General features: G+C 47.6%; 5 protein-coding genes, 1 long non-coding RNA gene and 2 pseudogenes across 14 annotated transcripts; 4 read left to right on the top strand and 4 right to left on the bottom strand.

Annotated features, from left to right (window-relative positions):
• Positions 1–2,043: 2,043 nt before the first annotated feature.
• On the bottom strand, positions 2,044–31,517 carry TPX2 (TPX2 microtubule nucleation factor). Of its 3 annotated transcripts, none has more exons than XM_082226011.1 (16): positions 31,378–31,517; positions 21,945–22,085; positions 20,103–20,258; positions 18,502–18,628; positions 17,285–17,407; positions 16,085–16,215; positions 13,151–13,308; positions 12,221–12,392; positions 11,169–11,307; positions 9,388–9,607; positions 8,310–8,411; positions 7,778–7,954; positions 6,032–6,178; positions 4,979–5,090; positions 3,415–3,602; positions 2,044–2,804 (listed from the first exon to the last, which is right to left on the bottom strand). In XM_082226011.1, exons 2-16 carry the CDS (start codon positions 22,039–22,041, stop codon positions 2,694–2,696), a joined length of 2,160 nt encoding a protein of 719 aa, XP_082082137.1. In that variant the 5' UTR covers positions 22,042–22,085; positions 31,378–31,517; the 3' UTR covers positions 2,044–2,693. The 3 variants fall into 3 exon arrangements, with proteins under 3 accessions (XP_082082137.1, XP_082082136.1, XP_082082138.1); XM_082226010.1 differs by having other exon boundaries at positions 31,256–31,460; XM_082226012.1 differs by having other exon boundaries at positions 3,415–3,581; positions 31,256–31,446.
• On the top strand, positions 31,187–33,755 carry LOC309534459. Its single transcript, XR_014220747.1, has 2 exons — positions 31,187–31,260; positions 33,364–33,755. It is a non-coding gene; the product is annotated as an uncharacterized lncRNA (long non-coding RNA).
• Positions 33,756–39,477: 5,722 nt separating this feature from the next.
• Positions 39,478–93,493, top strand: BCL2L1 (BCL2 like 1). 3 transcript variants are annotated; one of them, XM_082226523.1, is made up of 3 exons: positions 39,478–39,637; positions 47,276–47,946; positions 90,624–93,493. In XM_082226523.1, exons 2-3 carry the CDS (start codon positions 47,401–47,403, stop codon positions 90,759–90,761), a joined length of 684 nt encoding a protein of 227 aa, XP_082082649.1. In that variant the 5' UTR covers positions 39,478–39,637; positions 47,276–47,400; the 3' UTR covers positions 90,762–93,493. The 3 variants fall into 3 exon arrangements, with proteins under 3 accessions (XP_082082649.1, XP_082082648.1, XP_082082650.1); XM_082226522.1 differs by lacking the exon at positions 39,478–39,637 and adding an exon at positions 45,626–45,777; XM_082226524.1 differs by lacking the exon at positions 39,478–39,637 and adding an exon at positions 46,794–46,997.
• A 1,805-nt stretch (positions 93,494–95,298) lies between these two features.
• COX4I2 (cytochrome c oxidase subunit 4I2) lies at positions 95,299–121,814 on the bottom strand. Its single transcript, XM_082226562.1, has 5 exons — positions 121,632–121,814; positions 109,175–109,271; positions 103,541–103,702; positions 101,851–101,982; positions 95,299–95,876 (listed from the first exon to the last, which is right to left on the bottom strand). Exons 2-5 carry the CDS (start codon positions 109,269–109,271, stop codon positions 95,740–95,742), a joined length of 528 nt encoding a protein of 175 aa, XP_082082688.1. The 5' UTR covers positions 121,632–121,814; the 3' UTR covers positions 95,299–95,739.
• Positions 110,026–110,583, top strand: LOC309534872 (elongin-C pseudogene; annotated as a pseudogene). The gene has a single exon. The product of its transcript is annotated as an elongin-C pseudogene (transcript).
• A 3,778-nt stretch (positions 121,815–125,592) lies between the features above and the next one.
• Positions 125,593–166,071, bottom strand: LOC309534145 (bactericidal permeability-increasing protein-like). Of its 3 annotated transcripts, none has more exons than XM_082226194.1 (16): positions 165,561–166,071; positions 148,642–148,789; positions 147,510–147,624; positions 146,725–146,853; positions 144,939–145,094; positions 144,238–144,301; positions 142,484–142,544; positions 142,278–142,369; positions 140,500–140,679; positions 138,607–138,666; positions 136,553–136,720; positions 135,127–135,215; positions 133,763–133,805; positions 131,989–132,049; positions 130,976–131,052; positions 125,593–127,670 (listed from the first exon to the last, which is right to left on the bottom strand). In XM_082226194.1, the coding sequence occupies exons 2-16, from the start codon at positions 148,778–148,780 to the stop codon at positions 127,617–127,619; spliced, it is 1,488 nt and encodes a 495-aa protein (XP_082082320.1). In that variant the 5' UTR covers positions 148,781–148,789; positions 165,561–166,071; the 3' UTR covers positions 125,593–127,616. The 3 variants fall into 3 exon arrangements, with proteins under 3 accessions (XP_082082320.1, XP_082082319.1, XP_082082321.1); XM_082226193.1 differs by lacking the exon at positions 165,561–166,071 and adding an exon at positions 155,022–155,275; XM_082226195.1 differs by lacking the exon at positions 165,561–166,071 and adding an exon at positions 149,008–149,088.
• Positions 162,811–163,147, top strand: LOC309534632 (protein S100-A6 pseudogene; annotated as a pseudogene). The gene has a single exon. The product of its transcript is annotated as a protein S100-A6 pseudogene (transcript).
• Positions 166,072–205,289: 39,218 nt separating the features above from the next.
• ID1 (inhibitor of DNA binding 1) lies at positions 205,290–207,675 on the bottom strand. The gene is made up of 2 exons (XM_082227690.1): positions 207,168–207,675; positions 205,290–205,829 (listed from the first exon to the last, which is right to left on the bottom strand). Exons 1-2 carry the CDS (start codon positions 207,573–207,575, stop codon positions 205,788–205,790), a joined length of 450 nt encoding a protein of 149 aa, XP_082083816.1. The 5' UTR covers positions 207,576–207,675; the 3' UTR covers positions 205,290–205,787.
• Between the last annotated feature and the right edge of the window lie 13,874 nt (positions 207,676–221,549).

The following is a 221,549-nucleotide window of genomic DNA, read 5'->3' as shown; positions in this document are numbered from 1 at the left end:
GGTGTAGTGTGGAAGGGCCCAAATTTGAGCAATAAGCTAAATGCTTTGCATGCAGGGCACCCCAGTTGCAAATTCCCTTTTTTTAAAAAAAGGGGCTGCTGGTAATAGTTAAAAAGATTCCTGCCTTTGAGATACGCCACAAGTGGATAACAAGGGCTAACTTAGCTTCATGTTTGCGCATTCCAGCTCTGGGAAAAAGATGCTGGATGTCCACCACACCCTGGCAGCTCCCCACCAAACAGCCTTAGCTCAATGTCAAAATGAAAACCTATTGCCCTGAATCTGCCTGTAGTCTCTACTGGTGGTCTTTACTGAAAGTCAGCTGGCATCCAGATCATGGGGGCTTCTGCTAGGCAAGTCAGCGGTCCCAGAAGCATTCGTAAGTGACAGCACAGATCTACCTTTAAATTTGAGGTCCAGTGCCGAGGGCTTTCTGGCGGTTCCCTCATTGCGAGAAGTGAAGTTACAGGGGAACCAGGCAGAGGGCCTTCTCAGTGGTGGCACCCGCCCTGTGGAACACCCTCCCACCAGATGCCAAAGAGAAAATCAACTACCAGACTTTTAGAAGACATCTGAAGGCAGCCCTGTTTAGGGAAGCTTTTAATGTTTAACAGACTATTGTATTTTAGTGTTTTGTTGGAAGCCGCCCAAGTGTGGCTGGGGAAACCCAGCCAGATGGGCGGGTATAAATATTTATTATTATTAATTATTATTATGATGATGATGATGATGAAACAACTGAAGTTCAGAGCGTTACTCCCAACTGCAACAAACCAGAAGCGAAAGGCTACTTTTCACTACTAGCCCAGTCCTGGGATCCTCATGGGTGTTGCAAAGCCAGACCTATTGGGCCCACCTAGCCCACTGTTCCTGACACACACTGGCAGCAGATCTCCAGGTTTTCAGGCAGATTTTCCCAGCCTTACCTGGCACTGCTGGACATTGAACTTGGGACCTTCTGAATGTAAAGTTGCAAATCTTCATGACTGAAACCAAGTTGTTGGAATTATCCATGAAACTACAGTGGTACCTCGGGTTACATACGCTTCAGGTTACAGACTCTGCTAACCCAGAAATAGTACCTCGGGTTAAGAACTTTGCTTCAGAATGAGAACAGAAATCGTGCTCCGGCGGCGTGGTGGCAGCGGGAGGCCCCATTAGCTAAAGTGGTGCTTCAGGTTAAGAGCAGTTTCAGGTTAAGAACGGACCTCTGGAACGAATTAAGTACTTAACCTGAGGTACCACTGTACAGTGGTGCCTCGCAAGACGAAAAGAATCCGTTCTGTGATTCTCTTCATCTAGCGGTTTTTTCGTCTTGCGAAGCAAGCCCATTGACGGATTAGCGGATTAGCGCTATTAGCGGCTTATCTGCTGATCGGATCAGCTGATAAGCGGCTTAGAAAAGGGGGGGGAGGAAAAAAACCAGCAGGAACTCGCAAGACATTGTTGTCTTGTGAAGCAAGCCCATAGGAAATTCGTTTTGCGAAGCACCTCCACAATGGAAAACTCTTTCGTCTAGAGAGTTTTCCGTCTTGCGAGGCATTCGTCTTGAGGGGCACCACTGTATAGGTGAAAGCAGGGAGGGATAGCACTGATTCTTGTTACATCATTATCCCAAAGGAGGCAAGTACAGGCTGGGGCTGCCCTGACAGAACCTCATGTGGGGGCATCCCCACGACCCAACTCAAGCGATCCAAACCTGAGCTCTGGCCGAGGAGACAAAGAGCAGAGGCAACATTAACCAGCCTTGTCAGCAGCTGCAAGGAAGGTGCAAGCCCAGCGTCTGGGAAGGTGGTCAACAGCGTGCATCCAATTTGGATCCTAAAATAGCACTTCTATCATACAGCTCAGAAGCCGCTCAACAGCTTTCCTACAAGGATCTCGTTACTCACCTGATGGCTGCAGCACGGCTTACCATTGCAATGCATTGGAAGTCTCTCAGCACAGACCTGCATGAGATCTGGATCGCAGAACTCTGGGAATTAAAATTAATGGACAAACTAACAACCTCTGTGCAAAGGAGCCAAATGACAAGAAAACCACCCGTTTTCAAACAACCTGGCAGGGTTTTGTTACATTTATTACATATACAACATCAAAGCAACATTGTTCTATGGTCATGGTACACACGTCAACCTTTGTTTAAAAGCTAAAATCACCGGAAAGCTAAATGTAATTAAAAGAGAAATGTGGTGCTTCTGGCTGAATGCCGATTCTTGCTTCCTGTATAGGGATGTGAAAATAATAGCACAAAATGGGGGTGGGGAGGAGAAAGAGCATGCAGCCATCTCCAGCTCAGCTCAGAGAAAAAGAAAGCCTGCCCCCCCCCCCCGACTGTACTCAGTTCCCCATGCTGTGGTACAGGTTCCCAACCAGAGCCAGCGATTAAGGCAGGAGGGTCCAGTCCAGGAAACAAGGCCACACAAGAACAAGGAAGTTCTGCACAGCAACTCAAGTCCTAGAGGGTATGTGCAAAATGTTTTGAGGGTTGGGTTTCAGTTACAGAGAGAAACTGGAAAATGACACTTTTTCCCCCTAGGCTTAGCAGGAAAAGCACTCCCAGTAGTAACGTTTTATATTGCTTAAGTATAATAGTTTATTGATAAACGAGTCAATAAAATACAAAAGGGGAAAAACCACTATACTAAGAAGGGGGGAAAAGCACCCCTTGTCTTTTCTTTCTTGGTTACGCATCAGCGTTGAAACCTTTTGGAAAAGTTTGGAGAGTGGGGCACGGTCAGGGGCTGGTCGCTGGCCTTGATCTCCACTGGCTGGTACCTGTGGATGGGGTTGGCTTTGTGTACCTGGGAAGGAAAAGAAGGAGGAGGTTCTAAGCACCGTCATCAAAGGAGAAAGTGCTGTTGTCAAGGAACAGCCTTGCTCACCCCCCCCCCAAAGGAGGGCCAACCACTGAGAGACTGCGGACGGAGCTGGAGGCATACAAGAGAAAATTGAGCTGTAAGTTCAAGTTAAGCCAATTTCAGTGTGCCTTCGATTGCACCTTCCCACCTCCCAGTGTGTGTAGAAGCAAGGGTCAAGACATCTTGACCCGCCGAGACGCAGGAACGGTTGCAGGTACCTTAAAAGTCAAAAGAACAGATGAAGCCACTTTATACCAAGGCAGCTCTCCAACATCTTTCCAGCTCAGAATTAACTGCTGCAAAGTGTAGTAGAACTCCGGCTGGGCCTGTTTTCCCAGAAAATCCCCCACACAAGGTAAGAGATCTACCACTGAGCTATAGAGAGCAGGCTTGGTTGGTTTTAAGACCTTCTGCCAGTAAAAATATTATATGTTATGCTATTTTATTTACTGAGCTGCCTGCACTGCTAAGCAAAGATGGGAACCATTGCTGACCCAGCTGCTTAGGTGTCTATGATCCAGATTCATGCCCCTCAAGCCCCAGGCTCATTTACCAGCTCTTCTCTCAGCTCAGCCAACTCGGCTTTCCTCTGCTCTTCCTCATGACGTCTCGCCGTCTCCTGCAGCCGCGCTTTCTCAGCTTCAAGTTCCGCCATCCGCCTCTCGAATTCCTGCCGCTCTCGGGCGCGCCGCTCTGTGGCCAGCTCAAAGCTTTTTGGAGCTACGGAACCAGAAAGGACATCTGAGTTTCGGAATAGAAGGGGGAACAACTCTTTATGCGGGAAGGTGGTGCCTGTCATGCAAAGCACCCCAATTGCATGTTTGTTTTTCAAAATGGAAGAGCAGCCCTGCCGGAGCAGACCAAAAGTCCATCTAGTGCTAGTCCTTCATCCTACAGGATCCAACTAGAATTTCAGCTGCAAAACCGAGCTTTGCAGAACTGGTTGGATGCTTTCTCTTGAAGCTTCATTTGCTAGGATTAAAGGTACAAGGCTTTACGTAGACACCTGGCTCCCTGCTCAGACAGGCCGTGGGCCATCCAGCCCAGCAACCTGTTCCCACAGGGGCCAACCAGAGGCCTGTGGAAAGCCCACATGCAGGATTCAAGCACAAAAGCCTCTCCTCTCCAGCAATTCAGAAGTATTGCAACCAAGGCTTCAGGGTGTGGGATCTAACATAAGCAGTCAAGTACAACACTTCCTGTTTGGCTAGAGTGGACACAGACAGGGGGGTGTTGATCCAGCCAGTTGAACTTCCTGTTACACCTGGTCTGGAGCATCCTCCCCCTGCTGTGACCAGGTAGGTGGGCGTGACCCTTGCAGACCCCACAAAAGGTCCAGTCACGCAGCCACCTTCCTCTTTTGATGCCTTTTCTTCTCTTGGACTGCACTGCTGGCTCTCTGCCAGCAGCACACGGGCGCATCCTTATAAGGATGTAAGCCACACTGTAGCTGTAACTACAGTACGAGCTAAAGGCTGCCTTCAGGGATCCAACCGTGAACTGAATGTGAGTAAACTTCTCATTACTTTTAAAAGAAGCTTCTTGTGTCTTTATTCTTTTTAGGAGGGATAAAAGGGGTCCTACCAGGAATATGCCCCAATCTGAACAAAGCCAGATTGGATTGCTTAAGTAAAGAGATTCAAACCAATCTACCAACTAGCTTCCTACTGTATACTGGGGAATGTCACTCTGCTGCCGACTCACAAGCGTGAGTTACGAAGGATACTATTAAATCAATATATCCTCTCCTAGTACCTACAACATTCCCACAAAGGGCACTGACAATATTCTGTCACCCAAGAGCAAGCTTGCCTCTTCCTTGGAGTAGCCATAAGCCGAGCCCTTTGTCCTCAAGGAACTGAGGAATGTAGAGAAGGCTGGAAGCGGTTGCCAGGATTATGACTCCATGCCTTCTGCTTACGCCTGATCTAACTTAGCACTCAATCAACAGCCATGTCTCCACACAGCTGTCAAAAGTTGCTGCCCTCACCTGTTCTTGTGGCAACTGAGATGGGACTTCTCCCTGTCCCCCAGGCACAGATGCAAGCTAACATCACGCAAGGCACCACTTTGGGGTTAAGTGGCTGGGCCCTGAAGGCTGCCCAAGGGAGCCTCACCTGAAAGGACTTTGCTCTCCCTCTTGGGCACAAAAGGTTCCTGGTGCAACACGGTGCTTGGCTGAGCCTTGAAAGAGGCAGCTTCCCTCTGTTGTTTCATCTCTTCCTTGAGCTGTTCAGGAAGGGAGGGAAGTTGGGGGAAAAGAGATTTAAGAGAACCCCAGACACTCCTCACCAAGGCAAACAAAGTCCACAAGGCAGACTGACAAGTCAGCAAAAATAAGGTACCTTGGTCTAGTAACGCCTGGGTTGGCTAGGATTTTAAGAATTTGATTAAGTTTCTTCCTTTCTACCACACATTATCTAAGAGCGCGTTTACAGACACTATGCACTTGCACACAAGTACAAATACACACTCCTTGTCATACACACGTGGCCCTTGAGCCATGCGACAACACACAGCTTGAAAATCACTAAAAGCAGCGATGATGAGAAGGGACCAGACTCTATACACCCAAGTATTCTTTAAAACAATGTACTTTAAGCAGCAAGTTCTGGGGCTGAAAAGCATTCATTCAATAAGGAGGGCTTATTCCATATAGCTACTTCTCTCTCTCTAGGCCAGATGTGGCTAATTTGAGCCTTCCAGATGTTGTTGGACCACAACTACCTTTATTAGCCCTGACCACTGGCCAAGTGGGCTAGAGTTTGTGGGAGTTGCAGCTCAGTAACATATGGAGGGCTCCAGGTTAACTATCCCTGTTGTAGGAGAAGGCAGGGTGGAGAGTAGAGATACAGATCTTGCATTCTTCCCTGTGTGGGTGAGCAATTTTGATGCATAACAGGAAAACCATCTCTAGTAGGATGCTTCCCCCATCTGTTTCTCATGACCCTATCCACACAAGGCCACTTTGGCCAGACAAAACACTGCAGGAAGAGGCCACTAGGACGCTCCCAGTCCAAACACCGGAATCAGCCCCCACAAGTGCAGGGTTGTGTTGGATGCTGCTTCCGATGGCAGCCTCAGACTCTCTCCTCTTCAAACGATGGAAGGGAAATGGTAAAGAAGGCCAGGAAGGGCCCCCGGCTCAGTCAGCTGCTCAGCCTCCTCACCTGCTGCTCCCACTGCTCTTGCTTCACAGCTCCTCTCATATCAACAGCCAGTTGGAAGGGCTCCAGCTTGGTGGGGCTCTTAGTCTTCTTTTCCGGAAGGCTGATGTGGTCAAAGTGGGGCAGGGGGAGTGCTTTGAACTTTGGCACCTGCCAACGAAACACAGAACAAGGCTCAGCATTGCTGGTGAGATGAAGACTTGGAACATAGTAAACACATCAAGTGAAAAGCTCTTGGGGAAAGCTGGGAGAAGTCTTGGAGGCCACCTTCCCTCACCTAATCTTTCAGGTGCAACTTCTCTCTCCTTTTAGATGGAGGCCCTTCCAGCTGCTATAGACTACAATTCCCATCTGTCCCAGCCAGCATGCCCATGGTGGCTGGGAGTGACAAGAATTGCAGTCCAAAACAGCTGGAGGGCACCAAATTGGGGGAGACTATTTAGAGATCAATAGGCACTACTTCTCCTCTGGTTCCCACCTGGCACCTGAGGTCAGGCAGATGGTGACTGGGGAAAAGCCCTTTTAAGTCACTGTGCCAGGGCTGTGACTAAATATCAGGAAGAACTTTCTGACCGTAAGAGGTGGAATGGTCTTCCTCGGGAGGTTGTGGAATCTCCTTCCTTGGAGGTTTTTAAGCAGAGGTTGGAAGACCATCTGTCACTCAGGTGGTCGGGTCCCTTCCAACTCTATGATTCTATGATCCTCTGCCTGAAATCCTGGGTAGCTGCTGCTGGTCAGCACAGACAATACTGAGATAGATGACCCAAGCCATCTGACTTCATATGAGGGAGCTTCCTATACTTTGTCAGTATATTATATGCTCACATGGACCTTAGATCCCACAAGGGAATCCTTGTGGAATAGCAGCAAATAAGGACTGAGATTCTTTGTACAATGTAATGGTGTAAATAGTGAAGCTTACATTTGTAATGTTTTGAAAGATTTTAAGATAATATTTTAGTTTCCTGTTAATTATGTTGCTTTGAATGTAGACTTTCTTTTTGACTTCCTTCTGTAGTGTTTTATTTTGGATTGCTTTATTTTATGTTTTAATGTAGGTTGTAATCAGCTTTGAGATTTTGGGGGGGTAAAAATGTAAAGCGGTCTAGAAATAGAAATAATAATAATAATAATAATAATAATAATAATAATACAGATTGGCATTCACTTTTCTCCAACAGCCATCTACTTCCCTACAGCTATTTTAGGCAAGTGAGCCTCCACAATGAAGCCTGGACAACTGATGTGAACCTCTGGCCTTCCCTTCTCTGCCAAAGACACTTTTAGAAGCTTGGTCTTAAATGTGAACAATTAAAGCAAGGGTGAGGAACCTATGGCTCTGCAGATGTTGATGGACTATAGCTCCTTGAGCATTGGCCATGCTGGCAGGGGCTGGCAGGAACTGTTTCTTATTATTTTATATAACACTTAATTGCCAAAGTGGCCTCTAAGCAGGTTACAAATATAAAACCAGTTACACAATAAAACAATTCTGTTAAAACATTGAAATGTGGTAGTGAGAGCCCAACAACATCTGGAGGAGCCCAGGTTGCCCACCCGTGAGTTAGAGATATAACCAGCAGATTCCTACATAGCCCAGGGAATGGCCAACATCTGCTTCCGTCTTTTGTGGCCCATTTACATTGAGAATTGTGCAAAGATCCACTTTTGCTTTTGGACAGTATTGTCAGGAGGAGGATGGCCTCTGTCCCAACAGGAAAAGGGTGTCCCTAAATGAAAAGCACCCACCTCTTCTTTTTGCAATTCTTCAATTTTCTTCTCTTTCTGAAGAAGCCTCTCTTTGTCCCGAGAGTCAAAGGAGAAAGGGCACATCTCCACCTGCCTAGGTTCTGCAGCTTTTGGCTTAAAGGGCACCCCAAAGTACGGCACTGGCTTGGCTTTGATCACAGGCACAACTTCCTCTTCCTGTAGAGAAAAACAGCATGGGAAATGGAGTAGGGAAGGGAACAAAGGCAGCCTCCACTCCCCCACCTGACCTTGTGTGAAGAGTTGCATCTTAAGGAGACTTGGAGAGGGCAGAACGGCAAATCCAGGAACCAGTTCAAAAAGGGACTCTTAAAAAATCACCCAGCTGCTAGGATATTTACCATCCAGTTGTGTCAGCTGATGGCCCAGAACTGCCTGGTTGCAGGCAAAACACTCACTGAGAAGGGCTGAGCGGCTCATTTGAACCCTAACCCCTGTGTCAGGCCCTGGCTGGCTACAGCAGTGAAGCAACACTAGGGTCCCCAACTACCACGCACTACAGAAAAAGAATCACCTTCACTTTCTCCTCTTTAGCCAGGATGCCAACTCTGTTCTTCAGAGCAAATGCTGGGGACTGTGGAACTGTGGGAGGGAGCAGTTTTTTCTCAGGAACACCCTGCAGGAACAAAACAGCAAGTTGTACTACCGGTGAGTCAGGAAACATGGAGTAGTGTTAAAACAAATTCCCCTTCTACATTTTGCATTGGGACAAATCAACCTGGTGGAAACACAGCAGTGCCATCTGATGATCAGTTCTGCCCTTAAATACATAGGGCTTACATAGGGCTCTGTGTGCCCTGCACAAAACCCTCATCTTTGCTCACTCAAGTCTTAACCAGGAGAGAGTTCTGTTAATGTTAAAATCATTTTCAGTGGCCTCCCTGTCCCCTGGACTAATTTTATTTTGCTCGCCTTGGAAAGACACCTCTTCTCCCTCTTGCATGCTGCCACTGCTAGCAGGTCAGAGCGCTAGGGAAACAAGGAGTGCTCCTTCCTGTATCCAGAGTGCTCAGAGCTGCTCAACCTTTCCAGGAGGTGAGCAAAAGTACCTTCCTTCCCATTGCGGTGCTGGATGGACAGCTTCCAGCAAGAGGCAATAAACCTTCACACACACCCTCCATGCTGCATGGATCGGGGAGACTGGATATCTGCCTGCTCCTGATTGTGAGAGTCCATTTGTGCACCAACTTTGCGCCCCCTCCCCACTGGCAGGAAACCCTAAGTTGGGGAGCCAACTGTGGATGCAGCCACTGAGTCCCAAAAGGTGCATCTCCTCTATGACAGGAGCTGGAAAGCATCTGGTTAGGGATGAAGGTGAGAGTGTTTCTGATGGATGTGGGGTAAAAGGAGGCAGTGAGCACAGCAGCCAAGCAAAGAGGCTGAAGGTCCATAGGTGAAAATGTATGAGCAGCAAGCAGTAGACTAGAGCAAGAGGACTTGAAGCCAGACAAAGGATTGAAGCTCTTGGCATCCAAAAGGCAAAATGGAGGGCCTGGCGGAATGCAGATAATCAATCATAGATTCAGACCATCTTACTACCAACTTCAGCCCATTTTCCTTTGAGGTTGAAAAACACAAGCTGCAAAGATTACCACCACATCCTCCAGGATCTTAGTCGGACACGGCCTCGAATGGAACTGGAAGTGTTCCTCCTCCTGGTGCTTCTTCTTGCTCTCCCGTTCTTGAATGCGCTTCTCTATTTCCAAATCAAAGCCAACTGGCTTGGTGGGCTCCTTCACTGGAGGCTTCTTGGGCAAGACTGGTGTTCCCTCCAGGATCCGGGGGTTGAGCTCTTGAGCTTTGAACCTGTACCTGCCAGACGATGAAGCAAACGGTGAGACTCCAATGTGGAGTCGAAATTACTCCATGCCATGGGCTGAGTAGAGACAACTGAAGTTGCCTGAGGTTAGCCCATTCCTGTGACACTTCAAAGCCATGGCCGTGTGCCTGCAATTTGACATTTCTGGCTGCAGAAGTTTTGAACTAACCCACAAGGCTCCTCCTGTCTGATGAGCAGACAGGGTAGTGCTAATGCCTTCTCCCACTCAGAAGGGAGGCTGACCAGATTTAACATACCCATTCATGTGAGTGTACAAAGCTGCTCTATCCTAAGTCAAACCGCTGGCCCATTGAGTCCAATATAAGATGGCTTGCCAGTAGTACATATGAGAATGATTGAGGGGTCTTAGCAAACCACAAGCTTAACAAGAGCCAACAGTGTGATGCAGCAGAAAAAACAAAAAACCTAATGCTATTCTAGGCTGCATCAGCAGAAGTAAAGAGTCCAGGTCAAGGGAAGTAATAGTACTGCTCTATTCAGTCTTGGTCAGACACACCTGGAATACTATGTCCAGTTCTGGGCACCAGAATTTAAGATATTGATAAGTTGGAATGGGTGTAGAGGACCATGACCAAGATCATCAAGGGCGCTGGGTATGTTTAGCCTGGGAAAGAGGAGATAAGATAAGCCACCTACAAATATCTAAACGGCTATCACATGGGAGGTGTAGCAAGCTTGTTTGCTTCTGCTCTGGAGGGTAGGACTTGTACCAATGGATTCCAATTAAAAGAAAGGAGATTCCAACTAAACATCACAAGAACAGTAAAGCTGTTAAGCAGTGCAACATGGTGGACTCTCCTTCATTGGAGATTTTAAAGTTGGATGGCCATCTGTCAGGGATGCTTTAGTTGAGATTCCTGCATTGCAGAGGGTTTGACTAGATGACCCTTGGGGTCCCTACAACTCCACAATTCTATGAGTCATGGGCGATGCTTACTTGCAGCAGCTCTCCAGAGTCTCTCAAAGCTCTATTACTGGGCATCCTTAGCTGGAGAGGCTATAAATTAAACCTGGCACCTACAGGCCAAACCTGTTCTCAAGCACTAAGGTATGGGCCTTCTTCCAGAGGCAGTCCTTCCCAGTTTGTAGATGACACAATCTCAGTTGGAAGATCTGCCATGGAATAGATACAGGCAAGTGCACAAACCAGCCTCTAATCAAGGAAGCCCTTGGGGTTGGGGGTCTTGCTGCAGTCTCACCCAACATGTCTCCCCAAGTATATTCATACCCTCAAGGGGCTCTGACTACTTTCCCTTACCCCCACTGGACTGCAGGACATACAAGCCTGAAGATATAATATTTTTTTTAAAAAGTGTCCAGTAGCACCTTAGAGACCAACTAAGTTTGTTCTTGGTATAAGCTTTCGTGTGCATGCAGCTTATTCAGATACCAAGATGATCATGAAATCCATGCAGAGAGAAGCACTCACACAATTCTGGCTCACTGGCTGGATCCTACACCAAGGACACCACCAGGAGCCCTGAACTCTATTCAGTTCAGAGAGGCGTCATTTGGGCAAAGAGTTGCACTTACTGTTGAAGCTTCTCAATCTCCTCAGCCTCTAACTCAGCAGTGCTCTTGCATTTGACAGGTCTCTGGCGGGTCTTGGTTTCAAGGCGGGGAGTTTTGGGGTTGGTTACCTTGGCCTTAAGTGGCTTTGTTTGGCTTATGCCTGCAAGAACGGGGGGGGGGGGGAAATGACCATAAACAAAAGCACAGCTTACCAAGTTATCTTTAAAAAAAGTAAGAGGTGCATTTAGCCAACTCTCATAATTGCAAATATGAAGTCTTATTGCCTTGGGGGGGAAAAACAGGAAAGTATGGAAAGTGAGGCTGATGTTAGTCCTGATATATTCAACCCTTGCTTGTGCCATCCACAGTTCCCATTTTACATTTTTCCAAGTTTAAGCCTTGTGTCCTTCCCCAAACGCTTCAAATAAAAAGAGAGAGGGGAACACAACGACACAAACCTAAATTCTGATCTTAACAGAATGCACTCTAGTGGAAGTAACTGAATTTTCTTAGGAAAATTAAGCAAAAGTCTCAATTCCAACTTCAACCTCCTACAGCGGTGCCCGCAAGACGAATGCCTCGCAAGACGAAAAACCCGCTAGACGAAAGGGTTTTCCGTTTTTCGATGCGCTTCGCAAGATGAATTTCCCTATGGGCTTGCTTCGCAAGACGGAAACGTCTTGCGAGTCTTGCGATTTTTTCCGCTCCCCCCCCTTTTCTAAGCCGCTAATAGCCTTTTAGCCGCTAAGCCTTTAATAGCCGCTAAACCGCTAATAGGGTTGCTTTGCAAGACGAAAAACCGCTAGACGAAGAGACACGCGGAACGGATTCTTTTCGTCTTGCGAGGCACCACTGTATCTCTGACTGTCTAGTCCCCCTAGAACTGCACACTTGAAAAATAGCCAACCTATCTTTACTCCTCTTAGCAGGAAAGAAGAGGCACCGCTGTTTAGCAGTCTCCAAGACATAAATAATTGCACCTGATTAATGTCACCAAGTTCAGAGGGACTGTGCTCACAGTGGTCTTCCCACTGTCACAAAGGGGTTCCTGGCCAAGCCACTTGCAGCCTTACCTTCCTCGGTCTTCCTGCTCCTCAGGTGGTAACGTGGTGGGGTGCGTTGCTGGAAGTTTCTAACCTGCTGGGCCATTGATACAAATTCTGTGGAAACTTCATCAAACTTCCTTTTGTTGCTTTGGGACAGGTTGAAGGGTTTCGGGACTGTCATACCCTTAGACGCTTGGATCTGTAAGGAGACAGGGCTGGTTTGTTAGCAGAATGTTCTCAAGGCAGGATGCACCTTGGGCACTAGCCCACCAGCTGCTGACAAAATTTACTTGGCCTGCAAGTCTATCTCATTCTAAAGCTCTTAGTGCAGTGCATGGTCTCCACACCTCCTCAAAAGAACATTTGGGAGTTTACCTGTGAACTGAATAAATAATTTTTCATTTCAGCAGTGGATGAAATCTGCATATATACATTTTGAAGGCCCATTCCTTTTTAAAAGAAGCAATGCTGAAGTACAAGTTTACAGGTGTATTGTTCTGAAAGAGGCTAAAGTTGAAGCCTCTTTAACATACCATAAGGAAAGGGCACTATAGAATGGTTAGAGGGTCTCATCTAAGCAGAGATTAACCCCACAAAGTAGGCTACATACATGAGAAAATGTTGTATGCTATATTGTTTTTAACACTCGATTGGGAGCCGCCCAGAGTGGCTGGAGAAACTCAACCAGATGGGTGGAGTATAAATAATAAATTTATGATAATGATGATGATGATGATTAGCAGCCTGTTTCAAGGTAACACGAGGCCCCAGCAAAAGACTCCAAAATAATCTGCCTCTATTCTTTTTTAATTGGCACCTACTTCTTCTTGCCCTATATAGAATTTATTTCTTGCAAATCTTTTTGTCTGCAAATCTTTACACCCCAAGAGGTGCAACAACAGGCAGTTGAAGGCTCTCTAGCCAGAAGTCACATTTCTTGATTCTCGTTGCTCTCACCGGAGATGGTGGGTGCCTCCTCAGAGCAGCTTTGAAATCCACCTCCTTATACTCTGTGGCAGGCTGATTTTCACCATGCTGTTTAATCCTTTCATCTGTGCGGAAGTGGAAATCTACTGGCTTGGTGACATGGGTCACCATCTTCTTGACAGTTTGCCCTGGTGGGGAGAAAGTGGGGGATGAGATTTAATAAGAAGCATTCCAATGTCAAGGACATGGCAGCTGGAACAACTCAATATGATGTACTCACATTCCATCCAATCAAGATAAATGAAATATTGGGCATACTATGAAGGTTCATTTTCTGCAGGGGATGGAGGGAATCCTCAAATGGGTTGTGCCTCCCACTTGCTCCACTAGGCAGGAGTATGGTATGCCAATTAAGTTGGTGCATTCATTTTCCATCCACATCAAGATAAATTGCCACACTCGCATACATATAATCTGCTCTAGGTACCACCCATGCAGATTCACATGAACCAGTGAGAGCTCAGTGGGACATGGAAAGAATTTGTGAAAGCCCATCTTGTAGAGTCACAGCCAAGCAGTTTGTCTACTGTTTTCACTTAGGGAGTCGCCAAGACCTCTGCAGACTTTATGGCACAAAGGCTAACTAAAGTGATTAAGAAGCTTAATCAGTCAGTGGGTTTCACAGTTTATAGCCAATGGCCATCACAATGCAGTGTGAGCTCTTAATCACATTCCATAAGAGCAGCCCTGTTGGATCAGAGCACAGCTCCACCTAGCCCAGCTTCCTGCTCTCAAAGTGAGTATAGCCAGGTGCTTCAACGGGAAGCTCAAAAGCAGGCCCTGAGTGAAACAAGTCTTCTCACTTGCAATTCCAAGCAACTGGTATTCAGAGGGATGCTGCCTCTGGCAGTGGAGGTAGAAGATAGTCCTTCCAAGGTGGCTAGTCCCAAGAAATATTGGGACTTTTGAGAATTAATTCCCTTTTTGCTTTGTGTTTATATCTAGATTGTTAGACTGAAAGGCAGGAGCGGACCATGCATTTTATGCATTTACGGTGGCTAGCATGGCTTAGGTGCTTCTATAAATAAGCCATGACGACGACGAGAAAAGCCACCCAAGGGTGGGGGGAGTAGAGCAACTTGAGAGGCCTGTAAAGCGACTCCCTTTTCACTCAGTTCGCAGAGAGGTTTCCCATAACACTAGAATTTGGAAGTGTCCAATGAATCCAGTTGGAAGCAGGTTCAGGACAGATGACAAAGAAGCACTCAATACACAACTTTTGGTAGCCCCTCCAAGTTACAGCTTAAGAAGTGCTGCCAGTGGCCCACGGTGCCAGATGCCTGCCTGGCAGACAGAGATTACCTGTGCCCAGCAAGGCCTTTCAAGGCTGGGACTAACACCTGCATTAGGAAGTGAACGACTATAGTCGTGAGAAAGCTCCTAGGAATAATGTATTTCAGAACATTCAGCTGCAGACAAACTACAATCACGTGGCACAATCACGTTAAGGATAGCCACACACAAGGTTGTTTTGCCCAAGGCCAATGTGCCAGCAGAAGGGTCCAGTGGGGAGGGGGAAAAGAGCAAGTCCCATGCCAGCCTGCTTGTACACCAGGAAAATACTTTTTAGAAACCTTCCTTCCTGACTGCCATCTGAGATAAAATGGGTGAAACTGGAGATGACCTCAGTTCTGGCATCCCAGTTGTGGGGTCCTTTCCCCAGGGGAAAGCCTTCTGCGGCAGGTGAGAGACACCCCTTTCACACTAAGGGCCAAATACCCTTTCAGAGACCACAGTACAAGGACAAGTGGGCACAGCAACAAACGTAAATTTCATAGGCAGCTAGTTTCTACAACACACTCTTTGTATCCTCCATTCACACAAACAGGAGTCATGAGCAGAGTTAAAGGACACATTCCAGCCAGGCAAAAAACAAAACAAAACCCTGGGTGTGAAATGGGACCAGTGAGGGATCTGGCAATTCTAAGGACCACCTTCAGCCCCTGGCCTGAGGTTTGCCAGCCCCTTTTTATGACACCAACAGCCTTTCTATCTCCTAAGGCTATGATGTTGTGCTGTTTTTAACTTTAACTCCTCTAGTGTTTTTACGCTGCTGGAAACGTCCTATTTTACCCAGTATAACAGTTCCAGACAGGGGCGCCGACTTGCCCCCACATTGAGGGGGCTGCTGTCATGTGACACTTCATGTGATACTGTCCGGTGTTTGCCTGGAGGGCCAAAAAATATTGATGAAGCTGAAACGCCCTCCACCCCCTATACCCAATGTTGCTGGTTCCAGATTTTATTTTATATTACAGTGGTACCTCGGTTTACAAATAGCCCTGTTTACGAACTATTTGGTTTATGAACTCCGCAAAACTGTGAACTTTGCCTCAGTCTACGAATGGAAGCCGAATGGTGGAAGGGCACTGGCGGCGGGAGGCCTCATTAGGGAAAGTGCGCCTCAGTTTAAGAACGGATTTGGTTTAAGAACGGACTTCAGGAATGGATAAGTTCGTAAACCGAGATAGTCATAACTCGGGTTACGAACGCTGCGGGCTGTGCGTTTTTAGGTTGCGGACCGCGCTGAACCCGGAAGTACTGGAACGGGTTACTTCTGGGTTTTGGTGCTCGCGCAAAATGACATCACGTGCATGCGCAAAAGCAAGTCACGCACATGCACAGACGCAGCGCTGCGGGTTGCAAACATGCCTCCCGCACGGATCATGTTTGCTGTATGACTGTACCACTTATTGGTAAGCTGTCCTGAGAATACATACATTGAAGGAAAAGGCTGGAGGTAAGTAACTGTAAAGCATTAATTTTAAAATAATTCTTTGGTGAGCCGCAATCCAAATTCAAACACTAAAGAAAAGCACACACTTTATTAGTGCAATAGGTTGACTGGGGTAGGTTGGCTGGGGTGGGAGGGGAGGAATCTTTGTAAGTTACGTTCAAGCTCACCCGGTCCAGCAATGGCCACTTTGAGGGAGTCCTCGTTCTTCCTGCGCAGCTCAGCCACCTCTTGCTGCAGCTGCTGCATTTTCTCTACCTCCAGGTCCTCAGTGGACTTGCCCTTGGATGAAATCCGTTTCCTGGAAAATAAAAAGACACAGATTCCTTTCAGAAAAGGGAGCAGTGCACAAGGCTGCAGCTGCTGAAGGTCCTCAGCCTCAGGCCTACTACTTCTGACCCCTGCACAGCTTAGAAAGTTCCTTTAAATCAGAGGTGGGGAATCTGTGACCCTCCAGAGGTTGTTGGGATTCCAATTCCCATCAGCTGCAGCTGGTCTGGCCGATGGTCAGGAGTGAAGGGAGCCATAGCCCAGTAACACCTGGAGGGCCACCGATTACCCCACACTGGCTTTTAAAATAACAGGAAAAGGCAAGATTCCAAGGGACTCACATTCTGTGCCCATCACAACACCTGATGCTTGGGCAAAATCACAACACAGATCAGAGCATTGTGGAATGCTATCCCAAGGGAGCTTCGACTGGCACCTTCGTTATACACCTTTAGACGCCAGGCAAAAATAATGATCCCCTTCAACCGGGCTTTGAACTGATTAACATCTTATACCTTTTAGATGTGTTTGTGGGAGGGAAGATTATTGGTTTGTGTGATTTTTTTTGTTCTTGTCTGTACTTCCTATTTTTATATTGTATTTTTATGTTGTGAACCACCCAGCTATCTATAGATGAAGGATGGTATACACGTTTAAAAATAATAATAAAGTCCAAACATGAAGCCAACATTTTTGTACGGCTTTCTTTGCATCAATGAGGCCTGTGCAGGGCAAGTTCCTGGTGGATTTGGGCTCAGTTCAGACATCTCTTAAACACCCCAAGTTTGGGGTTGTATCCAATGAAGTCATCTGGTTACCACACCAGTTTCCACCTGTGCAACAAGACTTCCTCTCCTTGTGCCTGCCAAATCTGTTGCAGAAAGTTGGGTGAACCCATGGAACAGATGGGGGGGGCACAGGGAGAGGTTGTCCCATTGTACTGGAGGAAATTATTGCGGACAACTTTGTTGGATAAAACTTTCTTGGCACTTGAAGAGGGCTTGAAATAAGATGGCACCGTGACCACCAGCCAATTCAAACACCATAGCAAGCCATTCCTTTGTGCCTCCCCTTGCTCAACCCACCAGGCCTACACTTACTGTTTCTTTACAGGTGGCGGCAGCTGTTCATTGGTGGCCAAGGCGGCACATCTCTTGGCATGCATTTTGGCAGCGCACTTGCGCTGAGCACTCTTCTGCCGTTCCAAGAGCTGCTTTGACACCCTACAGGGGAGGAAAAGGGAAAAGCCAGATGGCTGTAAAGGAACAGGGTGGAATGAGATGAAGAGACACAGCCTCAAAGCTTACAAGTTTCAGCTACTGCTATAATATGGAGCCATTCCAAAACAAAGAGGAAAAAAGGGGGGATTAGTAGGGCATTCAAATTATGGCTCTTGCATATTTTACATGGGATGAGCATCATGTGCTCTTGCACTTAGAACATAGTCTGCTTGGGGTACGGAGGCTGCAGTTGGAGGCACCAGAAGCAGTCATCCAGGAAATAGCTCCAGGTACCCCAATTTCCCCATGTTTGCAACATGCAATATTTTATCCATTTGGATTTGGGCAAGTATTGTTTTATGCAGCATTTCGAACATGGTCATGCTGATAACAGACTCATTTATGTAGAGCATCTGCTGAGAAATTGAAGCATCTTTTCACAAGAAGGCATCTAATCCGTCTTCCCTCCTCAACCACTGATCCAGATCCTCCCTCCCATGATGACTTTTGACAGTTATTGGGAGGAAATCTGGCTGGCATCCCTCCTCAAGCTTTTAGTACTAGATCCTGGAAAGATGCAAGCCCACAAAACACACTTGCTCGTTTATGTTGAGACCGTTTGTCATGTTCTCAAGGACAACCTGATTTCAGAATTAGATCACAATATACCATATTTTTCGCTCTATAAGACGCAGTTTCCCCCTCCTAAAAAGTAAGGGGAAATGTGTGTGCATCTTATGGAGTGAATGCAGGCGGGAGGCTCTGCTCAGCGCTCCCTTTAAAGAGCCATGTGGAGCGTGCGTGCAGCTCTTGGGGGCTTTTCCCGAGGAGGGAGAAGGGCTGCCCTGCAATCCCGCTGGCTGTCCTGGCTTCTGGCTTAGCCGCACGCAGCCTCTCCTGGGCAAGGGGAGCTTAAGAGCAACCAAAGGAGAAGGAGAGTCCTAGGCCAGCTGGAAAAGCTCAGCAGGCCATTTCTTGAGAAAATAGAGAGAAGCACTTGTGGGAGGATCAAGATGTTAGGTAACCATGGTCTTACAAGCTGTGTCAACACCAAGTCCCAGGGGAAAGTTGACCCACTTGGAGATTAGAATGCTTACCTTCCTGGGGCCCTTGCAGGGGCAGCTACTGCCTCATTTGATGCACTGCGCCACTGTGCCATGGATCCAACCACATTTGGTGGCACCCTGTTAGCCAGTCCCATCTCATTTTCATTGTGATTCTCAGCTAAGGCAAATAAGAAACACAAGCTATAAATATATTCCTCAAAATTTATATGCCCCTTCTTCCTCTCCAAGGGCTCAAAGCCAGCTGATAGCTTATACAACATTCACAAAAAGACCCCAATAGCTATCCATAAAAACCTTACAGTGCTCCTTCCGACACCCCCCAGGAAAAGCCTGCTACAGGACAGGATACTACCAACAGATGCACAGAGGCTTGAGCCTGTCATCGGCAAGTGAGGTTGTGAGGGAAGGAGCTTTAAAAACTTCACAGCTTTGAACTATCAGCACAGAAGAAAAACAAATGAGCAGGAAATAGATCTTTTGCTAGCTTCAGCAGTAAACAGCTTGCTTGTGTATTTGAGGTTGTAGTTCATCTTTCCACTCTATATTTGGGACCCTGCGTTATCCTTCCACAGCTCCACAGCTTGATGCATCCAGCATGGCCAATAAAGCACCCTCAGAGGGATACGTAAACCTTAGCTTAGCCCCACTGAGACCTGAATTAGGACTTGTGCTTTTTAATTTACTTAGAAGGTATCCTGAGTCAGTGGCAAGTTAAGGCGGTACAGTGGTGCCTCACAAGACGAAATTAATTCGTTCCGCGAGTTTTTTCGTCTTGCGGTTTTTTTCGTCTTGCGAAGCACGGTGTCGGAAAAGTTTTGGAAAAGCTTCAAAAATCACCAAAGTCTTCAAAAACCTCAAAAAAGGCTACCACACCGCGTGCTATGAGTTGCTCCTCGAAGTCAAGTCGCAACTGTATTAACGGTTTTAAGAAAAAGGAAACAAACTTGCAAGACGTTTCCGTCTTGCGAAGCAAGGCCATAGGGAAAATCGTCTTGCGAAGCAACTCAAAAAAACAAAAACCCTTTCATTTTGCGAGTTTTCCGTCTTGCGAGGCATTCGTTTTACGAGGTACCACTGTAGCCTTGTTTGTAGCTAGTATCAAATTATTTGGAATGGTGAAAAGCCGAGTGGACTGCAATGAATTCTGCTGGTTGACTGACAGAACCCAAAGAGTACTCACTAATGGTTCCTCAACATCCTGGAAAAAAGTGACACGTTGGGTACTGCACTCACAGGATTCTGTCCTGAGCCTGGCACTGTTCAACATCTTTATAAAGGACTTGGATGGAGGAATTGAGGGGACGCTCATCAAATCTGCAGATGACACCAAACTGGGAAGGGTAGCTAATGCTGCAGAAAATAAGAGTCCAGATTCAAGGCAGTCTTAACAGATTGGAGAACAGGGCCAAAACCAACAAAAAGAATTTCAATAGGGACAAGTGTAAGGTTCAACCCTTAGGCAGGAATAATCAGATGAACATTTGTGTGTCAAGCATTCAGGTCTTGACACTGCCAGAGAAAGCCAAGCTCACATGAGCAAGTTCACAGGCCATCACTGGACTAGGTCCATATACCTTTCTATTACCGTTGTAAGTTTACAAGAACTTGCTGTCCTGAGCTGAACAACTTACTGGATTTCACCATTGGAGAGACAATGGCACGTGGAATGTTAGCCCTTGATGCTGAGGATTTCTGCAGGATGCCGGCTGGCATGTCTAAACTTGGAGTTCTCAGATGACTGGCTGGCATATCTGAACTTGGAGTGCTCAGAAGACCAGCTCTGAGATCTGGAAGAACCAACAATCACCTGGTTAAATTCAATGTACCTCCCAGTGCTGCTTGGTAGGCTAACTGCCATCTCCACTGCCAGCTGTGGCCCTTATGGCCCTTCCTCTCCCAGTCTGAGGGCCAGGCAAACACAGAGAAGACCTCAGGTCCCCTGCTCCTTACCCACATTTTAGAGAGAAAAAGTGCCAGTTAGACTCAAGAGCAGTCGAGTATGCTAGTCCAGCTTTTGACAAGAGGATAGATTAATCTTCTCCCACCTTGACTCAAAATTCTCAAAGCTCAAAATCATCAGATGTAGTGTGGTAGAAGCTTGAGGCTACTGTTTCCCGCCCCCTTTCCTAAAGTTGGCTGAAAACATATCGCAGCACAACAAAAAACTTGGACGCTGCAGATCCCGTGTGCATTGTTAGAACATATTGCAGGTTCACAGCATTTGGGAAGTGAGTGTTCAAGGAAGCAACTGCAGATCTCTCAAGAGGTTTTTGGTACGTCACATCCTTCCACTACAGAGAGGAAGATGTGTGGAATCACAAAAGCCACATTCGAGACAGAAGATCACAACTGGATCTCTCTACATGTTTTTGTAAACATAAAACAAGTGAAGAGAAGTCATTTACTCTGCAAAGGGTCCCTGCAGGGCTAATTATAGCTTCTGAGGCAGGACAAACTTAGGCTAGGGGAAAACAGTTAAACACCCACCCACCTTGGCACCACTCTGAAAGCATTTGTAGATTCCTGTTTTTTGGAAAAAGCTCTTGCTCTTGCTCACATACAGATTAATAAAGATCAGATGATGATCTCCCAGATCACATGCGGTCCTCCATCATCCTTAATACTGGTCTGCATCCTAGCACTTCCATCAAAAACATGAGGGCATGACAGTGTGGAAAGGTTTCCAAGATGAACTCAAGCAAGTCCCTGATTATGTCTATCTGTCCAGAAATCAGTGTGCCAATACTGGTAACTCTGTTTGGCTGACAGCACTGGCAATAATCTCTGTTCTCCAAAGCTTTGTATTTCATCACCTTAAAAGAATTCAGGAGGGCCAGGCAATTCGCTTTATTCTGATCTGCTTCCAACCAAGCAGAAGGACAAGTGTGGTGCATTTAAGGGCTCTTGGAATATTAAGCCATCCCAACTTGGGGTAGCCTACAGCATATTATATGTTGGCCTTTCCTCTCTCTTACGTTGCTTCTCTCAGCTCATATAGCCCCTAGCTGGCCCCTCTTCTCTTTCAGACAACCCTATGCATCTTTAACCATTGCCAAGTCCAACAAGGGTCTCCTCAGCAGTTGTGGGTTGCTTTGCCCAACACCTGCACGTGGAAGAAAGTTGTTGACAATATAGGCAGCCCTCTTCCATGCTCCTTTTGATACAACGGTGGCAGAGAGAGTAGAGGGTTGGTTTTCTAGTGCTGTTTCATCACTTCCTGTACAATGAGTGTAAGATGTCTGCAGCCCTCCAGATGTTGGACTACAGCTCCCGCCATCCTTGACCTCTGGGCCATGCAGTCTGTGGATGATGGGGGTTGGAGTCTTACAGCATCCTATACTGGCTGTACACCACAGTTTATGCTAACAAACACCTCCTCAAGCCTGTGAAATCCCCTAGCCAAAAAAGTGACAACCCCCTGCTCACCAGGACCAGTTTTTCATCCCAACTTGGCAGAATATGCAGATACTCACCAAACCAGGCATCAATGCCAGTTGTTTCACCATCTTTAATGTTCTTAAAGTCAATGTATTCATTGGGGACATCAAAGGAATACCGTTCCTCAGACATTTTGCTGGAGCAAAGCCTTTTTCCAGCAATCTTGGAGCAAACCCCTGAGAATCAAGAAATATACAGCACTATTAGCATGGCGAGTAACTTACAAATGCTATCTTTTTCAGCCTCTCAAAGCTATGGATGGTCAGTCTATTTCTGCTTTTATAGATTGAAAGCTACAGTCACAAGCCACCCATGTTTAAATCTAACCAATGACCCAAGGTTGAACTGGGACTGCAACCTTGCAACCATCCCAGGTCTAGGTACAATGACTATCAGCTAGAGGACACTACAACCCAAAGCAATGCAAGATAGAAGACCAAGAAAGAAGGTTAAGCCTCAACATTGCGCAACAAGGAATTCATCACTTTAGAGAAGAAACACAGGTGCTCATCCTGACCTTCAGCCAGCGTTTAAAATTCACCAGGCACATTTTGGCACCACGCTACTGGCCACTTAAGACCAAGTGAAGATGCCCAGGTGCCAGGATGGCACCTGACATCTCTACCATCTGGTGGTGAATGCTTGGGGATCCTGTAGAATTCTATCCATGATATTTTATCTGCACAATCAGAACAAACTTCAGGAACCCAAGTGTTGTATTGAAAAATATGACTTTCAAGCAATCTGGCCCCAAAATGGCAACTATTGACATTCCATTTTGGCGCCTGTAACCCTGGTTTAAGGAGCCATTTGTGCTTTCAGCAAGCCACATTCCGCAAAACCTGTTTCTACAGACTTAAAAGAACCAGCCTGGCCTCACAATTGACCCCGCCATGGTTGCTTCTGGCCTCACATCCAACATTGCAACATTTTGAGGGCCTTCCCAAAGCTTAATTGATTGCAATGTACTAAGATCACCCAGAGAATGATACTGCAGGAAGAGACTCAGCTTGAGTTAGAAGGAGCAAAGGGGATTATAGGTGTCAGCGGAGACAGAATCAAGGAGCCAAGAAAAGGACAGGATTTTCTAGCCTAGGAACTTGAGATGTTTTTCAGACCACACCTGGTGCAAAGCAAGCCAAGAAAGGGGCCCTGAAACTCAAGTTACTCAGATTGCTCCATAGTTGTGGCCTTGCTGCAGATGGGCTGGTTTAATGGGTTAACGTTGCGCTTGGGCAGAGCACCCTTTCTACAACTACAAGGGCAACTTCCATGTTAAGGGGCAGGGCTTCCTAGAATCATAAACCTGGCGCATATTTTTATGCAGCATCCTAGGTTTTGCGAACATGCATTAACATATCCAGTACATCCATCCGTGCCATGTTGCCCCACCTTATTAGCAACCTTCCACAAAAGCAACTGGCTTTTGCTAAGCCAAACGGCTTCAAGTTTATCCAAAGGAAGACTTTGCATGCATGGCCTCTTCAGTCAGCTGAGGCCTAGGGCAGGATTACTGCTGGTTTATGTGCTTTTAGAAAAGCTGGCTACACTCACATGCGGGAAGGGTGCCCAGATATAAATTACAGCACCATTAGCAGGTGCCACCCTAATTTATAACCCTTGGCCTTCCCTTGCCAAGGCATGGAAAGCTGCCACATTGAAATGTAGACAAGAGGTCTCCAAGCACGGACCGGCTAAGAGGCAGGGCAGAAAGGGTCCCGCGACAAGACTAAGGTGGTCTCCAAGATTAGGGAAAAGTTGGTACAAGAGATCAAAATGCCCCAGAGGAGGAATGGATGGAGGGAAGAAAGTGACAGCCCCAAAGGAGAGTTGAGAGAGCTCCAAAGCCTGGCTGGAATTAGATCCCTTCTTATCCCCCTTAATCAGGATCAAGTTTCTGTCAACACTAACAACTTAAAAAAAATATTGAAGTGCGTCATTGACGTTCTTTTCGCCCACACGACCCAACAAGTTGAGCTGCCAAGCAGGAGGAGCAGGAATCACATTTCAGAAATGGTTGGCTCCAATGCTAGCCCACTGCTCCCTCAGCCCCTCATTCTCCAAGAGAGTGACAACGGCCATTTCATTAGCAGGAGCTGGGGAGGCAGCTGGAGCCAGAGAAACACATTCACAGGGGAGCTGTGGTGTGCTGGAGGCCCTTGTAGGGAATCCCCCTCTGGAAGGGTCCGGTTTCCAGGGCATTTCCAGAGCAGGAGGGAAAGGTAGGTCGACCATGCGAGGCAGCGTTAAGCAAGGGTCTGGCCACTGGAGGAAGCCATAAGCTCAACCTCCTCAGATATCAGCTGTGGGCTGCAATTTGGGTTGTACTACAGCCACCAATTTGGGTGGACAGGTCTGCACTATTGAGAAGTGAGCCTTTTACCTTCCAGCTTTGCACAGTGGCTAAGGCAAAGCGAATTATTATAATCTGCAGGACAAAAAAATTCCAATACACAATTTCCCCAAAACTCATCCTGCTGTTTTCAGCTCAAGCCATCCATCCAAACTGGAAGCAATGGTACATTCTCATCTCTAATAAGATCTGCTGCCAGAAGATTGTCAAAGATTGCATTGAGTAGAAAGACCTCCACCCTCATTTAAGGAAACAAGGAAAAATACAGATCTTGCAGGGAACACGTGTGCCTTGTTTTCTTTAACAGCCCATAACTGAATATGCCCTTCCAAATACAGTGGTGCCCCGCAAGACGAAATTAATTCGTTCCGCAATTTTTGCCGTCTAACGAATTTTTCTTCTTGCGAAGCACGGTTTAAACGGCTTAACAAAGTCGCAAGACGTTTTCGTCTTGCGAAGCAAGCGCATAGGGGAATTCGTCTTGCGAGGCAAATCGCGAATGAAAAAACCTTTCGTCTAGCGAGTTTTTTGTCTTGCGAGGCATTCGTCTTGCGGGGCACCACTGTAGATCTGCTAGCATTAGACATCAGTACACAAGCATTCTTATTAAAAAGCTGATGGACCTGGACCTTTCCCCTACCATCTGCGATTGGATTAAAGACTTTCTGAGGGATCGCACACAAATAGTGAAAATTGGGCCAGTTACCTCTCTGAAGCTCAGCACTGGCACCCCCCAGGCATGCGCGCTGAATCCCTACCTGTACTCGTTGTATACATATGACTACATTTCCTCTGATCCATCCACTGCAGTTATAAAGTTTGCAGATGATACCACCATAATGGGTCTAAATGACAAGCACACAGAGCACGAACAAGACTGAGTGAATGGGGGGGGGGGGGCTCGTTTAATTTCACTGCACACAGGTGGTGTAGTGACAATATAGGTTTGATGTATGGAAGTGAGAGCTGGACCATAAAGAAGGCTGATGGCCGAAAAATTGATCCTTTTGAATTCTGGTGCTGGAGGAGACTCTGGAGAGTCCCATGGACTGCAAGAAGATCAAACCTCTCCATTCTGAAGGAAATTAGCCATGAGTGCTCACTGGAAGGACAGATTCTGAAGCTCAGGCTCCAATACTTCGACCACCTCATGAGAAGAGAAGACTCCCTGGAAAAGACCTTGATGCTGGGAAAGATGGAGGGCACAAGGAGAAGGGGACGACAGAGGACGAGATGGTTGGATGGTGTTCTCGAAGCTACCAGCATGAGTTTGACCAAACTGCAGGAGACAGTGGAAGACAGAAGTGCCTGGCGTGCTCTGGTCCATCGGGTCACAAAGAGTCAGACATGACTAAACAACAACAACAACAACAATTTATTTATTATTGTGATAGGCCTCTGAGAAGCAACCCTTCGTATTAGAAGAAGCCTCACTGGAACACAGGAAGCTGTCTTATTCCATGTTACACCATTGGTCCACTGACTGCCATCAACTCTTCAGGCTGAGGAATTTCTAAGCCCCACCTAGGAATATCTGAGATTAATCCGGGGCCTTCTGCATGGAAAGCATGTGCACAGGTTAGAAAGCAAGTAGCCATTTAGATGCCTGAACAGCAACAGAACAGAGGAGCAGCTCTACTGGACTAAATGTTTCTAGAAATCACACAAGTAGGGCACTAAACCTACTGCTCCCACCCGATTATCTGGATTCAGATGCTTTTGCACATCTGCTGTTCACTGCATTAGGGCTTGTGAGGAAGAATATTCTGGGAGATGGTGCCTCCCACAGCCAATTTACCAGATAAGCCTGCCTCTCTGCCACCTTACACCATTACTTGGTTGGTACAGGGGTACTCAATAGGCTTTACTAGTGAAGTTCAGCAAGGCTATGGATTGCAGGCTTTTTTTAGCACTTATCTCAACTCTTTCATCACAGGGCAGGGCTGTGTCACTTTCTGCACCTCTGCAGAAAAGGTCAACCAGCAGCATGGAGGGCATAGCATGCCTTTTTCCAGCTAGGCACCACAACAGCCACACTTAATCACATCCAGCCTTGGGCATAATCTATTCTTTACTGATACTACACAGCTTCGGCCTTTTCATCAGGAGAGTAAGAACAATCCCTGCTAGACAAGCAGAGGCTGTGAAGCCACAGAGAAATATGGATTACACCCAAGGATAGAAGCCATTACCTTCTGCCCACTCCTCCACCGCCGCCACCCAATCATGCAGATCTTTTTGCTTCCAAGCTCAGGCACTTCTAAGAAACTATTGTGCAAGACCAGGCTGGAGGACATGAGCAACTCATGCTACAAACAGAACAAGCTGGCACAGGTGCTGCGCTGACCACTTGCCCCATTGACCATATCCCCAGCTAACTTGCAGGCCTCTTGTGCCCAAGGGCTCACATTCCTTCACTGCAGAAACACAGATGTTCAAGGCTTCCATTACACTAAGGAAATCCCAGGACAAATCAAGGTTTCAGGCAGAGCAGCTGAAGTATTTTAGGGTCTCAGCATCATCAAAGGATGACTGCCTGGTAAGTCCCACCCCAAACTTACTCATGTAAGTAAGGTTGCTCATGCCATAGGTACCTATTTCCTTACAGCGCAGTCCTCATGTTAGAAAGCTAATTCCCGGGTACCCAGGAGGGGCGGATAATGTCTTTACTAGTAAGTATGCCATTTGTAAATGCATTTTTGTTTTTACACTTTCAGCTCCACACATGCAAGACACAGAAATTCTGTTTTACACTTTGAGGAATTTTTGGAGTTTAACTTCTATGCACTGCCCATTTAAACTGGACCTTATATGTCAAACACAAAAAATGCATTAGGAATCTCAGCACATGGAATGGTAATGTTTGTTATATGAATAGGGCACAGGTTCTGCAGTTTCTATTCAGGTCACTTCAAATCTGCCCATAAATGGAAACTGCAATGCTGAGCCCTCATTATCTTTTTCTCCCCCCCCCCCCGATATCTGCCTTCAGCTAGCAAAAAATAAGTTGAAAAAAGAAGCCAATGACCCCATGATAACAAAGAAAGGTGACTATATTATTTGGGATTAGGAACAGTATGAAAAATCAACTTTCTAATGTGGAAGCAGGAAATGTGTCAAGCAAGCAGCAGCTTAAAGTGAACAACCCTATTTTATTATTCTATGATACAATTAGCATCTTCTCTCACAATGAGCCCATTTCTAATGTTTCTATGTTGTAAAGAAAAAAACCTTGTTATTCTCTCCCCCCACAAGTATTTTCCCCCAACTATCCTTCACCATTTCTGGTGGAATTTACGGATGCAGACCATGTACCCTGCTGGTACCAGTGTCAGAGCTGTTCCAACTGTTTCTGGGTGCTCTGCAAGGTCACAACCTGACTCAGCTCCTGGTACAGAGCTCTGGGGCCTAACAAACATGTGGGAGGCCCTGCACTTTAAGGCCAAGAAGCAAACCGAAATGTGCCAGCCAGGAAGTCTTGGTGGATCTGCAATGTTATCCCCATGCTAATTCTGCTTATCCATCATGCTTGATGTTGCAACAGACTCATTTGTGGAACAGGGAGAGTCAAGTGAGAGAGATAAAAGCTGTGCCAGTATTTCCCAGACTTCTTATGCCCCTCCACCCTAGCTAGAGATCCGTGTCTCCCTTCCCAGCAACCCAAAAATAAATGCCCCTGACATCGTATGCCCTGTAATTCAGGCCCCACAAGCTCTAGGAGACATCAAGATGGGACAAGTTAAAAATAGGTGTTAAAGGGACAGCAGGGGATTTGGGGCTGATGTGCTAGACTTGGTGCAAAGGGGAACCAGAAAGCCTCTTAAGACACCCAAAATCTCCTGCTTAATACCCGACCAGCTTTTGCCTAGGTGCCCTAAGTTTAGATTTGTCATAGTGCCTGAGAAAGGAAGGCATGGGTGGGGGAGGACCAATGAAATCCCCCCTAACCAACATGCTGGAGCTGGAAATGGGCTGGTTATTTTGAGACCTAGCATTCCTTCCAGTTGTGTGCTCTTATTTTCTTCCTATTATCTGAAATGGCTAGAACCATGTTTTTAATTGGATGCATATTATTTAGTGATCAAAAAGCTCTCCATTTTTAACTTGTTCTCCACTCTATGAGCTATGAGTTAGGGCAGGCTATAATACCTAACTTGTATCACCACAACACAAAACTAGGAGAGTGTAACACAGAGCAAGTACACAGGCCTTACTCTGCAACTGAGCAAAAAAGCACACTGGAAAGAGCAAGAATTTTAAGTACTGTATTCCAAAACCTCCTGGCAATTGGCCTTGAATGTTCTGTTAATATGCATCATGCACCAGGGCATTGGTGGCATTCCAAAAATTTGTATCTACTCATTGCTTTGGTGCTGTTGTACAGGGAACCTAATAATTAATCATCCATTATCTGCCTGGTGTTTCTCTCTTTAAACAGAAAGCAACTAAACCATCACTGTCTCTATCAGAACCATTGGAAATAAAGAACTTGCAGAATACCTCACCTCATCTAAAGCAAACTTGCATTCTGAATGCAAGAACAGCTCTGCTAGCAGATTAAAGGGTCATCTATCTAGTGTCAAAATCACTAGTATCCGTTTCAGTCAACAGTCAGCCAGATTCCTCTAAGAAGCCCAGAACGCCACTTGGCTTTGCAGCCATTACTTTTTCCATCCTGCTGGGTGAGTGGGTTAAAAGAGAGGAACCCATATAAACCTGTCGAGATGTTACGATCTGGAGGGGAGGTCCTGCTGGAAGCTTTGCTGCCTTATGAAGCTCTATAAGCAGGAATGTGTGAGGGGGCCTTCTTTGTGTTGGCCCCTATACAGTGGTGCCCCGCAAGACGAACGCCTCGCAAGACGGAAAACCCGCTAGACGAAAGGGTTTTCCGTTTTGGAGGCACTTCGCAAAACGAATTTCCCTATGGGCTTCCTTCGCAAGACGAAAGCCCATAGGGAAATCTCCGGGACAGCGGGGAAGCACAGCGCGTCTTCCCCACTGTCCTCGGACCTCCTCCGAAGGCTGGCGGTGGGGAGAAAAGCCCTTCCCCCCCCCCCGAGCCAGCCTTCGGATGGCTGTCCTGAAGACTTGCGGTGGGAGGAGGGTTTTCCTTCCCACCGCCAACATTCAGAATGCTGTTCTGAATGTTGGCGGTGGGGAGGAAAAACCCTCCTCCCACCGCAAGCCCCGGGAACAGAGGAGAAGCGCTGCGCCCCTTCCCCTCTGTTCCCGTACCTGTCCTGAAGGCTTGCGGTGCGGAGAAAAGCCCTTCTCCGCACCGCCAGCCTGGCAAGCGGTTTCCATAGGAACGCATTAATTGATTTTCAATGCATTCTTATGGGAAACCGTGCTTCGCAAGACGAAAAACTCGCAAGAAGAAAAAACTTGCGGAACGAATTAATTCCGTCTTGCGAGGCACCACTGTATATGGGTCATACATGACACCACCAGATCAAGACATAAAGATGAGATTAGACTATGCATCCTGTTTAACAGTTACTTATACTGAGCTGTATGTATATAATGCTTGGACCACATGGTGAAAGATGGGTGGAACATAGTGTTGTATCCCACCCCCAATCTGCAAGTGGTGTGAGATTGCAGGGGTTCCCGGCACTAACTCAAGGTTTGTGTTTCTTTTTGGAACGAGATACAGGTGAACATTTTAAGGTGCATTCAACCGACATGCAATCGCCGACGTGCAGGTCCTTTTAGACCTGGAAGAGGGCATAAGGGGGGCAGAACAGGGCATGCTTATGTTGGGCTGACAACAGAACTTTCACGAGAAATGGTCGCTGCCTGTACAGCAGAGACGGTGCTGCCTTTGTGGTACATGGTTTATTTACACATATATACAACCCGAGCCTACAATGGAGTGGTTCACAGCATTAACACCCTAAAAGGAAATCAGGCCTGTCTGTCCGTCTCTCTTTCCGACTTTCTAGCCTTAAGCTTTTGCATCCATGATGTAACTCACGTCACTCAACTCTGGCCTCTTGTTTACCACCACTTCCTCTCTTCTGCCCCCCTGCAACCTTATACTGTATATAATGGTGGTTGCCATACATCCAGAATTTCACGGACATACAGAGAATACTGCAGTTGGAAGCTGCGTCAGGTCGGAAAACGGCAAAACATCTGGGGAAATCGTGACATATGGCAATCCCCATTGGCAGTGTCACTTTTGCCTATTTCCCTCAAAAATAGCTCAAAAACCGTTTTGTTGGTTTTTTTTGCGATTTTGCCAAAAAAGCTGAGCAACTTTGTATATATTTTAAAAAGCTGAACTTTTGCGTCTGGATTTTCACTTTTTGAAATATGGCAGCCTTACGTAATGTCTCTCATCAAATGTAACTGATCTGTAGAATAGGCTCTACAACCTGAAAAAGGAGAGAATGCCCATATTTTTTGTAACCTAAAAGAAAGAATTTAATAAAAAAAAATTAAAAACAACCCACCCTTTGGCTTCTCGTCTTTTTAATGTATTTTAAATCTTTTAAAATCTTTTGTTGGAAGACCCCAGGGTGGTTGGGGAAACCCAGCCAGATGGGTGGGGTATGCATGTATGTATCAATCAATCAATCAATCAAAATAATAATAATATTGCCTTTGGCGGTTGAGGGAGGGAGGAGGCCCTGCGTCACTCCCCAGGCTATAGGGCCCATTTCCACCCCCAGAATCCCCCCAATAGGAAGCTGCCCAAGAGAGACTCAGACTCGCCAGCTCGAACGAATCTCCCCCGACTGGAAGCGGCTCTCCGGGGCTTCGGACACGGCGCCCTCTTCTACCCGGAAGCCCAGCGGGGGGAGACGGCGCGGAAGCGAGCCGCCGAGGCCAATTCAAAGAGGGAAACAAAGGCCGGGGGGGGGACGACCAAACCGACAGACCCAGGACAGTAACGGAGGGCTCGGGGCTGGGGAGGGGCTTCCCCTCAGGGCCCTGGAATTCGGACTCGGCACCTTCAGAGCCCGCGGAACTACCTGCGGTTTTTACCTCAGGTGAACGGGATGGCCCCCCCTCCTGTCGCGGACCGCAGGGAAAGCAGCCGCTCTCCCGAATCTTTTTTTTCCTCCCGTCTCTTTCCTCTGGCCACTCCCGGTTCTCGCCTCCCGTACCTCGGAACCGCCGGGGCCTCGTCTCGCAGTCGCCTCAGCTCCCTCCGCCGTTACCGCCGTTTAAATATTTCAAACTTCGGCCTCCCTTCCGAACTGGCCAATCGCCGCCCGCCTCAGGGTCCCCATGGCGCGCTGATTGGGGCAGAGGGCGGGAGGGCGGGGAGAAGGGAGGGCGGGGAGAAGGGAAAAAAAAAACAAGTCCCGGAAGGCGTTGGGACTCGGGTGCCCCGCCCCTCTCGCCGTCCTCCTCGAGGGCGCGCTCGCCCCAACTTCCTTCGCGGCTTCAGGCCGCGCGGCCTCCTGGGAAACGTAGTTCGGGAAGAGGGGCATGGACTAAAGGCAAGCCGAGGAGGAGAGCACCGAATGAACTACGAGTCCCAGCAAGGGTAGCGCGGGGGGAATAAATAAAAAGCAAACGCGCCTCCGTGCGTTTTAATTGGTGGGTCCTGAGGGTGAATTAGATGGAGGTGGCTAGTCCTCAAGGATTTCAAAAAGAGATTGGAAGACACAGGATCTACCCACCTTGGAAGAATGGCAGATGAAGGTGATAGACTACAGTATATGGGACTAGCAGAAATGACTGGCAGAATCCGAGACCGGGGAAAAGAGACGGCGGAAGAAGATTGGAAGAAATTTAAGAATTGCCTTAAGAAATATTGTAAAATTTATGAATTTTAGAATAATGTGGCTTTTAAAAATAATGGAGTACAGCTGTAAAGATTAAGTGAAAGGAAAGTAGGGATGATAATTAGATAAAATCAAGGGTGAGGATTTGCTGAATTAAATTTTTGAAATGAGAATGCAGAAAGGGGAGGTATGAGGAGGTCGGTGAAATAAGTTTTACGAAAATAAGGTATTGAAATTATACTTGTTCTTTTTTATGTTATCTTTGTTTGTGCGTGTGTGTGTGTATTGTTATGTTTGTGCGTGTGTGTATTGTTATGTTTCAGGTGCCCAGAAAGAAAGCTTGCTCTTTGGCACCCAAGCACATGGCAGATGCAGGTAGACTGCCTCTGAATATGCAGACTCCATTCTTAACTCTATTGTTGTTTGGTCGTTTAGTCGTGTCCGACTCTTCGTGACCCCCTGGACCAGAGCACGCCAGGCACTCCTGTCTTCCACTGCCTCCTGCAGTTTGGCCAAACTCATGCTGGTCGCTTCAAGAACACTGTCTCACCATCTCGTCCCCTTCTCCTTGTGCCCTCCATCTTTCCCAACATCAGGGTCCATTAAAAAGGCTGATGGCCGAAGAATGGATGCTTTTGAATTCTGGTGCTGGAGGAGACTCTTGAGAGTCCCATGGACTGCAAGAAGATCAGACTGATCCATCCTGAAGGGAATCAACCCTGAGTGCTCACTGGAAGGACAGATCCTGAAGCTGAGGCTCCAATACTTTGACCACCTCATGAGAAGAGAAGACTCCCTGGAAAAGACCCTGATGTTGGGAAAGATGGAGGGCACAAGGAGGAGGGGACAACAGAGGACGAGGTGGTTGGACAGTGTTCTTGAAGCTACCAGCATGAGTTTGACCAAACTGCGGGAGGCAGTGGAAGACAGGAGTGCCTGGCGTGCTCTGGTCCAGGGGGTCACAAAGAGGCGGACGCGACTAAACGACTAAACAACAACAAGGTATTCAATGTTACATCTAGCTAAATGCGATGTATCAACATCTTTGGAACATCATCAAAGCACAAATGTCCTGGCATGTCCACTTAAGACTATTCTGTGGCAACCAACAATTTTATCATATACTGTAACCTTGTATGGAATCCTTCAGGTACAGGATACATTATTAGGAAGACATTTCCTGAGCCTGAACATATGAAGCCATAACGTAAGAAGGCATTTTATAGAATCTATTTTATATAGTTGATAAAAGAAGGTAGCCAAACATTTCTGTGGTTTCTCATTTGTTAAAAGTAATAATTAGAGTTTAACTTAACAAACTCCAAGGTTGTGTGGCGTGTGGATGGTTTTTTATTACAGGCAGCCCATAGTGGATGAGGCTAAGAGGGACTGTTTTCCAAGGTCAACAAAGGCTAAAGAGGGCTGGACAGCTGGCCAGTAAGACTGAAGTGTGAAGAGATGCAAACAGTCCAGACTTCTTAACGTAATGAAGACATTTTGTTGTACCCAAGAGGCCCAAGGCATGTGTGAAGAATTTGTGCAGTTACAGAGGTGTTCCTCTCATCTTCCTGCATGGGAAAGGCAAGCCCTCACCCCAACTGACTCTTATCAACAGTTGTATCCTGGCTGCCTGGCTGTGGAACAGAGAAACATGTTTATCTGTGTTTATCAAAGACAGACTTTATTACCTCCATTAGAGAAGGGCAGCCTAGCTGTGCAAACATTGTAGGAAATAAAAATGTGAAACCTCCCATCATTTTGTGGTGTTTGCACTTGATCAAGATAATCTCATTCCACATGGTAGAGGCTAGTTGTTTCTGTTATAGGAATTCTAAGGTCTTATATATAGAAAATAAATGTTCATAAATGTACAAGGCAAACACATACATAAGTATATAAACCACGCGTCTGAAAGAGAACAGGAGAACAATCCTGAAGCCATTTTGACTCTTCCAAATTGACCTCAAATATTTTCTCTGCAAGGAGGAAGGAAATGAGGAAAGCTTTCCAATTTTCTTTGGACTGTAGGGGCTTACACCTCCCTTTTCAAATACATTGGACACTCGGGTTGTGAACGTGATCTGTGCGGGATGCACATTCGCAGCCCGCAGTGGCGCGTCTGCGCACGCGCGGGTTGCAATTTGGCGCTTCTGCGCATGCGCAAAGTGTGATTTAGCGCTTCTGCACATGCATGATCGCTGAAACCCAGAAGTAACCTGTTCCGGTACTTCCAGGTTTCGGCAGTCTGTAACCCCAAAAAACGCAACCTGAAGCATCTGTAACTCGAGGTATGACTGTACAGTCTGGCAAGTATCCGTTAAGCTAAGCAAACTATCAGTATGTGTAAGAGATTCAGGAACTAAGTATTTACCATCTCCAAGGAATGGCCAGCCTACCCAGAAAAGGCACTCAGATGAGGCATTATCAGGTATCCTGGCAGACAGGAGAGAAGCAACACACTCAAATTTCTGCTGGGGACCACCTCTTTCTGTGATGTATGTATGATATTTTGGGGGTGATCTTGAGCTACAGAGTTTCAAAAGTCTATATAAGAGCTTGCACACCAATGTTCTGCGTTCCTCTCCTCCCTCCCTGTGTGGGGGACCCTGTTGCAACAGTTTAATAAAAATCAGGCTTACTAGCTGCTTTGCTTCTCAAAATTCTCTGGTTGGCCTCTGTTATTTTCTCCTATGGATTGAGAACCTACAAAGGACTCTATATGGGCTCTCAGGTACCCCATAAGGGAAAGGGAACAGTCTTCTTCTTATGACATTTCCAAACAGGTTTCCTTGGCCCAGTTTTGTAAAGCAGGGGCCGTGGATTAGATGAGGAGCTTGCGGGAAAGAAACCAGAGCTGGTATTTAAGGAGGAGTACCTTCTAACTAGAGTAACAGCTACAAGAGAGGTGAGTGGTGTGGGGCAGAGAGTGCTGGATAAATTAAAGGTGTCAAAAATGAGATAATGTGAGGTCACAGAAGAGGAGATTACAGTAGCCAAGACTAGAAAGGAACAGGACATGAGCACAAAGGAAGAATGGCAGGCGAATTTGATGGAATATGCAGAAATGGCGAAACTGACGGGGAAGATCAGAAGCCAAGAAGATCAAGTACCTGTTAGAGATTGGAGTAAATTTGTAGTTTACTTAAAAAAACACTGCAAACAGTTAAAATCACTGGTAGCGTTGTAATGTGAAATTGGTTATGATAATTAGTGATATACAATAGTTGGATAAAGTAAAAGATGCGGAAAACTTAAAATTTTAATTTAAGAACCCATGGGAGGGAGGGAAAGAAGTCTGAAGTTTCAGTGAACCTAATATTTTAATGGTTGCATTGGTTGGAGATAAAATGTGTAAAAATGTGAAAATTTAATAAAAAATCTATTTTTAATAAAGGAGCAGGACATGAGCCGGGGAGGAAGCGTTGTGCTTGTGTAACATTGAAAAGAGTGTGACTTGGTGCCAGATTGGATCCTGGCAAAAAAAGCAAAGCGAGAAGTCAGGATCAGCATTTTCCTCTTTTCACAAACTAGTTCACTTGTCATCTCCGAAAACACCTAAAGATACCTGGTAGCAGAGTACTTATTCAAATGGCATTGAAATGGGGGGCTTTCAAAATCTTTGAAAATGTGCAGAATATCCCCCGCCCCCACAGGCTATACTCTCTACCATGAGTGATATCAGCAGCTCTTCATAGAGAATCTGGGAGGCCAGTGAGACTTACTTCTGAACAACAATCCACAGAATCAGAATCCTCTATGCAGACCAACAGCTGGACCAAATGTCCTGGAGCTATTTTATCGCTTCTCAAGGCTGGCACATTTGACGGACCCAGTCCTGGAACCACTCAGGTGAAGAAAGGGGCCTTGGATCCAGAGAATCCAAAGCTACCTGTCACCTGCTCTGAAGCAGGCCTTTTGAGGGCCTGCTGCTTTTAAAAACACAGAAGGTAGATGATTTACACGCACAGATTTTCTCTCCATCAGTAGAGGGCCTCTCCTGCCTCCAGGTCTGTATATTAGGATTGCACTCCAAATCAGTGGTCTTATAATTTGAGATAGATGGATGCAAACCTATCCAGTTACTTGGGAGTAAGTCCCAAGTAATTCAAAGAGTGTGACTGCTGAGTAAACGGCAAAGATTTTGGGCTGCATGTTAATACCCTTCCAACTGCATCTTCATCATCAGTACTTCTGTTGCTTTTGCTGGTGAGAAAACTTTCTGCTTGTTTTCTTCTATTCTGGCAGAGCTGCCTTAATTGTTTTAAAATTCCTGATTACAGCTAGGTGGTAGCTTTTTTTGTTTTTGCTTTGTTTTGCTTTTTGCAAACAGCTAAATAAGATGGTGAGAGTTTTGAGATTTCCAAGCCGGGGAATCACTGAAGCATTCAGGTCCTGTTTGCCAACTTCCCATTGAGACATCATCTGGCTGCCCACTCTAGACAGGAAGGCTTGGCTAGATAGGCCATTGGCTCTTACGCTACTACAGTGGTGCCTCGCAAGACGAAATTAATTCGTTCCGCAAGTCTCTTCGTCTTGCGGTTTTTTCGTCTTGCGATGCACGGTTTCCCATAGGAATGCATTGAAAATCAATTAATGCGTTCCTAGGGAAACCGCCTTCAGACCAGGTCCGGGGACAGTCTGTCCCCGGACCTCTTCTGAAGGCTGGGGGGGGGGGACAAGGGCTTTTCTTTCCACCCCCAGCATTTAAAAAAACCCCGGGACAGCGGAGGACTTCTCCGCTGTCCAGGCGATCTTAAAATGCTGGCGGGCGGCATTTTAAAATCGCCCCGGACAGCGGAGGACTTCTCCGCTGTCCGGGGCGATTTAAAAGCCCCTGGGAAGGCAGGCAGGGGGGACAAAGACTTTTGCCCCCCGCCAGCCTTCAGAAGAGGTCCTGGACCTCTTCTGAAGGCGGGCAGGGGGCCAAAGTCTTTGCTCCCCCCCCGCCTGCCTTCAAAAGGTGTCCCCGCTGTGGCGGGAGGTGTCCCCTGCCCCCCCGCCCGGCTTCGGAGCACCGGGAGAAGCCATCTCCCCGCAGCCCCTTGCTGCAAAAGACGTCCGGGGGAAGCGAAGCGCTTCGCTTCCCCGCTTCCCCCGACGTCTTTTGCAGCAAGGGGCTGCGGGGAGATCCTATCTCCCCCCAGCCCCTTGCTTCAGAAGAGGTCCGGGGGAAGCGGGGAAGCGCTTCGCTTCCCCGCTTCCCCCGACGTCTTTTGCAGCAAGGGGCTGCGGGGAGATCCTATCTCCCCCCAGCCCCTTGCTTCAGAAGAGGTCCGGAGGAAGCGGGAAGCGAAGCGCTTTGCTTCCCCGCTTCCCCCGACGTCTTTTGCAGCAAGGGGCTGCGGGGAGATCCTATCTCCCCCCAGCCCCTTGCTTCAGAAGAGGTCCGGGGGAAGCGGGAAGCGAAGCGCTTCGCTTCCCCGCTTCCCCCGACGTCTTTTGCAGCAAGGGGCTGCAGGGAGATCCTATCTCCCCCCAGCCCCTTGCTTCAGAAGAGGTCCGGAGGAAGCGGGAAGCGAAGCGCTTCGCTTCCCCGCTTCCCCCAACGTCTTTTGCAGCAAGGGGCTGCAGGGAGATCCTATCTCCCCCCAGCCCCTTGCTTCAGAAGAGGTCCGGGGGAAGCGGGAAGCGAAGCGCTTCGCTTCCCCGCTTCCCCCGACGTCTTTTGCAGCAAGGGGCTGCAGGGAGATCCTATCTCCCCCCAGCCCCTTGCTTCAAAAGAGAAGACCCGCTGTCCCCGGGGCAAGCTTCGTTTTGCGAAGCAAGCCCATAGGGAAATTCGTCTTGCGAGGCAACTCGAAAACGAAAAAACCTTTCGTTTTGCGAGTTTTTCGTCTCGCGAGGCGTTCGTCTTGCGGGGTACCACTGTATGTTAGATCTTGTTGTTTTTTGGTCATTTAGTCGTGTCCGCCTCTTCGTGACCCCCTGGACCAGAGCACGCCAGGCACTCCTGTCTTCCACTGCCTCCCGCACTTTGGTCAAACTCATGCTGGTAGCTTCGAGAACACAATCCAACCATCTCGTCCTCTGTCGTCCCCTTCTCCTTGTGCCCTCCATCTTTCCCAACATCAGGGTCTTTTCCAGGGAGTCTTCTCTTCTCATGAGGTGGCCAAAGTATTGGAGCCTCAGCTTCAGGATCTGTCCTTCCAGTGAGCACTCAGGGCTGATTTCCTTCAGAATGGAGAGGTTTGGTCTTCTTGTAGTCCACGGGACTCTCAAGAGTCTCCTCCAGCACCATAATTCAAAAGCATCCATTCTTCGGCGATCAGCCTTCTTTATGCTCCAGCTCTCATTTCCATACATCACTACTGGGAAAACCATGGCTTTAACTATACGGACCTTTGTTGGCAAAGTGATGTCTCTGTTTTTTAAGATGCTGTCTAGGTTTTTCATTGCTTTTCTCCCAAGAAGCAGGCGTCTTTTAATTTCGTGACTGCTGTCACCATCTGCAGTGATTATGGAGCCCAAGAAAGTAAAATCTCTCACTGCCTCCATTTCTTCCCCGTCTATTTGCCAGGAGGTGATGGGCCCAGTGGCCATGATCTTCGTTTTTTTGATGTTGAGCTTCAGACCATATTTTGCGCTCTCCTCTTTCACCCTCAATAAAAGGTTCTTTAATTCCTCCTCACTTTCTGCCATCAAGGTTGTGTCATCTGCACATCTGAGGTTGTTGATATTTCTTCTGGCAATTTTAATTCCGGCTTTGGATTCATCCAGCCCAGCCTTTCGCATGATGAATTCTGCATATAAGTTAAATAAGCAGGGAGACAATATACAGCCTTGTCGTACTCCTTTCCCAATTTTGAACCAATCAGTTGTTCCATATCCAGTTCTAACTGTAGCTTCTTGTCCCACATAGAGATTTCTCAGGAGACAGATGAGGTGATCAGGCACTCCCATTTCTTTAAGAACTTGCCATAGTTTGCTGTGGTCGACACAGTCAAAGGCTTTTGCATAGTCAATGAAGCAGAAGTAGATGTCTTTCTGGAGCTAAATAAGATGGCGAGAGCTTTGAGATTCCCAAGTGAAGCGTTCCCACTGAAGCATTCCGGTCCTGCTTGCCGTTGGGACATCATCTGGCTGCCCACTCTGAGACAGGAAGGCTTGGCTAGATAGGCCTTTGGCTCTTACGCTACTACGTTAGATCTTACTCGCTGTAAACCCTGCAGAAAATCATGGCAACGCCACTCTGCCAAGCGCGTCTCTCTACGCAGAGCGCAGTCGTTGCAATATCAGCACCTCTTTTCCCACGCGATGCCGGTCTTCGGCCAAGAGAGGGCGCCAACGCCTTTCCTTTGCCTGGCGCGCCGCTCTTCGCGCAGGCGCATCAACCCCGTGCGAGAGCGCATCCCCCTCCCCACTCGCGTCACATTCCTCCGCATGCGCACTCCAGACCATTCCTCCCCCTCCGCCGCGGCTTCGAGTCGCGCATGCGCAAGGCGGCTTCGAGTAGTAAGTAGCGGTTGCTCGCGCATGCCCAGTTCTTTTCGCCCGGCCGGTCAAGGAGCGAGGCAGAACCGCCGAAAAAGCCGCCGCCTCGTCGGGTGGCAGAGAAGCTCCGCCGGCGCCGGAGCGGCCCAGCCCTCTCGGCGCCTTCCTCTCGGCGGTTCCTGCCGGCCGCTTCTTCCCTGAGGTAACCGGGGACGGAGGCCGGTAAAGGGAACCGGGGCAGGGGGCGGGGCTCCTTGGCATTTTCTGAGGTGAGGGCGGCGAGCGGGAGAGGAGTGACAGGAGGCCCGTCCAATGGTGAAGCAGTGCGTGCCGGGCATGCGTGCTTTCGCCTTCCCTTCTTTGGGATTGGCTGAGCCCTGGAAGGGGGGCGGGGCCGCGCTTTGTCCTAGTTGAATCGGAGAAAGATGAATGGGGAGCGGGGGAGGGGCGCGGGGGAAGGAAGTGGATGCGGTTACGGGTCAGGGCGGATGCGATGCTCTCTGCAAAAGGGGGAAGTGAGACCTTTTGTGAGTTTTGCATCTTCCTCCAAGGGGCTGAGAAGGGGCATATAGGATTTACCCCCAACTATAGAAGAGGAGTTTAAGGGGTGATATGATAGCCATGTTCAAATATAGAAAAGGATGTCACATAGAGGAGGGAGAAAGGTTGTTTTCTGCTGCTCCAGAGAAGCGGACACGGAGCAATGGATCCAAACTACAAGAAAGAAGATTCCACCTAAACATTAGGAAGAACCTCCTGACAGTAAGAGCTGTTCGACAGTGGAATTTGCTGCCAAGGAGTGTGGTGGAGTCTCCTACTTTGGAGGTCTTTAAGCAGAGGCTTGACAACCATATGTCAGGAGTGCTCTGATGGTGTTTCCTGCTTGGCAGGGGGTTGGACTCGATGGCCCTTGTGGTCTCTTCCAACTCTATGATTCTATACCTTACAACAACCCTGTGAGGTCGTTTAGGCTGAGAAACAATGGCTCCCCATCAGGATTGTCGTCTGATGGTCTTACCCAAGATCGGACAGCTTTTTTATTTCTTTAATTTTTCTTTTTACCTTTAAATAAATGGTTTTAAAGTATATCTTTATTGATTTAAAATAAATACATTTATGGGAAAACAGACCAACATACATACAAACAAACAAACAAACAAACAAATAATAGAAAAGTCAAACAAACAACCACAATATAAGAAACAACAAAATTAATAATAATAATAAATTTTATTTATACCCTGTCCTCCCCAGCCAAGGCCGGGACTCAGGGCGGCTGACAAGCAATAATAAAAACAAGTTGAGTGAATACAACTTAAAAACAAGATTAAGATACAACAATTAAAATATTAAAATATTGAAACATTAAAATATTAAAATGCAGCCTCATCACAGGAGGAGAAAGGGAAAAGAAAAAAGAAAGAAGGGGAGGGGATCAAGTTGATTCCAAGCCGAAGGCCAGGCGGAACAACTCTGTCTTACAGGCCCTGCGGAGAGAAATCAGATCCCGCAGGGCCCTGGTCTCATGAGGCAGAGCGTTCCACCAGGCCGGAGCCAGTGTTGAAAAGGCCCTGGCTCTGGTTGAAGCCAATCTAACTTCCTTAGGGCCCGGGACCTCTAGGGTGTTGCTATTTATGGACCTTGAGGCTCTCCATTTAGGCTGAGAAACGACGGCTCCCCACTGATCTTCATGACTGGGATTTCAGTCCTGGTCTCTTGGGATTGTCGTCTGATGGTCTCACCCAAGATCGGACAGCTTTTTTCTTTATTTTATTTTATTTTTTAAAAAAATTACCTTTAAGATACATGGTTTTAAAGCATATCTTTATGGATTTAAAATAAATACATTTATGGGAAAACAGACAAATAAACAAGTAAGCAAACATACAATCAAACAAACAATAGAAAAGTCAAACAACCACAATATAAGAAACAACAAAATTAATATAACTAACGTCATTTATACTCTCGATACTGAAAGCAAATATAAAACTTACAGAGAAAGAAATTAGAAATGACTTTTTTCTTTCTTTCTTAATGATGAGGCCTTCGTTCTTGTCAGGCAGTGTTTCTCAGACTTGGGTCCCCCCAGCTGTTGTTGGAGTACAGATTCCACCATTCCTAACTATCAGGATCCAGGGATGATGGGAGTTTTAGTCCAACCGCAGCTGGGGATCCAAGTTTGAGAAACGCTGCAGAAATAATCTGACTTTGGCCGGGCAGAAGCTAATAGCTGGTGGGACTGCTACCCTTTTCGTTCTTGCTGAACAGGTTGCGACACATCATTCTGGCCACAGGTCTGACCTGAGCAAGAGGGTGTTGGAAATTATGCCTGAGGACCACAGGCTGCTTGCCTGGGCCTTAGTCAGTGCAATATACTGACTCATGTGAACTCAGTAAATGTGAGGCAGCAGTAGGGTTCAATGGTGTGCAGTGGTCAGGGAGCTGGTCTTGGACAGCTCTCCCAGAAGGCAGCCTTGGGAAGCTATCTGGTTTCCTCTCCCTCTGGTTCTCTGCTTTGTTAAGGGATTAAGCTGATCAAAATGGAATCATCCTATACAGACAGCTCTGTCTGGGGAACAGTGTGTAAAAGGAAGGTGTGAGGAGCTGTGATCTGTGAGAAAGGACCAGGTGACATAGTTTGTAATCTACAGAGTGCCCTCAATAATCATTTATTGCAGGTTTTCACCTTGAACCCATAAAGTTGGGCACTGTCATACCCATTTTGTTGATCTATGCCATTAGTGTGCATGGAACTATAGTGTGGTTTGCCGAAGTCTTCTTAGCGCAGTGGTGGCCAAACTTGGCCCTCCAGCTGTTTTGGGACTACAATTCCCATCATCCCTGGCCACTGGGAGCTAGGGATGATGGGAGTTGTAGTCCCAAAGCAGCTGGAGGGCCAAGTTTGGCCACCACTGGGCTAAGGGCATAGGCTCCCTGATCTGCACCTGTACACCTATGAAGCTGCCTTATATTGAGCTTAGCTGTGGAACCACACAGCCCTGTGATGTCTACTCCAAATGCCAGTGGCTCTTCAACATCTTTCCCAGCCTTAGGATCTGGGATCATTTTACAGGAGATGCCAGGGACTGAACATGTGCCCCTTCCCCAGCTTTCAATTCTCCAACCAAAATTCCAGGGAGAAACTGCTTGAATTTGGGATTGGAGACATCATTGGCAGGGTTGCTCATCCTATAGTTGGGACAACAGAGAATTGCCAGTTCCAGACATGGGATCTGAGCACTTCTTGTTGTGCCCCTTGGCTTTTAATTCCACCATATCTAACGGGGTGATGGTTACAGATGGGTAGCCGTGTTGGTCTGCCATAGTCAAAATAAAAAAATTCCTTCCTATAGCACCTTAAAGACCAACTAAGTTAGTTCTTGGTATAAGCTTTCGTGTGCATGCACACTTCTTCAGAAGAAGTGTGCATGCACACGAAAGCTTATACCAAGAACTAACTTAGTTGGTCTTTAAGGTGCTACAGGAAGGAATTTTTTTATTTTAACGGGGTGATGATACTTTAAGTCACCCGTTGCCAACCTGGTGCCTTCCATCAGCATGTTGGTCACCAGGTTGGTGAAAGCTGTCTTTGGTAGTGGAACAGGACTTTTCATATTGTTGAAAGACTCTGATATGCCAAATCAATACAGTCATTCCTTAAACTTAATCTGATCATGGAGTCTGTTCGACTCCTGAAACGGTTCAAAAACCAGGGTGCAGCTTCCAATTGGCTGCAGGAGCTTCCTGCACTCAGTTGGAAGCTGCAGAAGCTGCGTTGGATGTTCAGCTTCCGAAAAACGTTCGCAAACCAGAACACTCACTTCCGGGTTTTCAGTGTTCGGGAGCCAAAATGTCCGAGTAACAAGACGTTCAAGAACCAAGGTATGACTGTAAAGTGTTTTCAAATTAAATTCATTTAGGCGTAGGATGGGCAGAAAAAAACAGATGAAATGTGACATCTTTTCTAAGTAAAAAGTTAGAAAGAGCAGTAAAAGAAGCACATGGTGAATGTGGAGATATGCGGGTTGAGGATGGGATAGTCAGGATGGAGCTGAAGGAAAACAAGGAGAAGAAAACCCACAGAATCAGAAAGGTGGCCCTAGTTTGATCAGTGAGACTGCTCTTCCTTTTTTCAGGGAAATTCTAGTGAGGCACACATGTTTTGCACTAGATGCAGCAGAGATGCTAGATGAACCCATGACAAAGGCATTAGAAAGAAATTATACATCATTCTTGAGTGAATCCACTCTGCCTTCACTCTAGCAACATTCTTTGCTCTTAAGACCATAAGAAGGGCCTGACTGCTGGACATAGCTGTCAACTTTTCCCTTTTCTTGCGAGGAATCCTATTCGGAATAAGGGAATTTCCCTTAAAAAAGGGGAAACGTTGACAGCTATGCTGCTGGATCAGGCTGAACACCTACTTAGTGCAACACCTTGTTCTCACAGAGGCCCACCAGATGTCTCTGGGAAGTCCACAAGCAAGACATGAGGGCAATGGCTCTCTCTCTCTCTTGCGGTTATTCCCCAGCAACTGCTATTCAGGGTCATGCTGTCTCTGATCCTGGAGGTAGCTCACTCGTAGCCATTGATAGCCTTATCCCCCTCTTGAGCCTCACACAGAGTGGGGTATGCATGTACAGGAACCAGTGTCCAGATTGCTTGCAAAGCTCAGTTAAAAGTACAGTATGAAGCTTCTAATTGGCACTTTTCTATCCATCTCATGTGCAGATAAGCAGCATGAGCGCAAGAGTTGCCAAGGCCAAACAATAGCCCTGAATCTAGTTTTAAGACAGCACACCATTGAAACTAGCAGAGAGGTGGGAAAAGAGAAGAAAAAGAGAAAGTGATATACCCATGACCTCTTGATTTGTGTTTTGGGAAACATGTTCTGGCTTCTCACACCCCTGCAGACAAGAAGTCATTCTGGCACATGGGGAACTCTGACAGAGAACAAGGGGAACCTAAGGCCCAGCAGTTAACTTTTCAGTCTAGTTTTCTTTTCCCTTTCCCCCAAGATGGGACAGTTCTCAGACAGGGAGTTCATCCTGCAAGTGAGTGTGTCCAGGGCCAAACCCTTTGCTCTGTGCATGTTTGGGGAGGGGAGAGAAAAGAAAGATATGGATCTTGCCGAATCCCAGTAGCCTGCAGGGTGTTTGGCTGAAGGTCCTGAGAAAATGATAGAGGGTGGTCTTAAGAGAAGTCTCTCTGTGTGTGTTCGAGTTAGCAGCTCTAACTTTCGATGATTTCATTGTGGAGGACAGGATGATTTGCAGTTGGCTAAGGCTTGGAAGACAGGCACACAGCTGCCTCCACACCCTTGAGGCATGGGACCACTCTACAGTGCTCTGACAGGATTGCATCACAGGTACTGAGTGCCCGCCAGGAGTCTTTTATTTCAGCCTGCCTGTGTAGCTTTCCCAGCAAAGGAGAGAGGGAGGCGGAAATCTTAAAGAGTACAGCTGCTGGGAAGGAAATAAAAAAAACCCACTTTGTCCAGGGAAAAGGCCACATAGGGCCTAGCAGTGGAAGTGGCTTGTGTGCCGTAAGGATCTGGGAAATAAGGGCTCAGGAGGCTGGGGAAGTTGACCAAGAGCTGATAGGAGTTGTTTTTATTGTAGTTCAAAATATCTGGAGCGCACCAGGTTAGGGAATCTTGCTTTAGCCTGGTGAGAATGAAGGTTTCTCTTCCTTAGTCTGTTGTGTGAAAATGGCATTTAGTTACCTCTCCTTTGAAGAAGCCACTGTCGCACTTCCCCACATGCGGTACAACCCTACAGAAAGCACTTTCAGGGTTACCAGGAAGCAAATTCCTGCTGGATTCAGAAGGGCTCGCTTCCGACTAACCTTTATTCAGATGGCATTGTGGGAGAAGAACATAAAAGATTGGGGAGAGGGTGTTTTCAGACCCCATAACCTCCTTGTGATGGACACGGAAGGAGTCTAGATGTGTGCTGGTCACAGGCTTGTGCCATACTGCTAGAGTGAATGGTAGAAAAATTGGGGTTTTAACTACAAAAATCCCCTCTCCCACGCACGCCCACACACACAAAAAAAAATCCTGAATGAAGGCTCAATTAACAGAATGGAGATTTCATAATCTGCTGAGCTTTGATGTTTTCAGGCCTCCTGCAATCTGGGAATGGGGGCTGGCTGGCTTGAATGTTTGGCCAGCCCTTAGGAGGCGGGGCGATGGTGATGTCAAGGCGGGTTGGCCAGTGCCTGGAACTTATCCCTGCTGCTGCTGCCTCCTCTGCCACATTCACTGCACAGCGGCTGGCTGGGTTCCTCCTTCCCCTAAGACTTCCCAGAACTGAGCTCGTCCTCCCTCTCCAGGGGGTGAGTACTGCACAAGCTCCTTTTGACACATCTCCCAGTAGGGGATAGCCTGGCTATTGTTGCCCAGCTGGCCTTCTGGGAAGGAGGAAGGGGATGCTGCTGTGACTGCCCTGCCTTTCCCGGCTCCTGCAAAGGAGGAAATAGGGTTGGGGTGGGCAGGAGAGAGACAGAGAGAGAGAGAGAGAGAGAGAGAGAGAGAATGAATACCATTGACCGGTTGTTCATACAAATTCAACATTAAGTTGGATCCTTTGCCATGCCGGGCACAACTGCAGCCTGCTATCACCCCCTCTGCCTGGTTCTTCGCAGTCATTTGCCTTGTGCGTGCCTGAGCTTTCCAATTTGGGGGATATGTCTCATGCATGACTCATTCCCATAAGTGGGTCTGTTTGTGGTGGGAGTTTGTGCTCAGAATTCTGCTTTGGAGCTGCACTAACGGCTGAGGTCTGCTGTGCCTCTGTGCTCGTCAGCTGCAACCCTTTGCAGTTAACGTTTAAGCTAGCGAAGAGTACTTAAGCTAGTATTTCAGGAAGGCAGAAGGAAACTCTTGCCTTTGACTTTGCTGCCGGAGGAGGCTGCAGGGAGGGGGTGAAAAACGAGCCGCTTTTCCAGTGTAAAATGGAGAGGCTGTGTAATCAAAGTCCCCACACCTTTCAGGGTCTTGAAATCTAAGTCAAGGTGATCAACCTGAAAGCAGCTTCTAATCCTTCCCTGAAGTTGCTTTTTAATTAAAAAAAAGCCCCAAACTTCTCTCCCCGGTTTACTCTCTGGTTTTGTTTTAGGCTATTGAGAGACATTACTGACCAGGGGCAAAAGGTGGCATCCTGATTGTTAATTCCTGGGTCCGTGTTGGGGAGCAAGCAAATACAGCCGAGAAGCTTCATACAGTACTTGTCCCTTTAAAGAAAGCACCAGGAAGTGCTTAGATCCCGGGGATGGTGGGAGGTGGAGATGCAGGGGGAGGGATCTCTATGCTTCGCTGCTGCAGGAGAGCCGCAGCACTCAATCAAGGTGGCAGGGGGAGCCCTCTTGGGTTTTCAGAACCTTCTTTGCCTGCATCTTCCCAGCCTGGCAGGCTGCAGGATCACTCCGGTCAGAGCTGGTTTTGCTTCCAAAGATTGAGCTCAGATGTGGCAGAGAGACCACCTGGGTACTGAGTGTCCTGGCCATGCTGCAAAGAATTTTGGGGGAAAGGACCTCACAGGCAGCACCTGAGCCCGGTAAAACATCTGTTGGGGGGTGAACCCTGTGCATGAGATTTGGGACCAGCTTTAGTGGAAAAGTGAAGTGGCTGGGGGAGGTGAGGAGTTGGCTGTCTGTACAGATGCTCATATGACTAAGTCTGAGGATGAGCCACAGAGATGCTCATGAATATTTGACTTTTCCTGAGTAGTAAGGGACTGCTGCTACGTGCATGCCAGGAAAACAGAGTGGAAGCCTGGTCCTTTTAACAGTTTCGTCTCCTTCTTTCTCTCCTTCTGCTCTTTCTCCCTTGAAGCTCTCTTGCTTGGCATTCTTCTGGTTGCCAGAAAGATGGAAAGGAGCAGCATCCTCGCTCGGTAAACGTGCTGGTTGGCTAGCATTCTGGACCATGGACTTACTGAGACACCTTCAGGTGTGAAGATGTCACGCAATAACAGGGCACTCGTGGTAGACTTTGTTTCCTACAAGCTGTCAGAGAGGGGCCACAGCTGGGATGAGCTGGAGGAGGACAGCGAGAACAGGACTGAGTTGAGAGACGAGATGGACAGCGTCCCCAATGGGAGTCCGTCTTGGCATCAAAGTACTAGCCCGGTCGTAAATGGGGCTACTGGACATCCGAGCATCCTCAGTGATCTTGAAGACAGCCCGAGGTTGGACGTGAGGCAGACGCTAAGAGAGGCAGGCGATGAGTTTGAACTGAGGTACCGGAGAGCTTTCAGTGACCTCACATCCCAGCTCCACATCACCCCTGGCACAGCATACCAGAGCTTTGAGCAGGTGGTGAATGAACTTTTCCGGGACGGGGTGAACTGGGGGAGGATTGTGGCATTTTTCTCCTTCGGAGGGGCCCTGTGCGTGGAGAGCGTTGACAAGGAGATGCGAGTGCTGGTGGGACGGATTGTCAGCTGGATGACCACTTACCTGACGGACCACCTGGACCCGTGGATCCAAGAAAATGGCGGCTGGGTAAGCAGTTGGCAAAGGGTGGTGGTGGTGGTGGTGGGAAGGGCACCTTCGTAGTTTTGAGTATGAAACAGGCCAGTTTATATTTCTAGCAGCATCAGAGCCAGAACTTGAGGATGCTGATGGGCTGGAGCTAATCGAAGCTGTAGTCCAAAACATGTGGAGGGCACCAGTAGAGGAAAGGTGCCAAGTGTCTTCTCCGGCAAGGTGCCAATACAACATTGGATAACCAGATGCTGGAAATGGCCACCAAGGGCTGAAATATTGTATCTTTGTTCCATGCTATTTCACACTTCCTGATGGATATTAGGTTTCCTGTTCTTTCTCTCCTGCAATGCCAAGTATGTAGACACACATGGTACCAAGGGCTCTTTCCTCAGCTGTGTAGTTGGATAGGTACTAGCCGCTGTCTTTCCTTTTCTCGTTCAGGCTGGCTTGGTTCAGGTCACCCACAGGGCTGCCTCTGAATCCCGTTGTTCACTAGAGCATTTCATAGCCCACTAATCAAAGCCTCAAAGGTACTTTCCATTTCTTTTCTAGTTTATTATCCCCTTATTATATATCTATTTATATCCCACCTGTACCCTGACAGGGGCTAAAGGCTGCTTTCAGATGAAATGTACCACCCTGGGTCTTCTTCATCTTTAGGGGTCAAAGATAATCTTTGGAACCTGGGGTAAGTCTTGAGGTTAAGGAAGAGGTTGGTTGACATTTTGCCTACCCTGCTGTCTGGCGTGATTGAGGTGCATTTCCAGGCCACAGGTACCCAGTGAAGGGGTGATGAGACAACTGCTGGTCATAACTAGACTCAAACCTGTATTTTTCCTCTTCCCTTAACCCCAACTGTGGATAAATAGACTGTTTGTGTTGCCACACATAATCACCTTCCCAGGGAGTGCAGTTTGGTGCATGGCCAATGTGCTTGCCCCAAGCATGAATGTTCTATGGAAAAGGTTAGGTCATGGGATTTGCCAGCAGCTAGTGTGGCTCTGGGTGTGGCCTTGCATAAGTGTCTAGCAACTCCCTAGTGTTTTTCCTTTGCTTGACAGGAAGACCCTGTACAGTGATTGTGACACCCAGAATGTGCATTTGGTAGAGAGACATGGGTTAACTGCTGAAAATCAGTGCTGGCATAGGGAGCTCTCATACCACCCAGAAGCTTGTGCTTTGTTGGAACACTCAAAACAAATTCCTGACATTCATCACGGGTGGAAAATTAGTTTTATCTTTCCTTGTAAACAGGCCAGCCTTATTTCCTAAGGTAAAGGTAAAGGGACCCCTGACCATTAGGTCCAGTCGTTGCCGACTCTGGGGTTGCGGCACTCATCGCGCTTTATTGACCGAGGGAGCTGGCGTACAGCTTCTGGGTCATATTCCCTAGTTCCCCCCAAAAGTTTTACTAGCCAGGCTGCCTCCATGTACCTGTACAGAGTAGGGCAGTCTGAACAATGGGCCTAGCCCTAGCAATTAGTGACCAAGTTGGAGCCTGGGCATATGGGCAAGTGGCTAATAGCAAGGCTGCTTTTAACTCCAGGGCAGTTGCATTATGTTAAAGTAGGGGTGGGTCACTGGAGGCTCAGTCAGACTCCCCATCTGGACCCCTTGCATACCCTCCCCCAGCCCTCTTTATTTGTGTCTCATCTGCTAAGGACACTTTAATGCCCTCTTCCCCTCGGAGAGTGATCAGCAGCAGACGCGTTGGCAGAATCCTCCAGTGACGTCTCTCAGCTGCTCACTCCCAGTAGCTGCGATGCAGAATAACGGGAGACCCTTGACCCAGTCTCCGCGGCTGCTCACACCAAGGGGGCCATTGAGCCCTTTCCCTGCATCTGGCAGTGTTGCTGGCTCAGTTGAAAATACATCCTTGTTAAAAATCAGCTGCTGGCTGTTTCACTCAAGGTCCCACCTGCTGAATTGTCTACATCCTTGGGTTTGAACCTAAACAAAGCTCCTGGTGGGTTAATGCGCACTTCTTGGGAATTTACTTTTAAGTACCACTCAAGGCTGTGTGTGGCAGCTCTCAGCTACCCAGATGTAAATGCAGCAAGCAAGGGATAAAACCTAATGGGCGCGTGGAGTGAAGTCCAGTATTGGATGCAGGCTGGATAGAGTGAGTGTTGAGAAAACTGAGAGAGAGCTAGAGAGAGCATGGGGAGGGGGTATTACTCAGGAATGCTGGGAATGCAGTCGTCCTGGGGGCACAACCTAGGGTGTGTCTGCCCAAACTGACCCGACTGGTTCCTCTTCCTCTTAAGGCCATCTTGGTGGCTCGCCCCATCTCTTGTTCTCTTCTCTCCTCTTCTCCTGGTTCCCTCCAGCTCCCGAGATTAGTCCTTGGTCCAATGGAGATTTCCATATCCCTGTCGCTCTGGTGACGATTGGGCTGTATCCTGGAGACCGAGGCGATAATGTAATCTGATTTTGTAAACGAACTCCCCGGAGGGATTTAGATTAAATCGCTGATGGAAAGTCACTGGCCCTGGCTTGCTGGGAGGCTGAGATCCCCCTTCCCCTCCCCCCCAACTCAGCTAATACCGCCTGCTGGGAGTCTTCCCTTTTTTATGTCTAAGGACAAATGCATTGTTTGGGCAAATATTTGTTCAGCATTTGTGGGAGGGGCAGAATTGCTCTGGGGTGCACACCCACTGGTTCCTGCTGCTCAGATCTCAACATTGTTGTCTCCCTAGGTTCTCCTTCACTATTCTGGTATTGTTACATAGTTCTGCTGGTGGAAATGAATGGTGCAAGGTGGGGAAGTAGATAATGGTGGCCACAGAAAGGTTATGGACCATCATGTCCATGGGGATAACTTTTTCAGTACTGCAGAATAGTTTTCTTTCTTTCTTTCTTTCTTTCTTTCTTTCTTTCTTTCTTTCTTTCTTTCTTTCTTTGATGTTTGTTCCATGCTTCCTCCAAGGAGCTTAAGTTGCGGTATGTGGTCCCCTCCTATTTTATCCTCACAAGCACCCTGTGAGGTAGGTCAAGTTGAGAGAGAGAGAGTCATCCAGTGAGTTACCCAGTTTCTCTCACATACTAACCGCTAAGAAGGTCAGACTCCCATCACATATCATGGAATTACTGAGATCCAGTGGATCATATAATTGCACCTGGATCCAGAACAGACAGCTCTAGTCCCCACCCCTAACATGAACCAACAGGAGATAGCTTTGATGGGAAAGTACTAAATGAAAAGTAAAATAACATGTGTGGTCTTGGGCATGTTGCTCTTTGCCTCTGTTCCTCATCTGTAAAAATGGAATAATATTCATTACCTACCTCGCAGAATTATTGCAAGTGAGGCTGCAGTGACTAGAAGGCATTTGGCAAATTAAGAACTGGTGAATGTTGTGGGCAGAGGGTTGACTTGGAACAGGAAGAGCTGGGTTCAGATCTCTGGAAATGTGGCTGGTGTCTCTCTCTTTTTCTCCCTGATGAGTTTGTTATGAAGTCCATGCGTTATTCTTGGCACTCCTGAAAGGATGCAAATGCACCTATTTCCCAGCATTTTATTCCACTTGCTGTTGCTCTCCAATCTGACCAGGAACCCAAACTCAGGATGGATTACCGTATTTTTCGCCCCATAGGACACACTTTTCCCCCTCCAAAAATGAAGGGGAAGTGTGTGTGCGTCCTATGGGGTGAATGCAGGCTTTCGCTGAAGCCTGGAGAGTGAGAGGGGTCGGTGCACAATGACCCCTCTCACTCTCCAGGCTTCAGGAAGCCATCCGCAGGTCTTGGGGGCCCGCGGGAGTTCCCGCCAGTCTCCCCAGGCTTGCGGATAGCAGCCTGCATCTTGAAGCTGGGGGCGCGCTGAGCAGCGCGCCCCGGGCTTTGGGCAGATATCTGCAAGCCTGGGGAGCCCGGCGGGAGTTCCTGCCAGGCTTCCAAGGCTTGTGGATAGCAGCCTGTTCTGGGGGCTGGGGTCGAGGGAAGCTTGGGCTTCCCCTGCCCCAGCCCCGTGCCTGGGGGGGGGATAATTTTTTTTCTTTATCCCCCCCAAAAAAAACCTAGGTGTGCCCTATGGGGTGAAAAATACGGTATATTGATAGTAGTGGGCTTGGTTGCCAGGAACTCAGTTCACCTGTGCTGGGGAGCAGGTTTGGTCCCCTACTTCATGTTGTCTTAGTATATACCCCTTAATTTTATAAATGGCTGCTTGCCCTAGGAAAAAGTTAAGTCAATAAGACTGTTGAAGGGAGAGCAACGCATCCGTCCCCCCTGGCCCTGAGTGGGCTGGCCTGTGTGATGACTGAGAGCTTCCAGTAAGCAGCCAAGTACACAGTCCTCCAGTCATCACGACAGGCATTTTTCTGGTAGCAATCAGTAGCAATAAGTTGTCATGCTCTAGAGTGACCGAGAAACAGATGGCAAGACTGTGCAGTTCGAAGATTTGAGTCTTAATTTTTGAGGGGTGCATTTGCAGGGGGTTGGCCTAGATGGCCATTGGGGTGCCTTCCAGCTCTACAATTCTGTGATTCTTTCCCTGACAGTGATCTCACAGAAGGGTCAGTAGTGTCTCCGTGCAAATTGCACACAGGTGCGCTTTCCTCACCTGCTCATTTCTTTGCAGTAGACAAGCCCCTTTCCTATCCACAAGCCTCCTGTCTGAATGAGGGGCGTTTTGCTAACAGCAATAGAAGTGGCTGGATTGGCCTTGTGCTAACTTCCTGATGGTGCTTGCAGCCTGGAAAATCTCTGGGCTCGAGAGGTGAGCTCTGTCTCTCCCCCCCCCCTTCACACTGGCCCTGAACAGGCTGCCCTGTTGTAAGCCTTCAGCCAATGTGCACTTCTCTCCCTGCTCTTGCTGTAGCCTTGTTAGCATGGGATTAGCGCTCTCTTGGGGCCTGGGGAGCAGCCTCTGCCTGGCCCTTTCAAACAATGCTGTTGTGGAAAGGGTGTAGCTTGCGAGAAAGACCCACAGAGAGGCTTGCATGTTCTGGCAGGCCTGCCCCTGGCAGGGAGCAGGCTCCGTGTGTTCGTGCGCATTCCCCAGAGTCGCTCAGCATTTTATGTCTTGGAAAGTATCTTTGGAGAGGGCTTGAGGAGCAGCACACTTCAAAGCGGGTGGGACAATGCCTTTATGTGATCAGTCTTCAGGAGATGAAAGTTGCTCTGGAAATTTTGTAGATAAACAGAGGCACATTGGGAGTGGTGTGTGTGTGTAAGGTAGCCAGCAAGGGGTCCCCAGCTCTCTCCTGGTCTTTCTCCCCCCTTGCCTTAGCAGACGTCGCATGCAGCATTTTTGGCCTTCTTAGTAAGGTGAGGGAGGTGGGATCCCTTTGGTGCCCAAGGCTGGATTTTGGTATGTAACAGGAAATGTTCTCTTGTCGTGGATGGGCTGTAGCAGGAGTACATGGGCATTGGAGCTGTAAAGCAAGCTATCTGGCAGGCTCAAAAAGCCTGAGAAGATGGATCAAGCCTAGATCTAGCAACTGGAAAGTGAAGGTGAGGGAACAGTGGTCAGTTCTGGTGTTAACAGTGTGCCCATGGCCACTACCAGTGTGGTGTATGGGTTAGAACAACCTTTGGACCACAGCTCCCAACAGCCTCAGTCAGCAAGACCAATCAGTGGTCAGGAATTTTTAATTTTTTAATTAAATTTCCACACTGCCCTTCATCCGAAGACCACAGGGCGGTTTATGGTATAAAAACACAAAGATACATACCACAATAGCAAATAAAAACATTAACCCCACCCCTGTATCTATAATGGGAGCTGTCATGTGGAGGGCACCAGCTTGAGGAAAGGATGGGTTTAGAGGATTGGACTAGGAATGCAAGACAGATTGGCACCCATGGTCTTGATAGTGCATTTATCATTCAGTGGGTTCCAAACTGGAAAATACCAAGCCACCTCTTGGTCATTATGAAGATGAAATAGGAAGAGAACCATGTTTGCTGCCTTAAGTTGCTTGGAGGAAAGTCAGGATATAAATGTAAAATGCATAATTAAATCTGTGCAGTTAAAACGCAGTCGCCTATTGTAAGCTCAGTCTTCTAAGTCAACTGGTGTGTGGGCAGAGTGTCTTTTTTTTTGGTGCATAGGTGATTTTTCTGTTTCCTTTACATTGGTATGTGGGAAGGTATGCACAAGGTGTGTCTGTGATTTCAGGCACTGTAGCAAGATGAACTCCCAACGTTCACACCTTCTAACCATATTCTGCACAACTCAGACTGTTCTGTCGGGAACGTCCAGTTTGTTTAAAGTTGTCACCAGAACCAATTCATTTTATCCTGGCATGCCGATTTGGGGAGAATCCACATGCCTGCTTGCCTTTATGTCTCTCTTGTCAGCCATGGAGTTGATCTGCTGGCACGGATGTTTGGAGCATGAATGCAACTTGTTTGACGGGGCACACCTGTAGCGTTAAGACTCACCAATTTACATCACAATTTTGCAAGTCAAAGAGCTGACTCATTTGCCAATAAAATGCAGCCACTTCTATTCTGGCACATGGCAACTGCACACATCATGTGCAGCAACGGTCATGCTATGGGTTGAGAAATCACCACTTGGATGTTACTGGGAACGGATCAGCTTGTTAACCCAGGCAGAGATGCTGGCACTCCTGCAAGGTGGTGCCTTGGTGCAGATTCCTGGAGGTGGGTTTTGCATCCTGTCCAGTAGGTTCCCCCTTCTACTTCCTCCTTTCAGGTCTTAGCTAGAAAAGATCCTGGACATTCATTACCTGAGAAGCCAGCAGTTTGTTAGTCTTCGTGGCAGCAAAAGAATCCTAGTTTTACTGTTACCGGTTTCTTCTTTGTTCACCTGATCAGCTCTTTGGGAAGGTTAACTATTTTGTTTCCGCAAAGGCTTGGAAACTGGGACCAGGGGTAGGCACAATGGCTGAGGGCTGACATTGCTGTTGATGTCAGGTCAACCCCTGGACAGTAATAGCATCATCTTACAGCTGACATGTCTGATTTTGCAAGAGCTGATAGTCTCACTAGGAGATGACTTGGAAGCAAACCTCCTATCAATTGCAACCATTCTTAGTGACTGTTTGTCCAAGCTTCTATTAGCCATCTGTGCAAGGTTGTTACTGCTATCTGCTCTGTTCTTGCAAGTCTTCCCTCAGTCCCATGGACCTTTGGTGCTGAGTAGCAGCTCAGAGCTTTGGTCTCTCTGCAAACTCAGAATTGTCCTGATTGATAATCATCATGTGCCTGGACGACAGTGCAGTTTTCATGCAGTGGGTTCCAAATTTAGAACATACCAAGTCACCCCTTGCTATAGCTCTTCTGTAGACTGAGACTGAACCCCAGAATTCTGTGCAATTATTTTCTTTTGCCCCCCATCAGCCTCTTTGGGAAGTCTGAATTTGGTTTCCCAGGAAAACCCATTTGCCGCTGACCGAGACAGTGGGAAGCCTTAGTCGCCAGCCGCAGGTAATTGCAGGCAGAAAGATGGGATTGTTCAGTCTCTGCTCTCTTCCCAGGTTTGGCAGCCACCCAAGTTGATTTCGGAAGTGGGAGGGTTTTCTGTCGAGCTCTTCAGGAAATGCCAATGGAATGACTTCCCCCAACCATTTCCTTTCCCAAATAGCATTCCTGCCTCAGAAAATGTGAAGGATGGAAAAGAACATTTGCAGACCTTAACTTTTCAACCCCTCACTTTGGTTCTTAGCCTTGGTTTGGGGCCCCTGATTTTCCTGGGCTAGGTTGTTGAATTTTTGCACAAATTAATTTATTTTCTGTGTGGACAGAGAGGAGGGTTCGATGAACGAGAATGCATTTAGTTCTGTGAGCCTTGCGAAGGCCTCTCTCTGTCTCTCTCCCTGTGTGTGTTGTCAGTGTGTGTGGGGAAACCACTGCTATTATATTATTTATTAATTTCTGAATTGTTTTCCACATATATGTCCCAAGGCAGTTTACAGACAGTTTACAGCTAAAACATTTTTTTAAAAAAAACAGCACAAGAACAGCATAGATTTAAAGAGCAACACAAAATCAACACCTAAGGCAAAGACCTTTCATCTAGCTGGAAAAACTTGTTGAAACAGAATGTCTTCAGTAGTTTCCGGAAAATACAGATAGTGGGTGCCTATCTTATCTTGACAGGAATACTGATCCATAGAACAAGAGCAGCAGCCACCCTGAAAGGCTTGCTCCATGTCACTGTGGAGTGGGCTTCTGACATTTTGGGGACTTAATAATAATAATAATAATAATAACAACAACAACAACAACAATTTATTATTTATACCCCGCCCATCTGGCTGGGCCTCCCCAGCCACTCTGGGCGGCTTCCATAAAAACCAAAAATACAATAAAATATCACACGTTAAAAACTTCCCTGAACAGGGCTGCCTTAAGATGTCTTCTGAATGTCAGGTAGTTGTTTATCGCTTTGACATCTGCTGGAAGGGCGTTCCACAGGGCGGGCGCCACTACCGAGAAGGCCCTCTGCCTGGTTCCCTGTAGCTTTGCTTCTCGCAATGAGGGAACCGCCAGAAGGCCCTCGGCGCTGGACCTCAGTGTCCAGGCAGAACGATGGGGGTGGAGACGCTCCTTCAGGTATACTGGGCTGAGGCCGTTTAGGGCTTTAAAGGTCAGCACCAACACTTTGAATTGTGCTCGGAAACGTACTGGGAGCCAGTGTAGGTCTTTCAAGACCGGTGTTATATGGTCTCGGCGGCCGCTCCCAGTCACCAGTCTAGCTGCCACTAGACTTTAAGGAGGAAATACGCAGAAGGCAGTGACTAATGGGATAAGGTGGTCTCTCAAGTGTTCAGTGCAGAGTAGAATTGCTGCTGCCAGAGACCCCTGACTAAAGATGGATTTCGGGCCCCATCTTCTGACTGCCCTCGGCAGCCACAGACCCTCTTCATACTGATGATGCTGACCCTCGACCCAGAATCCGGGCCCCTGAACGGGGAGCTGCATCTTGCCGTGGCTGCTGAGACAGGGTGGCTGATGTGTGCAGGCGCCGGGTTTTCATTCAGAGAGCAGGAAGCTCTGTGTGCCTGGCACGCCAGGCTGTGCCTCAGAAAGTGACGTAACCCACCGTTATATAACAGGGATGCGAACATGCTCTGTGAGCCCCGGGGGCACACGGTGGGGGTGGGAGGCAGCCGATTCACTCTTTTCCCTCTCCTTTTTTCTTCTCCACTCCATTGCCCTAAATTATTGAGTAAAATCTGGAAAGCTGCTAGAGCAGAACCTTTTCTCTAACACGCTGAGATCACTGCTCTGGAGTTTTTACATGGGGGTGGGCAAATTTGGTTAAAAATCTTAGCGAACACGCAGGAGAACTGTGTAATGTGAGCGTGCTGCTCCTGAGATTGCTGCAGCAGCAGGAAGCAGAAGGTTACCTCGCATCCATAGGGCCTTGCTAGACTTGGGAGTGGAGAGCCTTTCTGTGTGTGGCTCTGAGCTTTCCACAGCTGAAGAGAACCTCATAGGTGTGGCTCAAGGGTGGATTCCAACATTTCTATAGTAGCCATTGGCCAAAATTGGTTAAGTGATTTCGGATCCTGACAAACAGTTTGGGGAAGGCCGTAGCACAGTGGTGGAGTATCTGTTCTGCATGGAGGAGGTCACCGGTTCAATCCACAGCATCTTGTGGCCAGATTCCTACATTGCAGGGGGTTGGACTAGATGACCCTCAGGGTACCTTCCAACTCTACAATTCTGTTCTATGGTTTTTCAGCAACCCTAGAGAGCAGCTGCCAGCCAGTGAAGACACACCTGAGTTTGATGGACTAGTGGCCTCACTCTTTTTAAGGCAGCTCCCAGTGTTTTGCTTCTCTTCATATCCTGAGTCAAGCCATTGACCACTCTTGCCCAGTAGTGTCCAGTCTCACTTCCAGCTGCTCTTCAGGTCCTTTTAGAAGGGGTTTCTCCCAGCCCTGCTATCCCCAAGATCCTTCTTAACTGAAGGGACTGAGCTTGGGACCCTCTAAGTCATGCAAAGTGTATGCTCTGTCACTGAACCATTGCCTCTGCCCCTTTCCCTACTTAACCTGGCTGATCTCTCCCTGCTCTACAGAGAGTAGAGCATTCTAAGCCATCAAGCGTGCAGAGCCACCTTGAACATTGGAAAGCAGGGTAGAAATGCCTCAAATAAATGAGTAAACCATTGCAGCACAGTTCCTAGCTAAGGTCAGTGCCCTTCCTTGCAGAATGGCTACCCTCAGTCCTTTACAATGAATCACCATTGGTCCCGAATAACAGCATTTATAGAGTGCGCTCGAAGCCCTCGGGTTCTTTCTTGTATACCATCCTCTCATAGAATAGGAGGTTGGTGTGCAGCAATATAAATCCCATTTTTAAAAGGCCATTAAAACAGTACAGAATCATCCTTACAGGAACCATGCAAGGCTGGACAAGGCTGCAGAGAGTTCCCAAGCTTTCCAGCAGGCACCAAGTTGGAGACGGCTGGTGTAAGGAAAGCCAAGATGAGCACTGTCCCCATATTATAAACCCGGTGGGGCTGAAACTGAAAAGGAGTGGCTTTCCTACAGCCACTGTAGGAGTTTGCGGCTGATGCGAGATTTGAGCCAGAGATTCCTCAGATCATGTTCCTCACTGCTATTGCAGCTCCTTCCATCAGCTGTCAGAGAAGTCTGAGTCGCTCAGCAGTGTTTTTGACTAGACACGTGTTCACACAAGCAATCCTCATGTTTAAAAGATCCCTATCTCATCTGACTGGCAATAGTCACATGGGTCAGCTGAGGGATGGATGGAACATAAGCTCTGCAGCTCTTTCCATATCGGTTTCCTGCTGGGGTTGGTGTTTAATGCTGTAGGTTGTCTCAGAAGCAAGTCTGGTCTCCTGATGGACCTTTGGTCTTGTACCGCTCACGATGTGCCTGTTTGGTGCAAACTCGCCCCCCCGTCCCTTTCTCAGCCTGCACTCTCTTGCACCTCCCCAGCAATAGTCACCTTCTCCAAAAAAGAGGCAGTGAGTGGGGCTCTTCTTCGCCAGGCAGAACTGCCTTGGGGTTTTGCCCTCTTGGGTGCTTCTTGTTGTTGTGCTGCTTGGGTTTGGAGCAGGGGGCCGGCCGGTGGGATGTGTGTTTGCGTTAAAGTTACACTTTGCCGCACAAGCAAAACAGCTGGGGGGGGGGGAGAAGCGCAAAGGGGATGGCTGCGGGGCAGGGCTGTTAGCTGACAGATGGTTCCAGCTGGGGGTTATAGGGAGCAGGTGTGTGGTTCAGGAGGGAGCACCGAAGTGACTCCTCAACCCCACGAGGCTTGCTGGGTTGCTCGCCCGCGACGCCGCAAAGCTGGCTTGACCCAGTTATTCTGCGGAAAGCGAAGTGCTTTTGTGTGTGTGTGTGTGTGTGTGTGTGTGTGTGTGTTTGTATTTTTAGGCGTTTGACTTATTTTTATCCCCTGCTTTTTATTTTAACTAGACTGAGCAGAAGAGCAGGCTAGGGAAAGGGAGGACAGCCTCCGGGTAGGAACACCCAGCGCCGCTCTTGCGCGCTGCCTGCTCATCCGTGCAGATACACGTGCTTGCTCCCGGGAGCCGGCTCACGTGGACTCTGCCAGCATCATCTCTTAGGATTCCCGTAATGGGGAGCCGGAGCCACTCTCTGCTGCAGCCTCTCCGGAGAAAGGGGTGTGTGTGTGTGTGTGTGTGTGTGTGTGGAAAAGCAGATGAGATGCAGAGGGGAGTTAACCAGGCTGCAGCGCAAGGATCCCTGGAGGTGTGGGGGGTGTTCAGTGCAGTGTTTTTCCCTTCTGAGGCATGCAGGGAATTGCAGGGTGGCTCGGATTCAGTGGCACTTTGCACCCTGTGGACTCAGTGTCAGCTGGCTCTGGCTTTAACCGTTGCAAGCCTGGATCCCTTCTGCAGCAGGCACGGCTTATCGTGGACCACAAGCAAAAGCCAGTTCCTTGTATGTGGCTTTATTTCCATTCTGAATCTGGTCCACCAACAGAGCTCCTTGTCGATAGCAATTTAAACATACAGCGCAGTTCTGAGTATTTAATCTTGCCTTGTCCCTAAAGACAGTTGTCCCTCCAGTTCTTTTGGACTACAGTTCCCAGCAGCCATGGCTGGAACAGCTCTGTGATGCTGGGAGCAACAAAATTGGAGGGCTCCAGGTTGGCAAAGGCTGCCCTAGGAGCTTAATGCTGTGATTGTATGCTCACTTACCTAATAATAATCCTGCTTGAGCACAGCAGGGCTTACTTCTGAGTAAGCACTTTGTGCACATCTGTTATAAACCCAGATCTGTTCATTTTATGGGCCTGGATTAAGCAGGTGTGGTAAGGCACTGAGGCATTTTATCCTGCAGTTTTTAACAGGTTTCCCAGCCCAAACTTGGGATGCAGAGAGTTAAGCTAAGTCTCAGGCCTAGGCTTTAGCAAGCCTCTGTTGGAAGGGTGCTCCCCAGTTTTTTGGGCAGGTGGAGCAGTCATTAAGACATCCTCTCTAGACTTGTTATCTCTCTTGGTTGACCTAGTAGATTGTGATGGAGAATATATTAAGGAACAGCCAAGATATCCGTGAGCCACACATAGCAGAGAAATCACACACACAGCCTTGTATGTGCTTTAGGAGGGGAAGCCCCTCTTCTTCCCAACCAGTGTTCTGTGGGCTGAGGATGACTTCATGGGCTGAATCACACTGGAAGTGATGGCTTCATGTGGCATTAACAGGAACTGAGAGTGAGGTCTGAACTCCGATCACTCTCAGAGGTCCAGTTAAATCACATGGTTGCCCAGAAGTGCTTGGGACAAGTTCTTCTGCAATGAAAAAGAGCCCTTTCAGAGGGCTGTATAGGGGTGGGATGATCTCACAAAGCCCCATTTCCATTGACCTTCTTAGGGCAGCTTCTTGGTTTCCTCATCCACTTTAGGGAAGGGTTGTAGGTGTTCTTTTTTCTCCAGCCCAAGGGCCACATTTCCTTTGCAACTTTCCGAGGACTAAATGCCAAAGGTGAGCACAGCAACAGATGTGGCTCTTAACCTCTGTACAGTAGGATACAATCCTGTCACACCAAGCCAGAGGTTTCTCTCTGTTCTGCCCACATACACAGATATCTCTGCTTCCCATCCAACATGTGGCACTGTGGTCTAAACCACCGAGCTTCTTGGGATTGACTATCAGAAGGTTGGCGGTTCAAATCCGCACGACGGTGGTGAGCTCCTGTTGCTCTGTTCCAGCTTCTGCCAACTTAGCAGTTCGAAAGCACACCAGTGCAAGTGGATAAATAGGTGCCACTGCGGTGGGAAGGTAAATGGTGTTTCCGTGTGCTCTGGCTTCCGTCATGGTGTTTATTGTGCCAGAAGCGGTTTAATCTAAGGTTACCAGATTTTTTTCAATGAATCTGGGGACAGTTTTCAACTTCCTACTAAATAGATGGATTTTGTCAGGGGACTAATTTGTAAATCTGGGGACTGTCCCAGGGAAACGGGAGTGTCTGGTAACCTTAGTGTAATCATGCTGGCCACATGACCTTGGGAAGCTGTCTGTGGACAAACGTCAGCTCCCTCGGCCTGAAGCAAGATGAGTGCCACACCCCATAGTCGCCTTTGACTGGACTTAATTGTCCAGGGGTCCTTCACCTTGCTCTCCATCCAAGCAAGGAAAGAGGCAACCGTGTAATTGAAGGGGTGTGGCCTAGGGAGAGTCCTGAGGACCAAAGAGAAGCCTGGTGGGCTGCATTTGACCCCTAGGGCTAGGGTTCCCCACCCCTGCCCTAGAGATTCAACAACCAGGAGACATAAGAGCTGGAGTCGGGGAGGGGGGGGAGGCAAGATCCCGCACACCTCTCCCTCTCAAGATTCCCAAGGCCAAAAGCTCTTTCTGAGCCCAATGTGCTCAGCACTGGCCCTCCTCTCAGCTTCTCTAGGTTAAGGCCTTCATCTGCCCTAGGCATTCTGGGCTCAGCTTCCAGACCCAGACAAGGCAGCATTTTGCTCTGAATTATAGAGAAGAGAGTGTTTGCCATCTGCTTGTGAACCTTACCTCCAGCCTTGAAGCAGCTGGTCTGGGCAGGCAAGGGAGCTCAGCAGTGCTTGCATTGTGCTCAGATAGCCCAGCTCCTGGTCTGATCCCAGAACTCTATAAGACATTTTCCAGATCTTTGAGATCTTTGTCTTCCTGGTGATCTAAGTCTCCTAAATGTGGAAAAGTTGCACCCACGTCTTGCTCAGAACAAAAGAAGCTTCTCTTGTGCTTGGAAATTAAATGTAGGAGCTGCCTACCCTGATCAGTCTCTTCCTCCTCCTCTGGGGAAGCAAAGCAGCCTGCGGAAAAAGGACTCCTGTTCAAAGGCACCTCTACAAGGTTCCCAGAGCCCAGGCGGTGCAAGCTGCCAAGGGTTGCTGTTGAAATGCAAGTATCGGATTTCTAGGAATGACACTGTACTTGACATTGAGGAAAATAAAATTCACTGCCCCAGCAGTCCAGATTCTGCGCCAAGACATGATGAATTCTCCAACCCATCTAAACTGTGGAGATTGACCAAATGGGTGAAATGTCCCCTATTGTGCATAAGGTTTTGTGGTGTGCTTATTTGTGGGTAGTGGCAGGAACACTGAAGCCTTGCCCCCCCCAACCCCTTGAGTAACGTATTCAGCCACTGCACCCTCGTGCATCTGCTTCTGAGATTTCCTCTGACATTGCCCCACCCCTGTGTACCTTGAACCCAGTACCTTCTGTAGGCAGAGCAAAAGCTCCATCCCTGAACTGCAGCTGCCCTGGCCGTGCGAGTGAGTGAGTGAGCAAGGGGAGCTTGGCAGAGCCAGAGCTGAGATGCCAGTCATTTTGCTCATGCTCCTTTTCGGCTTCCGTGTGCCCACATGCTCGCTTTCCCAAGGAGCTGCACTCACATGGTATCTTGCAGCGCCAAAGGAGAAGAAAATGGCTGGGGGAGGAGGATTCTGCTTGATTTCCCTACACCCTTCCCACGGCCAGATGGTGTGTCGCTGGGATGCCCAACTTAACAAGTCCTGGTTCCAACATGGCAGCTGTGAGCATCCTGCTGACAAGTTGCAGTGGGCCCACATTGTGGAAATGGGCATGTTCACCATCTGTAAAAGCTTAATATTGGTTGAGGGCTGTCACGTGGAAGATGGAGCAAGCTTGTTTTCTCCTGTTCTGGAGGGTAGGACTTGAAGCAATGGCTTCAGGTTACAAGAAAGGAGATTCCAACCAAGCTGTTCAACAGTGGAGGTTGTGGACCGACCTTCCTTGGAGATTTTCAAGCAGAGGTTGGATGGCCATCTGTTATGAATGCTTTAGTTGAGATTCCTGCATTGCAGGGGGTTAGGCTAAATGACTTTTGGGGGTCCCTCCCAACTCTACAATTCTATGGTTCTTTGATTTACAGATCTCTCTCTTTCTCTCTTGTGTCCTTGCAACATGGGCCACCTAGTCTCCAGCCTTTTCAAATCCAAGACTTATCAGTAAGCCCATCCTGCAAGATAGAATCCACTTGTACCTTTTCCCCCCGCGGGGAAAGGGTGGTAGATCAGTGGCAGACCGTTTGTTTCACATGCAGAAGGTCCCTGGTTCACTCCTCAGCATCCCAGATAGGGCTGGGAATGTCACCCCTCTGGAACCTTGGAGAGTGTAGTGTAGACCAGGTATGGCCAAACTTGGCCCTCCAGCTGTTTGGGGACTACAACTCCCATCACCCCTAGATAACAGGACCAGTGGTCAGGGATGATGGGAATTGTAGTTCCAAAACTGCTGGAGGGCCACGTTTGGCCATGCCTGGTGTAGACAGTCCTGAGCTGGGTGACCAATAGCTGGACTCACTGTAAGGCAGCCTGTCTTCTTGTCTGCCTCACCTCCTGTCACTTTTAAACACAAAAGAAAATGGTGTTGGTAGTGCGCTGGTTCTGCTGTATATCCTATAATGGCAGAATCCATGGCAGGTACCCGTTCATGCTTTTCTTGGAAACTTCAAAGAAGTGACTTTCTTGGCAATCCAAAGAATCCTAAAGTTAGGAAGTTCTTCCTTTGCTGTAAACAAAGCCTGTAATTTCTTGTCCTATCCTCAGCCCACAGGATAGGCTGCTATCTCCCGGCCCCCTCTCCTCTTTTGCATTGGAAACTGCCAGCTCTGCTCCTCACCACCCTTTGTGATCTCCTTTGGGGAACCTTGAACACGGAATTGGACTTTGAGATGTGGGTTCAAGTACAACCTCCTGCCATGGGCTGATTTGTGGGTTTTGTCAAACTGCCGCCTCTTGGCTTTGGTCTCCCAGAGAGTCAGGTAGAAGGAGCAGCAAGCAACCTTGCAGGGCTCTTGGTTTTTTGAGTTGCTACAACAGAAAGGCTGTTAAGCACTCTGCTCACTTTTTTTTTTGTTAAAGGATCCAGACATTAGAAATAATAAGAGGCTTAAGGTGTCTCTGCCTACACAAGGGGAGGTTCTGTGCTTTGCATGTCACCCTGTCACATGCAGGTAGGCATTATGGAATAATGTGCCTCTCCCTTTTGTGCTTGTCGCGGGTGAGGGAGAGGGGAGGGCTCAGACGCCATATGTCCATAAAAGGGGCGGGGGGGGGGGCAAGAAGGGGCAAAGCAAATGTTTTCCAAAGGGCATTAACTGGAATGATAAATGGTAACACCACCCCATCCCCAGCAGGTGCTAATCTCCAGCTCGACCTACATGTTCAGCCTTTGTGTCGAAGCCTCTCTCTCCCTCGCCATCCCACCCCCACACTCACCTACCAGTGTGTCTGCATTGTCATAGCACCCAGAATATCCTCTGCTAGTTGGGTGCAGTTGTTGTGCAGCTCACTGACAATCAATCTCCCCAAACTGCATTTTTCTTACTTAGCGGTATTGGCAGTTATACCTGGGCATATTGCTCTGTGGACGGACAGCGGCTTGATTCCATGTTTTTATTATTTATTATGCGCAAACAGCTGATATCATGAACATTCACATCAGCAAAGTAAGGGCATACCAAGGACAGCTCCATTTTTGAAAACTGCGCCACCCTTTCAACTTGCTTTCTGAATACTGCCAACTTCCTTTGGGAGACGGTTTTATAAAAACAGGGCCACCACAGGAAAGGTCCTACTTGCAGTTGGAAGCTGGAGCAGGGCCTCTCCAGTCAGTTCTATATCACAATAGCCTTCCTAGCAGGTACCAGTAAAAAATTTTTATTGAAATATCCAAGAAATGAGTTTATAACCTTAGAAATGTGACATTTTGAGGCACATGGGCACTTTTAGTGTATTGTGTGTAATGATTAATCTATCACCTTCTGGACGTAGATGAAATAGGGAGCAAACTGGAAGCCGATGAATCCTAGAAATATAGGGTTAGAAGGGACTCCCGGGGTCATCTAGTCCAACCCTCTGCAATGCAGGGATCTCAGCTAAAGCATCCATGACAGATGGCCGTCCAACCTCTGCTTAAAACCTCCAAGGAAGGAGAGTCTGCTACCTCCTGAGGGAGACCCTTCCACTGTCAAACAGCTCTTACACAGAAAGTTCTTCCTGATGTTTAGCTGGAATCTGCTTTCTTGTGACTTGAATCTGTTGGTTCGGGTCCTGCCCTGCCTTCGCATGCAAAGTGTACCCCTTGCTTCAGATGCTTGTGTGATCTTCACACCTAGAGTGTGATTCCTTGTCTTTGCCTACACAAACCAGACATTTTGGCACATCTGAAGTGGCTTCTGAGCAACCTGAATGCGCTGTCTCAGGAAACCAGTTTGACAGGGAGCCTGCTCTGTGCTGGCAGCCCTTTTGTGTCTGGTGTGAGGAGGCACGAGAGGAGTAGCTGTGGCTCCCCCAAATTCCTTCTGGGTGCCTTAGAACAGGCATCCCCAATGTGCGGCCCTCCAGATGTTTTGGCCTACAACTCCCATGACCCCTGGCTAACAGGACCAGTGGTCAGGGATGGTGGGAATTGTAGTCCAAAACATCTGGAGGGCCGAAGGTTGGGGATGCCTGCCTTAGAACACCCACAGTGGTGTGGAGCCCTAACCCCAAATGGTGAAGGTTGAACGTTGCCGCCTGGAGCCAAGCTGCTTGCTGGCTTGCACAGGGGGTGGTAGGAAAAGAAAAGGGGGAGGGGGTAGCTTTTAGTGTTTTAACCCTTTGTAGTTTTGCATCTCTTTCAGCTTAATTGCCACCACTCAGGGTTTGTTTGCTCTGTGGGTTGCTGAGCCCAGAATTCCCTCTTTTGTCATTGAAATGCACCAGCTGCTCTCATGTAGGTCAGTCATTTGCATAACAGTTTAAACGGAGTCCCAGAAGCATTCGCACCTGCAGGGCTGTCTCACTGGGGTGTCTCCCCTTTAATCCTGCTTCTGTTGTATATATGTGAAGGGGGGGGGAGGAAATCATTGCAAGGAGCTGAGTTGAGGAGCCTGTTGAGGTGTGGTAGTCCTTGAATTTTCCCCATTATGATATGGGGCGGGCAGCCAGGGTGGGAGAGAAAAAGAGGATTATAGGCTGGAAGGATGTAATGGTAGACATACATAGCACTTTTTTCCTGGCTTTCCCCGAAGTACTTTGTTGCAGTGTTCCTTGCAGCAGCCTTATAAGGTTGGCCATCCTGTCATTGCAGGTGGTGGCGCCTGGAGCCAAGAGATGGGGGCTCCCCAAAAATTTGTACCTGACATAATATTTGAAATGGTGATATCCCAGCTTGTTCTCGTAACTGCCGCATTAAAAGGCGTTTGCAGCTGTAGATAATTGGTAGGTGTTGGCCCTTGGCTTTGGGCGAGGGGTGGAGTGGGACCATTTGGAAGAGGCAAGGGAAACCCTCTCTCTCAAGACACTTTCACGAGAATATAGCTGTGGGCCCTGAGAATACCTAGTCTTTTGGCGTTCCAGGAAGCGCTCTGTTGTCTTTTCTTTCTTTCACCCAGCAGGCTTGTCCCAAAGCAGAGTTGGCTGCCCCCTGGGGCTGCCCTTGTTGCCAGGATTTTGCCTTGGCAGGGTTTCCGATTCCACGCCTAGCTGGTAAGCTCTTTGTTAACAAAGGCACATTGGTTCACATTTGAAGGATAATGAGGAGGGCGGGGAATGATTTCAGCTTCCATGTGGTTATTCCAGGGCCTGCTGGAAGTATGGAGGGAGCCTGGTGGGCAGCCAAGACCATCCCAGCCAAATCTCTGTCCAAGGGGGCAAGGCCCTTTGATCTTCAGGGCAGTTGTGGGTCAAGCCCCTTGCATGGAGGCCCACGCCGTGGTACATCAAACCTTTTGTGACAGATTCAACAAGGCGTGGGCCATGCCGCCAGGTGCAAAATCTTTGGAAGAATTTGGCCCCTGTCCAATTGCACACCTTTTCCTTTGGGCAGGAATGTGCTGAAACAAACAGCATTGACTGGCAGATTGTACGTTTGCCAGAGCAGGTGAGGCTTTGGAAGGTCTTCTCATGGCTGGTTGGATGGGCACCAGAATGCCTCCCGCAGCTGTGGTCGGAGACCAAGGGACACTGAAAAGGAGCCACCCTCAGAAGGATGGGATACCAATTTAATCAAAACACATAGTGACAACAGTTGTTAGTGTTTATGAGAGACAGGAAGAGAGTTATAAACATTTCCCTAAACCGTGAATGGTTCAGGGGGTCTTTTGATCGTCACATTTTTCTCTCTTTTGAGCACACTGTTGCAGAGCAGCAAAGAGCCTTCCTGCATTTGCAAGCGCTCAGTTGCTTTGGAGTTGCCTGTCATTTGCTGGGTCTTTGAGGAGGGGGGCTGCAGAAAGTCCCCAAGCTTCCTGTGTGTGCTGCTGCTTTGCTTCTGCAAGCTGTCTGAGTCGGAAGCAGGGGTGTCGTCTGTGTTGACACGCTGAGGCGTGGTGCTCGGACCAGCCTGTTTTCCCTCCTCGGCAGAGAATGTTCTGTGTGAAAGGCCTTTGGCGTTTGCCTTTGGACTCTGTCCCATCCTCTCCTGCAGCTTGAACTCCATTGATCCGCGAACCTCCCCGATTGCTCTGAACTGCGGGCACTTCCTTCACTGCGGGAAGGGCTCTTGTTCCTGAGCTACACACCTGCTCCATGCTACCTGACGCCCACCCACCTTGCTGACCGAGCCGCATGCACACATCCAACGCACACCTTGCAATGCAACACATTGCTCCATGCTCTGTTCTGCACACTCAACTCACATGCCCAGAGACAGAGAGGCAGGTACCTGCTCCTCCTTGCACTTGTCCTTTTGGTGCCAGTTCCCTGAAATGAGGATTTTCCACTGCATTGTTGGCCTCAAAGTATATCTTTTTTTAAAAGCAATTTGTCCTATCCCACAATAAGTATATGAAGAATTTCAGAAGAGCGCTCCTAGATCAGGCCCAGGATCCTGCCTCCCACATTTTATAAATCTGTGATTGCAAGTTAATTATTGCTGAAAGTGGTTGGGATTTGAACTCATGTCTTCTGTATCTGGTGCCAACTCTCCATCCTCTGGACCTCACAGCAGCACAGATGTGGTTTACACAACTTCTTCCCATCTTTTCAACCTGGGCTCTTGGAGGAGAAAGTTGAGGATTGTGATGAGCAGCAGGATGTGGAGGAGGAAGGTGCTGCTTTGTGTTTTGTACCAACTTTGCCCTCTCTTTCATCTGCTTAGCCGTTTTTATTATGACACTTTCACCCCACCCTTTCTCCACAAAGCTTGGGCAGCGTCCCACTCTTACTAAGGGTCTCGGCACTGTGCACTCCAGTTGCAAGGCCGTCTTGAGATTGGCACGCCTCCACTCTGTGGAGCTCAGGTAGGCCGGCAACTGAAAGACTCCTTGGAGCACTCGGCTGCGCCAGAATCCATGTGGCTCTCTGCCACGGAGTGAAAAGCCCAGTCATGTGAGCCCACTTAGAATTGCAGCCTGTTGCAGGACATCCTGTCCCTTGGCAAGTGAGTGTGCAAACTGACATGTTGGTTAGTCACCCTCTGTGTAGCAAGGCAAGCTGTTGCTACCACGAGTCATTGACTGAGTAACTCAGGAATTCCAAACATTTCCTTTCAGATGAAGGGAAGGGTAGATGTAACTGGACTTGTCCAGACAAGTCTTGGGTCCTGAATTCTGGGCTGGAGAATCCAAAGGTCAAACATGGGTTCTGCTAGATTCTGTGGCTTCAGGCTGGCTCAGTTTGAGGGCCTATTCTTGCTAGCCCCACTCAGAATGTGTTTTGAGATGTTTGTGTGGACTCAGGGAGGGGGCAAATGGACTTCACCCCCATCTCATTGGGGCTTAAATGAACTGCAGTTGTGATGAACCTCAGAACTGCTTTCTAGATCACAGTAAGGTCTGAGTGTTGTGCTGATAACAGCCAGGTATCATTTGCTCCCAGCATGCTCAGCTACAGCAGTATGTGGGGATGCCGCTGTCCGGTCTTTAGAACTAAGCAGCTTCTGTGAACACTTGTAGCATCGTCATAGAACCCTAGAATTGGTCATCTAGTCCAACCGCCTGCAATGCAGGAATCCTTTGCCCAACATGGGGCTCGAACCCACAACCCTGAGATTAAGATTCTCATGCTCTGCTAAGGCAGCTATCCCAGACTTTATTTTATTGCTCTTTCTAGCACATATTAGCAGTGGATGTGCTTTGGAATCCTAGAGCAGTAAAGGTACCCATGGCTGTGCTAGCTTCCCTCCAGCTAGTCTCTGCAAATAATTATACACAGCACAACATTCACACCCCACCGAAAATGTGGCACAAGCAAAGAGCAGGACAATTATGGAAAGGTGCTGAGCACTAGAACTTGTCCAGGTGAATTCATGGATAGCACCTTTATTGGCACCCCAAATCTGCCACCTGAGGCAGCCTTCCCAGGTTCTCTCGTGACAAACCACCTCTGTTGGGAAGCGACATGGGCACAGCATTACTACCTGTGTTGAAAGTAGCATTAGTTGAAAGTGGGGCTAATTGCTTTGCCTCGGCTCTGTACTATAAAAATGTACACGGACTGAAATGCTGCCCCCCTGCTGTGCATCCTTATGCAGCTCCTGCCTAATTTGGCATGTGGGTGCCTTTTATTTTTGCACAAACTCCGCTTTATTGCGGTTGTCCTCAGTGCATCATCAGCGTGCGTGCTGCTTTGCAGAATGACAGTAGAGTGTTGCTTTTCCTGTCGAGGAGTGCGACACGTAAGCCAGCCCTGTCCCCCATGCTCAGCCTCCCTGGCATTGCCCAACCTTATGTGGACATAAGGGAAGATCAGCACGGATCCAGGAAAGAGGTGATGATGCAAGGGAAATGCGTTGTAAGAATGGGCCTTCCCTTCCGCCAAACCCACAGAAAATAGAATTGGGACATTGTCTGGTGTGCACAAGGGGCGGCCGTTGCCTGGTGCCTGCATGTTGCCTAGTTTTGAAACGGGGGGGGGGGCATGTCATTTGCGCAGCTCTGCCCTCCCCAGTCCCTTGAGCTGGCGTCTCTTGATAGTGCTCTTGGTGGAAGGCGTTTATCTCCCACTCAGCAAGAGCTCCGTTTCTCAGAAAGAGAACTTTCTTGGAACTTGATTTCCGCGAGTACCATCTAGAATCAAAAACTCGTACAAAGCCAAGCCGGCTGGCCGCTCCCCGGCATTTTCTTGTGCCTTGAAGTCTTCTGCGTCTGATCGCCCCTCTTCTTCCCCTCCCAAGCTGTTAAAAGTTTTTGACATTTATCTAGTGCCAACTGTGCGCTAGGCGCTGGGCAGGCCCACGGAAGCAATACAGTACTTGCCTAGAGTGAGGAAAGAGGAGCAGTGTGAAGATGAAGGAAGAAGGCCCCCTGTGCAAACTGTCGCCCATTATGCTTGCTATCTTTCAGCTTGGCTACGTATCTCCTTTTCAGTGGGTTTTGCTCTCCCCCACTTTGTTCAGGATGCCTCTGCTAAGTTCATTAGACTCCCTAGTCGCTAGGACCACCTCACCACTGATAGTTCAGTAGGAGTCCTTTTCATCATCAGGTTCCTCAGGCTGTGGTAGATAGAGGAAGTGATGGCCACCATCAGTTCTGTTGAGAAGGCAACTCCATTCCATCAGGCTGCAACAAAGGAAAACACAGCCCCTCTGTCGGCTTGGCTGACATCAAGAACTTTGGGCTTCTCCTTCCCTGAAATTATTTTCCATTCCAACTGGTCATTTTGAGAACTTGGTAACTAAGAACCAGTGCCTGAGTTAGTTTCTCCTCCTCCTCCTTTTGTGTCATGTCTTTTAGCTTGTAAGCCATGGGGTGGGGACAGTCTTACTGATATGGCGAAAATCCCCCAAAGAAATAAACTTCTAAGACTTTGCACTTCTGTGCCTGAATGAACTGTGGTTTCAGATAACCTGTAAACAACTCATTGGTATGGCAATAATCTCTTCACATGGGAGCTTTCTTCCTGTTGAAGATTATTGCATGGCAAGGCAAACTGCCACATTTTCAATGCACACAGAGCATGATCACAAGAGTCCACTGTAAATGATTCTTAGGCTGAGAGCATGCACAGGAGCTAGTTGAAATTTGAATTTCCTTTTGTTCTTCCCAACTGTTATCCCCATCTTTAAAGCACCATGGCTTCCTCTGGGAGCATATGGACATATAGGAAGCTGCCTTAAACAGAATCAGGTCGTTGGCTGAAACTGGAATCTTCTGCATGCACAGCAAGTACTGGTCTACAACACTTCTCTGATGGAAGCAATATTTTTTGTACTTGTGAGACGAGGCGCTGAAGTAAGCTTGTCAGCATTAGGTTACTACTGACTATGTGGATACAGAAACCCCCTCTTCGATTCCTCGGCCAGGCAGTGGTTACCCAGTAATGGCAGCAAAGTTGGCGGGTGCCTGGAAAAAGTTAGCTTGGAGCAGCAGTAGAGTGACAGCTTCCTTGCAGAAGAATCAGCTCATGGGAAGAAGCACGGTTGGCCATGCCAAAGGGCTTTGTACTGCAGCTCTGATAGTCTCTGCTTTCCAGAGTCATCAGCTCTGGCCCTGAACTTTCAAGTGATTCCTTTTTTTGTGTGTGTCCTTCCTCAGGAGCAAGCAGCCAAAGGGTATTTGGGGTGTGGCAGGTCGATGGGTTCTGGAACAATGGGCTATTGTTTGAAGGAGCTGCTTCAGAAAAGAAGGGTTTTCCTGGGTCTCCTCCTCCCTCCTCCCTCCCTCCCTTTCCTTCCTTTGTCCCACAGACTATCGACTATTGGTCCCACGGAGAACAAAGGACTGGAGCTTCCCTCTCGGAAGCAGAGATGTCAGTGTATGGGGAGCTGGTGTGGGGAGGGGCTTGTTGGGATGCAGGGTGCAGGAGGGCCTTGCAAGCCCAGTCAGGGAACAGAGAAGAAGGTGCCTCTACAAAGAGGAGCTGGATGTGTCCTTCAAGAGTCACCCTCTTGGTCAGTAGCAACAGCAACTAAAAGGCAAAGAGGGGCACCTGGGAGGCAAACTGCTTTGTTCTGGCGGGATCAGCTGATGCAGAGGAACGGCCTTTGCGTGAGGACCCATTCATTTCCCCACTGCTTAACCTGAACGCGCAGGAGATTTTTATTTGTATCACAAGGCAGAGCTCTTTTGTGGACTACGCCTGAGGCAGAAAGCAAACAAACAAAGCAAAATTCAAGTAGCCAAGCTGTTACAGATATTTTGCTTCCCCCAAAAAAAACTCCTGGGGTCTTTTTTGTGTGCATGCGGGCATACCTGCCAAAGGAACAGGCATGGGGTAGGATACAAAACACTGAAGCATAGCATGACTGGCATGTCTGTCACAGTTGGGTGGTGATGCAGATTCTAGCAGTGCGGGACGCTCCCATCAGAGACAAGTCCTGCCTTTGGAAGTACAGCAAGGTGGCCATCGCAGGGCAGAGGGGGTTGGTGGAGACGCCAGTGAAATTCACCAGGCTAAGGCCCTGAAATAAGCTTCAGGGGATTGGTGATGCTTCTCTGAAAGGGAGTGGCAAGTGCTGGAAACCCCTGAATTCTACTCTGGCACAAATAAAGTTCAGAGCCAGAGAAAAATTCCCAGCTTGAGCCCCCTGCAGGGTCACAGTTTTGCTCCATAGCAGCAGTTTCCCAGGGTGCAACATGCAGAGGAGGGGAGATGCTTCTCTATTGCTTATATCAGATGCAGTTTCAAACCAATACTTTTTAGCCCCAGAACAATTCCACCAACAGTGGATAAAATCTGCTCTATCTGTTCCGTATTTCAAGCATCTTGTCCTTTCTTCCTGTCATATATATATTCTAGATATCTGAGATGACATTAGATACCACACCACCCAAAGTTTAATTGCATCTCTCCGTGTTAATAATGCAGTATATTTAGAGAAAAAATTCCAGATATCCTTTGGGATTAATGTCCCAGTAATCTTTTCCCCTTCTGTGTCCTAGGCCCATATATATTTGGGAATTTTTTGTCCCTTTTTGCCATATTAATTTTTCAAAATTATTTAACTGCCTTAATCCTTCTTTTGAATTCACATCCAGCGATTTTTCAAAAGTCTTTAATCCGAAAATACTAAAATAATATAAATTCTGTATTGCCTAAACCAGGCACCCCCAAACTTTGCCCTCCAGATGTTTTGGGACTACAACTCCCATCACCCCTAGCTAACAGGACCAGTGGTCAGGGATGATGGGAAGTGTAGTTCCAAAACATCCGGAAGGCCAAGTTTGGGGATGCCTGGCTTAAACCTTCCTTCGTTTGATTTGTGGACTTTATCTGATTGTCGACAATCCAATCAGCAAATTTCCCCAAACCTCCTTTATGCCAATTGGCAAATCATTCTGTACTCTCACTTTTCTTAAACTGTGGTTGAAATAGTACAGCTGCAGTTGGTGGTGTTGAGGGACACCTTTTCTTTTTGAATTCATCCCATATCCTTTGTTTTGTTCAAAAGAGTCTTGTGCATGGGAACCAGAGAAAGATAAGCTTTTGGTCCAGCCCAGCCGTAGTCTTAGGTTAGTTTTACCTGGTTCATGAGTGGTTGTGGCCAGTCTCGTTTTGATAAAATGCTTGGGTCTCTGAACCCAAATATCAAAGGTTAATAAGTCTTCTGAAGCTGTTTATTTATTTCCATCCAGTCACTTTGTCCATTCATCAAGCTTATTTTTATTTTTAAAAATATATATAATAATGGAGGGTTATTGTTTTTATGGTATGTATTTTTGTGTTTTTATATTGTAGACCCACCCGGTGATCCTCGGTTGAAGGGTGGTATAGAAATTTAATAAATCGTAATAATAAAGTTACATGTTTTGGCCGCATTTGACTGTCCTATCCTTATTCCATCCATGATGTCCAGGAAAGCCAGCAATAATCCTTGCTGTTGTGGGAAGCCATCAGAGCCTGCACAGGTATTTGGAGAGGTGGATGTGTAATGTTAGACTCAGTTGACATGGGGCACATGTCTGTCTAATCATAGGTATTTCCAAAAAAGCGTTTCCTTGGCTGCTCATACACAATGATCTTCTGACGTAAAGCATATGGTACAACACTTGAGTCAACTTCTTCCGGATTTCGGCAAAGTGCTTTCTCCTTTTATTGGAAAATAGCCACTTTACTATGAAACATGCACTTCCCTTCCTTCCTGATTGGCTGAAGCATTGTTTTGGTCATCACTTATGATGACATCAGTCGTTTTGCTTCCTGTTGATATCATTTGTGGCAGTTGGGAAATGTCATAAGTAATAAGAAGTCTACTCTAAGAACCTGTGAATGTAGACTGGTCATTTTTCATATATTCCTTTCAGGTGCCTTTAATATGTATTTTGACAGGGTTACATCAGTCTTTTGGCATCCTTCCACTATTTCTTCAGAAATTAACGTGATGAGGTCAGAGGAAGTTGCAAGGAACTTCACAATTCCTTGTAATTTTAGCCACAAGGTCTACAGTGAGAGCACTTACATATGACCCTGGAGTCCTTTGTGATGTAATAAATGCATTGTGGTGTGTGTGTGTGTGTGTGTGTGTGTGTGTGTGTGTGTGTGTGTTTGAATGTCAGCATATGTCAAATTTTAAGAAACCAACCCTAAGAAACAGGTATTGCATTCTTTATCAGTCACTTCTCTCACATGTGTTTGCAACCCAGATGATTTGTGGATCTTATTTTCTCTCTGGATCCAGCACCCCAAAATCTGTAAGAGAGGATGGGTCACATTAACTGACCCCAAATGATTTCAGGATAGGTGTTATCGTTAGAATTTTCCATTTACTCTCCACGTTGCTTAATTAGAGACAGGGTGGATTGGTTTAAATCAGCAAGAAAAAGAGGCAATTTAAATCATTTATTTAAAACAAGTTCTCCTTTAATACTTCTTTGTTCTTGAAATAATAGTGCAAATCTGACCCCTAAGCCATGTTAAAGTAGTTATACTTGTTTTATTCTTATAGCCAGGCCTTCTATATATATATATATATATATATATATATATATATATATACCTACCTGTAGAGGGAATATGTTTAAATTCTATTTTTATCAGCAGAGGAGGCACATTCCATTGTCTTTCAGGACAAATGGATGCTAGCAACAAGCAGCACCCATGACAGTTTGCAAAGTTGACAGCAGGATCCCATACATGTTTACTCAAAAGTAAGTCCCCTTGAGTTCAGTGGGGCTTCTTTTCCCATGTTAAGCAGGTACAGGACTGCAGCCTAAGTACGAGAATATGGGAACATGCACAATTTTGTCTTTCATTCTTATTTCCAGTATTGCTCCTTACTGCTTCTCAGCCTACCTTCTCTCTCTCTCTCTCTCTCTCTCTCTCTCTCTCTCACACACACACACACACTCAACCAGAAAGTTGCAAAAAATAACTCAAAGTAGGGCTGCCAGGTGGACAAGAGCAGTTGGTTTTCATCGAGTGAAGATGGAATGCCTACATTTGGTAGGTGGAGTTTAAATACTCATTTGAGAAATGATCAGATTGGTTCTTCATTTATTAGGAAAAGCCTCCTTAGTTTCCAGTCCCAATTCAAAGTGCTGCTTTTGACCTATTAAACCTTGTGCAGCTCAGGACCCTGATACTGCAAGGACTGCCTCTACTCACATGAAGCAACTCGGGCCCCACAGTCATCATCTGAGCCCCTTTGTTGTAGGCCCCTTCCAAGGGACGTGCGGAGGGTGGTGACTTTTCAGTGGTGGCTCCCCAAATACCGCCAGGCGAGTCCCCGTTGGCCTGACCCAGCAGCCAGGCTCTCCTTGGCCACCTTGCCCAGAGTTTCTGTGCCCCTGCTGCGGAGAGGGGAACCACGAGTGTGATGCAGCGACATCACACAGGTTTTGTGTATTTCTAGATGAAAGTGGGAGGACTAGAGCAACATGTTGGGGTGCTTGTTGCGAAGGCAGCCCCCCTGTCTGATGCGCAGCACAAGACAGGCTGCCTTGCTTTTCCGTTTCCCTCTTCAACACAACGCGATTCTATCCAGAGGGCTCTCCGGCCCCAGCATCTGTCTTCTGCAGGGAAGGCATCTCTCTGCCTGCCTGAAACCTAAGCATTGCTGACATCCCGCTTTCTCCTCCCCCCTCCCCAGCCTGTACTCTGCAAACGTGCAGCCCTGCATGTCTTGCCGCTTTGTAGACATCGTGCCACGCTTTTGGTCCCTGCCTGGAAACTGGTCCCAGGCTAGAAATACGAGAGCCGTACCTGCACCCCTCAGCATCTTGGGTGTTAGGGGGCTGAGGAGGCTTCTGCTCTCACTGTAAACACAACCAGGGTTGAGTCCCCAGGTTGCAAGCATGCCTTGTGGGGAAAGGCATCTCTTAGCCTTTGCAGGCTGCGGTGACCAGTTCTGCTGGATCTCTCAGCGGTGTTTGATACCATTGACCATAACATCCTTCTGGACCGTCTTGAGGGGCTGGGAGCTGGGGGCACTGTTATACAGTGGTTCTGCTCCTTTCTCCTGGGCCGTGTTCAGAAAGTGGTGGTGGGGGATGAGCGTTCAGACCCCTGGGCTCTCACTTGTGGGGTGCCTCAGGGTTTTGTCCTCTCCCCCATGCTTTTCAACATCTATATGCAGCCGCTGGGAGAGATCATCAGGGGGTTTGGGCTGGGTGTTCCATCAGTATGCGGATGATACCCAGCTCTACCTCTCTTTCAAATCAGAACCAGTGAAGGCGGTGAAGGTAATATGTGAGTGCCTGGAGGCGGTTGGAGGTTGGATGGTGGCTAACAGATTGAGGTTGAATCCTGACAAGACAGAAGTACTGTTCTTGGGGGACAGGAGGCGGGCAGGTGTGGAGGATTCCCTGGTCCTGAATGGGGTAACTGTGCCCCTGAAGTACCAGGTGCACAGCCTGGGAGTCATTTTGGACTCACAGCTGTCCATGGAGGCACAGGTCAAATCTGTGTCCAGGACAGCTGTTTACCAGCTCCATCTGGTATGCAGGCTGAGACCCTATCTGCCTGCGGACTGCCTCGCCAGAGTGGTGCATGCTCTGGTTATCTCCCGCTTGGACTACTGCAATGCGCTCTACGTGGGGCTACCTTTGAAGGTGACCCGGAAACTGCAATTAATCCAGAATGTGGCAGCTAGACTGGTGACTGGGAGCGGCCGCCGAGACCACATAACACCGGTCTTTAAAGACCTACATTGGCTCCCAGTACGTTTTTGAGCACAATCCAAAGTGTTGGTGCTGACCTTTAAAGCCCTAAACGGCTTCGGTCCAGTATACCTGAAGGAGCGTCTCCACCCCCATCGTTCTGCCTGTACACTGAGGTCCAGCGCCGAGGGCCTTCTGGCGGTTCCCTCATTGCAAGAAGCAAAGCTACAGGGAACCAGGCAGAGGGCCTTCTCGGTGGTGGCACCTGCACCTGCCTTCCCTTCAGATGTCAAAGCAATCAACAATTACCTGACATTCAGGAGACATCTTAAGGCAGCCCTGTTCAGGGAAGTTTTTAATGTGTGATTTTAGTGTATTTTTGGTTTCTATGGAAGCCGCCCAGAGTGGCTGGGGAAACCCAGCCAGATGGGCGGGGTACAAATAATAAATTATTATTATTATTATTACCAGAACTGATGGGAGTTGTAGTCCAGAACATCTGGATGACACCAGCCTAGTGGGTGGGGAGGGAGGCTGCTTTATATGGGTGGGAATGGTATCTCAACTCTGTGTACACACTCTGTGTGAGTGTGGGCAGGGTAAGATCGGAAGAGAAGAGTCAGGATATCTGCTTCAAAAGTGCCGTCCCGGTTTGCTCAGTAGTCAGTTTGATCGTATGTAAGCTGCTCTGGGAGACCTTTTGGCTGAAGAGTCGGATGCAAATGCTCACATGTTACTGCAGCTCGCTTCCCACAGGAGCACCTGCGACATTGGCCAAGGTGCACAGGGCAGGGTGGGGGGAATACTTATAGAAGACCATCTGCTTGTCCCCTTTTATGATCTGAAAAATCACAGAATGCACAAACAGCTGTGCAGCACCTATACCAGCTCAGCTGTGTTGTAAGCGCTCTCTGGAGCTGCAGAAGAAGATGGAGGTACACAGATTGTGTCTCTTAAATCAGAACCCAGGAGTGTGATATGGTGAACTGATCTTCACAACAGCCCAAAGGGGTAGTTTGCTGCTCTCAGAGGTCTGAGGCTGAGAGATAATGATTTGCCCTAGACGAATCCCCGCAATGGGGTGAGCTCCAGTTGCCCGGTCCCAGCTCTTGCCAGCCTAGCAGTTTGAAAGCACGTCAAAGTACAAGTAGATAAATAGGTATCGCTCTGGTGGGAAGGTAAATTGTGTTTCCGTCTGCTGCTCTGGTTTTGCCAGAAGCGGCTTAGTCATGCTGGCCACATGACCCGGTAAAACTGTCTGTGGACAAATGCCGGCTCCCTCAGCCAGTAAAGCGAGATGAGCGCCGCAACCCCAGAGTCGTTCATGACTGGACTTAACTGGCAGGGGTCCTTTACCTAAGTATCCACCTAAGATGTCTTTTCAGTGCAAGGATGTTGGAAGATTCAGGACAGAGGAATATTTCTTCAAGTACGACATAGTCAAACTATGGCACTCCCTCCCACAGGAGACAAGTGTCAGCCACAATCCTGGATGGCTTTAAAAAGAGGATCAGATACATTTATGGAGTAAGGCAGGGCCATTGATAGCTATTAGCCAGAATGGCTATGATCTGCCCACACTGTTGAAGCCCTTGTTCTTATCCTGCAAAGCAGTTCTTAGCTTCTGTTCCTCTGCTCCTCACCAGCAAAACTGCAATGGTAGTGCTTTATTTTACTAAACTGCTGTCAATGGGAGCCTTATTAAAACAGCAGGTTGAAAGCATCATGCACATGATAAAAGCGAAGCGCAGAGTCCTGTCATTTCCAGGGTCACTCTGGGCTTAGGGGGCTTTTGAGTGTCATGCAACGCCATAGACACGGCTCTTTTCAGACCTCCTTGTACCAAATGGAGACCTGGCAACCTGAGGCAGATGGCCAGAGCAGCACATGGGCACAGGCAGGGCTGGCATCGGTTGGGGCTCCCTGCAGCCACTCTTGCTTGAGTCAGATTGCTGAAAGTGCAGACCCCCATGACTTGGCCTGGCAACGCTTGAGGAACCGGCGCTGTGACCGGTGATGAGGTGGAAGAGGGCCCACATTGGATCTGGGGGGTTACAGCAAGCTGGACTGGAGGTGGGAAGTGCTACAAAAGAGCCCTGTTGCATCAGGCATCTACCTGCCCCAGTATCCTGCTTTTCATAGTACCTTTTCATCTACCTGCCCCAGTATCCTGCTTTTTCATAGTGGTGGTGGGGGATGAGTGTTCAGACCCCTGGGCTCTCACTTGTGGGGTGCCTCAGGGTTTTGTCCTCTCCCCCATGCTTTTCAACATCTACATGCGGCCGCTGGGAGAGATCATCAGGAGGTTTGGGCTGGGTGTTCATCAGTATGCGGATGATACCCAGCTCTACCTCTCTTTTAAATCAGAACCAGTGAAGGTGGTGAAGGTCCTGTGTGAGTGTCTGGAGGCGGTTGGAGGATGGATGGCGGCTAACAGATTGAGGTTGAATCCTGACAAGACAGAAGTACTGTTTTTGGGGGACAGGAGGCGGGCAGGTGTGGAGGATTCCCTGGTCCTGAATGGGGTAACTGTGCCCCTGAAGGACCAGGTGCGCAGCCTGGGAGTCATTTTGGACTCACAGCTGTCCATGGAGGCACAGGTCAAATCTGTGTCCAGGGCAGCTGTTTACCAGCTTCACCTGGTATGCAGGATGAGACCCTATCTGCCTGCGGACTGTCTCGCCAGAGTGGTGCATGCTCTGGTTATCTCCCGCTTGGACTACTGCAATGCACTCTACGTGGGGCTACCTTTGAAGGTGACTCGGAAACTACAACTAATCCAGAATGCGGCAGCTAGACTGGTGACTGGGAGCGGCCGCCGAGACCATATAACACCGGTCTTGAAAGACCTGCATTGGCTCCCAGTACGTTTCCGAGCACAATCCAAAGTGTTGGTGCTGACCTTTAAAGCCCTAAACGGCCTCGGTCCAGTATACCTGAAGGAGCGTCTCCACCCCCATCAGTCTGCCCGGACGCTGAGGTCCAGCGCCGAGGGCCTTCTGGCGGTTCCCTCACTGCGAGAAGCAAAGCTACAGGGAACCAGGCAGAGGGCCTTCTCGGTAGTGGCGCCCGCCCTGTGGAACACCCTTCCAGCAGATGTCAAGGCGATAAACAACGACCTGACATTCAGGAGACATCTTAAGGCAGCCCTGTTCAGGGAAGTTTTTAACGTGTGATATTTTATTGTATTTTTGGTTTTTATGGAAGCCGCCCAGAGTGGCTGGGGAGGCCCAGCCAGATGGGCGGGGTATAAATAATAAATTATTATTATTATTATTATTATTATTATTATTATTATTATTATAGCTAAGCAGGTGCCCCTAGCAGGCTCACAAACGTTGCAAGCAGCCTATAGGCCTCTGCTGTGGTTTGTGCCCAGCATCTGGTAGCCAGTTTCTGAGTGTGGAGGCTCCATTTCCCTATCATGGCTACCAGCTGTTGAAAGACCTGGCTTCCACAAACCTTCCTAGCTGAGAGCTAGTTCCCTCCAGATGTTTTGAAGCACAACTCCAGTCGGTCTCAGCAAGCACAGGTGTAGGATGTTGCGACCCGTGGTCGTCCAAAATCTCTGGAGCACACCAGCTTGGAGAATTTAGGCCTAGCCTTTCCCCCCAAACCACCTCACCTAGTTATTGGTCATCATGACCTCTTGTGCACAAGTTAATTATTTCTTTGGACTATTCTGAATCTCCTATCAGTCAGCTTCATTGGATAACTCCCAGTTCTAGTACTATTTGAGTTTCAAGCTTTTCTTTTTGCTGTTTTTATTGTGCATGACCTTGAGATGACAGTGTAGAAGGCAATAACTAAATTGTTGCTGATGGTATATTTTAGAGAGGGAGAAAAACTGTGCCTGCTTACTCCACACCAGGCCTAGTTTTATGAAATTCTGCCATGCCCACGACTTTAAAGCCATGTTTTTACAAAGCTCAATCCCCCAAATGCTTTAAGCGTTTCCTTCCAGGGAAGGGGCTCCAGCCTCTTGTTCACATGGGTTGCCAAAGTGGGCTGGGACCAAATGATGGCGGAAGACCCTGCTGGGATGCTTCAGGGATGCTATGACAACAAGAGGGAGGGAGTTCTGTGCGTTCCGAAGTGGGGATCTTGGACACAAGCCATTGGGCGAGCTAGCTGTCTGTCGGTCTCCCCTGTGACCTCAAGGCTGGGAACACCTCCCAGCACCCTTAGCAACGGTTGCAGCTCTTGATGTCATCGGTGGCCTTGCTGTGTGTGGCACAGTTCTTTGGCAGTTCTGCAGGAAGCCCGGGGAACCCTGCTGAGGTTTTGGTCTTGCAAAGGGGGAGCGGGTTTCTGAAAGCGGTGGAGAGAGGAGGGGGAGATATGGAGCGCACATCCCTGCTTTTCCAGGTCTGTTAAATGACGGGTGCTGCCCTTGATCTGTCCAGGGAACAATCCCAATAATGCCTGCCTAGGTCAGAGGCTGGAGAGGGACCCAGCCAGAGGTGCTTCTGCTCCTAAGCTGGAAGATTCAGGGCAGATAAAAGAAAGGACTTCTTCATGCAGCGCAGAGTTAAACTATGGAACTCCCTGCCACAGGAGGCAGAGATGGCCGCCAACTTGGATGGCTTTAAAAGAGGATTAAACAGATTCATGGAAGAGAGGGCTGTCAGTCACTACTAGCCAGGATGGCTATGCTCTGCCTCCACAGTTAGAGGCAACGATGCTTCTGCTTGCAAGAAGCAAGGTCAAATCCTGCTTTCAGGTTTCCCATAATGGGCATGTGGTTGGCTACTGTGAGAACAGGATGCTGAACCAGATGGCTCATTGGCCTGATCCAGCGAGGCTCTCTTCATGTTCTTATGTTCTTATGTTCTTAACTTTACAGTGGTACCCCGCAAGACGAACGCCTCGCGAGACGAAAAACTCGCAAAACAAAAGATTTTTCGTTTTCGAGTTGCCTCGCAAGACGAATTTCCCTATGGGCTTGCTTCGCAAAACGAAGCTTGCCCCGGGGACAGCGGGTCTTCTCTTTTGAAGCAAGGGGCGGCGGGGAGAAGCGATCTTCTCCCCGCAGCCCCAGGTCCGGGGACAGCGGGAAGCGCTTCCCGCTGCCCCCGGACCTCTTTTGAAGCAAGGGGCTGCGGGGAGATCGCTTCTCCCGGTGCTCCGAAGCCGGGCGGGGGGGAGGGAACACCTGCCCCCACCGCCCGGCTTCGGAACGCTGCTCCGAAGCCGGGCGGGGGGCCGGGAACACCTTTTGAAGGCGGGCGGGGGGCGAAAGTCTTTGTCCCCCCTGCCTGCCTTCCCAGGGGCTTTTAAATCGCCCCGGACAGCGGAGAAGTCCTCCGCTGTCCTGGGGCGATTTTAAAATGCCGCCCGCCAGCATTTTAAGATCGCCCGGACAGCGGAGAAGTCCTCCGCTGTCCCGGGGTTTTTTTAAATGCTGGGGGTGGGAAGAAAAGCCCTTGTCCCCCCCCCAGCCTTCAGAAGAGGTTGGGGGACAGACTGTCCCCGGACCTGGTCTGAAGGCGGTTTCCCTAGGAACGCATTAATTGATTTTCAATGCATTCCTATGGGAAACCGTGCATCGCAAGACGAAAAACTCGCAAGACGAAGAGACTTGCGGAACGAATTAATTTCGTCTTGCGAGGCACCACTGTAATTACTTTAAGGGCAGGTGAGAGGTCAGTGTGAATGATGTTCCTGGGTGCTACCTACCTACCTTCCTATCTGATGAGTCACACTTTGTCTTTCAGATACTCACTTCAGGCAGCTTAGAGGAGGCATAAAAGCCATTTAAAACAAAAATGGAAACAGCATAGGATTTAGTTGGAAAAGCCCAACAGCCCCAAATCACAGCTTCACTGAATCAACAGCCTCTCACCGAGTGCCCGGCAAGAAGCTCTAAGCCACTTTGCTAAATGACTGCAGAGCAGGAGTCAGGCAGGTCTCTTTCTGTAGGCACGGAAATTCCTAGAAGTGGGGCCATCTCAGGTAACAGCCATCGCCACTAGCCTGAAGCAAGCTCCCTCCTAAATGAGGAGGTGGGGCATAAAAGAGGGGGCTCCATAGCTGGCCTCAAGTGGTCAGGGCTTCAGAAGAGAAGAAGGCCCAGGGCTGCTGACCATCTCTCACTTGCAATATGAGGCTGGGGTGATGGTGAAGCTCTCCAATGGCAGGTCACGAATGAGACCTGACTAGAAGCAACATCTTTTGACACACATGCGTGTGCGCACACCCCAGATCCAGACATTTGAGTGTAGGCTCTATGTTAGTTGACTGTGAGGATCTTGCACTATTGCACATACTCCGCGAAGTATGGCTCCCTTAAAGGTAAAGGTAAAGGTACCCCTGCCCGAACGGGCCAGTCTTGACAGACTCTGGGGTTTGTGCGCCCATCTCACATCTATAGGCCGGGGGCCAGCGCTGTCCGGAGACACTTCCGGGTCACGTGGCCAGCGTGACAAAGCTGCATCTGGCGAGCCAGCGCAGCACACGGAACGCCGTTTACCTTCCCGCTGGTAAGCGGTCCCTATTTATCTACTTGCACCCGGGGGGTGCTTTCGAACTGCTAGGTTGGCAGGCGCTGGGACCGAGCAGCGGGAGCGCACCCCGCCGCGGGGATTCGAACCGCCGACCTTTCGATCGGCAAGCCCTAGGCGCTGAGGCTTTAACCCACAGCGCCACCCGCGTCCCGCTCCCTTAAGGTATTGCTTTCCCTGTTCCAAGGCTGGTTCCCGGAAAATGCACCGTAAAACAGCTTGTTGTACTGCCTGTTGCGGCTTTGCAGAATCGCCCAGTTTTGCACCACCTTCTGCATTCCGTCCCTCGGCAGGAGAGCTGGCGAAAGCCAAGGAAATCGACCCCACTGCTCTCTGCAATGCCATCCTGGGAAACTTTCCCAAGGCTGGGCAAAGCCCCAGAGACGGCACTGTGGCTCCTTTGTTCTCCCCGCCGGGTTCATGGAAGAACTGATAACAGCACTGGGCTGCCAGGGGGATAACGCTCTGCTGTCGTTTGACTGTTTGTTGAACTTGAAGGCAATGTTCAAATGTGCAGCTGGCCAACAGCAGTGGGGACCGGGGATTGAGAGTGGAGAACGTAGCTGCTGAGCAGGATCTGGGGGTTATAAAAGATCACCAACTAAGAATGAGCCAGACATATGACAGATCTTGTGGCAAGGAGGGATGGGACAGGCGACAGGCCTGGCTATTTTGGGCTGCGTTAGCAGAAGTACCATATCCTCTGTGGGATGAAGTCATGGGCCTTGTCCTCCTTGGGGCTGCACCAGCCCTTCGCATATGGGCCCCGGACTCAAGAAATCATTTTGCCAAATTGGAGAGGGTTGCAGAACCTCAGCAGAAAGGCTTGAAAGACGCTTGGTAGCAGAGGCCAAGGGAAGGCTTCATCAAGCGCTCAAGGGATGTATGAAATAGGCAGGCTGCGTAATATTGCACTTTCTTTCTTTTATAAATCATTTTTATTAGTTTTCCAATAAGAACATCCAGTTAACAAATCCGTCAAATCATAATCCAACAAATTGGATTGTAAATTGGCTGTTTTTTATTTTATTTTATTTTTAATTGGATAATATTGCACTTCTTTCTCCCATTCCTCTGTGCTTTTTTGAAAAGACGCGCCTGTAGGGCAGCCAGGGTTGTGGTGAACGTCTCAGTGGGGCCAGGGGTGTGCAGTACAGTGGGCTATCCTGGCACATCATTGGACCAAGGGGTGACTTGTCCTAGCGCTGGATTCATGTGGTGTTTGTCCTCAGGGTCTTCCCCGCCCCCCAGCTTGGCAAGTGGGTCAAATGCCTTGCGGGTGTTTCTTTCGGCCAGAACAAAGTGCCGCTTTCTCTTCCCTGCAACCTCCTACTGAGCACAGCTTGTCTACTTTCGGCACGGCCAGGCCTCGTGGTGTGTCTCCTGCCTCCAGCTTGTGCCTTTTCCTCCCACTGCCCCACTCGTGATGGGTCTTGTGTTCCAAGTGCCTGTAGCCTTTCTGCCTTTTCTCGGTAGCTGCATCCTCCGTCCTGAAATCCAGGCTGTACTGTGCTTCCCCAGCCTGTGTCTGTAAGCACTTCAAAGTTTGTACCAATTTTCTGCCTCGTTTGTGGAATAAATAATTTGCAGGCATTAATTCACATATTGGACCCCTTGGGAAATTCAGCTAACCTACTGTACCTGGAACGGCAGCTGAATGGGACACAGCTGTGGGCAGCCTGAAGAAGTATCCTCCACCTTGAGCTGCCTGTAAAAAACAAGTCTAGAGTGAGAGACTAGGGTGATGTCCGCTATTTCCAGGAACTCTTCTCTTTGTGAGAGTTTTGTGGGTGAGCTGGGAGTTTGTTAGCACCCTGGGTAAGAACGCGGAGGCTGGGAAGGAGGGTGTGCCAGATGGATAATGAATTGATATTGATTTATATATAATAGGCTTCCTCAACCTCGGCCCTCCAGATGTTTTTTGGCCTACAACTCCCATGATCCCTAGCTAGCAGGACCAGTGGTCAGGGATGATGGGAATTGTAGTCTCAAAATATCTGGAGGGCTGAGGTTAAGGAAGCCTGATATATACAGGGGTACCTCGGTTCTCAAACTTAATCCGTTCTGGGAGTCCATTCAATTCCTGAAATGGTTCAGAAACCAAGGCGCGGCTTCCAATTGGCTGCAGGAGCTTCCTGCACTCAATTGGAAGCTGCGTTAGACGTTCGGCTTCTGAAAAATGTTCGACAGCTGGAACAATCACTTCCGGGTTTGCAGTGTTCGAGAGCCGGTTTGTTCAGGAGCCAAGTCATTTGAGTACCAGGGTACCACTGTATTAGTGACTTTATATTAATGTAGACATTTTTATATGTACCTGTGAATTTTTGTAATATTTTTTGTTTGTTATCTGTTGTTGCTTCAGTTTTCTGTATACCACTTAGCGATATTGAGCAACTGAGCTGATTAGACAGCTTGGAATGTTCACAAATATTCCAAATGTTCAGGGAGAAAACATTCTTTGGACATTCAACTTTCATCCTTCCTACATAAAAACAATTTAAAACGACAGCAGCACGTACATAAAATCAAGACAGCTTGATAGTGCGGAACAAAATGTTCCTCTCACCCATTTGCAGACAATGAACTGGGGAGTATTTAGGTACATTTGCGGGGGACATGCTGGCTTGTGTCGATTGGAGTTGTGGTCCAAAACATCTCAAGGGCACCAGATTGGGGAAGGCTGGTACATAGTATGCTGTATGAAGTCACTCACTAGGGATTGTCATTTCAGCACTTTGCTTTGCAGGTCCCTCTTTGCAAAGCACTCACACAATGGTGTGTGTGTGTGTGTGTGTGTGTGTGTGTGTGTGTGTGTGTGTGTAATATAAAAATATATATCCTTTTCCTTTCACTTTCCTTCTTACCAGTCCCCTCACTTTTGGGAAGCTTTCTCTTTGGAAGTCAGATGTGACCATGTTGGATTTTCTTGGCAATTGTCCATTTGCATCAGTGGTGAGGAATCGCTGCCCTGTGGTCCAACCTTGGCCTGCCAAGGAGTCCAGTTTGGCTCATGAGGCCATTTTCTCCAAACCATAGCCACCCACCTGTCAGCTGACACCACTGATTTTACCAGCTGATGGGTTTAATTCTGCTTTTTCTGCACAGGGAACAGGATTGCACAGCCAAAACAGCAGAATTACCAAATCCCTGCTCATCAGATGACAGTGTTAGAAACTTAGATATACAAGCTGATTGCCAAATGCACCTTAAACCTAGTTTGCGGTCACCACCGTGGAATGTCTACGTGCCGTTTCCCCTCGCTAGCTGAATTTATTGTTGTGGTAATTTTTAGTCTTTTCATTTCTATACCGCTTTATATTTTAAAGAAAAAAATCTGAAAGTGGTTTGCAACACATTAAAACATCAAATAAAACAATCCAGAATAAAACAAATTCAAGCTTCAAGGAAAATATTTCAGATCCATCTCTAAGTGATATTTTGCTTTCCCCATATTTATTTATGTAGCTGCCCCATAGCAGAAGTACTCTAGGAAGCCAAGGTGATGCAGTGGTTAAGAGTGTCAGACTAGGACCTGGGAGATCAGGGTTCAAATCCTCACTCAATCATGAAGCTCACTGGGTGACATTGGGCCAGTTACATCCTCCTAGCCTACCTCACAGAGTCATTGTAGGGAATAACTAAGGGAAGTGAACCATGAGGAATAGTCCTAGTAGAGAAAGGTGGGATATAAGTGCAATACTCCTGCTTGCCTGATTACAAAAGCTGGAAGGGCCGGCTAGATGGAGATGTCAGTTGCCAACTTGGCATGCAGAGATCTCCACATGGTTGCAGTTGGACCTGCTCCACAATGTGCCTGGCGCCTCGGGAATTTCGAAGACGGCTCACATAATGGCACCTTAAGCACATCCTGGGCCCATCCGGCCAAGCACACATGCACCCAGCTAGTTTTAGTCAGCCAAGAGGGGCAAAGGTCAGGCGTTCACGTTGGCGGATGCATTGCTGCTACATCATCGTCGTGCCACAGAAACTGAAACTGATGCCGCAGCACTCGCTCAGAGCGGACATTGGACACCTCAGCCGATTCTGCAGTCACTGCGGCATGAAGGTCACCACAGAAGCGGAAGACTTTGTCCTTCAAGAGTCTTGCAGATAATTCACAGCAGACTCCAGAGAGCCCTATTGCTCTGCCCACAGATGATAACAGTCCCTTGATCCCTCCGTAAAGTTCCTCCGGACAACTGCTTCAGGTTTCAGCGGAGGAAGCAAAATAGGCCGTTTTTGCTAACCCCGCTGTGGCACAGTGAGCAGACACTCTGGTCAGGCTCAGTCTTTTTTCTCTCTCTACACCCTGGACCCTGCTGTCTCTTCTAGCACAACATGTGGCTCATTATGCTGGCTAACCTTGCAAGGATCACTGGGATGCAAAGTCTTCTGAACACTTGAAACTTTCTGTATAAAAATGCAGAGTCGTCAAATTCATATCCATTAGGGGAAACAGCAGAAATTCATCCTTCACCCCAAAAGGCAGTTACATCCTTCTGTTAGGTGGGGGGCATGGTACCGCTTGTGTTAGTGCACCTGCCCACTCCCACCAGGGGGCCAGAAACATATCTCATGCTTCTCCTGATCATATATTAAGAGCCTGGATTTTCCAGGGCTTGGGGGGTCCTGTGTTTTTGTGCAGTGAGCTGGGCTTGGTGGTTTTTGGTTCCCTTCAGACGCCAAGTCTGCCTAGCGGACCCCTGCGAAACGCAGAGCAAACTCCCAGTCATTTCCTTCCCCAGTGACGGGGCAGAAGGGGCCTGAAGAGATAGACTATGTCAGCACCAAAAGCATCTATTCTGAGCCGTTGCTAAGAAACTGCCTAATGTCACTTCCCTGTCTCTTCCCCACCCAGCACCCTTCTGCAGTGCTGATCCAAAAGAATCAGCAAGCGTTTTCCGCAGCAAACTGCTTCCCCTGGGATGGCTTTGCCGAAAAGGATTGCGCAGGAACTTTAAGGGAAAGGATTGTGCCCACCCAAAAGACGGTGGGGGCAAAACCCAAATCCTGCAGTCCCAAATATATTGTACAGATTGCATGTTCCCATATTTGCTTATTCTGTTGTATAATTTCTGCTTGGCTTTGGGAAGGGACGTGGGCTTATTGCATCTCTATTGCATCTGTTTCAACCCTGAACCTTTAAGGATCTGGAAGCCCTGCTCAAACTCCCTCTAGCTTCTGGCATTTTCACCAAGCACTGCCCAAGTTTTCAAATTTCTGCAGGCTTAAGGACTAGAAGCTTTAAAAAAAAAAGCAGAAAAAAGGAAACTGAGATGCTGCAGGATATTCAGTTGTGCAGTCAGAGGAAATTATGTGCTTATTAGGCCATGCAGTCATTGATGTGTGGAATGCAATTGGCCCTAGCTTGGTGGACCGTATTCCAAATGTCTGGAGAGGTCTCTCCTCTCTCCTGCCCTTGTCTGATGCTCCCATCACCACACACAGTGTGACAAATGTGATACATAAAAATAAAACTTGCCATATTTTTCCGTGTATAAGACTAGGTTTTTTTAACCAAAAAATTAGGTTTAAAATTGGGGCTCGTCTTATACACGGGTAGTGCTGAGGGGTGTTTTCTTAACTTGGAGTCCCCCCAAAAAGGGGGCGTCTTATGCATGGGGGCATCTTAGACACGAAAAAATACGGCAAGTAGAGTGAATCCTGGTTTCAGATAATTCGCAATTGTAGGATCAGGGGCTAGAAGTGCTGTTGATATCGTTACAGATACTGAGGAAGGATCCTTCAAGAGTCCTCTCGACGTTCCTAAGCAATTTGCTTGTTAGAGGCCACTTTGCAAATCAGGGAATGCATGACCAAGATGCTCCAGGCCATCAATTCCTCTTATTTGGTCAGCGCAGGAGATTTCCAGGGCACCTTAGACGGGATCTTGGGTGTCTTCACTGCAGCCTCTTGTCTGCTTCTCTTAGGCTGTTCTTCGGTACTTGTTTGCTGCGAGTTTTGTGCAGTTCTAACGACACAGTTTATGCTGTCAGCTGCACCCAAGTTAAAGCCACACTCCAGAAAATAAGGCTCTCGACTGTGGCTTCTTTTAACCTTTTGATGAAGAAATGTGAAGTGGGTGGGTGGACGGAGGCTTGCCTCATCTCTCTATGATTCTCAGGCTTAAGCAGGCTATTAAGAATACATCTTTCCACAACAGTTTGCTGATTTCTGATTCCAACTTTCATGTACAATTGTCGTTAACCTCTCTGATACTTTTTTTTAATGAATAGTGGTCTATAAAACTTTGTGCATCACTTATCCGTTCCTTGAGGATGTGCTGTGACAGAGCCTTACCTGGGCTTCCTGTTCACCATGTCCCACTTGAGAGAACATGCTAAATTGCACCAGATCCTTCAGTCTCCTTAATTTGGAGCCTGAGGTGGTGCCTCAGCTCAGTCCTGCTCACGGTTGCTCTTCCCTGCTGAGCTGCCAGAGCAGTCCTCCTCGCCTTCTGACCACGTAGGAAGAACCTTGTTTTCATGCATGTTGGAACACAGGGCACAGGAAGCTGCCTTGTGCTAAGACCATTGGTCTCTCCAGATCTGTACTGCCTACACTGACTGGCAGCTGCTCTCCTGAGGCTCAGGCAGGGGGTCTCTTTCTGCCCTACCTGGAGGTGCTGCTGTTAACTGAGCCTGGGGCATTCTGCCGGCGAAGCCCCTGAGCTATTGCCCTTCCCGGTCTCATTCTGTCACCCATGATCTCAGCTGTCAGTGAAACTTTTTGCCTTGCTTCACATCTCACCCTCGTTTTTCTTCTTTTCCCCCTCCCTCTCTCTCTTTTCCAGGAGAGGTTTGTGGACCTCTACGGGAACGACGCCGCGGCCAAGAGCAGGAAAGGCCAGGAACGCTTCAACAAGTGGCTGTGGACGGGGGCCACCGTGGCCGGGGTCGTCCTTCTCGGCTCCCTCCTGAGCCGCAAATAGCCAGAGACGGACTCTCCGCTGCCGCCACCACCCACCTCGGCCTGCGCTCCGTCGCCGAGGGACGCGCTGCGCATCCTGTCCCTCAGCCTTGCGATCATTCCAGGGGGGGGGTGGAGATGGGGGGTGGGCCTCCGTGTAGCAAACCCCCCACTCTGACCCCAGGTGTCATCCTCTCCCTCCCCCCAACAACTCACAGACCTCTTTCTGGTGCCTCCTGCCCCACAGACACCTCCAACCAACCCCAGGTTACTGTTCCAATGCATAGGGACCTGTATCCCTCCCTACCTTTGGGTGCTGTGCCTCCAAACCCCCCACCCCACCCCCAGGAGCGGGCTTCCCTTGCTCCTTTTAATCACTTTTACTCACATTCCTGGTATTTCGTTTGGTGGTTGAGTATTATTTTTTTTTAAAGCCCCCCTAAGGCAGGCCTGGCTCTTGTTTGCTTTACTTCCAGGAAGTGTGTGTGTGTGTGTGTGTGTGTGTGTGTGAGTGTGTGTGTGTGTGTGTTCTGCCACGTGGGTCGTTTTGGGTTAGCGAGCTCTAGCACTGCAAACGCCTTCCGAGGTCAGCAAGGCCGATGGAGAGAGACTCCTTTTGTGCTGACCTGCGTGGGAGCCTCCTGCATGTGGGAGTGCGTTGAGGGTTCCCCTCCCATGACCAAAGAGGGGACCCTGCAGTGAGCGTAGGAGAAGGGGGTGCCGTCTCTGAGGGACCCCCTTGTTCTGTAGGGCAGGAGGAAGGATGAGGCAAGTGCATGGGAGCCCTGGAATGGGAACAGTCAAAGGAAGGATCCACTATCAACCTCTTATTCCCAAACCTATCCGCCTCCCCTTATTCCCAGTGGACGGTCAAGAGGGGTCTTAATGTTGCCGCGGGTCTCGTGTCCATCCCTTCCGAGCTTATTTCTAAGGGAGTCTCCCTAGCCCTGTGCTAATCCTCAGCACCCCACAGGATGCAGGCCAGTGTTCGCTTTGCACACCTGAAGGAAATGGAGGCCAGTCATGTGCGGGGGGGTGGGGGGGGCGGACAAGCCTCTTTCTTTGGAAGGAGCTTTTGGCAGTGAGGACTGCAGTCCAGAGCACTCCCTTTAGACTCCCATGCCCTCAGCTAATGACCCCCATCCCCGTCTGTCCTGCTCGACCTTCTGGGGTGGCTGATAGTCCCCAGTGTGGCTGGGGGGTGGCTGCACTGGCCCCTTGGGCACGGTCCTGGTCCACGTCTCCGTTTCCCCGGCCCTGCCCCCCTCTCTCGAGAAAGACGCCTCCCCTCCCGTCCTCTGCAATGAGAAGAAGCCCGTCCTCTGCCGGTTACAAGGAAAGAGCAGGCGCAAGATGGCCGGGGGGGGGGGGGAGAGAGAGAGAGACCGGCTGCCAGGAAGGGAGACGAGAGTCCGTTAGCCGGAGCAGCCTCTGGAAGGTGTTTATGATCAGCTGCTAATTGCTAGGCTGGCTCTCCGGGGACTCTCCCTGGCGGCAGCCCAGAGAACTTCCAGTAAGAGCAAAAATCAACAGCGTGTGCTGGACCAGGCTATGTTTTTGATGGGAAGAGATGGTTTGTGTCTGTCTGTGTGTGTTTGTGTTTGCCTGCCTGCCTGCCTGCCTGCCTGGGCGTGCGTCCGCTTCCCCAAGGCTCTGCAGAGAGTGGCAGAAATTGCTTCTCCCACCCACTGCCTGCCACCCCAGATTTAGCTGGTGTGCATGCGCACGCCAGCACTTTCTCTTCTCCCTCCCTGCAAGTGGGAGAGCTGTGTGGGTGGGGGGCAGCGGCCGGTCTAGCACAGTGGGCTTCCTTAGGGCGGGGAGTGGGTGTTCTAGATGCAAGGCAGCCCCAGGCACAAGGCTGGGCCTTGCCTGACGGCGCCACCTCAGTGCTTTACATTCATCGCCCACCCCTCTCCTAGCTGCGGCCATGAGGCCTTGGTCCTCAGGGTCGAAGGGGGCGGATGGGGCACTGGGGGGGCCTTGGGTGTTCAAAGCCAGCTGTGCTCAGAAGCCGCTTCTGCAGGCCACTCAGAAATGGTCGTAGGGAGAGGAAAAGAAAGCGGTTTCCTTTGGGGATGGGGAGTCTGCTTCTCTCTTGGTCTCTGCAGCAGCCAAGGGAATTGGGGAGGGGTGGGCTTGGTTGGGGGGGGTATGCGCAAGCTCCCATTCCTGGTTCTGACTCGGGGGGAGTGGGGTGGAGGCCCCTCGCAAAATGCCCGGTCCCTCCCTCTGTGGGTCGCACCATTTTGAACCCCTTGGGTTGCTCTAACGTCAAGTCCGCTTATGACATAACCTCACAATGCCCGCCTGTCCTGCCCGAATCCCTTGTGCGGCTTGCCTGCCCCCTTTCCCCGCCACCCTGTACATGCTCGGCTGTATATATCGGAGAGTAGTTTTTATTCAGTTGTGAATACAATAATACTATTTTTGTTAACTGTATGTCTGTATTTATGTGTGTTGACTGTGCTCTTCCCCTCCTCCCAGTTAACCTCATTTTTCACAAAACCGGCCAACGAGGACAGGACGTGGCGGGGGCTGGGCAAGGGAGCGCAGGGGCCCCCCCATGTGGCAGCGGGAGCCTCCCCCCACCTCGCCCTCTCTGGCCCCTTTGAATTAAAGCGTGAATGTTGACCCTGGAGCTCGCCCGCCCATCCCTCTTGTGTTCAGGCCCCACCTGCACCCCCTATTAGGAGAAAGAGTTTGATTTGAAGATGAAAGTTCAGTTCCACCAATAAAACTGTGGTGTTTGAATTATCTGGCCCGGTTTGCTTTTTGGGATTCTGCTGCCTCTTATATCACCTTTCCCCTGAGAGCCCCTTGCACTGGCTGGGGCTGATGGGAGCTGTGGTCCAAAATGGCTGGAGATGGCCTCTTGGCTGAGGAAGGCTGTGCTAGGTCATAAAGTCCCATTCTGCTGCCTTTGATGGCTTCACACATCTTTGCAGGCAGATGAACTTAAATGAAAGGCAAAAGCCAAGAATCTTAGGATATTCTAGATCAATGCTTCCCAAACTGAGGTCTCCAGCTGTTTTCAGACTGCAATTCACATCATCCCAGATCACTGGTCTTGCTAGCTAGGGATGATGGGAGTTGTAGTCCAAAAACAGCTGGAGACCCAAATTTGGGGAACACTTTTCTAGATGATGGTTGAAGGGGGGGGGAGAGACTTTAGCAAAGAATTCAATGAACACAAACAGCCACCTTTGCTAACCTACTGCCCTCTCCAGATATTTGGGACTACAACTCCCATCAGCTACAGCCAGCATGGCTGTGGGATGCTAGAGTTGATGTCAACGCAACCGTTCTGGCTGGGGCTGATGGGAGTTGTATTCTAAAACATGGCAGGCACAGGGTTGTCAAGGCCTGGCTTGCAGGAGAAGTGATGACTGCAGCCTCCATGCTTAGAGGACATTGGAGTATCGGGCTGAGTGGGAGGCAGATGTTTGCATCACAGCCTGCTGGAGAAAGGGGGCTGGGATCTCCGGCTCGCCGCTCTCTGGCAACTGGGCACTGCGGGGCAGGCCAGTAGTCTTTTCAAGCACTGTCCTCTCTGTGTGCTCTTTAAGGGGGAGCATGAGCAAGCTGTGTGAGCCTGGCAAGACTGTCTTGCCTTTCATGGTCGGGAGTAACCTGGATCAGAAAAAAGGCCATCTAAACCAGCAGTAGGGACGCGGGTGACGCTGTGGGTTAAACCACAGAGCCTAGGATTTGCCGATCAGAAGGTCGGCGGTTCAAATCCCTGCGATGGGGTGAGCTCCTGTTATTTGGTCCCTGCTCCTGCCAACCTAGCAGTTTGAAAGCACGTCAAAGTGCAAGTAGATAAATAGGTACCACTCCGGTGGGAAGGTGAACGGCGTTTCCATGCGCTGCTCTGGTTTGCCAGAAGCGGCTTAGTCATGCTGGCCACATGACTCGGAAGCTGTACGCTGGCTCCCTCAGCCAAGAATGCGAGATGAGCGCTACAACCCCAGAGTCGGCCACGACTGGACCTAATGGTCAGGGGTGCCTTTACCTTTAAACCAGCAGTAATGCACAATCGCGTACTTAGGACTGTGCAGACCTTAGAACTCTCTCCCACAGGAGGCAGCCATGGCCACGGCCACTAGCGTAGGTAGCTTTAAAAGAGGATTAGACAAGGAGGCCTATTGAAGGCTACTGACCATGATGGTTATTCTCAGTTGGAGATAGCAGTGCTTCTGGATACCAGTTGCTGGAAACCACAGGGAGGGAAGATGTTCTTGTGGTCAAATCCTGCTTTTGGGTTTCCCACACACCTCTGGTTGCCACTGTGAGACCAGGATCCTGGACTAGATGGGCCATTGGCCTGATCCAGCAGACTGTTGATATGTGATCCCTGGTGCTTCCAGCGACTTGAGCTCCTAAAAGGAGCGGGGGATTCTTTTTGGATCCAGAGTTGCTGGAACCTGCAAGGACTGAGTCGGGATAAGGCAGCTTTGCATCCATTGACCAAAGGCAGTGACAATCCTACCAGAACCCCAGCTGGTTCCCCCTTTCCTCTTACCTATGGCTACCCAAGAGAGATGCAAACCACAGCCTGATGGACAACGTAGTGTTTTATTGCATGGAGGGAAAGAGCAAGGCTGCTTAAGAGGAGCTGCTGGAAAGGCCACGCAAAGAGGCTTGGGTCCAATCCAGTCTCGGCTGACCTGCTGACCTTGGCTGTGCTGGCAAGGGCTGCCGGGGGCTGTAGTCCAGAACAGCCAGAGGGCACCAGGTTGGCAGAGGCTGGGCCAGTCTCTCTGCAGTGGAACGGAGGCGGCTGGTGAACATGCCCAACCTCCTGCAGCTCCAGGAAGGCAAAGGCACATTGGGTGGATTTGGGAAGGCTCGGGCCATGGGGAGGTGATCCAAAGGGGGCTGGTAGGGGCATGGGCAGTGTGGGAGGCGTCGCCCCAGCTGCCACCCTCGGGGCGGTCAATTCTGCCTTGAACGTGCAGGATCCGCGGCTGCCTCTCCCCGACTTCCGCCTCCGCGCTCTACTTCTTCCACTCGTTCTTGTCGTAGTCCCACTTGGAGGAGAAGCCGTCCACAGGGTTGGTGCGCATGTCCAGCATGCGCTTGATTTGCTTGGCCTTCCACTCGTCGGACAAGGTGTGCGGCTTCGGGGGGAACACTGTCAAGGCAACGGGGGAAGGCCGAGTGAGGAGGGCAACAGAAAAATCATAAGCAGGTCACAGGGAAGGTTCTCCCACACTGGTTAGGAGACCCTTTATGCCTCCCAAATCCTGTTCCAGGGTGGTCAAGGGGCAGAAAGACAATAAGTAGTTTGTTTTCTTTGAGGGGGGGGGTGACTGGAAGCTGTGGCCCTCCAGATATGGCTGGACTCCAACTCCCATCAGACCCAGCCAGCATGGCCAACAGTGAGAGATGATGGGACGTGTAGTCCAGGAACATTTGGAGGGTCTATAGCAGCCTTTCTCAACCTGTGAGTCCCCAGATGTTGTTGAACTACAACTCCCATCACCCCTAGCTAGCAATGCCGGAGCTCAGGGATGATGGGAGTTGTAGTCCAACAACATCTGGGGACCCACAGATTGAGAACCGCTGGTCTATAGGTTCCCACCCCGGTGTATGGTTGTTACTCCATATGTAAGACCAAAAAGTGGACGGGGCCCCAAACACACAAACACACACACACCCTGCCTTGGGAACGCAGAATAGAGCACAGCAAAGTTCCTAGTTGGGCTACAACCTGGGTCACATCCCTGCTCAGATGTCAGTCCCAGAGAGTTTAAGGGATAAGGATGTGTAGGATGGAAGCTTTAATTGGTAAGTATCCTCTAAAACCTGCAGCTTGTGGATGCCATCTTAGCCTGTTTTAAGACAAATCCTCTTAAGACCCAGCCACACCTTAACAAAAAGCAAAGCCATTTCATCTGAGGTTTTTAAACAAGACGGCCATCTGTCAGGGATTCTTGCAGGGGGTGGACTAGATGGCTCGTGGAGTCCCTTCCGACTCTACAATTCTGTTAGTATTTGTGCTTTGCAGGACAAGTGTTCAGGTTTAGTCAACTGGCTAATGGAGTGAAATGCACGTCTGCTAAGATTTCTTTCAACACAAACAGAGCCCTGCATCTGGATCAGGTCAAAGGCCCACTTAGTGCAGCAACATCTTTCGCAAAGCAGCTCAGGAGATGCCTATGGGAAGGACTGGAATATCACAGCCGCCTCCTCACTTCTGACTCCCAGCAAGAGGCCTGCGTCTTCTAGTAACGGAGGTGCATAGCCAACATGCTTAGTAGCTCCTCCACGAATTTGTCTCCTCCTCTTTCAAAGCCATCCAACTTGGCGGCCGTCACTATCAGAGTTTCAACTGTGCTGCGTGAAGTCCTTTTATCTGTCCTGCATAGAATCAAAATCCTAGAAGTATAGAATAGGAAGGAACGCCGGGATCATCTAGTCTGACCCCCTGCAATGCAGGAATATGCCGCTGTCGCATACGAGGATCAAACCTGTGACCTTGGCGCTATCAGACCACCTTCCAGCATTCAGCTCCATGGAATGTCCCCAAGTTCTAGAGTTATGAGAGAGGGAGGAAAAACCTTTCTCTGGGTGGCGCTGTGGGTTGAACCACAGAGCCTAGGACTTGCCGATCAGAAGGTCGGCGGTTCGAATCCCTGTGACAGGGTGAGCTCCCGTTGCTCGGTCCCCTCTCCTGCCAACCTAGCAGTTTGAAAGCACATCAAAGTGCAAGTAGATAAATAGGCACCGCTCCGGCGGGAAGGTCAACGGCGTTTCCGTGCACTGCTCTGCTTCGCCAGAAGCGGCTTAGTCATGCTGGCCACATGACCCGGAAGCTGTACGCCGGCTCCCTCGGCCAATAAAGCGAGATGAGCGCCGTCAGGGGTCACTTTACCTTTACCTATCACCTGCCTTTTCTCTGAACTAAAAAGCAGGTTCCTTCCTGGGAACCACAGGAGGGAAGAGATGCTGTTGTGCCTACAAGAATCTGGCTGGCCACTGAGAACAGGACGCTGAACCAGGTGCGCCACTGGTCTGGTCTAATAGGCTCCTCTTACGTTCCTACAGGGGAACTGCTCCATCCATTCCCCTTCTCCAGCTCTGCAACATCCTTTTCTCTTTTTCTTTTTGCCTGCCCTGTGAGAATCTGTGGTAAGTGATTCGGCCCACCCTTAGCTTTCTAGGTGCACTTAAAAAAAATAAAATGCAATTCTGCATCCAAACAAACTGAATTCTGCCTGGGGTGAAGTTCTCGTCTGCAACCTCCAGCACAGCACGCAGAGTGAGAAAGTGGGTGCGCTAATTTCCTCGCCCTTTGCCGCTGGGCTGCGCACATAAACTGGGCCCCACCATCCCTGTGGGTTTTCTACGCACCAGGCAAGCCCCGTGAAGGGGAACAGCCCAGAGCTGCTGTTGCTGCAAAGGCAGGCAACAGAACTGGCCTTTCTCCTCCTCTCCGAGCCTGCCACCCCCCGCCATTCCACACCCCTCACTTGGCAGATGGGCTGTTATTGCAAATCCAGGAAAACAGCTCCATGGGCATCAGACCAGTGCGAGGAAAACAGCGGCCCCTTTGTTCCTCCCCACCCTGATTTCCAGGAGCGCAGGGCTGACATGGCTGGCTGTGGGTTGTTTACTCCCCAATGGTCCAGGAACATCAGCTGTGGGCAGAGAGGCCTGGCCTGGGGAATGGCTGGGGTGCGCAGCTAGGAGAAGCATGTGCTCCCTCTGCTGGAAAGCATCTTCCAGCAGCAGGAACGCTGCAGAAACCAAAAAGCTTTTTCGGGGCTGATTTAGGCAGGTCATTTCCCAGCCGTGGATGCAAGGCTTGAAGCAGACACCTTCCAAGTTGTTTGCTTTTGTGCCTGTGATGGCCTGGGATTCGGACGGCCTGGGATTCGGACTTGGATGCTGAACGTGAGGGATCCCAGCCTGCACAGGAGTCCCCGCCTCCAGATCCAGCTGAGCCGGGGCTGGGGCATGAGCCTGAAGGGTCCTCACCTGTGCTGGATCCTCAGGTGCAGGCGTCAGCTGAGTCTGCTCTGGCTCCTGAGGAGATGGAGGGCCCATTGCCTGCAGGTGCTCCACTCTCAGCCCCGTGAGGGGAACAGGAGGTTGCCTCTGGGTTCGGTAACCCCCCAGCCTCCGGAGATGCAGCTGCTCAGGGCAGAGAGGTGGAGGGAACCCGCAGGAGGTGCTCGCCTCCAGGCCAGGAGAGGCTAGTCACCAGAGGTTCGGGGCCGCCCTATGCCTCGGGGCAGATAAAAGCCGGCCAGCCCCAGTCCCAAGTTGCGGCTAGTTGGTTGCTAGTTCCTGCCTGAACCCTGTCCTGCTTTCGTGCCTGAGCTCCCGACCTGCCCTGGCTCCCGGCTTGCAAGCCTGTTCCTGACTTCACCCGACTCCCTGCCCTGCACCCAGCTCCAGCTACCACGGACTGCCTCCATGTTGCACCTTTGACCCCGGACCGGACTTGGACCTCGCCTCTCAGGTAACCCACGGGAGCAGCACAGTGCCTGACATGGGGGCAAAGCGATCTTCTAAATGCTCAGGCCTGTCGGAGTCAGTAGTGAAGCTGAACATGGGAAGAAGATTCCACAGGTGTCTGGTGGGCCACTGTGAGAAGAGGATGGTGGACTAGATGGGCCAATTGGCCTGATCCACCAGACCCTCTTCTTACGTTCTTAAGAAATCACATCCAGGCTACATTTATGGTAGGTTCGCTTCTGGAAACTCCAGGCAAGCAGGAGAGCTCTGGTTGTCCCGTCTCTCAAAGGATTGTGCAGAGCTGGGAATGGCCCAGAAGAGGGCAGCTCGGATTATCCGTAGAAAGGAAAGCTTGAGGCTTTTTAATTTACGCATCCACCCACTCTCTGACACACTTAAGTCGGTGGAGGCTGAATGTTCAGTAGAGCAGAATGAAGCCGTGGAGTCTTGCCTTGGCCAGATGCACTGTTCCATTTCAAGCTGCAGAGGTTGGAACCCTGTTTTCGAACACTCCGTTATAAATGTAAAATAATCGTAATCTGCCTGCACTTGGAAATCCAGCACATCAAGACAGGTTCCAGTGATACGCTGGTTTTCTACTGGTTTTCTTTCCCTGGTGTGGTGCATTTCTGCTTGGTTCAACACCCATGAGCGTTCAGATGTATTATCCTCCACTAGCAATCTGAAGCAGCCCAGTCTAATTGACCCACCTAATTCTGACCTCATTCTGCTTCATGCGTAGATTTGGCCTAAGTGGGGAAATGGCACTTACAGAATCATGGGCAGTGTGAACCAGGAGCGAAGGCTGCCTGCCTCAAGACCTCTTTTCTCAAGCCATTATGTCTTAGCACAGCCTACGTCTGCAGCCAGGCAGTGGGAGCACAACCCAGACGGAATGAAGGGGAAGCATTAAGACAGCCTGGAAAAATCACCCACCAATAATGGTAGAAAGAAGAAAGGGAGGGGAAGGATTCAAGCAGCCAAATTGGCTGGATTTCCACCGATGCCTCACCTACCGAGACAGATAAATCCAGTCTGGTTCAGACACAAAGGACGAAAGAGGTCCTGTATAAGGAAGCTTTGCCTGGGAGGGGAATCTGGATAGGTGCTGCTCCAAGTGAGATGCCTACCTTGGGCTTCAATTTGGGGAGGGGCTGCATAGCTCAGTGGTAAAGTCGATGTATTGCATGCCAGAGGTCCATGGTTCAATCCTTAGCATCTCCCGTGGGGAAAGCCCTCTAGGGTGGAGAATTGCTGCCAGGCAGAGTAGAATCCCAGAATCAAAGATGGTAGAGTTGGAAGGGACCCCCACGCGTCATCTAGTCTAACTCCCTGCAATGCTGGAATCACAAGAATTATTGGCAGGCAGCCATCCAAACTCTTATTTAGAATCTCTTTAGATTATGGCCACTGGGCCCATCACCTCCTGGCAACTAGAAGGGGAAGAAATGGAGGCAGTGAGAGATTTTACCTTCTTGGGCTCCATGATCACTGCAGATGGTGACAGCAGTCACGAAATTAAAAGACCCCTGCTTCTCGGGAGAAAAGCAATGACAAACCTAGACAGCATCTTAAAAAACAGAGACATCACCTTGCCAACAAAGGGCCGTATGGTTAAAGCTATAGATTTCCCAGTAGTGATGTATGGAAGTGAGAGCTGGACCATAAAGAAGGCTGATGGCCGAAGAATTGATACTTTTGAATTCTGGTGCTGGAGGAAACAGTTGAGAGTCCCATGGACTGCAAGAAGATCAAACCTCTTCATTCTGAAGGAAATCAACCCTGAGTGCTCACTGGAAGGACAGATCCTGAAGCTGAGGCTCCAAGACTTTGGCCACCTCATGAGAAGAAAAGACTCCCTGGAAAAGACCCTGATGTTGGGAAAGATGGAGGGCACAAGGAGAAGGGGATGACAGAAGACGAGATGGTTGGACAGTGTTCTCAAAGCTACCAGGATGAGTTTGACCAAGCTACGGGAGGCAGTGGAAGACAGGAGTGCCTGGCGTGCTCTGGTTCAGGGGGTCACGAAGAGTCGGACACGACTAAACGACTCAACAACAACAACAAAGAGTCCAGCACCTTCCGAGTTAGGCTATTTTTACACAGGAACACAACCAGCTAGCTTATACTGAGTCTGCCATTGTTCTACCTAGCTCAGTGCTGTCAACTCTGGCTGGCAGCAGCTCTGCAGCATTTCAGGCAGGGGCGTCCGCAGCCCTACCCAGAGATGTTGGGGGTTAAACCTGGGACCTTTGGCCTGCAAGGCGGATGTTCAAACTATGGTCCTTCCCTGTGAGAGAGGCTTCCAGCCCTCTTGAGTAGATGAGCCCATGATTTGCCTCAGCCTATGGTAGCTTTGGAAACAAAAAAACCCCTAAATTCAAAGTACCGCACTTCCCCCAGCACGGATGAGGCTCTGTGATTTCAGCAGTTGTGCGTAGGAGCAAAATTCCACAGGTGAAGCCACCATCTGGCCCAGCAATGCGGCTGTTGGAGGAGGCAGCACCGGTTGTATTTCTGCCTGCCTTGGAAGACTCACAGATGCCCAGGAAAGGGTGGGAGCTCTGTAAACACCACTGGGATTCTCATCCACACCACAGCCACCCATCCTCCTCCTCCTCCTCCTCTTCCCACTTCCGTACCATGGACCCGTTGCCACCAGACAATCAATCCCGTGAAGCCGATGAAAAAGAAAATTCCTCCAAGGACCGTCTTCCACTCGCTGGAGGGCCTGTTCATTTCTGCATAGCTCTGGTGAAACTTGAGCCGGTACACTGCAAGGCAAGCACAGCAGGGTCAGGATCCACGCCACCCACCTCCCCTGCTCAGGCTCTCTGTGCCTTCACTTGCCTGCCCCTCCATATGATTGGCAGGGGTGCCCCGGCTGTTCCCTGTCTCCCTTGCAGGTGTGATGGGCAGCCAAAGATGGCAGCTCCAGGCAGGAGCGGAACAGAAAATTCAGACGTGCAGCGACCCCTTCGTGAACATCACAGCCATGCCCCCTTCTAAGATGATGCAACAATCCTATCATTATACAATACGGTGGTACCTTGGGTTACAAACCCCTCAGGTTATAAAACACTGCAGGTTACAAACTCCGCTAACCTGGAAGTGGTACCTCAGGTTACAAACTTTGTCCAAGGATAAGAACGGAAATTGTGTGCCGGCGGCAGCGGGAGGCCCCATTAGCGAAAGTGTGCCTCAGGTTAAGAACGGTTTTGGGTTAAGAACAGACCTCCGGAACGAATTAAGTTTGTAACCCAAGGTACCACTGTAATAAGAATTAAGAGATGCGGTGCAACAATTGAATCAGATCTCTGAGGGATGCTTCCAGCTAGATCTGTTTTCTGCAAATGATTTGGAGTGCTCTAATATTTTGGAGTGCCTTAAGGTGTGTTTTCCCTGAAGGTACATTTATACATAACAGAACATGCCCTCCATTCTCTTGAAAACGAAGTGCTTTGTCTTTTCAGTGTTCCTAAACGCTTAGCTTTGGAGCAGGCAGAACAACAACTCCTTGGTGTCCTTCCTGCAAACCTTCTCCAGAGTAACCCCAGGAGCCCATCTTCAGAGGCCAACTCACCTCCTTTCCCTCTAATTGGCTCTAATATCTCAGGGTGAGAAAACTTATTCTCACTGGCTTAAAAGCTCTCCTTTCATGCTGATGAAAATTCTTCAGCACTTTAGAGCACATGCTCCCCAAATTTTCGTTCACAATTTTTGCTCGCTCGCACATTTTTGTGAGCAATTGCTCCAGATAAGATGCATTTTGTATGTTAACTTGCATTAATGCGCTCACTTTCCCCCTTATGGATGCATTTTTATACATGTGGCATGGCTGGAGAATATAGTGGGCACCCATCTGTCTCGAGAGACAATGGAGTGTGCCTCCGAGGGTGAAGTCAAACCGCTGCATAAGCAGCACTGGAGTGACCTCCCTGGGGTCTGGAGGTCCTGGGCTGCCCAGACCACAAGACCACCCCCTCTTGGCCTTGCTAAAGTGGTCCAAAGGAAAGCAGAACAATACCTTTGGATAATTGCATTGCAAAATTCAGGTAAGTGTTGCATTGCAAAATTCAGGTAAGTGTGAATTTCCAAGGGTGGCCGTATCTCCCTTTATGGCAGAAAGTGTGATTCACCTTTAAATGGGAGTTAAATTACTCCCACATCCCCAAAGGCTGGCAACTTAGGGTGCAGCCTCTATCTTGTCTGTCTAGTGTGCCTTGACCCTACAGAGGCTGCCCACAAAACATCATCCTGGCCCTGTGGGGATGCCTAGGTTCCTCCAGCCCAGCAGGTCATCCCTGGATGGGCCAGTCTGTTGCTACGTACGGGCCACTTTCTCCTCGTTGCTCAGCTGCTTCCAGGATCCTTTCTCTTTCTCCTTGAGGGCCTTCTGCGAAGTGTCCAGCTCCTTGCAGAAGGGGATGTCCGGGAGCGGGTAGCTGCGCGTGTCATAATACATAGGCACTGAGAGATCTTCTTGGGCCGCAACTAGGGAGAAAGAGGAACAGCAGAGAGGAACCTGAGGATGGCTAGGGCACATCCCCACACCAGCCATGAGGGTGGCCACTTATACATTCCCCCCCCAAGCTAAAAAGTTGTCATTTTTGCATTAAAATTGCATACACTAATTATAGGGATGCGGGTGATGCTGTGGTCTAAACTGCTGAGCCTCTTGGGCTTGCCAATCAGAAGGTCGGCGGTTCGAATCCCTGCGACGGAGTGAGCTCCCATTGATCTATCCCAGCTCCTGCCAACCTAGCAGTTTGAAAGCATGCCAGTGCAAGTAGATAATTAGGTACCACTCTGGTGGGAAGGGAAATGGCGTTTCTGTGCGCTCTGGTTTCCATCACAGTGTCCCATTGCACCAGAAGTGGTTTAGTCATGCTGGCCACATGACCCAGAAAGCTTTCTGTGGACAAATGCCAGCTCCCTTGGCCTGAAAGCGAGATGAGTGCCACAACCCCATAGTCGCCTTTGACTGGACTTAACCGTCCAGCAGTCCTTTACCTTTACCATTTTTTACACTAAATATATTGGCACCGCTGAATTTTAAAAAATACTAAAAATTTGAAATGTTTTTCATTTTATTTCACTTTTAATTTGTGCACTGCCTATCATTTAAATAGTACAATATGTCTCACCATAGAATCACAAAATTGTAGAGATGGATGGGTCCCAGAGATCATCTTGTCTAACCCCCTGCAATGCTGGAATCTTGGCTAATAGCAGGGGAGGCTGTGACCAGGTGACATATCAACCTGCCCAGTCAGCTGTCTGAGTGCTGCAAACTCTGGGTAGGCAACCCCTGCAAGAGCCCTGCAGATCCCTCTTCTCAGGGGTCTTTTATCTTGAAACCGCAATCGTACTGGCAGAGCTTTCACATACATAGGGAAGAGCTTCAAACTGAGCAAACATAGCGGAGAGCTTCAAACAACATACTTGCTTAGACAAGACAAGCCAGATATTTAGGAAGTTGAGGCAATTTTAATCTGTTTTAGTATTTTAACTTTTGTATGCTTTACAGTATGGTTGTAGTTTTTTCTTGCATGAAATATACTCGTTGTCGAGAGTGGATTTCATGCTCTTTATTCAGCTCATACTGGTGAGGAGGAATGGAAGTTCCCCCACAATATCTGCTTTATATACATTATTTACACAATATGCTGCATGTGATTGGCTAATTCTGGGATTCTCCTGTAGGCCAATCAGGTTGTGGATTCACTTCCACCTGGAGCTGGATTGGGTGGCTCCTGCAGACCAATCATACTGCTGCATTGTTCTAGGACCAATCAGACTGCTGCCTTTTGGATCCTATTCAACTCAGTACATAACATTGCATTATCTTTTTATAAACTGCTTTGAGGGTTTTTTTTATTTTATAAAACCAATCGATCGGTGTATAAAGTTTCTGAAACAAAATAAACAAAGAACCCAATTGATTTATATTGTGTTTTTACGGCTCCGTCTCTTATGTATTTTTTTTATTTATTGTACTGCAATTTTAATTCTGTGGAACGCAAATTGCAATACAGCAGTGTGCAATATATATGTAAGAAATAAAGGAAGCAATAAAGATTACGACTGAAAAGCCTGCTGCATCTAGCCTGGCACATTATGACTGCTACAACAGGCAGAAAAATCAAGACCCTCATCCACTTTCAAGTGGTCTGTGGGAGCCTCTGAAATAGAGGACCTGTACTCTTGACCAGTGACGGAGGAACCCTCTCCGGCACCTGGAGTGGGGCGAACCGCCCAGTGATGCACGCGTGACGTCTGTACAGACTGTGCATGTGTGGCATCCCGTACGGAGTGCATATGTGCACTGACTGTATGGGCTGCCACGCATGTGCACTCCGTATGGAATGCCGCACATAAGCACTCCGTATGAGCTGCCACTTGCACAGCGACTGTATGGGCTGTTGCACGAGCGGCATCCTCTATGATGTGCACATGTGCGGCATCCTGTATGGACTGCACATGTGCGACATCCTGTACAGAGTGCACATGCGCGGCAGCCTGTACGGTCACTGTGCAAGAAGCAGCCCATACGGACGCCGTGCAAGCGGCGCCCATACAGACTGCGTGCGCCCTCGGCCGCTCTACAGCTGGGGGGAGGCAGGCCCCAGAGTGGCACCTGGGGCAGCCCACCCCCTACGCCCTTCCTATGCGTCTGCTCTTGACACCCCTTCAAATTAGAGGCTTGTAAAGCAGGCTGCATGGCTAAGCTAGAGACCACCAGCCCCTCTGCTGCTGACTCTGTCTGAGGATTGAACTGGGTTTTATGCAACTTTGAGCCACATGGTGTGTGTGTGTGTGTGTGTGTGTGTGTGTGTGAGAGAGAGAGAGAGAGAGAGAGAGAGAGAGAGAGAGAGAGGTGTGTTTTGCCCTTTTCCCTTGTGCCAAACCATCCCTCCAGATGTTTTGCACCATCATCTCCAAGGAGCACATGTCAAGGTAACCATTTTCTCTGATAAAATGAAACTCAGGGAGGCTTGTAGAAACCCAAGCAAGCCAAATATTACCGTGAAATAAACGGCAGTAAAAACAGCATCGTAGACGTCATCAAAACACAATCCCTACGGCGACAGCAGGCTCAAAACAGGATTGCTTTTAAGCCTTGCATTCTTTTGAGCCTGGAGTTAAACTGCTCAGAGGGGATTCTACATTCCCTGTAGGAGAATTCTGTCCATATCACAGGCCATCTGATGGGTGACGCTTAGCCTGTCTGTGGTGGAGATCAATCTATAGGGGAATAGCTCTGTGCTCAACTGCTCCTGCTCCTCATAAGGCTTGGTTGCCAAAACCCTCTTGGTTGCCCTCCTCTGCACACCTTCCAGCTTGTCAACCTCCGTCTTAGATTGCGATGCCCAGAACTGGACACAGTATTTCAGTGTTCCAGACAGTGTGGTCTGACCAAGGTAGAATAGAGTAGGACTATTAAAAAAGGCTGCTTCTTGGGAGAAAAGCAATGGCAAACCTAGACAGCATCTTAAAAAGCAGAGACATCACCTTGCCAACAAAGATCCGTATAGTTAAAGCTATGGTTTTCCCAGTAGTGATGTATGGAAGTGAGAGCTGGACCATAAAGAAGGCTGATGGCCGAAGAATGGATGCTTTTGAATTCTGGTGCTGGAGGAGACTCTTGAGAGTCCCATGGGCTGCAAGAAGATCAAACCTCTCCATTCGGAAGGAAATCAGCCCTGTGTGCTCACTGAAAGGACAGATCCTGAAGCTGAGGCTCCAAGACTTTGGCCTCCTCATTAGAAGAGAAGACTCCCTGGAAAAGACCCTGATGTTGGGAAAGATGGAGGGCACAAGGAGAAGGGGACGATGGAGGATGAGATGGTTGGACAGTGTTCTCGAAGCTACCAGCATGAGTTTGACCAAACTACGAGAGGCAGTGGAAGACAGGAGTGCTTGGCGTGCTCTGGTCCATGGGGTCACGAAGAGGCGGACACGACTAAACAACTAAACAACAAAATGAGTTCCCTTGATCTGAACACTAGACTTCTGTAGATGCAGCCTAGAATATCACTCACTTTATTTGCTGTTGCATCGCGCTGTAGACTCATGTTAAGCTTTTGGTCTACTGAAACCTCTAGATCCTTTTCACCTGCACCGCCCTAGCCTATATTTGTGCATCTGATTATTCCTGCAGAACCTTGCAATTCATACTGCTGATAAGCCATTGTCGGATGACTAGTATTCTAGTGTATTTTTAACTCAACAAACATACCGCCTCGGCTTTGAAATCAGCATTTACTACTGCTGAGTAAATAAATATAACGAGAGCCAGAAGCTACATGTTCAGCCTTCCGCAATATGTAATGATTTTTTTCGGGGGGGGGGGCTCAGCAGAGATCCTTTTTATGGAAACTGGGGTGTCAAAAGCACGTCCCTAATTTTGTTTGCAAAATGCTGGTGAGTTATATGTGCTGCTTGTGGGGAGGTTTTTTTTTTGGGGGGGGAGGTGATGGTTGGGTGCCTGCTGCATTGTCAATGTTTAATCTGTTGTCTTTGCAGTTCTTCCAAATATATTATTACCAGTGTAGTTTGCTTCCTTAATTATACTGTGTCAACGCAATGTTACTGTTTTCGCCATTACGGCGATTAGCTCTCAAGTGCAAGTTGTAAGCAGGGAAGATCTCTTGAGGCTGGGTCCCTCTTTTCCACCTCCTTTTTTGGGCTCAACAAGCTGCAAAGGTTTTGTAACTGGGTCACACTGGGACGCTTAATGCAGTCTTCATAGAATTGTAGAGTTGCAAGAGACCTCTAAGGGTCATCTAGTCCAGCCCCCTGCAATGCAGGGGTCTCAGCTGAAGCATCCATGGAAGATGACCGTCCAATCTCTGCTTAGAAACCTCCAACGAAAAGGCCCATTGTCATGTTGCCACCTTCTGGACCTCTCATGGAGAAGGCACACTAAGAAGGCACTCCAATGATGATCTGGGTAGGTTCATAATTTAGAATAATAGAATAATAGATAGTAATAATAATAATAATAATAATTTATTATTTATACCCTGCCCATCTGGCTGGGTTTCCCCAGCCACTCCGGGCGGCTTCCAACAGAATATTAAAATACAATAACTTATTAAACATTAAAAGCTTCCCTAAACAGGGCTGCCGGAAGGGTGTTCCACAGGGCGGGTGCCACCACCGAGAAGGCCCTCTGCCTGGTTCCCTGTAACTTGGCTTCTCACAGTGAGGGAACCGCCAGAAGGCCCTTGGAGCTGGACCTCAGTGTCCGTGGAGAACGATGGGGCATAATGATGGTAAGATTTGGACAGGTCCCTGGGGATCCAGCCCCCTCATCCAACCCTGTGCAACGCACGAATATGCAGCTGTCTCCAATGGGGATCGAAAGGGATGTCGTTTTGTGGTTTCCCTCAGCTGCCAAAATGTCCCGGGTCGGCCCTGGGTAGGATCCGCATTCCAGACAGAGCAACGGGAGCTCACTACATCACGGGGATTTGAACCGCCAACCTTCGAATCGGCAAGCCCAAGAGGCTCAGTGGTTTAGACCACAGCGCCACTCGCATCCCTACTAACAACACCGAGGGCTGGGCAACACACTTAAGGTAAAGGGACCCCTGACCATACCTACCCCTGCTAGGTTGGCAGGAGCAGGGACTGAGCAACGGGAGCTCACCCCGTCACGGGGATTCGAACCGCCGACCTTCTGATCGGCAAGTCCTAGGCTCTGTGGTTTAACCCACAGTGCCACCCGCATCCTTACCTGCACCTTAAAAAGTAGGCCACATCTTCCTCATACATCTAAAACAACACAACGCCACTTTCAACAGTCCTGGCTTCCCCCAAGGAATCGTGGGATCTGAAGTTTGTTCTGGGTGCTGAGAGCTGTTAGAGAACTCAAGCCATGCCCCCCCCCCTTTAGAAGGGGACCACTTGCCCCAAAGGACAACAGGAGCAAGAGATGACGGCAGGAGCATCACTTACCATGCCCGCCATGCCCATGGGCTGCTCGGACACCAGCAGCAGCCAGGACCCTTCTTCCGGTCAGGATGCCCACCCGCAAGGACGGCAGCGACAGCATCTGCAAGGCCAAGGGATTTTATTACAGTAAAAAACAGTGTAAGTGTAAGAAACCAAAGAAAAGGGGTGAGGGAAGTCGAAATATGATGTGGAAGGATTCAAATTTATGTTTTGTTTTCATTGTAAAATGAAAAGCATAAATAATTTTTAATAAAAATAAAAATTATTTATACCCCGCCCTCCCCAGCCAAGACCAGGCTCAGGGCGGCTAACAGCAGGTATAAAAACAATTGATTGAAACACAACTTAAAAACAAGATTAAAATGAAACATTAAAATGCAGCCTCATTTCAGTAGGATCTCAAATCAAAAACTTTTTTGGGGATGAAAACGTCAAGTCTTCACCAAGGCCTTTTTTAAAAAAAGGAATTTATTACTTATTGATTTATCATATTTTTATCCCGCCCTTTTCTCACTCAGGGTGGTGTACATAAGTCAGTGACCAGAGCAATAATCACAGAATCACACAATTTTAGGGTTGGAAGGGAACACCAGGGGTCATCTAGTCTAACCCCCAGCAATGCATCCAGCTGAGATTGCAGCGGGCTGGACTAGATGACCCTCGGGTCCCTTCCAACTCTACGATTGTATAATTCTATGATTTCTTACATTTTTATCCCACCTTTTCCTCCAAGGAGCTCCAGATGGTGCACGTGGTGTTCCCTTTCCCATTTTATCTTCACAACAACCCTGTGAGGTAGTTTAGGCTGAGAGAGACACACACGCGCACGCACCCCCGTGCACATTAAATCTATGTTCTGAAGAAATATCTGGAGGGTTTTGGGCAGAGGGAGGGCGGTTGTCCCGGCTGGAACCTTGAGGGGCCTGAGAAGCTACTTGGCGAATATCTTTCGGGTGCTGGCAGGGCAGAGATATTATTGCAAAGGCTCCAGGGGCAAAGAACCAAGCATCTGATAAGAAAAGATGGATGGAGAAGAGAAGACATATGGGGCTGTGAAGGCCCTGATGTTATGTATGTGAAATTGATATCCTCGGACGGCCATGAGTTCATAGTTAAAAGAGAGCCTGCACTCACATCGGGAACAATAAAAGCTATGTTGAATGGTTCAGGACAATTTGCAGGAAATTAAACAAATGAAGTGAATTTCAGAGAGATTCCTTCCCACGTCCTATCCAAAGTATGCATGTATTTCACCTATACGGTTCGCTACACTAACAGCCCTACAGAGATCCCTGAATTTCCAATTGCACCTGAAATTGCACTGGGACTGCTGATGGCCGCAAACCTCTTAGATTTGTTAAAGTAAATTATAATAAAAATGTAAACCTTTTTTCCTCCCAATATTTAATGCATGTAGTTCAGGTAGTAACTTTTTCATATGGCAATATTCTGTATGTTTGGTTAAGACGTGTAATGGTCACTGCAGAAGCTATTGCTCACAGTGATTTTGCACAGGAATCATTCATGCTCTGATTTTGTTTGGCTGCTTACATAAGTAACAGACTTCTTACCAACTGACAAATAAACATGCTAATTTAGTGGGGGGAAGAGGGAAAAAAAGAAGAAATATCTGGAAAGGACTGGTAACCGTGTCGTCTGGATACGGTGTTCACACTCCAAAACTTTTCAGAGCAAGGACAGGACAGCAAAGCCGAACCTCCATATTCAGGAGGTCTCTACCACTGGTGACCAGATACTGGGAATAAATAGCAAGAGAGTAGAAGCCTTTTGCTCCGCTTGTGAGCTTTCTGGCCGCAGCCGGGCTCGGAATGCGGGGCAAGGTGGACTTTCCGGGAATTGCACTTTTTTACGTTCCAAAGTCCAGCGCTTTGTGACACAGGACCCGGGGGCCCAGGGCTATGGGTGGGAAATCGGCCAAGCAGAGCACTCGTGTGGGGTGCGCATCATGCCCTGGACAGAGGGACACCCTTCCGACACCCTCCAAGATCTGCCACATGGCAGAAGAAGCTGCTTTCCTAGTGGCTGAGTGGAAAGAGGGTTGTTGTGAACAAAAAGACATAAGAAAGAGGCTCTGCTGAGTTAGCCCAATAGCCCATCTTGGCTAGTATCTTGTTTTCACAGGGTCCTGTTATGGGAAACCTGCAAGCAGGACCCAGACACAAGAACATTTCTCCCTTGTTGCAGTTTCTTTCTCTTTTTTTGTGTATAATTTGTTTATTATATTTTCTGTTTCACAATTTAAAGTACAGTGGTACCTCAGGGTACATATGCTTCAGGTTACATACGCTTCAGGTTACAGACTCCACTAACCCAGAAATAGTGCTTCAGGTTAAGAACTTTGCTTCAGGATGAGAACAGAAATTGTGCTCCAGCGGCGCGGCGGCAGCAGAAGGCCCCATTAGCTAAAGTGGTGCTTCAGGTTAAGAACAGTTTCAGGTTAAGAACGGACCTCCGGAACGAATTAAGTACTTAACCCGAGGTACCACTGTACTCATTTTTACATCCTTAATATATCAATGACTTCCCTTCCTCTCTTTCCTCGGTTCATTTTACACATCATAAGTCCCTGCATATTTTACAGAAACTATACCATTCAGTATTCCATCATTGCATCCATCCACACTTGCTGGACCTTCCAAAGCAACTACTCTATTCCGAACTTAAAAATGGAAAGCGTAATGCTGGTGGTCAACAAAAGAGGTTGAAAGACTGTCTCAAGGCAAATCTTAAAAAAATGTAGTATAAACACCGACAATTGGGAAACACTGGCCTGTGAGCGTTCCAGTTGGAGAACAGCCTTTCCCAAAGGTGTCACAGGGTTTGAAGACGCTCGAACTCAGGACACAAGGGAGAAACGCGCTAAGAGGAAGGCACACTTGGCAAATCCACACCGTGATCAACTCCTGCCCAGGAACCAATGTCCCCACTGTGGAAGGACGTGTGGATCCAGAATTGGCCTCCACAGTCACTTACGGACTCATTGTTAAAACCGTGTCTTTGGAAGACAATCTTACTTGGCTACAAGTGATCGCCAAAGAAGAAGAAGATTGCATCCATCATAACTTATTTATCTTAATGCTGCCGGTTTTCATCTGTACACAGTTATTTCCCATATATTCAATAAATGTTTTCCAATCTTCTCTAAGCGTACGGTATGTTCTTTTTGTTCTCTTATTCTATATGTTGTTGTTTTTTTGTAATAATTTTTATTACATTTTTTCCAAATTACAGAAAGAACAAAAGAAAAAGCAGAATAGAAGAAAAAAAGAAAAAAGAACAGAGAATCACATCCATTTCAACAACTTATTTCAAATTTCCATTGGACTTCCCCACATCCCCCGCATAATGCATTCTTAATAATAAAGTCATCAGCAAATTATACCCTTATTTCGTGTGTTTCTTTATATTTTCAATTGCAATTTAAGTTTAAATCTCTTATTCTCCATTTACTCTAAAAATATAACATAATATCATTTTTACCCATTTAAACTTTGATTCTTTCACAAATGTTAGCGATTTCATAGATAATTAAATTTCATTGCTGGGGCTAACGTTCCAAATCATACGACGTCTTATGTTTCATACAACTTATAGTACTTTTGCAAATAGTCTTTAAATTTTTTCCAGTCCTCCTCCATTGCCTCTTCTCCCTGGTCTCGGATTCTTGCAGTCATCTCGGCCAGTTCCATGTAGTTCATCAATTGCGTCTGCCACTCCTCCAGTGTGGGCAAATCTTGGGTCTTCCAATGCTTGGCGATAAGAATTCTTGCTGCAGTTGTAGCATACATAAAAAAGTTCTATCCTTTTTTAACACCTTCTGGCCGACAATGCCCAGAAGAAAGGCCTCTGGTTTCTTGGGAAAGGTGTACTTAAACACCTTTTTTAACTCGTTATAGATCATTTCCCAGAAGGCCTTCAATCTTGGACAAGTCCACCAGAGGTGAAAGAATGTCCCTTCAGCCTCCTTGCATTTCCAACATTTATTGTCAGACAGATGGTATATCTTAGCGAGCTTGACTGGGGTCATGTACCACCTGTATACCATTTTCATAATATTTTCTTTCAGGGCATTACATGCCGTAAATTTCATACCGGTGGTCCATAACCTTTCCCAGTCCTCAGACATAATGTTGTAACCAATGTCTTGAGCCCATTTTATCATGGCTGATTTAACTGTCTCATCTTGAGTATTCCATTTAAGCAGCAAGTTATACATTCTCGATAATGCCTTGGTCTTTGGTTCTAACAACTCTGTCTCAAGTTTCGATTTTTCCACCTGGAATCCTATTTTTTTATCTAGCTTAAAAACTTCATTAATTTGGGCATAGTGTAGCCAATTTTGCACCTTGTCCTTTAATTTTTCAAAGCTCTGCAACCTCCAATTACCTCCAATGTTTTCTATTATTTCCCAATATTTCGGCCAATATGCCTCCATATTGGATGTTTTCCGAGCTTTGGCCTCTATTGGTGAAATCCACCTCGGGGTTTTACTTTCCAATAAGTCTTTGTATTTTTTCCAGACTATATATATTGCTTTTCTGACAATATGGTTTTTGAACATTCCATATGTTTTCCCCTTGTCATACCACAAATACGCATGCCAACCTAACGAATTGTTAAAGCCTTCCAGATCTAGGACATCAGTGTTTTCCAATAAGATCCAATCTTTCATCCAGCAGAAGGCCGCAGCTTCATAGTATAACCTTAAGTCCGGCAGGGCAAACCCCCCTCTCTCCTTTGCATCAGTTAGTATTTTAAACTTTATTCGGGGCTTTTTGCCCTGCCAGACAAATTTAGAAATGTCCTTCTGCCACTTTCCAAAACAGTCCACTCTGTCCACAATCTGCAAGGCCTGGAACAAAAACAACATTTTTGGCAAAACGTTCATTTTTATAGCTGCAATTCGGCCTAACAAGGATAGTTTCAATCTTGACCAAATTTCTAGATCTTTTTTAACTTCTGACCAACATTTTTCATAATTATCTTTAAATAGATTCAAATTCTTAGAAGACAGATTGACCCCCAGGTATTTCACTTTTTTAACAATGTTTAGTTCTGTTTCCTTCTGAAACCCCTCTGTTTCAGTAACCGTCAAGTTTTTCCCTAACACCTTAGTTTTTTGTTTGTTCAACTTAAAACCCGCCACCCGACCAAATTTCTGAATCAATTCCAAAACTCTTTTTGTACTAGGTTCTGGCTCCTGTAATGTTAAAACCAAGTCATCTGCAAATGCTTTCAGTTTATATTGTTTCGCTCCGACCCGTATTCCTTGTACCTGCCGATCCTCCCTTATCATATTCAGCAAAACCTCCAGGACTGAGATAAACAACAGAGGGGATAGGGGGCACCCCTGGCGTGTTCCTTTTTCAATATGAAGTTCTTCTGTCACCACATTGTTCACTATCAACTTAGCTTTTTGTTCTGAATAGATTGCCTCTATTCCATTCTCAAACCCCCTTCCCACTCCCATCCCTTCCAAGTTTTTCTTCATAAATTTCCAAGAAATGTTGTCAAAGGCCTTCTCCGCATCAATAAAAATTAACACTGCTTTGGTGTTAATATTTGTTTGTAAAAGTTCCAGAATATCAATAATGTTCCTGGTATTATCATACAAATGTCTACCTGGGAGAAAGCCTGCTTGGTCCTTATGGATTACTTCATTTAATACTTTTTTAAATCTGTTAGCCAAAACATCCGCAAATATTTTGTAATCCACGTTTAGGAGTGAGATGGGGCGGTAGTTCTTGAGTTGAGTCTTTTCAGTTTCCACTTTAGGTATCAGTGTGATGAATGCTTCTTTCCACGTATCTGGTGCCCTCCCTCCCCCCATAATCTGGTTGCAAACCTCCATTAATGGTTGTATCAAATAGTCTTTTAAAATCCTGTAGTACTTGGAGGTGAGTCCATCAGGGCCCGGAGATTTGCCTAGTTGCATATTCTGAATGGCATCCTCGATTTCCTGTTGTGTTATTTTACAATTCAAGATTGATATCTTCTCTTGAGATAATTTTGGTAGGCCGTTATCTTTCAAGAATTGTTCTATCTCAGTTGCTTCCTCGGATTCTTGTGTGTATAGTTTTTTAAAATATTTCTGGAAACACCTTCTAATTTCTCCCGGTTTCTGAATGTTTTTCCCTTCAACTTCTAAGTTGGTGACATAATTTAATTTTTGTCTCTTTTTCAACTGCCAAGCAAGCAGTTTCCCACATTTGTTCGCAGATTCAAAAGATCTTTGTTTCATTTGTTTGATTTTCCATTCCACTTCTTGGTTAATCAATTTCGCATATTGTGACTGATAAAATTTGATTTCTCTTAAAGTCTCTTTTGATTTTGGATTCACTCTTAATTTTTTCTCTCCATCACTTATCTTCTCCAAAATCTTGTCTTTTTTACTATTCCAAAGTTTTTTCTTGATTGTATTCTGTTGTATCAGAAACCCTCTCATAACAGCTTTGCTTGCGTCCCAGATAATTCTTTTTTCCACCGAGGTATTCAAGTTAATTTCAAAATAATCCTTTAAAGTTTTTTGGGCCTTCTTTACGATCTCTTGATCTCTTAACAGGTTGTCATTCATTTTCCATCTGAAGGAGTCGGCAGTAGTAAATCTCATTTCCATTTTCAAAGCGTTATGGTCGGAGCAAGTCTTTGGGCAGATTTCTATTTTTGTAGTCTTAGGTGCCAGCCCTCTAGTTGCCCAGATTTGGTCGATTCTTGTCCATGACTGGTGGGCCTCAGAAAAGAAAGTTCCTTCTTTACCTAGGGGGTTTCTCGTCCTCCATAAATCAATTAGGTCCATATTGTCAGTTAGTTCAAAGAAAGTTTTTGGTAGTCTTCCATCTTTAGTCAGATTCTGATTCTGTGACTTATCCATCAAAGTAGAGACGACCCCATTCATATCTCCCATCATAATGATGTTGGAATAGTCCAGATAGTCCAGTAGTGTCTCATGCAGCTTCTTATAAAATTCTGATTTCCCCTCATTTGGTGCATAGATTCCTAATATCAAAACTTTTTCTCCTTGGATCGAAATTTCAATAGCCAGGATTCTTCCTTGTTCATCTTTAAACAAAAATTTTGGTGATAGATTCTCTTTGGCGTAAATCACCACGCCTCTCTTCTTGACTCTATCTGATGAGATAAATTCTTGGCCTAATCTTTTATTTATTAACACCTTCCTGTGTGACCTGGTCACATGGGTTTCTTGCAAGCAAATTATGTCCAAATTCTCTTTCTTTAGGATATGGAAGATCCTTTTGCGTTTTTCTGGGGAATTCGCGCCGTTAATGTTCCAACTATACAGCTGCAGAGACATCCTGTATCAATCTGTTGTTACTCTTGTTGGGTGTCTTCTTTTTTGTCCAAGTCCGAGGGTGGTAACTCTTTTCCTGACTCTGGTGGTGGCCAAATAGCTGCCGCTCCTTTCTGCAAGTCTTCTCCGTGGTCGTGTAGGAACTTCTGGCTATCCTCTTTCGTTTTGATTTTTATCTTCTTTCCTTTGTATTTGAATGAGAGGCCTTGTGGGAACTCCCACCTGTAAGGTATTCCGTTACCTCTCAAAAGTCCAGCTAGGTCAGTGTAGTTAGATCTTAGATCCAGTAATTGTTTAGGAATATCCTTGTAAATTTGTGCTCTTCTGTCCTGGATCACAAGTGCTTTATTAAAATGTAGGTCGAGTAGCTTGTCTCTCTCCTGCTTAGTCCTTAAAATAATCAAACAGTCTCTAGGTCTGTCCTTCCCAGCAGCCCTTCCCAATCTGAATGCAGTTGTTATTTTGAAGTCTGTATCTTCGTTTATACCCCAGAATTTAGAAAATTCTGCTGTTAAAAAGCCAATCAAGTCCTCTTTCTCAACCTCTGGGATAGAGCGTAATCTCAAATTATTTTCCCTGTTTCGCAGTTCCACCAAAGACAGATAGGCCTGCTGGTCAGTAATATGTTTATGGAGCGGCCTTACCTCTCCTTTCAATTCCTCCACTTCTTTAGTTACTGCTTCTACTTTTTCATTCGCAGCCTCGGCCAATTTTCGATTTTCGGATACAACGTCCTTTAGGTTTCCAATATCTTGTGAATGCTTAGCCACCTGTTCAGAAAGTTTGGTAATTGAGGATGTGGCTAAGTCAATTTTTGCAGTTTGGTCATCCACTTTTTTATTCAAAATTGCAAATTGTTGTAGCATTTCCTCTAGGAGAATGTTGGATCCCCCAGCTGCCATATCTTCACTTGCTGATTGTTCGGATTCTTCAGCTGGGGTTGTTGGTAATGGTACAGCCTGTAGTACCGCAGGGACTGAAGATCTGCGGGCCTGGGAAACCAAAGTTGTTTGTACCAATTTGCCTTTCCCTGCTTTCGACGCAGCTCTTGTTTTTGGTTTACCACTCATTCCACACTCATTCCACACCTGTCTTTGGATTCAAGGTCAAGCTGTCAAAAGTTCCATGGGAAAGACAGGCCTCAGAGTGAGTAACCAGACCACAGAGAGACAAAACAAAGTCAGTTCTCAGGAAATTGTAAATCCCAAACTCCACTAGGGGGAGTGTTGTTCAGTTCATGAAAGAAGAAACAAAGTTTCAGTCGCCATTAAAGTTCCTACAATTAGTTAAATTAACCAGTGTCTTTAGAGAAGATCTTTTCCCTCTGGCAGAGCCCTCTCAATTTTGCCACAATCGTTTCTTAAAAGGTGCAAAATACAGTTACTTAATTGTATCCACCGGTAATGCCTCTAAGTGTCTGTTTCAGCTTTGTAAGTGTATCCGCAACACAACTTTTTGCCCGCTGCAAGTCCGGGACTAGGGATTTTCAAGTCTTTAAAGTTTTTAAAAGTCTAGCGGAGAAGAAACCCCAAACAGAGTAGACACAATAACAGGAAAATAAAGATAACTTGCCTTTCCCTTCAATTTCCAAACTTCTCCAGACGTATGCTGTCTCTCATTTAAAAACCCTTTTGTACTGCTTCCAGCTTGTCAGTTCCTTTGCCTTTGATCATTAAGCACCTCCGGGAGACGGACTTCCTTTTTCTCGTCTCCCGCTTTCAGCCGAATTTACAATTTGTAATCCAATCTCAAATAAATCCTACTCACGAGTAGTTGATTTGTAATCCAATGTGAAGGAAGAAAGGTCGGCGCTCATCGGTAACAGCCGCGCGGCTTCACTCCCGCAGAAAGAGCGATGAATCCACAGCACCGCTTCCCCTCCGCGCTTCCGGAGCCCCTTACGGGGTCCCTTCTTCGTTTTGGGGGTCGCTCTCGGTGCCCGCCGGATCCCACGGCCACGAGCTCGCTCTGCTCGTGGTTTAACTTAATGGGTCGTCGCTTCGCCGTAGCGAACAACCCTTTTCTGCGGAGCCCCTCTTTGCTGCGCAAAGAGGACCGCCATTACTCGTTTCGCGCCGCCTCCGGAAGTGCTCTTATTCTATATGTTAAGTCTGCAAGCTGCGCATATTCTGTCAGCTTAAGTTGCCATTCTTCTTTGGCTGGGACCTCGCTCGTTTTCCATTTTGGGGCTAACAAACCACGGGTTGCAGTAGTGATGATGATGATGATAATGATTATATTTATAATTATTATTTATTATTTATACCCCACCCATATGAGTGGCATACATAATAACCTTTTTTGATGACTGGGAATTTCTGTCTGAGTTATCCCCAACAGAAAGGACCCTGGGTTTTTTTTTGGAAAGTACTTTTAAACATTTTTTTCCCCAATTCATTATGGATCATTTCCCAATACTCTCTTACCCTTTTACAAGTCCACCCCATATGAAAAAGCGTTCCTTCAACCTCTTTGCATCTCCAGCACTTATACAGTGGTACCTCGGGTTACAGATGCTTCAGGTTACAGACGCTTCAAGTTACAGACTCCGCTAACCCAGAAATATTACCTCGGATTAAGAACTTTGCTTCAGGATGAGAACAGAAATCGTGCTCCGGCGGTGCAGCAGCAGCAGGAGACCCCATTAGCTAAAGTGGTGCTTCAGGTTAAGAACAGTTTCAGGTTAAGAACGGACCTCCGGAACGAATTAAGTTCTTAACCCGAGGTACCACTGTTTGTAGTTTCCAGCAACTGGTATTCAGAAGAATTGCTGCCTCCAGCTGTGGAGCAGAGCAAAGCTGTCATGGCTAGGAGCCTTCGACAGCCCTCTCCATTAATTTTCTAATATTTATGAGCCTCATTTGATCAGGGGACCTTAACGTATCCAGGGCTATGTGCACACCAAGCCTTCAAAGCACATTTAAAGCACACTGCCACTCCATCATCATCATCACCACAATAAATTGTTATTAATATTTATTAAATTTCTTCGTCGCTTTTTTGCCACGGCAGCTCCAAGCGACTTACAATTTCTCATGCGTACATTAAAACCAGCCTTAAAAAATCTTAAAGGCAAAATCTTTTTTGTTTATTTTTGAGCAACATTCAGGGCCGTCTTTAGCATATGTGCCGCTAGGGTGCAAAGAACCACCCAGCGCCCCCAAATTTAGTTAATTTCGCATGCATGGCACCATTGAGAATGACAAGTGCCGCTGTTGTGAATGAGAAGCACCGGCGCGGTGCATCTTTGCTAAATGAGCTCACAAAATCAAAAGTCCTTTTGTGAAACAGTAGGTATACATTTCGGTAATACCTACATATTTTGTTTTTCTAGCTTGATCAAAATTATTTATTATTTCATAACAGGTAGATAGTTAAGAGCTTAGGAGGCTTCAGCAGCGGCGCCAGGCGCCCCCCAGAATTCAGCGCCCAGGTGCCCTGCACCCGTTGCATTCCCAGGTAAAGATGGCCCTGAGAACATTAAACCATCCCAATCCAAAGACAAAAAAGGGTTCATTTTGCCTGGTGCCTAAAGATATGTAATGATGGCGGCAGGTGAACCTTTCTGGAGAGAGCATTCCACAAGCGGGGAGCCACCAATGAAAAGGCCCCGTTCTTGTGTTGCCCAGCCTCTGGACCTCCTAAGAGTCCTTGGTACTATAGTTCACCCCTTAAAGGTAAAGGGACCCCTGACCATTAGGTCCAGTTGCAGACGACTCTGGGGTTGTGGCACTCATCTCACTTTACTGGCCGAGAGAGCTGGCGTACAGCTTCCGGGTCATGTGGCCAGCATGACTAAGCCGCTTCTGGTGAACCAGAGCAACGCATGGAAATGCCGCTTACCTTCCCGCCGGAGCGGTACCTATTGATCTACTTGCACTTTGACGTGCTTTTGAACAGCTAGGTTGGCAGGAGCAGGGACTGAGCAACTGGAGCTCACCCCGTGGCAGGGATTCAAACCGCCGACCTTCTGATCAGCAAGCCCTAGACTCTGTGGTTTAACCCACAATGCACCCCTTACAGAGCTCCAATTCCCAGCCTCTTTTACAAACTAAAGTTCCCAGGATCCTTGGGGGGAAGTCACATGCTTTTGTGCAGCCCTGGATAGGTCAAGCATCCCTAATCCTGCAAGTCACACCACAGCCCTCTTTCCACCCAGCTTCTGTCAACGCCTGGAAGGTGTCAGCTGCCCGAGATACAAGCCCTGTCTCAGAAATCAGACCGGCAGTGGGTGGGTGGAAGGGAGAGAGGGTGGCAGAATAAATGGTCCACCCAATGGCAGCTTCCTTGGTGCCAGAGGCCTAGAGATCTGGCTATCCTAAACACCTGAAGCCGCCTTTCTCTGGCCACACCTGCAGTGGCTCGGCCAGCAGGAGTGAAAGTGGCCTGGCACACACACCCCGGCCCTCCAGCGTCCCAGCAGCCCCTGGTCCTGGCCGGCAGCCACCAGAGAAGGTGGCCGCTGAGGAGGACCCGTCCTGTCTGACCTCTAGACACGGAGAAAGGCACTCGAGGCAGAGAGAGGGTTCAGGGTGGCCCTGGCACTGGGCAACAGATACCCCAAATCTCTTGCTGGGCACTGTGGAGAAGGCTTTCTTCTGCCCTGGAGGATTCCAGACAGTTTATAAAGCAGGGATAGGATCCATCTGTTTGACATTTTGGGGAACCAAGCGGAAACTCGTGGGGGGCACAAGAAGGAGAGTTGCCCTGGCATTGCTGGAGGAGGAGAATGGAAGCCAAGCTTTGCCTTGTAACGCCAAACTCTTACAAAGTTACTTTGTTCCCGAAGAAATTCTGGCCTCCTCCATTATTCACGGCCTGGAGGAGAGCAAAGAAAGTTTCCAAGGCGAAAGGAAACAAGAGACGCAGAAGGGAAAATGCGTCGAGGGAGTGCAGTGCCGAAACCTTGGGCCCGGCGGGCAGAAATCTGGGGCAGACGGGGCATTGAGGGGGCAAATCTGCCTCCCCAGAGTCAGAGGGCAAGCAGACTTTCCCGTTATGTGCCGGGGAGCCGAGCAGGAAGGCAGTCCTCCCAGCCTGGTGGTTCAGAGGTACCAGCACCTACCTAGCCTAGCCAGGCCGTTGTGCCCCTGGTAGAGCTTGGAGGAGGGCGAGCGGGAGGGTACTCACCGTGGCACAAGCAGGGAGCTGGAGCGGACGAGGTGGGAAATGGAGGCAACAGGCTTTCTCCAAGTGCAACTGCCGGGAGGCTGGCAAGCAGCCAAGGCACAAAACAGCTGCCAAAGACTCTTATTATAGAACAGACCCCGGTGCAGGCAGGCAGGCAGGCAGATGGAGGGATGTACCAGGCCACTGGCTGGCTGGCTGGCCAGCCCCTCTGCAGCCCCCTGGCTCCAGGAGAGGAGGACGACAACAAGGGGGGGCTCCTCATCTACAGACACCCCCCCCCCCAGTATAGAGAATTTGCAAGGGCGGCCAGTTAGGAGGAGCAAGGAGAGAAGAAAGCAGGACTTGGACAGAGGCCAGTGGCCGGCCAGTCAGCCCCCACCCCTTCCTGTACACAAACACGGCTGCACACTCCAAGCTAAGAGTCCTTGCAGCATTTGGAGAAGGAGGGGGAGAGCTGGAGAGAGGGTTTTTTTCCCCCAGGCTCCATTTCCAAGAGCTACACTCCCCCTGCTGCTGCCTTGGGACGAGGCGTCATCACCGCTTTTTAACTGCAACGTGAAATTAAAAAATTAAGGTCTTCTATAAAAGATAAATGTTCATAACTGCATATGCAAACCACATGTCTGAAACCCCACAGGAAAACAGCCCTGAAACCATTTTGACTTCCAAAATGACCGAATGATTTCTCTGCAAGGTCAAGGAAAATGGAAAAGCCTCCCCATTGTCTTTTCCTTCACAAATCCTGTCTTAAGGGTATGTCTGTGTATGAATAGGGTGAGCCTGTGACCTGGCCCAGGAACTAAGAATTTGTCATTACAAAAGACTGGCCAGGCAACCCAGGGTATCCAATCAAGTGAGCATTAACAGGTAACCTGCCAGACAGGAGATAAACAACGCACTCAGATTTCTGCTGTAGACCGCCCTTTCTGTGATGTAGGTATGATGTATGGAGGGGTGGACTTGAGCTCCAGGGCAAGGAATTTAAAATGTCTAGATAAGGGCGGGCACACCTTTCTTCTGCGTCCTCCTCCTTTCCTGCGTGTGAGGGGAGCACCCTGTTGCAACAGATCAATAAAGATCAGGCTTACTAGCTGCTTTGCTTCTCAATATTCTCTGGTTGGCCTCTGTTATTTTCTCCTACCGATGGGAAACCTACAAAGGGCTCTTGTGTCCCTCATAAGGGAATAAGGGCAGATTTTTGTTTATTACAATCAAATCAATAATTGTTCCAAGGGTTTTATTTATTTGAGACTATCAGAAGAGGCAGGCTGCTGCATCACGCCTGCTTTCATTTGTCATTATGATTTGTGTTTTCGTGTTGTAAGCTGCCCTGTGATCCTTGGATGAAGGGCAGTATAAAAAATTCAATAAAATAAATAGATAAATGAACAAGTCATTGGGTGACCCCACTGGGTTTTAGTGTTGCGGGAGAGGGAGTATCAACAAGAACAACAACTCAGCAGTGATGGAGCCAGATGAGGAAATCCCAAAGGTGTGGGGGCCACCACCAAGAAAGCCTTGTTCCCAGTACCTGGTAGGTTCGATTCCGGGCAAGTCCAGGTAGAGGTGGAAAAGAACTCTTTTTGTCAGGCTAGTCAGCCTTTCTCAATCTTGTGTCCCCAGACATTGTTGGACTACCATCCCTCACTACTGGTCCTGCTAGCTAGGAGTGATGGGAGATGGTAGTCTAACAACATCTGGTGACCAAATATTGAGAACGGCTGGACTGGAAGGTAAACAAAAGAAGGGATTCAGGAATTGGGAAGGGGGAAATGTTCAAGTCAAGCATTTAGCCCATTGGGACTGGTAGGACGGAAAGCAAGGAGGTCAACAGCAGGTGGCGCCAGGGGCAATGACAGGCAGGTCCAACTAATTCTGGTCCTTCTCCCTGCTGAGTCTTACAAGGGCAACACAGAGATGGAGGAGGAGGAATATGATGGGCGGTGCCACCCCTGGGACTGGTGGTTGTAAGTGAGAAGGCAGGCTGGCGATCGCTGCTGAATGACAGATTTGAGCCTGTTGGGTCCCTGCCCCATTTGCCCAAAGAGAGCAAATGTAGTTTGCCCCTCACAGTTCCTAGCAGCCCTTAACAAACTCCAGTGCCCCTAATTCTTTGAATTCTGCATCCTATGTGCTTTAAAGGTACAGGAGCTTCCAGATGGCCTGTTTACTGAGCATTCATCTGGATTTGTTTTTCAGGAGGATTACACAGGATTGGCGATTTAATATGCCTTCGCTTGGATTTTTTTGCAGGGAGATGACGTAGCCGTGGTCTAATGACCCTCCGCTTGGAATTGTTTGTGGGGAGGCTAGAGAGCGGTGCATCAAAACCAGCGCTGTCACACATTTTCCAGCTAATTTCCCTGTCACCTGTTGCAAAAACACTGTATTCTGTCCCTTTTCTCCACGTGTCAATGAGAAAGAACCCAGCAGGATCTTGAATCATTGATGGGAGGAGAAGAGAGTGATGCTCCCCCTTCAGCCAGTAAGATGTTCAGAGCACTTTCAAGTCCTGTTTCATTGGATGAATTTCTTGAATATACAGTATGGACAAGGCGCTTGGATGGGTTTGGGAGACTACTTGTGCTCTGGACCTTTGTCCCTCATGGCTGATAAAATCCAGCAGGGAGGAGACAGCTGTCTGGGCCAGGGAGGTGGCCAGTGCCTCTTTACTTGATGTTTTTATCCCCAAAAAAGTTTTTTATTTGAGTTTCCATTGAAATGAGGCTGTATTTTAATATTTTAATGTATTTTAATCTTGTTTTTAAGTTGTATTTCAATCAATTTGTTTTTATATCGGGTGTTAGCCGCCCTGAGCCCGGTCTTGGCTGGGGAGGGCAGTGTATAAATAAAAATTATTATTATTATTTACGAGAGGGGGTGTTTTTTTGCCTGTTTGGCGGAGTGATGAGGCCACTGCTTAAGCAACCACCCCTAAAATCTGAGAACCTACTCAACTACCAGCCAGTTACCAACACCCCTTTTGGGAGCAGAAAGTTATTGAGCAGTAATTTCTACCATTCACTAGCTTCTTAGAATTATGGGCGCTTTTGCACCCCCAAACTATGGTACCCCAAATCTGTAACAATATGATGCATCCTGAGCAGGGATGTGGTAAGGCTCTATCAGAGAGACAAGATGGGCCAGCATGGCTTCTCCCCTGCTTCTGCTGAGACCTCTCCTGGTTCTGCTGAGACCTCTCCTTCCATCACTTGCAGCGAAGAAAGTGAAAGACAGCAGGGCCACTCCATCTGCTCAGCTTGGAGACCAAGGAATTTTCATCCCTCCTGTTTTCCATCCCAGCTGGTGTTTTACAAGAACTTTTGTCACAAGGAGCCAGTGCATGAGTTTGCATTTTTCCTCCTTCCTCCCAGGCCTTTTTCCTTTCGTGCCATGTCTCAGCCTGTGAGAAAGGACTGTCTTTGGGGTTTTTTTCTTCTTCTTTACCAGACATAGGCAAACTTGGCCCTCCAGATGTTTTGGGACTACAACTCCTATCATCTCTAGCTAACAGGATCAGTGGTCAGGGATGATGGGAGTTGTAGTCTCAAAACATCTGGAGGGCCGAGTTTGCCTATGCCTGTTCTTTACCAATTGTATGTAAATCTGTATATGGGAACTGTTTCAGAGTGGGATACACTGTTTTAAATAAGCACATGAATAACATTTGGGGTTGGGTGGGGAGATAGAAGGCTGTAGCAAGTAGACTCTATCGGTCACCCCAAAATTAGTTGCAGAGAGAAGAAACACCAAAGTGCACTTATTTCACCTGTGCCACCTGCAGTAAAGCCCATCTCTCCCATATCAGTTTCTACACCCACAGCAGGCGCTGTGACTCTCCAACAGTTTGACGTTTCCCCCAAAGAAGCACTCTCCCATTGCCTCCCAAGACAGTCAGATGCCAATAACTAGTTCCAACATTGCTTTTATTTCTGGTGGCTTGAGGAAGGGGTCAGATAAATCTTATATATTTCTTTATTAGCGTTTCAAAACCACTTGGCATTTAAAAACATCTAAGCCAGATACAAAAGCAACATGCAAAAACCAAAAACAGTATCATAAAAGCAGGTACACAACATGGAAACCAGTAAAAGCAGTCTTATAAATACAAAGTTTAAAAAGGAACTTGGTATTAACAGGGCAAAGGTTAAGGACATTCACGGCACAGGAGCAGTGGTGGAAAATGCCAATTTTTCAGGCTACCCCACACTCTGATATTCTGTAGGGCGTGGTGCCACAAGTAGAATTTTCCCAGTTGTTTCCAAAAGGCATTGTGGGATTACTAGAGGTGGGCGCTAAGAGGCAAGGGGGCAGGTGGAAGTGAGTGGCTGCCATTTCCTAGCAACAGATGAGCTAGCCAAGGGGAACCTCTCCTGACTTGGTAAGATCAATCGCTGCGCCAAAGCCGGTCCTACTGTTAGGCAGTGTGAGGAAGCTGCCTTAGGCAGCAGCTGCTGAAGGATGACAATTGTGGGATAACCAGCCTCAGACATCCACAATGAAGGGGTTAATACCATAGAGTAAGCTGTCCAGCCAGGCTTAGCTAAGTCCTCTTTCCCTCACCTTAGGAGGAACTAGGAAATCAAGCCTCTGTTCACCCCCAGACTGCATGTGAACTTTGGAGTGTGAGGAGCTCTGAGCTGCTCCTTCCACCCACATGGCTTTAACAAGCCTCTCGTGAGTTCCTATAATACCAATAATCTAGGAACCTTTACCACTTTCCAACTAAGCAAAGTTTCACTGCCTGTGCAAATTTGCTAAAGTCCATGAACCCGACCTTTGAAAACTTTGTAAGTAAACCAATGTTTAAGTTACCACTCTTTTACCTATACTAGGGGAAGAGGGAAACTTTTTAACTGTTAAAAGGGACATTTTTTGGAACTCACTTGAAAGGTCTAACAGCCTTGTTTTTGTGGCTTTAAACTCTGCTCAGGTTCTTGTCCCAAATTTGGATCTTGGCATCTAGGGATTCTCCCATTATATATATCAAGAAATTAAGAAAGTCTAGGATTTTGATTATTTGGGGTATTGAAGGGAAGATTACAGGTCAGTGGAAAAATACAAGCTAAGATTCCTTTCAAAGCCAGGGCCTCACCTGGGATAGACGCATTAACAGGACAAAGGGTGGTCTCTGACTGTAATAAATTATGATGATGGTGGACAAAGGGTGTTGATCTTGGGCCTGGAGAGACAGAAAGTTGCCAGGATAACTGGCTGTGAAGTGTCAGGAACAAGAGAGTCTTTAGAACAAGGTGTGCTGGGAAGAAGAGAGAGAGAAAGAAGAGATCCATCTTGGGCAGGCTGGCTGAAGGCTGTCTGGGAAAGATGCTTTTGACTCAAGTGTTGCAATGCCGTTGGGGACAAGCCCATCTTGAAATGTCCATGCTGTAAGATCTGGACTTCCTCCAGGCAGACTGAATGTGTCCATATGTGAATAAACCATATTTCTTAAAGCTACGGCAGTCTCCATCGTGTCTTCAATTCTCCAAAGGAGCACATACTCCAGGCGACTGCCTGGAACGCCCCAGGATCTTGTTATCGCTCAGCGAAGGGTGGGGTTGGTACCCAGCTTCTATAACAATATTTTTCTTTTGCTCCAAGAGGTGGAGGACAGGGCTGTGCGTGAAACCAGCTCTGTTCTGCATTTCCTTAAGCTAGTCTTCTCTGCTCAGGTGGGGCAGAAGGTAGCATCCCAGTATCTGAAGGAAGATGCAACTTTCAGTCCTGCTGGCTTTTAGACGTGGAACTGGAGGGGGAGGTCATCTTGTCCTCTGGCTTCAGGCAGCAAAATGTTTTGGGCTGGCTCTGCACTGTCCCATCTCTGCCCAAACCTGACTTCCCCAGGAAAGGCCCAATGTCCCCGCATTGTCCTTGATCACTGCTTCAAATGGCTCCTGAGCTTGCAAGGTGAGCATCTTGGGGAAAACCCTGAGGCAGGAACAGGGGGCAGCTGCCTTTCTTCTTCCTTCTGGGTGCCCCTTGCAGCTATACAGAAGGCTGGGGCTGGTGGACCAGGTCAGTGGCGATGAACATGTGTCCCTGCAGACGGTGGAAAAACCAACAATGCTAATAATAATAATAATAATAAAAAAATTTTATTTATACCCTGCCCTCCCTGGCTAGAGCCGGGGTCAGGGCGGCTAACATCAATAAAATTTCAGTAAAAACATAATAAGAAAAAAAAATAAAAATGAAAAAAACAATTTAAAATACAGTGGTACCTTGGGTTACATACACTTTAGGTTACAGACTCCGCTAACCCAGAAATAGTACCTTGGGTTAAGAACTTTGCTTCAGGATGAGAAGAGAAATTGTGCTCCGGCGGCACAGCGGCAGCAGGAGGCCCCATTAGCTAAAGTAGTGCTTCAGGTTAAGAACAGTTTCAGTACGTTAAGTACGGCAAAGCGCTGCATCTGTGCACGCGCGCAGAGCGGTTTGTGCTTCTGCGCATGCGAGAAGCATTATTTAGTGCTTCTGTGCATGTGCGGAGTGCAATTTAGTGTTTCTGCACATGTGCGGGCGGCAATCCCGGAAGTAACCCATTCCGCTGCTTCTGGGTTTGATGCGGACGTTTGCCGGAATGGACACTAGACAAGGTGGACGTTCGCAGAGGAATTACTGTATGCCACCTTTGGGCATTTATATTCCACTTTTTTCTGCAAGGAGAGCAAGGTGCCATTGATGGTTCTCTCGCCCCCCCACCCTGAGAGGTAGGTTAGACTGAGAGGCAGTGACCGGCCCAAGGTCATCCCCAGTGAGATCTTCATAGCTGTGTGGGGATTTGAACCCTTATCTCTCAGGTCTTAGTCCAACACTCTAACCACAAACCTAGACAGCATCTTAAAAAGCAGAGACATCACTTTGCCAACAAAAATCCGTATAGTTAAAGCTATGGTTTTCCCAGTAGTGATGGATGGAAGTGAGAGCTGGACCATAAAGAAGGCTGATTGCCGAAGAATGGATGCTTTTGAATTCTGATGCTGGAGGAGACTCTTGAGAGTCCCATGGACTGCAAGAAGATCAAACCTCTCCATTCTGAAGGAAATCAGCCCTGAGTGCTCACTGGAAGGACAGATCCTGAAGCTGAGGCTCCAATACTCTGGCCACCTCATGAGAAGAGAAGACTCCCTGGAAAAGACCCTGATGTTGGGAAAGATGGAGGGCACAAGGAGAAGGGGATGACAGAGGACGAGATGGTTGGACAGTGTTCTTGAAGCTACCAGCATGAGTTTGACCAAACTGCGGGAGGCAGTGGAAGACAGGAGTGCCTGGCGTGCTCTGGTCCAGGGGGTCACGAAGAGGCGGACACAAGTAAATGACTAAACAACAACAACTAACCACTACACCACACTACCTCAGTTTATTTCAAAGAGCGCAATACTCCGGCAAGGGCTGTATCCTTACACATTGTTTGTGAGGGCTGTGTGGATTCACCTCTTCAAGGAAGAGAGACATTTGCAAAATTCTCTGTTCTAGCTTTCCTCAACCAGTACAGCCATCCAGGTGTTTGGGCTGAAACTCCCACCAGCCCCAGTGAGCACAGCTGGAGCTAATGGGAGTTGTAGTTGGAGAAAACTGCTCTATTCTTTTATCATTTTCGCTGCTGACTCTTCCTAAAAGGCCCTCAGGCGTCCTCAAAGTGCATCTCAAGTAATAATAATAATAATAATAATAATAATAATAATAATAATAATAATAATTTATTTATACCCCACACATCTGCCTGGGTTTCCCCAGCCACTCTGAGTGGCTCCAAATAGAATATTAAAAACACGATAAATACATCAAACATTTAAAAACTTCCCTAAACAGGGCTGCCCTCAGATGTTTTCTAAAAGTCAGGTAGTTGTTTATTTCCTTGACATCTGATGGGAGTGCGTTCCACAGGGTGGGCGCCACCACCAAGAAGGCCCTCTGCCTGGTCATATCTTGGTTTCTCCTCACAGAAGGCAACGCCTTGTGTTGACATCTGACCTTGGCATGCGACTGGGCTTTGTCTTGTCCAAACTCTCTTGGGTTCCATTTTGGTTCCCGGGTGCCATCTTAGCTCCTGAACTGTGCCGTCAAAAATTCTGCTTCCTATTTGACCTTAATCACCCAGAAACATGACCTGGTCTGAGCATGACCAAAGGGAACCATCAAAGCTCTCTCGACTCCTGGAGCGGAATTAACGGCGCCGCCTTTTGACATTTTTTGCCTGGTGACATTTGCAGCCTTCTCAGACTTTGCCCGAACGTGACGGACCTGCTTCAACTTAATCAGATCAAGCCGTCAGCTGAAAAGAGCAAAGCTTTGTTCTCTGCACCCCATTGTAAGCGACAATATCAAGATCCATTGTGCAAAAAGGAATTTCAGCTGTGCCTTCTTGGCTCTGGGGAAAATCAGAGTCCCTCTCTGGACTGAACACTTCCCTGGTCAGAACACCCTGTTTTGTCCAGATGATAAAGCCAGTCTTGAGCTAAGATCGCTGCTTGGCACCTTGCCTCACCTACCTGGGAGGAGGGCCCTGATCCCAACCCATGCTGGTTCCAGGTTCTCCTGTTCCTGGGCCAGACAGCCTCCAACCTGCAGAGAGTTCTGCTCCTTACTTCCATTCTCACCAGCTGCTCCTGCTGAACACCCTCTTCTTCCTCATTGCCATGGCTTGCTTGCTTGCCTGGCATTAAGGAGCGTATACCTGAAGGAGCGTCTCCACCCCCATCCTTCTGCCCAGACACTGAGGTCTAGCACCGAGGGCCTTCTGGCGGTTCCCTCCCTGCGAGAAGCAAAGCTACAGGGAACCAGGCAGAGGGCCTTCTTGGTAGTGGCACCTGCCCTGTGGAACACCCTCCCACCAGATGTCAAGGAAATAAACAACTACAGTGGTACCTCAGGTTACAGACACTTCAGGTTACAGACACTTCGGTTACGGACTCCGCTAACCCAGAAATCGTACCTCGGGTTAAGAACTTTGCTTCAGGATGAGAACAGAAATCTCGTGGCGGTGGGAGGCCCCATTAGCTAAAGTGGTGCTTCAGGTTAAGAACAGTTTCAGGTTAAGAACAGACCTCTGGAATGAATTAAGTACTTAACCCGAGGTACCACTGTATCTGACTTTTAGAAGACATCTGAAGGCATGTTCAGGGAAGTTTTTAATGTGTGACATTTTAATGTATTCTTAATCTTTGTTGGAAGCCGCCCAGAGTGGCTGGGGAAACCCAGCCAGATGGCCGGGTAGAAATATTATTATTATTATTATTATTATTATTATTATTATTATTGATTGCTCCTATCTTCTGGGTTGACAAAGTCTGGTTCACAAGCAAAGTGAAGCCGCCACACTTGTCCCGCCACTAGGAACTCACCTTGTTCATTATGACGGTGGCGTTCAGTAAACTGGAGCCGTACATGTTTGGAAGAGCAATCACTTGCTTCAGCCGTTCTACAGAAATGCAAATGATTTGTTTAGCTGAAAGTTTAATGACGCCTTTCAGGGCAAAGCTGTCTCAAGACACCCAACACCAAGTAAATAGCAGGAAGCAGTGGTGGTCACCAACCTCAATGGCTTTAAAAGGGAATTGGACAAATTCATGGAAGAGAAGAGGCTTATCGATGGCTTGGAAGGTGGCCAACTCTCCTTCCTTGGAGGTTTTTAAGCAGAGGTTGGATGGCCACCTGCCTGGGATTATTTCGCTGTGAATCTAAAAATAGGATCCCATTAATCTAAAAGGTTCATGGGATCCTATTCTAAAGCCCATAGAAGTGGCCTTATTCCAAGTCAGGAGTCATTGGCCATCTCGGTCCAGTATACCTGAAGGAGTGTCTCCACCCCCATCATTCTGCCCAGACACTGAGGTCCAGTTCCGAGGGCCTTCTGGCAGTTCCCTCCTTGTGAGAAGTAAGGTTACAGGGAACCAGGCAGAGGGCCTTCTCGGTGGTGGCGCCCGCCCTGTGGAACACCCTCCCACCAGATGTCAAAGAGAACAACAACTACCAGACTTTTAGAAGACATCTGAAGGCAGCCCTATTTAGGGAAGCTTTTAATGTTTAATAGACTATTGTATTTTAATATTCTGTTGGAAGCCGCGCAGAGTGGCTGGGGAAGCCCAGCCTGATGGGCGGGGTATAAATATATTATTATTATTATTATTATTATTATTATTATTATTATTATTATTATTATTATTATTATTATTTAGCTCTGTACTGTTGACCCTGGCTGGCAGCATCTCTCCACGACTTCAGGCAGGAGATTCCAGGGGACTGAAAATGAGATCTTTTGCATGCAAAGCTCTATCCCAAATAAGGTGGGAGGTGGCAGTGGAAGGGGGACCCCCCCCCCAGCAGAAGCAGGAGAGGAAAACTGTTCTGCACTCACTGTTGAGACTTGACATCCCCAAGTTGCTGGCCGCCTTCAGCAGCGTCTCCAAAACAGTCACCTGCGTAGCACAAAGACAGTGGGTTTGAAAAGTGGAGGAGTCAAATGGGGGGGGGGAACACTCTAGAAATGTAGGGAAGCAGGGAGCTTTTCAGCCCGAGAGCCACATTCCCTTCTTCTGGGGGCCACATGGCAGTGCTGGGCAGGGTCAGAGGCCAAGCAGGCCGTTAAACTAATGCAAACTTTATTTATTCTTTTATTTCATAAAATGCACCTGGAACAACAACGTACATGTGAAAGGGATTTTTTTATATATAAGATGTAACTGAGGTGCTGTTGGTAAGGTGAAAAAAGTAGCCAGCTGGAAGAATGGTTTGATGGCAAGTGAAGGTTGTCAACTGGACTCTACATGAGAAATGATTTGGCTATGCGAGGAAATGATGGTGGTCATATGTTTGGAACAGGAGCGGGAAACCTGATTTTTAGGAATTGTACAGTCATACCTCAGCTTGAAGTTGCTTCAGGTTGAGCGTTTTTGGGTTGCGCTCCGTGGCGACCCGGAAGTAATGGAACGCGTTACTTCCGGGGTTCGCCGCTCGCGCATGCGCAGATGGTCAAAATGGCGCCACGCGCATGTGCAGAAACGGCAAATCGTGGCCTGCGCATGCGCAGGTGCGAGTTGTGTTCTGCTCTGGATGCAAACGGGGCTCCGGAACGGATCCCGTTCGTATCCAGAGGTACCACTGTATTAAATGAAATTAATTTGGTTTGATTTGTAATAATTTGTAAAAATAATAAAAAAAAACATGGGGGGGAATCGTTTTCCCCAGACACCTGCCCCTATCTATCTATCTATCTATCTATCTATCTATCTATCTATCTATCTCTAACTCTTTTGAGAACCCGGATGTATAGTTTTAAGCAGTGCTTTTTTTTCCTTAAAAAAATGTTTAGGGGTATTCTCATTTCCCTACTCATATTGAAATACTGCCCCTCAATGAGGCCAAACATAGATTCACAAAAAGTTGAGGGGTATGCGTACCCCTGTGTCCCCCCAGAAAAAAAGCACTGGTTTTTAAGGAGGGAAGAGTGTGTGTGCACTTGGGCGGTTCATAAAAAAACTTTTTATTTTTAAATGCCTGCTCCAAAGGTCTTCTCTTACTACACTTGGGATTATACGGCTATATCTGAAATTTCATGCGTATCAGTTAGTATATTGACCCTGCTCCACTGAATTGAAATTTCAGCCTTCACACGACATAGGAAAACAACCAAGTAAACAGCTATTTTCGTGGAGGACAGTCAAGATATTAACTGATACGCACGAAATTTCAGATACAGTAGTACCTCTGGTTGCGAACGGGATCTGTTCCGGAGCCCCATTCGCAACATGAAAAGAACACAACCCGCAGCGGCGCATCTCGGCATGCACGGGTTGCGATTCACCACTTCTGCGCATGCGCATGATGTCATTTTGCGCTTCTGCGCATGCACGAGGGACGAAACCCGGAAGTAACCCTTTCTGGTACTTCCGGGTCGCCGCGGGACATAACCTGAAAGGACGTAACATGAAGCGGATGTAACATGAGGTATGACTGTATAGCTATATAATCCCTAGTGTAGTAAGATAAGACCTTTGGAGCAGGCATTTTCAAAAAAAAGTTTTTTATGAACCACCCTAATGTGCACAGCTAGGTGCATCTCACAATCCCAGTCTCCAGATTCCAAGCCCCACCCATTCCTTCATCCTCCTGAGCTCCTCCTCTATACTCACCTTGATCTCGCCAACCTTGGACCATTCCTTGGACAGGCGCAACCTGCAGGGTACACAGAAGGGTGAGAAAGCACCAAGTCGGGGTTCATTTATGCCAGGGGTCCCCAAACTAAGACCCACGGGCCAGATGAGGCCCAAGGGACTCGTTTAACCGGCCCGCAGCAATGCCCGCCGCCACAGCCCACTCTTACCGGCGCTGCACTGCGCAGCTGCCCACTTCCAGGTCGGAGGAGCACCGGAAATGGCTTGTGCACATGCGCAAGCATTATTTGTGCATGTGCAAGCATTATTTCTGGTGCACATCTGGGTCGGAGGAGGCCCCTGCACATGCACACAACCTATTTCCGGTGCTCCTCCGACCCGGAAGTGAGCTGGAAATAGAATGTGCGCACGCATATGGGCACACACTCCCCCACCCTCCGGCCCGCCGCGCGATCGGCGCTGGAGACACCGGCCCGAGGCACGGTAAGTTTGCTGACTCCTGTTTTATGCTCTTGGGAACATTTGCTTCTTCATTCCATTTCTTATATCCCACCTTTTCCCTCCGGTTAAGCTCAAGGGGGTATATGCATTGTTCTCATTTAATCCTCGCAACCACCCTGTGAGGTCGGTTAGGCTGACAGGCAGTGACTGGCCCCTCAGGTCACCCAATGAGCTAAATGGCCAAGTTGGGATTTAAACTCCTGTCTCCCAGGTCCTTCCATCTGCACCCAGCAATGCCAGGGACCAAACTCGGAGCTTTCTGCATGCAAAGCAGGTGTGATGGGCAGGGGCAATTAATAATAATAATAATAATAATAATAATAATAATAATAATAATAATAATAATAATATATTATTATTATTATTTATACCCCGCCCATCTGGCTGGGTTTCCCCAGCCACTCTGGGTGGCTTCCAACAAAACACTAAAATACAATAACCTATTAAACATTAAAAGCTTCCCTAAACAGGGCTGCCTTTAGATGTCTTCTAAAAGTTTGGTGGTTATTTTTCTCTTTGACATCTGATGGGAGGGCGTTCCACAGGGCGGGTGCCACCACCGAGAAGGCCCTCTGCCTGGTCCCCTGTAACTTGGCTTCTCGCAATGAGGGAACCGCCTGAAGGCCCTGGCGCTGGACCTCAGCGTCTGGGCAGAATGATGGAGGTGGAGATGCTCCATCAGGTATACTGGACCGAGGCCTGTGCAATAATAATAATAATAATAATAATAATAATAATAATAATAATAATAATTGCACAGAGGCCTGCATTAAAGGTGAGAGAACAGCAGGCGGGAATCCTGCCCTAATCCTGGGGATTGGGGAAGGGGAGTGCGGAATAAGAGGAAGATACAGAAGCCATAGAAGAGGAGCGATACTCACTTTTTCAGGGCCACAGAAGCCCCGGCATAGCCAAGGGACTTCCCAGACATCCCTGGCTCAAGAAGGGGTTGCCCCGTGAGGTTGGCATCCTGTAAGCCAAAGTGAGAGAATAGACAGAAGAGGATGAGCAGAGTCTGGGTTGGGTGATGCATCTAAGGCCGTTTATGCTTCCTGTGAGCATCGGGGAATGGTATGTAGGAATAATCGCTGGGTTGTGGAGCATGTCGGGATCTCCGCTCAGCCAAGCTCATCTTCTGGAATCGCCCTCCCGACGAATAATTAACGGCCTGAGCCTTTGATGAGGCTCCAAGGCACGTTCCCCCATTCAGCAGAGAATCCAAAACAGCATGCGGAAGTGATGAGATTTATGGCTACATGCTATGCTTTATTTCTAAGCTACGCAGACAGCAAAGAAATATACATCCTCTCCCTGTGACAGCAGAGAGCAACTGAACCAAAGAACAAAGGAACAGAGAAACCACTACGCCACATCCGTCTCCCTTCTCCCGTGAGACTTCCAATAGCCTGGACTGTCTCGGGAATGTAAACAGAGCCTTGTGACTCTAAGCAGCTGCTCAGTTGCAAACAGAAACTAACAGAGCACACTTCCACCTGTGGACAGGCTCAGCTGTCTGCACGCGTGACCTTGGGGTGTGGAGCACACTCCCCCTCACAGATAAGGCCACAGCTGTCTGAACATCTTGCCCTCTGTCTAACCTTTTGCGCTCTCACTAGTCTGCCGTGTCCTGTCTGTGACCTTTGTCTCTTTCGTCATACATTGTGCAAGGGGAAAATGACGCGGTGGAAACAGGTGCCAAAGTAACTTTGTACCACCCCACGATCCTGGGACTGGAAAATGCGTAAAGGTCACAGCCCAAAATGTATCTGCCTGGGTTTGCATATTGTGCCAATAAAAGGAGCCTCAGCAGAGCTAGCCGGCAGCTTGCTTGTGCACAGCTCACCTGCATTATCAACTCCTGCCTCATGTCCTTCACTTCAGGTAGGGCAGAAGGTTGGGAGCCAAACAGCAGGTGGCGCTAAACCAACGATGGAGGAAGCCAGAGCCAACGGCAGCGAGGGCCGACTCGTTCGGGCTTCGTCCCCATCCACCCTGAGCCGGGGAGGGAAGAAGCCAACAGGCAAGATCACTCTCTGGGCTAGCTTTAAGTAAGAAAGCAGGGGCAGCTTCCCCTTACAGCTCCCAGAAGCACACTTATAAAATTGTAGAGCTGGAAGGGACCCTAGGGTCATCTAGTCCAACCCCGTATGAAGCAGGCACTGTTTTGCTGTGCTAGTAGCAGCAGAAGACCTGTTGAGGCACACCTCCCATCCTTTAAGACGGTTCACATTGCAGCCTCTCCCCACCATCTTGGAGAAGGGCAGGGATCTCTGTTCCTCCACCACCCCCACCTGTTAAGATGCTTACAATATTCAGCAGGAACACGGAGGCCAGGCTGGCATTCGGGAGGATGACAAAGGCCTCTGCAGACGCAAAGAGCGTGACCTCCATCCCGGTGGGCTGGAAGCGTATCTCAGGTTCCTTTTGGGCAGCCAGGTGGAACTCCATTGGCATATTTGGAAAGAGCTCGTTCAGCTGCGGAGGGGAGAAAAGAGAGGTGCTGTGATGGAACGGGTGTTTCATTACGATTGGGTCAGTGGCACGGGGAGAGATCAATATTTCTGCGCCCGGGGGTGCTTCCACGTGAGAATTATTACGGGACGGGTGCGTCTTGCTAAATGCAAGGTGGTTCTTTTAATGAGATTCAGTGAGGATTGCTGCTTGAGATCAAGAGGCAGGGAGTTCCACACTAAACAATCAAGTTCTTACAAATGTGGAACGGGTGTTTTGCGGCATCTACGTCGGTGTCATCAAAAATATTCAGTCCTTTGAGATAGCTCTTGTGCAGCTGTGATCCTTTGCACCAGTCTTGCCAAATGCAAGGTGGTTCTTTTGAAAGGAGATTCAGAAGCAATGCAAAACACCAGTGAGTGGGAAGAAGAAGATTTTATTTCTAAACAGCAAGCAATACAGTGGTACCTCGGGTTAAGTACTTAATTTGTTCTGGAGGTCTGTTATTAACCTGAAACTGTTCTTAACCTGAAGCACCACTTTAGCTAATGGGGCCTCCCGCTGCCGGAGCACGATTTCTGTTCTCATCCTGAAGCAAAGTTCTTAACCCGAGGTACTATTTCTGGGTTAGCGGAGTCTGTAACCTGAAGTGTATGTAAGCCAAGGTACCACTGTATAGACATACCAAGCATAGCTAGCTAGTGCAGATTATTAATTAGCTAGCCCCTCTTCTAATACCGCACGTTCCTCCAAACAATGTCTAACATCAAAGAAGTTCAGAAGGTGTCCTGCATCATCACTTCCTTCCAACAAATTAAAGGCTGTTCACAGCCGTCAAAGAGCAGAACAAGAGATAGAGAGGGGAAGTAAACAGAGGCAGGAAGAAATGACCATGTCAGATCACCAAACTCCTCGAAATACAAATATCTTCCAGAAAAGATTGCCCCTACAGCAGGGGTTGTGCTAGAAAATTGCAAACTGTGCTGCTGATATAAGTAGTGTGACTCACGCAACACGTTGGCGATTAATATACACAGAACAATATTTATACATTCTTTATCAACCTTCTGAGAAAAATACAAAACATAAACAAAGCCACAGAGACTTGCGAACTACCCAGCCTAAGATGAACTTATAATGTCTGGTTTCAACAGATTTTTCAAAGGCTTAACTCCATCTTTTAGATAAGTTCATGAAGATACCAACAAAAGGCAAGTTTGGTGTTATTCACAGTAGCGAGAGATGTTAGTGGAGTTGTAGACAGATGTTAATGAAGTTGTAGTTATAAGTTCATTTTAGGTTGAGTAGTTCTCAAGTCTCTGTGGCTTTGTTTACGTTTTGTATTTTTCTCAGAAGGTTGATAAAGTATGTATAATTATTGTTCTGTGTATATTAATCACCAGCCTACAGCAGGGGTTGGCAAGATTTACCTCGCCTGGGCTGGTTCACTCCCGCGGAAATTGCTCCGTGGGTCTGCGCAGACGCAATTTCCACTGCAGCGGAAGCGAGTCTCCGCTCCGCGCTGCGCCAGTTTAGCGCAGTGCACGGGGACTCGCCGAGCAGGTGGCTCGGTTCGGGGGCAGCTCATGGGCCATTTAAATGATGCCCGTGCACCTAGGACATGAAAATTTTATGCAGCATCAACTTTGGCTGTCATTCCTGTGCTGCAGGGGGTTTGACTAAGAGACCTTTGTGATCAACTCTGCAATTCTATGATTCTACGACACAACAAACAAAACCTTTTTGTGGCCCATTGCTCCAAAAGAGAGAATATTTCACGAGAGAAAAGATTTCACAAGAGATTTTCAGCTTTACATTTGGCTCTTGTGGCTGGGTGGGGCAATCACGTTGCCCTCTGTTCCTCCCCACCCCTGGCAATAATTCCCCCACCTTCACAAGACTGAACTCACCTCTGGTACAAATATCCCCACATTCTTGGTGTTCAGACGCAAAGGCAAACTTCTGGGAACCTGAAACGACAACGTGTGTGAATGTTTGATTGGGACAGCCCCAGTTTCCAGGCTGACGCACTGGATTTGCTCTCCGTAATCTTTGGAGATCAGGGACCACCCACACTTCTTCTTGTCCTGGGCCTATAAAGGTTTTCCGCTTGTCCTGTGTTGTCTAGGACCAGGTATGTGCGGTCTTGCCTTTGCCCCACAGTTCTCACTTGGATGAGCTGCTCTTTAGTGCTAAATTGGAACAAACAGCCATCCACGGAAAACCCAATTGCCATTTGTTCAGGGCTAAATATCACATTTCTCCAGGAGAAGGGGGGGCAATCGGAGGTGCAATGGCAGGGCTACATTTTTTTGGGGGGGGGCCTTTGCAACCAGCAACAAGGTCTGGGCAACCACTGCTACACCACCTCTTATTTTGATTAAAATTGCTGTACCGGATTATCTCACATGCCATAGTCACTGGTGTGAATAAACATTTTCTATGCCTTATTAGTTTCGAGTTATGGCTGCGGGAGTTAGAAGCTTCATTCGTTCCATAGTAGAGCCACACCTTCAGAGGTTTGAATCAGCCCTAAGTGGGGTTCAGGCAAGGATCAGCTTGCCATACATCGGGAAAATTCCTGACATGTCCTGGTTTTTGGCTGTAAGCATGGTGTCCGGGGGGAATTTAGCTGAATAGGCAAAATGTCAGTGAAAACCTGGCAATGCGATGGAAAAAGCACCCGAAACAGCCCCAAAAACTTAAAATCACTATTTGGGGGGGATTTGGGCTTGTTCCCCCCCAAAAAAACTGGTTTCCTAAAAAAAAAAAAGCTCACACATTTTTGCAGCAGTCAGGAATTTTCCTTTTTGAAATATGGCAACCCTATGGCAAGTCAAGACCTATCAGACCCTGAGAAGTTGCCTCTTGCCAAGTCAGGACATCAGTCCATCTAGCTCAGAATTAATAATTATAATTAATTTACGGAGCGCTTCATATGAAGCATCTCAAAGAGCTTTCACAACGCAATAAAAACATATATGAAACAATGCGAGAGAGTTTACTTTTACCTTTGACCCTCTATGTCTGTGTGTCTGTATATCTGATTGTCTACACTCATAGCAGCTCTCCAAGCAGGGACGTAGGAAGGGGGGGAGGGGGTGGCCCACCCCGAGTGTCATCCTGGGGGGGACAACCCCCCCGGGCAGATCGTCACACTGCCCCCCCTGGGCGCCAGTCGCCACACCAATCACCCCCCTGAGTGCCAATCGCTGCACTGATCACCCCCAATGGGCGCTGATTGCTGTGCCGATCACCTCCCTGGGACGCTTAATAATAATAATAATAATAATAATAATAATAATAATAATAATAATAATTTATACCCCGCCCTCCCTGGCCAGGGCGGCTAACACCAGTAAAATTACAATAAAAACATAATAAGGGGGGGGGACCAATCTAAAATACAGGTTAAAAATACAATTTAAAATGCAGCCTCATTTTAATAGTAGCCCGTAGATCAAAACCATAAGGAGAGGGCAACATAAGGGTCAGAATGAGTCCAAACCAAAGGCCAGGCAGAACAGCTCTGTCTTGCAGGCCTTGCAGAAAGATGTCAAGTCCCGCAGGGCCCTGGTCTCTTGTGACAGAGCGTTCCACGACGTCGGGGCCACTACTGAAAAGGCCCTGGCCCTAGCTGAGACCAATCTAACTACCTAGCTCCGCCTCTGTCTCCAAGGATTTGGGCCGGGGACTTTTCAGCCTCGTAGCCTATCAACTGGTGACGCCAGGATTCGAACCTGGGACCGTGTACCTGTGCCTCGTGGCCTTGTCAGGCCCTGTGCACATCCATACCTCCTTACCATGGCATCCGTGTAGTTCACCCTGAGTGCCCCTGCAGTGTAGTACACAAAAGCAGCTGAGTTGGCGACGAGTTCAGAGATGCCCAGGAGGATCATGGAGTCTGTCTGGTTGGGTAAGAGGAAGGGGGCAGGCTGGAAGGGGCTGCTGTGGAGGGTCTTTCCCACCATGTAGAACTGACCCTAGGAGAGAAGAGGAGGGAAGATGGTCAACTTGTGGAGGGAGCTCCACAGATTGCCACCTGCCTCATATCGCAGGAACCCCCCCCAATCATTCAGTTTGTACAAACTTCACACACACTCACACTCACACTACATACGCTACGCTTCTGTTATAAATTCATAGAAAATCAACCATACATCGGATCTGCACAGTTCCACTTTTATTTTACCCCATGAAGGAAGGACTACAAAATGGGGAAGGTTTGATACAGGACAGCCATAATCCTTTGAGCATACCAGCACATACACAGGAACCCTGCCCAGTTGCTATGCCAACCCTGATGGTCCTAGACAGAAGACCATCAAGATCACAAAGAACTTGCATATAGGAGTGGATTCAGCAGGACTGGAACAAAGGACAATGATCAGCTCTTCCCTCTGGGGGCAGGAAACTGCAAACTCCCCTCTGTCACCTGGAAAGTACTCATGGGGAGGGGGAAAGGGGGAACCAGCCAGGTGACAGGACACTCAGGTTACCACCACAACTCCTCCCTCAACCCCTCCTTTTTGTGATGTAGTTTTAGGGGTGTAGTTTGGGGGATTAGTAACTAATTAAAGTTGGGGGTCTTCTTTTGTTCTGGGCTTCCATTTTGCTTCATCTTGTTGCGGGTGGGAGTCCTGTCGCGACAGTATTCAATAAAGGCCAAGCCTACAGGCTGCTGTTTTGCTCCAAGTTATCCTAGTTGGTGACTTTGTTTTTGTCCAAGGGAGCCCTCGGATTTTCCGTTAACACTCAGAAAGAAGGAAGAATTTGTAGGCAGATCCCAGGTATAAAACCTGTTGGAAGTGTGGGGTGAAAGAAGGCAGTTTCTTCTACATGTGGTGGACATGTGACATAAAGGTAAAGGGACCCCTGACCATTAGGTCCAGTCGCGGCTGACTCTGGGGTTGCGGTGCTCATCTCACTTTATTGGCCGAGGGAGCCGGTGTACAGCTTCCAGGTCATGTGCCCAGCATGACTAAGCCACTTCTGGCGAACCAGAGCAGCGCACGGAAATGCAAACTGACAAATACTACTTAGAAGTATTTGCTGCCTGCGTTGAAATGTAAGTAAATCTTTTCGCTTTTACTAAAATGTGTGGTTTATTCTTAGCAGCGGGGATAAAGAAGGGAAAGGGCAGCAGATCACAAGCAAACAGCGATAAAAGGTGTAACTGCCTAATTCCTAGCTTCCAGTAGGCTGCAAAAGTGTGCAAGTGTTTTTACTCTGCTAAAAGGGCTTCACGGCCAGTTTACTCTCGTATTTCTCACACACAGGAGGCTAAAATTTAAATTTACCCATTGAATTCTCAATCCATCTCCATCAAACCATCTCTCCAGTCTCTCTTGTTTTGGGCAACCGCTCTGGGAATTGCTTCCCATTCCACCTTGGGAAGGCCGCACAGAAAGAGAAACAGCTAGTCAATCTCACAGTGCTACAAAGCTCTACCTACTTTGGGACCAGGCTTCACCAGAAGGCTGGGATGGAGAGGTTTGAAAAAAGGCTTCGCAGATCCACAGACAATCTGAAATGATCTGCTGGATCCCTGCTGCCTCCATCCCTGCAAGGTTATCATTACCTTCAGGTCCACATTGCATCGATCCACATCAATCACGGGCTTTTCCACCAAGGAGTAGTCTATCCCTGCAATGGGGTCCAACTGGGCCGAGACTGGAAAAGGACACGGAGAAAGCCAATGTTTAGCAAGGTGCAGACCAGTGTGCCAGAAATTATTCCCAGAAGGGTGATTTTGACCTGGTAGCTCCAGGCATACAAGGTGCTTACCATTCATGGTTTTCAGGATTTCTGCAATCTTGGCGATTCCTTTCTTGACCTCTGAACAGAGCTGGAAGGGGAGAAAGCCCATAACATTCAGAGGGATGGACAGTGAATGTCACCTGGAGCTCTCTTCCCATCACAAAGGGAGAGGGGAAGCTGGAACCAGGTGAAAGGGGGGACACTTAGGAAGGTAGGACGTGAGTCTGACTATTGGTGTATCCAGATGAATACGGCCTACACTAACTGGCAGCAGCTCTCCATAATTTCAAACAGTTCGGGATCTCCCCCATCCCTACCCGGGGATGCACCAGGGATTGAACCTGTAGCCTTCTGCATGAAGAACAGATGCTCTACCGCAGACGGTCTGGCCAGAGCTGTGCATGCTCTAGTTTTATTATTTATTATTATTTATACGCCGCCCATCTGGCTGGGCTTCCCCAGCCACTCTGGGCGGCTTCCAAAAGAATATTAAAATACTATAATACATCAAACATTAAAAGCTTCCTGAAACAGGGCTGCCTTCAGATGTCTTCTAAAAGCCTGGTAGTTGTTGTTCTCTTTGACATCTGGTGGGAGGGTGTTCCACAGGGAAGGTGCCACTACCGAGAAGGCCCTCTGCCTGGTTCCCTGTAACTTGGCTTCTCGCAGTGAGGGAACCGCCAGAAGGCCCTCGGTGCTGGATCTCAGCGTCCGGGCAGAACGATGGGGGTGGAGACGCTCCTTCAGATATACTGGACCAAGGCCGTTTAGGGCTTTAAAGGTCAGCACCAACACTTTGAATTGTGCTCGGAAACTTACTGGGAGACATCTAAACGTACTTTAGAAGACATCTGAAGGCAGCCCTGTTTAGGGAAGCTTTTAATGTTTAATAGACTACTGTATTTTAATATTCTGGTGGAAGCAGCCCATCATCATCATCATCATCATCATCATCATCATCATCATCATTTCCTGCTTGGACTACTGCAATGCTCTCTACGTGGGACTACCTTTGAAGGTGACTGGAAATGAATGCGGCAGCCAGACTGGTGACTGGGAGCGGCTGCCAGGACCACATAACACCGGTCCTGAAAGACCTGCATTGGCTCCTAGTATGTTTCCGAGCACAATTCAAAGTGTTGGTGCTGACCTTTAAAGCCCTAAATGGCCTGGGTCTTGTATACCTGAAGGAGTGTCTCCGCCCCCATCGTTCAGCCCGGACACTGAGGTCCAGCTCTGAGGGCCTTCTGGTGGTTCCCTCACTGCAAGAAATGAGGTTACAGGGAACCAGGCAGAGGGCCTTCTCGGTAGTGGCACCTGCCCTGTGGAACATCTTCCCTTCTGATGTCAAGGACATAAACAACCATATGACCTTTAGAAGACATCTGAAGGCAGCCCTGTTTAGGGAAGTTTTAAATGATTGATGTTTTATTGTGTTTTTAATATTCGATTGGAAGCCGCCCAGAGTGGCTGGGGAAACCCAGTCAGATGGGCGGGGTATAAATAATAAATTTTTATTATATTATTATTTAATATACATTTAATGCTGGGGGCAAAGGATCCTGTGGCTCCCCCAGATGTTGAGGGCCCCTGCAGCCAGCATGGCCAATGCTCAGGGATGATGGGCATTGTAGTCCAACTGCCTGCACAGGGCTACAGTTTCCCTGTCTCTGATTTAATGTACCAGGGCTTCACACGCAGAGCAGGGCAGGCCAATGGAGACGGGCAGCAGTAATAAGGTCCAGCTTTTGTCCTTCAACTAAGAAGTTCAAAAATCTTACTTGTTGATTGACTTCTGACTTCAGCATGTCCCTGAGAGCAGACGCTGCAATGTTGTACAGCCAGCTGTGGGAGAAAGAAGCAGCAAATGTCAGTATGATGGCTAATCTAACACTGCTGTTCTTCCAACCTAGAGGAGGGGCTTTGCAGTGCTTTAAGCAAGAGAGGTGCCCCTTCTCTGTGGGACATCGCCCAAGCTTTGGGTAGGGAAGAGAGATTCGATTTTGGTTTATGAGCCTCATGCTCTACTACTGGCTAAGCTATTCCAACAGCGGCAATGTGTTACTTTAAACCACATGAGGGTACTGTTTGTTTAGCAATATAGCCAGCACTTGTTTATAGCCTCTCTTTTTAAGCTAACTCCACCCCTAAAAGCTGATCCATTTTCTCTCTTTTCATCTCTACCGATCCTGTAAATAGTTCCTACCAAGATAAATCTGCTCCTGCATGAATAAAGCCTTTGAACTCCAGAAACGGTAAGTGATCATTTCAATCTAACTCACTCAAGTTACAAGCTCTTCTTAAAAAAATGGTCCATTAGCTCAGTCATGGCTCTCTAGGGTTTCAAGCAGGTGTCTATCCCACCCCTACTTGAAGATGCTGGAGACTGAACCAGGACCTTCTACAAACAAAGGAGGTGCTCTCTCACTGAGCTGTAGCCCTTTGCCTTTCAGTGTCTAGGAAAATAAGGAATTAGAGGTACCTGGTTCCCCCGTAGAATTTCAACCTGAAGTCCCCCATGGCAGAACGGCAGCTTTCGTACCACACCTGAAGCCGTCCTTCATCGCCTCTGCCCACTCCCATGACAGTAGAGATGGTGAGCCGGTCGATGCTGATGTCAACAGTGCCACTGTCATCTCTGTAGGGGAAAGATGCAGTCATTGCAGCAAATTCCACTGTCAAACAGCTCTTACTGTCAGGAAGTTCTTCCTAATGTTTAGGTGGAATCTTCTTTCTTGTAGTTTGGATCCATTGCTCCGTGTCCGCTTCTCTGGAGCAGCAGAAAACAACCTTTCTCCCTCCTCTATGTGACATCCTTTTATATATTTGAACATGGCTATCATATCACCCCTTAACCTCCTCTTCTCCAGGCTAAACATGCCCAGCTCCCTTAGCCGTTCCTCATAAGGCATCGTTTCCAGGTCTTTGACCATTTTGGTTGCCCTCCTCTGGACACGTTCCAGTTTGTCAGTGTGCTTCTTGAATTGTGGTGCCCAGAACTGGACACAGTACTCCAGGCGAGGTCTGACCAGAGCAGAATACAGTGGCACTATTACTTCCCTTGATAGGCAAGGAGACCAGTGATGGTGTACAGCCTCTTGAAGATGGGATGGAGAAACCGAAAGGGTGTCTGGGCTGGCTCTGTTCCCCAGGTAGATGGAGCACAATGCCCAACCAGAAAGCCTGCAAGAGGGATGTGATGTGCGTCCTGATGTGAAGGAAAAGATGGCCGCCCCTTCCATTTCCAGGTAGAGACGTTGACTGGACCAGCAACTGAATGCTTTTTCAGCCAGGACAGCTGCAAACACACAAAAGCACACAGCTTCCCCCTAAAGAATCCTGGGAAATGGAGTTTGTGCCTCACAGAGCTACAGTTCCCAGAACTAAGAAATAATACTAAGGATGAGAGTTACAAATTACAATCTAAATAAGAATATTAAAAAATGCCGAACACTGGTGGAGAGAAGTCACATAAGTGTTTGCATTTTTGTATTGTCGGTATTTGAGTTGGTGTAATTGTAAGGGACGCGGGTGGCGCTGTGGGTAAAACCTCAGTGCCTAGGGCTTGCCGATCGCATGGTTGGCGGTTCGAATCCCCGCGGCGGGGTGAGTTCCCGATCACATGGTCGGCGGTTCGAATCCCTGTGGCAGGGTGAGCTCCCGTCTTTCGGTCCCAGCTCCTGCCAACCTAGCAGTTGGACTGCAGGAAGATCAAACCTCTCCATTCTTAAGGAAAGCAGCCCTGAGTGCTCACTGGAAGGACAGATCCTGAAGCTGAGGCTCCAAGACTTTGGCCACCTCATGAGAAGAGAAGACTCCCTGGAAAAGACCCTGATGTTGGGAAAGATGGAGTGCGCAAGGAGAAGGGGACGACAGAGGACAAGATGGTTGGACAGTGTTCTGGAAGCTACCAGCATGAGTTTGACCAAACTGCAGGAGGCAGTGGAAGACAGGAGGGCCTAATGTGCTCTGGTCCAGGGGGTCACGAAGAGGCGGACACGACTAAATGACTAAACAACAGCAACAAAAATTGTGTGCTTGTATGTGCATTGTAAATAATAAAATATTTTAATTTTAAAAACAACAATACAGTTCCCAGAACCCATAAACTACAGTTCCCAGAATACTTTGCAGGGAGGAGCCATGTGTTCTGAATGTACAGTGTGGATGAAACCCCAACAGCGGCAGCAGGCGGCCAACACTCTCACTCCTCCCAGCTCCGCTGCTTGGAAGTCGAAAGCAGCTCCCTGACAGCTGGCAGTTCTTACCCTAAAAAGGATGCCAACTTCCAGTTACCGCTCATCAAGACTTGGGCATCTTGGACGGAAAGGTCGACACCCGTCCCAGCAGCAAACTCAGCGCCTGCCTGGTTCACCTGGAATTCGGTGACCTGGATCCTAAAAAGTAGAACAGAGAGACATGAAGAAGGGTCACTTTCCTGCTGAACATTTCCTTTTCCTTTTTTAAAAATTATTTTATTCACGTAATATACATACTTTACAACAAACAACTCCAAAATAAACAGACAACTCCAAAATAAAATCATATGGAAAAAACCATAAGTCTCATGTTTTCATTTACACTGATCTCCTCGCCAATATACTTGATATTTCTTGATATTTACTTGATATTTCTTGCTGCTTTCTGCTTTCCTTATAGAATCTTCATAAAAATTAAAATCTCTTAAATCCTATACCAATTTTTAACAATTTCAATTACTCCCTTCACCTCCCTCCCCCACAGGTGCTCTGAGATTTAACCCAGGAGCTTCTGCATATGAAGCACATCCTTTACCCCAGAGGGACAGCCTTTCCCCATGGGAGTAAGGCACTGGGGTCAGGGGGTGTGTCTAGATGTCCTTTGGGTTCCCCTCCAGCCAACCCAACTCAGGATTTCTTGCTGTGTCTTCCTGTGAGCTGCCGGCGGCCAACCAAATCCAGCTCTGATAGGGAAGACGAGGAGGAGGAGTTGGGGGCGAAGGTTGTATTTGGGGGCACTCTGGTGGTCCGGAGCCAAGAAGTGGGGAGGTGGGGAACCACACACTCTCACTTACCCAGAAACAGAATACCGCACTTCCCCAGCAAGCGGAACAGTGTAAGAACCATTTATGTTGTGGAACGTTTCCTCCTTCAGCGCTGACTTCAATATCTCGATTCCAAGTTCCTTTGCTGTAAAGAGGGGGAAAGGGGTGGAATCAGAGAGGTCTGCCTTCCTCCTCTCTCCCAATTAACCTCCCTCTCCAGTGCTCAGTGTTGAGAAGAATCCCCTGATCCCCCTCAGGTTGGGGCCTGAGATCTTAGGTTCTGAGGTTCTCCTGGAATGACAACCCTGGCGTGTGGGTAGGTGAAGAATACCTTTGAGAAATAACTGCACAAAATCCTTTTCATACATACACACCTGCAAGCAAGCAACTCCCTTGCCCCACAGGAAAATCCAATGGTTCCCAAACTTTTTCAGGCCACCCCCCTCATCCCCAGTGACCCAACCCCAGTGCCTTTTTTTGGGGGGGGGCACATACCCATAGCTGTCAACGTTTCCCTTTTTAAAAGGGAAATTCCCTTATTCCGAATAGGATTCTTCGCGGGAAAAGTTGGCAGCTATGCGCACACCCCTAAACATTTTGTGAATTGTTGTACTTTTGTCTATTTCCTATATTTATTTCCCCTGACTTGAACTATAAAACGGTGATTTTCTTGAGTCAAAATGAGAGTACCCCTAAACATTTGATTTTTTAAAAAAGCACTGCCGTACCCAAGAAAAAACATTTTTGTTTCAGAATAGCGGTTTGCATAGCCCACTAAGGAAGATAATAGCGCAAGAAACTTCAAAGCAGTAACAATTAATTACACATTTATTCAATTAAAACTATTTAGTTTAATTAATTCGACAGAATTGATGAACTTGATCCAGTGACAGCAGCTTTTAAAAGTCTGTCGTTTGCACCTCTGGCGCCCCACGCCTTGCCTCTGAGGGTCTCCCTAGGTAATCCTGCCCCCCAAGCGGGTAGGACCACCCACCCCCCTTTGGGAACCACTGCCTTAATGCAAACATCACATTTTTAAAAGTACTTTCTGCACCAACAAGTTCTCAATTTGAGCATTTCTGGGAGACTCTCTCTCTCTTTTTAATCTCCCCCTTCCGTTTTGCTCAAGGCCAAGTACGGAGGTTGCTTTGAAGTCACGCACCATAATTCAGCCCCTTCTGGGTCACTTGGACCTTCAAGCCTCCATCCGCTCCCATGGCTGTCTGCACGCAAGAGGCCAAAAGAGCCATAGAAATTGGCCAGAGCATCCTCTGTAGGCCCAAGGTGCGTGCAAAGGTCATCTGAGTTACCTGGAGGAGAAAGGGGGGAAAGGTACTTAAAACGATGCTGTATGAGAAATGCCACCTGGTAGACGGAAAAAATGTTTCTGAGAGTTAGTGATCTAACACAGAGCCCTTCCTGCCTTCCCCCTCCCTCGCTCTTGTTAAGTTCTTTGATGATGTGAGAACAGTCTTTAAAGTCCTAATCAGTTGGGAGGAGGTGAAGGCCCCCCTCACGCCTTAATCACCTGTGGAGGACACAGTAGTTCTGGAAAGCTTCTTTGACGTTGGAAATTATTGTGGGAAAGTGAGTGGCTATCTATAAAATCGGGTGGTTTGGGCAGAGATTTTCAGAAGCTTCTGCATGGACTGATAGGCTGCAGGGCTGTGCAAACTGAAGCTACCAGGTGGAGTCACTTTACCGCTTCTTGAGGGCTTCCAAGTGGCAGATAGAAGTGCATGCTTGGTATGTATATATTGCTTGCTGTTTTGAAATAAAATCTTCTTCTTCCCACTCACTTGTGTTTTGCATTGCTCCTGAGTCTCCATTTTTAAAAGAACCACCTTGCATTTGGCAAGATGGGTGCAAAGGAGCACAACTGCACAAGAGCTATCTCAAAGTACTGAATATTTTTGATGACACCAATGTAGATGCTGAAAACACCCGTTCCACATTTGTAAGAACTTTATATTTAGTGTGGCGGCACCTGGAACTCCCTGCCTCTTAATCTCAAGCAGGCATCCTCACTGTATTATTTTCAGCCTCTTTCTCCATGTCTGGGCTGGCTTACCTAAACAAATATGTTTTTAGCAGGCAGCAAAAGAGTACAGTGAAGGCACCTGATTGAGGTCAACAGGCATGGAGTTCCAAAGCACAGCTGCCAGAATATCAAGTTCTTACAAACACAGTACTGGGCCAATTCCGCATATTGAAGCAGTTCAGAGTTATGGTAAGGTGATCTCACAGGTAAATTGGTCCCAAATCGTTAATGCTTTATATACTAATGGCAACGCTCTGAATATGGCTCAATAGCAAATCAGCAACCGGCACAGGTCTCTAAGCACAGGTGCAATATGCGTTATATGAAACATGGGTACGTATTATGGTGTTACAGATTTAGGGGGACCCCCCCCTAAACCCCAGAAATTAATAAATGGTAGGATTTTGCATCAACAGAAGTATAGTGTCCAGATCAAGGGAAGTAATAGTACCACGGCGTGGGTGGCGCTGTGGGTTAAACCACAGAGCCTAGGACTTGCCAATCAGAAGGTTGGCTGAGCTCCCATTGAGGTGAGGCAAACCTTCATGGCAAATAGCCATCAATAGCCCTCTCCCCTAATCTTCCTAAAGCCATCTTGGTGGGTGGCCATTTTTGCCCCTTTGGGGAGCAAGTTCCATAGTTTAAGTATGAACTGTGCGAAACTTTTTTTTTTTTTTTGGCCTTTTATAAAAACCCAGCTGATATAGAAATTCATTTGGGCTGCAAATCAGACAGCAGCTTCCCACACACATCTGAATGTGTAATTTAGTGATAAACCAGTAGCACCAGAAGCTGCACCCACAGAGGTAAAGGTTTTGCAGAATCGGCACATTTACCTCCCCTGAAGTTGTTTAAAAACCCATGCATTTTATTTTTTCCCAAAGAGGAGTGAGCAAATGAAGGCATATGAAACACTTGGTGTGATATTTATTTTAAAGGCAAATTCCATTACTTCAACCTCTCAAACTCCAAACCAGTTTCCCCTCTAAAGTAACAACAGCACCACAATATTATTATTTTTTGTTCTGTCTTTCAGGGCATATACCCTCGCAAAGTGACATAAAGAGAGAATTGTTTGATTTGTTTTCAGAGCTACAGTTCCTTCCTGGAAATGTGATATGGGAACCTCTGACCATATGCAAAGTGCATCCCCAAAGTCTCTGTGAATCTGTGCCAACATGCTTACTTCCTTCCTTGCTATTTATTTATTTATTTATTTATTTATATCAGAAAATTTATATACCCCTTGCTCAAAAAAAAAAGAAAAAAAAGAAAACAGAACAATCCTCCAAGCAGTGTGCAATTTCAATTATATAAATATATAATCTGGCTAAAATACGCAGACCAACAAATAATAATAATAATTTATTATTTGTACCCTTCCCCTCTGGCTGGGTTTCCCCAGCCACTCCGGGCAGCTTCCAACAAAGATGAAAAATACATTAAAACAAAAAGCAAGGATACAGAAAACCTTCACTGAAAACAGAGATAGCACATGCCTGCTGCCCTCGCAGAGACGTATTTTGCAGAGTGGTTTAACAGCCAATCTCTCTTTCCAGGGAACTCTGGGAACGGTCTCTCTCTGAGGGGAACTGAGGCCGCCCGACAACTCCCAGCACCCTTAGCAAACTACAGATCCCAGAATTCTCTGGGGGAAGCCATGGTGCTTTGAAGTGGCATCATGGGTGGTCTAAATGTTTGGTGTGAATGTGGCCCCAGCCAAGGAAAGGAGAAGGAGGAGAAGGGTTTGCACAGCAAAGAGGGGGTCGTGTCACCCCCAAGATGACAGGGGCCTGGTCAGGCTCAAAAACAGAAGACAGGAGAAGACGGGGGGGGGGAGGGGAGAGAGAATTATGCCAGCTGATGGACTTGTAGCCAGAGGAGGTAGAATGAGTACCTGTCCGTGTTTCTGCAAAGCAGCTGGCTGATGTGTTGGAGCTGACGGTGTCTTAGATGGAAGGTGCTCCAGCCCTTGATGCAGAAGGCAATGGTCCAACCACTCACTGGGGCTTCCTACTGCTGCCCTGTTAATGCCACTGCAAAAAGAAACAGCTACTTATATGGCCCTTTGGCCATTGTGCTCTGCAGGAGAAGGCACCTTGCAGATACCGTCTTATCAGGAGGTCTGTAGACGCCGACCAGATAAGGCGCCACCTCTATCATCTGTTGAAGACTGTCCATTTCCAGGAAGCCTTTTAAGGGACAACCTCTATCCCAGTATCATCAGATTGAAAGTTGTTTTCCTGCATGTGACGCTTCACCCAGAAGCTGCCGTTGCGATGCAGAATGCTGCAGCACAATTGCTGACGGGAGTGAGACCCTGTCAGGTTGTACAGGGCTGCCCCAGATGATGATTTGTTACCAGGCAGAGATCAAGGTGCCACTACAGTGGTACCTCAGGTTACATACGCTTCAGGTTAAATACGCTTCAGGTTACAGACTCCACTAACCCAGAAACAGTGCTTCAGGTTAAGAACTTTGCTTCAGGATGAGATCAGAAATCGTGCTCCAGCGGCAGCAGGAGGCCCCATTAGCTAAAGTGGTGCTTCAGGTTAAGAACAGTTTCAGGTTAAGAACGGACCTCCGGAACGAATTAAGTACTTAACCAGAGGTACCACTGTATTAGTATAAAAAGAAAGTACTGTACTTAGTAGCTTGGGAACAGTTTATCTGAAGGGCAGAGGAAAGCGGCCAAGGAGAAAACCGTACACAAGGTCAGAGTGGAGTCCCTAAATTGATTGGACGGCACCTTGTATGCCTCTTTCCAGCAACTCCTGCAGCCAAACTGGTGCCAAACATATTGCTCTACTTTTCTTTGGACAACATCAGTGAGGCCAGGCTCAGGACCTCCAGACACACTGCCCATGAGAGTGATATTTTTATTGTTTTATCCTTTTTGGGTAAACTGCTTTGAGGTTTGTTTGCTTGCTTGTTTTACAATAAAGCAGTACAGTCATACTTTGGTTGCTGAACGCCTTGGAACTCGTATGTTTTAGCTCCTGAACGATCGGAAACCAGAAGCATGTGTTCCGGTTTTCGAATGATTTTTGGGAGCCGGACATCCGGCGCTGCTTCCGATTGGCTGCAGAAGCTGTGCTTTGGTTTCCAAATGTTTTGGAAGTTGAACAGATTTCTGAAACTGATTCCAGCTAAGAACGGTTTAAAGCAACACAGTAAATAATAGCAGGCAAATTTAAAAGCAATATTGAGCAGACACCCAGGGGCAGAGACCTATTCCTCTTGGCAGAATTGTTTCCAGAAAGTGCAGATAGCTGGTGCCTGTCGTATCTCGAAATAAAGATTGCCCTAAACTGCCTTGCTATCATGTCTCTTAATTATAAAAGGAAGGAGGCAATAATTCTGCTGAAGCAATATGTCTGGGTAACTTCTAGAGGGGAGCCTCAGGCCATTGAAAGCTCTTGACTGGTTTTTATGGGGGGTGGAGGGAAAAGGAAGACGTAATCATCTCTTGCCTTTGCACTTCCAGAAGGAGTCTGGTGCTCTCTTCTTTAACTTTATAGTTACAAACGATAAGAGAGGGTGGGAAGATTTGCAGCTAAAACAAAGGATTTAGCAAGAGGTTCTGCAATTGTTCCCTGAGTTAATGCAACAGAATCTCTTGTCTTACTTCTCGACGCCGAGCTTCTTTCTCAGGTGCAGTCTACCATCCTGATAGCAAAAGCATGATTCAGGGAATACATTGTAACACTGCTCTCTAGAGTCTCAGGTGAGGATCCATTTATAACACTGGCAGAGCAAAAGTTACCACTGAACCATGCCCCTCACAAGACTTCCTATCTGAGCATGTGTGGCTCTGCGTATGGATTGTGCAACCACTGAGCTCATGTGCAAACAGCTTTTCTATAATTTTATAACGACCCAGCAAGACTCTTCTCATTGTGCAAAAAATTAAAAGTCGATGCCCTCTGCAGCCCAAGCAGATACACCTGACCAACATAGCCAACTAATTCCACTAATTCCATGAAATTACGATGGACCACCTGAGAAGATGAAGATTGATTTGGAGCAAGAACAATAAAGCAAGATGAGTGCCACAACCCCAGAGTCAGCCATGAATGGACCTAATGGTCAGGGGTCCCTTTACCTTACCTTTACAACTCCACTAGTATCTCTCGGTATTGTGAATAACACCTAACTTACCTTTTGTTGGTCTCTTCATGAACTTATCTAAAAGACTGAGTTAAGCATTTGAAAAATCTATTGAAACCAGACATTATAAGTTCATCTTAGGTTGGGTAGTTTGCAAGTCTCTGTGGCTTTGTTTGATGTTTTGTATTTTTCTCCGAAGGTTGGTAAAGAATGTATAATTACTGTTCTGTGTATATTAATTGCCAACGTGTTGCATGAGTCGCACTATTCCCAACAGCAAGGGCTGGCGGACTGGGCTCCCTCGCCCACTTGCTTGCACACCTCAATGCAACCTCAGCTCCTGGCAACCAGCAGCCCCTGGCCAGTCCCAGAGGCACCATCCGCCTGCGGAGCTTATAGCTGGGGCTGTTGCAACAAACAGCCCTGGAAGCCTTTGGGAGGTAGAGGCGCAATAGGGCGTAAGAGGAGGGAAGGAAGGAAAGAGGGTGCCCGTGGCACCCCTGACCATCCTTCAAAGCACCCCAGGGTGCCACGGCACACTCGTTGAAAACGAGTGTTGTGAAAGAGGGAAAAGAACGTTTCTCTGTCTACTTTCTGCCTGTCACGCATCATATTTCTGGGCCTCATCAATAGGAGTATAGCATCTAGATCAAGGGAAGTAATAGTGCCACTGTATTCTGCTCTGGTCAGACCTCACCTGGAGTACTGTGTCCAGTTCTGGGCACCACAGTTCAAGAAGGACACTGACAAACTGGAACGTGTCCAGAGGAGGGCAACCAAAATGGTCAAAGGCCTGGAAACGATGCCTTATGAGGAACGGCTAAGGGAGCTGGGCATGTTTAGCCTGGAGAAGAGGAGGTTAAGGGGTGATATGATAGCCATGTTCAAATATATAAAAGGATGTCACATAGAGGAGGGAGAAAGGTTGTTTTCTGCTGCTCCAGAGAAGGGGACACGGAGCAATGGATCCAAACTACAAGAAAGAAGATTCCACCTAAACTTCCTGACAGTAAGAGCTGTTCGACAGTGGAATTTGCTGCCAAGGAGTGTGGTGGAGTCTCCTACTTTGGAGGTCTTTAAGCAGAGGCTTGACAACCATATGTCAGGAGTGCTCTGATGGTGTTTCCTGCTTGGCAGGGGGTTGGACTCGATTGCCCTTGTGGTCTCTTCCAACTCTATGATTCTATGATCTTAGAGACTGTTGTCATGTCTCCTCTTCCTTTTCTGTAAAAGGTCCCAAACTCTGCAACCTTTCTCCATAGCGGAGTCTTTCCCTTGACCAAACCTTCAGAAGTCCTGCCACCCCAAGTAGCCAGGTGGGCTACCCAGTCAGTTCGGCCACCAGCCCTCTTGAAACCCTAGAATGCAAATCTTGAAGAAGTGTTACTTACGAGAGTCTTGAGCTCCCAAGGCATCAGCTGGACACTATCCGATGATCTTATCAACCCTCCTGGAGCCTTTATAATTCTTCCCCGCCATTCCTAGACTTCCCTATATTGCAAGTGATTGACAGTAATTCGTCAGTCCGGGGCCCATGGAATGCCCCCACAGTTCCCCAATCTCTAGTCACACCACCGGAGAGGAAGAAAGGAAGTGATGATTGTTTTATCTGGGTGTTGTACCCTGGGGTGTTCTCTCTCTTGTGAGAAAATCCAACCACATCATTTATCATCGGAGGAACTCCGGCGGAATGACGAAAGGCTGATTGTCTTTGATATTGACACAGATGAAGGTTGCCCAATATATTCGACGTTTGTGGGCAGCCTGAATGTCATGTCAGGTTCAGCACAAGGAAGTGTAATGAGATGAACCTTCGGGCAAAATAATATTCATCCTAAGTTCAAATATGCAGTGACGTTGTCTAAACTCCTGATGAGCAACCAGGGAAAAAAGTATACCGTATTTTCCCATGTATTAAACACCCCCATGTATAAGATGACCCCTGTTTCCAAAATTAAGAAAATGAAAGAACAATGGCAAGAGAAGTTGATGAACCATGTGGAACTGGCAAAAATGACAGGTAAACTAAGAGAAAAAGACAACAGAGACTTTGAAAAAGATTGGGAACCATTCATATTATATTTGCAGAAACAAAGAAAGTCAACAGACTTGATGGCAGGATTTAAATAAACATCCACATCATTAGCATCAGAAAATGTTTAGAAGATAGTGAAATAAGATGATGTAGTTAATTTTATTTTTATGTTTATAGGTTTGATGTTTTGTTATTAATAACTTTTTCTGTTAAGAGATAGCAAAGTGGGTGAAAATAGAACCAAAACAGAAGTGGAAGTTGGGGGAAGCCTTGGAGGGGAGGGAGGGAGGAATATATAGTAAATGTTAATAATTTGAGATAAATGGACTTTATGGAACTTGCCGAACTGACTAGGAGACTCCATGTCCAGAGAGAACAGATGATGGAAGAAGATTGGAAGAAGTTTAAGGAATATTTGAAAAAAAATGTTAATATTTAAATCTTAGAATAGCTTTGGAAGTTGATTTAGGCTGTAAGGTTAGAAGTAGAAGATAGTGTATTTTAAAATAGAATTATTTGTAAGTGATAAAATGTGAAGATTTTTATGGTTAAAGTAAGAGTGATAAAAAAAGGTTAGAAATTATGATTATGATATATGTAAACTGCTAAAGATGAGGTAAAATGAAAATCATATAGGGGGGACTTGGGGAAGCCCAATTAACAATGTTTAGTAAAAATAAGGATAAGACAAGAATCTGTTAGTATTGTTTGTTTTTCTGTTTGTGTTATCAAATGAATAAAAAAAATTTTGGGGGGGGGAAAGAATTTGAGATGTATGTAATGAATGAAAAAGGGAAATGAATAAACAAAATTTAAAAAGAAAGAAAATGAAACCCTAAACTAGAAGTGAAAATCTGGATGATTGGCGGCGGCAGGTTTTTGATCTTTTGGGGGGGCGATCACCCTCAAAGTTTCCAGCATGAGCTGCATGCAGTGCACAGTGGTGAAGAAGCAAAGGCTGTGACTGGGGGGACACCCAACCCTCCACACCCCCCCAGTGGCAGGATGCCAAGGAGGAGTCGGGGGAAGGCAGCGACCGCTCTGCACCAGGCCTTGCCTTTGAGCAAACTGAGCTGAGGAAGGTGGTGAGCAGAGTGGGAGTTTGAGAGGGGAATAGGTCTTGGTGTTTCAATTTCTGGGAATGGAGTTGAGAGATGACCTAACCTGGGGAGAAAAGACCTGATGAAGAGAGCACAGCAAAGGTTATATTTTCTGAGAATTCTCCAGGAAAACAATCTCTCCAAGGACCTGTTGGTGGCATTTTACCATTGTACTGTGGAGAGTGCATTAACTTATGGTCTGTGTGTGTGGTTTGGGAGCTGCACGGTCAGGGAAAAAAACAATGCTGTCCAGGGTTGTAAAGACTGCGGAGAGAATAATTGGGTGCACTCATCCCACCTTGGATCAAATCTACGCTTCCAGGTGCCATAAGAAAGCTGCAGAGATAGCACAGGATAGTGCGCACCCCGGAAATGATCTCTTTCAGCTTCTGCCTTCTGGAAGAAGGTACAGGGTTATAAAGACTAGGATTAGCCGCCTGAGAAACAGTTTCTATCCAAATGCGATTTTGGTTTTAAATGCAGTGTAAGGTAGTGTCAAGGGACGCGGGTGGTGCTGCGGGTTAAACCACAGAGCCTAGGACTTGCCAATTAGAAGGTCGGCGGTTCGAATCTCCGCGACGGGGTGAGCTCCCGTTGCTCGGTCCCTGCTCCTGCCAACCTAGCAGTTTGAAAGCATGTCAAAGTGCAAGTAGATAAATAGGTACCACTCTGGCGGGAAGGTAAACGGTGTTTCCGTGTGCTGCTCTGGTTCGCCAGAAGCGGCTTAGTTAATGCAGAGGTCTGCAAGTTAGCAACTCCTCAGCACTGGTCAACAAAATTAATGCAGATTCACCAAGCTTTGATTCACAGAGGTTCATGCTTTCTTCAGTGGCATTAAAGATTAGAAACTTGCTTTTTAAAAAGAAAAGGGGAGAAATAGAATGAAAACTGGGGTTCTCAGGATGCCAGTTACTGGAGATTGCATCAAATATGCATAGCCCTGTTGTGTAATTAGCAAGTGAAACTGCACACCATCAGGTTTAATTGTTTGTGTAAGAAAGAATCCCATTATTTCTGCCTAGGCAAGAGTTCTGTCTCAATCTAAGTCAGAGACTTGTCTCCTGAATACAGTGGTACCTTGGGTTAAGAACTTAATTCGTTCTGGAGGTCCGTTCTTAACCTGAAACTGTTCTTAACCTGAAGCACCAGTTTAGCTAATGGGGCCTCCTGCTGTCGCTGTGCAATTTCTGTTGTCATCCTGAAGGAAAGTTCTTAATCCGAGGTACTATTTCTGGGTTAGCAGAGTCTTTAACCTGAAGCGTCTGTAACCTGAGGTACCACTGTACCAGAATTGCAAAACACTTCCTGACTGTCTCTATCTTCAGGTGGGATTCAATCACACGCCTGCAAACCCAGGTTGTGCAACTATAGCTCACTGGGAGGTCTTGCACAACAAGACCACTTTCCCTAATCACTGGACTTTTTGCTATGAGGAAAGTGAAATTGAAATGCCCTGGGAAGCGCAGGATTGCGTTTGCTTTGAAACAAATCAGGAGCGAATGCTCGTGAATCAGCTGGCATTGTCTAACCTCCCTGCAAATGATTCAGGGTAAACGCCCAAGAAACCCGTCGTCTGAAAGGTCCTGAGCCGCTTGGAATCCGCCAGTGGTTCCCGCATCACAAGGGGGTTGGACTAGATGACCCTTGGGGTCCCTTCCCAAGCTACAATTCTGTGATTCACCGGCGCTCCTCAAAATATCACTGCTGCAAAGAACTCTGGTCTCGCTGCTCCATTGAGAGAGGATCGCTCAGGGCAGCAGTGGTTTGGGTCCCAGGCTGGTGAACGGCAGGAAGGGGTATCGTATTATTATTATTATTATTATTATTATTATTATTATTATTATTATTGATACAGCAAGAAAAGAAAGAGAAAGAGAAAACACAGAAACAGAATTACACATAGGAATAACAATAAACAGAAAATTTTCTTAACAAACACTAAAACATGGTCTTTACACTATCGACCTGACCTCCCGTCTATTCCTTATTTCAATTTCACATTCCTTATTGCCAATACACACTTTTTATCATAATTTAACTTTTTCTTAATATATCTTAACTCTTATGCCTAACTTGCAACTACTACTGAAGTTCCTTGAATGCTGCAACAGAGTTTAGACTACTATATTTATATTTCAAATATTCTTTGAAAACCTCCCGTTTTGAGACAAATTCCTGTTTTGGTTTATTCTTCATTTTTTCTGATAGACCATCTACTCTGGCATATTCTGTCAGCTTTTGGATCCATTCATGTATAGAGGGAATTTCAATACGCTTCCATTTTGCAAAAGATAAGAACTCTTGCTGCCGCCATGGCGTATAAAAAGATAAACTTCATTTTTTGTAGAATGTCCAAATCTGTAACTCCCAGGAGATAGGCCTCTGGTTTTTTATTAAAATAGATCTTTAGCATTTTTTGCAAGAGAAAACAATGACAAACCTAGACAGCATATTAAAAAGCAGAGACATCACCTTGCCAACAAAGGTCTGTCTAGTTAAAGCTATGGTTTTCCCAGTAGTGATGTATGGAAGTGAGAGCTGGACCATAAAGAAGGCTGATCGCCGAAGAATTGATACTTTTGAATTATGGTGCTGGAGGAGACTCTTGAGAGTCCCATGGACTGCAAGAAGATCCAACCTCTCCATTCTTTAGGAAATCAGCCCTGAGTGCTCACTGGAAGGACAGATCCTGAAGCTGAGGCTCCAAGACTTTGGCCACCTCATGAGAAGAGAAGACTCCCTGGAAAAGACCCTGATGTTGGGAAAGATGGAGGGCACAAGGAGAAGGGGACGACAGAGGACGAGATGGTGGGACAGTGTTCTCGAAGCTGCCAGCATGAGTTTGACCAAACTGCAGGAGGCAGTGGAAGACAGGAGTGCCTGGCGTGCTCTGGTCTGTAACCTGAAGCGTATGTAACCTGAAGTGTCTGTAACCCGAGGTACCACTGTAATGCAAAATGAATTCATCCGTTCCAGACTTTTAAAAACAACCCCTAAAACAGCAGTTTAGCATGAATTTTGCTAACGAGTCCATTGATCCATAAAATGAAAGGAATAAACAATAGACTACAGTCAATCAATCAATCAATCAATCAATCAGTAGCTGAACTGGGTTCCACACAGTCACAAAAACAAAAAAGAGGCACAAAAACACAAAATAAAAAACAGACAGACCTCAGAGTAACACTCAAAACGGAAGTGTGGCACTCAGATCGGAAGCATAACACTCAAAACGGAGCATGTTTAGCTTCCGAAAACACTTAGTTCTGGGTTTGCAGTGTTTGGGTTCCAAGTTGTGTGAGTTCCAAGGCGTTGGATAACCAAGGTACCACTGTGCTCATATTCGGAGAAGGGCCTCTGAGATCCAAGGACCGAAGTTTGTCATCCTTGCTCTGAGAGTGGCTCACGTTGGACGCAACCCTCAGGCACGCCTTATATTCACATAGTGGGAATTTATTTATTATTTATTTGTGGCATTTATATTCTGGCTTTCCTCCAAGGAGCTACATGGCTCTCTCTTTCCTCATTTTGTCCTCACAACAACCCTGTGAATTAGGTTGATTCCTGTGACTGCAAGGAATTCCTACACTGCAAGGCGTTGGACCACAGGACCCTTTGAGACCCCTTCCAATTCCATGGTTCTGAGAATGGGGATTTGAACCCAGTTCTCCCAGGTCCTAGTCTGACACTCTAACCACTCTGCCACATTGGCTGTCTTGTGAGTAATTGCTCACTGAGGAGGATCCATCAGATTATGGTGGAATCCGGACTCAGAGGAAGCTGTGCTGATAAAAAGACAGTTGGAAAAATATATGTTAACAAGGCTGTATTCGACGGATGAAAGTACATGATGTTTGACATGACTGAGAATCGTGGACTCAGGGACAAAGAATTATGAAGCGTTAAAATCAAGATGTGGAAAATATGGAAACAACAAGGAGAAGCAGGACTAAGATGTGGAGATTTGCTTCAGAGATCCAGACTGTGGGGAGCTCTGAAAAAATTAATAAATATAATTTGGCTTATAATTTGGTCTTTTTTATTTTAGTTTTTTATTTTAATTGAAGTGTTATGATTGGATATACTGTATTAATTGGATGTTTCTTGTTGGAAAATCAGTAAAAATGATTTTAAAAAAGAAAAAAGATTATGGTGGAATCCAGGTAGGCAAGACACTTCTGGCAGCTCAAGGTCACCAATGCTGATGGCAAGGTCCTGACCCAAGAAGTTGGTCTTGGTCAGGATGGTGGTAAGACTGAAATCCCGGCAGGCTTGAGCAAAATGGTTGGTGAGTCTCTGAAGAGCTTCCTCAGAGTGCGCTGTCAAGGCTGCGTCATCTGCAAACAACATCTCTCGGATAAGGACCCCCAACACTTTTGTCTTGGTGCAGAGATGTGCCAGGATGAACACACACTACACGCACGTGTGTTATTCCCTGAATGAAAGTACACACCCTCTTCAGCTGAGCAGAAGACATTTGAGAGCAACAGGCAAAGGAAAATGCCAAAGGGAGTTAAGAACACAGCCCTGTTTCACACTATTTATCGGGAAGGAATCCGAGGATGAGCTGTTCACATGGAAGGACACAATCATCTTGTGAAGCTAAGGAGGCCATCCTATCTTGTTGAGTCAAAGGTCAACAACTGTGGTGTAGTGGTTAAGAGCGGTGAACTCATAATCTGGTGAACTGAGTTCGCTTCCCTGCTCCTCCACATGCAGCTGCTGGGTGACCTTGGGCCAGTCACACTTCTCTGAAGTCTCCCAGCCTCACTCACCTCACAGAGTGTTTGTTGTGGGGGAGGAAGGGAAAGAAGATTGTTAGCCGCTTTGAGACTCCTTAAAGGTAAAGGGACCCCTGACCGTTAGGTCCAGTCACGGATGACTCTGGGGTTGCAGCGCTCATCTCACTTTACTGCCTGAGGGAGCCGGTGTACAGCTTCTGGGTCATGTGGCCAGCATGACTAATCCGCTTCTGACGAACCAGAGCAGCGCACGGAAACGCTGTTTACCTTCCCGCCGGAGTGGTACCTATTTATCTACTTGCACTTTGAGGTGCTTTCGAACTGCTAGGTTGGCAGGAGCAGGGACTGAGCAACGGGAACTCACCCCATCGCAGGGATTCGAACCGCCGAACTTCTGATCAGCAAGTCCTAGGCTCTGTGGTTTAACCCACAGCGCCACCAGCGTCCCCTTTTAGGGTAGTGACAAAGCAGGATATCAAATCCAAACTTCTTCTTCTTCTTCTTCTTCTTCTTCTTCTTCTTCTTCTTCTTCAGGCCGATGAAGGCAATGTACAAGGGGCGTCTCTGCTCTCAAAAGTCTTCCGCAGCTGGCACAGAGAGAAAATCATGCAGACTGTTGACCTCTGAGCTCTGAAGTTGCATTGTGACTGTCTGCGAGTGACTGCAATCTGTTGAGAACTACCCAGGCCAAAGCTTTCCCCACAGTACTCAGCAGGGAGATTCCATGGTTGCAATCATAGCGGTCACCTTTGTTCATGTAGAGGGTCACGATGCTGGAGTCGTGCATGTCTTGTGGTATGGATCCTTGTTCCCAACACTGCAAAAGGAGGAGGCTGTGGAGGTGTTGTCCTGAGGGAGGAATTTAAGACAGCTTTCAGAACTTCTGCTGGGATTCTGTCCGGATTGCTGTGTCAGAGGCTGTGTTTTCCTGAGTGCAGTTCATAATAGTGCTCTGCCCATCGCTACATGTGCTTGTTGTAGTCTGCAATGATCTCTCCCCACAAGGTTTTCAGTGGTGCAATTTTCCCAACTGCTGGTCCAAAGGCTTTCTTCGTGCCTTCGTACATTTTGCAAGAGTTGCCAGTGTCCCCAGTGAGTTGGATGCTCTCACGCAGCTCTAGCCAGTAGTCATTGGCAAAACATCCGGCAATCTGTTGGGCATCGCCTTTCTCAGCACTGCAAGCATCTTTCAGCAGGGTGCAAGCTTGAAGTTCAGGAGAGCCTCACACTTTGCAGCGATAACAGGTTCCATGTTGACCACTTTCCCCATCGCCTCCTGCTACTCAGCACTGGACCATCTTGCTTCTGATCTCTCGCCATGGCAGCACCTCTTGACCAAGCTATTGGCCTGCTGGTTGCCACCTTCCACAAATAGGCCAGCAAGGGTGGCGACAAGAACACCCTAAGCAAGAAGGAATTGAAGGAGCTGATACAGAAAGAGCTCACTGTTGGGCCGAAACTGCAGGATGCAGAGATACAGGCATTAATGAAAGATCTGGAATTCAATGGGGACCAAGTGGTGAACTTCCAGGGATACGTCACTTTCCTGGCTGCCCTGGCAATGATTTACAAGGAAGCTTTGAGTTTGTAAATGTACAACCCGGTGGGCCGAGGTGTCGTGGTTTGGAATTATACCTCTGTAGGCGGTTTCACGCCCAATAAAATTTAAGGTTTGTAAAAAAACAAAAACAGGTTCCATGTCCTTTAGGTTGATCCCAAATCAGTTGGGGGTCTGCTTCTCTCCTTTGCCAAAGGAAGACCCGGCTGTGTTGTAGATTGCGTCTTTGATGTGGTTCCACCTTGCTTCAACAAGATCTCTGGAGCAGTTGAGTAGAGCTTGTTCGACGGAATCAGAGAAGCGTCCACAAGATCTGTTGTGGTGTTGATGCTGTGACACCCTCCGTCTTATGCTCAGGTTGTATATGTGTGCAAATAAAACCATATATCCTAAAGTCTCAGTTGGCCTTCATTCCAAGGAAACTGAACCCTGGCTGGAGCCCCTCTGCTCGGATATTGGTGTGATGGCCTGGGAATCCGATTCAGAGGGTGAACCGGAGGAATCCCAGCCTGTACAGGAGTTCCCGCCTCCAGGGCCGGCTGAACTGGGGCAGGGCCTTGATTCTGAGGCGCCTGTACCTGTGCCGGATCCTCAGGAGCAGGCACCAGGTGAATCCACTCTGGCTCCAGAGGTGGTTGAGGACTCAATGCCTACAGGTGAGTCTCCCCCTGGGCCCAGTAACCCTTCAGCCTCTCCTGAGCTGCAGAGGCTGAGGGCAGAGAGGCAAAACATCCGGCAATCTGTTGGGCATCCCAGGAGGAGTGCTCGCCTTAAGGCCAGGGGAGGTGGGTCTCCTGGGGGCCGGGACCGCCCCTGGCCTCAGAGAAGATAAAGGCCAGTCAGCCCGGTCCCAGGTTGCGGGAGCAACGTCGTTGTTGAGTACCTGTTCCTGCCCGGACCCAGACCTGACCCTCCAGTGTTCCTGTCCCCGCCCGGCTTCCTGCTTCGGACCTCACCCGCTCCTTGTGAACTGTTTCCAGGCTAGTGACCCAGGACCGGACTTTGACTACGCCAATGGTATCCTTCCCCACGGGACCAGCACAATTGGTGTAGCATGTAAAACACAGACAGACAGACAACGCAGATTTGTATGCATTGCATTGCTTCACTCCACTAGGCAAAGGTGAAGGGACCCCTGACCATTAGGTCCAGTCGTGGCCGACTCGGGGGTTGCGGCGCTCATCTCGCTTTACTGGCCGAGGGAGCCGGTTAGAAAAGGACGTGGTGAAATCTTGGTCTGTGTCAGGGTTCGTTGTTGGAAACTGAGCTGATCAAAGGGAAAAGGCACCCAGACTCCCTCAGATGGAACAGGGAGAGGCTGGCAAAGTTTGCAGCAACCTAGTCAGCTGAAAAGAAGCGGTTTCCCGACTGACCGACTCTGCTCTGACATTGCAATTTGCTGCTTACGGATTTGCAGAGAGTGGCGGACTCTTTTTCTTTGGAGGTTTTTAAGCAGAGGTTGAGTGGCTGTCTGTCAGGGATTTTTCAACTGTGGTTCCTTCATTGCAGGGGGTTGGACTAGATGACCCTCAGAGGTCTGTTGGTGGACCTCCTGAGTCTCTGGCATAAAGACAACAAAAGAGGGATCTGCCTTATACTGAGTCAGATGATTGGCCCATCCTGCTGCAATATTCTCTACACGGACTGGCAGCAGCACTCTGGAATTTCAAGCAGGGTTCTCTCCCTGGAGATGACATTGGGGTATTCCAGCTAGATAGGCAGGGGGTACAACAACAACAACAACAACAACAACAACAACAACAACAACAACAACAGTTGTGACCTCCTGCTTCCAAAGTCACCCATTGCTCCACCACTGAGTTATTGTCATCCTTCCAAGGTACAGGATTCTTCTTTTTAGCTAAGACAGAACGAAAAGATAGATCCTAGAATCTGGTAGGTCCAGCAATTCTCTCCACCCCAAATTTATAGACTTGGGTAGGGGTACCAAATTAAATAGTCTAAAATGTATTCAGCACAAATATAGAGCCAAATATAGAGTCAAGCACACAACACACATCCTAAACTGATGCCCGAACTGAGAACATCTTGGCTTTTCTCTCGTCTTTGGACATAGATAAAGCTTTGTGCCATCTATGAATTTATCTATTCCTCTTTTAAAGCCACCTGGCATGGACTGAAGCTGCAGTCCCACCCAACCTTCCTGGGTGTAAGTTCCATGAAGAAGAGTGGGACTTACTTCTGAGTAAACACCCAAGAGGCTATTGCACTGTGAACTCACTTTTTTCAGCGGGCTTTAAAGCACACCAAAGGCAGAATCGCAATTCTCCCTCGCCTTGTGCTTGAAACACTCAGCGCAGCCGGTGATTAATGTTCCTTCCCAACCTCAACAGCTATTAAGTAATTGTCGGAGGCTGGTCTGCCAGCTGCCCTCAACAGCCCGGAGCTGAAAGATCCTCGCTGCAATTTCAGGACTCAAGTCACGATGAAAAGAGCCTCGGATTCTGGTTAAGTCCCACCGCTCACGAACTCACCTGGAGCCCGATGGTCAGAGGTGCGATCGCAGTCTTCCCCAAAAACCTTTGGATTAATGGGAGGAGTTGTCAGCACACCTGTTCAGGTACCTGCCTGTTGCTTCCCGAGGGCATCTTACTAGGAAGGAGTCCAACCAGTAGCTCCCAACCAAGGCAGGATCCTGGCAAGGACACACCTCTCCAACAGGTTTCGAAGCTTTTCCCCAATCTGGTTGGACCAGTAAGTCTCCATTGGTGCTGACTCTTCTTCCCAAAAGACATTTCCTCCCCGGCTGAGTCACCGACACCCCAAAGTTGGTTTAAGAGGGAGGTGATGCTAGAACCACATCTAGGCATTTTGCAAGTTGCCTTTGCTGTGGGTACCAGCGGTTCCTGTGTCCAGAGAAACTCTCCCAGCCGCCACCCAAAGGCTCCTCACCTGTCAAGAGCCGCACTCTGACAAACCAAACATGGCCTCAGGGAGAGATTTCCAGCAAAGGGTGATGGTGGCTGGTAAAGAGCGTCTCACGGAGCAGGGTGGTTTAGGGGTTGAAATTAGGGAATGGGATTAATTCCATAACATCTGGGCCTGCTTAGACACGTTTTCCTAGGCCTTGGGTAACAAAGAACCCCATTTCAACATCTGTTTTCTTTATGTATTCAAGGGACGAAGAGGGAGCCAAACCTAATTAAGTGTCAACAATGCTGGTGACACCCGTCATTTAAGCTGTAGAGGAGCAGTTGGATTGTGGGTGATAGTTGTGATGGCTTTGCTCTGCAACTCAACAGCTTTCGGAATTTTTGCTTTTTGAAATATGGCAGCCCTAGATAGGCCATTGGCCTAATCTTCTGCTGTTCTTTCCAGAGAAACTGGAGCTATCCAGCCAGCATAAACCCCAAAGGTGAATCCCACCAGACGCTGCCCTATGGGATTTATCCTGCCGGTGGCAGGACTGAAATAAATCTTACGATATTGGATACAATAAGGAACTGTGGGAAAGTAACTGACATAAGAAAACCTGTTGAAGGGAGGGAAGGAAGTCAATGCTCAGCAGAGTGTGTGTGGGGGGAATGTGGGTAAATGATTATTGAATTTTACTGTATTTTGATTGTATTAAATGAAACACCAATAAAAAGCATTTTTTTAAAAAATAAAATATCCTGCCGAATTCAAAATCGCCTCTTCTCTGAATTATGGGGAAAGTTGTGGGAAATAAATATGAATTTTCTGGCATGTTATGCGATAAAAGAAAGTAAGATGAAAATGGCCCACGGATGGTATTTAACACCCCCAGATTGGCGAAAATGTCTAAAAAAGAAAAAGGTATATGCTGGAAGTGTAATGAAATTGAGGGATCTTTTATTTGCATGTGGTGGTCCTGTAAAATAATTAAGGAATATTGGGAAACAATATATAATGAATGAAAAAAGATACTGAAAAAAACCTTCCCCCAAAACACCTGAGATTTTCCTCTTTGGGATGGTAACAATGGAGGTCCCCCCAAAATGAAAGAGTTTATTACTATATGCCACCTCTGCAGCTAGAACCTTATTGGCATGAAGCTGGAGAACAAGTCTAGTACCCACTAAGGAAGAATGGCAGTGTAAAATGTTTGAATATGCTGAACTGGTTGGTCTGACCGAACAGGATAAGAGAAAACGGAGATAAGGCATATAAGGAGGAATGGACAATATTTATTGACTATTTCAGGGACCACCATAGACAAATACACATCTTGGCAGGTCTCATGTAAATCCAGCAGGGATGAAATAGATAAGAGCATTTAATAAGACAACAAATTGGATGATTAAAAAGTAGTAGTAGAGTAGTAGAAAAGCAAAATGAACCAGGAAAAATGTGGAAGGGAAATCATATGGTATATAGAGTGGTACCTCGAGTTAAGAACTTAATTTGTTCCGGAGGTCCGTTCTTAACCTGAAACTGTTCTTAACCTGAAGCACCACTTTAGCTAATGGGGCCTCCTGCTGCTGCCGTGCCACCGGACCACGATTTCTGTTCTCATCCTGAAGCAAAGTTCTTAACCCGAGGTACTATTTCTGGGTTAGCGGAGTCTGTAACCTGAAGCGTCTATAACCTGAGGTACCACTGTATACATGTTGTATTTGGTACGAAGTTGTAAGGGGGACAGGGAAGGAGAGGGGGGTTAAATATGCTCTCTGTTCCTGTTTTTGAAATTGCATTTTTTAAAAATAATAATAATAAAAAGCACAACTTCTTCCCTAGACATTCTGGAAACCTTATCAAGGGTGGCTTCCAGCCAAGCTGCTGGTGGAGCCCTCATCCTGATTTGTTTGCAGCGAGATTAGATGACGTTGGCTAAAAAGCATTTGTTCTGAACTGCTTTCAGGGAGGTAAGGAGACATTGCATCAAAGCAACTCCTATCTGTGACTTTCTTCATTGCAAAACCTTTGGGGAAGTGTCCTTGTTGTGCAAGACCTCTCAATCCACTGTGATTTCTCCACCTGAATTTGCCAGTATATGATTGAGTGCCACCCATCGACAGCAACAGTCGGGGCAGCTTCCTTTTACATTAGGTGGGGGGGGGTCATAGAGTCGTTAAAACTGTTGAGTCGGAAGGGGCTGCAAGGGATCATCTAGTCCAACCCCCTAGGAATCGCAACTACAGAATCCCTAAAAAGTTTGGAATGGATGGACAATTAACAGGAAGATGTGTAGGCACCCTGCAAGCAAACGAGGATGGATGTTCCTTGTCAAATAACTCAGGCATAGGCAAACTCAGCCCTCCAGATGTTTTGGGACTACAACTCCCATCGTCCATAGCTAACAGGACCAGTGGTCAGGGATGATGGGAGTTGTAGTCCCAAAACATTTAGAGGGCTGAGTTTGCCTACGCCTGGAATAACCTCTCTGCAAGCAAATCTGACTGCAGGCTCTGTCAGCTTGCATTTCTTGGTGCAGAAAGTACTGATCTGATGTGTAGAGATCTTTCCTATTCTATTAATCCAAGAGGGTTCTGGAAGCTTCACTGTGCGAAAGAAGCAAGCAGAAGGTTCATGATGTTTGGGTTATTCCTTCAGAGAAGCTGAGTACAGCTGGCTAAAACTGGTTCTCTCTGTCAATGTCATGCTGACTATAATAATAAGGCCAGAAGGAGTCTGGGTTTCACTCTTTTCTACCTCTTTTTCCTTCTGGTGTGGTGTTCTGTATATAGTGTTAAGGTTTAGACTTATTATAAGTTATTGTAAGTTTAAGTGACGTCTGCTGCAACTGGATTTCTTATGGATAGTGCCAATCCTGAATGTATTTGATTTGTGACCATTATGCTCATTTGCCTTCAGTAGCAGTAAAGCTCTGCTGGATGAAATATTAATTTGTTTCTTGTTTAGTCGTTTAGTCGTGTCCGACTCTTCGTGACCCCATGGACCAGAGCATGCCAGGCACTCCTGTCTTCCACTGCCTCCTGCAGTTTGGTCAAACTCATGCTGGTAGCTTCGAGAACACTGTCCAACCATCTCGTCCTATGCCGTCCCCTTCTCCTTGTGCCCTCCATCTTTCCCTACATCAAGGTCTTTTCCAGGGAGTCTTCTCTTCTCACGAGGTGGCCAAAGTCTTGGAGCCTCAGCTTCAGGATCTGTCCTTCCAGTCAGCACTCAGGGCTGATTTCCTTCAGAATGGATCGGTTTGATCTTCTTGCTGTCCATGGGACTCTCAAGAGTCTCCTCCAGCACCACAATTCAAAAGCATCAATTCTTCAGCGATCAGCCTTCTTAATGGTCCATCACTCACATCTATTCCTCACTATTGGGAAAACCATAGCTTGAACTATACAGGGCTGATTTCCTTAAGAATGGAAAGGTTTGGTCTTCTTGCAGTCCATGGGACTATTGCCTCTGGTCTGTTTTTTGGGAATCCTGCAATGTGTTTAAGTTTTTACTCTGCTAACCATACATTGGAATCTGCTCTGGATCAATATTGAGTAGAATTTCAATGGCATACTAAATTAAGACCAGGCATAGTGTAAGCACAGTGTACGTTTTGTGCAAGCAAATCAGGTTGCATGCTCAATGAACAGGTCATCTGTTTACCTACAGAGTTTGCCCGCCTTTGCTGATGTCATGTTTTTAGAAACTGCTCTCTTGTTTTATTGATGGTTGCTATAATTCACAGCACGTTGCATCCTGCTTGGCTATCAGCGAAGGGAGGGTTATAAATCTTTGAAATTAATGAATCAACCTTCTTTATAGGCTCAATGTGAGTATAAAAGGGGAGGGAGAGAACCTTTCACTTTGGCTGTTTTGAGGTCCTTAGAAAAACTCCAGATAGAAGCCGAATAAATACATAAATGAAAGCATATCTTGGCAGACCTAAGTGATGGGAGATGGCTTAAAAAAAAAAAAAGGCTGTGAAATTCTTAGAAAGCTGAATCCGGCATAAAATACCACATCCTGTTTGTTCTTTCCCCTCTGCACACAAAAGCCTTTATTAGCCTGGGACAAAGTGTCCAAGTTAAGAAAAACGCTTCCTTCCCATGCAACCAGTCACAATCTCTGCAGAGTAGACCAAGAACTTTGTAAAACACCCTAATCCGCAAGTGGAACATCCTGAACGCGGAAAGAAGGAAGCCCCTCTCGAGGTCTGGAAAGGATAGATGGTGCGTCAGACAAGTCAATCAAATCTTTATTATGGCATAATTAGGGTGGGGAACAAGAGTCAGACAAGGCTCCTCCTTAATTTCTACCATTTTCAATTGCCTTTTTCATATTGCATTTGTAGGCCATTTCATTACTCGGACGCACAAGTTGCATTCCTGATTTATTCCAGTAAATCTGCGTGTATCAGTCTCTAAATCTTTATTGATTCATGCCGCATGTAAGCCAATAAAATTAAATTCATTTTCTCTACACTTAAGAATAACTGAAATGTACTTGCATCAAAAGGAACTTGACAGTGACTCTCTGCTTGGTGGACCAATATTTGATTGTGGTACAATATTTGATTGCAGCCTAGGACCCACATACCTACGGGACCGCCTCTCCTGGTATGTCCCATGGAGGACCTTAAGGTCCACAAATGACAACATTCTGGAGGTCCCAGGTTGCAATGTGGTTAGATTGGGCTCAACTAGGGCCAGGGCCTTTTCAGTACTGACCCCGACAAGGGGTCAGTTTTTTTCTTATTTGTTGTTGTTTAGTCGTTTAGTCGTGTCTGACTCTTCATGACCCCCTGGACCAGAGCATGCCAGGCCCTCCTGTCTTCCACTGCCTCCCGCAGTTTGGTCAAACTCATGCTGGTAGCTTTGAGAACACTGTCTCACCATCTCGTCCTCTGTCGTCCCCTTCTCCTTGTGCCCTCCATCTCTCCCAACATCAGGGTCTTTTCCAGGGAGTTTTCTCTTCTCATGAGGTGGCCCAAGTATTGGAGCCTCAGCTTCAGGATCTGTCCTTCCAGGGAGCACTCAGGGCTGATTTCCTTCAGAATGGAGATGTTTGATCTTCTTGCAGTCCATGGGACTCTCCAGAGTCTCCTCCAGCACCAGAATTCCAAAGCATCAATTTTTTGGCGATCAGCCTTCTTTATGGTCCAGCTCTCACTTCCATACATCACTACTGGGAAAACCATGGCTTGAACTATACAGTACAGATAACAGTGAGCAATTCCTTTCTCCCAGGCTAGGGCTTGCTTCCTTGTTACTTGTGCTGGCTGGGACGGATGGGAGTCCGAAACGTCTGGAGGGTGCCACATTGGTGAAAAACGACTTGTGCCGCTGACGAATCAGCCACAAGGGCGTTCTCTTTTCTTTCACAACCTTGCTGTTTGGTTTGCAAGATTAATTGTGGCAGGGCTCACGTTTGCACCCTGAGAAGGGATTTCCTGCTTGGTTGCCCAACTTGCTATTGACCTCATTGGATTAGCAGGGAACATCATCAGATTGGCAGCTGCCTCAGGTGACAAGGGAAGAGGAGGAGGAGGAGGAGGAGGAGGAGAGCAGGTGGGAGCGAAACCTCCATCAAGGCTCAGATGCAGAAGGAAACCTTCCATGCCAACGCTAGATGGCGGTCTAGGGCTATGCTTTGGAGACTGCACAGTACATTTAAAGCAGTACCAATCCAATTTCAACCGTCATGGCTTCTCCCACAGAATCCTGGGAAGTGTAGTTTCTTATTTCTTTTTTTTAAAAAATTGCATTTAATTTATTTGTTAACATTCTTATATTACATCAGTAAACGTTGTCATATTACATTACAGACTTACTATAATATCATTTCCAACATGTATACAAAAATTATATACAATTTTTATATACCTAGAAAGAAAATGAAGCATTTGAAGCATTCAAATGAATGTACTCTTATTAGTGTATATTTCCTTATATATTACCCTTTTGTATATTATTCTTATATATTATTCCTTATATATTATTGTATATTATAATATACATTCTTATATCAATATGTGCTCTTAGTCTTATTTCTCAACTCAGTCTCACTCCAACGCATAGCTGTCAACTTTTCCCTTTTTTAAAGGGAAATTCTCTTATTCCAAATAGGATTCCTCGCAAGAAAAGGGGAAAGTTGACAGCTATGCTCCACCGTCAATCAAATGCTAGCATAGATAGCGAACCTTTACTGTATAGGAAGTGTTAAGGATGTTGAGAGTTGTTAGGAGACAGTTGCCAACAGATAAAAACATTGGCGGGATTATTGCAATAACCTGCAGCTTCATAAGAGTATATATATTTAAAGTCAGTGCTTATTTCTGGGGGGGACGGGACACAGGGGGGGTGCATACTCCGAAACATTTTGTGAATCTAAGTTTGGCCTCATTGAGGGGCAGAATTTCAATATGAGTAGGAAAATGAGAGTACTCCTAAACCTTTTTTCTTAAGGAAAAAGCACTGGAATTGCATGAGCACTGTTCCACAGCATTTGATATTTTCATTTAAATACATTCATTCGAAATAAGATGGGTTTATGAAGCAATTCTATATCTTCCCACCACACTGACAAAGAATTCTATGAAACAGTAGCCTATATCCGAAATCACTGTTCAGTGTTGGACATCATATTTGCTGAATACACAAAGCTTCACAGCTTGTCTTTCAGCGTATGAAGTCTGGTACCTCCCTTTATTTAAAGATTTTCAGAGACTTTGAAACTAAAGATTTAATTTTGGACTTGTTATGGTTTGAAGGAATTCTATAAAAGATTGTCTATTACGTATGTACATGGTCATCGTGTTGCCTAGACATTGCTGACGTCATCTCTCATGTGACAGCCCTTCAGGTATTTGAGGATGACCATCATATCACCTCTCCATTTTCTCATCTCTAAACAGACTCAAGTCCCTCAACTGTTGCTCATAGGCTTTGGTTACCAGAGTCTTGGTCATCCTCTTCTGCACACCTTCCAGCTTGTCAACATCCTTCAATTGTGGTACCCAGAACTGGACACAGTATTCCAGGTGTGGTCTGACCAAGGCAGAATAGAGTGGGACTATTACTTCCCTTGATCTGGACACTATACTTCTGTTGATGCAGCCTAGAATAGCATTAGCTATTTTTGCTGCTGCATCACACTGTTGGCTCATGTTCAGTTTGTGGTCTGCTAAGAACTCTTGACTTTACATGCACCAGACCAAAACCGTGATTACCCAACCACAAACTTCATAGAAAAGTCTGGGAGAAGGAAATAATTAAAATTAGCATGCTGTCCTTATCTTGACAACACCGCGGCTATAAATAACAATTTGCAAAGTGCATGTGTGACAGTGACACTCAACAGGAGTTTGGCCAACTCACCCACTTGTACATCAACGAAACTAACAAGAGCAAAGATTCATCTCATGGGTGGTGAACAGTTCACAAGGAACACACGAGTAGGATTGACGCCCAGATAATCTGTCACTGCAGCCTTTGCCAATCTGGTGCCTCCAGATGTTCTGAACTGCAACTCCCTTGGCAAGGGTCAAGAGACACGTGAAATACAGCTCCCTTCTCATAATCCTCTGTAGCATGGCAAAGGATCCTTAAAGTTAATTAATCAATTGCTTTTTGCATGTGTCTCCATCATATTTACAAACACAGCATGTTGTTGTTGTTGTTGTTGTTGTTGTTGTTGTTGTTTAGTCGTGTCCGACTCTTCGTGACCCCATGGACCAGAGCATGCCAGGCACTCCTGTCTTCCACTGCCTCCTGCAGTTTGGTCAAACTCATGCTGGTAGCTTCGAGAACACTGTCCAACCATCTCTTCCTCTGTCATCCCCTTCTCCTTGTGCCCTCCATCTTTCCCAACATCAGGGTCTTTTTCCAGGGAGTCTACTCTTCTCATGAGGTAGCCAAAGTATTGGAGCCTCAGCTTCAGGATCTGTCCTTCCAGGGAGCACTCAGGGCCGATTTCCTTCAGAATGGAGAGGTTTGATCTTCTTGCAGTCCATGGGACTCTCAAGAGTCTCCTCCAGCACCATAATTCAAAAGCATCAATTCTTCAGCGATCAGCCTTCTTTATGGTCCAGCTCTCACTTCCATACATCACTACTGGGGAAAAGCAGGTAAAAAGAGGACAGGAAACAACAGATGATAGGTTTGGAAACAATACAAAATGAATACCTAAGACAGAAAGGTTTTTGCCCGGGTGGAAAAGCTTTCCAAAACAAAAATGTAGGGAATTATAGGGACAGAACGACCTAAATTGTATAGAAATTTATTATGTATGCTACTACAGCAGCAAGAATGCTACTTGCCCAAAAATGGAAAGAAGCAGAAGTCCCAGCAAAGGAAGAATGGATACAAAAACTTATAGAATATGCAGAAATGGTGAAACTTACCAGAAGAATAAGAAATCAAGATAACAAACTTTTTATAAAAGAATGGAAATGGTTTATTGAATATTTACAGATAAATTGCAAACAGATTAAAACATTGGCAGGATTATTGTAATAACCTGAAGTTTCGTAATCCTGCCAGTGTTTTTATCTGTTTGCAATTTATCTGTAAATATTCAATTTAAAGTAGATAATTAAATGCGCAGATTAATGGAATTCAGATTTACAGAAGATATTTTTAAAAACCAATTTAAGGAACCGCAGAAACAGGGGGAAGGAAGTCAAACTTTGAAAAGTGTTGTAAGAGAGTCAGTGTCAGAGAGGGGAATAAAGGAAAATGACCCTACCAATATCAGAATTATAGTGTTCTACCTAAAACAAACCCATAAGGAAATGAACTGTCTCAGAGAATGCATCGTTTGAGAATAAATCATTTTGCTGTGTCTTTTTACTTTTGCTATCACTGAAATGTGTAAGAATGTATGCTACTATGTCTTTTTCATGTATCATTTCACTGTGTCTTCTTTACCTTTTGCCATCACTGAGATATATATGAGTGTATCACTGAAATGTATAAAAATGTATCTGAATGCATCCTTACTGAAATGCATCCATGAATGTAAGTTTACCGAAATGTAATGCTGCACTAAGCTGTAATTTTCTGAATGTATCCATTAAATTGATTGTAAAACTAATGAAATGTATAGACTTGAAAAGTATAAATAAAAACTTTGGGGGGGAAAATAAATAAAGCCCTGTTTATACAAAATGTATTCAGCTGCTTCTGGAAAGTGGGTACCAGACATATCTCAACAGGGATAATGGGACAGCTAGACTAAAATGCTCTGAGTTACGGTGGAATGAACTTTGGAGGGACTTTAAGGTGAACCTATTCTACTGGCTAGGGACGCGGGTGGTGCTGTGGGTTAAACCACAAAGCCTAGGACTTGCCGATCAGAAGGTCGGTGGTTCGAATCCCCACAACGGGGTAAGCTCCTGTTGCTCGGTCCCTGCTCCTGCCAACCTAGTAGTTCGAAAGCACGTCAAAGTGCAAGTAGATAAATAGGTACCGCTCTGGCGGGAAGGTAAACACCGTTTCCGTGCGCTGCTCTGGTTCGCCAGAAGTGGCTTAGTCATGCTGGCCACATGACCCAGAAGCTGTATGCCGGCTCCCTCGGCCAATAAAGCGAGATGAGCGCCGCAACCACAGAGTCGGTCACGACTGGACCTAATGGTCAGGGGTCCCTTTACCTTTACTCTACTGGCTGTATAGGGGATCAGGGCCTCTCAAATCGGATGCTCCTTGGTTTGTTAGTGCCCCTGAACTTATTGCTAACAATATGGGTTGCTTCTGCAGTCATGCCGTGTGTGTGAGCACCTCTTTTGCAAAGAAACTGTTATGTACTGAATTGAATGGGATCCAAAATGCAGCAGTCTGATTGGCCCTAGAACAATAGGATTCAGAATGCAGCAGTCTGATTGGTCCTAGAACAATAGGGTCCAGAATGCAGCAGTCTGATTGGTCCACAGGAGCCACCCAATCCAGCTCCAGGTGGAAGTGAACCCGCAACCTGATTGGCCTACAGGAGAATCCTGGAATTAGCCAATCGGCCCATTTTGTAAATAATGTATATAAAGCAGACATTCTGGGGAAACTTCCATTCCTCCTCACCACTATGAGCTGAATAAAGAGCATGAAATCCACTCTCGACTCCGTGTATATTTCAGAAACCTTTGGTCGCCTCCAGACAGCCTTTTTCTTTTTTTGAAGAGGGGAAAATTCAAGTGTGTTCTGGAAACTGCGGGTTGCACAATTAGATTTGCTGGCTCTGCAACCGTATAATAACATTTGTTGCTGCAATTAAAGTGGAGAAACGCTCTCTGCTGCCTGAACACAATAAATCCACCTAAAAGCAACAACAACTCTGGCCTTTGTGCGGTTCAGACAATGAACCATGTAGCATGGAATGAATGAATGATTTTAGGGGGCAGGTGTGCAAACACCCCACAAGCGGAGCAGGATGAATTGTTAACGGAGAAATCGGAGGGCTCCCTTGGACAAAAAACAAGGACACCACCAGCCAGGAATACCAGAGCAAAACAGCAGCCAGTGGGCTTGGTCTTTATTGAAGACTGTCGCAACAGGACTCCCACCTGCCACAAGGTGGAACAAGGTGGAAGCCCTGAACAAAAGAGAACCCAAACTTTTATTAGCTGCTCATCCCCATGTTACACACACCCCAAAACTACATCACTCATACATCATGGTTGCATCATGAAAGGGAAGGTCTGGTGGCCGTAATCTGAGCATCCTGAACCCTGCCCCATGGTTCCCCTTGCCCTCCACCAAACACCCATCAAGTGAAACAAAAAAAGATATTTACATTTCCCTGTTGCCCAGCCAAGTTAATCACATCCTTTTGTCTTCATCTGGGTTTGTTATTTCTGGAATGGCACTCAGGTATCAGGATGCCAGGGATTATCACTCAGGCAGAGGGGCTGCTGAGCAGCTGAGCTCACATGTCTATATGAATTTCTGAAGTTTTCCCAGTGAGCCATAGAATCATAGAATCATAGAATCATAGAGCTGGAAGAGACCACAAGGGCCATCGAGTCCAACCCCCTGCCAAGCAGGAAAAACCATCAGAGCACTCCTGACATATGGTTGTCAAGCCTCTGCTTAAAGACCTCCAAAGTAGGAGACTCCACCACACTCCTTGGCAGCAAATTCCACTGTCGAACAGCTCTTACTGTCAGGAAGTTCTTCCTAATGTTTAGGTGGAATCTTCTTTCTTGTAGTTTGGTTCCATTGCTCCGTGTCCGCTTCTCTGGAGCAGCAGAAAACAACTTTTCTCCCTCCTCTATGTGACATCCTTTTATATATTTGAACATGGCTATCATGTCACCCCTTAACCTCCTCTTCTCCTGGCTAAACATGCCCAGCTCCCTTAACCGTTCCTCATAAGGCATCGTTTCCAGGCCTTTGACCATTTTGGTTGCCCTCCTCTGGACACGTTCCAGTTTGTCAGTGTCCTTCTTGAATTGTGGTGCCCAGAACTGGACACAGTACTCCAGGTGAGGTCTGACCAGAGCAGAATACAGTGGCACTATTACTTCCCTTGATCTAGATGCTATACTCCTATTGATGCAGCCCAGAATTGCATTGGCTTTTTTAGCTGCTGCGTCACACTGTTGACTCATGTCAAGTTTGTGGTCAACCAAGACTCCTAGATCCTTTTCACATGTACTGCTCTCAAGCCAGGTGTCACCCATCTTGTATTTGTGCCTCTCATTTTTTTTGCCCAAGTGCAATACTTTACATTTCTCCCTGTTAAAATTCATCTTGTTTGTTTTGGCCCAGTTCTCTAATCTGTCAAGGTCGTTTTGAAGTGTGATCCTGTCCTCTGGGGTGTTAGCCACCCCTCCCAGTTTGGTGTCATCTGCAAATTTGATCAGGATGCCCTTGAGTCCATCATCCAAGTCGTTGATAAAGATGTTGAATAAGACCGGGCCCAAGACAGAACCCTGTGGCACCCCACTAGTCACTCTTCTCCAGGATGAAGAGGAACCATTGATGAGCACTCTTTGGGTTCGGTCAGTCAGCCAGTTACAAATCCACTGAGTGGTAGCATAGTCAAGACCGCATTTTACCAGTTTCTTTACAAGAATATCATGGGGCACCTTGTCAAATGCCTTGCTGAAATCAAGGTAGGCTATATCCACTGCATTCCCTTCATCTACCAGGCTTGTAATTCTGTCAAAAAACGAGATCAGGTTAGTCTGACATGACTTATTTTTCAGAAATCCATGCTGACTATTGGTGATCACAGCATTCCTTTCTAGGTGCGCACAGACTGTTTGCTTAATGATCTGCTCCAGAATCTTCCCTGGTATTGATGTCAGACTGACTGGGCGGTAATTATTTGGGTCCTCTCTTTTCCCCTTTTTGAAAATAGGGACCACATTTGCCCTCCTCCAGTCTGCCGGGACTTCGCCTGTTCTCCAGGAATTCTCAAAGATGACTGCCAGTGGTTCTGAGATCACATCTGCCAGTTCTTTTAATACTCTTGGATGCAGTTCATCTGGCCCTGGAGACTTGAATACATCTAAACTGGCCAAGTATTCTTGTACTATCTCCTTAGTTATTCTGGGCTGTGTTTCCTTTGCTGAATCATTTGCTCCAAATTCTTCAGGTCGGGCATTGTTTTCCTTATCGGAGAAGACTGAGGCAAAGAAGGCATTGAGGAGTTCAGCCCTTTCTGTGTCCCCTGTTTGCATTTCACCATCTTCTCCTCTGAGTGACCCCACTGTTTCTTTGTTCTTCCTTTTGCTACGAACATACCCATAAAAGCCTTTTTTGTTGCTTTTAACCTCTCTAGCAAGCCTGAGTTCATTCTGTGCTTTAGCTTTTCTGACTTTGTGTCTACACGTGCTGGCTATTTGTTTGAATTCCTCTTTGGTGGTTTCCCCCCTTTTCCATTTTTTGTACACATCCTTTTTAAATCTTAACTCAGTTAAAAGTTCTTTAGATAGCCACCCTGGCTTCTTTAGGCACCTTCCATATTTCCGTCTCATAGGTATTGCCTGACGTTGTGCTTTTAGTATCTCCCTCTTAACAAACTCCCAGCCATCATGAACTCCCTTTCCTTTTAGTATTTCTGTCCATGGGATCTCACCCAGCACTTCCCTAAGTTTTATGAAGTCGGCTTTCTTAAAGTCAAGAAATTGAGTCCTAGTATGCTTGGCTGCTCCTTTCCGCTGTATAGTAAACTTCAGAAGAGCATGATCACTCGCGCCTAATGATCCTTCCACTTCTACCCCACTAACCAGGTCATCAACATTGGTTAGGACCAGATCTAAAATGGATGTTCCTCTTGTTGCTTCTCCCACTTTCTGGACAATGAAGTTGTCTGCAAGGCCAGTGAGGAATCTGTTTGACCTTATGCTCTTGGCTGAGTTTGACATCCAACAAATATCCGGGTAATTGAAGTCCCCCATTACTACTATCTCCCTTCCTTTTGCATGCTTGGTCATCTGTTCCAGGAAGGCATCATCTATGTCCTCCGTTTGGCTTGGGGATCTATAGTAAACTCCCACAATGAGGTCCCTGTTATTCTTCTCTCCCTTAATTTTGACCCAAATGCTCTCACTTTGGCTTTGAGGTTCTAAATCTTGGATCTCTTCACAGGTATACACATCCCTGACATATAACGCCACTCCTCCTCCTTTCTTGTCTGGTCTGTTTCTCTGAAATAGATTGTATCCCCCCATTGTTACATTCCAATCGTGGGACTTATCCCACCAGGTTTCAGTGATGCCTATTATGTCATATTTAGTTTGCTGTACCAAGAGCTCAAGCTCATCTTGTTTATTTCCCATGCTTTGTGCATTAGTGTACAGACATTGAAGTCCATTAATCATTCCCCCGTGTCTCTTATTTAAGGATTTTTTCCTCCCACCACTAGGTCTGCGTGCTGTTTGCTCCATTTGGTCTATGACATTTGGATGATCATCTTCATCAATTGATAGGCTCCTACCTTCAGGAGCACTGTCTCCCTCCCCCACATTAGTCAGTTTAAAGCCCTCCTAATGAGGTTTCTGAGTTTTTTGGCAAAAACATTTCTCCCAACTGTTGTGAGGTGCAGCCCATCACTTGCCAGAAGTCCATCTTCAAGAAACTGCAGTCCGTGATCTAAGAATCCAAACCGTTCCTGTTTACACCATTTGCGAAGCCAGCTGTTCACTTCCACTATTTTCCCCTCTCTCCCTGGGCCACGTCGTTCAACTGGGAGGACAGATGAGATGACAATTTGTGCATTTAGTTGCTTCAATTTCCTGCCGAGAGCCTCGTAGTCTGTTTTGATCTTCTGGAGGCTATTGCTTGCAGTGTCATTGGTTCCCACATGAACCAAGAGGAAGGGGTATTTGTCAGTGGGTTTTATGATTCCTTGCAGTCGTTCAGTTACATCTTGGATCTTAGCCCCGGGGAGACAGCACACTTCCCGAGACATCTTGTCAGGCCCACAGATCACTGTTTCTGTTCCCCTCAGTAGGGAATCCCCTATCACCACTACACGCCTCCTCTTAGGTTTGGTCGGGGTTCTTCCATGAGCTGTCCGTTCCAAGGTCGCCTGCACATTCCCTGAGGACTGACTTTGCTGCTCGTCTTCATTTACCTGATCGACTGAAATGAGGGAGAGATCCTCAAACGGAGTCTGCTCTTCGTCTTCCATGCTAGGGGAGAGGACCTCAAAGCGATTGTGTAATTCTAAACAATCTGAACGAACCCTGGGCCTCCTACTTCTTTGAGTCACGTTTCTCCAAATATCTGGCTCCTGTGTTGGTGAACTAGCCTCCTTCTCAGGGGAGTCCCCTGTCTCCTCCTTGATGGAGACGGTGTGGTCTGTTGCTTCCAAGAAGAGCTCCAGCTCTCTAATTCTAATTCAGTACATAGATACATTTATCAGTGAATTCTTACATTTTGGTATTGTGCAGCAGAGGCCCTTTGAATAGATAGGAAGAAACTGCGATGAAGTGTTTTGTGGGGACAAGTCACAAAAGTCACAAAAGTGATTGTGCTGATTTTGGCAGTGGGCTGCATGTGCATGATATCTGCTGGAGGGGCAAACCCCCCAAGCTATACATAAATTCCTGCAACAGAATGCAGGATAATGCTCGTTTTCGTATCGCCGCCCCCACACCCCCAGAAATAAAAATTGGGGTGAATGCTGGTTAAAGACCAGGCGCGGTCTGAGCCCTACGACATAATAATAATAATAATAATAATAATAATAATAATAATAATAATAATAATAATAATTTATTATTTGTACCCCGCCCATCTGGCTGGGTTTCCCCAGCCACTCTTTCCCTGAACAGGGCTGCCTTCAGATGTCTTCTGAATGTCAGGTAGTTGTTTATCGCTTTGACATCTGATGGGAGGGCGTTCCACAGGGCGGGGGCCACTACCGAGAAGGCCCTCTGCCTGGTTCCCTGTAACTTGTCTTCTCGCAGGGAGGGAACCACCAGAAGGCCCTCGGCGCTGGATCTCAGTGTCCGGGCTGAATGATGGGGGTGGAGACGCTCCTTCAGGTATACTGGACCGAGGCCGTTTAGGGCTTTAAAGGTCAGCACCAACACTTTGAATTGTGCTCGGAAACGTCATGAGAAGGAAGGCTGAATGGAGGGTCACCCAGGCTGGAGAATCTCTCCCACCCTGGAGAGCTGAGCTGTGGGGCCTCTCCCTTCAGCACAGAGGCCGGCCTGAGACAGATGGAGCGGTTTACACCCGGGGAAGGGGGGGGGAGAGATGATTTGAAAGACGATGACACCAGAGACACGTTTGATGTCTCCAGTTTCTCAGTTACAGCCTGATGAAAAGGAAAAGTCTGGGAAAGGGAGGGATGGACACCAACACACACATCGCCTTTTGAAGTGCAGCCCGGTAATTGCCACCACCACCAGCCTCTTTAAACCTTTTCTGCCAGGTGCGGAGACCTCCGTCTCTCTCCATCTCTGATATCGGCAGCACCCAAAGGGATGAAAGGTTCCTTCGCCCCGCAAGGCCAGTTTCTGCAGAATCGAGGCAGGTGGGAGGAAGGAAGGTTTTTTCTTTCTGGGAGAAGGGCGGGAGGAGAGATGGAGGAAGATGAAAGCTTCCCTCCGCCCAGACCTGAACTGGCCTTGACCTTGGATGAAGCCGTGTGAAGTCGGGAGGATGCTGGATTGGAAATCGGGACGAGTCGGGTTCATCTCCTGTACTGAAAAAAATATATTATCTGGGCAGCATCAGTAGAAGAATACAGCAACGTTAACACTAGATCATAGCAGCATCTAAAATAACACAAAACCAGAGTTTAGAGATTAGGAACCCTCTAGATGGCCTGTCTGTGGTGCAACCCCATTTGAACTCCTGTGTGGATGGTTCTGGTGGCCTCATTTCAAGAGGGATATTCTAGAGTTGGAAAAGGTTCAGAGAAAGGTATCCAAAATTATCAAGGGGGTGAAGTAAGTCCCCTATGAAGAAAGGATACAGCGGTGGGGACTTTTTAGCTCAGAGTAAAAATGAGTAGTAGTAGTAGTAGTAATAATAATAATAATAATAATAATAATAATAATAATAATAATAATTTATTTATTTATACCCTGAACATCTGGCTGGATTTCCCCAGACACTCTGGGTGGCTTCCAACAGAATATTAAAATACAATCGTCTATTAAATATTAAATTCTTCTCTAAACAGGGCTTCCTTCAGATGTCTTCTAAAAGTATGGTAGCTGTTCTCTTTGACATTTGGTGGGAGGGCATTCCACAGGGCAGGCACCACCACCGAGAAGGCTCTCTGCCTGATTCCCTGTAGCTTGGCTTTTCGCAGTGAGGGAACCGCCAGAAGGCCCTCGCGCTGGACCTCCGTGTCTGGGCAGAACGATGGGGGTGGAGATGCTCCTTCATGTATACTGGACCAAAGTCGTAATAAGGACTCCGCTACACTGGTAAAGAAAAAACACTTTGTGTGTGTTATAACAGTGTGGCACCAGATGGAGCTGTGGAGTCCCGTCTTTCACCAACGGGATTTCCCTATATGAAGTTTACAATGCGTTAACTGAAACACTTCTTTGATATGTCAAGATCCACCCTAAGAGTTTGTAAATTTAGGCATGGCAAAGTGCGTAGAGAAAAGCTTCCCCCGTCTCTCACATCACACTAGAACGCGTGGACAGGCACAAGCTGAATGTCAGAAGATTCCAAACAGATAAAAGAAAATCCTTCTTCACCCAGTGCATTGTTAAACTGTGAGACTCATTTCCACAGGAGACAGTGATCACCACCAACTTGGATGGCTCTAGTTATCTCCAGCTTGGACTACAGCAATGTGCTCTATGTGGGGCTACCTTTGAAGGTGACCCGGAAACTGCAATTAATCCAGAATGCGGCAGCTAGACTGGTGACTGGGAGTGGCCACCGAGACCACATAACACCGGTCCTGAAAGACCTACGGCTTAACCGCTGTGGAAGCTTTGCACAAGTAAATCAGGAGGAATCAGGATAAATAAACACTGTCAGTATTTTGCCAGGGGATTAAAGAGCATTGCACAACTGAGGTGAGCTAAAGCACTGTTCTTCCTTGGCACAACAAATCCACCTTTTCTTTTCTTTTTAAAGGACTTTCTGCAGTTGGGAAATGCAGTAAAAAGAGTGGGATGAACACATGATGATCAGATAGTTGGGTAAGCAGCACACAAGCAAATCAGAATGAAGGCTCCGTAATGACCAAACCTCCAGCTAAACTTTGCACAAGCAGATCAATAAATAGGCATTATTGCTCCTGTGGAGGGGAGTTCCATAGGCTAACTCTGTGCTGAGTGACAAAGTCTATCTGTCCTGAATCTTCCAATGATGTTCAGGTTCATTGGATGGCCACAAGTTCTCTCATAAGAGCAGACGTTTTTCTCTCTCCATGCCATTCTAGCTCAGCAGCTGCGACTGAATTGCAGGCAGCCTTTGAAGAAAGCGAGATCCCCCCCCCAAGCAGCTGTTTGGCACGGAGGGGGCGGAAGGCAGAGGGCCCACCCTGCTGCCAAATTGCTGACTGGTGCGATTCCAGCTGGCTTCAAAGGCCTCCGCGCACACGGATCCTGAGTGCGAGGGCGTCACACCTGTGCATAGGTGTTGCACTCCTGATAGAGACAAGAGTTTGGAAATAAGTTGCAGGAGAGAAATGATCTCCGGCTGAATCAAGGAAAGTATCTTCCAGCATTAACTCTGGGCTTGCAGCTGGCTAGGTCACTGCAAGGGCAGTCATGTTCGCTCCCTGATGGAGATCCGTCTCACCAACAGGCTGCCCTACAGATGTTTTGGGGTCCCATTCCCATCCACCCCATTATTTTTGCTGGAAGCTGCTGGTGGGCTGAACCAGCCATTGGGAAGCCATACCTGGGAAATCCTACAGAGGGCGCAACTGATCCAGATTAGGCTTCCCCACCAAAAAATAAAATTAAAAATCCTGTTTGAGGTTAGAGGGAACTGGTTGAGAAAAATCTGGGAGACAACACATGTGACAAAATTAACACACAAAAGGAAAGCTTTCAGTAATAACCAACAAGCCAATTTCATTGAAAGACGGGCTTTATATATTCAGTTTAGGAATGAACAGATAATATTTCTCCTTATTCCTGTTCCTCTTTCTCCTTTGTGTAGCAAGGGAATTCCTGTGCAGAAAGGTGAGGTCTCTTTGATGCCTGAAAGGTTCATTTGTTGCCAAAATGGAAAGAATCACCTTTTATGCTCAGATTTGACTTAAGAACTAAAATGAGGGGGGGGGGAGAGACTACAAATATTGGCTTCTGGGCAGCAATCAAGTGTTAAAAATATTTAAACGATGGCAGCAAGGAAGAGTTTGTCTAAAATGTCAGGGGAACGACTTTCCAAAATGCTGTTTTGCCCTGCTGTCTTGGGGGCAGGGAGAGAATCATCGAATTGTAGAATTGGAAGGGACCCTGGGGGTCATTCTCGCATTGCAACCCCGTGCAATGCAAGAATATAGAATCATAGAATCATAGAGTTGGAAGAGACCACAAGGGCTATTGAGTCCAACCCCCTGCCAAGCAGGAAACACCATCAGAGCACTCCTGACATATGGTTGTCAAGCCTCTGCTTAAAGACCTCCAAAGTAGGAGACTCCACCACACTCCTTGGCAGCAAATTCCACTGTCCAACAGCTCTTACTGTCAGGAAGTTCTTCCTAATGTTTAGGTGGAATCTTCTTTCTTGTAGTTTGGATCCATTGCTCCGTGTCCGCTTCTCTGGAGCAGCAGAAAACAACCTTTCTCCCTCCTCTATGTGACATCCTTTTATATATTTGAACATGGCTATCATGTCACCCCTTAACCTCCTCTTCTCCAGGCTAAACATGCCCAGCTCCCTTAGCCGTTCCTCATAAGGCATCGTTTCCAGGCCTTTGACCATTTTGGTTGCCCTCCTCTGGACACGTTCCAGTTTGTCAGTGTCCTTCTTGAATTGTGGTGCCCAGAACTGGACACAGTACTCCAGGTGAGGTCTGACCAGAGCAGAATACAGTGGCACTATTACTTCCCTTGATCTAGATGCTATACTCCTATTGATGCAGCCCAGAATTGCATTGGCTTTTTTAGCTGCCGCGTCACACTGTTGGCTCATGTCAAGTTCTCTAATCTGTCAAGGTTGTTTTGAAGTGTGATCCTGTCCTCTGGGGTGTTAGCCACCCCTCCCAGTTTGGTGTCATCTGCAAATTTGATCAGGATGCCCTTGAGTCCATCATCCAAGTCGTTGATAAAGATGTTGAATAAGACCGGGCCCAAGACAGAACCCTGTGGCACCCCACTAGTCACTCTTCTCCAGGATGAAGAGGAACCATTGATGAGCACCCTTTGGGTTTGGTCAGTCAGCCAGTTACAAATCCACTGAGTGGTAGCATAGTCAAGACCGCATTTTACCAGCTTCTTTACAAGAATATCATGGGGCACCTTGTCAAATGCCTTGCTGAAATCAAGGTAGGCTACATATGCAGCTGTCCCATACGGGAATCGAACCTGTGACCTTGGCATTATTAGCACCACACTCTAACCAGCTGAGCTACATCCACATATATTTGGGGCTTCACTGGTGGGAACCTCAGGTGTTTAAACAAGAGTCAATGTGGTGTGGTGTGGTTCGAGTGTGGGACTAGGACCTGAGAGAGCAGGGTTCGAATCTGCAAGGAATTCCCACACAGTGCGGTTGATGCTGCCAGCATTCATGTGTCCTTTGCAGACATCTTTGGAGCACAGAGTTGTTCTCTTAATAGGCCCGGTGCCAGAAACCAATTCTCTGTTGAAATAAAAAATATAAGGTCTTATACATATAATAAATGTTCATAACTGCAGATATAAACCACATGTCTGAAACCCCACAGTAAAGGTCCTGAAACCATTTTGTCCCTCCCACATTGACCTCAAATATTTATCTGCAAGGTCAAAGGAAAATGGAAAAGCCTCCCCATTGTCTTTTTGTTCACAAATCCTGTCTTAAGGGTATGTCTGTGTATGAATAGGGTGAGCCTGTGACCTGGCTCAGGAACTAACTATTTGTCATTGCAAAAGACTGGCCAGGCTCCCCAGGGTATCCAGTCAAGTGACCATTAACAGATCTGCCCGACAGGAGATAAACCACGACAGGAGATAAACAACGCACTCAGATTTCTGTTGTAGACCGCCTCTTCTGTGCTGTAGGTATGATGTATCTGGGGTTGTGGTCTTGGGTTACACCCCTTCTGTGATGTATGTATGATGTATGGAGGGGTGGTCTTGAGCTCCAGGGCAGGGAATTTAAAATGTCCATATAAGGGCAGGCACACCTTTGTTCTGGGTCCTCCTGTTTTCCTGTGTGTGAGTGGATCACCCTGTTGCAACAGTTCAATAAAGATCAGGCTTACGAGCTGCTTTGCTTCTCAATATTCTCTGGTTGGCCTCTGTTATTTTCTCCGACCGATGGAGAACCTACAAAGGACTCTATAAGGGCTCTTGTGTCCCCCATAAGGGAATAAGGGCGGTTTTTTGTTTATTACACCGTAGATCACATCCTTGAGGTTCTTCCATTCTGCGCCCATGACCGAGCCAGTGTGGACGTGGCCGAGACAGGAGATTGTGCCAGGATAACCTTCTTGAGAGACCCCAACAGCAATCTGATGGGATCCACAATTTTCCTGGATAGACAGACCCTGACTGCCTCAACAGCAAAAACTGGGGTCTTGGGGACCTACAAACAAGTGAGGACTCCAATCCAGAAGCTTTAGACTACAACTCCCATCATCCCTTGCCACTGCTCATGCTGTATGCCAGGGCGAAGAAGAGCTGGGAGGAGTCCAACAACATCTGGAGATCCACACGTTCCCCACGCCTGGTCCAGGTTCAGACTGGTTTAGGGGGGGCGTTTGCTCTGACACCCTCCCCTTCCCCAGAGATAAATCCACTGGGCCACCTCTGGTGTCGATGCTGGTGTGTGTTTATCAGACAGCACAGGTCTTTCTGTTGGTGTTAATTAGGATTGTTGTTGCTTTTAACCTCCAGGGCTGGAGCAGAGTCCCTAACTAATTATCACCTGCTCGCTTTCATTAGCAGCAATTAAAGCGCTTCCAGGCCTCCCAAGGGGCTTGGCGTTAACCCTTCCCCTTCTCCATCCTAGTGCTCCCATCAACAAGCGCGTGCAATGCAAGCCTTGGGACACCAGAGGGCAGCAGAATCCCACCGCGACCTTGTTCCAGTAGAATTGTAGGATTGTAGCATTGGAAGGGACCCAGGGGTCATCTAGCCCAACCCCCGGCAGTGCAGGAATCATAGATTTGAAGGGACATGGAGATACCCAACTTCAGCCTTTTACAGTCTTCTTGGCCTTTAACAGTTGTGTGTGACAGTCAGGAGTTCAACAGGAGTTATTTTTCTTTATCCAGGGAGCCCTGAGTTGAAGAGAGCTTCACCGGTTGAACTACTGCCTGCCGCACAGCTCCCAAGGGTCCGGATTCCAACTGGTGAGGGTTGCCAAGAAAGACTTGAAACCAGTTGATCGAATCCTACTCTGTGCAATGAACAAATGCAAGATACATTGAAGACTGATGTGGTCTTGGGAGAGAGATGAAACGTTTTAGAAATGTATCTTAACATGGGGAAAATACCGTATTTTTCACTCTATAACACGCACCCGACCATAACACGCACGTAGTTTTTAGAGGAGGAAAACAAGGAAAAAAATATTCTAAACGAAACCGTGGATGTATGATTTTTGTGGTTCATGCTGTGGTCACAGACATGTGATCTGACAGTGAGTTTGGAGTAGCCCAATGCATACATCCTGGGGATCCATGTGGATCCGTGCTTTGTAACCGCGTTTTAAGTGGGGAGGGAAGGAAAAGCACTCAAGGGACAAGGAGAAGGATGCTGCTAATAATGCAGAAGAGGGGTTTAAGGGGAGAAGAAGCAAGCGTGGGGTGTGTGGAGAAAGATGCTGCTAATAATGAAGAAGAGGGGTATAAGGGGAGAAGGCTCCTCTCCTCTCCCGCTTTGCTCCTTTAAAGCAAGCAGGCTCTCTGTCCCTCTCTCCTCCCCACTCAGCGGCTCTTCTCCCGCTTTGCTGTTTCAAAGTGTGCCACGAAGGAGGGAAGGAAGGGGAACCATGGATCCTCTGCTCACGACTGCAGCAGATCCCATCCGCCTCCCGCAGGCATTCGCTCCATAACACACACAGACATTTCCCCTTACTTTCTAGGAGGAAAAAAGTGAGTGTTGTGGTGCAAAAAATACGGTACTTAGTGTAGCATATGCTGATCTTAATTCAATTAATTCTTTGTGTTTAAATGGAAAGGACTGAACTGTGCAAAACTGCTTATGCACAAATATGGCATAGAATGAATTTGACTGTGTAAAATTTAAAATATGTTAACTAAATAATCATAATAATCAACTCAGTAAGTACTTAATTTATTATTCCCATTCCAGATAGTCATCGTTATAAGAACCATTCTTTAATTTTACGAACCGGTGTCTGAGTTTGCGCTTCTCTCCTCATCCGATTTTCCTTTTGTGTCATGTCTTATGGATTGTGTGTGTGCATGTGGGCAAGGACGGCCTCTTTTTAATTTTGGAACCCATTTTGGATTAAGGGTTGGGTACAAAGTCTCTAACTACGTAAAGAACATGATACAAATAATAGTCGGGAGCAGCTTCTCTCTCTTTTTATATATTTTAGAATATATCTTTATTGATTTAAAATACTATCATACAAATACATTACAAATAGTTACAACAAAATTTCACACAAAAATGAAAATGAAAAAGGAATAACAAGAATAAAAATAAAAAGCAAAGAAGAGTTAACATTAAAATAAAAGAATATTGGTTGTATTATCATATCTTGACCAATAAAGTCTTCTAGAACAAAAAACTTCCGGGAGCAGCTTTTCTCAGCACTCTTGAACTGTGTAGCCAGATGGGTGGGGTATAAATATTATTATTATTATTATTATTATTATTATTAGCCCACTCGACAAGCGAAGGAGCCCATTTGCTGAGCTGAGTCCTGGCATTGCACAAGAGGAGAGGCCAGAGGGGAAGTTTGTGTGGCACCCTTCCTGGCATCACCCACCCACAACTAGCTGCAGGCTCAGCCTCACCCCCTGCCCTACTTAGTGTCTGCCAGTATCTGTGGCAGCCCTGTTGGGATACTGCCGGAAAGACGGGGGCATCAGGCAGGCATCAGGCAGGCCCCCAGTTGGCTCCAGCCACCGGTTGGCAGCCGATCTCCCTTGGAACAGCATCAATCAGCGACACGAGCCTCAGATATGTTTAGAGACCCGTGCACGTTCTATCAGCAGAGTGTGTAAATCTTCTCACAGCAGAAGAGGCGGACAGAGAAATGTGCAAGCATAATGTACAGCATTTTATTCAGCATAGTTCAGGAACAGAGGAAAACATGTCTGCTTCCCTTCGTCTCCAGCAAAACAGCAGTAACACAAAAGCTATATACAACTAGAAGTTCCCAGCAGACTGTGCTGGAAGTAAACAGGCATGTGACACACAACAGTCATGCCTGTACCCTTTTAAGGTGGAACGGGACTACCGTATATCCTAGCAAGCCCTAGCGTGGTGCAGTGGTTAGAGTGTCGGACTAGGACCTGGGAGACCAGGGTTCGAATCCCCACTCAGCTGTGGAACTGTCACTGAGACCAGGGTTCGAATCCCCACTCGCCAACCTCACAGGATTGTTGTGGGGATTAAAGGAAGAGAAGAACCACGTAGGTCACCTTTTGGAGGGAGGAAGGAGAGTCCACCATCTTCCAAGGGAGTCTATTCCACAGCTCCCACTCTCAGAAAGTTCTTCCTAGTGTTACGTGTGTGTGTGTGTGTGTGTGTGTGTGTGTGTGTGTGTGTGTGTTAGTATTTTAACTTTGTGTATGTTTTAATGCTTTTCCATTTCCATCACTCCACCACTCCCGGTTTTATGGTAGTTGTTGTTTTTAAATCATTTTTATTAATTTCCCAATAAAAAAACATCCAATTAATATATCTAATCATAATGCTTCAATTAAAATTAAAAAAAACTAAAATAAAAAAGACCAAATTATAGTCCAAATTATATTTATTAATTTTCCGAAGCTCCCCACAGTCTGGATCTCTGAAGCCGATCTCCACATTTTAGTCCTGCTTCTCCTCGTCGTTTCCATATTTTCCACATTTCGATTTTAACGCTTCATAATTCTTCCGATTTTGTGGTTTTGTCATTTTGTAAACCACTTTGAGGCACTTCTTATTAGCAATTGAGCGGTGTATAAATGTTGTGAAATAAATAAATGCTGTAAAACAAAAATAATTGATCTCAGGGCTGTGGGTTCGAGCTCCACGTTCGGTGAGAGATCCCTGCACTGCGTGGGGTTGGGATAGATGATCTTTGGGGAGCCCTTCCAACTCTACAGTTCTATGATTTACCGCTCTGTGAGAGTCGTTTAAGCTTCCGCTTCAGACACCGAAATGCTTTGGGCCATGGGCAAAAGCGTTTTCTCAGCTGGATCCCTGAACAAGGCGGCTCAGTTCCTCTTGAACCCTCAAGTCTCGCCTTCCTTCCCTCCCTACGTCAAGACTTGGGGCCCTGATTTCTGGAGAATGGGCATGCTTCGAGGATTCCCCCCCCCCCACACCTCTCAGCTGTTGCAGGAACTGCCTCATGGGATCTCAGCATCTCCTGGAAAAGTTGCGCAAGCCTCACTGATGTCACTGCCTGAATAATGTCAGAGAGTGTGGGCGGCAGCATTTGAACCCAGAGCCAGCATGTTTGCCACTGACTGTCTCGCCATCCCTGTTTGGCAGGGTCAGATTTTGAGGAAACAGCAAAAAGGTCTCTTCGGACAACTGGTTTCATTTTAGCAGCTTTACCAAAACCCACAAGACGTAACCGGCTGTAAATTTGAATAAATAAAGTATACTATTCATTGTATTAAATTGTAGATTTCAGCAGAAGTAGCTCACAAAGTTCGACGAAAAAAGTAGAAGACTTTTTTCAGTTCATTCTCCAATCAGTTCATGCATAAGGTCCATATATGTGTAAGTGTCCATTCCACCTCTCTGTTCATAGAGTCCAACAATCCACATGAAAAATTGTTAAAGTTCCACAGAGTCTAAGACAAGGATTTCTGGAATATTAGCCTTGTTTGGCCATCCTGGGCTTTATCAGTAGTACAAACGCATATATGATATCACAGAACAGTGGATCTTATAGCATAGTAGTAGCTGCTGTTGAAATCTACAATTTAATACAATGTAGAGTATACTTTTCGGGGGACGCGGGTGGCGTTCTGGGTTAAACCACAGAGCCTAGGACTTGCCGATCAGAAGGTCGGCGGTTTGAATCCCCGCAACTGGGTGAGCTCCCATTGCTCAGTCCCTGCTCCTGCCCACCTAGCAGTTCAAAAGCACGTCAAAGTGCAAGTAGATAAATAGGTACCGCTCCAGCGGGAAGGTAAACGGCATTTTCGTGCGCTGCTCTGGTTTGCCAGAAGCGGCTTAGTCATGCTGGCCACATGACCCGGAAGCTGTACGCCGGCTCCCTCGGCCAATAAAGTGAGATGAGCGCCGCAACCCCAGAGTCGGTCACAACTGGACCTAATGGTCAGGGGTCCCTTTACCTTTATAGTATACTTTATTTATTCAAAGGTACAGCCACTATGTCTTGTATGTTTATTGAATATGTTTCGAGTAACAAGAGGTTTGTTGTTGTTTTGCTTTACCAAAACCACCAAAAATTGTGAGGATCGGGTGGCAGTTTCATGGGATAGAAGGGGGTGAGCAAATTTGGGCCACTCAGGACTGTACCCCAAGTTTGCACATCCTTCCCAGACCACACCCCTCTTCAGATATGCCTCTCACATTCCTGGAGTGTTTTTGCCTCTCCCTTACTCTTGTGTAAGAGTAAAAGCGCTCAGAAGAGAATGTGGCTCTCAGTCAGAAGAAGGATTCCCATCCCTGAAGCAGAATCTATGTTGATATTTCTGCTGCAAGAAAATGGCAGACTCAGTCATTTTTGCCATCTCGGCAAACTTACAAACCTTAACTTGCCATTCTGCATCAATCAAAAATTCTACACAGAATGGGAATGCATGAAGAAATATTGTGTTAAAGCAGAACTCTTAATGGGCAATTGTTAAGCGTGTAAGGACAAAAGAAATAATTATAATTTAACAGTTTTCATGTTGTTCTATTTGGTTAAAGCAACTAGAAAAAATATATTATGATGGGAAGATCTCACACAGGTGAAAGGAAGCAGTGGGGAGGAGGGGAGGGTTAGGCTGAATTTTGGAAATAAAATAATATACGGGACAGCAAAGGATATATTAGATTCTTATAGAATAGTAATATATTGTAACCAGAATATAAGTTCAAAAGGGGAAGTAAATATATTTTAGTATTTTCATTATTGTAATAGCTATTATTAATTCTTATTGGTAGAAGGCCTCGGTCCAGTATACCTGAAGGAGCATCTCCACCCCCATCGTTCTGCCCGGACACTGAGGTCCAGCACCGAGGGCCTTCTGGCAGTTCCCTCGCTGCGAGAAGCCAAGTTACAGGGAACCAGGAAGAGGGCCTTCTCGGTAGTGGCACCCGCCCTGTGGAACGCCCTCCCACTAGATGTCAAAGAGAAAAACAACTACCAGGCTTTTAGAAGACATCTGAAGGCAGCCCTGTTTAGGGAAGCTTTTAATGTTTGATGTATCACAGTATTTTAATATTTTTTTGGAAGCCGCCCAGAGTGGCTGGGGAAGCCCAGCCAGATGGGCAGGGTATAAATAATAAATTTGTTGTTGTTGTTGTTGTTGTTTAGGCTTCTTCGTTCTGCTGTCTGTATAATTTTCTAAAGTCAATTTTTTTTAAAAAAAAAAAAAGAAAGACAAGGCAGACTCAGCAACACAGGGGAAGTTTTGGTGCTGATCCTTTCATAGAATGGAATTGTAGAATTGTAGAATTCGAAGGGACAACTAAGGCTCATCCAGTTTAACCCCTGTAATGCAGGAATCTTTTGCCAGACGTGGGACTCGAACCCACAACCCTAAGATCTACCACCTGAGCGCTCTCTCTCTCTCTCTCTCTCTCTCTCTCTCTCTCTCAGCAGCTCAACGACCCTGTGTGGTAGGCCAGGCTAAGAGATGGACCAATGAACTGACTCGGTATGAGTTCATTGGTCCATCCAGTTCAATAGTGCCAACACTGGCTGGCAGTGGCTCTCCAGGGTTTCAGAAACAGCTCCAAAGATTGAATCCAAGACCTTCGGCAGGCAAAGCAGATGATCTACCACAGAGTTCTTCCACTCCCTTGTTCCCTGCAGCAGGGACATCCATGTCATTTTGACTGAATCATCTTTTGGACGTCTTTGCAGGCATATGTTAAAATGATTTGTGAAACACCAAGAGGCTTTGATGGGAGAGCAAGTCAGGCATTTCAGACCTATGCAAAATTATCGCAGTATAAGCTATTCATAGACACTGTTTACAACAGCCCTGCGAGGTGAGACGGTGTTATTATTTGGGATGGATCTACCATGAAACTAATTAAACTTAAGCTTCAGGGCTCCTAATCCTGAATGGACCCAACAAGTGACTTTCAGTCCACATTGCTTAAAATTTTGGGGTCCACTAGACCCAACATGAGTTGCCCGACTCAAATCATTCTACGACGCATCAGGCATCCGTAGAGCATTTCCCAAATTTTCAAACTCCCCCCTCCCCAAATAACTTGAAAAGTGTAAAGCATAGGGAAGAAAACTAGAAGACATCGGAAACTGTCATTCACACCAGGGACTTTGATGTGTGAGTACAGTACAGAAACTGTATTCAAAATCTGAGATGTAGTAGTTAATTTTATATATATTATTATCATACTCATGATAATAAATGCTGGAAGTGTAAGGAAAAAGAAGGAACCTTTTATCACATGTGGTGGACGTGCCCCAAGGTAAAAGACTTCTGGGAAAGGATTTATAATGAATTGAAAAAGGTGTTGAAAAACACATTTATTAAAAAACCAGAAGCCTTTTTACTTGGTATAGTGGGGGGTGAAATCCCCAAAAAGGATGTTACTTTTTTTCTGCATGCCACAACAGCTGTGAGAATATTGCTAGGGAAGAATTGGAAGAAACAAGATTTACCAACTGTCGAAGAATGGCAGATGAAGATGATGGACTATATGGAACTTGCCGAACTGACCGGGAGACTCCGAGACCAGAGAGAAGAGACGGTAGAAGAAGATTGGAAAAAGTTTTTAAAATATTTGAAAAAAAATATGTTAATATTTAAATCCTAGAATAGCTTTGGAAGCGGATATAGGCTGTAGGGTTAGAAGTAGAAGATAGTGCATTTTAAAATAGTATTATTTGTAAGTGATAAAATGTGAAGTTATTTTAAGTGTGACTTTAAAAAAAGATGGTTAGAAACTATGATATATGTAAACTGCTAAAGATGAAGTAAAATGAAAATCAGATAGGGGGGACTTGGGGAAGCCCGATTAACAATGTTTAGAAAAATAAGGATATGTCAAGAATTTGTTTGTATTGGTGTGTGTGTGTGTGTGTGTGTGTGTGTGTGTGTGTGTGATCTGAAATGGAACAACCTCAAGGAAGAATTTTACTTTTTTTCAGTGGTCTTATTCTATACCAGTGGTTACTCAGACCTTGCTGCTGGTTGCAAAAGGTCCCCCATATCAGTTCAAGCTCCAGGGGCCGCTAAATGTAGGTCTGGTTATTACACCCATTTTGCAGACAGGAGACTGAGGCAGAGAGAGAGAGAGAGAGAGAGATTCTTCGTGCAGAGAGTTTGCCCCTTTGCCAGGGAGCAGATCCTGCTAACCTCCCTCTGCCTCCCATCTCTGAGATATTCTTTTTGAAGGCGCTTCTCCCTGTCTCCGGCTCCCTGCAAGTTGCACCGTGGGCCCTGGGAGGAAGGCGGAGGCAGCCGGCTGAGTCACCCCGAACAGGATGCGCCGGAGCTGGGCTTGGCTGCCTGCCCTGATGCCCTCTGCTCTGAGTGTTTACTGCCCTGTGAGGCTCGCCTGCAGCTGGGCTGTTGCACAAGCCCCATTGATGCAATGCGCTGCTGCTCAGAAGCGCAACCCTCCCTGCGGGGAAAGGAGCCTCATTCTTCTCCTCCCTCTGAAGGGCGATGGGGAGGAGGGCAAAGTTTGTGAGCCAGCAGGGCCACCCGCCTGGACCTCCTCCGCCTCGACACCCTCCTATGCCCCTTGCCCCCCAGCTGAGGTGGGGGCAGCCTGCAGAGAGCTAAACCCGCCTGAACCCGGGACTCAAATGGGAGACCTCTTGCAATCCTCACAAAACAGCACCCTTCGCTTCCGGCAAGCCAGCTGGGCGGTTGGGCAAGAGGGCACGGCAAGAGGCCTTGCGGGAAGCCAGCTGCAGCAGACCTGGCCCTGGGCTGCTTCTCAGAATTGCCGCCAGGCTGGTTTCAAACCAGTCTCCCCTGCCCTTCTTCCACCGACACACACTCTCCGATTTTGCTTTTCAACACCTTAGTTCGTGGGCACCGTTCCTTTCTTTTCACCCGCTCTAAAGTAGATGTGTGTTTTCTTGTTTTTTCCCTCCTTTTTAAAAACTTTCATTCGTTAGAGAAACTCTCAAAAAGTACAAGCAAGAGTTGGATCTGGTTGCTTAAGGCACCCTGGTGAAAGGGAATTTACGTTTTATAGTCAAGTACGTGAAAATGGTTTTAGGTTGGATAGTTTTTCTTAATATCAGTGTCCTTGTACCATCAAATTCAAGACTGATATTGATGTATGTTTTCTATCTGATCACAGTGCAATTAGCTTGGATTGGAAGTTATATTGTATATTATATTATATTATATTATATTATATTATATTATATTATATTATATTATATTATATTATATTATATTATATTATATTATATTATATTATATTATATTATATTATATTATTATATTATATTATATTATATTATATTATATTTATTATATTATATTATATTATATTTATTATATTATATTATTATACTGAAGTATTATTTATCATTTTCAATTTCACCACAAACATATGATTTTTTAATTAACCCCCCCCCATAAAACAGACAAATTAAGTCGACTTCCCTTTCCTCCCTCCTGTGGTTGATTCCATTTTTTCCCCTTACATCCAAATTATTCCTTATTTATTTTCTTTTCAGATTTCCCCTTCTAATGATACCTTAACAGCTCAATTTATTCTAATCCTGCTAACGTTTTAAATCGTTTACAAAAAAAAATTCCCCATTCTCTATTAAAATTATTTTCTTCCTGATTTCTTATTCTTAATTTAACCACTTCCACATACTCTTTCTTCCGCCAGTCTTCTTCTGTCAGTACTGCAGCTTTTGTCCATTTCTGAGCATAAAATAGATGTGCGTTTTCAGTGCACATGGATGGAAATAATCAGCATCGTTATACTTATTAAATTTGCAGACCGCCCTATTCCTGTAGATTTCAGGGCGGTTCACAACATGGACATAGCCAGGATTTATTTTGCCCAATTGTTTTCTCCCTCCCTGCTAAACACTAGACCTCGTTCTCATCCAACGAAGCTGAATATTGTAAGATTCAGGACAGATTGGGGGGAAAAAACCCTTCTTCAATCTCATGCTCTAATCCTGCTCGCTGGTTTCCCACAAGCATCCGTCTGGCCACTGTGGGAACAGGATGCTGGCCTTAGATGGGCCTGATCCTGCAACCAGGCTCTTGTGATGTTCTTCGGGTCAAATGCGCGGACCCCTGGATGCACGCAAGAGCAGTCCAAATCAGCCTGGCTCAGAAGGGTTTAATCTAATTATTTTCCAGGCAGAAGTTAAAAGGAAGTGTGCGGGAATGTGTGTGTGTGTGCATGCGCACACTGTATCCTTCCCCCCTCCCTTTCCCTGCTCTCTCCCCCCCCCCCAACTTTCCCTCTTGTGCAAGGCAAACTGTTCTCAGGGCCCGGCTGCAGCTGTGGGCAGGGAGGGAATTTCATGAGCCACACAAGGCAGCTGTCTCTATGCGCGGCCGTGTGTGCGTCAGCGCGAGTGTGCTGGGGGAGGCGTGTTTGTATAACTGTTTGGTGCCAAAGGGAGGTGAGGCAGCCTGGGAAGGGCTCGGCGCCTCAGACAGAGCGGCGCCTTCGTACACCTGGGGAAGTTCAGGTTAAATAACGTGCACATACCACAGCGTACAGCTGATTGAAACATTAACAAACAGGCAGGCCAAGCCAGGCTCCAGATGGGCTGGGTGGAAGCCAGGAGAGAGAGAGAGAAAGAAAAAGAAAGGGAATCAGTGCATAGCAGCTATGCTACAGAGCGCATACCATCAGCCCCCCCCCCCCTCAATAGCCTGTATCCCACCGCCTGGGCCAGCAGGGGTGCCATTTCAAGGGGGATGGGGGAAAGATGCTCAGTCAAATTTGGATACATTCATGATTACATTGCGTTAAAAAATAGGGATTCATTTTAAAGATCATTTGTCTTGCACCTTACCAGAACTACAGAGACCCCCCCAGACTTGAGGTTTCTGTTTGCTTGCTTGTTTTTTTTGCATGGGTGTACGGTGGTAACTAATGGGACGTGGGTGGCGCTGTGGGTTAAACCACAGAGCCTAGGACTTGCCGATTGGAAGGTCGGCGGTTCGAATCCCCGCGACGGGGTGAGCTCCCGTTGTTCGGTCCCTGCTCCTGCCCACCTAGCAGTTCAAAAGCACGTCAAAGTGCAAGTAGATAAATAGGTACCACTCCGGTGGGAAGGTAAAGGGTGTTTCCATGCGCTGCTCTGGTTCGCCAGAAGCGCTTTAGTCATGCTGGCCACATGACCCGGAAGCTGTACGCCGGCTCCCTCGGCCAGTAAAGCGAGATGAGCGCCGCAACCCCAGAGTCGGCCACGACTGGACCTAATGGTCAGGGGTCCCTTTACCTTTACCTTACAGTGGTACTTTGGGTTACAGATGCTTCAGGTTACAGACACTTCAGGTTACAGACTCTGCTAACCCAGAAATAGTACCTCAGGTTAAGAACTTTGCTTCAGGATGAGAACAAAAATTGCGTGGCGGTGGCAGCGGGAGGCCCCTTTAGCTAAAGTGGTACTTCAGGTTAAGAATAGTGTTCAGGTTAAGAACAGCAAGAAGTGAGGTCGCCAAAAACAATGAGGGACGAAGCAGGATTCATTTTTTAAAAAAAAATTAATTAATTTTTCTTTTTCATTCATTACATACATCTCAAATTCTTAATGTTTACTATATATTCCTCCCTCCCTCCCCTCCAATACTTCCCTCAACTTGCGTTTCTGGTTTTTTTCTATTTTCACCCACTTTGCTATCTCTCAACAGAAAAAGTTATTAATAACATAACATCAAACCTAAAAATATAAAAATAAAAGTAAATACACCATCCTATGTCACTATCTTCTAAACATTTTCTGATGCTGATGATGTGAATGTTTATTTAAATCCTGCCATCAAGTCTGTTGCCTTTCTTTGTTTCTGCAAATATAATATGAATGGTTCCCAATCTTTTTCAAAGTCTCTGTTGTCTTTTTCTCTTAGTCTGTCTGTCATTTTTGCCAGTTCTGCATAGTTCATCAACTTCTCTTGCCATTGTTCTTTAGTTGGTATTTCTCCAGTCTTCCAATTTTGTGCATTCAACATTCTTGCTGCTGTAGTGGCATACATAAATAAAGTCCTCATTTCTTTTGGTATGTCTTGACCTAAAATACCTAATAATAAAAAGGCTTCTGGGTGTTTTTTTTACAAAAGTTATTTTTAACAGTTTCTTCAATTCATTGTATATCATTTCCCAATAGGATTTTACATTCTGACAAGGCAGGATTCATTAAGGCTAGACAAACTTCAGATGATGTCATGTTTGGGATTGGTTGATGCCCACCAACCTGGGTGACTTTAAAAGAAAGTTTGATGAATTCATGGAGGAAACGGCTGTCAGTGGCTACTAGCCATCGTGACTATGCTTCCCGCAGCCAAGACCAGCGGAAACATTGCTTCTCAATATCAGATGCTGGAAACCGCGGGAGGGGAGAGGGTGTCATGGCTAAACATTGGCCACTGTTTCTTTAATGCTAAAAGAACTAAGTCAGCATGAGTCAGCGGCCTACAATGGCTCATGCAACTTTTCACCAAATTCTACCTGTATATATAGATTCCTTCCAGTAGCACCTTAAAGACCAACTAAGTTAGTTCTTGGTATGAGCTTTCGTGTGTATCTGAAGAAGTGTGCATGCACACGAAAGCTCATACCAAGAACTAACTTAGTTGGTCTTTAAGGTGCTACTGGAAGGAATTTTTTTATTTTGACTATGGCAGACCAACACGGCTACCTATCTGTAACTGTATATATAGAGTGGTCAATGGTTGCATTTGGTGGTGGGCGGGTTGGATGGTAGAAAGCTGGTTGTGTTTGGTGTGTGTAAAAGCTGTCGGTCGTGGTTGGAGGAGAAGACTTTTTAAGAATACTCTGCAAGAATACTCTTTCTCAAAGACTCTTTTGTGCCAATTAAGGTCTGAGGTTGGGAGAAAAGCAATGACAAACCTAGACAGCATCTTAAAAAGCAGAGACATCACCTTGTTGACAAAGGTCCGAATAGTTAAACCCATGGTTTTCCCAGTAGTGATGTATGGAAGTGAGAGCTGGACCATAAAGAAGGCTGATCACCAAAGAACTGATGCTTTTGAATTCTGGTGCTGGAGGAGACTCTTGAGAGTCCCATGGACTGCAAGAAGAACAAACCTCTCCATTCTGAAGGAAACCAGCCCTGAGTGCTCACTGGAAGGACAGATCGTGAAGCTGAGGCTCCAAGACTTTGGCCACCTCATGAGAAGACTCCCTGGAAAAGACCCTGATGTTGGGAAAGATGGAGGGCACAAGGAGAAGGGGACGACAGAGGACGAGATGGTGGGACAGTGTTCTTGAAGCTACCAGCATGAGTTTGACCAAACTGTGGGAGGCAGTGGAAGACAGGAGTGCCTGGCGTGCTCTGGTCCAGGTCACGAAGAGTCGGACATGACTAAACGACAACAACAGTATAGAGTGGTCAATGGTTGCGTTTGGTGGTGCGTTGGTTGGATGGTAGAAAGCTGGTTGCGTTTGGTGTGTGTAAAAGCTGTCGGTCATGGTTGGAGAAGAAGACTTTTTAAGAATAAAAGCAGCAATACTCTGCAAGAATACTCTTTCTCAAAGACTCTTTTGTGCCAGCTAAGGTCTGAGGACTAGGCAAAGGAGTAAAAGGAGGTCAGAACCTTTTCTTTTTCAAACACGGACAGAGGGATCTTGTCCTCAGGTCCTGTTTGAAGGTTTTTCACTGGGGGATCTGCCCTGGGGGATGCTAGACTTGAGGGGATACCGGCCGGATGCATCAGCTGGGTTCTCCTTAGGTTCTGGGCGTGGTGAGGGATGCAACATCAGTCCTTCCTTTTCCAAAGTTATTGATGACTTAGCTCTGTTCCCAAACAGGATTGCCAGTGCAGCTTAGTCACAAATCTGCCACGGGCCAAACAGCTGCAGATACCGCCTGGCAGATGTGAGGGCAGGAAGCCAAGAGGAGGTTCTGCTTGCAATCTCCTTGGGAAGTTGGATCCATCAAGGCCCACAGCCGCTTGCCCGGCCCACAGCTTCCCTCTCGCTGCGAGGGATGCTGGCGGCAGCTTCTAACACAGACTACAATCCCCATGAAGCTTTGGGAGAAGCCTTAGGGGTTTGGGATGGAGGAGTTTGGGATGGATTGCAGCTCCCATCATGCACAGGGTTTGGCCATGTTGGCTGGGCTGAGAGGAGCCCAACATCATCTCAAAGGCTGCAAGATGCCCATCTCGTGGCACATACATTTGGCCAGTCTTCTGAGCTGGGCCTGGGACAGATTTTGGCAATTTTCGAGAAGGAATCCAAGTGCCAAAAAGCAGCCCTAGCTTACATACAGGTAAGATCAGCTGGTAGGCTCCCTCTTCCTGGGACTACTGCGCAAGGAGGAATCGCATGGAATTCTTGCAGAAATATCTCACTGCATACAATAAACTAGCAGCAATCATGGAGAAGTTGGCAACTTTCACTGTTCTGCTTTTTTACATGCAGGTATCTATTGGAAAAGGGATGCGGGTGGCGCTTTGGGTTAAACCACAGAGCCTAGGACTTACTGATCAGAAGGTCGGTGGTTCTGGTCAGACCTCTGGTCAGACCTCACCTGGAGTACTGTGTCCAGTTCTGGGCACCACAATTCAAGAAGGACACTGACCAACTGGAACGTGTCCAGAGGAGGGCAACCAAAATGGTCAAAGGCCTGGAAACGATGCCTTATGAGGAACGGCTAAGGGAGCTGGGCATGTTTAGCCTGGAGAAGAGGAGGTTAAGGGGTGATATGATAGCCATGTTCAAATATATAAAAGGATGTCACATAGAGGAGGGAGAAAGGTTGTTTTCTGCTGCTCCAGAGAAGCGGACACGGAGCAATGGATCCAAACTACAAGAAAGAAGATTCCACCTAAACATTAGGAAGAACTTCCTGACAGTAAGAGCTGTTGGACAGTGGAATTTGCTGCCAAGGAGTGTGGTGGAGTCTCCTACTTTGGAGGTCTTTAAGCAGAGGCTTGACAACCATATGTCAGGAGTGCTCTGATGGTGTTTCCTGCTTGGCAGGGGGTTGGACTCCATGGCTCTTGTGGTCTCTTCCAACTCTAGGATTCTATGATTCTATGGTTCGAGTCTCCGTGACAGGGTGAGCTCCTGTTGCTTGGTCCCTGCTCCAGCCAACCTAGCAGTTCGAAAACACGTCACAGTGCAAGTAGATCAATAGGTCTACTTCCCTCCAGGGGGAAGGTAAACGGAGTTTCCATGTGCTGCTCTGGTTCGCCAGAAGCGGCTTAGTCCTGCTGGCCACATGACCCGGAAGCTGTACGCCGGCTCCCTTGGCCAATAAAGCGAGATGAGCGCCGCAACCCCAGTCAGCCACGACTGGACCTAATGGTCAGGGGTCCCTTTACCTTTACTTATCTATTGTAAAAGCTTTGCCTGCCTGGAGCAGCATGGTTTTTGGAAGGACTTTTGTGTACCTCCTCTTTTAAGTCCAAGAAGGCAGGATTTGCCCCACCAGTTGGGGCTGAAATCAGTCTCAGTGTGCGCAAAATGGGCAAATCCGATGGGGATTTCTGTAAAGAGGGAAATTTCAAGAGCAGAAACCTCTCTTGGCTTAGCAGCACTGCTCCCAGCTATTACTCAAATGTTGTGCACTCTGCACACGGTCAAGGGCACTCCTACCGCATTCCGGCACCCAGCCTCAAGCTCAATTTATGCGTGACGCAGCTTTTCATTCTTCCAGCTGTGCTCCCTGCAATTGCTTCAGGCACTAGGGAGTCACTCGCTAGCTATGTTAGGCCAGCCTCATTCTCTCTTCTGTCACACAAAAAACTGGCAAAGCTGCGCTTCACCCCGCCCACAGCAGTGGCATTACTCACCCGCCCAGGCAAAACGCTCTCCCATCCTGTTTCCGTAAAAGCCATGCAAAAGCTGCATGGCTTGCACTGTACAGGGCTATTCCTTTGGCCTCAGTTCTCCAGTCTGTGAAATGGGAATAAAAAGGAAGCCACCAAACCTGGTGGGAAGATAACTTCAGAGGTCACCTAGAAGCCTTACCAAAGGTTGCTTGTGGGGCTGCAAGAAGCGGCCAGATCATTATTTCAGCTCAAGCTCCTTGGAAAAAAAGAAGCGTATTTTTTATTATTACAGTGGTACCTCGGGTTACATACGCTTCAGGTTACATACGCTTCAGGTTACAGACTCCACTAACCCAAAAATAGTGCTTCAGGTTAAGAACTTTGCTTCAGGATGAGAACAGAAATCGTGCTCTGGCGGCGCGGCGGCAGGGGGAGGCCCCATTAGCTAAAGTGGTGCTTCAGGTTAAGAACAGTTTCAGGTTAAGTACGGACCTCTAGAACGAATTAAGTACTTAACCCAAGGTACCACTGTATCTGCCTCTGTGTACACACACACACACACACAGAGAGAGAGAGAGAGAGAGAGAGAGAAGATATTGAAGTGTTCCTCAATCTAGCCCAGGCTTCCCCAACCTTGTGCCGACTGGAGCTGATCTGGGGTTGTAACCCAAAAGAAATAGAGGGCACCAGTTTGGGGAAAGCTGGGTTAGTCGAATCCCCAGTACGATGTTGCAGGGGTCGTGCACAAGCTTGCAGACTTTCGCATCCTTGCTCATTTCTGACACACTCTGCTTTTTTTTTTTTTTTTTTTTTTTGCAGGAAAAGTATCCTGCAAAACCGATAACGCATTTCCAGAGAAGGGCTGGAAGGAGACCAATAGATCCCCGATCGCCCACACACAGTCAGAAGAGGAAGAAATCATCAGATATTCAGGCCCCCACAAGTTCAGGCTGTGCAAGTAGGAACTACTCCTCCAATAATCATCTCCCATCTCCACAGTGAAAAGCACTCAGCCCCCAGTTGTGGAGAGAAGCTGTTGCCATCAGCCTTCCACTGGTTCAGGCAGATAGGAGCTGTGCTGTACTCCAAAACAGGGTCATAGAATCATAAAACTGTGGAGTTGGGACACCCCAAAGGTCATCTAGCCCAACCCCCTGCAATGCTGAGTGGGCCCTTGTGGCGCCCACCAAACACATCCCTGGGATAACTCAGTCATAGATCATGAGACTCTTATTCTCAGGGTTGTGGGTCCAAACCCCAAGTTGGGCAACAAAATTCCTGCATTCATGGGGCTGGACTAGATGACCCTCAGGGCCCCTTCCAGTTCTATGATTCTACTGCTGGGACTCCCATCAGCCCCAGCAAGCAAGCCCAATGGCCAGAGACTATGGGAAGTGGACTGGAGGGTATGATGTTGTAGATCAGGGGTGCCCAAACTTTTAAGAGGGCCAGATTCGATGAAGTGAACATGTGTGAGGGCCGACCAAAGCTTTTTTTAGGATTGAAGTTATTGAGGTTTTTTTTACAATTTTACCCCAGGACATATACTGCCACGGGGGCCGGATTAGGCCCCCGAAACGGACTTTCAACATGCCTGGACTACCAACTCCACAACTTTATGATTCTATGTGATTCTATGTCAACTACAGCATCTGGAAGGGACTGGCTTGGGAAAGGTTGCTGCATAAGCTACAGACTGCAAGTTTCTAGTAACTTTCCCAGGAGATCTGAAAGTAGACCTGCCTCCCCCTGTGAGCCAGATAATAATGTTGGCCGACCATGCAGGGTCCGTATAGTTCAAGCTATGGTTTTCCCAGTAGTGATGTATGGATGTGAGAGCTGGACCATAAAGAAGGCTTATGGCCGAAGAATGGATGCTTTTGAATTCTGGTGCTGGAGGAGACTCTTGAGAGTCCCATGGACTGCAAGATGATCAAACCTCTCCATTCTGAAGGAAATCAGCCCTGAGTGCTCACTGGAAGGACAGATCCTGAAGCTGAGGCTCCAATACTTTGGCCACCTCCTGAGAAGAGAAGACTCCCTGGAAAAGACCCTGATGTTGGGAAAGATGGAGGGCACAAGGAGAAGGGGACGCCAGAGGATGAGATGGTTGGACAGTGTTCTCGAAACTACAAACATGCGTCTGGCCAAACTGCGGGAGGCAGTGGAGGACAGAAGTGCTTGGTGTGCTCTGGTCCAGGGGGTTAGGAAGAGTCGGACACGACTAAACGACTAAACAACAACCACCATGCAGGGCTGTTAAGAATGACCAAGAATGTGTGAGGATTCAGAATTTGAGGGGGACGTTGGCTCCTGGTTTTTCTTTTCCCCAGACAGGGTGGTGATTTGTATGGTCTTCCAAACACCTCTTTCCCAGATAGCAACTGGCCTAATTTATACCCCAAAACCCCCTTCCACCCAATAAAAGCCACACAACCCCAAAGGACCATTTGTCGCAATATGCATTTGTTTTAATAACAAAAACCTCAAACTATTGTAGAACAATATTCTCAGGGGGGGAACATTATCATTGTAATATACAATACAAGAATGATTCTCAGAAATCTGAGAAGTATTTTGGAGAGAGTTACAACACGCTGCTTTTCTCTTTTCTTAAACAAAGAACAAGCACTGCCTGTTTTAAGCATTAAACCCCTTCCATAGAGGGTGCTGCTTTTGAGTTCAGTTTGAGTTCACCGGCGCTGGTTCCTCTTTCTCGCTAAGAGACACCCACGCGGCACCCTTTCGACACGGGGAAAGTGGGGCAGAGGCTGTTGGTTTCAACTCTCCTTCACCTCCGGTAAAAATGTCCTTTGCAGTCTCTCTGTCTAAGTCCACTGGAACCTAGTCCGTTGGGAGAGGAGAGAATTCCTTCCCCTGCCATTGGAGGAGCAACAGGAAAGCCATGTCTTCCAAGGACGTTCCGCAGGCCAGACTGGCCCTCAGCGGCACAGGATCCGGTCATCAGCATTTACACAAGCAGGCTGGAAGTAAACACAAGATAAGATTGATCAGCATGGAGATAAAAACCAATAGCGCTGCAATTCGTAAATCCACAGAAGGCTGTTTTGAGACCCTCAACAGCAACATCAGTTCTTAACTCCCCCTTTTTTGCCTAGGGATGAAGCCAGCACTCTGCTGAAGACTGCTGTGAAACCCAGAAGCTTGTGAAGCTTCTGAAAAGTAAGGGTGACTGGGTTCAGTGCTACCAGATTCCATCAAGCCTAACCCAGAACACACAGACAAACAACATCAATGGCAGGAGCAAAGTCCACCAGACTGCAAGCAAGAGCCATTGCCATTCCAGTTTCCCTAGGCAGCAACTGTCATCTTCCTGTAGCAAAGGGGAGACTGGGACTCTTATCTCCCATCAGCCCTTGCAGCCACAGGCCAGGGATGATGGGAAATATCCATGGGGCTGCCCTGAACCCCCCCCCCCAAAAAAAGGCACAGCATGTGGGAGAGGACCGAAGGAGGAGAATGGGCAAGGGCAAAAAGTATTTTCTGCTAAGGGAGAGAATCCATCCAGCCTTGATTTGAATACAGTGCTTTTAATGCAATAGCCAAGGGCTCAATATTGACAGCCGCAAGGAGAAGCCACAATAAAGGCTGGGGGGTTTGCCCCATCTCCCCCAAAAGGGGGCAAAAAAGGGGGTGGGAATCAGAAGAATTTTGAGGGGGGGGGAGAAGAGGTCACAAGAGGCATCAGGGAAGAGGAATACAGGGTCAGGATACAGAAACTATGGTTATGGGATGGGGAAGATTAACACACCCACCCACGGCAAAGAAGGGGCAATATCTAAAATAGGTAAAAATGGGGTGGGGGCGACTAGGAACACCAGGCAGAGGGCATCGCCTCCATGTTGAAAAACGAAAGCGCACACACAGGGGTGGCGTGGGAATCCCCTCCCCAAGAATGGACGTCCAGAAAGTAAAAACATCAAAGGCAGCAGCGGCACCTAAGGGTGCCAGGTCGTTAAGAGTCCACAGCGCGGAAGGGCAACCCCAGGAGAGGGTGGCAGGATTTGGGGTGGGGTGAAAACACCCCCCAGAAGAAGTAGAAGCAGAAGCAGCAGCCCAAAAAGCGCATGATAGGGCACCCAAGCGACTCCGCCACGGAGACCAGGGGAAGGTGGCGTCCGGATGGAAAAGGGAGTCAAATCATCGGGGTGGGGGCGCAAGGCTGGAAAAGCCCCCCTAGCCGGAGGCTCCGTGGGCAGGCAAGGGACACCGTGAAACCCTCCTCTCGCTGCCCCCCGTGGTACCCCCCCAAGTAGCCCAGGGAGAGACGGCGGCGCGGTGGGTCAGCGGCCGGGGCTCACCTCGGGCACGGCTCCGGCCGGCTCGTCCGTGGCCCTCTGCGGGGTCGGCCCGGCGCCCAGCGGATGCTGCAGCTCCAGCTGGAGGTCCCAGATGTAATCGATGACGTGCTGGAGGATTTCGACCTTGGAGACCCGTCGGTGGCGGGGCAGGGTGGGCACCAGCCCGGCCAGGCGCGAGTAGCAGCCCTTCATGTCCATGAGCAGCGAGGCGGCGGCGGCTGCCTGCTCCGGGCACAGGGGCAAGCCCCGAGGGGGCGGCGGGCTGCCGGCCCGGGACAAGGAGACGCTCTGCTCCGACAGGCACCGCGACACCGGCTCGCCCGCGCCCCCGGAGCCCAGGCGCACGCCTTTCAGGGCGCAGCTGGGGCCGGGCGACACGGCGGGCGCTGCGGCGGTGGCCACCTTCATGGCTGCGCGAAGGGTCGAGGCGGCGGAGGAGGGAAAGCGAGGAAAAACGGGAAATCCAGGCGCGCAGCGAGACGGACGACGCGCTGCAAGTGCCGCGCCGTCGAGCAGGACCAGCTATTTATAGGGGCCGGGGAGGAATGGGCGGGGCCGAGCGCCGTGCGGAGGAGCCAATCGCAGGAGGGGAGGGAGGGGAGGGGGCGTGGCTCCCGCAGCAATTTTTCTTCTATGGGACGGAATTGAAAAGGGAGTTTGGGGTGATTTTTTTTCTCTTTTTTCCAAAGCCAAACATCATGGGAAGCAAGGAGTTCCCGCCCCCTCTTCTTCTTTTTTTAAAGAGAGACTGGGGAGAGCTGCAGGTGTAGGGAGCTCGGGGGCATTTTATCCGGAAAAAGACGAGGATGAAAGGAATGTGACAGGCACTTGAAAAATAAATAGTTTTTAACGACAGATTTGACACTTTCGCCTCCCCGCTGCCTCCTCCCCCTCCCCCGCCCTCCTCCTCCATACACGGAAACAAATGGGGTATTAAAGTCCCCCCCCCCCGGATCACCGCCACCCATTAAACACACACTTAATATCATGTAAATATATATATTTATAGATTTGCAAACTTTCTCCCAGAAGGCGTTCCTTCGCCATCCTTAATGCAGATGTTAAGATGTTTCTCAAGAGAGGAAAATTAGCCGGGTTTTTTTATTTTATTAAAGATCTTCCTGCTCCCACCCCCCCCCCGGTCGCCGACTGCTACAGGCACCATCTATAGTTATTTAAGCTATATTTAATTTTATTTAAACTGGGCTCCAAAGCGTTAAGGCCGAAGAGCGATGGGAGAGCGGATTTGGAAGCTGTTTTAGAAAACAAGACATGCAATGGATTAAGCTGGGGGGGGGCTTTTAAAGTTTCGATACCCTCCAGTTTCGGTGACTGCAAAAGTCCGGGAATAATTGATTGATTGATTAATTATCAACGCGCGGTGAAAACCGGGATCCTTCTAGAAAGGAGATGAAAGCGGTGACGTTTGAGACGAGTTCGATTTCTGAAGAGTTTCCGGGATGAATGTTTAATCCCAGTCTGGTCACGTGTTAGCTCGTTCACACGCTCCACAGCTGCAAATCGACTAGAGGTGGTGGGGGAACCAACTTTTTAAAAAATAAAATAAAATGCGTGGGTTGTGGTGTGAATCATTGCTAAATACCACTGAATTCACTGCATGAGGCTGCAAAACAATCATTCCAATAAATTCTCCCAGCAAGGACCCTATCGATATTCCTATCCTGCCCCTGGCGCTCAGCGTTTGCTGAATGAATCCGACCCAACTTTTGCAGCCGACTCTTCTCGGAGTCGCAGGATGAGATCCTGAGCAGAGCGGCTGAGGATCGACCTTGCTGCCTCCCCCTCCCGCCCCCCCCCCGCCACCAGCCGCTTCGCAGGCAGCTTGGAATCGGGACTTTGCAAGCGCCCAACTTGTTTCCAAAACGCAAGCAAAAAACAACCACAATTCCTGTGTGTGTGTGTTTTTTTCTGCAATGCATACTCGCAAGCCCAGCGTTGCAAAGTCTCCCGGCCGCCGGCGCCCCCTCCTAATTTGCAGCACGATCCTGAATCGCCCTCTTCTTCGGAGGCTCCCACTTTCACTTTCGCCCCATTCATCTCTCCCAGCTCCTTCTATCTCTCCTTCTTCCCTCCCTTCCCTCTCCTCCAGTCGGCCTGGACCGTTGCCATTTATAGCCGTTCCCAAAGCAGCCTCGGTAGCGCTCCGTCTCTCCCCCCCCCCAGCTCGAACCCTGCCCGCCCCCTCGGGCTGTTTCTGTGTCTTAACAAGCCGCTCAGACCGCGAGACGCCAAAGCCTGTGATGTCACCCATTCATAAAACCCTGAGCGCTGTCAGCCTGGCGCCTCGCGGCCGGTGCCCATGGAGACCGCAAGGGCGGGGGGGGGAGGAAAGGGGGAGGGAGGGAGCCTCCCCCGCGCCTTCCCCCCCCACCCCCCAACGCCATTCACCTGCAAGCCAAGGGCCCTGAGAAACCCGGCCCGGAGCTTTTATCACCTCGGAGCCGTCGAGTCCCGTCCCCCACCCGACAATGGGGGTCTCTTGCAGGTGCCAGGGAGTTTTTTTTGGGGGGGGGCGTAATCCCCCTCCCGCTGTTATCCACACACACACAAACACCTCATCCCCCGGCGCGATCTAAAGCTGGGATTCCAGCTGTTGGGGGCCCCATAGAGCGGCGTCGGGGGAGGGGGCGCGCATTTGCTCGCCCCCTTTCCTGGTTGCGCTTGGCGTTTGGTGCAGCGCCCCCCGCAGGCCGGTTGCAAACCAGCGGGAGAACTGCGCCGGGATGCCAAGCGCTTTTTCAGAGGTCCCGAAAGATGCTGCTTCTCAGCTCTCCACGCTGTTTCTCCACGGAGAGGGGCCGCTGGGGGGGATCTCATCACCGCCCCCCCCACCCAACATTAGATGAGGTTGCGTCCAAGCAAGTGTCAGCCTATGTTTCCCCCCCCCCATCACTTTGCTTACTGTCAAAAAATAATAATAATTCTGGTCTTTGGGGATGACTGTCGTGGTCCCTGAAGAATCCTGGAAACTGTAGTTTGCTAAGGCCTCACAGAACTAGAATTCCCAGCACCGTCCATGAGGTGGGGTGAAGCAGCCGCCTCAGGTGGCGGAAACCCACGGGGTGGTGTCTCGTCTGCCACCTCCACCACTGGGGGAGCACAAGCAGCAATGGCAGTGGCACCCATTTTTGGTGAGATCCTGTGAGATCTCGCTGAAATCTGGTGAGATCTCACTGAAATCTTGCGGTGTACGCAGATCTTGCCAGAAACCATTTTGTGGGAACCGCTGTATGTCTGGATCACTCTGACCACAGTTGGTTAGAACATGGCGCTGGTAATGCCAAGGTTGCGGGTTCGATTCCCATATGGGACTGAGGATATTCCTGCATTTCAGGGGGTTGGCTATATGACCCCTGGGGTCCCTTCCAACTCTACAGTTCTGTGATTCTATGACTGTTAAAGTTGCACTGGAGTTCTCTAAGCATAAGTTGTAGATCAGCAAACTTTTTCAGCAGGGGGCCAGTCCACTGTCCCTCAGACCTTATCGGGGGCCGGACTATATTTTGAAAGGGAAAAAAAAAGAACGAATTTCTATGTCCCACAGATAACCCAGAGATGTATTTTAAATACAAGCACACATTCTACTCATGTTAAAAACACCAAGCAGGCCCCACAAACAACCCAGAGATGAATTTTAAATAAAAGGACTCAGTCTACTCATGTGAAAACACACTGATTCCCGGACCGTCTGGGGCCGGATTTAGAAGGCGATTGGGCCAGATCCAGCCCCCAGGCCTTAGTTTGCCTACCCATGCTGTAGATGCAACCTCAGTCAGCTATAATGGTGCAACCTGAATATGCTGACATGTGATGGAATCTCACCTGAAGACCCCACCCCAAGTCTCCTGCCTTTCAGCTTCAGCCCACCACCCCTCTTGATCTCCCAAGTCTTTAAAGCTCCCAGCGCTTTAAACAAGTGGCCCAAATGTCTGAGCAATGGGGTGGGGGAGGGAGAGAAAGAGCCCCCCCTCCCCTGTGCCTTCAGAAACCTTTTCAGCCAAGAAATCCAATTAAGCAGTTTGTTTAAGAGGAGTTTAGAAAGCAGGGTAAAAACAGTGAGGATTCCCAATCAAAAGGAAAATAAAACACACAAGATTTAATCAAATACCAGCACATGGCAAATTTGTGCAACTGAAGCTTACTGGGGGCTTTTGCACAACGAACCCACTCCCCCCCAAAAAAGGAGAAAATAACCAGTATTATTTTGTGTGTGATAAGGAAAGTGATGGTGGTAACAGTACAAATGTCCTGGGATGACATTTGCCCAGCCACAATGTCACCTCTCCGCAAACAATTCAAGATGCACGCTCAGTAAATAAACAAGGACACGTCTAGCCTCCCTGCAAACTTTGTGCAAACAAATCCGGGAGAACGCTGGACAAACAGCTCATCTGCATGTGAGCCAGCTTCCCTGCTAGACAGCAATCTTTGTTGGTGTGTGAACGACTCCTCTTTCTTTCTGCAATTCCTTTTACAGAAACATTTTCCTGCATCTTTTACTTCTTTACAGCAGCAGCAGCAGCAACATTCCAGCTCTCTCTTAGAGAAATTCCCATTACAGGAATAAACACCATTTGGTTCTGTTTTTCAGAGTCTTTATTATTTACAAAACTTTACACTGGTCAGTAATAAAGAAAAAAAACCCATAATCCTTTTCTCTTTTTAGCCATCCAACCAGAGACCTAATGCTGACTCATTCACCTACTCATTTACACTGACCTAGATTTAGCTGATTGCATGACCTGATAAGGACACCTGTTGCTGAGGAAATTTTCCATTGCCTAGCAACTTGTTCAAGACCATTTTCAAGTTTCTTCTACAACAGGCTTCCTCAGCCTCGGCCCTCCAGATGTTTTTGGCCTGCAACTCCCATTATCCCTAGCTAGCGGGACCAGTGGTCAGGGATGATGGGAATTGGACTACTGCAATACACTCTATGTGGGGCTACCTTTGAAGGTGACCCGGAAACTACAACTAATCCAGAACGCAGCAGCTAGACTGGTGACTGGGAGCGGCCGCCGAGACCACATAACACCGGTCTTGAAAGACCTACATTGGCTCCCAGTACGTTTCCGAGCACAATTCAAAGTGTTGGTGCTGACCTTTAAAGCCCTAAACGGCCTCGGTCCAGTATACCTGAAGGAGCATCTCCACCCCCATACCCCCATCATTCTGCCCAGACAATGAGGTCCAGCACTGAGGGCCTTCTGGCAGTTCCATTGCTGCGAGAAGCCAAGTTACAGGGAACCAGGCAGAGGGCCTTCTCGGTAATGGCACCCACCCTGTGGAACGCCCTCCCACCAGATGTCAAAGGGAACAGCAACTACCAGACTTTTAGAAGACATCTAAAGACAGCCCTGTTCAGGGAAGCTTTTAATGTTTGATGCGTTACTGTATTTTAATATTTTGTTGGACGCCACCCAGAGTGGCTATGGATAGCCCTCACCTTCATGAATTTGTCTAATCCTCTTTTAAAGCCATCCAGGTTGGGGGAGGCACCACTCCCTTCCTGTGGCAGTGAGTTCCACAGGTTAACTATGTGTTGCGTGAAGGACTTTCTTTTATCTGTCCTGAGTTTTCCAACATTCAGATTCATTGGATGTCCACGAGTTCCAGTGTTAAGAGAGAGGGAGGAAAACTTCTCTCTATTCAATTTCTCCATCCCATGCCATTCCCCCCCCCCCTCTAAAATATCACCTTTTATTTTCCTTCAAAGATCAAACTACAGCCTTCTACTATTAGGCAGGCTTGGCATATGTACTCTTTCTCCAGGAAACACAGAGTGAAGTCCATATATTGCTGCTCGTATTCTCAGTGTCATCCTCCTGTTAGAATTCCTGCTCCGTGATTGCAGTCACAGGATTGTTGTCTATCACATGACGGTGTATGTTTTGACTCCACAGAGTGGATCGACCGGGAGGGAGAGAACATGCCAGACGGGCATGTGTCTCTGCCAGGGTCCTACTCGAGTGTAGGACGAGCGCCTGACACTTAACAACCCTGCGAGGTCAGTCAGGCTGAGATTACCTAGCCCAAGATTACCCAGCAATGTTCACAGCGGCATCATGATTTGAACCCAGGTCTCCCCATTCCTACACTGGCACCCTAACCATAATGCCGCTGCTTCAGGCTATTGCTTGCTGCAGCGGAAAAAGCCAGGATCTTCTTATATGCCCTTTCAGCACCAAGTGGAAGTTGGCACAAGGCTTGGCTCGCTTGCCTGAGTCATCTGGGCAGAGGGCTCTGGGGCGCGCAGTCAAGTCCGTGGGGCCTAGGATAGGACGCTTCAAAATCCTGAAGCCCACTTCAGAAACCAATTCTATGATGGGGATCTAGGGCAAGGCCCCCCTGCCACCCACCCTCAATGCTGCCTCTGTCTTGTTGTTTTTTGCCCCTGCCAACGTGCCCACTGAATGGCACGCCAGTGTGGCTCGGCTGCCCTGCTCTCCTCCTCCTCCTCCTCCTCTTCCCAGCTTCCCCTCTCTCTCTCGGCTGTGTGGCCTGGAAGCCAGATGAAACAGGGCCCAGCTGTGCGCGGCTATTGTTGGCGTCAGCAGGAAGCATTGATAGGCGAACAAAGCCGGGAGAGGTTAGCAAGGGGGAGCTCAGACAGAGTGGCTCCAGCGCGCCTCTCTCCCACAATCCCGCACTGATCTCCCATTGTTCTTGGCCTGCCCTCGGCTCTCGGAGGAGTGACCTGCGCGGTGCCCGCTGCCAAGACAACAGGATGTGAGGGCTCAAAGGTGCTGCTGTTCTCCTGCAGAGGTAGCCCAGGGAAGGGCGCAGAGGGGGACACCATCCGGAGGTGCTTCCCCCCACGGACCGTCTGCATGCGAGACTCACATGCCCTCAGTGCCAAAGAGAGCCATGGATGGCAGTGCCAGCTCAACGAGGCAGCCTGGGGTGGGCAAGGGACGAGGTCCTCCTTTTTCTCTAAGAAGCAGACGCAGTCCGTGACCCAGGTGCTCAGCTTCATGTTGCACAGGAGCACCAAGACATAGGCAGCATGGTGTAAGGGTTAGAGCAGGGGTAGGCAAACTAAGGCCCAATCGCCTTCTAAATCCGGCCCGTGGATGGTCCCGGGAATGCCACTGTATTCTGCTCTGGTCAGACCTCACCTGGAGTACTCTGTCCAGTTCTGGGCACCACAGTTCAAGAAGGACACTGACAAACTGGAACGTGTCCAGAGGAGGGCAACCAAAATGGTCAAAGGCCTGGAAACGATGCCTTATGAGGAACGGCTAAGGGAGCTGGGCATGTTTAGCCTGGAGAAGAGGAGGTTAAGGGGTGATATGATAGCCATGTTCAAATATATAAAAGGATGTCACATGGAGGAGGGAGAAAGGTTGTTTTCTGCTGCTCCAGAGAAGCGGACACGGAGCAATGGATCCAAACTACAAGAAAGAAGATTCCACCTAAACACTAGGAAGAACTTCCTGACAGTAAGAGCTCTTCGACAGTGGAATTTGCTGCCAAGGAGTGTGGTGGAGTCTCCTGCTTTGGAGGTCTTTAAGCAGAGGCTTGACAACCATATGTCAGGAGTGCTCTGATGGTGTTTCCTGCTTGGCAGGGGGTTGGACTCGATGGCCCTTGTGGTCTCTTCCAACTCTAGGATTCTATGATTCTATGAATCAGCGTGTTTTTACATGAGTAGAATGTGTGCTTTTATTTAAAATGCATCTCTGGGTTATTTGTGGGGCATAGGAATTAGTTCATTTTTCCCCCCAAAATATAGCCCGGTCCCCCACATGGTCTGAGGGATTGTGGACCAGCCCACGGCTGAGAATTGTTGCCGACCCCTGGGTTAGAGTGTCAGCTAGGGGAGACCAGTGTTCGAAATTAGCCAGGCGCCAGGCGCATTTTGCAATTGGCTATCAACCACTTAGGGATGCGGGTGGCGCTATGGGCTAAACCACAGAACCTAGGACTTGCCGATCAGAAGGTCGGCGGTTCGAATCCCCGCGACGTGGTGAGCTCCCGTTGCTCGGTCCCTGCTCCTGCCAACCTAGCAGTTCGAAATCGCATCAAAGTGCAAGTAGATCAATAGGTACCGCTCCAGCGGGAAGGTAAACAGCGTGCGCTGCTCTGGTTCGCCAGAAGCGGCTTAGTCATGCTGGCCACATGACCCGGAAGCTGTACGCCGGCTCCCTCGGCCAATAAAGCAAGACGAGCGCCGCAACTCCACAGTCGGCCACAACTGGACCTAATGGTCAGGGGTCCCTCTACCTTTACCTATACTGTACATTTAAATCGTTTTCATTCTTTTTCACATCTGAGATTACTTAAATCCCTTAACTTCCCCCGCCCCACCCCTTCTTTCCAATATTTATCAGTTTTTCCTGCTGCATCTAATTACATTTTTCAAACTCATTTTATATCCATTTTTAACTTTTAGTCGTATTACATTTTAAGTGTTATAACAATCCTGCTAATGTTTTTAAATATCTACAGTGATCTTTAAGGTACTCTATAACTGTTTCCCACTCTTTACTGAATTTCTTATCATCTTGGAGTCTGATCTTCACGGTCATTTTTGCCATTTGGCATAGTTTATCATCTTGGTTATCTTTGGTTGGGACTTTTTCTTCCTTCCCATCGATTCCTGACACCTCCACCATCTGGGAATCTTTAGATCTGGACTGCTTTCACACGCTAAGACCCTATCCTGTAAAATTCTGTCAGTTACTATCTATTTTATCAGAATGAACCAAAACGCTTTTTCCGTGCAGGAGCGGTGAACAATCTTCCCTTATCCCACCCCATTGCCCTGCTCACAGTTGTGAAGGATATTCTCACGTTATGAATGGTCCGTGTTGCCATTAAGAAAAAGAGGTTGGAAAAGGCCAATATTGATGTGGACTGTGGTCCCGGAATGAAGTGACTTTTCTCCTTTAAGTTTTCTAAGCTCTTAACCTACCTCAAGGTTGTTATAATAATAATAATAATAATAATTTATTATTTATACCCCGCCCATCTGGCTGGGTTTCCCCAGCCACTCTGGGCGGCTTCCAAAAGAATATTAAAATACTATGATACATCAAACATTAAAAGCTTCCCTAAACAGGGCTGCCTTCAGATGTCGTCTAAAAGTCTGGTAGTTGTTGTTCTCTTTGATATCTGGTGGGAGGGCGTTCCACAGGGAGGGCGCCACTACTGAGAAGGCCCTCTGCCTGGTTCCCTGTAACTTGGCCTCTCACAGCGAGGGAACCGCCAGAAGGCCCTCGGAGCTGTAACTCAGTGTCCAGGTAGAACGATGGAGGTGGAGACGCTCCTTCAGATATATTGGACCGAGGCCGTTTAGGCCGTTTATTGGACTAGCCAGATATTTAACTCAGAATCAATCACTGTCAGTCCATCCTTTGAAAAATAAGACTTTAGACCAGCTTTTCTCAACCTGTGGGTCCCCAGATGTTGCTGAACTACAACTCCGATCACCCCTAGCAAGCAAGGCCAGATCTCAGGGGTGATGGGAGTTGTAGTCCAACAACATCTGGGGACCCTCAGGTTGAGAACCACTGCTTTAGACTGAGGAGTCTTGCCCAAAAATGGCAACTAGGCATTCCATTTTGGCGACTGTAACCTTGGTGCCTAGTTTATATAGTTTCTAACACTGGGGGAGACCAAGTTTCAAATTCCCACTCAGTCATGAAGCTCTCCCTGGGTGACCATAGACGTCTTGGCTTGAGCTGTCCTGAACCCCAACTGGACCCAATTGGACAATGGACTGCCTGTCAGCCGAACTGACTTCACAGGGCTGTTGTAGGGGTTAATCACGCACTGAGAGAACCATGTGCGCGGTGGAGAAAAAGTGGGATACAAATGCAATCAATCAATCAATCAATCAATCAATCAATAACTAGCTCTGGCTGGTCAGCTGCCCTTGCTAAGCCCCGGAGCAAAGTGCTTTCTGGTTTTTCATCCGCAATACAGAAAACATGCTTTATCCTTCCTTAGCGAAAATAAAATACAGCACTATTTTAATAGGTGTGTCAACATATGAGCTGCTGTTTGGTGCTAGTTTTGGACCCCTATGCAGTAATCGCTTTGCTTATTGCAGGGCTATGCAGGCCTTGCAGTTACATGTGCTTGCAACGCAATGCAATGTCAACACATCCCAATGGGAATTATTAGAGATGTGGAAAATGTGGCTCTTCAGATGCTGGTGGGCTACAACTCCCACCCCTTGTCCAGTTGGTCCTTCTGGCCTCGAGGGCTGAGCCCAACAACATCTGGAGGAGCACAGCTTCCCCATGCCTGATCCAAATACACTTTTATAAAACAATCCTTCCTTCCTTCCTTCCTTCCTTCCTTCCTTCCTTCCTTCCTTCCTTCCTTCCTTCCTTCCTTCCTTTTTAAATTCCCTTCCATTTAAAACTAGGTAGGCAAACTAAGGCCCGCAGGCTGGATCCGGCCCAATTGCCTTCTCAATCAGGCGGCCCATAGCTGTCAACTTTTCCCTTTTCTTGCAAGGAATCCTATTCAGAATAAGGAAGTTCCCTTTAAAAAAGGGAAACGTTGACAGCTATGATCAGGCCCGCGGACGGTCTGGGAATCAGCATGTTTTTACATGAGTAGAATGTGTCCTTTTATTTAAAATGCATCTCAGGGTTATTTGTGGGGTCTGCCTGGTGTTTTTACATGAGTAGAATGTGTCCTTTTATTCAAAACGCATCTCTGGGTTATTTGTGGGGCATAGGAATTCATTCATTCCTCTCCCCCAAAATATAGTCCGGCCCCCCACAAGGTCTGAGGGACAGTGGACTGACCCCCTGCTGAAAAAGTTTGCTGACCTCTAAGCTATGCTTTTGAACCTTTCAATCCTTTCCACCATCCACTGCATTGAAAGGCCATCACATACAATGTCCCAGCATTTATTAAAGTTATTCATCAATTGCTTCTTCTGAAACTCTATTTTTTTGCATTGCTACAAACAGCCAGGACTCACTCCTGAGCAAGCAGAACCATAATGGCGAAGGTGCATCTGACCATGAGCAGAATGCTTCTCTCCTATCCCCCGATTACATAGCTAACAGCCATTACACACACACACACACACACACACACACGGGTAGGGGAAAATGTGTTGCCAGATCAGAGAGTATGTTCCTTCCCAGGTGTCAGAAATCATCAACTGCCTGACATGATATAGGACAACGGTCTCTGGTTATTCAGTGGAGCAAGGTCTCTGCACATGCTCAGAGACACTCTCTTGATTAGGGCTTTCTGTGGAACATGCCCTGCTGCAGCCCTGAGGTGATTCCAGTCTAGTGTGGTCTCAGGCTGCCTTGCCCTGACCGGCTGTCCTTGCATGGCGGAGGGGTCTCAACCGATGAGGCGTGTGCGTGTGCATGTGCAATGCGAGGAGCACAGCACAGGTCCCATCCACGTCCCACCACAGGCATCCATTTGTCATCCCACAGGAATCCGCCTTCCAGATTCCGAGCGCAGCATCCCTCACAGAGGGGAAATGGTCTGAGGAGCCACTGCAAAGGCTGTTCTAGCTGGTCTGGGTGGAGAAAGAGGGAGCAGGGGAAGACATTTCTCCGCTGAAGCGAAGGACTGGCCTGTGGACTGCTGTCACCATCTGCAGTGATCATGGAGCCCAAGAAAGTAAAATCTCCCACTGCCTCCATTTCTTCCCTTCTATTTGCCAGGAGGTGATGGGACCAGTGGCCATGATCTTGGGCTTTTTGATGTTAAGCTTCAGACCACATTTTGCGCTCTCCTCTTTCACCCTCATTAAAAGGTTCTTTAATTCCTCCTCACTTTCTGCCATCAAAGTTGTGTCATCTGCATATCTGAGGTTGTTGATATTTCTTCCAGCAATCTTAATTCTGGCTTGGGATTCATCCAGCACAGCCTTTCGCATGATGAATTCTGCATACAAGTTAAATAAGCAGGGTGACATTATAAAGCCTTGTCGTACTCCTTTCCATCATGTTATCAACAATAAATTTGTGTATGTTTATTCAAAACCTGCCAAGGGGTCCAGTTCATTTTGTTGTGTTTTTAAATAATTTGTGTAAAGTTCCTGTTCCTCCTTGAAGTCACAGTTGTCCTTGTCCCGCAATTTGTATGTCAGTTTTGGAGGGGGCACAACCAGGTACCCCCACGACAGCCTCCCTCGTTGAGGCCGGAGCCGCAGGGAGGCAAATTGTGCCCTGGCCAGGGTGATGCCTCCACCCCTGGGCTGGCCAAGAGTGAGAGAGGGAGAGGGCACTGCTGCCGCTACCCCACCCCCACCCCACACACCATGGAAGGAGGGAGGAAGAGGAAGGCAGGAAAGCACTGCATTGCCCAGAGTGCCTTGCTGCAAGGACTCCTAGCTTTGCATTTCTCTGCTTTATCTCTCCTCTAGCAACCATCTCCCAGGTTGCGGCTAGCTTGCAAGGAAAGACTCCCGGGCACCAGCAACCCCTGCTACGTCCCTGGCTGGTGCCCTTTGGATCTGGTGGGTCAGAATGTTAGTGTATGTGGAGGGAAAGGGACAAGGAAGGGTTAATTTAGGTGGGTTCACCTTGCACCTGCAGCTGGTTGTGGGTGACTCAGCACCAAAGAAAGTAGAAACACCCTTGGTTTTTAAGAAAGAACAGGGGGAGGGGAGATTTGTGGAATATATGAAGAATTATTGTAAGCTCCTTAAAGTGCAAGCGGAACTAGAATAATCAGAGCAGAGAAGGTTGAATCAAAAGATATAAGACTGAAAATGAAAAGGTAAAGGAGCATTTAGGATATGCAGTCGAATGAACCACAGAAAGTGGGGAAGAGAAGTCGGGGATAATGAGATGGTTTTAATAAATATATACCGTACATAGCTGTCAACTTTTCCCTTTTCTTGCAAGGAATCCTATTTGGAATAAGGGAATTTCCCTTTAAAAAAGGGAAAAGTTGACAGCTATGAATATGTATTTGTTGTAAAATTGGAAACTATAAATAAAATGTGGAAAAAATAAAATAAAGCAGAAATACCCTTGTGTTAGAAGCAGATTTGCTGAGGACTCTGCTCTTTGGCCAGAACCTAATCTGTGTTGGAACGCTGCAAGAAGGACATGTTGCTGGAAAAACCTTTTATTACTTTTGCTGTAATCTGTCTGTCGGGCATTAACAATAGACTGAGGGAGGTTTGCTTTATGCCACAACTGCATGAACCTGCTAAGCTTCCCATCTTTGGCAGAAATCCAAGAAACAGGCCTTTTCGAAAGCCACGCCGGTCGATATGGCCGCTCATTCCCAGCTCTTTCCCCATCGCAGATGTCAAGGGTCTGGAGTTCCTTGCTGCTTTGAAGAGAGAGAGAGAGAAATACTCTGAACATGCTCAGAGGCACAGAGAAAAAAACTCTGAACATGCTCAGATGCTTTATGTTGGCATTCCCTATCGGAAAAACTGTGTCCTGGACACCTCGAGCACTGGCTTTTTCAGGATGCTATGAGAGGGGACTGCTGTTTGGGCTCCTCGTAGCGGGTTGGACTGGATGACCTCAGGGTCCCTTCTGCGTTCCAGGGTCAGCTCCGGGCCTCTTCCTGTGGCTGTCACCTCTGCAGCGCCTTCAGTGCCGTGACCTCTGACCCCGGGGGACCTGAGCTTTGACATTGGGCTAATCGGCACAGAGAACCCAGCCACAGATATAAGCGGAGGCGGCTGGGGCTGGCCGGGGGGACGGCGAGGTGGGGGTGGGCTGCCTGAGGCCCCCTCGAATTGTTTTCCCGGGCTGCTCCGGCAGCTGAGAGAATGGCATTCCAGCACACAAAGCCCCAAGCCCCGGACTCTCAATAGAGGTTCACATACCACTGGTGGCGGGGAGGGGGGGCGGCGCGGAGGGGGTCCGCCAGCAGCAGATGGGGGCTAATTAGAGGCTTTGATAGCCCGTGTGGGAACAGGGCATCCGCATGGCGCTCCTCTGGGGGCGGGCAGGACGCTGAATGGAGGATCCAACCTGCGCCCACCCTGGGAAAGGTTTTGTCTGCCAGAAAGCGGGCAAGCAGCAATCAAAGGACGAGCGTAGGCATCGGGGAGAGATGAGTTGTCAATCGCCTCTGGGTGCCCAGGCACCCAATCTTGGCTCAGAATACAGCAGCAGTTACCAAACCCTGGGCTGGGGGTACGGAGAGGGACACTAGGCTTCGGTCCAGTATACCTGAAGGAGCGTCTCCACCCCCATCATTCTGCCCGGACGCTGAGGTCCAGCGCCGAGGGCCTTCTGGCGGTTCCCTCATTGCGAGAAGCCAAGTTACAGGGAACCAGGCAGAGGGCCTTCTCGGTGGTGGCACCCGCCCTGTGGAACGCCCTCCCATCAGATGTCAAAGAGAAAAATAACTACAGCAGTACCTCAGGTTAAGTACTTAATTCATTCCGGAGGTCCG

The sequence above is a fragment of the Podarcis vaucheri genome, assembly GCF_965113315.1.
Source record: "Podarcis vaucheri genome assembly, chromosome: 6".
Classification (NCBI taxonomy): domain Eukaryota; kingdom Metazoa; phylum Chordata; class Lepidosauria; order Squamata; family Lacertidae; genus Podarcis; species Podarcis vaucheri.
Note: the sequence above shows the minus strand (reverse complement) of the source record. Positions and strands in the feature narration are given on the sequence as shown.

Coding starts and splice junctions, on each gene's coding strand:
- ID1 (XM_082227690.1), bottom strand. CDS start 207,575: ATGAAGGTGGCCACCGCCGCAGCGCCCGCCGTGTCGCCCGGCCCCAGC. Junction 205,830..207,167: donor CGGCCGGAGCCGTGCCCGAG/GTGAGCCCCGGC, acceptor GTTTACTTCCAG/CCTGCTTGTGTAAATGCTGA.
- COX4I2 (XM_082226562.1), bottom strand. CDS start 109,271: ATGCTGTCGCTGCCGTCCTTGCGGGTGGGCATCCTGACCGGAAGAAGG. Junction 103,703..109,174: donor CCATGGGCATGGCGGGCATG/GTAAGTGATGCT, acceptor CTTTCTCCCTAG/TTGCGGCCCAAGAAGATCTC. Junction 95,877..101,850: donor CTGGTGGCAACGGGTCCATG/GTACGGAAGTGG, acceptor TTGCCTTGACAG/TGTTCCCCCCGAAGCCGCAC.
- TPX2 (XM_082226011.1), bottom strand. CDS start 22,041: ATGTCTGAGGAACGGTATTCCTTTGATGTCCCCAATGAATACATTGAC. Junction 13,309..16,084: donor AGTGGCCATTGCTGGACCGG/GTGAGCTTGAAC, acceptor TCTCCCCACCAG/GGCAAACTGTCAAGAAGATG. Junction 7,955..8,309: donor CTAAAGAGGAGAAAGTGAAG/GTGATTCTTTTT, acceptor TTTTCTCTACAG/GAAGAGGAAGTTGTGCCTGT.
- BCL2L1 (XM_082226523.1), top strand. CDS start 47,401: ATGTCACGCAATAACAGGGCACTCGTGGTAGACTTTGTTTCCTACAAG. Junction 47,947..90,623: donor TCCAAGAAAATGGCGGCTGG/GTAAGCAGTTGG, acceptor TCTCTTTTCCAG/GAGAGGTTTGTGGACCTCTA.
- LOC309534145 (XM_082226193.1), bottom strand. CDS start 155,045: ATGCCTTGGGAGCTCAAGACTCTC. Junction 142,370..142,483: donor AATCCTGAAAACCATGAATG/GTAAGCACCTTG, acceptor GTCCTTTTCCAG/TCTCGGCCCAGTTGGACCCC. Junction 131,053..131,988: donor GGGGATGTCAAGTCTCAACA/GTGAGTGCAGAA, acceptor GCATTTCTGTAG/AACGGCTGAAGCAAGTGATT.